The sequence below is a fragment of the Bombus vosnesenskii genome, unplaced genomic scaffold (assembly GCF_011952255.1).
Source record: "Bombus vosnesenskii isolate JDL3184/JDL3185 unplaced genomic scaffold, Bvos_JDL3184-5_v1.1 scf7180000013265, whole genome shotgun sequence".
NCBI lineage: Eukaryota > Metazoa > Arthropoda > Insecta > Hymenoptera > Apidae > Bombus > Bombus vosnesenskii.
This window is the reverse complement of record NW_022882925.1, coordinates 8503049-8741156: the sequence shown is the minus strand read 5'-3', so window position 1 is coordinate 8741156 and position 238108 is coordinate 8503049. Positions and strand designations below refer to the sequence as shown.

At 37.1% G+C, this 238108-nt stretch overlaps 3 protein-coding genes and 1 long non-coding RNA gene across 8 annotated transcripts in view; 1 reads left to right on the top strand and 3 right to left on the bottom strand.

The window, feature by feature from the left end:
- LOC117243415 (furin-like protease 1) overlaps positions 1-40278 on the bottom strand; it is a 231742-nt gene extending 191464 nt beyond the window's left edge. For 2 of the 3 annotated variants that reach the window (XM_033510883.1, XM_033510882.1), the window contains exons 1-2: positions 39867-40278; positions 31397-33126 (exon numbers count right to left, since the gene is read on the bottom strand). In XM_033510883.1, coding sequence (XP_033366774.1) covers positions 31397-31555 — 159 coding nt within the window. In that variant the 5' untranslated portion in view covers positions 31556-33126; positions 39867-40278. The remainder of the gene's footprint in view (positions 1-31396; positions 33127-39866) is intronic. The other variant, XM_033510884.1, reaches the window with a different exon arrangement.
- A 13379-nt stretch (positions 40279-53657) lies between these two features.
- On the top strand, positions 53658-56956 carry LOC117243026 (acetylcholine receptor subunit beta-like 1). Its single transcript, XM_033510167.1, has 5 exons — positions 53658-54076; positions 54179-54315; positions 54589-54743; positions 54879-55923; positions 56044-56956. The coding sequence occupies exons 1-5, from the start codon at positions 54019-54021 to the stop codon at positions 56206-56208; spliced, it is 1560 nt and encodes a 519-aa protein (XP_033366058.1). The 5' UTR covers positions 53658-54018; the 3' UTR covers positions 56209-56956.
- A 15747-nt stretch (positions 56957-72703) lies between these two features.
- On the bottom strand, positions 72704-237595 carry LOC117243052 (neuronal acetylcholine receptor subunit alpha-7-like). 3 transcript variants are annotated; one of them, XM_033510213.1, is made up of 12 exons: positions 236489-237595; positions 187339-187481; positions 125181-125225; positions 101963-102072; positions 84911-85091; positions 82479-82554; positions 80740-80934; positions 79489-79575; positions 77958-78067; positions 77312-77453; positions 76311-76708; positions 72704-74694 (listed from the first exon to the last, which is right to left on the bottom strand). In XM_033510213.1, the coding sequence occupies exons 1-12, from the start codon at positions 236532-236534 to the stop codon at positions 74527-74529; spliced, it is 1701 nt and encodes a 566-aa protein (XP_033366104.1). In that variant the 5' UTR covers positions 236535-237595; the 3' UTR covers positions 72704-74526. The 3 variants fall into 3 exon arrangements, with proteins under 3 accessions (XP_033366104.1, XP_033366105.1, XP_033366106.1); XM_033510214.1 differs by having other exon boundaries at positions 77345-77453; positions 236489-237592; XM_033510215.1 differs by lacking the exon at positions 187339-187481 and having other exon boundaries at positions 236489-236507.
- LOC117243053 lies at positions 202417-203077 on the bottom strand. Its single transcript, XR_004495380.1, has 2 exons — positions 202856-203077; positions 202417-202525 (listed from the first exon to the last, which is right to left on the bottom strand). It is a non-coding gene; the product is annotated as an uncharacterized LOC117243053 (long non-coding RNA).
- Positions 237596-238108: the final 513 nt, after the last annotated feature.

The window sequence follows — 238108 nt, the reverse complement described above, 5'->3', positions numbered from 1 at the left end:
CTCACCCTTTTCCCCTTCTTCGTGTCACTTTGTGTTTCCTTCTCCTTTTTCTCTTCTCACTTTACTTTTTCCATAGAGCTCTCCGTTCGCGTGTTACCCTCGCCCCGAACCAAACGGAAAATCCCAGTTTTTCTATTGATATTAGTTTAAAAAAAATGTTCATCCTTCCGGTATTGGAAATGCAGATATTGCTAGCAGAAATCGAAAAATAAAATGATCGACTTTTTGAAGGAAAGACCGGCGTATTTGTGTTAAATATTTTGAACTGTCGCGTTTTTCCTTTTTTTTCTTTTTTTTTTTATTAAAGTCCAGTACCTCTGGAGTTTTATGATTGAAAAATCGATTGTCCGTCGGCGGATTAAGGGACGCGCGATGGCGCAGAGCTCGTCGATATCGAAAAGTCGCGATCGACAGGCGAGAGATCCGATACGGTGGCAGAAGAAGGATGCTAATTCCATCAGCTTGCTCTCCTTAGGAAAATCGAAGGAATTCATCGAGGCCTCGATTCCCTGATGTATTGAGAATCCCGGGGAAATAGAATTCGTGACAGAATAAATTTACGTCCGCGGGAAATGATAGACCGCTTTGGTCCTCCGCTTAAAAGTTGCTCCTCGCTGCGAACTCGAATTATTCCCCATGTAATGGGGTTTATTGATCAGAAGAAGGCTTCGATTTGGAAATGAAGTTGCGAAAAATGGAAAGGTACCCAAGGATTTCGACGATGCTACGCTGTAATTTAAAACTGATAGAACATACAAGATAAAAAAATCTTTCTCTTAAGAGGAAATAGATGGAAGATTGTAACGATAGTACGAGGTAACGCAAACACGGTATAAATTTCGTAGGAAACCGAATATAGAATCTCGTTAGAATATACGTACGAGTATAAGTATAGTTAAACATGCTGGTAATTATTTAATGGCTCGAAAATTTACGACACATAATGGCGATGGAAACATCGATTTTCCGATTAATATAATGAAATTCAAACATGTATAAATGCATCGTGCAATAACGTAACGTAAAGTACAGTAAAATCAGGCATTAACATATTATGCTTTCGTATAATGGGTTAAGCGTATTAAAGTATTATACCTTCAGGCGGACAGTGACACAACTGTCGATGCTTAAAAAGTAATTTTATTATATATTTTAAAACGTGAAATGACCAATTTTTAGCGACTAGTTATTAAAAATTAGGATTTCAGGCGGCACTACCAGAGATACACCAACATCGAAATACAGCATTTTCACTGGTTTAATCCCTTCGTATCAGGGATTGAACGCAAGATTCGTCTAATCAAAGAAAAAACATTTCTACCAACCGAAAAAACGAGAAACTTTAAATGTCAAGAACTCGCGTTCATCTAATTATGTTTCCATCCGGTTGACAACGACGTGCTCGTTTAAATGGTCGGAGCTACGGGCGAAACATTTGAAAATATAATTACAGCGTTGGTGAACGGGGTGGTGCATTGTTTCCCGCTAAATCGTCGTCCGCTTGAAAACACTAGGTGCGCAGAAAACCGCGGACTCGGTGTCACCCTTTGCATGCAAAAACGACTAGCATTTTTTAAATCGGAAACCACGCATAAAGTTTCCCCGAGGAAAACGTTTCGTCGTTTCTTCTACCGTGATTTTTCGAGCTGCAGCAACTGCACAGCCTCAAGATATCAACGTGTGCGAAAGCTATTCCCACGTCGTTATTCCGTCTTTATGAATAAATGTATTTCTATCTTTGTGTCTTTCGTGAATACACGCACGAACAAAATCAAATCCACGCGTTAGACTCGCGAAGAGCCTTGGTTGATGAGAAATTCCCGCGAGTCAATGCAGGTAGATGTATCTTTCCATTATTTTCTCGAGCTATGAATGTTAGATACTCTCGCCTGCAATTTTATTACAAGGAAATTCAGATAAATACGTGTAGGTGGAAAATATGCAATGTTCACGTTGTCAATATTGCATCTTGTTTCAGTTGCTTGTCGTTGCTTTCTGTATAGCTTGCAGATCGACAGAGCAAGTGCATAGCGTTCAATTGATAGAGTCAACTGAAACTTGTTTACCATTTCAATCTCTTGCTTATATTTATTTCTATTATACGTTTCTTAGAACAAACACCGCTAATTTTTCGTAACAAATTTTCTAGGGATATGCAGATAATTGGAAGAAGGAAAATCAGGCGGGAAATCCGAACACGAGTGTTACATAAATAAGTACATTCATTTAATTTTATGATCAGGATCGTTATTTCACTGCGTCGTTATTGAATGAAGTGGAAAAGTGATTATTCCTGTGCAACAAAATATCAAGATTTTACTTCCTTGCATCAAGTGCAATAGAATTGCTTAGTATTTTCATACTTGCTAGATTCTGGAAAATTTCCCATCATATCATGCAGTTTAATATGGATTTTATTTAACTGGTTAAATAAGGGTAGATATTAAGATTCTTCTATTACCCCGTTTTTAGCTGTTGGTCAAATCGCATTGCAATTTCTAAATTTTGATAACACGCGTGAAAATGAAGCCACAAAAAAAAAAGGACAAAAAAAAGATGATTCCTAAAATCTTTGTGTTTGACTATCATTAGTAACCAGTCTTTCTATCATGAAGCTTCTAGTAGCAGGCGGGGAATACCAAATGTTTGCTTGCAATTACGCGCTTGCTAAGTAGTTTCATCTAATGTTTCAATGCTTCATACATTTCCAAACTTTGCCTTCAAACTTTGATATATTTTTTGAAACGCTCACGAACGATTGGAAGAATTCACCAAACTACATTCATCAAACTATAATAAACAATTAACATAAATTATAGATAATATTAGAGAAATATTGCAAAATGAAAAATCACAGATTTTCAGCCACGTTTAACGTCAGCAGAATTCTCTACCGATTGTCCATTTCTCCGCTTGATTAATTCTCCACTTGTTGTACAGTAATAGTCCAAGGTAAAATTGGAAAGTACGTATTTGGTTTCTGTCTACCGATTCCTTTCCTGATTTTCAAGTTTACGCGCGAACGAAGCAAGGAATCGACTGGACCAACAATCGAGCTACGAACATCGAGGTGTGATTTTGAGAACGAGCCACGTGTCACGAAAATCAAATATTCACGTTTTCACGCAGGTGTTCGATCAACTTCGGTCAACACTAACGTATCTTCTTCTGTCCGAAGATTATTGGACACGGCATTGGATAAACAAACGGGTTCGATGATTAAACTTCCGCGAAACTTTTCGATCGATAGTCAACATCGTATTAATGGTACTGCGACTAATTTGGGAATCACGATGCGTCATTCACCAAAACGAAACAAAACATTCCTTGACGTGGCTCGCCGATGTTAGCCCCGCAAATTAGCACATCGAATATCTAACTCGAACTTGTCAAGCGGTTGAATCGCGCGCACGTATGTAGCTACAGATGCTAGCGAAGAAAATGGAACGCTGCACTATTCTATGTAGAAAATTCATTTTGTTAAATCAACAGGTTGTTCGTTCCTCAACCGTTGTTGCTCCGTGTGTTCCCGACGTTAATTATGCGAAACGGACCGGAATTTCCCAGTCTCCTTAGAATCCTTTAAGAGTGAGCGACTGCAAGTGACAGCGATAATTTTATAACAGAAATAAGTCGCAGAACGTTGCGTTGCCAAGTATTTTTGCCATTTTCCAATCGCATCATGTGGAAATGTCAAGAGTTTATGAATTTTTTATTTGACGGTGCTGCAGGTACATTATATAACCCTTATTGGCTCTTCATTCGATATTCGACAATTTATTACCACGACAGGAGATCTTCCACCAAAGGACCGTCATATTTCCAGGAAAATAGCTCCGTGGACTAATTGATCTAACGTTCAAAAGGACTCGGTCGAGACTCTTCGTTCGATTTAATTAATTCTTCTTATCGTTCCGTGCAGCGTTAGCTGCTAAAAGTCAGCGAGAGGCCGAAGTGGAAAATCGAAGTGGAAGGTTCCGGTAACTGTAGTCGAGCAGAGTTCGAGGAGAATATTCTCGCAAAGAGGAGGAGGGAGGCGGCCATGGTAGCCGTTCGTTCGATTTCCCCGGAGAAAAATCACTAGTCGAAGGCCGTAACGGATGCTCGATAAATGCTTGGCTTACACACTGCTCCGAGTCTCGTCGCGGCTCAACCCCGAGGACTTGCCCTGTTCCACAGCGGAAAGGATGGAATTCTATTAACGTTATCCCCTGGAATCGGCAGCAGCACGTCACATACAGCAAACCAAATAATATTTGTTAGAAAGAAAATCGCGGTCCTACAAACTTTTGAGATCGATGTGGGCGAATGTCCTCGCTTGCGCCGTGATCTTGTGTCATTTTTACAGGTTTTATGTCGATCTATTGTTGTGGAAGATCGATCACGAACGACTCCGCGATAACCGGGATTCTTTCCAGAATCTGAGCATCCAGTAATGTAATTCCTGCGGTAATAACCCACGCGACAAAGTAAATAAAGCCAGAATAAAAGGGCTTCGCAAGAATGCGTAGATGGTTTTTCGGGTCTGTTATAATTATCACATTTTTAAATACTGTATCGATCCAGTGAAAGATAAAAATCGTGACGTGAATGATGGAAGAGATCTGTGAACCTTACGATATATGAATTATCTATAAGAACAGATTTAAAATTATCGAGTCCACTTGACTTTTAATCGGGTGAAAAGGTACTGGAAGCAGGAAGTAAAATATTCTACTCGATTGTCTCTTTCATGGCAAAAAAATCAGAATAAACTGGTTAAAAAATATTATTGTATTTGAAGCCGTTAATGGAAGATTAAGACAGTTTGAAAGTATTAAGGAAAATAAACCAAAATAAATTGAATTAATCATACAAACGAATTGGTAAATGATGGAAAATTGAAAGAAAATTCATCGTGGAACCTTTCAATTTCAATCCTTCTTCGTGACTAATTTACCCGATTGAAACGGTTGTAATAGAACGTAATCGAGAATTTCTCGAGTAAATAGTATCATTTCCGAGAAACGTAATCGTTTAAACGACGTCTTTCATGGGCAGCGAAATCGAAAGGAATAACGTTAAATGAAACATTTCTGAAAGTAGCACCTCGTATCATAGAATAAATTGGTTTGGCGTAGATGTTTTAGGTTTAATTAACATGATATAACGAGTCACTCTCGGTAGCGTTTCTTAAGACACCGGGTTAAGGAGAAACATTTGCTATTTCTGCGACTGACACTTTTATTTAGCTGAAAGGTCTGTTGGCAGGTGCTCGGCCTTAAAAACCTCACCGACCCACAAAAGACATAAAATTCTATTAAAGTTATCTCGGTGAGCTGGCTACTCGACGTCAGCTACAGAACACCGGCCATTATTTCCCTTCTGAACGAATGAACGTTTCAGCCACCTTGGACAAATTAAGAATTGTTCTACTCCTCGTTTTGTCCGTCAAAAATTTTTCCGTGTTAACGTGTACATAGGCTTAGAAATAAGTTTTACCATGTGTGAACGTTGATTGCGATTAAAATTACAAAACTTCGTTGCACGAAGATAACATTTGAAGTTAATTTGAAGTGATCTTGGAAATAACTTTATTTTTTTATCATTAGATATTACGATTGAATATTTAAATTATTATTTGTTATTTCTTAGATTGTACTTGTTTTATGTCGAAGATATCAAGGCTGTCTATTCGATGCATTAAATTTCCATATTAATTACGTATCGTAAACCAACAGCCAATATATGTAGATATTCATAACGATGGGTCGGTACTAAACAGCCCCTGATACACCTGAATTGCCATTGGTTAGAAAATAAAAGTGATAACAAAAGTTTAACGATACCAAAGAATAACGAAACATAAAGAAAATTAAATATTTTACTATCTATCTATACGTTTTGATTATAATGCAGGGTTCGAATGCTCGTCATATAATTACATAAGTAACTTAAGATAGGGATAAGTCAAAGCTGGCTTGAACAGTGAATAAAATCTGATTAGTAATCAAAAAGCTCAAATTACGTTTGGACACGATTAAATTTCTCTTCGCTTGTGTTTCCATCAAAATTTCTTCTCAATGCAGTTCATACTCGTCGCCCGAGGAAATTTCAGCTCAAATGAAGTTTTCGCGTTCAACAAAAATTCCTTCACGGAATACAACGAGTACCGGTGTGCCACGGTAAATACGTTGAATGCAAATTCTCCCTCTGCTTCCTATTATGCGCTTCCGTTATTCTTGCTTAAAATTTCTTCCCTCTGCCGTTATCGCCCTTTTCAACAATACCCCTTTTCAACGAGGTAGGGTTTCTTCCATGTTGGATTTCATTCGACCCCTACAACTTGACACGCGCGAGGCCAAGATTCTTTTACGAATTCTTACCTAGGTACATATCTTGGAAATAATATGCTTCTGTGTGTGTATATTTGTAGGTTGAAATATTGTTTGTAAAATTGAAAGGGTTGTAGCAATCCACTTTGTACGTATTTTCATACTTCCCTATCTTGTAAAGAAAAATATAACTTTCCGCTTGATATATGAAGGGGCAAGCTTCCCCAGCAGATGGAAAAATATAAAATCATTATAGAACGAAATACGATTATGAACTAAAACCAGATTGGACAAGAATTATCCATTCTAACCACCAATTTTACAATTATACAATTAGCAAAAATGGACATGCGATCTTCACCGTCTAGGAAGACTATAGGAAAAATCTAAAAAACGAGATCTCTTGTGAAAATTTAGAGGAAAATAGTAAAAATATTAATACCGCGAAATGTTATAAATAATTTGTGCCAATACTAAGGCTAGCAGCCAATGATTCAGTTAAAAATTTAAATTCCAGCTATATTTTCCATACAGATCCGAGAGGACACAATTTACAACAGAGGATTTTTGTGCGCCGGAGACAATATTCAGTAACCGATCCAAGCTGAAGCGCAGCTTTCTAACACACGCACATTTATCTCCTCGTATCTCTGCGCTCGTCTTCGACGGACTTCAAAACTTTCTCGTGGTTCGTAAACGCGTTCATGAAATTTCTTCGGCTCAACGTCTAGGAAACCTCTATTATCGTCAAACAGTGACACGCGCGTATCGCGGATCCGCGAATTTTTTCGTTTCGATTTCCATGGTTCTATACTTCTAAATACTTCGTTGGACAGTTTTATCGTTTTATCGAAAATAGAATTTCCGAATTTAAATAAAAACGACATACCTTTTAATTTTAACGACCTTTATAATGCCTATAAAGATACAAGAATTGTACTCTACATAATTATTTTCTGTAACGTCTCTTTTCACTCTCGTAAATTTTCTAGTTTCCATCATCAGCCACGAATAAATTTCACGTGGTCATGTTACCAAAGAACCCGGAGAAATCTGCAAGACAAACGCTTTCGTTTCCCCGAGAGCAAGGAAGGACCGAAACGCCATTGAAAAATCCTGCCGTGCAACCTCATTGAAGAAACAGCTTCAAAGACCGATTCCCTCGATCTTATTTCCCGACGATAGCCGCGATTCTACGCAAAGCCACTTCAACCCCCTGTCTAATACTTGAAAATCAGCTTTACCGCGACCCATTCAAAAATTTTTCGGCCAACTTGCCGTGCGGCTCTGCTTCCGGAGAAAGAACCTTTCGGCAATCCCAACGGGATAAGATTCAGCAAGTTATCCTATCGGAAACGGGCGAAACCTGGGGCACAGATCAGCCATCTTCATTCAACTTGCGAACATACATCACCGTTTCCCGTCTCTTTCTGAGCTCTGGAGTCAGCGGGCACAAACTCTCAACCACGGCACACGTAACTTCTCACTCTTGCCCTGCACCAGAACAAAACGAGACACGGGAACTGATTCGTATCCTCACTTCGTATACTTTTATACTGGTTGCTCGAGCTCCTCAGTGTGTAGTTCACCAATCGGCAAAATCGATTTTCATTTTTTAAACTTTTAGCAGGTTTCACGCGTCGCTTGTATCTGCCATGATAGTAGACGTAAAAATTTTTATTAGGCAACGAGAAATATTCTTTAGCGCAGTGTTTCATGGAGGCGAAAATATTGACAGATCCGTACGACTGCTAATAGTGATCTTTAATTAAATGTTTTACTTAACTGTCGTCATTTAATGCCTATTGAGCTGTTTTTCGATAACGTTCAAAGGATCTTAAAACAGAAAATTTTCTTCATTTCTGCTACGAACGAAAGACGCTTCATCTGTTAATATGAAGAAACTATCAGAAATCAGAGAGATTTGATTAGTAGATATACACAAGGAGATCGCGTTGAATTGCTGTATAGAATAAGCGACTAAAATGAGAGAGATGCGCGCTCGATAACGCGTGACCCTCACACGATCGTGAATGTGCATGAGAACGCGATCGAGGACACGAGAGAGACTATCGAGAATGCACCCGGGGTGAGGACACTTTGAATTCAATCTAAATCAACCTACTTTCATTGTATGTGTACGCCCCTTCGAAAAACCCACTGCTCCTGTTCGAATCGTGATTTTTGACACGTTAAGCTTCTATTTTCGTAGCTACCTTTTTAATCCTTCTTTCCGCCGTTCTCCTTCGTTTCTACGTAATTCTTCGTGTTGGATCTCTTTGCTGTATCTTTTATACCGAATCAAATATTGAATTGATGAGAAACATTTACTTCGAAATGATTTTTGATAATGAAAGTCCTCGTAGAGAATAAAACAAATCACCAAGGAATTGAAAGTTGTTTCTACAAATTGTTGAAATTTGATTTATCTCTGCACTCGATTCTCCAAGTTTCATACTTTTCATTTGGTTCCATGGAAACAGAATTTTCTTTTACTTCGTATCGTAATATCTTCCATCTATCAGCATTTCTCATGATTTGTTTCGAGTCTCGTAATTGCTTCATTCTCTCAGATCAATCTTTACAGAAATGAACAAAATCTTTCGATTTTTTCAGGATTTCTATCGACTTCCGTTTATATAGAGTCAGTCGTTGAACTTATACATACATGTATGTAAGTTGCATATATTCTGCTCCATAAGATGTAAAGATCACAATACACGGGTAATTTTTCTTTTTAAAGGTATCAATATGTACTTTCATTTTCATGAAAGTTTTTCGAACTACGCACCGTAGGAATGAAGTAAACACGAAATCACCTTTTACCAAGTGTATCGAGGTTCGATCCCGCATTTTCCGAAAGCATGGTACCATCAAAGATGAAGCTTGAATTCAGATTGAAATGGAGCACGTAGCCCTAGATTCCACACATGCCTATATCACTCTGTCTGGACCTACTTATTCTGATTCATTCTGAAAGCCTTCTATCCTGCTAGTTCCTTTATTTCCGCTTTTCCTTTCACACGAAATCCACGTACATGTACTTGCACTCGAATGTGTTACATTCAACAATGCTTCGCCTGAATTATCATTCACTCGACTATTACACACTATGTAATTCTCGTCAAAAATGTTACGTACGAGAGAGAAAAAGATATGAAATATATATCAAATAGCTCCATTCATCGTTTCGAATAAACAGGTATAAGAAATTGCAAGTTGCATATATATTTTCCTAATTGTATTTCATATAAAGTATAGCTACTGAATTAGATTTCAAAAGTACTACGTTAATTGATCGTTGGCAGTGAAGGATGACCAGCACGAGAATGGCTAGTTAATTTTCCCTTATGATTTACGAAAACCTATATATAATGATTGCGTGCTTGCACGACTGTTATCATTTCTATCGAGAATCCGGTTTCTTCAATGCAAATAACCGTAACAAATAAATTGACGACTTCCGATAATCACGAGAGACCAGTATTTGCAACTGTACGCTCTGTTAACGTATATAGGAACTCTAAAGAACATCGTGAAAGTTTTGTCAAGGAATGAAAAATCATATTCCGTTTGAAACTCGGAAGGCTTTCAATTCTTTCGCTGACAAAACCACATCACAGAAACCAGCGTAGAAAAGTTTAAATTTTGTCTAACAATGACACAGATATTCCATTCAACGACGCATCGGCACGAAAGAAAGTTTATGTGTTGAAAGGTTCTAACCAAAAATTGGTCCATCGTGAGGAAATTTCGTTTGTCTACCTGGCTTTTGTCCCTGGACGACATCACGCAGCCGTGGTATTAACGAAGGACACTACAACTCCATTCTCTCTCGCTCGCGCTACTCTACGTTACGTTCTAGTTACGGAAGCGGCTGTTGTTATTTCTACCGCGCATACCGGGCTGTTCTGCGAAACACGTAACCATGGCGAACGGACAAGCGTGTTCGAGTAATTACGTGGCCGTTCTTGCACGAATATCATGCATAACAATGTATGTGACGCATGAACGTGCAATGTAGTATCGCGCGCTCACTCTACAGTGAGATCAAACTACGGCGACACGTCGAGCAATTTAATTTTCTTGAGATTTGCTTGACTAACAGTCGGCCGAGGATGAACCACCTACAATCGACGGTATCGTGAGAGTCTTTAGAGAATAAGGAAATCTCGGCAAATTTAAAGATCATTGCGCGAATTTCACTTCCAAAATCTCATGATACTGCACACAGAGTAATAGTAGACAATTGGAAGTTTGTTCCTAATTGCCAACGCACGTGCAAACACGATTTTGAACATTCCGCACGTCACTAGTACCGTTTTAATGATACAGTAGTGCAAAAATGTTTATCTAATTTTCTTTTCACAGATAAAAATAAGGAAGCGAAGAAGGTTACTATATAGATCAATTGACAGATATTTACAATAAAAATCGTCAGAGTGCGAAGAGTTAATCGACCGGTGGTTCTTATAATTACTATCTCGTTGAGAAATCGATCGGGGGCGTGTTGAAATTTTGTACATCATCGATTGAGTGTGTTGAGTTTCTTAATCCGCTTCGTGCCAAATCATACACGTGAATAATAAATAGAAAAGTCTTTGCAAATGCCTACAATGGCGAACAAAAGAAGGATTGAAATTGGTACTTGTATACTGTATACAGCCGTATAATCGCAGTGAGATCGCACGATGTCACTCGTGTACATTCAACCTTATGTTAGAAACTTTTTATTATACTGGTCGCAATTATCTATTGTTGGATATGCATTATCTACTCATTGTTCTAATCAATCATAATTCCGTTTTGTAAAATTATATATTCGTACCATCTGCCTTTTAAATTCTCCATTGATTTTGATGAAATTCTACATTTTGTTTTTTCGGCATTGAATAATTGTTTTTGCTTGAGATGTGGCATGTGTGTAAAAACTGCACGCGAAAACCGAAAAAAAATATATCAGTGTGCGAGTACGTTTCATATTCATCAAATTCACGAATCTTTTTAGGGAAAATTGAAAAGAATTGCAATAAATAGACATAGATTCTTTATGAGAAAGTTGCTGTAGGATTACTTTGATGCTTATGAAACTAACAATAGAAAATTTAACTTTGATATAAAAGGACATCGAAGTCCAATACTTAGAGAAACACGGAATTATCTCCGCATAAGTTTCTCTCATACATCAAAATTATCTTTTAAAATTTCCTTAAACCTTGAATTTGAAGAAACTTACTATTTTGAATATCATTCCGCAGTCTTACAGGATGTGCGATGAATTATGTAAAATTATGGAATACGTTACATTTAATGAGATCGATTTCCAAATACGCTATGCAGAAGCTAGAAAAGTTTACGAGAAGATGGAATTGAATATTTCCATAGCTTAAGATAATTTAATTTTTCTCTGTCCACCTTGCTGCACATCTGGAAAGATACGAGTAGAAAATTAATCAAAACAATCCAAGTACTTAATCTCTAGAAGACAAGTGGTTTGATAGATTTAATCAAATATTGTTATTTGATAATATTAAATTGGTATCCTTCAAATTTCTAAGAATAAATATTTCTACATAAAAGTTCTTACGTCGCGTTAATACTAGATTTATTTTGTTGTTTGCCGTTCTAGTTCCTTCCTCGAAAATATTATTTGTCCCTGAGACGTATCTCGACTGTTACAAGAAACAAAATCGTACATCTAATGAACAACGGAAGGATGAATGCATCACAGGAACAAATACATACATACCAAACCCATGAACAACGGTAAGTTACATATAACGTGATAAATGATGCGCTGGGTCGCTTGCAATTCTGGAATAGTTAATACGACGAAAAGGTGTTTTCACGAAAGACGAATGAGTCTCGAGCTTTTCCGTGATTTATTATGCGTGACTGTTGTTCCCATAAAGGGAACGCATCTCTGCCGAAAATAACACAGCAACAACGAATAAAAAAGGGGAGGAAACAAGAACAAACAAAAAAGAAAAATACAGTAGGAAAGTCAACAGTACTTCAACGAATTGTACACCATTTGTTTCAATAAATCTTGTCCCATCAGAAAGGCAAATTTTGTGTTTTTCGGATTTTTATTTACCTCTATGTGTCGTTGAATAAAAACAAATATTCCATTCCCTCGTGAAAAGCAATTAGTGGTATCTGCCTGCTGATCAACATAGAACCGACGAACACAACCATCGTCGCGGGAAAAACACTGATTTATTAATTTAATTTTCCTTTAATGCTACGCATGGGCTAATTACACGCCATACCACGTCATACTTCTACTGCCGATTGAATTTTCCAACTATAAATTACAGGAATGTTGTTAGGTATGAATTTGTATAGTTTTAACGAGATTTTAACATATTTTATGAAGTATCTAAGAATATGAAATTGATAATAACTACTAAATATACTTCTTAGAATGGAAAACATAGAAAAGATTTGAATGGTTGTCAAGTAATCTAATTTGTGGCACATGCATGATCCTATTCAGTTTATCTATAAATCGGAACGACTTTAGATCGTGATTTTCCAGTTACAGGTTATCCCTAGAGAAAGAAATCATTTTTAGTTTCGCGAGTAGAAAATGCAAACCGAGGACGGGCCAGCGGTGAATTTATATCGATAAATCAGAACAGGTGTCGGATAACCTGGCGAAATATTCGCAGAGAGGATTTTACACCTCCGTAAGTCGAAGGGGATTTCAGTAATATCAAAGTCGCGATGAAAATCGCCAAGCCTTCGTGCATACCGCGACAAAGGAAAACCCCGGAGAAAATGAAATATGGAGAAATGCTGATGAAAAAATGCACATGTTCCATCGTATACCTTTTAAGGAATTAGCGCATCGAATCCTTAAATGTAATATTACATTTTTAATACCATTTTGCCATCTAATTTGCAAACGAACTATTCCACGCTTTTACTAAAACAATACCATTTTTTGAACGGCATATTTTTAAAGAAGATATAGCATAAAATAACCTAATCGACATAAACCTAACCTAAGGAAAGACATTTGGTTAGAAACTTTTTGCTTCGTGCATATAACGACACAAAAATTGGAAAATACGGGAAACGTCGTTCATCCGCACGACACGACACGAGACACATGTCTGAAGAAAAAATTCTCTTTAATTCATTTGTTAGTTGCATCCATCAACTTGTTACATGTGCCTAAAAAAAACTGCCACTAGAAACACAACTCTTCACTAGTGCTCGTGAAGACAATGATGACGGTCCGGCATAATGCGTCCTTCCCCAACGCAATAAAAAGACGAATCTTCTTCGGTGGATGCAATTACTGGAAAAAGGCGAGGCGAAGAGGATCGCAATTATGCGGGGTCGGTTGCAAAAAAAGAAAAAAGAAGAAGAGGAAGGAAAAGAAGGGAAAATGGAAAAAGCGAGCGCAAGGGTGACGACGAAGGAGAGGATTTCACTCGGCAGAACAGAAGAAAATGTTGGCGACGCCTTATACTTCAACACGATCCTACGGAGCCGATGGCAAAAGGAAATATGGATGAAGATATCAAAAAGAAGGAAGTAAAAAATTAAAAATGTCGGAATAAAAAAGGAGAGAAGAAAAAGGTGACGGAAAGGTGGTTGACAAGAAAGATAACGTCGACGAGTGGAAAGGGAATTTCTTCTAACGTTATCCACTGATGAAATTTCGTTGATGTCGTCACCACATCGAGTGATTGAAGCTGTTATCCATGCAAAATCCCTCTTCGTTTCACTGATAAACCAGCTATCTTTCATCTCTTTAAATCATGGCACAGCTACTAGGACGGGATTCATGCAAATGACAGCTGCTATGTCGAAGAGAAAAGTCTCTCGTCTACTTAATACGGTCGCCTTAATTGCTTGAGAAGCGGAATAGTTTCTCTTGCTGCGGTGACAACTTCATTGTGCGACTCGTTAAAGATTCTTTCTTCTTCCTACTCTCTTTTTTTTTAACCGATATTAAAGCAACAAGAATTTTCTGAATCTGCACAGTTGAATGTTTTAACGCGGAGCAACAAGAATTATAAATAACGAACGTTAAGGGAAGATAAGAAATTTATCCAGTGTTTGTAGAGAACGAGTTTGTTCGAGTTGATTTATTATAGAAATATAAGTCTGGTTAATCTTTTGTCAGAGTGTCTCTTAACCGTAATGATGTACGAATTTATTATAATAAAAGCATAGAAAGCCTTCTCTATGAACTTTAGGAGGAGTTTAATGAACGAAGTGAAGCAATTCAATTGCAGGAAGAAATAAGCTTGGAAGCGCAAGTAAAGTTACTGCTGTCTCTCGGTATCGAGAACACAAATTACGTAGGTTAAGTAAAATTTGAAATTCACTTTATTGTTGATGCAAATACGGCCAGTCTAACAATGTAAAGACGTTAGTTATGCCACTCACGATTTTAGTTAAATTGAAACAGTCCGAAACCATACGATTAGCCGTCTGCTAAATGTTACTAAATTTCTTGGCAAAGAAAGCTCGCTGGATACGGGGTGTATCATTATTTTTCATAAAAATATACAAATTGGTGCAACTTTTGCAATTTAAATTAATATCGACACATCGTCATTTACATGAGGAAGTTTCAAAGAGAAGGGGAGAGAGATAGTATTACATACGAACTATTAAAGTATATAGAACCTGGAATACACATTCTGATAATATCGTAGAAGGTTTGGATAACGGAAGGTTGAAACAGTCAAAACGGATAGTAAATTTTCAACTAATGGAGATTCTGCCATATTTTAATAAAATATATGGGAGCTGGAAACCTTTTCCTACGCGATTGTAATTCTTAGAAATTGTTGACATTCAATATTTTTTTTATCTTCCCATTTAGACTTTGTTATTTGTTACAAACGTTCTATTTGCAGAGTGACAGCACATTACGACTGTTCCATGCCGTTGTACGCGAGAAGCTGCTTTTTGAATGGACGTGGATGGTGGACAAACAAGAAATCTAAATCGCGATGGAACTTTTATTTGCGCTTGGTTTGACCCGTAGCGAATCCAAACTAATTGCTATCGATTTTATAGAAACAATGGGAAATCTTTTTCTTTCGGATTAATGCTTTACATTATTTTTACATTTCGGCCAATTGACAACACGACCAATTGAAATTATATCTTGACGTTTCAGCATAAAAATAATGTAAAAGATCACACGTATCGACAACATTATTTCATACTTTTCACAAATTGCTTTCGTTTTTCTCTAAACACAAAGGAGGTATTGAAACATTTATTTATAAAACATCTTACATTATTTTTACATTGTGGTAACGTCTTTATTCAAAATCCTAGTGAAATCCAAATTCTACTTGCTTCGCTATAAAAATCTGATTCAAAGTATATAGTACCAAATAACTATCAAGCTCCGTGAAAAATTCCTAAGTAAATATTTTTTAATATTTTAAGAAGAACAAAGGAAACATATTTTATAATTACACGTGACAGCAAATGTTTAATTTGAAACATAATTTTATCGAACATTCTTCGGTGATACACCGAGAGGGAATAAAGCAACAATTTTGAAACGAATTGATACGATACCGCGTGTGAATTTCATTTAACCGAGAGAAATGAAGAAATCTCCTTTTCGTGACAAATTTCCCCGAGAGTTGCCCTAGGCTGCTTTTTCTAGTTGCAGAAAACAGAGGAACGTGTCAGGGTATGATCGAACCTGGAAACGTGACTGACGGACCAGAGAATTGAAGAACGTGAAAAGACCGAGAGAACAATAAGGTTGGTAGAGTAAAAGTTCCCGGGAGATTGGACAAATCACACTTTTGATTGCCCTTTCTCCTAATCAGCAACCGCTGACGATTTCCGCACGGATTAAAACTCACATGGCAGAATGTTTTGACTGTGTTCTTGGAGCTGATTCTCGTGAGAGGGTAAACAAACATTCGGTTCACGAGAAAAAAAGAATGATTACAATAAGTATCCAATAGTAATTCTGAGAGTGAATACCCCAAGTAAACAGTTTGTTCGGGAAGAATATAAAAGAATGGAGAAATATTGGAAAAGCGTATGTCTGAGCTCTATAAAATGGATTTTTCTCCAGCAGATTTTTATATTAAAATTACAGAATGAAGTTGACGAAATATTTGCAAACTACTATGTATTAATTATCTTTATTTCTATATCAGAACATTCCAGTATCGTAGAATCAACTATGTGTCTCACAATGGAAAATTAACTCCCTTCGAGAGTACCCAACGTAACAAAGTAAACTCATTTAAGCAGTTAATCAACTTCCTCAACACTAGCGAATACAAGTATCTGAGATCGATACATGTTCAAAACATTTCTACAGCGAATATATTACATCTTATTACCGATTACACTTTTCAACAAGTACCTTCGACCCTAACAACGATTGATCCCTCGATCTCTCGATTCCTCTTACTCAGCTATATACGCTGAAATAAATCCTAATGAACCTTGGATGACGAACTTCCCGTCGATTAATGCTATGCCAAGGAAATCTAAACGAAGCAAAGGGAAGCATCGAAGCACACGAGCCCCTCTTTTCCTTAGGCGCATAAATCTAAATACACCATTTCGCCGATGTGGCTCTCAAATTGGCAACGGCAGAGAGCCTTGCACTTGAGAACATACGTCCCTGTCCCGTAATTTGAAGTGTTTTCAATTCTTCACGATTTAATTCTGCAGTCGACAACGTTCTCCCGGAAAATAAGCAGCAGAGGCAGCGGAGGCGCAGAGCCCTCGCTCGGTCTGGCTCGTGTCTACAAGAGAATCGAGCTGAGTAATCAGCCTCATTGATCCAGCTACTCGGTACATTGACTCTCTCTCCAGCTTCGTTCGTATTTGTACCGGCTCCTCGCATGCGTATACGTGACTGGTGTACGCGTGTGCATACCAAGATGTTCTCTGTATCGTCATGTACTGGGATCGTAGCGCGTTAATGCGCCCAACAAGATGCTATCAACGCGCTCCGCGTCCGTTTCTTCGCATAGCTGAGGATTGCGCGAATCACGGAAACAGTGTCAAACGTGATTATTAACCCCTTCTAACTCTAACGAGACACGTTAGCAGAGTCCCTAAAATCGACTCTATACTTCCTCAAATAGTTTGCTTAGTTGAACACGCTAGAACCTGAGTTCTGATTATAGAATCAGGGTTCGGATCGTATAAGAATGATATAGTTGATTACATGTCATTCAGAGATTACGGACGGAACATATGGGACGATCAGTAGAAGCAAGTGAATCTTTATTCGATCGCTTTTTATAATATTTTTCAAACAGTTTACGTGTGTGATTTATTTCTGACAATGAATTACAGACGTGAAGTTTTCACAATTTTCATTATCGCCTCACGTTTTACGATTTTATTTCTAACACATAACAACGTGCTAAGCTTTTAATTTCTGATTTCTAAGTACAGAACTAGAACTACGATAACTTTTTGCGAAAAGAATAGGTTATCTCTTCTCAGATACTACTACAAAACTGCAAGTATGACTAACACACTTAATGTAAATATGAAATGTGAAACAGATAAGGCTCTCGCTATATCTCTGTTACTATATAAAGTGTTTTGTTCTAAACTAGATCAATCCGTTGATTGAAAAAATTGTTTTCAATCAACGCCTCTGCAACTCCATTTATTTTTAGTTGTGCCTATCACAGCGTGGCTCTGTTGGTCGAAATCCAGCTAAAACTGTAGATCCACCTTCACGATTCTCTCACAGTTCTCACGATTATTACTCCCACATTTCTATACTTCAGTCGCAGTTCATGACTTCGCAGTCGATGCAACTTAAAACAAGAACAGAAACAGAAACATCGTCACCAAAAAAGAACTATACGAAAATTTTCTTGTAAAATTTGATTAAAATGCTCTGTTTTTACTGCGTAGTTTGTTTACACGCGTAAGGAATGCTGTTGATATGCACATCTTGTTAGAAGTAGATTATCCTCGACTATGCTTCCTAATTTATTCGATCAAATATCAAATAAATGTGAAAGTTCCGAAGTTGCAGCAAGATGCAAATTATCCATGGGATTGCAAATGGCCTTTGGGCCTCGGAATCGTGGCAACACCGTGAATTCCATTCTCTTCGGCTCATTACGCTTTCATTAACGACTCTGCATCGCGATCATTGTTAATTAACATTTTGTCAGGTTTAAGACGGTTCACGAGCCATATAGCGACAATTAATACGGTCGATTCCCATGCGCGAGATTACGATAGAATGGTGTGCTTGACATTGAGCTAGCGGAGTGAAGTAATAATTGAGATGACGAAGACATGCAGGTTCGCATGTGCGAGGTCCTCAGTAATTGAGGATCACGTGAGCAGCGCAATACGTGCCACGAATACGTTTTAATGTTCAATTACGATAATGCGTTCTTGGAATGATCGTTCGGTGGATTAATTTTTTAAACGATCACTTCTTAATTTATTATTTACAATCGAAGAGTGGCTGGAATTGCACTATCCTGTCGATATATTTTGAAAGTTAAAGTTAAAAAAAAAAAATGAAAATTCGAAAATTTTAATTAAGGATTTGAGACAGAAAACTTATGAAACATTTGCGATTTCGTTTCTAGTTCTAGAAATCATGTATAAAAATTGCGCTGCTCTAAGTAATTCAAAGAAGAGCAAGGTAAACGTCTAGAGCAGAACGAGCTAAGAAATAAACCGAGGCCATTTACGATGCACATGTTCGAAACTGCTGCTCGACAATCGCAATCACGTTCAAACAATCCCGACCCGTCGGCCATGTGACTGCAAAACGAGTAACAAGGCAATTTCTTAATGCCACAATGAGACACCTAATCGAATTCTCTGACTGAATCGAGCGGACCGCAATTGCAATAAAGAAACAAAATGATCCGAAAGGTTCAAAGAGTCACTTAGAAGGGCGAAAAGGAGAAGGAAAGGACGGGAAACGTAGAAAAGGGTAGAAAATTCCGACTGGAGGAACGGCTCTATCTCTTTCTCCCTTCCTCTCGTGTGTATCCTTTCCCTATCGTGTACTATCTAGCCTCCCTTCTCTACCTCGACCGTCTCAATGGCCGACTCTCTTCGTTACACCCAGATAAAGAAGTCAGAACAGCAGAGAGCCAAGGCATGAATCTCCCTCTCATTCTGCCTCCTTCCCCTCCCCCGATGCATCTTCCTTGCTTATCCACACCACTATCTTCCTTCAATTATTTCTCCTTTTCCTTTCTCCTTTTCCAGTTTCTTTTTCTGTTTATCGCGCTCCACTTCTTCGACTCTTCCCCGTATAATTCTCTCGGCCTGTACTTCGTCGAGGCTCTCTCCTGTGGAGCTTCTCGTTTCTCTAGCTTGTTCTCCTTTTCCTAGGTAAACCTGCTTTTAACGTTTCGTCGCATTTCAATGTGGACTCGCCGAGGGATAGAAACACAAGGGTTCTCACTATGGGGGGTGAGTGGTGGCCATTGACACTTCGAATCGGTGAAACAGAGAGAAAGAAGAGGAAAAAATTCTTCGGTGCGACTTTAATTTCTGAAGGAAATACAACGAGACGAAAAGACAGCTCAGCCGCGAACGCTTCCATTGTTCTTTAGGATACGCGTAACGATCGATGATAGACATTCAAAGAATAGGCCGTCTTTTATGTTCCTTCCGTTTCTTCGTTCGTTTATTTGCTAATCGATAAATTACTTTCGGCCAATCAAACTTCATTTTCGAAGAAAAATGAAAATAGATATTAAAAGGCGGAGTACGTAAGTGGTCGAATAACGCGTAGTAAGTGTCGACGAAATATTTTGAATTACTCTAAACTTTCTATTCTCCAAATTTTGGCAAAATTTCATTAGTTTTCAACCTAGAATTCGCAATAGAATATTGAAACAGTATTTAATCTAAAGTAGAAGTCAATTCTTAAATATCTTGAATGTACGTATCAATAGACTAGATAAGATAAGTTATACAATTCTTTAGGTCGAATAGATATGATTACGAAACTTTAAAATAAATACACTACGTCTAACGTATACGTGCAGCCATGATGCCCCTAATTTTATTTAGGCTGCAGTTTGCGACCTACTTTTGGATAGAATAATTCAACACTGTGCGATAATCAGAAAAAATTTCGTAACTCAAAATGCTGCTTAAATCGAATATTATGGTTTTACTAGTTTACACTTCGCTTCTTTCTTCCACTTTACAGCAAAATATAACGCATAAAATATACGTAAGACAAACAAAATTAAATTATTTAACAGATACATAGCACGTACATGTGTAACTAACTCATGAATTTTCAAATCGAATAATCTCCCTTGTAGATAAGACATTAACACTTGTACGTTCTTTCGTATGTACGATCCTAAGATAATATGTACAACGAATAATATATACCATTAAGCTAATTCCTTTAATCACAAGTGACGTAAATACCTGCCAATTTATCAATCAACAAAGACGAATGTAAAATTCACGCTATTGAAACGAATATAATAATTCCGCCAATCCATTCTTCCAATCTATTTAACAATTTAATCACCTCAGTCGCTCTCTTTACTCACTGCTAGTCGCTCTGATTCATCAGAAGCTTTGATCGAACAAACATAACAGCCGTTTGGACGACGTAGCTCGAAGAAAAGGCAAGAACGATTTCCGGTAGTCACGGGTTTCCCGTGTTTGAACGGGTTAACGCAACGCCGGAAAACTCATCGAATGCTAAAGAACTCGCGAGTCAGTGAAGAGAATCTTGTTCAGAAATAGAGACAATGGAAGAAATGCAGAGCGAGAACAGGTAGATCTTTAAAATTGTATCGCAAAACGCCAACCTCGCTAAATGCTGAATAGCATAGAAACGAGGGAACCAGAGACGTCAAGCGAGCTACGTGGCGTCCTGAAGGAAGAATGACCCATCCTGTCTACCTGCAGCCAGGTATGTATTTCCGTCCTAGTTGAAATACTTAAGGAAACGTGGCTCGCCCCCGGGAAACCATCGGCGAATTCAATGGCATCATTGTTGTGTGCGCATTTTATCACGTGTCTGCTACGAATTATTTATGAAATAGAGTCACAGATGTGCCCTCGACCAATTTACCAGAGATTCGTCCATGTTGCAGCGTGAAATGTAAATGAACCAGGAAAATGGCAAATAAATTATTGCCGTTCTTTTGCGACTGTGACGAATTTTAGAGAGAAGAGATCGTTTTCAGATAGCTTTTATAATTTATAGAATTTGAGAGATCTTCCCGCAGCTTTTCGAAATTTAAATTGGATTTTTGCGGAACTCCTGTTTTATGGCCACGCAAATGCCGATTGCTATTCATATGGAGTTCATATATATCGTGATTCCGTGAATTACCAACGGATTTAATTTCTAATTTGAATTCTAATTTATGCGTTTATCGGAGCTCGTTTCGATCATAGAAGTGTAATTGTACCTTGATCCAATTTCGATCTTTTTCTTTTTAATTATCCGTCAAATTTTTTTGATCGTCGATGAAATTTCACTCTTGAATGTTTCTTTAAAAAAAGAAGTACTTTATATAAAACACCCATCTGCAGCAAGATATGTTGTTCTACGAAGATTATTTAATACATTTATTTAATATTAAATTATTCTATCCTACAGAAAAACAAAATTTTGTGGTGAAAAAGGGATGTTTCGTGAATTTTAGAGATACATGACGTGCGTGCGCAAGCGCGTAATACTTTATGTTACGTTTTTTGTTTCATAGCGATAAAAAAGAAAGTTCTGCTCGGTTTTTGATTCGAAATTGTTTAGCTCGTTCACCCTCGATCGTTTGATCTCGAGAAGGTATAAGAACTGAGGAAAGACAAAGGGTGCGTTTAGCCTTGCTTGAGTGTTCTCTTAATGTGGCATAGTCACCCTTTTACGTTTAAAGTGGCAAGGGTGAAAACGACTTACAAATATCCAGGAACGATGCTCTTTTGTTCGTGCTTTTCACTCCCTCCTAGGATCATTCAAAACGCAATGCTTCTCAAGAGTCCTCGAACCATTCATTCATGTGAAACACACGTTGCGTTCAATTCGACGTTTCACTCGGATGTGTATCTCGAACAATGCAAGAATACCTTTTACTTGATACTATCCGATGCACTGTGTGGATGCAATATGCTGCTACATACGATACGGGAAACATTACGAACGGACAGAGGTAAACATAACCAGTGACGTTGTCAATAAAATATATTCGAAAAATTGATAGATTCAATACTAAAATCACGACTCTAAAGGTAATATTCCCTCCATATTTGCTGCAAAAAATATTTCCATTCGATTAATCTACATCCGGATTAACTTGTGTTATTGCATGTACATGTACATGATAAATATCGAAAGCAGCTTTCATTTTTATCTTCATATCCGAACGTACAAATCAATATAAAGATATGTCCTTTTTTATGCAAATAGATGAAATTAAAATGAATTTTATGGAATAGGTTGCAGTTTTTCTCCACCATACACATTCTACAAGTAAATATAGGAAAAGGAATGTTGCATTAAAACATACTAACAAATGTTTTATTGAAAAATTGTAACAAAGGTACGCGAAATATAACAACGGTTTGTTGTATTTCGTTCCATAAAGCGTACAAATGCATTGACGATATTTACGCTAACTCTGTCACAAAGTGTTGCCCAATCTTATAAATACAGAACCGACGTGTATAATATGTTTGCACATTTCAGTGGAAAAACTTGAATATATTTGAATATATTCCAAGTATGTATGTAATATGTTTGTACGTATGTTTGAGAGGGTAGACTATTATATTATTTGTTCAACGAGAAACGATATTCCCTGTAGAATAGAATATATTCGTGATGTGAATGAGAATTTACTGGATTATATTTTCTTTCTATTTTTATAAAGGAATTTTAACTAATTCTTAAGTTCACGACTATATGCTTCCATTCAGCAAAATCAAGTTATTGTTATATACACATCAATTAATGCAGACTGTCCTCATTGGCTTATTAATTGAAACGTAGCGTAGCATAAAGAAAAGAGGAATTTACCGTGGTCTCATAAAATAACGTACACTTTAAAGCCTTTTTCTTTCCTATTGCAATTTTTACAATTTAGATCCAGATTATGAAATTCCATTTTTCATAATCTTTTCTTAACCGGACTATCTCGAAATATCCTTTATAAATTTTTGTTAATTTAAAAGAAAAAAATGAACAACGAGAAGTGGAGTTCTATCTGTGTTGACTGAAATGAAATTCGTTTATTATATGAAAAACAAAACTAGCTTTACAGCTTAACACATTCGCTGGTAATTGCACTAAATGGCACTAAAATGACAACTGAACACCTACTTCATCGTCAAAAAGTCACGTAGAAGAATTTGAGAGGTGTTTCGATATATCTATGTATTGGTTTTCCATGGCGTGTCATAAACCTTGAGGTGTTCGAGCACGCTTCTCGCCGACAAACAGCCGGCAATCACAAATTCGAGACACGCGAAGATTCACCGGCGAAGAGTTTTAAGGCGCACCCCGAAAGTATAATCTCGCGCGACGGTAATCCAGTGAAATGTTGGGTTTCGTAAGATCGCCCTGGAAGATTGGCTTGAAAATCCAGACTTACACGAAAGGATCTATTCTCTGCGAAACTTCCTTACTTCTTTCAGCGAGAATGCGGCATGCCACCACGGATGAACAGCAAACGAACAAAGAAAAATCCCAGGTAACGTAATTCAAGACAAAACGAACTGAGCTACTTTCTTCATTCTCTTCCTATCCATGATCGAAAATCGATTCAAGGAAAATCGAGAAGGGACCAAATTGTTCCATCCTCTCGTTCAAGCGAGCTACGTTTGACGCTTTGCTGATGTTAGGTCATCGCGTACTAAGGTATGTGTAAAAACTATTTCAACGTTTCAGAGAGAAACGGCGTTAGATCGGGTAACGTGTGAAACCCTTGAAATTCTAGATTTATCGACCTTAAATTATACAACTCTTCGACTGATTTCTTCATCGAAATAAAATTCGCTTTAAGGTGTCTATTAAGATGTCTATCGGGAGAGATTTTTATATACGCACACACGCATATAATGAGATATAATATAATAAAACATGAAATGAGAATGACATATCGTATCGTACACAATTAAGGTTTATATCTGCTTATCGTCATCCGGTTTTCTAAATGAATTTTAGCTCCGTGTAGTCGAATACCCAGCTTAACGTTGTTTCAGAATTAACGGTATTTAATGCAATTGGCGCTTGGCCAATTGCGTTAAATCGATTACGCGGAAGCTTTCCGTGACGATAAAATAATGCGGAATGATGAATAAATATCACAGAAAAAACGAATATATCAAAAAATCATAAATAAATAGATATAGCTTTGAAATGGAAATTCTCCTATTACTAATGTAAGTATACGTATCTGTTATAGTGATAACGCAAAGTTCTTGAATTAAAATTCAACTTTAATGAAGTTATTTGTTACTAATTTTAAACAGGTCCTATATACAATAATTCCGTGATCTTCCTATCTTCAAGTCCGTGGAAGTTTTTGTTGCTAAATAGTAATACAGGAATTAATATGAGATTGCGAGGTCTAATCAAAGGGAACGATCTAATTAATGTTTATGTTATTTCAGTCGCGTAACGTCTTCCTTTCCAAAGTAACACCTCTAATTTCATTTGCCGCAACCGTTACCACGTGCAAAGAGGATTTAACAGCAAACCTTCTTTCGCGAGCAGGACTTCGAACACGATCTTATTGTTGCGAAAATAATCCTTTCGTCCGGAACTTTCAAGATACAAGTTACCATGGCAGAAGAGCTTCAAAACTCTTTCTACAAATCGCTTCCTCCCATTCACCTAGAATTTTTAAAATCGCGCTATAATAACCAGACCTTTTACCGTGAATATGTCGATAAAGTTCACTGAAAGAACTTGAATGGTCAAAAGTTCGGTAGAAATCTGACAACGCCTTAAAAGGAGAATCCGGTCGGCATGTAATTCGTTATCGTTTTTAAACAAGATAAAATCTACACGTGTGAGACTGTCCCTGTGCGTACAATCCTTCGTAGAGGGTAATTCCACAATTTTTATTCAATGCAAATATGTGCCAAGGGACGAGTATGTGATATTTGTTATACCGATATATTTGTCAACCTTAAAAATTATAGTTCGGGAGATTAAGCATTTTCTCCGAACAGACTATGCTCCCATACGAAAACTTGGCTACTTTAAAAGTTTATAGTCTCTGACTTTTTGAAACACTACAATTATTTGCGTAGCGTTTTGAAACACTACAATTATAGTTCGTGGGTTGTATTTTCTCCTAACAAAAATTTAAGAGACTCTCAGGGAAAGAGTTTACAAACTATTCACGCAAATCTGGACAGAATCGAAAAATAAGGAATATATTTTAGCTACGTATATACATTCGTAATTTCAAAGAATTACTCTATACCGCTACATGTCCTGATAAAATTACGCTCGATTCTGAAACGATGATATATATTTTCGAAACTTTAAATGCATCTACCTATAGCACAGATAGACCGTTCCTGTTCCCATTTTTTATCGTGTGACCTCGTTTCAGACACTCCCAACACAAACCTCTCTAAAATTTGTTATATTTCCATTGTTTAAAATTTTGTACGTGTACTAAAAAATAGAAAAATTTTAAATGGCAACAATAACGAGTTTATCACGCATGAAACATTGGATATATTTTTTGAAGCGGCGGGCATGCATCATAATGCTTGTTATTAAAACTTGAAATAACTTATAAAGAAAACAAAATTAATTCCTCGAAAAGACTTTTGAAAGCCACAAACGGAAATTAAAGTCTGACTTTCGGTAAAAAAAAATTAATTCGTAAAGATTATTTCAAGCGATGACGGTAAGATAAACTAGCTTTCCCGTTTTATGCAAAATAATCATAGCGTATCAGAAAATCAAAAACGAGAAGGAAAGAACACTGTGTAGAATGGAGAAGCAAGAGTATCTGACAATAAGTGAAAAGTACGCGCTACCGTTTCGATCAGTTCATCACCTAACAGACAATTTCTGTGATAGTTATTTGATCGATCGTCAATATCATTTTTATTAAAATCAATCGTCGCATATGTGGCTAAAAAGCTATTTACTCGTCACGCAATTTCAAAGGAATAGAAAATTACACGTTTATCGAAATAATTTTTATGTTAAGCACAATTGCTATCGAGTTTTATCTTTAACATAATGGGTTTCCAAAGTATAAGTTGTGCGAGCTTCACGACATATTCCACGTTATTTTACGTGATACACGCTTGGTTTCCTATTATGTATAATTACGGAACTCAGTTACGAAATCGCTAAAGCGAGGAACAATTGGTCGTCGTTAAGAACATGCCATATAATGCCGGAACGATAAATGCATGTAGTTATTTCCACGAAACTGCGAATTTTACTTGAATGAATAATATCGATAAAAAAAAGATGTATCTTTTATGAAATGACTAAGCTTTGGGCGACTGATAAACGATGCGTTGCATCAACAAAGGAAACGATGATCTTGTGCAAACGCTTTTAGGAATCCCCGTTATCACCACGGGTCGCAGTCTCCGTCCCCCATCTGCTCATGTAAATAGTAAGTACACAAGAAATGTGGTCATGTTATCTACAATCAGGCATATAAAGAAATTTAACTACTTACGAGTTATATTCCATCTCTTAAACATATACGTATTTAAAATGAACATTATTTCGATTAGTATATTAAAAATTTGTTCGTATCCCCGTGAATTAGCAAAATCAAGGAACAGTTTTCCTAAAAACAGAAGGGAATTTGGGTGCAGTAGCTATCGAAAAACACTTATCTTCCTTGCAAATTGGAGGAATAAAATTGGAAAAGTAGTGCAGTTTCGCGAATATCCCAATTTCCCACTTCATATTTCAAACAAGTAAAAAATTTAACTTGGAAGGTAAACCATCTGGCGGAAATTTAAGGGGACGCAAATTGCTCTTGAAAACACAACCGGTACGCAAGACACGGCGAACAAACCTGTGAACTCGTCGGCATGTATGCTAGCCAGTGTGTTTAGCAAAAATAAATAAATATACTCCATCACGCAGGTCACTAGAGTACATTGAAGTTAACGCAAGAGTAAGCATCAGCAAAATGAAATTTGCGGCAATATCGACGACGTGCGAAATAGATCAATTGAATCTGGAAGTTAACAGGTTTAAAAACAAGAACAAGCCAACGCTAATGACATCAATTACCTCTGCACCTTCTACTTAAGAAGAAAAAAGACGCGAGTTTCGTATCTCTTACCGCAGCAGTGAAATCTTTATTGGCATAAGAACGCAATAAATTATCGTATTACTTATCGTATTCCTTTTGAAACGACCATTGTGGAATTTTACGTGACAACATCGTACTCGATTATGTTTCTCAATCCGTACATTGTAATCGCAAATATTTTTATTTACAATTGTACTGTTTGGTGCGTATCAACCTTGCATCAGATGTATTCAATTCAGCGAAGCTATTACGCAATTCTTAGCGCATTTAACGCTCCCACAACCGGCTTCTATCTAATTAAAAACGAGATAAGTGGGAAAACCCGAATGAAACGATCGGCATGCAAGTAAATTTTCTTTGCTGCGCAAACAACGTTAAAAACGAGAAGCCATTGCCCGGGAAGATGCCTTGAAAGCGTGTTCAATTGTTCTAAGTGCAGTTCTAAGAATCAACTTTTGCACTGCCAATAGAACGCATGTCAGACGCAAACACGTCTCATCCAGAGATTAGTCGCGACAATAATTCACAGAAGAAACCATCTTAGTCGTAATGCTTATGAATTCGCATGCAATAGCTGGTTCGAATAAAATTTTCGTTTTAACGATCATATTTTCCCCTTTTTTGCACCACTTTTTTTTAAATGAAATAAGTGGAAGCTACGATTACAAAGCTGAAACAAAACTTAAACAACCGTTCAGTTTTAGTTCATTGGATGTTTTATTCCATTGAATCGCGTGGCGGATCAGGTTCATATTCCACGATTGAATGAGAACTGACGCGGAAAGCGAAGATAGGAAAGACGAGCTTCGATGAAAACTATTTAGGTAGAAATGTTTGTTCGAAGGTTAATTTCCGTCTTCGATGCTGACGCGAAACCAGTCGAAGCGATCTTCGCGTCATTTTAACGTGCAAAGACGCGAGAGCAATTAAGTTCCTGTAATTTACAACGAACGATAGCAATAACGATGGATAAAAAAAAAGAAAGGAAATATAATATTGATGCGCAAATTACTAAATTTCCAAATTAATAAACATTGATTCGTCAAACTTCCATCAACATCGCAATAACCCATAAAGTAGTTAAAAAATGACCTAGTTGTCCAGCCCCGTTTCCCAGAGATAAAAGTTACCTCGAAATAAAGCAGGATTTTTATTAAATGTGCAGGGATAATTCTACGCCCTCGTTTCGGCGCCGGGAGTTTCCTTATTAGGATACTACGAATACAAACATTTTTATCCTTTAAAAATTTTATCCCGCAAAGAGTTTCAAAAACGGCGAGCGGAAATGTTTTGCGAGAATTTGTAGCCTTCCTTTTTAAATAAAGAATTACATTTAAGCCTATGATATTATCATGTATACCCTGTTTCTTTATTTTCTTTCTTTTCCTTTCAAACGAATATTAGCACATCGTTTCATCTCAAACAATCATCATCACTCATTTTTGGTCAAAATTTAAATCAGATACATTCCCTCTTGCTGTTATAATTTAATATCTTCGAGTGTGGAACACGACCAATTGAAATTATATCATGACATTTCAGCATAAAAATAATGTAAAAGATTACACGTATCGACATTTTTTCATACTTTTCAGAAATTTAAGACGTTGTTTAACGATAGGGAAACAAGATCATGTCGAAAATACCTTCAAGCGCGTAACAGGGTAAAATTTCCTTTAACTCTAAAAATAATAATTACCTATTTTGAACAAAAAAACTAACAATCAACGTAAAATATATGCTTTCGTTTTTTCCCAAAATACAAAGGAAACATTGAAACATCTACGCCTCGTTTACAAAAGATTGTTTAATATTATCTCAAATGCAGGAAATGCTGAACAAATATCTTCGTGTAAAATGTTGAAAATATGTAAAATATTTAAAGTAAACTACCGACAAGAAACTAGCAAATTCTCACCGTGATAGTTTACAAACAGTTTCATAGAATATAACGCAAATTACGCGAACGCAGAGAAGTATCAAAATTACAGTCAAATATTCTCGGATCCTTTTTGAAGGAACCTAGGAATGTTCGTTCCTCTTCAACGAGTCAGAGCCAAGCTCGATATTACACGTCACGGGAAAAGATGAGCCTCGCATGATTGAGCCCACCCACCTCACAGAAATTTCTCACTTTGATCGCGAAACCACGAAAAATTTTCTGGCCGTGATATCAAGGTCGATTTGGTATTCCGGAGAACCAATCTATCCACAGAAATAAACATCAATCCGTCGTACTATCCGAGAAATCGATAACAAACCGAAACGGCGATCGCAAAACGATAGAAATACAATTTGAACGCAACGCATATCTGCTTACACGACGGTAAGAAAGTTGCGACGATTGGAAAGAAATTGAGCAACTTTACTTGTCCTTGCAGATAAAGCAAGCAGAAAATTCCGCTAAAACGACTTCCTTGTATTTTTTTCATTTTTGAATTATTATCCAGGTAATTGTTGCGAATATTTCAAAAGCTTTCATATCCTACATAGCACATAGTGTAAGCGTAATAAAATTATGAATAATTTGTTTTTGAAAAATTCCTTCTCCCTCGATTCATAGAGATTGTTAATTATAAAGCAGAGATAAGAGAACTTTCGACGATGGCTGTTTCAATGTTTTCAAGTGGTTACACAAAGAGAGATCTTTGATGCGCATTCCGAAGGACTTTGCTTATTACCTCCTTCACTTTGCTTCATTTTATATAATACAGTTCTTAAATAACGATCGCTGAAAAGACACGATCGCTGCATCATTCGAGACGGACTAATTGTCCATGTCAGAAAACTTACGGATGAACTCGAATCGGCAACTAACAGAAGAATTTAGCATTTAGGGTTTGCAGCGATTTTAGATTTCGAGGAAATTGATACTTTGCGACAAGGGTCATATTATATTTGCTCATCAAACAGTCGTCGGGTTAATTATATCCATCGTATTAATAATAAAAGCTAAGCATGATACTCTGAACAGTTACAAATTAGCATACGTTCCAACGGTTGTTTGAAAGCCAACGCAAAAGTCGCAAATATAAGAAACTTCGTCAAGAAACCGAATCATGCGTTTCAGATCAAACATGCAATGCAACACTATGCCTTCACCTTTGTATCCAAAATTATTCTTGACACTTGACTGTCTTGTCTATGAATGATTCTCAATGATTACAAAACGTTTCAAGAGGAATTACAACACAATCTTCCTTTTCGACAATGCTAATATTGAGTTAGAGTGCGATCGAAAGAGAAAAACCTGCGTATTTTCCCGATTTGCGCAATCACAGCTGTATTTTACACAATACGTACAATATCAATAACGCTTGCGCGTTTATACGTTACGTTCCTAGTTATGTGGCACATTTTTTGTCAATCACACGTTAACAAAAAATTAAAAATATTGTATAATATAATATTGTATACTATCGCATAATTTATATCCATGATATGCAAAGTTGTTCTACGAATGCGAATAATTCGAAGATACATGAGGCGATGTAATACTGACATTAGTTTCAATAGAATTCCAGATACTTGCAGCGTGAAATAAACAAGAAATAGTTGTTTGTTAAACTGTGGTTTTTGGCATTACTGTCAGTAAGTTAATGCATTTTTGATGCATTTTCAATGCCATCGTTTAATTTATATTAGCCCATATAAATCATATTATCTAGTAGCTTAAGATTAAGAGTGAAATTTTAGCATCTTGAACTATTCAGAGATAGTGCAACAAAGTAAATGAAAAAATTAATAAATCGCGTATCGTATCTCTTCCATAATCTTCGAATTACCGCGAAAAGTATTTCGAGGAAAAAACGCGGGGTATGCTCCTACCTTATCGAGATATTGAAATCCATGTTCCCGTGCGACCTGCTTGGCGACTTCCGCTCCTCCTTCGATATGCACTGCCCATTGATTCGTATAGGCTGCCACTCGTCCACCAAGAGTCACCAACGCGACGATGGCCAGTCCGAAGATCTTCCGCGGGCACATGATAGCTCTGCCTCTCGACTGCAACTGTTACCACTAGCGGCTCCAGTTTCACACTCAACACTATTATTCACTATCCACTAAAACAGCCGCTGCTACCGGCGGAGGAGGCAACGGAGATAACAAGAACAAGAACAACGACAACAAACAACGGCACCAGCACTGCCACCACGAACAACACGGCTCACTTATCTATCTATCGCACGCACGATAGAAATAAACGTCTTTTAGCGAATTGTTCAAAGGCAAGCGATAATAGACTGGATGATAGCGAAGGTGAAGAACAGAGAGACACATAAGAGGGAAAGAGAGAAAACGGGAAAAGGTGAAATATGACACTATAGCTGGCACCTGCTGACCGTCTACGGCCAACTGAACTGCCAGCGGACTATGTTACTCGTTAAGTAGCCTCCGCACTTGCGAACCGATGACTACCGACTTTCTGTTGTTCTTCTTCCCTCTACTTCCCCGTCGTCGTCGTCATCGGTGTCGTCGATGGTTGTCGTCGTCGTCGTCGTCGTTTCGTCGTTCCCTCGTCGGTGACGTTGCTGCCACTGTCGCCGCTTTCGCTCAACGACGAACAGCGGTAGGTGGGGCGATCGTCAAGTCATGTGGCTGTTAGTGGGGAAATCGACGTGATTCTTGTGATACCGATAATCGTAAACGTGTACGGTACACGTGGCTGTCCTCCGAATCAAGGGCGACGTACGTAGAATCGGTGAGGTCCGCGTTTATCGTCCACTTTGTCCTCATCCGCCTCGCGGATGCGGACACAACCTCCGTAGTATGTGCCCACTTACCTTCGATGTACGATTAACAAACAAAAACAAACCCACCAATCACTTCGTTTCCCTCTCCGCTTCGAGATTATCCGAACTAGCCTTTTTTTATTCCCCCGCTCTGTTCGAAACTTTTTGATTACGTGGATCGGCAGCGACCTTCAACAAACTGTTATTCCAAACGTTGCCGCTCGTCCCCCCGTTCCCGCGTTCCTGTCCGCTTCTCGCTTCTTCTATCTCGCGAAACTCCAACGTGGGACTCCAATGTGCTGGTAACTCTCCCTCTCTCCAATCTCTCTTTTTCTCTTTCTCTCTTTTACTCGAACTCGATGATGGATGAGTGGAGTACGAAGAAACTTCGTAGAGAAGACGAAGCGATTTCAGCCGTAAACGAACAGCATTTGGGAATGAGACGATGGAAACGGAATATCTAGAAATGTATCAGTTACAGACAAGATTATCGTACGGTGAACCACGCGGAGGAAACGCACTTAGACACCGGCCATCCGGTCCCCATACGATGGCAAGACAGTCCTCCGACAGCAGTAGCCAAATGGTTGGCCAGCCATTCAGACGTGGCAGGCAGTTATCGACCGAAAAGTCGGTCGATTCACGTCATCGACCGTTGCATCCTCGCTGCTAGCTGCATACCTAGGAAAATTTGTCGATGACGTAGCCTCGTGCTTGGTTCTCTGTCCCTCTTTCTCTCTCTCTCTCTCTCTCTCTCTCTTTTGCTCTTCTTTTCTTCGTGCACCGCTTAACTCATCCTCCGCCTGTCACTAACCAAATTCGGATCTGAAAATCGTTTCGGCAATTCAGATATTTCAATAAACGAGAACGACGAAAGTAAGAACATAATTAACTACAACAAACAATTTTTATCAGTAAAATACTACAACGAAGTAGAAGAATATTAAGGAAAATAGGAGCTGCAAGTAATGCGGGGAGATACTGACCAATACCTAGAGAGGTTGCATATTTCCACGCGTATGATCTTTTATACCTTCTATCGTTAATGCATTTAATAATATTTTTGTAGAGATCTTGAGTGTTAAATTATGTAGGTATTCACAGATATCGTATGTCCGAAAACAATTTGAGCGTAATCGAAAACAATTTCCAAATGGACCAGTCACTTGTTCCACGAGGCACAATTACTCCGAGGACGAAATACGCCAAGTCATTTGCCTTTCCATTTCCCTTACGGAAAATTACGTATTCTCGTAAAATTGCACCAGCCACGATCAAGGTTTAAATTACGGTTCAGTGAGGTAAAGAGAATAACTAAGACATCGATGTAAAACCATTGTTTGCATATCAATGAAGACTTAACTGATGTCCAACGATCAGCGCCTATCTCTCAGATTACATTTTAATGGTTACGGTTTTACGTGCGACGTTAAACTATCTGGTTACATTATTTCCATAGTTTTATCCAATTACAACAAATTATCCAACGACCGCCAAGCTTACCGCGAATTAACAAACTTTGCGCCGCGTATTTTTGAGAATGAAGTTGTCGGTCGGTTTTTAGCGATTGCTTTTTCCAACTATCGCGTTTCCAACGGTCACGTATACGTAACTTGCATCATCCTTATGGGAGAGGAGTGCTCGAACGAATGAGATTTTCAAATGAAAAGAAACAGGATCGATAGATGTCGGAATGGTTACACAGCATACCGGGAAAAATGCATTCAGTGTGTAACTCGCCCTAATTTCCTTCGTACGAGAGATTTACTAAGGAAATGTGAATTTTCCTTTTCTTTTTCCCTTAACGAGCTTCAATAGCCACCGATGTGTTTGGAACTCTTAAGAAGAGAACTATTGCTGCTATTTCCTTTGTATTTTTATATGTCCTTCGGAAAAAAATTGCACTTTCCATTGACCACATTTAAAACACTACCAATGCGAAAGAACAACTTATAATGCAGCTGTTGAAATGCATTAAAAAATTCGGATAAGATTAATAATAACACTGTCATAATAACTTTGTTTCTTTGAAGAGTATTGTGAGAGAAATACTTTGTAAAAGTAATTTAAAAGATACAGAAAGCTTTTTATATAAAAAATATATAAAATAATAACATAAATTTATATATTAATTAATAATGTAAAGGTACATTGTTTATGTTTATAGGATATTTTTTTAAATATTGCAAGGAAAAAATATAAGAGGAATTTAGAGTTGCTATTAAAATCACGTGGGAAAAAAACTTGAACAATCAAGTTGCATGAGAAGTATAGAAACACGCATCAGTCGTCCCGGACAGCTACGATTTCTTGGAACGAGAACCGCGTTCCCTGAGGAAATTGTACTTCTGGTGTAACACTGATCCCAATTTCTCTTTTTGGGGTAAGCTTTTATACGATGCAACATAAATTTTCGTTGACGTCATACATTTTCTTGTATACAATGTTCAACGAGTATGATAAACTACTGCGAAATTAAAATTTCCATTTAGAAAAAATTCGAAATTCAAACATCTACGTAACTGTCTCTATTCAATATCTCTTATTTTAAATCAACAGTATCGATAATATGTAATCGAACCGATAGTAATTCATCCTTAGTAAAAATTAAAACATTGAAATTCAAATCCATTCTTTGAAAATTGTATTTTTTTTTTTTTTTTGTGAAAGAATAAATACACTGTAGCATTGATATTCGATATTCCCTTTAAACATACTTCACATCATTCCACGATCTGCGCATATCTCAATTGCCAATTAGTCGAATCAGCTTGCTTTTTACTGAGCAAATTGAAGTTCGAATTTCTATTGAATATTTCTCTAGTTAAAATTGCAATTGATCCGTTTGTATATTCCACGGCAAAGGATAGAGAAGATAAATCTTCGACTTATTTAGAAATGTAAATAATTGAAAAATATCTAAATCGAACGCAAGTTGAAAAACAATATTTGTAAATTGATAAAATTAGGAAACATATTCAAGATAGCGTGGTACAGTAGAAAGAAGTTGAAACACACAATGTTCTATTCGCAACTAATATTTCTCGCAAATGTCCACGATCCTGCGAGGATTCGGTATTCGAGTCGTACCGTTTCCAGCAATTCTACGGTTTCAAAGGACGAAATGGAAACGACTATCGCGCCGTATTATCGATGCATTTTAAAGGTCGCTAGGTTTCGTGAAAAAGAGCTCGATTTTCAAGCTGCGGTTCGCCTGGTTACAATTCGATAGAACGTTTACACCACGATCAAGTGAAATTGCGTTTGTGATATTCGTTCCCCTTGAGTCAGTAAATTTTAAAGGTCTATTTTAAACATGGAAATACGGAGCACAGATTGCAACTAGTACAAACATTTTCCTCGCATAGCGGCCTTATACCTAGAGGCTGACTCTTGATAAACAGCGAAAATAGAAGTCCTATTCTTCCCCTTTCATTTACGTTCCGTCTAACAATGGTTTTACAAGATCCTATCGATTATGAATTAATTTTTTGAATAAATAAATCTGATAGAAATTGGATAGAAATTTTTAATTCAAATGGCAGCCGGAAGTTTTTGAAATAATTGCGCAGCTGACGTAACGCTTATTGTTGGCTTTGAATAAAACTGTTTTTCGCATACTTGTCCTGAATTCTACTCGACTATATAGCATGCAGAGAAGAATCGTAAAGAAAAACTGAAGATTCGCATTATCGTCACGTTCGAGCGACGTTCCAGACGATTCAACTTCCGGGGAGAGGATATTGGTGGCCCTACAAATACACAACTTCGTGAAAGCTCTATTTTATGTCCGAAACAGGTTACATTTCCTCCCTATTTCGCTTCTGCTATTTCATCCACCAATATGAAAATGTAATTTTATTTCGTCAGAATAAAACAGCCAGTTTTTCTCTTGATTAAAATCAGAAAACGAAACGAAAATATAACTTTTTATTTCGTGAAAATAAACCAGCCAGCTCTTAAAAAACCAATCATGAACAAAATTGATTCTTTGTTCGAAAGAATCGAATAAGATTCTCGTTACCGACAAATTTCAATTTTTACTTAGAACAAATAAGTTGAAAAATTCCTGGAAATTAGACAATTAAACTTAAACATCTATACACGCGCGTTACTTATGCTTCTACACGCAGCGACCAGATATCCATTCAGAAAATTGTTAAAATATGAATTACCCCAAAAAATGCATAAGCGATTCACTCGATGCCGAATACATACATAAAGGTTAAGGTCGATGCTAACGATTGAAAATTCGAATTACTATATCTCCGATCATCGATTTTGGCAATGATATATCTCAAATACAACGGTATCTACACTCTAATATACATACATATACATTGTTCTCGAGGGACACAGTCATACTCAAATCAATACTCGCATCTTCTTAAAGTTCGAACACAAAGATTTTCTACGTAATTTCACTTCTCTCTTTTCGTATTAACGCTCAAAAGTATCCGAATACTTACTTGCTATCTTTGTTAATTTTATTCTTCATGATCAACTTCATAAGAAGGTAATCAGTAGAACATCTAATTTACCAGTAATTTACACATTTCCAAAAAAAAAACTGCATATACCGCTAGTATACACATAATTTCACAGAAGTGTTTGAATACGAATAAAAGTATATATCTTAGCAAGAAAAGGAAGAAGTTTCTCTGAAAACTCTAAGTCTAATTCAATTATCGTTTCCAAGCGTTCTTCTTTTTTCTTTTTCATCCTGTATCTCTGCCTCCATTTACAATTACTATCCGTGATCGCTAATCCGCTAATCCGCTAATCCGAACCTCTGTCCACGTAAGAATTATGAAAATTACCGCGCTATGAGAGCTGACCTGGCCAAGTATCACGGCATTACGGGCTCAAAGAAGGAAGAAGCGAGCAGCAGACTTCCGGAAAAAAGAGTCCGCGATGCATTGGCTAGCTAGCGGTCCACTGGAACATCTACTTCATGCCCCGAGGAAATTGCATTCTGCGGTCTTCCTCCTCCACTTCCGCAGTGGGTGCTCCAGTGATAAAGAGAGAATAAGAGCGGCTGATGTGGTAGAGGACAGCGTCAGAGAAGTGAATCAAATTTAAGCCGACTCCCTCTCCGCTTTCGTCTCTTTCGTTCTATCTTCGACCCTTCGTTATTATCGCTTCGTCTTTCGTTCTGACCACGCCACTGTTACCCACCATTTTCCTCCGCCGCCCTTTCCTTTTCTCCCTTTTTTAATTTTCAAACAAAGTACGCGAAAGCCTTTCTACTCGCAGTGGAAACTGTTCGAACGGTCCACTGTCGCGTCGCATCGACCTGGCAACCAGCAAATGGAAAGAAGAGCCGAACGCATACACATGCCATGCCAACTAAATGGAAACGGACCAGGCTGAACCTCTTTGCCAGGTAATAATCGGCGACCTTTGCCCCTCAACGAGCCTCTGCCTACCTGCCTGCTACGTGACCGAGTTCTCTTTCTCCAAAGAGCACCGATTTTTACGCACGGTCGATGTGTATCAGCCGGCGGTTACGACAAGGAAGCTGGCTGCAGTTACAGTTCACAAAAATTTCTCTAGCACGACAAAGGTACGCATCGGAAATAGGGATAAAGGCATAGATCGATGGTTCAATCCCCTACTGCAATTGAGAAATTCTTGGTTTTCGACAAGGTGGTCCTAACATATTGTGGATAAATGACGAGGTATTTAGACTTTCATATCCTACCACTAACGACTATTGGTGAGACATATTTTCTCTTTGCGTATCAAGAGCAGTTGTTACTCGATAACAAGTGATAACAGTCACATGGTTTGTTTTGTGAATTAATTTTTCAAATCTTACTGTCCTGAATTCAAACTTAATGATACTGGCAAAAGAATTAAGAAGATTACAGAAATATTTACGAGAATTTTAAGCTCTTTTTTATATAATTATATGTACATACAAATAGAAACAATACTAAATCGTGTATTTCTTGGTAATAAATAATGCATGGATTGTAGATTCATGATACTTGTTAAATATATTTTCCAAAAATAAACGAATAAGTACATTCCAAAACATATTTTTTGAATCCTATAATTCCTTAAAATTCTCATATGATATGTTTTGTGTGTAAACACTAGTCAATACACGTATGACAGGAATATTGTGTAACATATTCTGTGACTCAATTATAAAACGACAAATCAAAAACTTCATATGAATAACCTCTTCGCTTGAAATATGCAAACTCTCGTTCAATGTTTTCAAACATTCAAATATGCCTGCTATGTTTTGCAACTGTTCTTCGGTACATCACATATGTATAAGTACAGATACAAACAGTTTAAAATAAAAGTGACATGTAACGCAACATACCAATCGATAACAAAGGGATCAACCACTAAAAACTCCAAATATATTTTAAAATCCACCGTTGAATAGCAGATAACTTTCTTACGTGTTTCGAACAGACTAATTGTGAGTCGAAAAGACTAGAATATTTAATGTGAAGAAAAATAAATACCTTTAATGCGTCGACACTTTAAAAATTTTCCGAGTGACGCCTAGTTATGCAATGTTGATTATCGCGGACAAAAGGAATGGCAACGAACCGAGGCATGCAAGGGCCTTTCTCGTAACAGGAAATACTCGGGGTCACGGACTGCCATGAAGTTTATACCGGTGTAGTTCTCGTGCAACGAGAACACGAGACGCGCAGAAAACCGGCTCGTTCGACTCACTCGTTAAGATAACACGACTCTATACTCCAAGTATAATTCGTGCGACACGAGACCAAATAAAAATTCAAACTATTACTTTATCGAAAAAAAGAAGCGCGGTACGGACAATGGCCGATCTCTAATTGACAATAATCGTGCGCAGTGCTTTACCACGCAGCGTCACTTTATTAGTTTCGATAATCGCAACCGCGATATCGAACCGCACGATTGAGATCGTGTTTCCTCCATGAAACATTGAAACACGACGTTTGAAAGTCAAACACGGTTGTCGAATAATCGTCGTCTCTATAGAGATAACATTACAATAAGAATCGGAAGATCATCCACTCTAGTACGACTTGAAATACGGCCGAGGAAACGTACTGGCTGCTCGCCGTGGCGGAAATAAAAAAAAAACGTAAACAAACCTGTCCGCGTGTCGACGCGAGCCACGTAATAGACGCCATTGGTCTGCATCGTTTTATATATTTAAACGCACGAAGAAATCATCGTGCGATTAAAACTGTACGTTCGCGGAATCGTGGAGAAGAATGGGTTGGAAACGAGACACGACTGCACGTGGGCAGAAGCACGCCCATCCCGCCACCGGGAAGCAGCGAAAAACGACATTCGCGCAGCAAAGCTGTCAAGATACGTTCCCGTATCGTGGAAAGATGAACGCGACAAAATTGCACGCGTATACATAGTGCGTACGTGCGCGCACAGTCAGTTATACATATCGCAAGACGAGCTGCTAGTTGCACGACACCATCTCAAGGTAACAGTCCCCGGACACGCGTTTCGATACCAAAACGAGGAATTTACGGAGTATCGCTAGGACTGACAGTTAGCGAGGATGTTTATTAATAGATTTCACTCACGATTTCAGCTGGTATTCCTGTAGCTTTCCTTCAATCGAATCGGGGACTGTGCATCTGGTGCTATTGGTCTCCGCGGTTGTCGTGGAACCGTCGATGTCGATATACGGTCTCGTCGTGCACGGAGAGATACTCCAATCGAAGCGAGGAATGCGGAAGATGGAGAAACGGGGATAGCACCGCACAGTTGCACAGCCTGGGAAACACGCCTCTCGTACCGTCAAACGGGAATGATCCACGATTAGTTGCCACGAAACGGAACTGAATCCACGATCGTGACACGTGTAACGTGTATGTAGAACAAACCGCGTGCAGTCTTTATACCGTGTCACCGTCGACGCGCGAATGTTGGATCGTACAACGTCATTCCTCGTTGCGATCTCATCCCCACGACGAAGCACGACTGACTGACGGCTCGGTCCGCCAGTCCGTTCCGATCTTCCCCTACCAGCGACAACTTCCTCTCCGCATCTCCCCCTCTGCATCCCCACTCGCCGACTGGCTTCTCCCGCCGTCGTAACTCGCAGCCCCGCGCGTCCCAGTCACCCGCAGCGACGTTCAGTCACTCGGCAACCGCCTGTCCGTGTACTTCTCTTTCTCTTTTCTCCTTTCCGTATCCGTCCCATGAAACCGAGCGAGAGAGCCATGGACACGGCGCGAAAGGTTGAGGAGGCTACCAGTGTCGTCGTAATGTTACGGGTGTACCCGTTAGCCGCTCGCATCTCTCCCTTTATCTCTTATATCTATATATCTTATATCTATATATATATCTTATCGTTTTATATATGGGGCTTATATTTTATTCAAATAAGAGCTAATAGTTGTTAATTAATGAAATAAAATATAATACAATGTTAATCAATTTCAAGTAAGAATCATAATATATATAATAGTTAGTAACTAAGAATTATTCGAGAGGTCATTAAACCTGCAATGTAAGGAAAGGAAGCACACCGAATGAACTCATTGGTTGCAACTGTTTTTGGTAACTGTAGGAGAAAACGTTGTACAATAAAATGCATCTAAAAATATACAGGTTGGTACGCCAAAATGAAGGAATCTTTACAAGTATCGATACTAGCCTGTTACGTCTAGATTTTGTAACAGTTCTTATCACAATTGAAATCTAACTTTTTATATTTAAAGAATGCGTCTGAAATCCATGAACTAGAGCTTTTGTACGAGACAGAGTCCTCGAACGGCGTATCACCTAACCGTATTCTGGCCCTTTCCACTACAGACATGGGTCCGACAAGGTCCGCGATCGTCCCTGGGGGTTCCCGCAGAAACTCGTCCCTCTCCATCATACTGCAACCCTCTTCTTTTCGCTCATTCGTTTTCTAGCTTTATGCACGTAGCAGTATGTCCTCTCTGGCGTGCACCAGTGTCTTCAGCCTCCGTCAACCTGATTTCTCGGCTTGCTTCTTTCTTCTTTGGCCCCATTCATTCTTCTTTTTCCCCGTTGTCGGGACCTTAGTGAGTCGAACGAATTAAGACGAAGAGGGGAACCACCAGGAATATCGAGCAGACGTTCCGATCCCTGGCAGATATTCCCGTTTACGTTCGATTCTTTTCAATCTTACCCTATCCACCTGCCTGGCTCGTACCGATTAACCTTGCCAAGTTTATCCCAATGGATCTAGGTTCATAGTGTATGAGACAGCTTGTTTGTTGCTGGGAATCTCGCTGACACGCCACTGGATGCATGCTAAACGAGCGTGTCGATAACGAGCCCGGATACTCCAGATACTATCCAACGTTGTGACACACCCGGATTTCCATGCATCTCAGTCCGCCTTATTTGTACTGTACCAGAGATCAATTGCCTGCTCAAGGCCACTCAGGGGTTATCCCTGTTATAGCGTACGATTCACTGCTCTTCTCGAGTGGAATCCCCAGCTTTTGTATTTTATTTCCTCTTATTTCGTTTATTGGACACGTATATAAGAAATATACTTACATTTTAAAATATTTTGTATTTTTCAGTTGTACAATTCCAACTTCGTTTTATCGTTGTTATTTCTAAGATGCTCAGCTGATTTCCGACTCGATACTTGATACAATACGTTAGCCGTCACGAAAAGGGATGAAATGGTCTTTTTAGGAAGGCAAGGGCCTCCTTGCCACCCGATCAGACAAATATCCTTCGCCTTTACTTGGCCACTATCTCATGCATTTGTATTCCACGTGGATGCTTTCACGCGACATATTGCATATCCTTTCCAAGCGTGTTTACCAAAGCATAAACGTATGGGCCGAAAAATATATTATATGTTATGTACATATATTTACATTATGTATACCGGAAGATTAATATTTGTGATGACAGTGACAGTTACAGATAAGACCAAATAAGTTCTTTAAACTTATAATTTTCTAAATGTCTGATATGTCTCACAATCAGTAGGTAATTTCTCGTAACAAAACGAAATATCGATTTATTAATTTTTAATATCGGTTTTATTGTTCAGTGTAGTAAGAACGAGAAATCTAGGAAAGCGAAAAATCAATGAGGAACGAAGATATTCAAGCGAAAGACCATATCGGGAAAAACCGAATGAGACAGAGATAATAAAGAGGGCAAGGATTTCAGGTTGAGTAAAAATCGGCACTAAAAAGAAGAAGGAATCTTGAGGGAGATTCAGATCCTGCTTTTATCGAGAATTGATGATGGATTTGTTTTCGACATGATCTACGGCATTGAGTTATCCCTTTATTCGTCCCTATTCCATCACGCTTCCGCGTGGAAAGAATTCAGGTCTTTCTCATTTTTGCGCCCGAGACGTTTTATATTCGAGCGATTGGGTATATGGTTCTGCTATTATAGATTGTCATCAAAATTTTTAGCACCTGATGGTGGTATTATTTTTTAATAATTTTCGATAGAAATTCATTACAGAACAAATTAAAAAGAAAGGAAGATTCATAAATTTCAATTACTACTTTAGGTGCGCCTTCTAATGAAGCGAATAACAAAGCAATTTGCACGTAGAAATTTACGGTTTTACACGTGCGCTCTCTGCACACACGTTCATGCAAGACAAAGAATGATGTCATCGCGTTCAAAGACACAGCCATACGTATCTCTGCCAATACCATAAATACTGCTATAAATAGTTACTTAATTACATTAAATAATAATAAGTCAGATTTACTTAAATTGTTAAACGAATATAATGAATCAGACAGAGACAATTGACGATCACAATTTCCTTCTCATTCTTGCTATTAAACGATATCACTTAAATGCTAAACTATATTCGCAGATTCACATATTGATGACAGAAATTATGAAATTATCGCTTATTATGAAACGTTTCGACATTCATATACAGATACTAGTGCAACAGATAATATAATTTGTCGCACTGTCGAAGGGTTATTACATTTGTTGGTAATCCGTTAACAATGAATAATATGCTACAGTAACAGTGACATAATTAATTTCACGAAAATGCCAATTTTCTGCTGGAATAGTTCTGCATAATGAATAGTTACTGTTAGTTTTGAAATCGATAATTTTCAGAATTTGGAGATAACATGCTTTTGATGGTGCGTCAACACTATGAAAAATTTAGTAGACTAGAAATCGGTCGAGTGTAATGAAGGTAATAGGAAAATGGGTCTCTGAATTTATCACCATGTTCATACATGGATAGCATTCTCACATGGAGAATTCTGTTGCTGCAGAAATACAAAATACAACAAGATTATTTTATATATAAACCATAATCTTATTTATTCGGTATGACGGATTTTATCATGGTAAAATTAGTTGAATGTAAATTAAAAAAAATGAAACTGTAATTGAACGATACAAAAGTTTCTTTCATTTGAAACTTGAAGTGAAACTAATAGAAAATAATAGCCAGCTTCGTATTAAATTGAATTTTATAGCAGGTGATCCTTGGCTATTTCTTGTGGCACCGGGAAGAACACATATCTTAAACTCTACATTTTAATTTTCTCGAATATCAAGTATTTCCGCGTAATATTCCTCCAGCCCCTGTTCCGGTCATGTATCTACCTTAACGTTTCACCGCGCTGCAAAGTAACGCGATGCAATAAAGTACGGTTATAATCAAAAGAAACGCTTCCTGACTAAACAATTACATAGTTATTCATGGAACATTTACCGTGTTGCTTTTTCAGTTCCAACAAATGCGCCACCCAATTTTAATTAAATAAGACTTCGTATTAGAGTGTAACAGAACGATAAATTTATTTTCATTATTCTTACTTCGCCGATATTAATTGGATGTTAAGTTTAACTTGTTGATTTCCGGCGTTCGAACTTCGTTTGTTTTTCAGTCGGTATAAAAATCATTGGGTAGTTAAGGAGTAAGGAATCGCACGTTTTTCCATCGATGGACATGCCGATGACTGTGGAACGATTTGCTGAAAGACGAGATCGATTCCGGTGATCGTGCCGTGAAGCAACGGCGCCCTTATTCCACTCGTCACTTGGCAACCTCCATTAATCTCCGTCAGTCATGTCTGATGGACACGGTAGAGGCGATAACGAACGGGTTATTGAGGATGAAGGACGAAATCCCTCAGCGTTCCCACTCGTTTCTTTTCTTATCTACGCTGATAATCGAATCATCGATAAATTTGCTAATGCTTCACGCTAATACTTGCTAAATTTCCTCACGATGAATAGGAACCCTTGGCTATTCGATGCACACGGTGAGTCACACAATTATTTGCGTACGAAGCAAAAACCCAGAATGCAATTTTTTGATAGCAGTGACGACATATGATCGAAATCGATGTCAATTTAATCAGAACGTTTTCGGAAGACAAAATGTTTTTGGAGCAGTTGAACGAAATACATACATAGTGGATTATTTTCCATGCTTTCATATCAACACATTTTTTCTTTCAGTATTTTGCGACGGCAAGAACTGTGTGTGATGGCTTCAAAAGTTAATATAAAATCTGTTTATTCTTCCATATGGAAAAATGTCGTTGTCTCGTCGTATATCTATCGTATCAGCAAGCCAGACTATTAGTGTGTTTGGCTCAGTTTGTATCAATACCACACGCTTTTACTCGATCGATTCCGCTGCGCTGTTTATAAGAATGTAATCGTGAAATTAAAATTAAGTGAAATATCCATTATTGTTTATTGGTACGTTTTCAAACGTTTTACAACTACTTCCCACGAATTATAGAAACCCTCGGAGAAATTTCTATTAAGTACTACCACGTTGAGGCTCCCTTTACAAAAAGAAGGAGAGAGAGAAAAGAATAAAACATTCTCCCACTACAAATTCCTAAAAGAAAAACCAATTACTGGAACAATCTACATTCCCACAAACCCTCAAAATTCGCTCCGGACGAAGTTTCCAAAACTCCGGTAACCCTCGATGTTCTCAATGCAAACAGCAAGAGCAGACTGCCTAAGGAAAGTACGAGCAACGAGTTCTATTCAAAGAGGCCAATCAAAAAAGATAGAGAGAGAGAGAACGAAGAAGAAAAAAGAAAACGAGAAAAGTAGAAAAGAAAGAAGGAAAAATGCGAAACTAGAGAGATCAGAGTGAATAATGACGCAAGTTTCAAGCAAATATTAATTATCATCGGGATATATGTATTCGGTCACGCAGCTGGATTTGGTAAGTAGTCAGAATAATGCGATTCTGTCAAAACAGGACGTCATCAATTATATTTCTTGCTCCTAACCGTGGTCTAGTTTTCACCCCGTGTGCATCTCATCTCTGAACAACCGTGCTATCATAAGGGAACGAAGGAAAATCGATTGGGATAGCTTTAGAATTCTTAAATCGCGCACAGTTTCCTGGAATCGCGATTAGCTGCTTAAACTGAATAATTAACCAGGCTGAAGAGTTATCAAAGGATATGGTCGAATCGGTTCTCACGAAAGTTCTTGCTGATCAACTTACTTGGATGCTTCGTCGTAATAAGTTATGATAACTTGATAATAAAGGAAATGATTAGACGAGATGGTCGGAAACGTCGAAGATATAGAATTGTCTTTTATTCTGGCTTTCCTGACCGCTTGGACTCTTTTTTCTGACTACTCACGAGCTCTTTTTGTCAGTGTTCATAACAGATATTGAATATTTGAATACTTTGACGGTCTGAATATTCATTCCGGTATCGTTTAATGTATTCTGTTGCAGCTTCAGAAGAGGGCTTTTTATGAAATCTAGAACGAAATTGATTCTAACTCTGTCACATTTTTCTTCCACGATAAGGTAACAATTCCATTTTTGCTTACTTAATTTATTAGACATTAGATGTTTGGTAAATGTATTTAGGTTTTATAGAATGTATTTCCGATATGAATTTTTTTCTCCATCCTATTATATTTTGTTTCATGCTATAAAATATTTTACATACTGCACTGTCGTTGTAAAATGCCGTTGTCAGGAATTATTCTCCTCGGTTTCCTCTTCAATATTCTTTGGACATCAGGGAGCACTCTATAATGTCATTTCACTGTCATCTTCATTGAAGTAACGGCTGCTACTGTCGTTTGAAAGATCTAGGACGACGATACACCGACGAAGTGCCTTGTAACCAAAATTGATTGTTAATCATTGTCGCTTGTCTCCAAGTTTTATGGACACTCCGGTGCGTCGCAAAAATATTATTACTCTTTAATGCAACCTAATCAATATGCAACGCTGATGTAAGATAATCAAGCTTATTTGAGTGGAATTAACTTTGTTATTAACTTCAATGTTTATCAATGAAGGAGAGCTTCTTTCGAATCTTGTCGTCCTTGGACAAAATAACTTTTAATATATTCTATACAAATTCAAGTGTGATCTAAGTATTTCTAGTTCCGGGATAAGCTTTTGTTCAAAGCAAGATGGTTGGAGGAAACTGTTCGATAAAATTTCGATAGAAATTTTTCAAGTCTGAAAGGTTATCCGAAAGGTCGTTAATCACTGTTCACGGATAGATAGCGAGTAAGCGAAAAGTCGTTAAAAGCCGTTGTCTTCATGGATGATGCTTAAGTTCTCTAGGCAAATTTACAAAGCTGAAGCACCAGTGACTTGGTTACTGTAAGTTTCAAACTGATAACCGCAACGATTAAGCGGATAGTAATAGGAATTCTCAAGCCGAGCAACGGCCTGAATCTCGCGGGTTCGCAAACGGCAACAACTCTCCTTGTAATGGCTACATCAATGGATAATCATCTTAATGACGACAAAAATCAGCCAATAAAAATTATCTTCGAATTTTATATTTTGCGTCTTATATCGGAATTAGAAATATTTATAGGTATATGTTAAGAAAAATTATAAAGCGTGAGTGAACGAAAACGATTCTTTACCTAGAATGAAGAATGGCACAAACACAATATGTCAGAGTAGAAATATTGAATCTAAAATATGAAATGTAATGCATAATGTGCAGGATGTAAAAGATAGTTCGTGCGTAGAATTTAAAATGAAGAATTTTTCAATTGCAGATGACGTAGCACTTTTAAATCGTTGAACATAAAATATAACATAACATAATATAAGCATAACCAGTACAGAAATACAGAAGTATAACGATAAAGTAGTTCATAAACGATGTTATTGGTAACAAATTGTCAGCATAAGAGTGTGAAATAAATTACATCCTAACTGGTTGCATACCTAAAAATTTATGACCAATTTAAACAGTGTATAAGGTCAATAGGCAGGTCTCTGTTTTTCATTCTGGGAATCTACTCGTCATGGTACTTAATCTTCTTCAATTTGGAATGGACTGTATGTTAATCAGGTTCATTAGACAACTAAATTAGTGATCACTGAAAATTCTACAGATTCAGATTCTATTTATATAAATGGAGGAAAACCAATTAAAAGGTATCTACTTGGTTATGATGTATAATTCGTACGTGTATTGGCAGTGTTATGTGAAAATTAAACTTATCAAATAATAATCGAACAACCATATAGAAATAGTTAAATTCTCTGCAAACTCACTTGATAACTTGGTTAATTGTTTGAATTGTTTACGATCGTGTTTGCAACAAGTGACTCTTTCAATACAAACTGTCGTATTTTCATTAAACGTTCGCGTTAAACAAAGGATACGTGTATATTCATGTAGCTGTACATTATTTAATGTGGCCGATCATATTAATAACATTCAAACATTTAAATAGATATCGTTCAAATATGACAAAATATTTCTAGAAGTAATTTTTTGCAAATAATAATTGCCAGAAACGAATCTCTGTTTATATCCTAATTGTTTAGTGGTGCCGATGAAACTATGGATTTATTTTACATCTGCAGTCTAGTTATAAATCAGGATGACGAAATGTGGTGCATATTTTGCGATTAGCATTTGGAATATCAGTGGGTAGCGTAAATACCAGTCGCAGTAGAAATACCGCAAGTGTTCAAATCAAATTAGATTGTTCCTTGGTGTGTGTTTGTCGATCATTCGGTTTATCTATTGACGGACTGTGTCGTTCACAAACGAATCTGCAGCTGTTTGCCGTACGAAGGCGGTCATTGTTTCCCAGCACGGTTAATTGATGACCCTTCCGACTGTCTCTATAACTAATAAATTAACACGACCGCAGGGGACCGAACCGGGTTTTCTTTGGTTTTCGTTAATAAAATACGAACGTACGTCTAGTACAACCTCGTTTCCGAGTTATATCGGGAGTTGAAAAAATATATTCCAAGCTATAAAAGCGCGATGAAAATAAAATTCAATGAAAAATGTGGCGCGACTAGGAATCAGGAAAGTTATTTGATCTAAATTAATCCTAATTAATTTGTTACTAAATAACAGAACGAAATCACGTTTCAGGTTCTCACTATACAAGTATTTCCAAATTACAGAGCAAAATCTTTTTCTTTATCCTTGTTCGCAGAACAGTCTCCTGTTCTGCGTTGCGGAATGTATTCTCAATCGCTTTTACAGCGAATTATCTGCTCGTTAATGTTCTACCCTTTCTGTAATCGTCGAGGAAAAGCGTTCGCTCCATGGAATTTCGTTAATTCGAATCGGAACAAGTGGTCATTAACTGTTAAACATCCGATGGACGTAATCACAAGGACCCCTGGGAAAATATAGAAAACTGGAAAATTTTCGATCAGCCGTAATTATATTCCTCTGTTCCCGGGATTCCCATTTATTGTCAATTCTTTTGTGTGCGTGTAATGAGTTCGTATAATTTCTCTAAAAAGCCAATGCGCACACTACATGTATTTTATTCGCTCGTCGATCGCTCGTTTAACGAATTAAATTATTTCCGCCCGAAAAATTATTTGTTGCTTTCAACGAATGTTATTTTTTAGTTTTCGGCACGAGCAAGAAATTTGGAGTTTACGTTTCGCGAATAGAGTCATCGTTGGAAAATTAGGTATACGTTCAGTAAAAGTTTGCAACTGATTGCTAACATGTTACATTTGCTACATATATTGACTTTAAAACTTTACCTAGTTAAATGAAAGTTGTTTTGTGTTGAAATTTGGTTGCAACTGAGGTTGAATTTTGGATAGAAGCATCTCGAGTGGTTATTTAAATACCTTTGAAAACCGACTAGAATTGAAAACACTATTACAAAAGAAATGCAAATAATAGAATACCTTTGTTTTTTTTTTTTTTTTTTTTTTTAATATATAGACGTTTGCATTCTCGGATAAAACCTTCCTTGTATCCTTCGACAACGACCTTTCATTTTTTAATCGAAACATTAGAATTATCATTTGGCCCGACGTATCTGGGTCAGTAATATCAAAGGCGAAATCTCGAGCTCGTTAACGTTTAAGCCCTTTGTCTAATTGAATATCGTTTGCCTATTGATCCAGAAGCAGTACCTCAATGTCTTCAATTAACTACGAAGATTTCGATGGCTTTGCTATGGAAACTGCGTCCTTCTAATCTCTGACAACAGGTTATATCGCATAAAACGTGCTTAATATGTAAAAGATATTTAAAAAACTTTATTGATATTTCTAAATTGAGGTATCGACAAAGTAATTATCACAGCGAAGAAAAATGTTTTCATTACTATCGTTCGACCATTTGTGAGAGATAGATGCAAATAATTATTAATGATTGATTTGTATCAAGTTTTCTTAGATCTGTGCTTATTTTGCCCGACGCGACCGCTCATGCTGACATCGGTGGTTTTCGATCGGCCTGCATAAAGCTAAAATACCAGCAGGCAAGTCTCGACTAGAAATTGTCTGTCGAAATTGTTTGCTTTCGAGTCACTGTATGTACTAAAGATATGTTCCTATCCGACTGAATTCCATTACGCACATATCCTACGTGTTTCTGCAGTCGCAGCTTTGCTCTTACGAAATCACCGATTGTCTCAAGATTCATCCGAAGATGATATTACGCCAATGGAGAAATTTCTGCTGGATGTGGCATTAAATTAATTTGGTGGATAACAACAAACGAAATATTCGTGCCATTGGCTTTTATCTTTTACTCTATTTCAAAAACATTTCTATGATATAAAATGACGTAGCACAATGACACGAAGATGGAATACAATTCGGAAAATGTGATATGAATAATAACTTTTAAATTTTATAGAACATATTAAGGAGCTTTAATTAAAAATTCAGAGGAGTTTGAAAATTTTATATTACGCTTCTCGTTAATCCACGTATTTTAATGTGTTCGTATCAGGTTCTTATGGAACAATGAATAGCAAGAACACAGTTAACGAGGAAGACCTGCAAATTTTGAAATAAGAGTTTTTACTGGATGGAATTCGTAATTCGTCGTTACAAGACTTTGTCAATTAAACAGCCTTTGCGAGTGTAAGGAATTTCAGTGCAAAGAAATCTTGCGTGGAACAATCGGGACTCGTCAAATGTATAAACGGTTTTGTTTCGGTACTAATGACCAGATTACGGCGATGAATTTTAAGAACTAGAACAGAGTTTATTTCTCTGTAACTCGGCGTTGAATCGAATGTTTTAATCAATGCTAGTTTTTCAAAAACGCGGCCTAAATCTATCTGAGTACCAAGCACAACGATAAAAAGATTTTATAGTAACATCCGTTCCATCCTAGTTTTTGTTCTACAGTAATATGCAGTTGATGACCAGCATAGAAAGTGTTTGAAATAGCAATTTTTTGTCTTGAAAGCAAGCTCAGCCGCGTTACGTGTCGTGTCTATGTAACGTATATAGTGTATAGATATACGTATTTCGATGAAAAAAATATCGTTAGCCACGAATCGCAGGTGAAAAAGCTGCTGGCTGTAGCTTCTCGGCTCGGTCGATCTGAGTCGAACACGCTGGCTGGATGTTTAAATATAAAAACGGGGCGAAAGGGCCGCGACAAAGGCTTTTTTAATAATTCGTCTGTGGCACACACGAGAACTCTGTATATGCGCCCGTGCATAGATACATTCCTTTTCTCTCTTTACAATGTATATAAAGCTAAAAACGAAAAAAACGTACCTTTCCTTTTTTTTATATTATATATATTCTCTCTTTTTCCAGCTTTCTCTTCTGTACTCTTTTTGCAGTAGCAAACGGATCGGTCGTAACAATACGCGGTGCACTCGCATCGTTTGACATAACAATAACTCCGGCCGAATTCACCACACCATGCCAACGGGATCTGGTACACAAACGTAAAACGTTATGGTATACCACGGTCGACCGCAGCAGATTGCCGATTTTCTAGAATCGGCTCGTGTCTCGAACATTTTACGAATTGCGCGGTTATTGCTTGGCCCGAACTTTCCACTGCGCGTTTTTTCACGTTTGAATACGCATACGGTGTGCGGTTATCGGATTGGACAGATATAGTTTCTATAAGTTGCGAAACCTTGTAGGGGAATAGGATGCGCTCAGTAATAAAATCGCAAATCGAGCTTCGAATCATTTTCGAGATCGATTGGGATGTATCGTAGTTACATCACTCGATTTTGTTGATGAACGCCGTTTGTGTTCTGGCTTAAGAAACGTATGAGACCCATTCGACGCTGTTTGTTATTTCCTTGCTAACTGGGTCAGCCAGAAATTCCTATAATTACTAAATTAAAAGTCTATTTTAACTCTTTCAAGTACAACTGGTACAATATAATTTGTTTTAAGAGAGATATAGATATAGATATAAACAGAGACAGATATAGATAGATAGAGAGAGAGAGAATGAAAGAGAGAGAAGTCATTGACAACACATACTGTACCTTAAATACTATTAGATAATTATGGGCATGTTTCATAGTTAACTAGGTTGTGAATGTTCGCGAATTTAACAGTTTCTAAAAGATAATTCTATTATCTACATTCCATCGTGATGTTTGAAATAATTATTCCCATAGCTGTCATCAAAACCGTCGGGAACAATTATTTTCGAATAAATAATGAGCTACACTCCTCACCAGAATTTATAATTATTCGCAAAGCTTTAGTTTCTTGTTAATAGCGACGATGAAAATAATTATGAAGAGATAAACATCATTCTCCGTAATATTCCTTTATTTGTAAAATGCAAAATACAAGCCTACAATTCATTTACCTAATGGTTTTGCACAAAAAATCGGACAATAAGTTATTAATCAATTATTAATACATTCAATATTAACTATTTCATTTAATATTATAATATTAACTATTAATACTTTACAAATATCTTATCATCCGACCTTGATAAAATATTATTGCAAATCTTTTCTTTCCGAAATAATCGTTTTCAAGCAAGTCCTCCTTTATCTTATTCTCTATCAAAAAAGACAGCCTTGCTTGTTGCGCAAATTTGCTCCTCTCGTTCGGGAACTGATCTCTGTTAGCAGAAGATCGGTTATTTCTAAATAACCTATGATTGTATCTCCGACAGAGTTTCTACCACGCAACTTGGCAATCCTGCCAATTTTAGGTTCGCATTAAACGCAGAATGCAGGGAATTTCACGGTAATTAGTTTGAGAGGTTGTATGTACAATCCAAAAGGGAACAATGTGGCAGCAAATAAGTTATGAATAATAGTCTCTTTCGGATAAAGAGCTATTCAAACCGACAATTGACTATTTTTTGTTTCATTACTATAGATCTCTAAAAAAATAATCGAGACCATAGATCGTCGAGATTCTACATCTGACTCGGATGATCTAATTGAATTTACTAATTTGAAATTTAATGGATGTATTTGTTGCAAAATTGTTCGCAACGCGAACACAGAGTGCAGTACCGCACAGCTGCTTATTCTGCACTTCTATGCGTCGATAATCATTTTCAACTTCGAAGAAAGTAGACTTGAATTAAGTACATTGTACAGTAACCAATTACGAATCAAACTTCAGAGTACGATCGAATCGAAAACAACGCTTGTGTAACATCTGCATTTTTAAATTAATAAATATATAAGTATATTGTATCTTATTAAAAATTCCAGTGACATTGTATGCATTGATTTGTTGTACATACTGAAAATGCAACTAAGCAACCGGTACTTGTTAAAAGTTTCCAATGTATAATTTTCATCTATAATCGATGCGAGTCCGATAAAATAAACCTAGCACGAACCAAAACAGATACATTTTTTAATTTAGCATTAAATCACGGAAAATTGTTTGCGATCATCTTTCTCGTTATCTCGAAACCCTTCAGGGTCGAAAAATGATCAGCCTTTGCGTCTTTGAGAAGTCAATTTTGAGCCGAATCAAAGTTCAAAGCGATTAAAAAATGAAGAATTGAAATAGCAAAAGATCCTTTAATCTCGCGAATATTCCACCCCCCTTAACCACCCTCATGCCAATACCCCAACTTGTCCAGAATCCCTCGATAAAGTAGAACCGACTCCGCGCAGCGAGCATCTAGACTGCGCATCTGTGAAGCGTATCGCTTGTGAACAACCCTGCCCATCAACCCCTAAACTCTGAGCGTGTCGCACCCCAGTCGCACGTTCCAAGTCCAAACATCCACTTACTCCGGTGTGACGCCACTTTTTCGTCGATGCTGTGGAGGAAAAATCGAATTGAAAGAGAAGAAACCTAGTTCGGTCGTGGAAACCAGCGGTGTGAAAGGGTTCTTGATTAATTTCGCAAGCATGGAAGAGGGTAGGCGGCAGTGGATCGGAAGGCAAGAGAGGAAATGCACTTATTGGCCAGCGTCTGCGTACACATATTGATCTGTGGCGGTGGCTGTGGAGTGTCTACGGGTGTCTACGGGTGGGACATCTGAAACTTGTCCAAAAATGTATTTTTGTTTGCGGCTCGCGCGTTTTCTCCTCATCTCTGCTGTTTTCTGCGTTGGTAAGCAGTTATAAGTTCGGCAACGTGATCAGTTTTATTGCTCTTTTTGAGTTGTTTCTTGGGTATCGAATTTGGGGTGTTGATCATCAAATTGTACTTCAGGTCTCTGCTCCGAAGATGAGGAGAGATTGGTGCGAGATCTGTTCAGAGGGTACAACAAACTCATCAGACCCGTGCAAAACATGACGGAGAAGGTGCACGTGAATTTCGGCCTTGCTTTCGTGCAACTGATCAACGTGGTGAGAATCTTTGATACTCGAATATTTTAAAGATAAAATTTACTGTAAGTGAAGGTGCTTGTGACAGGCAGTATGAGTGTCAATTTAAACCATTCTGTAAAACTTCTCAGTAATTTTTTGTGAACACCAATATCATTACTTATAACATAATGTACGTCACGAGTCATGTAAATATTATCTATGGGTTTTAATTAGTTTATAGAATTGTTCATTATATAGAAAAGGATTAATATCAGTTCTAAAGTAGAAACACGAATGTGGGTCATTTTTTAGAACGAGAAGAACCAAATTATGAAATCGAACGTATGGTTGAGATTTATTTGGACGGATTATCAATTACAATGGGACGAAGCAGACTACGGTGGAATTGGAGTTCTCAGGTTACCACCTGACAAAGTATGGAAACCGGATATTGTACTGTTTAATAAGTACGTAACCTTTGAAATTTTGTACTTTTGTATTTATATATCGCTACAGTACCATAACCTATGTATCATTCGCACAAATTTCACTTTAAAAAGACTCCCCAATTCCAAAGAACCATCAACTTTTCCAATTTCCAGCGCTGATGGCAATTACGAGGTGCGCTACAAAAGCAACGTTCTGATCTATCCAAATGGTGACGTTCTCTGGGTTCCACCAGCGATCTACCAGAGTTCCTGCACTATCGATGTAACTTATTTTCCTTTCGATCAGCAAACATGCATCATGAAATTTGGATCGTGGACTTTCAACGGCGACCAAGTCTCTCTAGCCTTGTACAACAATAAAAATTTCGTCGACTTGTCCGACTACTGGAAGAGCGGTACCTGGGATATCATCAACGTTCCAGCTTACCTAAACACTTACAAGGGCGATTTTCCAACGGAGACAGACATCACTTTCTATATCATCATCAGACGCAAAACTTTATTTTACACGGTGAACTTGATTCTTCCAACGGTTCTTATCTCTTTTCTCTGCGTGCTAGTATTCTACCTTCCAGCAGAGGCTGGCGAGAAAGTGACGCTAGGGATCAGTATTTTACTCTCGTTGGTCGTTTTTCTATTATTAGTCAGCAAGATTCTGCCTCCGACGTCTCTGGTGCTTCCACTGATCGCTAAGTATCTTTTGTTTACCTTTATCATGAACACGGTCAGTATCCTCGTCACCGTGATCATCATCAACTGGAACTTCCGTGGACCGCGAACGCACAGAATGCCACAGCTAATCAGAAAAATATTCTTAAAGTATTTGCCAACGGTATTAATGATGAGGAGACCGAAGAAAACTCGTCTAAGGTGGATGATGGAGATTCCGAACGTGACGTTACCAACTTCTACCTATTCAGGAAGCCCGACAGAGTTGCCGAAACATTTGCCAGCCTCGTTGACCAAATCGAAGATGGAAGTGATGGAACTATCCGATCTTCATCATCCGAACTGTAAGATCAATAGGAAGGTTCACCATACGACTAGCAGTTCTAGTGCCGCTGGTGGTGAGGGTTTGGCAGATAGAAGAGGATCCGAAAGTTCAGACTCTGTGTTGCTCAGTCCGGAAGCCAGCAAGGCAACGGAGGCTGTCGAATTTATCGCTGAACATTTAAGGAACGAAGATTTGTACATACAGGTGAGGAATCGCTCGATCGTTACGTTACAAATTTTTGGTTGTTACTTGTGGGCGAATGTAGTTGAACAGTGGAGCGTAAAAAGCACGAGAATTTGTTGTTAATATGTACACGTGTTTCAGACGCGAGAAGATTGGAAGTACGTGGCGATGGTAATCGATCGACTGCAGCTTTACATTTTCTTCGTTGTGACGACTGCGGGTACCATTGGGATCTTGATGGACGCACCTCACATTTTTGAGTACGTGGATCAGGATCGTATCATAGAGATCTATCGTGGAAAGTAATTTCACGAAATCTAGTCGATTAAAGAAGGAATGGCGTGCCATTATCGCAATAATTTTCATTTTACTTCCTTCTTTCGTCATGTTCGATTCTCTCTTTTGTATACTTTACGAGTATCGTAGATCGAATCGAGATCGAAAAGGAAAAGATTAATCTCGAAGCGTGGGCGAAGAATAGATATAGGAAATTTTAAAAACGTTGCTTGGATTGTTTTCACGTAGCAACATAAAAGTTGCTGATAAAGTTATTTCCTCGTTTGCCAAAGTATAATATCGTTGATTTCTATTTATTTTATAGAAGAACAAAGGTACTTCATGAAAAGATCACGAATCTATGTTAATATTATGAAAGTGGAAACAGGAACGACGCTCTCATGGATCTTTTATAACGATCAATCCTTTCTTCATTTTATACCGAGGAACGATTATCGAGTTTTCAAATATTACACTCGTGAAACTATCAAGGAACGAAGCTCAACTGCACTCGTCATACAACTATATACATATATTTCATTCATAATACATCATATACCAGATTTTGTTTCAATTTGTTTACTCCACGCGTTGAATTCTGATTTTCTTCAAGTCTTATATTATTCGTCACTTGAAATTTATATTTTGTACGACACACGTTAGTTCGAAACATTTCGTTCATTCCTCATATTAATCATTATTGCATTCACAATTATAATTGTCTTCCTTGAAAATCTTGGTCATGAGTATGCTGAAACGAGTGCGGAATAAATGTAAATTGCGAATCTAATATTAAAATTAATATCCCATTGACCGTGCATCCTAGATGAGTAATTGGTTAGTCGGGATTAAGAATAAGCATAGAGCGTAGATATCAAATAATTTTGATATTAATCGTGCAAATTACCTTTGCCATTATTATAATCTAACAGGACTCGTGTTTGATGATTCATCGCGACGCAGAACATCGAAGGGCCGTGACAACGTTTACCAATCGACAAATACATTTGATTTTTCTACTTTATATTTGGGAAAAAAGTCGTTTGCTGTATTCTCATCTAATTCGTATTAATTATTAGTCCAAATTTTATTTGAATATCGCTAAAATTCACAAACAGAATTTTGCAATTAGTCCGTTAGTTAATTAAATAATACATAATTATACATAACTTTCACATTGATACACGCTCCGGTTCTTTGCAAATTTTTCAATGTAATCACAAAATTGTATTCTTTATATTCTTATTGTATAACAGTTCGTAAAAAAAAAGAGAAAAAAAGAAGAACAACGACAAGGAAGGAGAAATTGGCTGGTCAGATTTGCTGACGTCACCGCGGAAGCGCACATTAAAAGCACAATGTCTCGGCCTTGCGTATTTAATCGTTATTAAAAAGGGAAGAAAAGTAAGAAATTATATCGTACGTCATATACGAAGATATGATACCCACGCTACATGTATATTGTACAGAAAACTGTTAAAACGGTCATGTTTTCTCTAATAGAAAGTTTGTCTCATACACAAAGAGTGTTTATGGTTGTCGATTTAACGATCGTTGATTTTCTCATATGTATCGCCTACAGTTGTGCCTCGCGAATCATCCCAATTGTTATATATGATGTTACTGTATATAATACGTATACGATTTTCGATTTTTATTTCACTAATCTCCATTATTCAGCGTAACGAAACACGCATTTCAGTCTTATTAAGCCACGCACGATCAAAGCCGATTTCTTTCCAAATCGAAGTTATCATTTACATCGATCGATCGATGGAAAAACACTTCAAGGTAATTGCATGTCCTTTTGATAATTTTATACGTAACGGTGAAAGGAGAAAGGCGTATATCTGTTTCCAACCTCCTTTCACGAGGATTGAATGACCTGGACTTCTATAAAATTTTAATATCTACAGCGAGGGTATACTCTGTGTGAAGGAAGGACGATCGATGGCAAAGGATTTTGAGGTTCAGGTCAAGCGTGAAAAGAATATTGCCCGCGTTTTAACAAAATTCATTGTTGAAGGTTTGTGATTCGTTGTCCTCGATGCTTGTATGGAAATCTGATGTGTATGAGTACCTATTCCCGATTAGAGTAACGAGTTAATAGGGTGACACGTGTCTTCCTTGAACGAGATACAATAACTAGAATTTAGTCCCCCCAAGAATGAAGTAATTAGATGATGCTTATTGATTTCTATACATTTTACTTCCATATATTTTATAGCGTTGTTCACTCGAGAATGCGAAGGGTGATTGTGTAATGAGAATCACAATGAGACGATTTTAATGAAAATTTTACGAACCACGTGAAATTGAAGATGCCAGTTTTAAATAGTCATCGGGTTATGGATGATTGTATTTGATAATTCTTGTATTTTGCTTGTGAATAACTTCTTACCTATTACAATTGCAAATCAAAGTTTAAATAAGAATCGAATTTAGAAAACTTTACAACTGGCACCTTCGATTAACCCTAGAATATTAATGCAACTGATTTTTGCGTCTTTTTTTCATAGCTTTTCATTTTACAACATTTTCCAGGTTATAACCACTCGATGATAATCCGTTAAGTTTTGATAATTTAGCGACTATTGTGGATATACACGTATATAATTATTACAAGTAAAAATAAATGCGATCAATAAAAGAAGAAGGAATGTATCTAGTGATGTCGGATATTCTGGGGTTAATGTCATTTTATGCATGTAGGAATATTTTAAAATTTATTGCGCTAACATAATGTTATTGTTTGTACGTTTGTATCTTGGATTTAATGTTTTTAAACTTTTTTATCTTGCGATACTATTGAAATACGTAACTTTTGTTAATGTATATTAATATAGCGAATTCTCGTTAGATCAAGACGATTTTAATCGAAATAAATATTCGTTTAATAAATCGAAATTAAACGAAGAGAATTTTCTTAATGACAGATAACACCATAAAAAAACTATAAGTTGTGGATTCTCTCATTGGTTCTCACGTGCAGCAATTCGAAACTTGTTCCACCTGAACTGTACATCTAGTTATCGTTAAAATTGAATAAGTCGAATTACTTTATCAGCGTTACAACAATCAAATGAACGTATTGGAATTTATCGCACAAAAAGAAACGTAATTAGAGCTAATTAATAAATACCTGAACAAATTTTTCATTCATTTCCTTCCATTTCAAATACATGCAAACTTGACAAATGTTGCATCATTAATTTCAAACATAACTGATATTTCTGTCATTCGATATTTAACTGATGTCAACTGATATTTGAACGAAATTTGTTTCTCCTTTTTAGGTAATATGTATCTTAAATTATCATAAAATCACAGAAGCACTATCTCGAATTAAGGAATAAATTAATTAAACGTTATTAACGACTTTTAGATTCTAAAACGTTCTTATGGAATTTTTAGATTGTAATATTAAACATTGCCAAACCGCTTGAGAAACACGAACGTTGAAAGAATTTCAAAAATTTCAAAAAAAAAAAAAAAGAAAATGATCGCGGGTTAACGTACAATCATCGTGAAAGTAGCAAAGAGAATCTTTATGAAATAGTTTTCGATACAAGGAGTTTGAAGATGAGCGTCCGAAGATGGGAAATCGTTAAAGTTTAAGTGACGAAACACAGTTATATCTCTTGTCTACTAGAGAAGAAGATGATCGTACTAGCGAATGTACATTAGTCTATCTTTATGTATTACGTATAAATATATAAAGAAAAAGGTAAGAATACGAAACGCATTGTTGAGCCGAAAAGTTTTGTACTTTATTATGCATGAGAAACACTGCGAATATGTTGATTCGAAGCATTGGGTTTTCATTACCAGACATAATATTGAGATAGATTCATAGGTAGTTCTTTTTACAATGAAATAAAAATTATTAAATGAATCGAGAATACCTTCTTTCTAAATCAAAATGCGTTGCACCTAATAATGATGTAAATAAGAATGATCGATGGAGAATGTAAGAAGGAAGTAAATGAAAGACGTCTATATTCATTTCATTTATTTCAACAATTTCATAATAACGTAATAATGTTAATAATATTACAATGCGGCGATTATGTGTTCACCAGTTAACAGGGATTTTCATATCGATCAACGTTTCTGCCTCGAAAAAGAGCCCAGCGTAGAAATATAACAAATTTTTTTATTATTAGTAGTATTAGTACTATTGTTATTATTATTCTTACTCTTATTATTATTAGTATTAATATCATTCATTATTATTATTATTAATATTATTATTATCTTACTTAACGTTCTTCAATGTGAATTTACTATTATCAGGCCAGGCTGTTGTCGAGGCATAATTAAAAGTCAAGTGAGATCGAGGGTGAGTTAGTTCAATTGCATCATCCCACCAGGGTCTACGGAAAAGGGAGTATCGTTTTCATCTTTTCTCTCTCTCTTTCTCCTTTTTTGAATATTTTGTTTTCTTTTTTTCTCCTATATAATATATTTGCACGGGTAACGCAAATTTTATTTCTCATTTATTTCTTGTTTACTCTCTCTCTCTCTATCTCTCTCTCGCTCGCTCCCCCTCTTTCTCACCCTTTCATATTCTCTCATTCTCTCTCTCTCTCTCTCTCTCTCATACATTCTCTGTTTTTTTTCTATTTCTCTTTCTCTCTCCCTTTCTCACCAACTTTCTCACTCGCTCACGCATTCACAGGCTCGAAATATTATTTCTGTGTTATCCTTCGTTAGACTCGCACGAACTTTTTTCTTTTTTTTTCTATTAACCTCGTAACGACTTCGACGACTGGTGTAACGGTGGACAATAAAGAGACGATCCTTCGTTAAAATATATTATCAGGGAAGAAAAGGGCGTAGGTAGAGAAGAAATAGATCTCGTGCATTCATATCTCAGCGATCTGCGTCGCTGTTTTGTCAACGGCAAGCTTTTTACACACCGGTCTTACTTGAATCGTTTCTCTTCTTATATTCGGTTCGATTTTAAATTCTAATTAAGATCAATCGTCCCCAGCTACGGTCCTTTATCATATTTTTCTTTTCGTTCCGCTTTTGGCTTCGTTAAGTTCGATAGATTGTTCTGAGATAATTGGATATTTAGCTTTTTTTCTGTTAGTTTAGAGAGAAAATGATCTCGATAAAAATCCGAGCCTAACTTCTAGTAAACTATCTTTTGAATGACCCCTATAATTTACTGTTCGAAGTAATATTACTACAGTCTCTATTGATTACAGGCTAGCGTTTAATATTCAGTTACTCGATTATTGATTGATTTAGTTTAGCTTTTATTTAGTTCCCTTCGGTGTGTATTACGAATATTTGGCGTTTAGCATTCAAGTATCCTTTTAAATGTACGTAGAGATTATATTTTTTAATAGTACACGTTTAATTCTTCCTTTCCTTTTTTTTTTTTTGTATTTTTCCCTTTTTCTGTTTTGACTTTAGAACTTGTTCATCCTTGTTTTTTATATCTTCCTTTTTCTCGCTTTTTTCCTCCTTTTCTTTCGTTTCCTAGTATTTGTCTTCAAGCATGAACCTTATCGGCTTGTGGCTTTTTTTGTGATTTTTTTTTTTTTTATTTCTTCTTTCCGTTCCTTCGACTCGGTTATCGACTACTGATCGCTTAAGGAAGGAAAACAGAGGAGATTTTACAAACGGTGAATCGTTTCGTAGTGAGAGAGTGTGAGAATTTTTTTGAGTTGCCTATTGTTGTTTTTCGAAATGAAGGGAACGAGAGTTACCTATTCGAGAATTAATTCGAAAGTTGACTTTTAACCCTTTGTCGTCCACGTTGCTTCTTACGGCCGTACTACAAACGCCTCTTTGTAAAAATTCATTTTAAATTCAGTTGGCTGTGACGCGTTTTCTTTAGGTTTATTTATTTTCTTTTATATATTATTAATTTTAATTTCCTTCTTTCTCCGTCCGTTACATCGAGAATACCGCTCGGCGACTCCTCGCATACGGAAAATCACGACAGATTGCAAAAATTTAAGTCGAACTCTTGAACGCAGTAAAAATATGTTGATTATTGATTTTTTCCTAACAATGATACATATTCGTGAACGTTTTGAGCATTTATCTTGCAAGTCAAATTTCTAACGAAATAATTCAGGAAGGTACATAAGTTCGATGGTAACTTTAAGACCGTTCGAAAGGATATTCGAGCAATCATTGAAGTTTCCTCAAATTAAGAAATAGCACGACAATTTTTCGACTCGATAATAACGTCAATAATATCTTTGTATCCATAACATTTCTTCTTTCGATAGACATTATTATCAGAACTGAATCGAATAAAAATCACAAATGAATTCAATATTTTTACCCTTTTACAAAAATAGAAAAAAATAACAGGTCTATTTCAACATCAGTTACTCAAAAATCCTTCGAATCATTCGTAGCACATTGCATAATTACACGACTCGCGTACAAAAGGATGCGTCATATCGAAACTCCATCGCTAAATCCCTTAATCGTTTTACAACGAATCTCTTAAACAGTCTCGATCTATTCTATACAAATCCCTCCGACTTCAGTCGCCAATGCGAATAATTTCTCTCTTTCGTGAAATACTCTCGATTCTCTCTCTCTCTCACACACACATTCTTTCTCTCTCTCTCTCTCTCTCTCTCTCTTGCGCGCGCGCTAATTAAGCGTCTGCTGGGTTCGACAGGCGCGATAAATTACGTGCTAAAGATAGCTAAAAATTTGGCACTTGAACATTGCGTGTCCGCGCTAATCGTTTATCCTAATTCTGAATAATACACACTGCCATGAAGGAAGTCCGCGGCAGTGAATCGCGAGAAAAGAAACTCCGCCACTCCACGCATTTCACACCCCATCAGCAATATAATCGTCGTCAATCTTTTCACCTCTTCTGTGATCACGTTGCTTCGATGGAGGTCGATTAACTTGTTGCCTTATATATAGACAGCGAATATTTATGCTAATTCATTTTACGACTCCATGTAAAATAGTTGAACGTGAAAGAAAACTGTTTCGCCTTTTAAATGTTTTAACAATTACTTCGTCTTGGACATGATGAATTCTATACGAATTTCAAGTCTAATGGTAAGTTCTTAGTCAGTTTTCTAATTACATCTTTGAAAGTAAAAATTCTTCAAGCTCACGTCAGACTTTTATCGTCTACTATTTCACGTGTTAATAAGTGTTAAGTGGTAAAGCACGAAGTTAATCGATTTCATTTAGCAAGAGGATATGGCCACGGGTTGTACGATGATTCTTCGATGTTTCTTCGTGTTTAAAATACGTGCGGAATAACAGATATCTTATGCGCGTTGAGAATATCACGTCTCGACCTCGTTCACGGTTCATATCATCGAAGGAAGAAGAAATCGAGCAGAAAGTAGAAAAGAAAGCAGCGGGACGATGAACGTCCTTAATGTTTTTTTCCTCAAACGACGTCGAGCGTGGGAAGGTCCGTGAAAAATCGGCACAGATTATCGTTTCGCTGACAATGAGTGTAACAATGGGGACTGACTCGCGAGCAACAATTTCAATTTTTCTAGCTTTTACCTCCGCGCCTTTTTCCGCCGAATTTATTCCTACCTTTCGCCGTAGTTTTAATTCAATCTCTTCATAATACGTATTTAAAGAGAATATACGTACGTATATGCGTTACATATATATATATATATATATATATATATATATATATATATATATATATATATATATATATGTATGTATGTATGTATACATCCATACGTATACACGAAGTTCAGCCGAAATGGCGAGGTGGGGAACTTTTAGTAAGTTTTGACAAGAAAAATTTATTCGTTTGATAGTATAAGTTTTGCTCCAAATCTAAAATAATTTTCGAGTTTGAAATGTATCGACCGTTTTGCTATTGATTGATCAGAACTTTAGTAAAAACAGTATCTGTTTTGTGTATTTTCTTCAAGTTATATCCGTACTGTATTTATTGCTCAGTTTATTGCTCATTACGCGTTTGTCTTAAACTTACAGAATATTTGTAACAGAAATCAACCTGTCATTAAATTAATATAACTCCTTTCTGTCAAAAAAAGCAGGTGTCGAGTAAACAACTTGATTTGACCAATAACGTAAGCATTGATTTTGTTAAAATAAATAGAATCAGAAAGAGAATTGCAATGGTACACAAGTTTAGAAATAACGGGACTTTATATTTACAGAAGAAAGTACAAGTATGTATGAAAAGTTGCTTGTAAGTTACAGTAAATTGTAAAGAATAGTTTTTGTATTTTAATGCAACGTAACGAAACGTTCTCTTCCTACAAACAAAAAAACTTCTTTCGATAAATACTTCGCTTAATTACATTCCAAGTTGAATACAACGTTTGTCCTAGAAATGAGAAAACCGCAGACTATACTATACATTTTCTCTCCTCGTTTTCATAATTATTACGTTTTCTATGTGAATTACGTCAACCTTGTTCTTCGTTTACACTTCATTTCGGCTGACCTGCTGTATACTTTATGCATATAAAGAGCGATCTAGTAAAATGGGACAAAGGGTCGTCGATCTTTCGAGTGTTTTCGTGCAACGCGCGATAAACGTCGGAAAAAATTTGTTTACTAATTACAAAGCGTAATATACACACTTCTCTTCGCTGAAACATTCCGTGACGTTTTCTCCAACTTTGCTTGAGCGCTCGTAATTTCTAAGCGTTTCTACCTACCTTCCAGCGTCTCGAGATCTACAATAATAAAGCGCATTTCACAAGTTATGTTACAAGAAAAATTCTCGCGCTTCGTTCGTGCCTCGTTAACGGCTCAATAAAGTCTGATTCTTCGCCTTCTTCTTCCTTTCACGTTTCTTTCTCGTGTTCAACTTTTTATTTTTCCTTATTCTCAGTATCCACTACAAAAACGAATCACACGACGAACGCGAGTATCTCTTAAACTTGACAAATACAATTTTGATTCTCCATCGATCACAGTACTTTCACAGTTTCGTGCTTGAAGACAAGGAACGCGACGCGATCGCTACTTTTCCGTGAGAGAAACGTTCCCTACTAAGTTCCCTTAATTAAATATCAATCAGCCGATCAATAAAACCCTGGACTCCGTATAATCGTTCAAGGGGATTTGCGTTTCTTCGAACAGTTAATCAGAGAAGCGTTCGTTCAGCAAATATACATATATCACCAGAGCTTTTTAAGACGAGGAACGACGGGTGAACGTCAATAGTAGAAAAAAAAAGAAAATAGAGAAAGGAGAGGAAAGAATATGGAAAAGAAATTCGTCTGGTGTGCTTTTGCGTCTTCATTTTCCCGTGTGTCTTGTAACTACTTGTTTGGAGACTAACTGCGGAAGACTTTGACGTGCTATAAGTATAATAGACCTTACACGTTAAAATTACGTCAGGCTACAGTCGTTTTTTATTTTTTTCTCTTTTTATCTTGGCTATATAAATCGGTATTATACCGTTCGCAACGATTAAGATCGATTTAATTTCACCTAGAAACAGTTATCGATATCTCGCGTAGTGTTAATAGAGGTAGTATATCATACATCGAGAGAGAAGAAAAATGTTCGCTTTTCTCAACAAACGTCTCAACAATTTTCGTCGTTCGCTTTTAAGTTCCGAGGGGATTGTCTTTGTGACACTTAAACGACACGGTGTCTCGGTGAGCAATCTTATTTGTTTTATTTCTAACCGGTTACCTTAATAAGTTCCTTAAAATGCTTGGATTGAATTATGAGTCGAGTAAAAGACTACAAAGTGTAGGAGAAAGTTTCGAGGACCTGACATGGTCGATGAATCTTGCTTTCTTCCAATTTTTATTTCCTTTATTTCTTTGTTTGTTTTTTTTTCTGTTTTTTATTTTCCATGATGGATTCTACGTCGTAGGACGATCGAAAGGGGCTACTTGTCGACGATCTTGCGTTCGATGTCTGACGTTTCGAGCGTTGAAGGTAATCGAACCATTGTTCAGCAGAGAGCGTTTCTTTCAGACAATGGCTTAATCTTTCGAGGATACTTTTCGAGTTAAGGCAACGTTGACGGAGGAATGTATTTGTCTCTTACAGGAAGCTTTCACGAGGCTGAGCTCTCGCGAGCCCTCTTTAATCTCAAACTAATCTATAAATCGATTCCTTTTACATGAAATTCAAATTTCGCATCATCCAGAATAATTCTATAGAACTATATTGAAAAATAAAATTTCATCTCGAAACTGCACAGGATTTTATCTAAAATTTAATCATCCGTATACTTTGTTATTTGTTATTTGAATAGCCAGTACAAAATCGCGTATGATTAAGAGTTTCATCGACACATTAGCCCCCTTCTAAATTTAACCATTTCATAATCGATTCTACATTCTCGACCTCGTTCCTATTTCGAGATATTTCTTTCTTTCTTTTTTAACAGTATCATTCACATTTACTCGAATAGAACACTCGAAAAATCGTACGCCATATCGATGTCCAAATACATTTTAATCGTATCACCCTGTACATATGCGCTACTACGATCCTAATAGCGTACCAACCTTTATAATGCATTTTTTTTATTTTCTTTAAATTTCTTATTAACCATATAATATTTCCCTTTCTTTTCTTTATTCGTTATTAGAAACGATTCTTCATAGAAGTTGCCTTAGTCATAGATTAATAACGTCGTAGAAAGAAAAATTTTCAACATTTCGCACAGGCGGAGAATTAATAATTAACATGTTACCGTTACGCTATTATTTATTTATTATAATTATTATTGTTATCAGTATTAATATCATTAACACTAACGTTATTATTAATATTATCATTGTTTCTCTCCTCCTTCGTGATTTTATCGTTATTATTAATTTTAATTATTATAAGATTAATAGTTTATAATGATAACCCCGTGTGTGACAAGCTGAGTTTAATACATATATGTATTCTTGTTTTTTTTATCAAAGGCGCAAGTTGCGTTATTTCTCTGTAAATTTCGCTTCTTCGTTTCGTCCGCTTCCCTCTTTTAACCCTTTCCCTCCCTTATTTCCGCTTACTTTTCCGTCTTTTCTCCTCGATTCGTTTTTAAACAAAAATCTTATTATGTCCCGATAGTAGGCTGCTACTTTTAGACGTTCGACGGCATCACTGTTTTAAAAATCACGTTTCAAATATAATACAATTCTGCCAAATATTCTATTCCGTGTAAATCGTCCAAGGTATGCTTATTAACTTTTCTTGAAAGAAAAATTCGATCGCACCATGAAAAAGCTGACGTCTCGCTCTACGAGAAAACTTTTGAGGGATAATTTCTATCGAAAAACTGGGCAAAGAGAAATTTCCTTGTAAAGGGGATCGAGAATAACCTGGAAGAAAAATTTTGTTCTAATTCAGAAGTTTCGCTCAAACAAAACTTACAACCGTTACCCGTAATCGAGCTGCTAGGCAAAGATAAAAGAAAATATTACTTCGAACGGAGAAATGCTCGTCAGAAATTCAAACGATGATCGAGCCTTTAGATCGGACTCTATTTCGCTTTGAAAGCGACTTTTCAAAAAGCACGACGAGCCTCTGTTTTATAGCCGTGATATCGTTCGATCACGCACAAGAAAGCGTACTTTCGTCTCACTGTTGTGCGACGTTTGCTGCGTGATATATTCTTATCTTTCGAAAAGAAGCTCTCGCGTCTCGTTTTCTTTCACAGAGTTCAAGAAGGTGGAAATATTTTTGCAGCACGTGCAATTAAAATCACCCTGTCGTATTAGCGTAATTATCGATACGATTGTTACAAAAAGAGAAAAAGAACGAACGGGTCGTCACAGTCCGCTTGAATTTAAATATCATTTTTCTCTTTCCTATTTTTATCGTTTATTTTCTTCGCTCGTCGATTCGATTAGTTCAATTATAGATTAATATTGATACTCTATGCTTTTCTCATCAATACATGTTACGTAGTACGTAAATACAACGTGTAACGTTTATTTCCCTCGAAACAAAACGATCAAACGAAAAGATTCCCGAAACGTGAAAGAGAACACTCCCTTTTCCCGGTGTCCACGCGTTTATTTATTTCTACTACTGTTTCATCCTCTTCTTGTAATTAACGAATTAGTGTTTCCATTTCTTTTGTTTTAGTTTTTACGAACGTCTCGACAATTTTTCTACCGTTTTGTCTAATTAATCTCTAAGACCCTGAATCTCGTGAACAGCTTAAATGCTTGAACGTTGAGCGTGATAGTTGAAAGTAGTACACTCGAACATTAATTATTCTCACTAAGCGGCCAGCTTACGACATCTCGTAAACACTGGAACCGCACTGGATAAAAACAATAAATGAGCATTCGTGAGCAACGAATTTAGTTTATACTTTTCTTCGTTATTCTTCATCCTCGCCTTTTATCTTCCTTGTTTAACATTTATATCTTTAAATCATTTTTTTGTTCAGTGAGCAACTTGTTTCGAATTCCAACTTGGCTTCGATATGTGAGAACAAGTAAATTTTTTCACAGAACGAGTATATAATTTCTTAATTATCGAACAGCTTATCGCCTTTACTTTTTATTTTATTTTATTTCTCTTTGCTAGAACGTTGGAACTTCTTCTTTTAAATACGGGCTACATTGTGTCTCTTTCTTTCACTGCAATTCTATGCATTATTTTCTCCCTTCTCTTGCAACAACAAGTCACCCGTTGAATAATCCAACTGAGATTTCGTAGCACGCGAAAAATTCGGCGTGTGCGTTGTACGATTATATTCCCGAATAGTTTTATTATTATGATTATTTTTTTACGCTCGCGTAAGAACTAATCAATAATAAGTAATATCAATAGGCTGGATGTTAATTCTCCGTTAACAATCAGTGTTTGCTCGCTTAACGTTAACGCGTTTAAATACAATTAAAATGGGAGCGTCGTTCAACGCCGCCGTCGCGACATGCAACGAATCTGAGCCGTTCGCAGACCAATTTCATTAATTTATCGAACACATATCGTGCATCTAATTGCTTCATTTGCAACCGGTTTTTATGGGACACTTTACAGTAGGCTGTAAAAGATGTACATCCACGCATAAACAGATATTAACTCTCGTAAAACGAATTATAATTATAATTGTAGAACGTATAATGCTCTTCCTTCCTTCACAGTTTGTCAATAGCAGCTTCAATCACATTACACCATGGAAATTGTCCCGTTAATAAAAAATTCGATAGACATCGTTATCTGCTGTAATTATATAACTATAGTATGGTAACTCTGATTTTGTTTATTGCATATTCGCGTACTTCATGATACTTTTAAGTAGCGTAACAGAAGCTAGAGGAATAAGCTTGTCATATTTCGAAGCATAGTTTAATGTTATCTACTTCTGGAAGCTCTTACATCTTGCGAATCAAATAATCCAAAAATCAATAATGTTACATTCATTGCACGGATTTCTTGAAAGTTACTTGAAAATTCAAATTGGCTAACGAAGGGCTCGAATCGGTCGCGCTTTAACAATAAATCGTCGCCATGCGACTCTTTCCACCAACTTGAACTACAGCAAACGTGTTTGCGGAAAAGAACCAAGAACTAACCACCACAGAAAGTCGTTTCGTTTCGCGATTGGCTATCCTTGATTTTGCAGCTGTCGCTGGGAAGAAGGAAACACGTTCAAAAAAGATTCCATCGCGAAACGAAGTCGTTGGAACCGTGACATTTAAACGCATAATTCATCGTATTAATGTTATTACGTTTCCTTTTTTCTCTTTTTTTTTTATTTCGTTTCATTTTTTACTTGACTCGACACTGTGGCATGCCGAACTATTTTCGTTAACATCTTTTCCGCGATTCTTTTGCTTCCCTAATGACATTCACTTGAGATAACCGTAACTTTTTTTTTTAATATTTTTTTTTATCTTCCCTACTTAGTACTGTATTCTAACAAAACCTTCCGGCGCGAACCATTAAGTGCTTTAAATTTAATTCATAAGTTTAATTAGTTAGCTGATTTAAAGATCGAGAATGGTTATTCCACCAATCGAGGCATTATCGATTATAGTTTATATCCTCTACGTACTATTATTTTTTTTCATTTTAAATCGTTCCTTTAACATTGTTAACAACTTTTTTTTTAATTATTATTTTGTAACCATTATAATAGTATTTAAAAGATAACGTGATTGGTTGTCGCGTCAATGCCAATGGCCAAAACGTGCTATAGTTTTTTTTCGTTTTTTTTTCTTGTTTTGGTTTAGTATATGTTTAACAAAACCCGCCTGCGAGACTATCCGTTAACGAGATTCCGATGTTTCTTTTCTTCTACTTGCGTTGACAAGCTTCTTCGTCTAAGTTAGTTGTCGAGTATTTCTCCAGTTTCTGTTTATTTAACACAGTCTACAAGATTGCGTTTGCTTATTTTTGTTTTTTAAATTCTATTTTTTGCATTTTTGAGCGTTCGTTTTTTCAATTTTATTCTTTTACGAGAGGAATAAATTATTCGGCTCTAAGGGAGCTAAGTTTTGGTTCGGTAACGTGCTTCGTGCTCGTATTAAACACTGAGGAATGTTAGGATTAATTTCCTGCGTCTAAAGATATGCTTCTCATATGCACTGTTTTTAATCGAGATGACCACCCGAAGTCGTGGAAATTTAGGTATGTGCGCGGGTTAGTTAAATGTAGATAATGCGCTAATTGAACTTTTATCACATTGGAACAACGTCGATTTGTATAATTTCAGGAAATAATAAAACTAACTTACAAACATTCATTACTTAATACATTTAAGAGAATTGTTCTTAAATATTTAAAATGGATTGCACGAAACACGAAATATTCAAATTGTTATTACATAAAACAAACTGTGACGAGGTTTTATTAAACTGTAATAAATAAGAGTTTGTTACAAATATAATAAAACTATGGCACCACGTTGTTCCAATGTAAGCTGATCCTGAAACGAGTCGAAATGAAACAAAACCGTCGAGTTATCGAAATTAACGAAGTATGTACAGCATGAAATCTAACGTTGCTCGAAAAACACGGTGACTCTTACAGCTCGAAAAGGAAATGCTATTTCCCGGCGACGTCGATTCGTTCGAGCATCTACGAGTCTCGAATCTCGAGTCTGGTCACGAGTCAAAATAGTAAATGGAATATCGTATTAAATACTGAGCATTCTTATATATTGACTAAAATGTTTCCTGCTTCTAGACTCGTGGTCGACAGAAAATTCGACGAGACACTACCAGACGAACGACGATCGCGTGTAGTGCACGTTACAACTTAACTACTACGGTAGCTTCGATTCCGAAAATACGTCAAGCTTGACGAAGTGTTTTGTTGCCTTGTCGTCGAAACAAATATTCACTATGAAACTAAACGAAGCGCGACGTTCGATAAAAAATATCATTCAGCACAATGCAATTCCTAGTTAATGCGAATACCAATGCAGCGAGACTAATCGTTCTTGGAAACAATTTTTTCTTGTTTATTCGTAAATTTCGATACGCATTGAATAACAATTTTTCAATTCTTTTCATAACTATCGATCTCTCATAAGTTCTCGCAATATACTTTTGTAGGAAAGGGGTCCCATTTTGCAGCGACAGACAGCAAAAGTCAATCGGAACTGCTGTGCGCCCGTTGACGGATAATCCGACGTGGGTACTTTCACAGACGAACTGCAAATGGTTTGGCCATTTAGGGCGAGTAGCGTGCGGTCGAATAGCAAGAGATTATTCAAGAATCAGACTTGTGCGATCGCTCGAGATCTTGATATTCAGTTTCGCGTACAGTCAGATAGCATAGAATCGAGTCGGTTGCTGGTTCGAAGAATGAGGGGAAAGTACCCAGAACCGGACTGCGTTCGGGAATATTCGAAAGGAAGCCGCATGGTCGCTCGTCCATCGAGGATCTTCGAGATTCGCATCGTTCGAAGGCGACTCGACTTAAAAAAGTAAATATACACTAACAGCTTCGAGTTGCTTTGGAATCACGTTGCGAATCTCGGATCCGATTGTGATAGGTAGACGCCTCGTTACCTAGATAGCGAACGTCGAGTTCGCCGGGAGTCACGCGAGAATCTCGAGGATGCGAAAGCCTGACTCCCTAGAACGTTAGATTGAAAAAGTTTTTGCTTGTGTACGCATGTCCGTCTTGTGTTAACGTAAGTGTGAGACATGTGTGGAGCGGGTGTGTAACGTGTGTGAAATTCAACGCAACGGAGTGCGTAGTGTCTATGTACGTATTGGTGGTGTGTGAGAGAGAGTATGTACCGTGTGTGCGCTTGTACAAGCGTGTACAGAGGGACAACAACAAACGATGTCCGCCGATAGAAGGGAAAAAAATGTGTGAAAATGAAGAAAGATGCTACGCTAAGACAATCGTCATCATCGTCATCATTTCATCTGAAGTCATTCATATACTCGCGTCCTCACTCTTTCTCTCCCTCTCCCCCCCCCTTTCTCTCTCTCTCTCTCTCTCTTTCTCTCTCTCTCTTTCTTTCTTTCTTTCTTTCTCTCTCTTTCTTTCTTTCTCTCTCTCGCTCTTTCTCTCTCACTGTTTCCGCTTGCTTACGCCGGATTTCTCTTACGAGCTAACAAAGAACAGTATTTTATTTTTTTCTTTTGTTTTAAACGCCGCGCTATCGCACGCCATCTTATAATCGTAGTATAAATCCCCCGTTTTATTTAAGTTGTCGTCGATTTTACTTACTAGTGATACGGATAATAAAATTCACTGGCATTGTTTTGAAACATTTTGGCAGTTCATTGTGTGTAGTTATTATTTTTACTTATTATTCTCTTTTTTTGTTTTTTTTTTTTGTTGCTTTTTCAGTTTTTCAGAATATTAACGTGTGCGCTTTGCTCTTAATCGTGTGTTCTCTTTCGTCTGTTTCTATTCTGTTTTTTTATTTCTCTCTACCTTTTTCTCTCTTTTAAGCACAATAAAAGGAGCGGTGTACCCTTCTTCAGCTTCTCTCTCTTTTGTTTGTATATCTCTCTTTCCTCTCTCTCTCTCTCTTTTTTTCTCTCGTTTTTTATGAGATTCTCTGGCTGGTACGATCGTACGAGAATCGAACGAAAAATCGTTTCGTAATCGTGGACCGTACCGGGCAACTCGATTTATTCTTTAACAAATTCAAACCCTTCGACGGTTCTCGGTGCTCTTTGTTTCTATGTTCTGTCTCTTACGTGTGTACGCGTGTATATGTGCGTGTACGTGTATGCGTGTTCGTGTTTCACACGCGTGTACGCAGATTTATTTGCATCCCGTGCAACGATTATTGAAGCGTGTTTCAAAACCGAATGTTTTCGTTAAAATTTTAGTCAAACTATTCGTCACGTCACTTCAGCGAAATAGTTTTCAAAGAATAAAATACTTTTCACAACGTGGTTAAATAGATAGCAAGTTGTCTTACTCAAAAGCGACACTTTAAGATAACTTAATAATAAGAACAACAATAACGAAGATATTTTTCTCTATTCTCACTATCGCAAGAATGCAAGGAAAAGTAATATCCATGAAAACGAATAAAACGTAATATTTCCCAACTATCAGATATCGGATTAAAATTAACACTGCGATTAATAAGAGAATTACAATTTCTAATATTCGAAAATTTAAATATATTCGTTTAACAAACCTGAAATTGGATGATTTTGATAGAAATTATGCAACGCAGAAAAAATATGAGGAAGATATAACTACTTTCGCTTCACTAGTCAGTTCAGCGTCAGCATGTTGCATATATCCAATTTTCCGCAAAAAATTGCGTCAGCTCGAACCGAACGGAACTCGAGACTCGCGATCGTTCGCGTTCCATCCCTATCGCGGCACAACAAATGCCAGAGATGCACATACCTCGGCGTGGCCGGCATGTTTGTATGCGATCGTGTGTGCATGTAGGTGTGAGCGCGCGCGCGCGTGTCAGTGTTCCTTTAACGCGCCTATGTAGGCGCATTTTCAACGTGTCTCGCTAAGGCGTCCTCTTCGAATGAACTACATAAAGATATATATATGTATACATATACGTATCTCTTTTTACGTATATATATATATCTTAAATAATACAGAGAGCCTAGTGTCCTCGTATCATTTTCTTCCTATGAACAGTGCGGATCACCCGAAGCGGGGCGTAACACATGACTCTCAGGCTCGACTTCCAATCAGCTGGACAACCAAGCGTAGGAGAAACATCGTTGTAAACGTTGTTCGCGTAATCCTAGCATGGACCAGATTGTGGTAGTCATCATCGTCATTGTCGTCGTCGTCATTGTCGTCGTCGTCATTGTCGTCGTCATCGTCGTCGTCGTCATCGTCGTCGTCGTCGTCGTCGTCGTCATCGTCATGTTCGCGTCCCTCGCCGTCCGCACCGATGCGCAACGCACGATCCTCGTCGACCGCCAACGTGTAGTCGGCTATCTGTACTTTTCTAAATCACGTGACGATGATGTGCGGCGCCGACAGTAGGACGGTGATGGTTGCGATGATGGTGAACAGAGTAAAAATGATTAGGCACATTCTGTCGATCACCATCGCCGCGAACTTCCAGTCATTCGTCACCTTGGTGTTCAACTCCTCGTTCTTCAGCTGATCCGTGATTATCTGGAACAGGAAGCCGTGTATGATGTATGACGCTCGTTTTCAGGAAGTACGGTTTTCATGAAAGCGGTTGTGTTAGAGGAAATGGGATATTTGTCGTTGCAATGGAATGCTTTGCGATCCTTAGACAGGTTATGGGTCAGCGTGGCCGATTAATATTTTTGATTAAACAGATTAATGACTAGTTCCACTTATTAAATCAATCTAGATTTTCAATAATTAGTTTTAATGGTACTCGTTAAATCAGTCTAAAAATTTTAATCGGTCAGTGCCCAACATGTGTATCTTTGTAGACAGTAAATTAATAAATACGAAACTGATAATGAATTATATAAAAATGAATTTGCGTGTAACATCATCGCTCGCTAAATAGAAGATGTTTATGTATGAATATTTTAAGAGACGAAGCCGTGATCTAAAACGAAAGTAAGTTACCAGTGCGTCAACCCCTAAAGTCGTATCTTTCGCTCTTTACATTCGCGCGCGCGTCCCTTGAAATATTAATATATAATTGAGAATCCCATGTGTACGTTTGAAATTACGTCGAGCGCATTTGCTGCTCTGTCGAATGCATTAATATAAATCACGATAATAAGCACTGGAAGTCCTAATTTATCCTTTAACAGATAGACTCCCTCTTGAACTGTGATCGCTCTGTGACTTCGAAACCCTCCTACTATCCTCTTCTGGGACCAATTTATTTACTTAGCGTATAATCAGCCCCATGAAAAATTGAAAATCCCATGATTATTATACGATAATCCCCATAATTGCGTGTATAATAATTACCAAGTTAAACAATTAATTGCATCAAAGATTTTTTGAGCCAAATACTTCTGTCAAGTGTCGACAATGGCCATTTTCTTTCTAACTCCAGGAAGGAAATGTACAATAGAATTCCCGGAACTGGTCAGAATACACAATGACCACGCAATTGTCTAAAATTGTCTCTATCATGGAACCAGGACTGATCTTGAAGTTTCTATCAAATATTCGGTTTATAATTATGAACACCGATAGATTTCGAGTGTTTGACTTTGCCGTGTCAGTTCTGAAACTCGAGAAACAGACAGGCTTTAATAATCCTGCACAAACAGTCATAGAACAGAGAATGGTTTCACGTTCGTCAGCGAACCTCGTTGGTACATGTTTCGGTATTATACTACATGCGAGTTTACACGAAAGTTTCTCCACTTACGGGTAAATTAAAATGAGTGGTAATTAGCCGAAGCATCATCGCGCATATTTCACAAGAACTCGCTAATTGTCATCCTCATTATTATTAATGGCCGACACTTCTTTCTATTGAAAATAAAGTAGGAGCTCAAGTTTGTAAACATTGAAGTAACTAAGAATGTATACGCTCTATAAGAGAGACTTTACTCTACTTTTAAGCGTAAATAACTTGAGAAAAGAAATTGTTCTTGGAATAAATACTGTACTCAGCCTAAAAATTTTTTATCAAAATTAAGAAACAAAAATATGAAATATAAATGGAACAAATAGGTTCAGTATTTTTTTAAAGAAAAACATACGATTAAGGTAATTCAACGTGAGAAAATACGAATGATGGAAACAGTTTCCGTTAACTCACAACGACGACTTTGTGAGAAACATACCTTAATTTCTTTGAGGATCATAATGAGCTCGTTTCGGGCACAGAAACACGCGTTTTGAAGTATTGTTTCGACCTGGGGACCTGGCGTATCTGGCGGATGTGGATGATGATGCGGCGTGTGACCGATCTGAATCGCCCCCGGATAAGAGGAGTGTGCCAGTGGCGTTGAGTGTTGATGATGCGGTGTTGCAGCGTGGCTATGATGATGATGGGGCGTCGTGTGAATGTGACTATGCCCATGGCCCATCGTGTGATGGTGAGGGCCAGGGGTACTGTACACGTTATTCAGGAGATTATTATGGGACGCCAGAGCATTGTCCTCGAGATCCAGGACATTCGCTAGGAGGGATTTGCTGCTCCTCTGACGAAGCTCCAGGTCACCGTGACTCTTACCAGCACCTGTTTTGAGAAATAGTTATAGTAAGTGAAAGCAATAGTTGATTAGAGTTTTTATCGCATTCGGTCCATAATGAGACATAAAATGGGGGTAGGATACAAAGGGGAGACAAGAGTCGATCTATAAATACTATTTTATTTTAAATAAAGTCTGAGAATTTTTTCGAATTCATACGTACATGAAAAACAAATAAATAATTTACCAAGGATATCCTTGGAATGGCAATAGTATAGCGTATGTACATCGTTGGGAATCAGTTTTTGAAGAGGAATAATAGTCGTCTTTAAGAATTCTTTCGATTTTATAAGAACAGAAAATCAAAGAAAAGAAACAACTTCGAACTACTCTAAAAAAGTAGTAAGGTAGTATATGTACAACATAGCTACTAAAGGAGAGAAAAAAATGTAAAAGAAAGAAGAAATGGATTCTGGCAACGTTTTACTTTCTTGATAGTATTTGTATATCTTCAAATATGTTTATATACATAACCTAAAATAAGTCGGGTTCGAAGTGCTTTGTGCACAATTTAGTAGTGTGTGACTGAGATCGGTGTTTATATGACATAGAAAAACATTTATATAGATAATAGTAAATGTTGTCAGTACTTGTGTCGATGCTTTTTCGTGTCACTAAATTACCGGTGACTGGAGACGGTTTCTGAGACTTTTGTGCCTCCCTCTCTTCTTTATCACTAGGTCGTGACATACGAAGTACACATGGCAGCCAATAAAGGAATACCACTCTCACCTGAAAGATTGAAATATAAATAATATAATGATAAAATTATGATCGATGAAATACAGAATACGAAATAATTGGCTATTATTCTTGTATGCTTTCAACATTATTACCGAATTTTTAAACTTCCATATTGCTTCAATTCTAAAATTAGATATTGGCTACATGAAATAATATTTAACAAATTAGAAAATTAATAGGAAATATCATTCATGCGATTCTTATAACCCACAGGGTATAATAGACAATAAAACTCGTGTAAGGTGGAAACTTAGTGTTACTCGAAAAAGTAAATCCAGTTAATAACTGAAGTAAACCTAAAGCGTATTTGGAAGCACATGAACTTAGGTTAATTGAAGTCATATGTGCGGTGAAATCAGAAGTATTTACTCTTTGTACATACACAACAACACTTAAGTGTCCCGAAATATTCTCAATATGATGTTATAATCTTCAAAAGTTGAATAAGAGTTTCTTTATAACTCTAATTAATCTGATGAAAAACTTGCTTACCCATTCAGACATTTCATGAGTGTCAGAGTTCCGGTGATGATAATTTAAAATAAGAATGGTGCTGACTACACTGCTGGCCACCATAAACATGATACAGTTGAAGTATGTTCCTGTGAAAATATTAAATGTTTCAAGAAAGTATAACCAACGTGATAAACCGCCAAATTAAAACCGATCGTTCTACTGACCAACTCGGAAACCGCATATCACTATAAACAACATATCGAAATTGTGAATTGATTATAATTCCATCAGTCTCCATCGAAATATCAACCACAATTTCAAAATCCTCCCTTCAGCTATCCCCGATCAAGGTGTCAATGGACGTTTGTTGTCCCAGCTTCGCGTCTAACCTGTACGATCTGTTACTACTGTCAAGATACTACCACTGTCAGTAGAATAGTTCTGACTGCAATAGGGAATCGTTAGTCGAGGATAAAGGACTGTGCACAACAAGCCTCACTCGTATTACGATAAAGACATTACGAACAGATGTATGTGTAACATGATCCAAGATCTATGTATAAACCTCGAGTACGATAGATCTTATGCGAACAGATTTACAAAACACTAAAGAATATTCTCTGCGTTTTGGAGAATGTCATAAGAATATATCTCGACAGAAAATACGATTCGCTTTTTCCCGATCACAATATTGGATTTTTTCCGAGGGAATATATCAAACTGCAAGCAGAGATGAAATATGGAAAAATGGTTTCTGAAAATAAATTTTGATCTCATTATCAAAATATACCTGTTAATTCCCGATATTCTATCAAGCTTGTATTTCGGATTTAAATATTATATTTAAGAGTACAAATGGATTTTCGAACAACAAAGTTATTCGATGAGATCCATGTTAAATATCTTTACATTCATTTATGAAAACAAAACGTTTGATCTCTCAATCTTCGAAACTTTTTAGTTTAAACTTAAATACAGTTTCATACATTTATCGCGCAATGATCCGATCCATTGAAACATATTCGGTTATCGATGCTGCGCTATAAATTATTTAATGATGAAAAAGAATGTGATATTGTGTAAGAGAAAATACGTTTTCCAAAAAAAAATAAGATGATTTCGTTGTATTATATAATTCCAGCATGGGCTTCGACCCAAATTTCCAATGAAAGTACGAAACCGAGTATGCACTAATCCATCTTTCAATACGCGGAACGTACACATGAACGTTAAATAGCGATAAAATTCCCTGGATCATCTCCAAAAACATCGAGGTGCCATAGAATCTTCCGAATTCTGTTTTTAGAAACGTTATCCGTCTCACTCTAGGCACGTTCCAATATTTGAAGTCTTAGGTGAACTATAAATAAAAGATCAGCCAACTTGTGTCTTTATATTTATGAAACGCTCCATTGCCCCCTGGACGAATCGTTCAAAAAAGAAAAAAAAAAGAAAAGAGAAAAGAAGGAAAAACCTGATATTATCTCCACCACGGGAACGATTTTAAAGGTACCGAGTAGGTAACAACGAAGTAGTAAAAAAAGGAGTCGAAAATTGACGGACTTACCCAGCAGAGGCACGGCGTCCGAAGTCGCTGGCATTGTCTCGGCCACCATATTCAAGAACACAGTGAGGGATAAGAGAATGGTTACCCCTGCAAAAGAGGTTCGTTCGAGCAATTAATTATCACTGTAAAGCAACTCGATAACCAAACCAGATTAATCCACAACAGGCTGAAAGGTAGGCAGCTGTTGATGCTCGAGGACTCAAAAAATATTACGAAGCAGGTAGTCCTGATCTTTCCTATCTTAAACTACACGGACTATGTGTTTCAAAGTCCCGCGGCTTGGTCAGTTATTATCTGTTGCATTCTATCATCGTTGAAGTATTAGACGCTTAATAAATTGAATAATGAATTTGTTTGGCTCTTTTTGTCGTATCCATCTTTTAAGTCTTTAATTTCTTGCATAAATATTTGAATTTTTGTAGATAGATAATAAAAAGACTAAAGGCAGAATCGAATTACCGTTCCTGAGCGATAGAGTATGCTCAAGACGAATTTTATTTTAAACTTTACCAATTATAGTATGAAGTTAAGGAGCGAGTTTAATGTTTCAACTATATACAATCCCTATCGTATAACTAATTTACGTTAGGGTCAAGTAACTGGAAATTAGAATTTTGCTTGTTAATTGGTATCTACAAACTGAATTTTCAACTTTCTAAGACGTTAGTTACTTTCACGAGGAACGTTGAAACGTAGATATGTTTATCATTTTTAAAAGGATCGTTCCGCGTATATGAAACGCAAAACTACAGAAGGCGATCAATAAATTCCAGTATTTCACTGGCGTATGAATGTCTGCGATCGACATCGACGCGACGGTAATTTCCCATACAATTCGATACGTTACGAGAACTCGACTGAATCTAATCACGTGAGCTGTTATAGTGTGTTTCGAAGCCTGCAAGGAATTGCAATTATGCTAGCTAGCGATTTGAACTTGCCGGGAGAGAGTAATCACCGGAATTTCGAGTAGAACTCATAACGAAATAATGCAATGATTTCGTGAACGCGTTGGCGTGGTCGCGCACTAATGCTGAATAACTGGTCAGAGTTTTACTAACCATGTTTGGCGACATAATTATAATGCTTTAACGTCGGGCCATGCCAATCGACGTTCAATGTAGAATTATCAGAAAAGAAATAAAAATTCTTGAACCATTTACCAGCTTCCTACTGTAATCTTAACGATAGCACAGACAACGATAGATACCGTTTAATCTTCTGATATGCAGAAGCGGTAATCTAACTTGCCTAGAGAAAGTTTCTCGCCGGAATCGGGTGGCAAGGTGAATCCCAGAACGGCCATGCTGGCAATCAGGACACACGGCACGATGAGGTTGAAGAAATAGTAAAGAGTCCGCCTTCTGATGATAACCACGAACGTTATATCTATATACGGTTCTGGGCAGCAATTGTAATAAATTTCGTTTCTTTTACCAGGTACTCCTGTAACAAGAAAAGAAAGAATAGAATCGTAGATTATCTCTGTTACAATCGAAACAGGTTTATGCTTATGCACGCTTATTTATAAAAAATAAAAAAATAATCTGTGATCATACAGTGTTGAGTACAATACAATACAACTCGATGTTCAACGCGATATAACTGTCACTTTTAAATGTACTCAATAACTATTCTGTGAATGAATGTTTCGTAGAATGTACAAAATATTCTTTAATTGTATGACTCTGTGTTACTCATTTATAAAAAAAGGAAAAAAACGTTAAAAATATTAAGTTTTCTTCAATTCTCGTTGAAGTTTTTATTTTCTAGAAACTGTACAACTCGCCAGACAACCAGGGCAACGCAACGATGATAGTGCAACGAGCGTAAAAGTGGCAAGTGTTTAGAGACGACGGATTCACCTAGGAAGGAAAAAGCTCATGGAAATAAAAGGCTATTAGGCTCGATAGCGATGACTCAACTATTTTACGCGACGTACACTATGCACTTGAAGTATCTCGAGCAACATAGCGGAAGAAAGACCGCGACTTCATTTTCAAGTGTTTCTTCCGTTATAGCCACATTTTGTTCCGGCTGAAATCACTTAAGATACATTTTTGCCTGCTTCATAAGCTCTCTATGCACGTCGCGTATGTACCGGCACTTCGCGCGTATACGCCACAGAAATAAAACCTACGTGGCCGCAAAACGTGATACTTTTATTTTATAATTTGCATCTTGTAAACACGTGCGTTCTCTCTAGATACAAGCAATGCTGAAATTGTTAGGAGAATCACAAACATCTTACATTCTATTTTTAACTTTTCCGTTCATATGAAATACATATTTCTTTTAATTTTGATAGTTGGGTGTTTTTAATAATGATATTGTGTTGTAATTTTTCTTTGTACCTTTATACTCTGCCTTTGTCTCGTTGCTTCTTACGTGTTTATTCTCATTCTTTCTCTTTTTTTTTTTTTTTGTACATATGCACCTTCTGCTCCTTTCAACTTCTTTTCTTCATTTTTTTCCTGTCCCTTGTGTTAATCTGTTATATCAAAGAGTTTATCACGTAAATAAATAAATATATAAATAAATCAATAATACTGTAAAAGAATAGCTGACCATCAAATGCGATTATTAATCTGTTAAATGCATCGAAAATTTGATAAAGAATCCGAGAAGTATCTTAAGAGTAACTTGGAGGAAGTGTGCACCATCTTTGATCGAGATTCATTCAAGTTAGTTATGATTGAAATAATTAGATTTCAGCGAGAACACGGACTTTGGAATTAATTTTCACCCTGGAACTCTCGAAGACGTTACAGCCACATGTAACTCTGATGAAAATCTGGATTAGATAAAGCTCCCCGGTAGTAAGATGCAGCTGGTCTAGACCTATGAAAACGATTGATCACGGGCTCCTTTGTGTCCTAGAACTTGCCGAGGATTTTAGAATTGCTAATCGTCCAAGAACTGCTTTCACGGTGAGCAAACTGCTCGCCCGTGCGAGGAAACGAACCCCGATAAGGGTTGTAAAAACTCACCTAACAGATCCCACTCGCCGTTAGTGATGAAACTGCTGATGTCACCTCCGCTCTCGTCTTGCAGTTGCAGGTCCAACTGTTGAAAATTTATTGTCATCGATTAGAAAAAAGTTATTATGACTGCAGTGCGCAATAGTTTTCATCGTGCAAAATACAATTTAAGAGCTTACGATGAAAACAAAATCGATTTTCTCGATATTCTGCTCTGTTAACTCGCATTAATTATTAACATTCAATATTTAACCATCTCGCAAATTTTTCCTGTGACTAGCCCTCTTTAACATCATGCAACCTGCAGCTTATCTTTTATGTTCGAAGGTAATTTCATTGTTATGCATCTAATGGATATACTTGTATATTCGATGTCAGGCATAGCAAAAGGGAAAGTTGCATAAAACGAGACCGATGAAATCAAATATAATCTAGGAAAGCGTTATACATATATTTCACTTTCCTTCCTACCACTCCTACCTTTGCTACTTCGTTCTGCTTATTGTCCTCCTTAATGAACCTTCGAGCATTCTCGAATTCCATCGTACCGTGTAATTCACAGTCTCAATTTTAATTATTCAGAATGATTACAGACGACAAATAAAGATAGGTCGCACGTTTTCAACGTATTATACAACTACAAGAATTGCAAACATTTTATCCCTTATTGCGTTCCGTATTTCAACAATTGCCGAGATTCGAAAAAATTTACAAATTTCTATATACCCTACTCATTTTATGTTGAAGTAATTGCTTCAAGAAAAACTCTACACCTTTTTCTTTCGTATATCCGTGACCTGGAGACCGCTGTTACAAAGAGAATAGAATTTAGTTAAAAAAATTCAAAATAAGGGGAAGTATTGTGCCCTTGAATATAAATTTTGTTTTGGATTACAAAGTATAGAAACAAAAGAGCTATAAGTAGATTTCTATTGCTGTTTCTTGTAGCCTTCAGCTAGAGACTTAACTTAACTTTTTGGTAATGTCCTTTGCTATAAATATATTAACGTGCTCCCTATCATACGTTCTTCTATTGTATTGTAACACTGAAAGAGTGAGGATTTGGATCAGCATACACTATACCTGTACTTATATCTATACTTATTTCAATATATTGTTCTATTACGAATTCATCCACTCGTTCTTCTTTCAGTCAACCTCAACATTTTAGAAAAAAAATTATTATTCCGCGTGTTCATAATTCGGCTGGATTCACGAAAATCTATAAACTCATTGTGTTTACTTTATACAAAAGGTAGAATTAGTATATGTTTGGAGAATTTTCGAAGTTAGACAAAAACTGTGAAAATCAAATATTTATATATTATATTTATATTTCGAGATACGCAGTAATATATTTTAAGAAACACGTCAAAATTGTCCATTTTGTCGCGCAATTTTACGTTTCCCTTTTTCTAGCGATTTAAACAGAAGCACCACGTTGAAGAAATTTTGGAGCAGTCTATCCAGACATTGTATTAACCAATTGAAACAGCTAGTGAGAAACTGCATTACTGAGAATTCTCCGCACGCTACGCTGTCGCATTTATTGTTACCCGAAATGCACCTTTCACAATTCACGAATTTTCAGGAATCCCCTTGGAATAATGTTTTCCGGAAGCATCGCTGCATTTACATCAGATTGCTAAAAAGACGACACTGCACAGACACTTTAACGACATTAACGGCTTATAGGATTAAATGGAGTCCCGTCCAAAAAGTACATTTCGATTCTTTAAATCCTATTCATCTCATATTATACATAGTCCTGCCACAAATTCTGTTTGCAATAAGAATAACTTTACAGGACGAGGACGAAAACGATACTACGGACAAGTTTTTACGGTAAGCTTTTTGCTCTAAAGTATTCTAGAAATAATAATCAAGGATATCGAAATTGGGACATTCTGGTTGTCAGACTTCTGAAGCGATAAATTTAGGTACATAAAATCGTTCCCAATCAACAGTTGAACCTCGTCGACAAATGCAAAATCTTATTAGAGCATTTAATATTTGCCAGCAAAAATACACACAATTGAGAAATTTAATTTTTTTATCTTTCTTATTTTTTGATTCTCGTTATGGGAACAGAATCTGTTGTATATTTCCAAGCTATTATTTTCCAACATCTTCAAATAATAAGGCAATATTCAGTTGCAACTACCTTCTCCTAAAGTAATATTCCCTGATATTTTTTCTTAAAAACACATGCATAGAAAACACTAGACAACAACAAAAACAAAAAAAGAATTTCCTAACGTTTTATGTACCACGTGTCGCGTCGAATCGTAAAATATCGTTATGTACTTAGAGAAATTTCTTTTCCCTCTTAAGAAGTTTGGCATGTCTTAGCTAAGTACCTTGACTATAAAAACGCAAGCGGAAGATTAAAAAAAAACGGATACGTGCTGACCCATTTCCTATGGTGCGGTATCCCCTACCTGAAAACCGTCGTACGTCCAGGAGCCGAATTTCATCTCGCAGCGCTGATCATCAAAGGGGAACCACGTAATGTCTATCTTGCAAGTGCTTTTGAATATGCCGGGCGGTACGTATAAGCAGGTCCCATTGTTCTTCACGACGACGTTCGTCGGATAAGTGCCGTCGAAGCCTTCGTCCGCGCTGTAACCAACAATCGTTATCGTTAAACGGGTTCCGATTAATGTTTCGAACAACGTTTAGCCCTGCCATTAAAATCTTGAAGCAGAAAAGTGTTACGCAAAAGAATTTGTTAGCACCGATTACTTAAAACCTGTAATATGGAAATTTTGCTGATAATATTAATCAAATCGCGTAAAAAGATCATGGTGAAAAGTAAAAGATGAATATTTTAAACACGAATGAAGTTATAGATTTTAATGTAGCATACAGAGACAATCAAAGTTTTCGACTTAGCGTGGTAGCCTGTTGAATTTATCGCAGTTGAAAGTCCCGTGAAATTATGCAGGTTATTGGATAAAAGTCGTGATTAATGATTCGCACGATATTAAAATTTGCACGTAGATTCGTATTTATTTATATACTTCAACATCTTTTCACTAGTGAAATGCAAAATATAGGAAGAAGGGCCATTTTATCTCTTTTGTCTCTAGCGATCCTTTGCTCTCGGGGCAGGTGTTTCCTAAAATTAAAATATTGAATTACGCCGGATCTAGTTACCAATTCTGTTTCATTGTGTGATCGATTCATTCTATTTGTTGCAAGCTAAAGAGCCCTGAATTCGCTACTTTGTTACTGACTTTAAAATCGCAATGACTAATGCTTGTTATGATGTTCAAAAATGATATTTAATTACGACATTTGAAGGGCAAGCATTTCTCTGAGCACTCGCATAAAATCAAACATCAAAATTTTAATAAAGTTCAGGCAGCTATGTCAAATAATAAATTTAATTTAAGATCTCTTGTATTTACCAGGTATTATTCGCACGAAGTCAAATAAAATTTTTATAAAATGCAGGTAAATGTAGGAAATAATAATTTCAGAGTCCTTCATGCAATTCTATTTAGCAAAAGATATTTTCATATATTACTATCGAACTTTTATTGCGCGTATATTTCATTGTTCAACAAGAATCGAGAGTAATTTAATTATCAGAATAGCAACGTATCAGAAGAATCTTAATGAAACGGGTAGCACATTGAAATATTTAAAGCGAATTGACTTACTCAATCGCTGTCCATCACGTATTATAAATTAATGAATCTCCCAGCCTACTTGTTCTTCCATCTACGGTCAAAAATATAACAGTACGAGAGCGTCTGCCTTGAAACGGTATATATACAATGTAATTAGCAGACAGGCGTGTGATTTATTCGTCGTTTCTGCACGTAGTTATTGAACGCAATAAATTTATTACCCATTTAGAAAGCACGGTCATCGAGTGAAGACCGATACCCTTTCCTGGGAAAAAGTACGGGATGTTGCATGCAATTAAAAACTTAGTAAAGGTAGGACGTCGCGTGATATCGGAAAAATGTTATTCGTCAATTAAATTAATTAATCTTGAACGCTTGAATACGAAAGAATTCACATATAAATAATAATTTTAAAATCATAAAGGATTAGGGAGAAATATATTATCGTTCTACTCTACGAGCAAAAAAGATACTTCGAACTTCGACAAATAACGTGAAATTTCAAATTTCTGAACGCAATAAATTCTGCTAGGCTATCTATATTATATACTATTTTTAACTTTTTTGACCTACATATTTTGATACAGTGTCAAGTTATTAAGCAGTAAATTATTATCGTTAGATTCGCAGTCACTACGGAATGAGTTAATTACAGAAAATTCCCTGTGTTCCGTTGTATCCCAATTGTAGTAATATTGTGCCAATCTCGTCTAAAATTCTATATGAATTCGTTACTATTTTAAATCGATACTCTGCCATTTTCTGGAAACAGTTACATTTGTGCTCGATGTTTCAGCTTCAAGCGACACGCTGGATAGATAGGACCATGAAGCAAGCTATGACGTTGATCTATCGACAAACGGCTTTTTGAAGCTTCCACTAAAGCTTTTTCTTATCTTAATCTCCTCGATTCTTTCTATTTCCTTATTCGCATCGTTCAAAATACTTATAATAACATCCACGTTTCCTGGAAAACTAACTTAAAAAAAATAATTAATACCCTGTTGTAATTATTATTGGAGAAATTATAGAACACGTGGAGATTTAGTTTCTTCGCATGAAGCTACAATTTATTAGATAAAGGGAGAGGAATAAAAATACTATTTTTTATTGATCTTTTTAAAAAAAAACAAGTCCATACGTCAGTGTACATAGTACGCAGATCCAACTAAAGTTTTTATCAGGGTATCGTATGAGTTGAATTTTGGCAAATTCTCCTCGCCACTTTATAATTTGAAACTTCAAACCAAAACAATGATTAGGGAGAACGGTAAGCATTAAACTGAGAATCATCTAACTTATAGGTTTGATCTCCTTCGCTCTTCCAACTTGCTTCATTTAACCACAATGGTAGCAAATCGGGAATTATTGGAAAGTCAGAGAAAAGATAGATTGCTCATTCGCTATCTTTCTGCATTTTACGCCCAGACCTCTCATTTCCTTCAAATGGCTTTCAACATAGTTGTATCCACAATGCCGAAAGTATATCGACATTTGATTGATCGAAACGTCCATAAAGATGATTGAAATATTTCCGAAAACGTGTTTGCGCTTAAATGAGATCAGATCTATAGAGTAAAAGGAATTCCAATCTTTAGAAGTAAAGATGCTTCTCGTAAATTATTTTCTCTTGATGCAGTTACTCCGCTACTATTGGCCTTCTTTTTACTTCTTTTACTTTACCAATGTCTGTTGTAGTTGGCATCAAAAAGACTCATCACAAATAGAAGGCATCTGTTTAAACGAATGAATTTCGACTTCCTAATTCTAAAGTAGTACACATGACCAAGTTCGTCAGGACTTTTCATTTTTCACGAGACAGTAAACTCCATCGATGAATAACAACTCTAAACTTAATCACCCCGTTCTCATCGCTTAACCCATTCTCCCGTGATCCCGAAAATGGGCAGTTTCCCAACAGTCACGTAACACTCAAAAAAATACGCCAGCATGCCTGCCACTATTTATCCTCGTAATTGCGAGGAATTCGCACGGAAAATTTGCGCCTCCGCACCAGATGACCCTGCGAAAGTCGCTCGAGTATCGTTAATGAACATCGGGAAGCTCTTCGCTGAAGAAGCAACGCGGTGGACCGTTCGTTCTCAATTATTGTTTCTATACTCGACTCGAAGCTCTATGTCTAAGGATGGACAGCAAACAGGGAAATATGATTTTCAATGGGATGCATCGGGACGATTCCACGAGGCACGGATATAAGGCGGGTGAATGGTATACATAATATACTCCCGCATCCAGGCGACTAAGGATTGGTTGGAAGCCGGCCAGTTGGCCGCAACCCAATCCGTTATTTCATTCTTTTTGAATCCACCCTCTGTACCACCTCGTACTCACCCTACTGCCTTGCCACACCCACTAACACGACTACCATCCTCTCAATCCCCATCATTCTGCCGTTTCACATCACACTGCACTCCCTGTGTGCTTGCACGTTTCTTTCCGCCGCATGCTAAATTCGCATAAGCGGCCATCCCCTTTGACAACGAAAATTAAATTCCCATCGAGAGCCCTCTGAGCCCCAAACTGAGGATGCCCCAAAATGTGTATGCAGCCTGACGCAATGATATTTACGCGCGTCGACCGCGCTATGAATTAGTATCGATTTGCGTTTAAACCTAGTTCCTGTTAGATGTAACATTCGTTCCTGCAAACAGAGCGGCTCAAACTAGGTGTAAGTAGCAATCCGCTCGGTAGAGGCGATTTTGAATTTTAATAGCTCGACCTCTCGAACTGCCAGCCTGGTCGAGTGATGAATTCACTAGTGCGGGATAGATCAGCTTTCGGGATCAATTTGTATTTATTTAGGACAGGATGGGTTCGATGTAACATTAGATACGGCTAATTGTTAATCCTTTTGATCTTGTCAGTATCTATATACGTTAAGCAGCATCCATTAAACGGACAGAGAAATGAATCTGAAAGAAAAGAAAAATTAAGAAAATTTTAGAATCTGTACCGACAAGCTTAATCGGTAGGAGCTGGACAACGTAACTCGAGTGGCATGCTTTGTATTAATTTTTCAGTTATTCAATCTGTCGATTTTCCGGGTAGTTGGTTCGAAAGAATCGCAATTCCTGCCTGTATGGCCCGATTAAAGGTATGGCGCAAGAAATGGTAGAAACCGTTCTCTTCCGATAGTTAATGTTTCGATTATTAGGTCAGTGGCGTCGATCGATAGAACCTTCGTCTTCGTTTTCATTTTTAACCGAACGTCCTCGATAAAATGTCGCAAATGATATTGGTATACATTAGAGAACATTAACAATTTACCGCGATTTCATGCAACCACGACTACGCTCCGATAAAGTTCGACTCGATACATTCCGGTGCTCTGGTTCTTGAAAGAAAAGGTAGAGGAAAAAAAGAGAGGGGAAGATTCATTTCATAAAGTTCGTCGCGACTGTTTGTGCCAGCATCGTTTCGATAATCGACAGGTATCGCTCAATGCATATACACGCAAAATGCATGGCTGCATCCCAGGGCCGCCTGTATTTATACAAGCCAAGTCCGACCAGGTAAATAGTTTCGGTTCATTGGCCTTCAAACCCTTTCCAACGGCACTCGAACGGTCTCGTGTATTTGAGGTACACACAGGAAGCTGGAAAATCGGAAGGCAAGAGAGATCGTGGTCCGGGTTATAGGTACGGATAAAAAAAGGACCGACGCTGGACGGGGAGTTGCAATTGGGTTCTTTGTGTCGCGGCATTATTCGCGAGTTTTGCGATCGCCAAAAAAGACAGCTGTGCTCGTAAACGGAACAAGATTAAGTGGAAACGAGTGCAGTTACGCGGAACCCACCAGTGAATCGCATTTCGTTCCATTCATTTTGTGTGAATGAACTTCTCTCGTACAAAATAAGGATGAAACAGAGCCACTTGTGCTTCTTTCCTCAAATTAAATACCAGTTAAAACGATATCGTGCAATGAATAAATGCTGGCGAGGTAATTCAAAAACAGGATTTTTTAAATTACTATATTATCTTAATCGAAATCGATAACACAAAAGAGAGTTGCAAACACGGTACGTAGATAAAATGAAAAAAAGGAAAAAGTTGAAATTTGGAGTTCTTCTTAAAATTTTAATGGAGCATCATTTTCAACATTTTTAGGAATAGGAAAATCTATTTTTCGAAATTCGCTCAGGATAAAAGTAGACACGTAAACGATTGTAATAAAACATAGCAGACGAACGATATAAAAAGGAATCCTTTGTCACATGCTAAAGTGGAAAATTCCTCAAGGTCACGTTTGAGAAACAAAATGTCAAATGCAATATGTTAAACAGTCGACCGAGTTTCGAAACGATGGAATATTTGTGACGTTTGAAAATCGCTACGCTGGATTTCCCATTTCTCCCAAATCTTCGTCGTTGTAGAACATCATTGTGAATTAAATAGCTGTTTGCACCAAGACACCATTGTCGATCTGAAATTCTCTGGTGCAACTGAATCTGCAGATATAACTCCATTATTGCACGACATTTGGCAAAGCCACTACTACCAGATAATTCTCGAAAATGTTCTCGGATTCGCCGTATCAGCCGAGATTTCCCAGTCGTACTGAATGAAAAATCACTTTGTACCTTTAGCCAAACTACTTCCTCTCGTGTTTCTACCTGCTACGTGCTTTGGTGACGAAAGCCTTTCGATTTTCCTGATATTTCATTACGAGGATTCCGTCGATGTGTGCCTTTCTATAGCGAAGATAATAGAATTGTGTCGTTCACGAAGAGCTTCATTTTGAAAAAACTGAAAGTACAAAATAAAAGTCGTCTCGATAAATTTACAGCGTGTTTCGTTGCATTTACACGAGTTACTAGATCCGAGAATCGTTCCAAAAGAGATGTATCACAGTTTGAAGGGTACAAAGTTCATGAACAAGCTGTTGCAACTTCCTCGGCTAAAATAAGCTGAAAAGAGTGGAGCTTAGAGCGAAAGTGTTATCATGAAAGCTGATAGTAGATGATAAAGTGAACGCGTCCTTTTGAAACCGATATTCTTGAGATTTGTTCGACGTACGAAGTACCAAAATACCAAATTGAATGGCAATTTAAAATATTTGGTACATACATCGTCACTTGGTGGTGTACGGCTTTTGTGGTGAAATACTGTACATCGTTGAATTCTAAAAGTGGTCACATGTGATTTCTAAAAGTGTAACCACATTTTCCGACCTATCGTCGACGACTATCATCTAGCTGTTAAAAACAATACATTTGCAATATCTGTTTAAATACCCCTAGCTAATATTACGTAGGCAATAAGACACGGAAGCCTCTCTCGAGGACCCGTGTCAGGCATCGGTGTTTGCGGCGGTCCGAGTGCCAATAATCTAAACATTCCCCGACATCGAACCGTCGATGATTGGTTGGTTTTAGTCAGTCGCCGAGAAAACACCAAGAGGTCCAGACCCGTGACTTCGGTTGACTTCGTCACATTAAACATTTAAGTAAACGAACGCGACTTTTTTTAAATTATTTAGCCCTCTTCCTAAACACATTTTTTCTTTTTAAATCGATCATACTTGAATTAAATTCCATCAAAAATTTTCAGGTTTACGGATGTATGTAATCCGAAAGCAATTTAGGTGTAATCGTGAATGCATAAATTAAAGAGGGGTGGGGATCGATTAAGCGTTCACGTTCATTCGAAGCAAATACTATGGAGCTCGGTAGATGGGTTATTTAATTTAAGTAGACAGATCGATCGTCTGTTTTACACGAAAGGTTAAGGTTCGAAACGACGATTTTCCAAGGAAGTAGAAGACCAATGGAAACGCTAACGCGTGTCTTATGCACATCGATGAACGACTTCTTGAATGAACATCCTGGGAAGAGCCTGCCACTGTGAAAATGTATTGAGTCACATGGGAATCACTTTGATTAAATACACGACGTTTCGAGGAGGTAAACGTAATAGTAATGCCTAAAGGAAGAAGGACGTGGCAGCGGTCCTGCAAGTGTCACCACAAGCTGTATACGATAATTTATGAGTAATACACAACAATATACAGCAATATCAACAATATATACATATATATATATATATATATATATATATATATATATATATATATATATATATATATTACATATATATATTACATATATACAGGGTGGTTGGTAACTGGTGGTACAAGCGGAAAGGGAGTGATTCTACGCGGAAAAAGAAGCAGAAAGTATAAAATAAAAAAATTTTTTTTAATTTTTTTTTTAATTTTTCCATCGAGACAACGATTTACAGTGAGATCCGCTATAACGTATCGCACGCGTACCGAGCGAAAATTCAAAGTCGATTTTTTCGAAAACAAAGCCTCAAACGAAAAATTTTTATTGTATATTCTCGACTTCTTTTTTCGCGTAAAATCACCCCCTTTTCGTCTGTACCACCAGTTACCAACCACGCTGTATATACATATACATATATATGTGTATATATATGTATATATAATACATGTGTATAGCACATTCACAATGCGAGCAATGAATTCCACCTGCTCGATTGTATCTATGATATCTCTGGCACTGTTCACGCTCAGGAGCTTGAAAACAACTTAATCTTCGTCGAATGGAAAGGGATGAGGGTGGCAAACCGATGGATAGAGGTTGCTAGCATTCGGAATTATACGCTACCGATTCGCACTTTCCGCCACCAACTACCGATATATTGTCCAACGTCCTGGAAACGATCTCTCAATATCTAATTACTGGAAAGTCATGCGGCCATGCCTAGCCAAACTGATTTAGGCCTCAATAAGCCGTGCCCGCTGCGGTCGAAACCTGGCCTCTTTCCTTTGGATCTGGTTGGCTGCATTCCACTGAAAACGGTAATTGAAGTGCTCCTAAACATTGCCGTAACCCCGTGTGGCTAAGTGCTATTTACAGTTCGGCACGCCTTGTCAGACGTTTGATGACAGGAAATTTATGGGAGCCTGAGGGAATCTCTAGTTTCGAGGATACCCAATGGAACAGAGGAATTTATGACAAGTCTATGATAAGGTTTCCGCGTAAGACATTGCTATAATTGTGGCGAACTACAATGTGCGATGCTCGCTTATATTTCGATGCGTGCAATAAAATTGGCATATATATATATATATATATATATATATATATATATATATATATATATAATATTTGCATGTAATGTAATTATGTGGTGTGCAATGTAATTTTCAATAAAAGAATTTTTCACTTATAACAATTTGTATATTCTACGGACACGTAATGTTGCATTATAAAAAAACGCTCCGCTATAGAAAAAATAGAAAGAAAGGAAACGAAAAAAGCACATGCGTCAGTAGTAAGTATGGAGTAAATAAAGGACTGGAAATTTTAGATAGGAAGATGAAAGTTTTGGTTTACCACGGAACACGAGGACCCACCGTGGCAGTTGACAATTAGTAGCCAAAGCAGAACGAAATTTCGGGCCATCTGTAGCAGAAATTTTGGTGACCGCATATCGATTAGCGCGGCAATCGAAACGCTATAAAAGTTCAGACATCGAGGTACCAGAGGGTTGATGTTCATTACGTATCCGCAAACAGGATAGTAGGACAGTACGGTTAAAGGAAAAATCGGAGGACGAGGCCCAACATGGACCGAAGAGGGGTCCAGGGGTAGGATTTAATCTGCTTTGGCTTGAATTTCAAAATACGCGATGGCTAATGCATATTGCCTTTGGCTTCGTTCCAAGTTTCCTATGCAGTCGAACCTTCAGCAGCACCTCTTCTCGTTTCCCGTCTGATCTCTCACTCTGTCTTCCTATCCCACCAAACGATTCTACCCCACGGTCTCTATCCTTGTCGCGAATGTAAACTCATTTTGTCATACATTAAGCGGGCGTATGCTGCTAACTCTCGACCTTTTCGTACCATCGCGACATTCTCGCGTTCCTTCAAACGATATTTATGCCATATTAATCGGATATCTCCTTTATATGCGCCTGCACACGAGTGTCATCCTGGACCGAACACTGTTTGTGACGGTGGCCTAATATCCAGTCGGTGACACCGGTCCGACCGACGTCGGAAGTCGGTCATCCCAAATGAAATTCTACCCATAGATGTTCACTTGTTCACGGTTACTCCCTAGATCGCAAAGTTTGCATCAGTTTTAGACCTAATATAGATCGTGTTCGATCTATCAGGTTCGACTTTCGAGAGGATGCGTATATTGGATATCGACAACTAGTTCAATGGATGTATATCAGCTTTCGAAAAATATTCTGTGCTCTCAGTTTTATGTTATATTTCGTAACATTGGAAAAACTTTAAGATAAAACTGTGGTTTTTGCATATATAAGACTAAAAACAGCGAATTTTCTTCGACGCGTAACATCCTACACTGATAACGAATTAAGAGGTTCAACATTTCAAAAAAAGCTACTTTGTTCTTTTTCCGTTTTTACGCTTCGCGTAGTGCTATTTTTTTAAATTAAAATGTGTTATCAAATCATTTTTAATCGTAACATTCTGAGAAAATTTGTATTTAAAAACTAAACCTACAATGAATACAAATCGACAGTTCATCTATAGATATCTTTTTTATCGAATAGAATTTGATTTATAATTGGTTAATTGATTGCTGAGTGTGGAATAATAATTATAGAGGTTGTGCAAAAATTCGATTAACAGCGATTGAATTGTCCTACCGGAACAGCTGAAACAGGTTTAATGTGTTTAGGATCATTTGTTCCGACCGGAAAACGACCGGTAATAGTCTCATCAGAGAACATTCTCATCCGGAAAATGCTTGTGATTGCGTTTTTGCACCCTATGTACTCTACATATACATCGCAGGAATATCGCCGGAATAATCCTCAATGGAATTTTATAACCTACTTCATCGCATAACACCATTGAATTTGCTAAGAAATTTATTTAATTTCGATATTTTATGCTCCAAAAAATGGCCCAAAAGTTCAAGTATAAGAAACTGATTGCAAAATACCATGCGGAATTAATCTGACTCAATTAACTTGGACATTAAAAAAATTTATCACGAAAGCTTCGCCCTGAATTGCATCTAAACCAATAAGCGTTCAGAGTATTTATTACAATATAAGAATAGTATGACTGTTTTTTAAAGGATGCAAGAAATAAATCAAATTATATCCCTTGGAATAACTTCATAATTACCTAGTCACAAAGTTTTTAATTTTCTTCAATGAATTAAAGCTTTTAATCCATTCGTCCGAAGATTAAAAGAAACTTTTCGCTGGATGTATGTTATTACCTCCCTATTTTATATCGCGATTCTATTTCCGCGCTTAACACTCCAAGTTTAGATAAATAGTGAGATTCTACTGTTATAAAAATCACGATTACGTTGATAAATCAATGTTCGATAAGACAGAAAACAGTAAGAATATTTTACTGATTTATACAAATGAAAATTTATCATTGTGCGAAGATTATCCGTCGGAATGAAACCCCTGAAGTCAATAAATCCCGTGACTCATTAATTTCTCTTTCTCTACTCGTGTTTACCAAAGTTGCCCGTGGCCTAATTAATGAATCTCGCACTGCTCTCTGAACACAAAAGACAGCATTGTCAAACATTGGATTTGCATTGGATGGTAGAATGAAAGTAGAGCAAAAGTCGTCTAGCACTCGCTATGCGGGGTGCCAATTAACGGGATCAACGAATAATTGATTAACCAAGTTGGCTGTTATTTCACAAGGTTCGCTATACGTGATATATTTTAATATGAAATATGTTATAAATAGATATCCGCGAATTAATTTCCAGTTAATTTGCAACCCAATTGAGTTAATTTCCAAATGAATAACGATAGAGGATCTTTGAAAATGAATGCAATTCCAAAGCATGTTTCTCAAATATGATTTGCCGAGACGTGTTAGTTCGTGGCAGAAATGCAGGAACTATTTGCTTTGTCCTTAATCCCTGGTGACTAAAGGAACGCAAATCTGTGTGCACGGATTGCACGACTTCCGATACGCAAGTGCGAACGACGAAGAATAATTGAGTCTAAAATAGCAAACAGTTAAGCGTAGTTAAATTAGAAAGACGTCCTAATAAATTTTCACAATTATCGCGAATGGCGATGAACATACAAATAAGAACAAAATTGCTATACTATTATTGGGCTAAAACAGAAGAAATTACAACAGAGATAAATGGAATGAAAAAAAGGCTCGTGTGAAGATCGAAGTTGGTAATTAACGGAAAGAGTATTTATGAAAATTACGTTACGGAATGCATAATTTCGAAACCGTTTCAAATATACATATGCGGGAAATATAGCGACGGTAAACACTCGTTTATTTGCTAGGCTGTGCACTCGTGAATTAAAAGTCATCGATCGAAAATGTTTATTCGAATGGAAATTAGATGGGACGCTATACAAATATGCAAATAGTCTGTTTATATTAACCTACATTATGTCGTATGATGTAATTCATATAACCGAAATATCGTAAAAATTTTCATTTCCACACGGCTACCGAAGATATTGTATCGCGACCAAAAATTAAATCTCTTTTCTTGAACACCTTGTATGTATTGAACGATATGCCAGTTGGCTGACGATTTATTCAGCGAAATTACCAATGGCAGCAGATTCTAGAACCACGAACGATAACGTACGTCTGCACGTGCGGCACGTATGTTCCGATCAGTAGTGTGCGGTAACCGTCGATTCCAACTAAAATACGCTGGAAAATTTGGTCACGTTACCCCGACTGAACAGTGACAATTTTATTTTCGTTTTGCTTATAAATTGGTCGCCGCGTCGCCTAAATGAAAATATCGATGTGTGAAGTAGAGTTATAGACTTCCTACGTGAGCAAGCTGTTTTACTGCTTTCTTTTAAATACAATGAAATTATGTTTGTGGTGCGTCGAACGCATATTGACTAGAGGCACTGAACTTTCCTTGCATTTCTTTTACTTAATTTATTAAATCGTAACATGCAAAATGTTCGCTGGTACCGTAATATGAAGGAGAGATGTTGCTACATCCCGGTGAAGTGGATGATAATTTATAAAACCGCAAACGATAAGTTACATGCTCACGTAAGTGTACCGTCAGCTGATACTGTTCAACGGAACGAGGATTTATTGCAAATTGTGTTGCAAAAAATATCGTTTATTTTCCAGTTCCAGAGAAAATTACTTTATGCTATTGTACTTGGTACACAGTGGGGGTAGCCTTCCCTGATATCTTTAATGACGCAATGACATAATTGACGATCATGCAGATTTAAATCTGCTTTAATTAATTACAGAGATAAACAGTGATGCTCTGTTATTGGTATGAAAAAATGCTTGCTAAAATATTGTAGCGGTTAATAAAGTAAAATAAAAGATTATTAAAAATCCGAGAACACCCGAATTTAAAAATTAGGTTAAGGATATGTGTTAATATACTATCAATCAAAAGTTAATAGACAGTACGATTAGAGGTTTGACCATGAATATAATAAGGTTTGCCTGTATGTTAAAAACTTGATCGTTCGTCCTATCCTCGACTATACTACTCCATCCGATACATCAAATTATTGTTCAGAAAATGCCACGGATACAGAACGAATGAACTGTGATAAAACTGACAGCACAGAAGCTAGTAATGGTAGTGAATAGCTGCTAGCTGCCAAGATGTCAAAATCGTTTCAAAAGAAAGCGTAGCACGCGGGATAAGGAAGCAATACAATGAAAAGGCATGAGAAAGTCTGGCGACTGCGTAGAAAAGTAGTTTCGACGTGCGGTTACGATTCTCCTGGTGTTATGCCGCGAGGCTTACTATAGGCCGTATTTCTGACCGTCGCTCGCGGTCCTACAGTGTCGCAGACGGATCGTCTTATCTGCCCGACGGAAGATATACAAGGTATCGACGAGCGCATAGTTGTCACCAAGCAGCGAGTTCTGGAAACGTCGATTTCGGTCCGTTATGTCATACACATAAAGAAGGTGGTACACGTGATCATAGGCGCGAACGGTGGCGTGACCCAAGCGTAGTGGGGGTCGTCTCCCAGAGAAGACAAAGAAATGATCGAAATTAAGGTCGCATAGTCTAACGAATTCATTGAGAGATATGGTAAAGTCGGGTCGACTTTCTGTAACATATTTACTGTATTCATTGTTAAACAATTTGTGGCGTGTTCATCATATTATTGTTAAATATTGTCAAATATACCATTTTATGTTAACCTGTTAATACAGTGTTAAATTCATTGAACTACTGCTGTTATCTTAATCGAAACAGGGGAACGACTATTTCGCGGCGTCGATTAGCAGAATCGTAGCAAGAATTTACGCCTCTCGCTAACGCGTTTTCCTCGCGACCGCGTCTCTCCGCGAACGGTCGTAACACCTGGAAGCGAAGCTGGCTAGATCCATTGCTTTTAATGCGCCTTAAACTAAACTTTTTGATTCGACAAATACAATGCCGACCCGAAGCCGATACATTACCTACTTAAAAATAATAGGGGCCGCAAGCGTTTTCCGACAATATATTTCCGTGCGGGGGGAGATACTTTTCCTGATTCCCTTTAAATGGTGGCGGTGGCTTTGTTTTTAATGCGACTGACCCACTTGGCCCAACGTCCCACTTTTGCCCCACATACCAGCCACCACGAACTTCTGATAGTTCAGAATCTAGATCGTTCTTAGCGGATTGACTGTCTCGATAAACCTTTTTTTCTCTCTCCCTGACGCGTTTTTCCGACAGATTCGAGGTAAAAAAGTCGCGTAAAAGAGGGAGTAAACTGTCGTGTCACCGTTTACTTTACGAAATTTGTGATTTTTATTTCGAAAGCGCGTTTGATCCATCGAGGGTAAACATTGAACTAGCGCAATATTTTCGGTTCAGTCAACTTTAATTACTAAAAATTGCTCTATAACGTTACGATTATGAAAATGATAATTAGATAATTCAACAATTTAGAAGAAGTAAGATATTTTCTTTTCTCTCTTGTTTGTCTAGTTTTGTCAGCTTGATTGTTTAACAATTTCTTGATTACGTATCGATCAATTTATCAATTCCTTTATCAATTTCGCGATCTAATGACGAGCATTGTTCACAGTAAGTCGGTACAAACAACTCTGCTATTCATCGCAAACAAAACTATAAGGGGGAACATTTCATCCCATTTCCCTCGCTCAACCAGTTTCTTCTAATATATCTTATTCTGGATTCAGCGTCGCGCACAGAAGTACAACGTAATAAACGAGAACGTCTAGTTTAGTTGTTGGTTGGGTGAAAAGTGGAACACACGAGAAACGCGACGTGACGAAGCAACTAAGCGATTAATTGATCGATCCTCAACGCGATTCAACCGTGCATCATCTTCGAGAGTGACCTCACGATTGGCATTGGAATTACACGCGCACCAAGATTAATATTGGTCTCTGCGTTTGAGGCCAATTGTACCAGCGGAAGTTGGCCAGCAACCATTCACTTTAAATGTATGGCGTCTACCACCACCCATTCCGCTCGAAATGTATTGTTAAATATCGCTCTGAAATTAATAGTTTTGCGCGGTAAACGACACCGGCAAGTGAGAAATTCGCACAATTTTCCAAATAAACTTTGTCACGTTGAAATGCACGTTACAACTATTGTAAATACGTAATATATTAATTAGCGTAGTTCCGGTGTAAAAGCTGGTTCAAATTCATGAAAAAACATAACATTAACGATAAATGTTCCTCTGCTTTCGATAAATTTCATTATCGCTTGAAAATTTGTAATTATTCATTAGTTTCTATTCTGTTGTTATAGTTTTCGTTGCAAATTAATGGAAAATTTACGACTACTGCGTAAATAACTTTAAAAACATTTGTAACCTTTTTCTGGTATCATAAAAATTGTCGGCGTTAATTGGGTGAAGAGTTCAAAAATTCAAAATTATCCTAAAGGACATCTTTGAGGGATATTAAAAAATGAATAGGACTTTGCCAGGTTCTTGTTTTCCCCAAGATTACAGGCAGTATGTAACGCTTTGTCGAGGGATTCTTCAACGGAGTAAAGTAATAATTTCCTGCAATTAGGTAGAATATGTTCCTTACGCGTGATCAATTAAAGCGATGCCGTATACTGAATTTCATAGGTTTTGTGGAACAATTAATAGATCGACGACATCGACAACGCTTTCTAAAAATGAAACTGACCTGGCGCGATATTATGTAGATACCCGTTTAATATCGGTTCTGGCGTAGAAACGTAATTATGTGTTGGGAGCTCGTAAACATGTGGTAGCGCGTTAAATAATGCACAGAAAATAGTGGAATGTCCACATCGATGCAATTAAAGCTGCATTCGTAGTAATGAAGGCGATTAACAATTATTACCATGTTACTATGGTCAGTTAGTAATGGCATGTCCTGAAGGTAATCATAACATAGGTTGCTGCTGATCATTAATTTGTGTTCACTAATGTTGTTAAATTGAAAAATTTCATTGAAACCTTTATAGAATAATTCCAGGTTGTTTTTCTCAACGACCGTATGTATTTAATATCTAGTAATAAGACTAATATCTATTTGAACTCAGCATCTGACAGAAGATTATAACAAACAATCCTCTTTCAATATCATTAAATACACAACAGAATATCTCAATGAACAAGAACGCTATGAACTTTCCGAACAATCCAATATCTGTCATTTGATCGTTTATCAAATGAGACATCAAATAATATTTCAACGTCAAAATTAATGTTTCAACCCAGGGACCATATCACTTCGTTATCGTGCTATACTTAAAAAAGTTAATCCTGTAACCGACCTTAAGAAGACGATTTATTTGCAACGAAGCTTTTTCAATTTTGCCATGTATATTGGACGTTGGATTAACAACCGGGCAAACCGATCGATTAGTTAATCTATTGACACATTACAGAATCCTATCGTAATTCTATATTGATGCTACATAAGATCAATTACGAAAACATGCTTACATAATCAATATTTCCAGTTTACATATACTAGTAGCATACCGGTGGCATGCAGTGCAGCCCTCTAAATATGGTAAGAAATTTGGCGTAAGTATCAGCACGTAAACTTGTGTATGCAAAATATCATTGACTTTACGTGGAGGAGAGAATTTATGAACGTATTCGTAATACAAGTATGTAGTCGTTTCTGGGTCAAGTGAAAGAGAATTGACATACAGGAATTGTTGAATCATTTTTATCGAGTTTACTAAAATTTTTGGTAGACGGCTAGAAATTGCGAACACAGAGGCTGGCAATAATATTTCGCGAGCGACATTTTTTTGGAAAACCTACTTTTCTGGAATTCTACACGAGTATTCAACATATCTCGTCTAATGGCTTCGTAACTAACTGGTTTATTTTTTAACAAATCTTAACAATATATATTATGCGTTTTTGTTTTTGTTTTTGTTTTTGTTTTTGTTTTTGTTTAAAAGCAAAGCTCTTGTAAATAATAACGATCATTATTTAAGAAGGATCTGCCAAAGATTCTATTTCATTAGTTATTGTATAGAAAAGTATTCAAGTAGAACATTTTTTATGTCAATCTCAGATATGATGAAAATTGAATGACAGAACAGAATTCTTATTCCGTTGAATTGAAGTGACCGGAAATAATATTTCTTTTATTTTATTCACTTCGCTCATTCGTGAAACCAATTTATTGGTTTATTGAAAAATCAATGAATACAGCAATATTTTATTATAATCGTTTCATGAATATGCGTATATCATGTTTGTATATTTTAACATAGAAATAAGAAAAACTTACGTAAGGTCCACGAAAGAAATTGTCCAAACTATTGTTAGTTATGAGCATGCACGATATAAAGTAGATTGTTCCATGAATATTAAACAGATGAAGGCAGCGTTAAATTACCTGTTATACATGAGAACGTCAGGCTTCCAAAGTCTATGTGGTGGAATCCTGAGGTCTCTCACTCCTCCGTAATCCGACGTATTCCATCTCATGTTCACATCGTTCCATTCCTGTAATTGAAAAATTTTATTTTAAAACATTCCTTGAAAATTTTCAATCAAGTCGAACCACTGATTTCATATAATCTACTATTCGACCTTTCACTTAATCATTAGTCTACATTATTGATCCTATAAGTAGGATATACGTATACCTCGATATTTTTACTAAATTAATTTTTACTTTTAGATTCATTCACTTTTTAATTTGGTTCAAAAAGGTACGAAATTAATTTACACGTAAAATGTATCGCAGTGAAATTTGTTTTCTCTCCTTAAGTTATTATCAAATTATTACTTTGTTAAACTTCACACGAAACAAAAGTTCGGTACTTTATTGCATTTCAGATTTTTTTTGTAATATTAAAGGAAAAATGAAAAAACGCCGGAATGTTACGTAAAATGCATTTTAAAAATGCAGGTGCCTACTACTCGTAACTTTGTTTAACAGTTTAGTAACTTGCTCTCTTCGCATAGACCATGCACTGTCAATTCTACGGTGCTAATATCTTTCACGGCAAAGTTTTCGTGGAAATTTTCTAGACTTTCGCTCAGAGTTAGCGCAACTTTGCGGAAAATACGAGGCGATTTGGCAAATTGCAAACTTTTGGTGGGATTCTTCATTTTGCTATTTCCAGTTTTTCTTGGCCAAGACAAGTAAAGATGCAAAGAACTAATCGATAGGGCTAGCAATATACTTTTCCATACATTATGATATTTTAGTAATAGTATATATATATCTGCACACTGACGCCTTCATATATTTTAGATTCTATTATTTGTTAATTTTCTTTCATAATCTACCATTTTTCGGAATAGTATAGGCTGATTTATAATTTTTATAAAACATACTAATCTAATAAAATACCATTCCGTTAAACAAAATGAACATCCCTTTCCCTTCTAAAATGTTTATTCCGATTAATAATGATAAATGGTTATATGTATTTCAAATTGAACCATTCTTTGTCATTTACAGATACGTATTTTTCGCGAATAATTAAATATTCCGAATCGTGTATAATTAAATGAAAAAATCAAACGTGAAATGATTTCAGTTTTTCGACCATTGTGGGTATTAAAGCAAAAAGAGATATCGTCGTTAATATGATGAACATAGAGCAAGGAACGAATGGATGAATTCTAACGGTAAGTGGAGTCGTCACTCATCGAATACTTGTCCACAGGAATGCTCGATCTGTTTCGTGTAGGCCATTAGATTCACACCCATTAGTCACCAACTCCCGATTGATTAGCCACTGATGGAGTACACTGGCGGATAATTAATAATGGCTACTGTGTCCGATGGTTTACGTGGCACGCATAGGCCGTTTATTATATATCCATTTCTACGCACGGATGTGGAAGCTTGACATACAGAATCAGCCTCTTGTTTGTTATAATGAAACTGGTTCACAACTCACCAGTCCAGCATAAAATTTCCTTTTGCGCTCAGCTTTTGAGGTTTCTACTTGATACGAAGGAAGGGAAGTAATCAAATATGGCAATAATGAAGTACAAGATGATTCGCGTAAAAATTGTATCGTTCAAATGATCGAATAATATTTAGATCTGAAATAAAAGCAGCTTATAACAAATATATACACATGACGTCAAAAATTCATTATACGTTTAACAGATAATACTATCCTCGCCGTACAATATCTCTCCTAATAATATTTCCACGTCTCATTCAGTTTATAAGGCAATATTGAGAGTCAATATTGCTTTCTCTTAGAAAGGATCCGTTACTTACGGCAGATATTACAAAGCACTGTATTCGCTATTCGTGAGAAAACTGAAGAGACTCGTTCCTTTGAAAAGAGACGAATGCTGGCAATCTCGTCGCATGGTTGGCACACCGCGAAAATACATTTTCTAAGAGCATTAGTATTCTAAGACAATCGGAATAGAAGAGGTAATCGAATAAAAGATCGTAAAACAAAAACTGGAAAGAGTTTCGTTAAAATGATTCTTGATTCCCTGATTCACTGAACGCTAAGTGAGAAATCTACCTATTCTCCAGCGACTTAGTCCGAACATTTTTCTAGTTTTGAAGTTAAGCAATTAATCTCGCCAACTGAAATTTCCTTCGACAAACTAATCAATCTCTCCAAATTCAACTTATTTCGATTCACATCGATTTCAACCCAGCTCATTTGTACAAATTTCGTGATTTTGCTATGTATCAAAAACTCAGATTGTTATAACTATTTATAAGATTGGAATCTTATATTAAATATCCACTTGAATGCTTTAAATTTTGTATCCGCCTCGTATCAAAAAATATTTACTTCGTACAGAATACATATGTATTTCAATGGAAGAAAAGAAATTCTTCGTATGTTACAACTTAACATATATACAGAACATAATATATATGTATATATATATATATATATTATATGTATATGTATATTATATGTATATATATATTATATGTATACGTATATATATATATATATATACATATATATATATATATATATATATATATATATAACTATATATATATATATATATATATATATATATATATATAAATTGGTTGGTAACTGGTGGTACAAGCGGAAAGGGGGTGATTCTACGCGAAATATGAAGTCGAAAATATAGAATAAAAATTTTTCGTTTGAGGCTTTGTTTTCGAGAAAATCGACTTTGAATTTTCGCTCGGTACGCGTGTACTTTATCACATCTCGTTATAACGGATCTCACTGTAGATCGTTGACCCGAAGGAAAAATTAAAAAAAAAAAAAATTTTATTCTATATTTTCGACTTCTTTTTGCGCGTAGAATCACCCCTTTCCCGCTTGTACCACCAGTTACTAACCATCCTGTATATATATATATGTATATATATGTCGGGGTTCCATTAGAATTAGGATTAGGGGCGTGAAACGAATCTTCGTTTGGGTTACACGTTGTCGTTATGCAATAGAGAAGACATTGACTAGTGCAAATACGATTATTATAGAACCGGACAAGTAGTTAGGTACTCGAGAAACTAATGACAATGATCCGAGGTTCAATAACGAATCCGCGGTCGACGGGATGATAGATGAACGTGCTCACAAAATCTAAGTCAGACGCGTAATATTCACTGGTCGTAAAGGGTTTTACTCCTTTCATCGATGAGATCGCTAGCCGCCCTCGAGGGAAAGTTGCTAGTGGGAGACGCCGCTCGTTGAAAAATAGGTCCCCCTATTTTCCCGTAGTTTTTCTTTTTTTTTTTTTATTTATTTGTTGAAATTACAATCAATTCTCGCGTTGAGAATTTTCAGTAATTTTTCTGGCGTGGCGCAGTGACATGGCTGTTTATTTACAATAAGTTAATACTTATTATAGATAGGTATAATTTATAAGTATTATAAGTAAGTGCATATGCTTAATTTGGATAATTAAATAAATCTGACGTTTAGGTCTAGCGGATAGTGCCTCTTCAGCCTGCGAGTCTGGTCCGTCGTATCGAGTAGTCCAGTGATTAGGGGGTTTCGGTGTTTGTTGATTCTTTTGCTGTATCTGTTGCTATATTTTGCTATTTCCTCTTTGACGGTGGGTATCTTGAGGTCGCGGTGTATTGTTTCATTGGTTACATACCAAGGTGCGTCAATTAGGGATCTTAGCGTTTTCGATTGAAAGCGTTGGAGTATTTCAATGTTGGAGTTACTTGCTGTTCCCCATAGTTGGATTCCGTAGGTCCAGACAGGTTTTATTACGGTCTTGTAGAGGGTAATTTTATTCTGTATATTTAGTTTGGAGCGTCGGCCCGTGAGCCAATAGAGTTTTTTTAGTTTGTCCTTTAGTTGCTTCCTTTTATCTGAGATGTGTGTCTTCCACGTTAGTCTCCTGTCCAGGGTCATGCCCAGGTATCGGACTGTGTCCCTGCTAGGAACTGTTGCATTGTTGATGGTGACCTGGGGGCAGGTTTGTTTTCGGAGCGTGAAGGTTACATGTGAGGATTTCTTTTCGTTGACTTTGAAGCCCCATTTGTGAAACCACTTTTCCATGGAGTCGAGACTTCGCTGGAGTCGTCTGCAAATGTCGCTATTGTTATATCATTTGATATAGGTAGGTCGGCAGTGTAGATGGAGTACAGTAGGGGTCCGAGGACACTACCTTGGGGTATGCCGGCTTCTATTGGGAATGTTGCGGAAGTGGCGTCTAGGTATTTAACCATGAATTGCCTATTGGTTAGGTAAGATTTTAGGATGGAGTAGTAGGGGTGGGGTAGGATCTTTTTAAGTTTGTATAGTAGCCCTTCATGCCATACTTTATCGAATGCCTGTTGGATGTCTAGGAAGACCGCTGAGCAATATTTTTTCTTTTCGAGTGTTTGGCTGATCGTATGAGTTAGGCGGTGGATTTGCTCTACTGTAGAATGATGTTTTCGGAAGCCGAATTGGTGATCTGGGAGTGTTTTCAAGTTCTCTAGGATTGGAAGGAGTCGGTTCGTGAGCATCTTCTCGAATAGTTTGGACAGGGTAGGTAAAAGACTGATTGGGCGATAGGAGCAGGTTTCGTATATCGGTTTACCGGGTTTAGGGATGAGGGTAATCAATGAGATTTTCCAAGCCTTAGGATAGTGTTCCAGGCGAAGGATAGCATTAAAAATCGATGTGATGAGTGCTATCCCTTTTGTGGGAAGTTCCTTGATTGCTCTATTGCCTATTAGGTCGTGTCCTGCTGCTTTCTTGGGGTTTAGGCGACTGATTGTTTCTATAGTCTCAGCAGAGGAGAAGGGTTCGATAGGAGGGGACATTTGGAAGGGGGTGTGCAGGTATTCAGTAACGTCCGCGGCGGTTTGGGGGGAATGGGGTTTGAATACTTTTGACAAGTGTTTTGCAAACAGGTCGGCTTTTTCTATAGGGCTTCGCGCCCATCCACCTTGCGGACGGCGGATAGGTGGGATTATTTGTGGGGGGCGTGTGAGTTTCCTGGAGGCCTTCCATAGTGAGTAGTTGGCGTCGGCTGTGGGGGATAAGCTGGCGAGGTATTTATGGAAACAGTCGTTTTTATAGTTTCTTAGGGTTCTGGATAGCTTTCTAGTTGCGTCGTTAAGTTTGCGTTTGTCCTCCGGTGTTCTATGGGTCTGCCATACTCTTCTTAGTCTTCGTTTTTCTGCTATTTTTTTTAGTATGTAATGGGGATATTCTTGTTTGCTGTTAGATGGCTTTGTCGGTGTGGAGAGGCGGATTGCGTTTATTATGCTCGTGTTTAAGTATTCCGTGGCTGCTTCGATATCTTCCTTTGTTTTTAGTGGGGTGGAGGCTGAGGTTGAGTGTGTAAAGACTTCTCTGAAGAGCTGCCAGTTGGTGTGTTGGTTGTGAATGGAGCCATTAGGTGTATTCTCGATGATTGTTGAACTGACTGTTGCTATCACGGGAGAATGATCAGAGGAGAGATCAGCCGAGGAGTTGATCTGGACGTGTCTTGATGGGATATTTTTAGTTATGAAGAAGTCGAGAAGGTCGGGTATTTTGTTGGTGTCAGTGGGCCAGTATGTGGGTTCGTATGTGGTGAGGTAGTTGAGGTTGTTGTTTGTTATGCTGTTTAAGAGGTTTTTGCCTCTTGCTGTAACCAGTCTGCTGCCCCATTGGATGTGCTTGGCGTTATAGTCTCCTCCAACTATGAATCTGTTGCCCAGGGTGCCCAGGAAGTTATCAAAGTCTTCTTTGGCGATGGAGTGTCTGGGAGGGCAGTATACTGCTGAGGTGGTGATTGAGCCATGACAGTCTTCTATTGCTACGTTTGTTGCTTGGAGGTAGTCTTTCTGGAATGATGGGAGTTCGTAGTGCTTAATACTTGCTTTGATTATTATTCCGGTGCCACCGTGGGCCTTTCCGCTGGGGTGTTGGGTATGGTAGAATTTGTAACCATTTATTTTCAGGTAGCTCTTGTCGGTGAAGTGGGTTTCCGACACGAGCATTACGTCGATTTGCTGGTGTTTTAAGAAGAGTTCTAGTTCAAGTTTGTGTTGCGCTAGACCGTTGGCGTTCCAGAGTGCTATGCGCCTTGGTTTTATTTTGAGTCGGGGCGTGCTAATTTTTCCACGATGAGTGTTAGTAGCGATAGCAAGTGATTTATTTGCTCCGATTGTTTCTCTATTAGCTTTTCAAGCCTTGAGGAGTTGTCTGTGTTTGGTGGGTTGGGGTCACTGTTTTGGGGAAGGTTCCTTTGGCTGTTCGGGTTATTTTGGATGCCTTGTACTGCTTGGGCATAGGAGGTTGAGGTGGAGATGAATTTGGTAGGACTGTGCGTTTGGTTGGTTGAGGGGGTTGGGGTAGTCGTGAATTTCGGCGGGCTGGGTGTTTGGTTGGATACCTCTTTTGCTCTGAGCTTAGGGTACCTGTTCGTGTATAGTGTTTTATATGCTGGGCAGCCTTTGTAGTTGGCAGGGTGGTCCCCTTGGCAGTGGATGCATTTCGCTGGGGTTTCCGGTGGTTTGGCGCACTGGTCAGTGGAGTGAGAGCCTGCGCATTTAACGCAGCGGAAAGTATGGTTGCAGTATTTCTGCGTATGACCGTACCTTTGGCACCTTTTGCACTGCACTATTTCTTTTTTCACGAGCGGTGGTTCGATCTTTACTATCGCGTTCATTAGGCGACTGATGTTATATATTTCCTTATTGTTCGGTTTTTGTTTAATGTCTAGGAAGAATAAGGATAACGGGTCTTTCGAGACTCTATGCCTTATATTACTTACGTTGACGACTTCGTGGCCGAGTTTTGAGAGTTCGTATTTTAGTTCGTCTATGTCTGCTGAGTGGTGTATGTTTCGTAGGACCACCCGGAAAGGCCTTTCCTGTTTAAGTTGGTAGGTGTGGAAGTTGGCGTTCAGGGTCCTGAGTGTCTTGGTGAGTTTTCTGTAAGCTTCTGGGTTCGTCGGTAGTATTTTCACCTTGTTGTTGCTTATCTTAAGGTTATATTCCTCCTTGCTGGTATCTCTCTCTAGGGACTTGGTCATTGTCTATATGTCAATGACGTCGTCCACAAAAATTGGTGGGGGAGGGGGGATTCTCTGTGAGTGTTGGTTTGATGGCGGTTCTACGATTTCCATGGCGTCGTTTGAGGATTCCAATACGGCGAACCTGTTGTGTGTGTTTATTTGCGTTGCTGGTTCTATTTTCCTCTTCTTTGTAGTGTTAGCGTCGTTAGTGCGGAGAGTTCTGCTACACTTCTGCCACGGGGGGGGGTAGCTCGGGGTAGCTGCGAGTCTGCTCCGGAGAGCCTGGTCGCGGTTGCTGGGCCATCATCGAGCTAGTTAATTCGGAATGAACAACTAGTCGTGAGGCTGTGAGGCTAGTATTCGTGTTGGGGTTAGGTGCGTGGGATTTTCTCCTCCCTAGGGGGTAAGGGGCACTTAGCTGTGTTCTCTTTCGACGGTTGGGCGACACGTGTTGTTTTCGAACTACGCTGGGCACTAGAGACACGTCTGCACGCTTCGGCACTCCACAGCGAACTGCGTTTTTCCCGTAGTTGAGACAAAAACTGTTTGTCTGTTTGAAGGACTTTAGTTGGCTAAATCTTAAGATTTATAACAGGCCCTTGGGCTAGCTGAACATGTACTGCGGAGACGCATCGACATCTGGCAATCATCTTACTCGAAGAATAGGGTCTGCGTGTGGCGAGCTACGGGACAGAGACCGTTGGAATGTTTACTGTCGAGTGTTACAACTATTTCCTTTTCAAGGAGAGCTATAGAATTATTCCATGCCTTTGTTAGACAAGGCGTTCATCCCGTGACCGCGGCTACGTTCGGCGACTGGCTGTCGCCTCGAGCCCAAGCTCATTATCACAACTCTCGAACAATTACAATCGGATTGAATAACTACAATTGTTTAATTACAGTAGACTCTAGGTTACAATGTTGCGGGATTAATCAAAGTTCCAAAGACTCCGGTATTCTTTCATCTCCGACATATATATAAGAGAAGCATGCCAAGATGGATACATTAAATAAATCATTCCTTCATGGAAAAATTTCAAGCGAGGAAAACACAATACATGTTATATCAAACATTGTATTATCATATAAAGTTTCGTCTCTTGGCGAAGGATACCATACATTCTTCTTACAACGTCCCATAAAGTACCATTTCATTGGTCCACATATCACTAATATTTGCAGACAATTCCGTATGTAAATTCCATAGCGAAGATAAGAAAAGGAGGGAAAATTCAAAATGCACGTGCCACGAATTAAGCGATATAAATGCGGCGACGCACATGCAAATGCCGAGTTTAATGATTTCCATGTCCAATTCTCTCGAAGAATAATTCCCCAATTTGCCCCAATTTTCCCTCTTTCGGAAGTGCAGCACGATTCCCGCCCTTGCAATATCCATAAACATAAAACTGAGTTGTCTCTTGGATTCAAATCGCATCACGACTGTTTTCTACTGTTTTATATTCGTTTCACTGTCAATCGGTCTCCGAGCCGGTAACCTAATTAAAATGCTTGACCGATTTTGATCGAATGTACCGAATTCGCCATAGGATGAGCGAAAAGTTAACGGTATCCGTAAGATTCTATTTAATGTAATCGTAATTTGACCAAACGGTACAGAGTGGAAATCGTCGAAAGACCTTTGACTTCTAAGGACGAATCGTAAATTCCACCTTCGGATTTTCATCTCGCCTTCTTCCTTTCTCTCGGTCGCGACACAGATTCCGTTGTTGACATTACACGAAAATCTTGCAGAGGATTCAACGGCACGTCCGCGCTAAATTTGTCGAGCGGGGAATCTTGACAATTTCAATTATCGCTCCTTCGAATCCGGGCTATTCCGATCGCTGTCCCGTTGGTACGCGAATGCGATCAACAGATTTGTCAGAGGACCTGATCTACGACGTCACATCGGCATACCGCTTTGTCTTCCGTTTTGCTTTTGTCTTCTTCCCTGGAAAGTTTGTACAATAGGTCAAGAAGACTGCACGTTAATGCATTTGCTGTTACTAAAACACGGCTATCCTATTCCTGAAACTGCGATTTTCTTTTATTAGAAATACATCAAAGTTATTACTTATGAAGAAGTATGTAAAAGGCAAGTTCGCTGAGCAAAAGGCAATGGATTTTCTACCTCCAGGACAGGTCTTTCTTCGAAGCACGTATCATTGAATAATGAATACTTGATAAAATACCGCACCCAGGAAGCTTACAGAATGTATTAATGCTAATATACTACGGCTATTAATAATAACAGCCGCTCGTGTGACATGTACCAGCAGATAAATTGTGCTAAAAATTCGGCGAAAATCTTCGAGTCGCCAGAGGAGTCGTACATAGTTAAAATTCACGGGACATTAAGCGCTCCTTCCTTCTAATTTGTGTAACGTTGTGCTCTTTCTGCAATTCCTCCGAATTCGCGATCTTAAAGCCCGCCGCCGTTCCTAGCACCAATAAAAGTTGAACTATTCAACGAACTGTAACTAACTAGCTGTACTATATTTTCGCTTGATTTAACTTCTGGCCGATTAGTAGCTTGTGCACGCTGGTTGTCTTCCAAACTCGTCGATCGAAAACTCTGACCAAAACTTGACTTAGACTCTTAGCGGTTGCACGTGCAGGCTACAGAAGTCGAACCGACTACTAATGGCTCTTTCGATCTTCTATGATGAGAAACGCTAAACGATATTAACGAATACATTGAGCGAATCGCAAATCGAAGGCAGAAACCGCTTAAAACCTTTGCTAGCTTTAAGATTTGAACGTTGGATGGAGCGTTTCGCGTATAAACTCGCGAGGCTGATTATTCGGATTCACCCTTGGAATTGGGGCAGCAGTTTCAAACTATCCAAGAAGTTCATTTAAAGTGCTGCGGGCAAGATTCTTTTGCATTTTCCACGGAGAACTCTTTATACTACCTTTTCTGAATTACCTTCGAAAGCATTAACTGTTTAACGGTACGGTCTATTTCTTGCTGATGTATAAAAAAAAATCTCTGGAACATTCCGAATTTCGTTTTACCGTTTTTTAAATAGTTTTTAAGATTTCTTTTTTTCTCCCCTCTCTCCACTTTTCTTTTTTTATTTTTGTTGCTTCTCTTACTTTAAGTACTACGGGATGTTAAAACCATAATTCACAACATCTGAGGATATTAAATGAAGATAAAATGTCCTGAGAATTTCGTTGCGCTGTCTCTTCAGAAGGAAACCGGATCGCTGGTTTCGCAACTAATTTTAAGTCTCCATTCTCTTCGCTGAAGGACGTAATTAGAGCGTTTCCCAAAGTTCTGCGAAGAGCAGAGAGCGGTTGAACAGATGATGAGAAGATTATGTTGGAATATAAAGTCGTTAAGATACTTCAGACCTTTCTTCGCTTCTGATTGGATTTCTTCTATAAAATTTATGAAATCTATGTATTCTGATTCCATGGCGCAAAGACTACGTCAACAACGACCATATCAATTTGTTCAAACTTGTAATTTGTAATATTTCATAAAAATAATTGTCGGGTGATAATTTTAAGTAAATTGATTATTTTCTCGATCTCGAAGATTCTGCGTTACTCTGAAAATGCTTGTCCTGGAAATACATATCACCGGTTTCACAGACAAACTTCACTTTCCTCGAATAAGTGACCTAATTAAATCATGCCACCAAGTCCATCACAAGGCACATGGGATTGAATCGAGGGTAGTAACGAAGATGGAAAAAAAGATACCATAGGTAGATCGAAAGACATCATCGAGGAAAAAAGAATGTGCGAAAGCTAATTGATTCGACTCGCCTTTGTTCAAGATACCGATATTTTGAAGCCATTATGAATGTTCGTTGTCTCATTGTAAACGTTTCTACCCTTTATCATTGTTATCATTACCCGTATATGAAACAGAAATAAAAGATTATCTAACGAATAAAGCGATTCTTAATGAGCTGATTAATATTTCCTAATTTCTGGAGCATGTTAAATACAACATATCTACGTTATACACCCGTTTCGATATGTATAATTGTTCACGAAAACGATCGTTTAATCATCGGTTCTTGATAATGTATATATGCATCCCCTATCGGTTTAATTGTGCTTTACAAGCTGATGCATACACACCATTGATCGTGCAGTATCGAAGATGTAACGGCCAATGCATAATTTTGTTTTTCCCCAAAATGAAATCCATCGTAACTGAAAAGCATCGAACTCTATTTTATTAATGCAAACAAGGGACGCGTGATTCAGTCGTTTTTTAATTGAAGCTTGATTAAACCGCCACGAGCTGAAAAATCTGTTCATTGTTATCTCGAGAACAAGTCGATGAAGCTACGTAACCGTCTCGATGAGATGAAAAAGACCAAAGGTAAGAGATAAAGCTAGGCATGGGTAAACAACAGTTCGATCGCGTTTCGGTTATACATACATTTGCTGAGAAATTGATATCACCAGATTGTAAAATACCCCTGAATAAAGATCTTCGAATAATAGCTACGTAATTATTGAGTAATAACTTTACTTCTGTACTTCTTTCATTTATTTTATTACTTACTTTGTTACTTCGCAGTAACAAAATATGTCTCCATCTCTGTAACGGTGCAACGTTTAATATGTATGGTAGTACTTTTTGAAAATTCATATCCCGTTGATAATCACGTATCATTGTTTAACATCATGCTTTGAAACGCGTGTATTTTTCAGCTGGCTTATTCTGTTCTACTAATGGCAACATACTTTTTAGGACTTTATCATTTATATAGTAAAACTTTATTTCGTTTTATTACTTTTATACGTAGCAAGCAATATTCTTGTATATACATATCTTTGGAATGAAATATTTTATGTTTAAGTTTCCATACTACTGTAAAATTTTATGTAACCCATAGCGAATCTAATTCCATATTAAAGCAGTGAATAATTCTACATAATAACATTTAAAAATACAAAGTTACATTCTTTTCACATTCGACGCAATCCGTGTTTTTAGTTTCTTAGTATAATTTTGTTTTCACAGTAATTCTATTTCGCTGTTTTGATAAATATCTTCATTTAATTTTAATACCAAAAAATATGATTAATGAAACTTATTTTATTCCTAATTTTACGTTTTCGTGTCTTAAAGAATTAATTTAGTTTGCCAAATAATTTTCTCAAGCGATTTTCAACCGCGCATTTCTTAATTTCATTGTGCCAAAATCGATATACAGAAGTTGCGAACGGCGCTAGATTAGAACTTGATGTAAACAAGTGAACTTATTTACGAACTCAGGTAAGGAGCATGAAAGAGAAGAAGAGCTGTAGGAATTCCACGACTAAAACAATCATGTTTTCGACACATGTGCCAGGGCAAACATACCACTCGTGTATCTAATTATCTACTTTTAAAATCTAGAGAGTATAAAATTTTTACTTCTAATTCTTGCTTTCATGTAACTTTGATCTATCTTTTAGCAGATATTACAAACTTATTGTTAGTGGATATACAAAAACATGCGTAAGAATACTTTTAATTTGTATGGTGTATTCCCATTTATGTTAGCAACCTGTGCAATTTCTAACATGTTTGTGCATGTGTGGTATATAAAGAGAAAAAGGAAAAGAAAACTAGCGATTCGTAAAGCCGCTGAGTAACTTGGGACCAATGTAAGGCACGTCAAAGTGAAATTGAGCTTGGCACATAGAGATGGGTTATTTCGCACCCCAAGTTTACAATCTTTCACGGTTTCGTACCTTGACGAATACCTGGCGAATTTTCTCGAATCAAACACAATTCATTGAGCGCCCTTCCGGTATTACGCCTTGCGGTAGAACATCGAAGATTGTTAAGCGATAAACTAATATCGGACATGCAAAATGAACGTCAATTGAAATAATGACTCGATCGTTTCTTGCATTTAGCGTAATTACGATACGATTGAATTTCGGAGGAGTAGATTTTCAACGGTGAGAAGGCTGTCCACATAAAAAAGGAAATGTGAAGGTGAAATAATAAATACTACACGTTAATTATTGAAATTTTGTAAAATTTATACAGATATAGTTGGTTTATCTTCGAGCAGAAAGCCGGAGACATTGGAAAATCGAGAAAATTTTAGAAATGACTGGTCACAGAGGAGCCGAATTGCGTGAATTTACAGCAAATAGGGTGAAATTTTGCACCTTCCGTTTACAATACATCACTGGCTTTTGATCAGAGACCACGAACTCATGGCGTAACTCAATTCTCGTTGAGAGCTAGTTAATACACTCTCGATTGCTTGTATGACCTGAATTTACCCCAAGTGCCACCCTATATGTATAAGGAATATTTGCTCGCTTCTCTGCGGATGCCAAACCGTTTGCAGGAAACATGCTTCTCTCTGAATAAATATCAGTAGTATTAATACGCTTGATATTTCGCGTATGTGCCTAACTCATGAATCTTTGCGTTTTTCTGATTTTCTAATAAAATTTTCGACTGATGTCCAGTTGGATAAAAATGTAATATTTTAATTTGTTTATAAGGTAATATTGTTAATACGTTATTATATAGATCAAAGTATCATTTTATAACACGGCTGACTTTGAATTTGATTTCCTTAAAAGCTTTTTCAATATACATGCTTTTCATAAGAGTTAAATGAGTTTTTGCTTAATAGTATCCTCCCAAGAGTAATAAGATGTATCAATTACATATAAAAAGGAGGAATCCTAAAAATAAAAAGAAAAAATGAAAAAATAAAAAAGGTGCAAGATTCACGCAGCGTATTACAATTCTATTAAAATTAAAAGAAATTATAACAATGATTGAGATTTATAATTAAAATTACTATAGAAGCAACTGTGAAAGAAGAAAAAATCATAAGAATAATCGTATGAAATCTTGATCAATGAAAGACTATGCTTCCCAGTAATGCAATTGGGTTTAATTTAACTTTCATTTAAACGAAATTCTAAGGATAAGACTTTCTGGAACTTATCTTTGATCTCCATTTACTGATAATCCTTTTAAAAATGGATCCCTTTAAATCAAGAAAATTACTCACATTACATAGCAACGATGCACCAATGATCTTGACCTTATATTAACCGCATCTATAAACTTTAATTAATGTTACACATGGCAGAAGATTATACTGAGATTTTTGCGAAGTGTTTCTTATTATTCACGAATAAAATAAATAAAATAAATTTTCATCGTGTATTTTAAAACAACTTCTCTAATATCAAATTTTTGCAGTTTCTAAAGATACCAATTACAATACATAGGTTAACATCTGAATGACAATAGTTTTTTAATCAAATATGTATGCAATATATAAAGTGAATACACGCTGATCCGCGCCAATAACATATCAGCCCGATAAGGTGGTTAGCGGGGGTTACTAGGGAATATCAGTCCGTCTCAATTGACAGTGGCAGGCACATTAACGAACCTAATCAAACGAGGATTCTAGCTGCCTGTGGTGCTTCTGACTCATCTCGTCCTGTCATTGATAGCTGTTAGTTAGCAGCAGCAATTGCACATTCGCTATGTGCATAGTATACAGATGAAATGAACTAATTGAAAATCATCTTCGATTCGTCGCACCTTTAAAATAGGAGGTTGACAACAATTAAGTATTTTAAAATACAGTATCCGATACGACCGGATATTAGGAATGAAAAATCGATAACCAGTTTTTATCCGACGTAACACGAGCCTAAATAAAAATTTAAGAAGCGTAAACAATGAATGCCGAAAATAATAAAATTTCTTAATGAATTACATCTCTAAAGCGATGATAAAACGGTAGGGTTTTGTATAAAACTGAATATCATTTACCGCACATTCTGTTGGAAAATTTCTTACACGGGCTAAGCCTAGCGGATTATTCTTTTATGAAAACAAGGAAGAAGAAAGGAAAGAAAGAAGGAAAACTTGTTTTCGTCGTTATAGGGGACACTGTACGAGGCAGGTTGAGTAGCAGACCTTCTTTTTCCTCTCTCCAATCCCTCGGTCCATCTTTCCTACTCATCTCTCTTAGGTGAACGCACAAAACTGGGGTGAGAAACGGAAATAGGGACGCGATGGTGGCTAACAGAAGGGTGAAGCGAAGCGAGGGACGCATAGTGAGATAGTAAAGAGGGAAAGAGAGTGCACCTAGCGCTGACTTCGCTCATAATATCATAGAGCCGTTAAAGCTCACAGACACGCGAGTACTCCGCCTACTCCAGTCGTGCTCCACTCTTTTCTAGTGGAGGCCAAGAAGTTACACCCTACCGAGAAGTTCATTTCTGCAATCGTGGATTTTCACGTAACTATGTACGTCCCGCTACGACTGTGTTAGGCGAATGCACTTCAGCCTTGCCTCGGAACTACTTCGTTGATGTCCCGATCGAAGCGCTTCTGAATTCTGAATTTGCTAAACTAGGCTAGTACCTACCTCGTGAAACTAATTTGACCAGAAAACATTTTTCTATCATTGACAACATAAGAACTAAAGAAGGTGAAGCGTTTCGTGCCGAGAAAAATGCTGCTTGTTCTATTTAAACTGAAGATCGGAGAACCCATTTTCTCTGACATATCGTGACTAGACTCCAGATGTTTATGCATTTATGGGTATCGTAAAAGTGCAGAAACGTACGGAGCGTACATAAAACAGAAGCTAATAAATTATAAAAAAGGAAGAATTCTAAATACAAATTGAAAGAAGTATTGATAAAATATATGAAAATATAATTTTGTTTCCTTTATGAAATTACAATATGACGATTGACAAATTTCATTAGCCGTAACTCTTGGAAATCGTGTTAAATCAAGAGACGGACGAGATATCTCTGATATAATGAAACGGACCTGCCGAATTCGATAATCAATTTCCCCAATCAAATTTGATGAATCTGATGTAGTATTAAAATTCCAATTACGATGGAAATTACAAGACGGGCTTCTCAAACTCAATAGCTGATAAATTCGATATCAATTGGGCCATAGTGCATCCTTGATGGTTAATTGAATTACATGCATCTTAGTACATCGTCTACAAGTGTTTTTGCTCGTTTAAGTAACTGCACTTGACTGGTTAGAATAATTGCATTGAAATCTTTTATATCTCGCCACATTTTAAAAATACCGAAATTTTGTGTAACGATTAAATGGCTGTGATGCAAACCTTAATTGAATACCTAAATATTTGCTCTATGTATGAGTATTGTGTAATATATTGGATTTAATGGACGTGTAGTAAATGTTTTAGTAAGATACAACGTGTTTGTGCATATACGTTTTCTGTTGGCAAGATTTATGTCCATTTATTATATACTCGTCACAATTTTTACGCTTTGCACGTTCCTGGAAATCTTCTAAGCTTCATATATATTGTTTTTGTTTGAAGTGATTTAGAATCTGGAGAGCAGTAATGGAACACCGTGAAGCTTTCTCTATGTACAAGGAAACACCTTTCTGTATTGTAGGATTTGAGCAAGTTTGAAAAATTGTTTCAGAAATTCATTCGATATTTGAGTATAAATAAAATAGTACTTATTAACAATTAATATAAATTTACGAATTTTATATGTCATATTTAAGAATAAGAAAGTAATTCAAATATACTATTCTCTAAATTCTAATAAAGATAATAGTAATAAAATAGAAATTCTATTTTTGAAATCTTATTTAAAAGATACAAGAATAAGTGAAATTTTTTCGAGTACGTTTGACTTAGATATTGACTTAGATATACAAGAAATTATAAAATACACTAACCTATGTGAAATATATAGATGATCATTTTTCAATTTAATACGTCTTATCGCTTTATATCTGCTCAGTAAAGCTCCTGATGATTGATTCCTTTGCACTGTCGGTTATAATAACTGTCGATACAGTAACAAGATTAAAATTAATAAGCAATTACAACATATGCTGCAGCTCGGTTTGTAACTAGCATTTAGCTTGCTAGGCTGCAATCAACTAATTTTGCCTCAGAAGTCAAACCAACATCTTTACATATGCAAATCGAATTAACTAATTGCATATTATTCAATAAAATTATACATATAATTCATTAAAAAAATCAAAAAATCTGAAAATAAATTTATAAGCAATAATAGTTACTTGTACTTAATAAGTAATTTAAATATTATAATTGGTACAATTAGTGTTGTCTAAATGCCATGCATAAATGAGGAACTAGAAATGGCGCCAAACGCACTGTCGTTTCCCACGCTTCGCGTCATAGTAGTGGTAAGAGGTGCTGCATGAAAGAATCGATAAAAATAAAGAAAAAAGTAGTAGTCGAAGGTCAAATAACCAAGAAAATGTTCGCCTTATTAATTACGAGAAGCAACGTCCTGTCGTGTTGACGTTCGCTTATCAACAAATGCCGGCGATACACTCGATTAGGCGGTTTTTCTTAACCTCGTTTTCATTGCGTGACGACGTAAACCGATGCTTCGTGTCGAATGAGATTTTGATATGTTTGAAATTTATTTCACAGATCAGTTAAAGTCAATACTGTGGTAAAGTGCTTATATGTACGATCACAAACAATAATAACTCAAAAGCTTTTTTCTATTGTTATACGTATAGTGTAGTGTAACCTAATGCAATATATTCTTGTTGGTCCTTGTACATTTACTGAAAATATGGAGTTTACAGATTAAAATTGTACAGTGTCCGAATCTTTCCGTGGCCGACTGTATGTATGTACTTGCGTTTATTTCGCGAATAATAATTGTAAGAAAGAAGAAAGAAACATGAAAGATGAACGCGACAGCAGCTGACCTGAAAACCTGATGATACATTCGATCAATTAGTGAACATTATTTTGGTGAGTTATTATATTATTCATATCATTTGTCTATAAATTTCGAAGCTACGAAAGCACGAGATTTATATGCGTGTTTTAGTACGAGCCGAGATTTATATGCGTGTTTTAGTACGAGCTGAGATTTATATAGGTTATGTCCATATTTTCTATTTCTTATAAATCATACTTCTTTTTTACCTGCAAGGAACTGAATGATTTGGAATCTGCTTCTATAGGCAATTTCTAGATATCGATAAAATTACCACATTAGACACACGATGTTTCTTTTCTCCCTAATATCGGGGTTATCGGAAAGTCCTTTTTGTCAGCGAGATTTTTTCGCTTAATCTGTCCCCTGTATATGATTGATTGCGATGGGAAAAGAACTTAAACGTTCCTTTGACATCAAACGTAAAAACAGTGTAACAAATTCTGGATGATCGTTTTATTAAAAAGTTGTTTTCGCGTACATATTCTATATCAACAATTATTCTGTCGGTACTCTAGTTGTCTAACATTGTAATTACGGTATAAATACGACATTGTGGGTGTACTGTAAATGCATTCGAGTCTTTAATAACTAATCAATGTACGACCAGCTAACATGGAATCCCTTGCACATATGCAAATTACGGGACACTTGGTGCATGTTCGCTTAATACGTATTTCTCGCGTGCCAATGTGGTGAGAACTCGGGAATATGGTACGTACCTTTGCATTCCCTATCCTATGATCTCAATGAAAACTATGCAAATGCGACGTAACAGTGGTTGATATAGATTCACGGAAAATTAGCAGGATTTGAAGACGAAGTGCATAATATTGTACTTCACGTTTTCACATTACCCGCACTTTCGTCAAGTCCCTTCGTATCATATTTTTATTTGCAAAATTGAACTACTATTGTTGTTTTAAAATGGTAATTCATTTGTGTTTATCTCAAAGAAAATTGATTTTATTAATATCGTCTACGAAAATTGTTTCTTGTTGATTAATATCTGCGTATCCAAATTTTAATATTGAAAGTTTTTGATTGATTATATCAAGGTTTCCAATTTTTCAACATATTGATTTTTGTTTCTGAAGGGTAATAATTTAAATGGAAAATAGATAGTTTAGATCACATGTCTGTATTTCACTATTTTGTATTACTTCCCCAAGTCTTTCAATGTCATATTAACACTAAACCGGCGCGGTCAAATTAACCGCTCTCGCGACTTCTACACAAATTTAACCATATTTAAACTTTATGATATCGCTTCATAATTTCTGAATTTTCCTAAAACATGCATACAGTATATTTTTCGGTAATTAATTTTAGTTTGCTCTTTTATTTTCTGAGAAAAATTTGTACTCTGTCTTGCATACCGTGAGCAGTCATTTTGACCGCCCGACAAAGTATGTTATTCTTAAAATAAATGCAATCAGTACAAAGAAAAGGCTATTTCAAGGTCAGATGACAAACAAAATCAGTAATAACAAATAATAACAGCTGTTACACCCGCTGATAGCCACCAGCAGTCAAGACATATCAACTCAGGTCCATAATAATCCTAAGGAACCGCCACAAAATTTAGCATTTTTTACAGTTTATTGTTACAAACATTTTAAAAGTCGAGAAATTTCTTAGGGTTATTGCTCATTGCTATAAAACACGGGAAAAGCTTTCCCAACTCCACCCTTGAGTAACCGTTGGTGGAGAACGGTCAATACTCATCAATATTTTCGTATAAATATCGCCATCACAGATCATATTTTTACTTGCTATTGTCTTTTCAATTAGAATACATCTCGGTTTCTAAGTCGATTAGTCGATTTTGTTAGTAAGTCGATTGATCAAATTTGTTATCTCTTAAACGCAGGCAGAAAGCATTTCAGAGTGTTTTGTGTAAAGTTGTTATAAAAGGAAAAATAAAGCATATCAAATTTGACAATAACTTTTGTATTCCGTACATGGTATTATCCTGTGATAAATATTTGCCCTAGAAATGTCATGATTTTTCAAAAAAAAAAAATTATAAAAAAAAGGATGACAGACATAGAAGAAGACTGTTCAGTGTTATCGTTGACAGCAGAGAGTGAAACTGGGCCCGATGGAACAGTTTAGAAAGAAATAGATGCAAGTCACAAATCTGGCAGGATATCAGTTCATAATATTTTTAGGGATATGCTAAACGGCATATAATGAAAGGACAAGTAAAGACAGCAGTTTATCTTATCATTGATCACCGTATAAGGGACTATATAATAAAATATACGGAGAAAGAAATATTTAGGGTATTGGAGACTAAGAAGGAGCTAGATGCAACAAAACTAGATGCATTTATTGCTCTGCTATATGCCCGCGGTGTATATCAGACAAAAAATTTAGATGTCTCATATTTGTGGAATAAAATTTTGAGACCTGCATTTTTTTCACAAATAATGGGCAGGAATGACTTTGCTGAAATTATGAGGTTTATACGATTTGATAAGAAGAGTGAAAGAAGCCACCGTTTACGAACCAATAAATTTGCAATGGTATCTACAGTATGGGGCCAATTTACAGAGAATTCACAAAATTGTTATAAACCTACTGCATACATTACTTTTACATAAAGAATCGCGGAGAAAAAGCCATGCAATAAAACTATCAACAAGTTCAGATTCATTACTACAAAAAACTTGTCTAGTAAAAAATTGTAAAGGTTACAAAATTACCAAAATTTAAGTTGCGGGAAATATTTATGCGGCAAATGTATATTTGATAGTAAAATAATTTGTAAAACATGCAACAAAGTTGAATAAGATATCTCTATATATATAAAAGTGTAATTCTATTTAAGTCTATAATTGAAATTAAATAAAAGTAAATTTGGACGAAATTTTATGAAGGTTCATCATTTTATATACATTTAGTTATAAATTAATCATTATCTAAGTTAAATCATAAAAACTATTACTTCTTTAATCACCGGTTATTTTGACCGTACACGATAAGAATAGGTATACACGGTAGCTTTAGTATTAAGGAAGGTATATATTAAAGGTATATATTAAGGCTGGTACTCTACTATTTTCACATAATTGCATAAATCAGAAGTTATATACTGACAGAAGAGCATTTGGATTCGATCGTCCTATTCTTCTTTGCTGAAATACAAATATATTTGATAGAAATGCTATCAGGAAATATGTAGGACGTGGTTTCGATATGTGAAAACGTCAAACATATCTTGAATATCTCGAAGTCTTATCTCGGAGTTGTTGAATATCTCAGTGACTTACATTCAAAAAGATATCAGGCGCTGCAAGTCAAGTGCAGCTGTGCATTAGGTTCTCTCTTATACTACGTGCACTTGACATCCAAAGGTAGACGAAAAAGATTAAAAAGCGACGAACAAATACTTTTCACTTGTTTATGTACGATTGCGTTTCTTTTAGTAAAAAGGGTACGCGTAATACGCGCATTGAAAGTGGAAATTGCTCTTAAAAAGGAAAGAAATAATCTAGGTCGTTTAACTTTGTGTGGAATTAATTTCCACAAAAGTCAGAACTTGTATGTTACGTTAATCTACTTGCATGTAATCATTTACATTGTGAATGATGACAATGTTTCATGTGTTAGATATAGGGGTTATTATTCCAGCGAAATAGAATCTTACATTAAGACAGTTTCTGTTTCTAATCGTCACAATATGGTCCTATTTTTTATTGCTATTATTGAGTTACAATTAAATTGCGATATGAATATGCATAAGAATTCTACTGTTTCATAAACGCAGAAGTCTCCAAAATTAAGTTTACGCGTGTCCTGGATATTTATAATCATCTATTCAGTTTCAATCCATCTATCGAAAACAGCTCACGTCCGATGATGTCAAAATCATCGTTCTATTTGTAATCGTTCGTTCAATTTATCAACGTCCCAGATCATCTTAAATATTAATCTCTGAATCGTTGGACGACAATCAGCGGCAGGGGATTTGAGGATAGAACGGTGCTTCTGTCCCGTTTTAATTGTTAACATAGGTCGCGGGAATGGCCGGTCGATTTGTCAATCGGGCAAAACATCATCGTCGAATCGTTAACTGTGAATTTGGGTCATCGTAAAGTCGTTCATGGCGCAGCTTGATAGAGGTGGATGAGGGCGAGGATTGACGAGGCATAAGCCGTTGGAAATGAGCAACGACAAGCGTTTTAAAGTGCGGTTCGAAACCTCCTGAAAGGAAATATTACGGCAGTCTACCCTAATAAGGGTGCGCCACTTCAGCCACCTTAGTGAGAGTACCTGTTGCCCGTGACTCTATTAATATTGTAGTTCCAGTTGATAAGAATCTATTATGATCACGATTCGAACTTCGAAATAATGTCACGTGATATTTCCTTTATCAAATTGTAGGTTATTCCCATGGAATTAACTCATTGCTTCTAACACTGTCGCTTTACTATACCGCTAGGAATTCGTGCATTTTATGATAATCAAAGATGGCGATCGACTTTTGTAATTCATTATGATCAAGCATTCAAACTTTAAAACAATATCACGAATTATTTTACCAAGTTCTAGATGTCGAAGATATTCACGTGGAATTAACACCGTTGGAAACTTTATTGAGTGGTTTGAAATTTGTGTAATACATATATACGGTAGTCAAGGATCGTGATTAATTCGGCCAGGGCTTTCTTGCACAATAATTTATTGATTAATAGTAGTAGTTTATTCATTTCAACTCATTAGCTGAGAAATTAGACTTGGTTACATAAATTGCAATATAGGCGTTATCTTTATCCCGTATTATGCCGAATTTGCTTTATATAATTATTTCTTTGATTATTTTTTTATTAATAGTATTAATTCAAATGTGCAGCAAGGTCCAGGTTTTATGATAATCTATGAGAATTGATTTATTAATTTTTAATAAGTCTTTTTTGGTCTAAAGGTCACATGTTTGCCTATTTGGAGAATTGATCGAAATATTCGGCATTTCGTGTAAGTCACATGTTAAATACGAATCTTATGACTTGTATACGCAATATTAAATTAATGGTCTCTTCAAATTGTTATGTCATTGATCAGGCTAAATTGTTTCGCGTACTCTTTAATATATTTTCCTTGTAACGTGAAATATCTTTCTCGTAATGAATTTGACTTCATTCCTGTTTGTTGAGTAACAGAAAGTTCTATTATTAGGAGATCACAGGACTATCCAATTATTTCAATCTTATGAGTGGGTTTTTTCCTGGATTTGCTTTATTTTCCAATTATGCATCCACAAACGTGAGAGAAATTGTTAAAAATTATTTCTCTATTTTCATCGTAATTATCGTGTGAAATTAGCCCGTCAAATTTCTAATTAGATAGAACCTTTTGATATGTATGTATATTGATAAATATCCATATGTATTGGTAATATGTATGTAAAAAAAAGGGCTTACCAATTTCAACCAGAGGTTCGTGATGAGCAATTGGTTCTTCTCGTCCTGAAACATAAAAAATATCAATTATACGTGATTGTTATTCTAGCACGGATAAATCAAAGCAAAACATCGAATATTTCAAACTAAAACATTATTAACCATTTCAATTAACCATTTCATATACAAAATTGTTTTAATTAACACTAAAATAAAATGCTTTCAGATACGTTTTGAGAGGTTTAAGAATCACTCTAAAATACAAATGAAGTGTTTTTAGGGGTAGAAGGGACACAAAAATTAGAAAAGGAGATTTTGTAGCAAAACCTTGAAACAACAAAACTAAAGGGAATTGTTTTAAATAATTGTTTTTGAAACTTTTTTTCCTATTTGAAATCCTATTTTTTTCATTTAAGAGAAACAAGAGAAATCTATTTTGTACCGTTGCTTCTCTATTCGTTGTAACAAATACAATCTGCTTAGAATTTTCTTAACGAACACGTTTTCTTCCTGCCTTTGACGTCGATTTTAAAAGCAGTTAAAGTATTTGTGAGAGAAGAAATAAAACTAATTATTTTGTGACGTAGAAGCTCTCTACTTTTTGGATACGAAACGTCTTCGTTACTCGTTAGCTTATTTATCGAGCTCGGTCGGGATTATTAACTAGGTCGAGGCAATTAATAAAACGCAATAAGTTGGCTAACTCTGTCTTTATTCTTGACCAGTGATGAGAAGGAAAGGAAATCTCGGCTGGTCATTAATAATGGCGAAAAATAGCTTCGCTCGTAGCTGCAGGCTTTGGCAATTATCTTGTAATCATTTATCGAGTTTCGTACCTATTTATGATTTGGATCTTGTTGGATTTGTGAACGTCGAGCCAATCAAAAGAAACAATTAAACGGTATGGTAGACGCCGCGATATAGTGTGTTCATAAAATCGATCAGTTCGTTAAAGCTTAAATACATGTTGGAGATATCTGGACGACTGAATTAACAGTAATTTGAGAAAACGACGATCTGAAACTTCCAGAGTCACTGGTGAAATCCTTTTCTTAGTAATCTACGTTATTTTTCTACTTGCTTTGTGTTCTATTTTTCAAATTTCTCATTCCCTGAAACATTTTCTCATTGTTATAATTTTTCCTACAATTTAGAAGCAATTCCCTGTGGTAAAATTATTTTTACAGAAGTTTTTCTAAGTTCCAATTTCATCACAGTGGATTTCACGTTAGTATGATATTACCGAAAGGAAGTCCGTGGAGGTATAGATTATTTTCTACCACTGCTCTAGAGTAAACTCTAAAAAGTCACAAAAATAAGTAGTTGGAACCGGAAAGGAAATATTCACAGTAGTCGCACAGTTCGAAAAGGGCATCATACGAATGATTGGATCGGAACAAACAGTGTCTATTAGGTTGGATTATGGAATGGTCGAACAAAACTTAAGCTCGATTTAGCGTTTGGTTTACCGCCAGATCGGTATTTGTGATAATGTTAGGCCAGACTTAAATTGACCTTAAGCTCTTTCGTGTGTAGTAACGTTAGAGAAAATTACGGACGACAAGGCTTGCCATGTAATAAATGTTTCTTTTAATCCAAAGATAATTGGTTTAAGTGGAAGCATTGGTACGTGGGGGAAAATGGAAAAGAATTTTCATCGATGATGAGAATCTTGCAGCGGTTTCAAACTTTTGCTAACATAAACTACTCTATAACTTTCGATAACACTAAGTGCTTAAACAGGAACGTAGCTTAACGTAGCTTGACGTAGCTTGACGTAGCTTAAGAGCTATGTGCTATAACTGAGGTAGATTAGTATAGTAAGTCTTGATATTTAATAAATTAGACAAACTTTGTTCATCTTGTTAGTCGATCTTAACCGAATGCTTTGGTATCATTATTAATTCGATCAATACCTCTTTATAGTTACCTCACGAACTCAGTATGCTTTACCCTATTTATTTTCGTTAGCCGATTAATGATCAGTCGAGAATGATAAAATATGCTTATACTTCAAATCATACACGAATTATCTGTGTTTTTCTATTTCTGACTTTTTCTAATATCTAATTTAAAGCGATTTTCCAGCGTGTCTTTGCATCATATATCACAAAGGTAACAATCGGTGCTTCATCTTGCTTCTCAACGTCGCACACGGTGACAACCGGACGTTTCTCCAGTCTACTTCCATTTTCAAGAAAAGTACTGGAAGGTTAGTTTCGGGCTTATCCTTTTGCTCGGCCGTGTGATAAACTGTTTTTCGATAATTGGATCTTATCGTCTGCTCTCACCTCTTTCAAACAGCTCGTGGAAATCATTCGAAAAGTCCTCTAAATCCTCGCGGTTGTGCATTGCGCTTCTTGTATATTTACAGTCTATTTAGAACTTTTCATTGACGCTGTAACGTTTTTATCGATTTCGAATTTTCCGAGTTACGGAGGGAACTGTATTAAGCTTAAAATGTAATTTTCCATGGACTCACAGGCTCGTAATATCTTACTTTTTATCGAATCATACAGTAAATTATTTTTTAATCCGCGAGGGCACGTTATGCCGCATATCACGATTTCGATGTCAAATCAATATGTATTTGATGTAAGTCGACGGAATAGGAAGGATAAATGAAATTTCTATTACTTTACAAAAAATTCTTTGATGTTTTCTTTATGACCTCGTTCCTCCCCCTCGTTCTCATTTTCTCGTACTTGCAATCTGGCAAAGGGTCTTGGCCTTTTTTCTTTTTCTCCGTTGTTTTTCGAAATTTTCATGCTTTCCAAGGCAAAGTCTTGAAAGTTTAAGAAGATTATAGCTTCAACGTCACAAGACGTTTATCTTCGGATGGGGGGAGAGAGAGAGAGAGAGAAAAGAAAGAACTTTGACCACGACATAACAACACGAATAGGTCAGAATTGCCTTAGTTGGTAGGATCTTTGACTGACGAAAAACTCGTTTGTCTTTTGCTACGTTTCCTGTGCTTTTCCTGATTTCTTGGCTGCGTTGGAGAAGAAAACCGCACGACGCTATTTCTGGCTGCGGATGTAAATGAATAAGGTTCTTCCGTTCGCGAAGAAGCGAGAAAAAAACGTTATTTATACCGAAGTAATACCTTGAAATTTATTCGCGACCGCTCACGGAAAATTTCAGATCCTTTAACCTGCTTAATTTATCGTGGGAAGAGGTGTACGATGGAGAGACAAATAAATTCTAAAAAGATTAAAACTTCTTAAAATCATTCATGCAGGAAAAGAAAGTAAAATTTTCGCTCGTTATAGTGCAGCAATCGTGTACGGTTGTATCTGGAATAAGATAGGAAATTTATTCGTGAAGGGAAGTTCTCTGTTGTACGATTTTGTTATCGGTTATTTGATTTGATTCTGCAAAGATATATTCAGGGGGCTACTAGAAAGTTTGATTTATGTCCGTCTTCTAGAGTACAACTTATTCAGATTATTCCGATTTTATGGAACAGAACGGAGAGAACGATCAGAATCTGTTCTAGCGAACTAAACATTGCCGCAGAGCATTGCGGTCATTTCAATCACCGCCCACAAGCTCTGTAACATGTACAAGAGAATCTTGATATCGCTACTTGACACGTGTACTCCTTCCTAGATTTGCCGTGACCCAAATTATTATCCTTCCGGTTTAGAGGAATTTATATTTTATCGATACGCATTGCGTATCGATCTCGAGGATGTTCCTATTATTGAAGCACATACAGATATCCACGCGCGCACAATACAGCATATTTTGATGAACTTGGCACTTCTGAGAATCAAGGAATTATTCAATGAACTTGGAGTTACAAATGTTCAGAATATGAGTATAGTAATCTTTTATCTTATTAACACATTGTTGACCGGTCACGAGTTAACTCGTGTCTTCATGCCCAAACGTTGCCGACCGGCTACGAGTAAACTCGTGATGCGCTTTTTTCGCATCAGCGTCGTTTTCTCAGTGCGCTGTTAGAGATTATATAGTGCAATTGTTGGTCGGCATACCTCAAGCTGTGTCTCTCGCTTTCAAGACCCGTCAAGTTGCGTGGATCAAGTGGAAATCGAAAAAAAATTATTGCATATTACATATTACAATATATGTGCTTATTACAATAGAATAAGCACATGAAAGGAATATATCGTGCAGATCAGTATTTGGCGAACAGCAGTATTTTACGAAAAACTTTAAAGTGGTCCAAAAAAATTAACATTTTTTCTGATAAATTGTACCTTGTTTAATGCATATAAAATGTACTGTACCCATCTGCCAGAAAATAAAACAAGATAAAAAGAATTTCTACTGGAGGTAGTTAGAGAATGGATAACTGGATTCCAAGGAATGCAGCATTGCACCTGACGCTTCTCGAATTTCTAAAACAGCTGCTTATAATGATACACCCTTCAGGCTTTCCGGACAATTATGAGACCACATCTTAGAAAAAATATTCACTGGTAGAAAAACAAATCTGACTAGAGCTTGTTGAGTATGCTCTTCAAAAGGAAAACGCAGCGAAACTAGGTATATTTGCAAAAGCTGTTGTTTACCATTACACGTAGCTGATTGTTATACTGTTTATCATACAAAAAAGAAATATTAAAAGTTGAATAATACATAAAATTCCACATCCAATTACAAAATAATAGTCGGTGACATGAGATAAATTCTCAGTAAAATTACCGGTCAACAATGTGTTAAAAGTGGGAATTTGTAACAAATCGAACAAGGTTTCGTACAATTAGCACGGTCCCTGACAATTTTAAAACATAGAAACGAAGCAGAGTGGTATGTAATTTCCAAATCAATGGACGTCGATTGACAGAGCTACCAAGACGACTTTGCAAGGAATTTGCGACTCGAATCCTCAGAAACTCCTGTGGGAACATGAATCGCAAATTCGTCTTTACTGTGCCGCGTCTCTAAGTTATACTACACCTGAATATATATACTGTAACGAAATCGTCTCTGAGGATATCTTTTTACTGCGTGCGCCGTAGTCCCACTATACCTCTCTTGGAACTGAAAATTCTTCGAAAATGCGTCTTAAAAATTTCAAAGGTTCGGAAGGCTCTTCGAGAATTATATGCGATACATGTGGGACATATCTCTCGAATCGATATTATTTCGACGTGAAACTTCTTCGTTGATAGTTTCGTTTCCAGGTGTTTTTATCTGCATACGAAAATATCTGAGGAATATAAGAAATTTAAAAACAAATAGAGGAATATGTTATGTAACTGAGGAATAATATTATAGTTTAGGACTTTGGTAGGACTTTAGTTTCTTACAAAATTTAAACTTGCTTTAGGAATAGAATTTACAAACGCTTGGTGTTCACAAACGATTGGCGTTTCTGAATTCTAATTGATGTTCACAAAACCATGATTTTTGTTATTTCGTTCATGTTGAGAAGTGCGCGAAAACAATTATTAGAATTTTATTAATGCTTCCTAGGAAACGTGAGGAAGCATCGAAGAAAAGGAAGAGAGAGATCGTTGACAAATGTACCGTGTACAAAATACATAGATGCTCCTTAAAGCTTTATAGGTCAGAATGCATTGTTTGTCAGACTGTTGAGGGTGAGAAGCTAGAGTAGTATGTACATTCATGTAACAGCCGAGCAATGGCATAATGTGTCGTAGTAGTCATTTGGAGAATGCCATAACGTCGCGTGGTCAATTTACGTGTTCAGCTATGATCACATGGCGATCAAAGGACATAGCGACCTCCATTCTGTGAAAAGCGATTCGTCTTCGATTGTTGTCAAAATAGTTTAAGCTTCTCGCCCTGATTTATCGCCGCATAAAGGTATGCGTAACATTCTCCTAGATAGATTCTTACGGAAGTTGCGATTTTCTGATTAAATTTCGAAACAAGCGAGGCTAAGGAATTCTTCGGTCGCACGATGTCAGAAACAATGAATCGGTTAAAAGATGAAATTCGCTTAAATTTTAAAGGATCTGCAACTTTAAGTCTCTTTAAGTGTGACCTTTCGTAGGTAGATACATAATATCAATGGACTAGGTTCTAGAGGGAGTAATTCTGACTTGAGAGTCGATGAAGATGTCCTGTCAATAATCGATGTCACTATCAAATTAGTCCCTCGAGCTGGCGAACTGTGTTTCAGTTACTGTCATCGCGGATGTCGTAGCAACGCCTTGCCGATAATTGCCGATGACGAAGAGTTAATCAGACAAGTGCAAACGGTACCCTCCGATTTAATTATTGTATGATAATGCTGTAAATTGACGAATATTCGTTGTTAACACTGTTACGTTAAAGCAAATATTATACAAGAAAGACAATATCAGAAATATTCTATATAGCGTCGTATTTTGTCAGGTTACAAAAGAACAATGATAGAAATTATAATTAAAATGCGTGTTGCACGCTTGGCTATAAAAATTTAATCTTACATAATAAACGGCCACTGATTATTCGAGGCAACATGAGACGCATAAAATGGGAACCATCATAGAGCCAACTATAATCAATGAGATGAATAATAAATCCAAACTATTGAGAAGTATCGCAAAACTTTCGAGTTTAGAAGAAGGTGGGATGAAAGATCGATCGTATAAAGTCATAGATATGAACAAATTACATTTGATGGCAACGCGAAATAGTTTGATAGGAAAATAGAACAAATCACGGAAATTTCATTGTACAGATGCATTGGATCTCGGAAATCCGTAAAATGGGGCAAAATTTGCACTACGTACACCCCGTAAATCACGCTCGCATTTGAATCCACGTATGTGTACAGTATCGTAGATTAGAATTTCAATTTATTGTGCAGGCGATGGGAAGTTAGTTCTCTGAACCTTCTGCCTTACATATCTCAAGTTCTGGTCACCGGATACATAGGAATGCCAACTGATTTACAGTTTTAATGGGTTCTGGAAGTTGGGAAATGCAGGTGGCGTTTGCCAGTAATGTACCAGGCTGTTACGAATTATATTTAGAGAAGTCGATTCCATCAAAGTGAATTCCGAGTTGCTTGAAGCATGCTACTAGCTCATTTTCTATTAAAATGTCGTGTCGAATTCACCAAACTTATTTTAGCTACACTCCACTTGCACATACTTTGGCGAGTTTAGAAACGCACGCACAATTTGACACAATTCTGTTTTAGATTTGCTCCGAAGAAAATGAATATATGTATATGTCGGAGATGAAAGGACACCGGGGCCTTCCTTTGGAATTCTTTGGAAAACCCCCAATATTTTAGCCTCTATAACTTAATTCGATTATAACTGTTCGAGATTTGTGATAATGAGCTTGGGCTCGAGGCGACAACATTTCGCTGAACGTAGCCGCGGTCACGGGATGAACGTTGGAGTAATTCTATAGCTCTCCTTAAAAGAAATAGTTGTAGCGGCACGCGACAGTAAACATTCCAACGGTTTTTGTCCCGTGGCTCGCCACAAACACACCCTATTCTTCGGGCAAGATGATTACCAGATGTCGATGCATCTCCACAGTACATGTTCAGCCAGCCTGAGGATCCGTTATAAATCTTAAGATTTAGTTAACTAAAGTCCTTCAAACAGGCAAACAGTCTTTGTCTCAACTACGGGAAGATAGGGGAAATCTATTTTTCTCACGAACGATGCTTCCCGCTAGCAACTTTCCCTCAAGGGCGGTTAGCATCCTTCTCTAAACACCAACATGGAAATTGTCCAATTAACAGCAACGTCAATTTTCCTCACTTTCCGAACGAAGGCATCTCTCCACGAATCCAATGATCTCGTGTCCTTAGACACACCCCATCATAGTTTTCCTCTGCAGCATCATCGTGACGGAAAGTTGTTCTCTCGTGAGGTCACATTAGCGAGTTACTTAGCGTCTTTACGCTCGGTGGATATTCCACGTTTCAACAGAGAATTAGTTTAGTAATACTTGTACCGTAGACAAGCGAGTCGAGTACGACTTGGGCTTTGGAAGAAAGCGCATTCTGTTATCCCGTTGACCGCGTATTCGTTATTGAACCTAGGGTCATTGTCATTAGCTTCTCGAGTATCTAATTACCACGGTTACTTGTCAAATTCTGTAATAATCATATCTGCATTAGTCAATACATTCTCTATTGCATAACAACAATGTGTAATCCAAATGAAGATTCGTTTCACGCCCCTAACCCTAATCATAATGTGAACCCGACATATAAATAAAAAGAATTTTCCACAACTTCGTATTTTTGCCTCCCTCTTTACCATACTTTAATTTCTCGTCACTTAGAACGTGTTTTAGCTCTTCACTCATGGCTCAACAAAGAAAAATTAAAGGCGCAACTACTTGGAAACTTCTACTTCTGAAAACCCCCCAAAGAAACATTTCTTTTTTATGATCTTTTTTGATAGGAGAACTTTTAGATAGAAGAAATTGCGCTAAGTTGTGATGTTTTATGAAACGTACGATAAGACGCCGTAATGATACAGCTCAAATCCTTATCGTGTGATTTATATTAACGATGTATGTGTCCACGGGCAAGACGTATCCCGCAAAGCATTCTTATTGTTAGAGAAACGTTTAACCTTTTTGAAACAGTATTAAGAGGTAAGCAGAATTTACTTCGTCGCCGACCCCGAACTTGAGTGGCGAAACCGCCGGTTGATCTCTCGTGTCTAACTAGAAGTTACACTTGTTCTACGAGAATGTGTTCGTGTTTTCTCTCCCCTTACCTTTCTACACCCGCTATCCTTTTTCTTGTAACAACCACTTTGTTACTCGTGATTTTCGTTAACACCTGTAGATTTCTTTCGTGCGTCACAACTATTTTGTGATTTCTGTGTTCCATGGCACACAATTCCTTTTCTTATTCCTTTCGTTTGTTTTTAAATGGCGAACGTGTTGAAACTTTGAAACATTCTTATTTAAATAATTAACAATATATAGAGCTTTATTTCTCCTTTACATGACTCTTATTGTTAGTAATTCATCCCAAGAGTATGCAAATTTTTTATTAATATTTTTACTCTTACGTTTATTGCAATAGACATTAAAGGAAACTCGTAAATGCCGCTTACAAATTGTAGGGTAAGCGCAGAACTGTCGCTGATCTTGTGTTTCCGCCAGATGGGTCAAATATTAATTTTTATTTTAGAGACCTTCTGGACGAAGAAAGTGGAATTACCATGGCAATTTCCCCGGGGAAACGTAAAAGTCTTGTAACTTGTAACCGTATGTTTTTCTCTTCCGAGTCCCTGTTTCTCTTTTTGTCCCCTCGCCAGGCTTCATACTTGAAAAAGCTAAAACATCGTACATAAGTGAGCAACAAGTTAAACAATTAATGCTCGCAAAGTAAGTGAGGATGAAATAAGCGTGTCGCGGCTACAAATGAGTTTTAGCTGAAATAATACTTCGCTAAGTGGTATTAAGATCCCGAATCCAGTGGCATTATTTTAATTTCTTCCTTTCATTTTCCTGCATCTTCTTCTTGTAGGCAGATGCAACGACATAGTATCGAGAATGATTCGTTCAATAATGTTATATAGATAATTAAACGAAAGCTAGCCGCCACTTTCAAAGTTGTCTGCTTGAGAATCTATACAAGTAAAATCCCTATAATAAAACTAGAAGCAATAATTCAATTTGTCCGAATTCAGTGCTCCGTTATTGGGCAAATATTTCTAATATATAGCGCTCTTCCAGTCACATCAGTGTACTCAATATTTTCTCCGAAAGTTAGACTGAACATTTAAACAGAAAAGATTGACTTGGGGAAGCTTTCTAGCGAGTATCCGAACACGTGAGATAGGAGTAGATGATATTTTTCTTCGCTTCTCAATGTTAGCTGATTAAATGTTTCTCGTTTGACGGCTCGCGAGCTCGCAACGCCAACATTGCAATAAATTAAAGTACAAATAAATCTTATCTCGTTCCAGCCAGTTCCGAGTTAATTCTAGAGAACGAAATCTGCTCACGGCACTTCCATTCGATCGAGAACCCCCTTCTGAACTTGTTTCAAACTTATGTTTAGAGTTTAAGAGGAACTTTAAGCACGATATAGCAGCCAGTAAAGAGCTGTGATTGTGTGAACTTGAATTTCGTGCTTCTGCATCGGACGCAGCTTCTCTTCCCCCTCCTTAAGGAACTTGAAAACATGCCAGTGCATTTGCAACTTCTTAACGAATTGATTGCACTTGATCCATTCAGACTTACCGTTGCCAGATGTCTTATGCAATAATATACAAAGTTTCGAACATCTTCAGGAGCCAATCTATAGCTCGATACCTTAAAACTTTGTATTTTCATAGGGACACGAAGAGCAGTAAGTTTCAAGGGACCAAGCTTTCTACGAGATTTGTTGCTTTGCTAGTCAATGGTATTTCGGTTGTTATTTGTGAATCCTATTAAAAGAAGAATTCATTTTTTTTTATATTGTCGTATAAGCAATTATCTAGAAAGTAATGATGTCATTTTGATAAAACAGTAGATGGAAAGGAAATGTGTGATAATAGCTCATGTACTCTTCGCCGTTCCAAGCCGATGATGGTTTTACGTGCAAGTTGCAAAACCGTGGTTGTATTAGCAAGTTACAACAATAACGAGTCAATTTTCGGAGAAACGTCTGTTTGAAATTTTTTAGCAACGCGATGATGCGTTGAACTTTTCATCCCTCCAATTACACATTAACAAACTTTGTGAACGCTTACAAACACGGTTAATGAAAACCCGATATATTTGACCGTGACAACGTCGCTGGTTAATTTTCACGAGTGACTTCTTAAAAACGATTACACTGATGGCTGTGCGATGAGAAAGCACTCGGCGAAGGTTTAATTCGAACATGGCCACGATTTAAACTCGCGAGGTTAATCTTCCGGAATGCCCGACAGCGTTATATCCCAGTGAAATACTGCCGGCTTGAAGTGAAAGAAATTCGTTCAACGCAAAATCCAAATTTTCTCAAGGTTATACACCGGAGACAGGTCACCGGGAATATCTAAAGGCGAAAATATGCGGGATCCTGGGCGCACGTTCCCTCCTTTAACCCGTCCCAATTTGAAGACGATCACAAAGCTTTCTTGGAACTCCAAAACTCAAATACGGGATCCTGCTTTATCCCCAGGAACTACTTCGAATTTCATTCATTCGATAGTACGATACTTTTTAGGATCGCTGCTGCTACTTTTAGCGTCTTTAGAAGAAATATTTATCGCAATGAATTGTATTGAACCATAGTATAGGTATCGAAAGGAAAACGCGCTGCCAGAAATTAAATTCAAGATGATTATTGAATATCAACAACTTTGAAAGAAATAACGATGAAAAGTTCGTTGCTGCTTTTAATACTTTATAACGAGATGGATCATGCAAGGTTCTTCACACAGCTTAGTTTATTTTATATTTTATACTTTACATATTATATTATATTTTATATCTTTCTCGTTGTTTGGTTCTTTTACAACTCTTGTGACAATTTGAAAAATTACTTCTGCTTGGTGAAACGTACAAATCTTATAGGCTTTGCTTCGTATCATATTTCTACTAGTCACAAAGCAATGACGTTTCAATTATCTGGCATATAGGCTTATTTTTAAATTCGCTAGATTCTGCTATCTTGTCTAACTTTATAATCATGGAATACGAAGATAGTTCATTTGAATTTCAAATTTCACATCCGAAATCAAAGAAACTGCCGGAACGAATGAGATTCATGATATCTTTGTAAGCTCATTGTGAAATAACGACGTACTTCCTATTTCTATTAATGTAAAGGAAATTTTATACACGTTCCTTTGATCAAGCTGTCGCTCGCTAGGAATTAACATCATTTATTACTTATGGGACAAGACTGCTTTATTTGAATTCGTGGAATCATCTTTCGGCGATTGTACTAGGATATATTGTTAATTTCCCTTCACTGTACAAAGTTTAATTACTAGATATGAAAATTTCACTATTTCCGTTTGCTACCTTATCTATACCATATACAGTGGCTCACGAAAGTATTCTAACGCTTACACTTATATATTTGAATTAATAAAATGAGGTGTACTAAACTAATTTGTTGAAACAATTTGATATCTATAGTGACAAGAAAGTCTCAAGATTACATCAATAAAATTTGAATATAGACAGAAGTTATGATACATTTATTAGAAACATTCATGATAAGTGTCTCAAAAAAGTATTCGAACGCTGTAACACTGTTGATAGTTTTTCATCTTCCTTTGCAACGAATGTAAACATCATTGCTAAATGAAAATATTGGTACGTTCACTTGTTGTTAGGATATCGTTTCAGTAACAGTAACGTAAAAGTGTGCACAATAGTATTTAAAATGAATACCAAAAAGTCTGAAACAAAAAAGTGTGAAAGAGAAATAATATTCGGATTACATGAGGATGACAAATCATATAACGAGATTGCCGGAATTGTGTACAGAAGTAAGTCCACAATACATTACATCATTAAAAAGTGGAAGAGTGAGGGAACACTTGCAAACAAAGCTCGATCAGGTCTGCCAAAGAAATTGACTGGAAGAGAGAAGAAAGTTATCATTTACAAATTAAAAAAAAATTTTACTACATCCGCTCCTCAACTCGCAAGTATGGTAGCTGATATGTTTCATAAAGAAGTTCACCCGGAACTATGTCGACGAATCTTACGAAACAATGATTTTCATGTCAGAGTACCACGAAAGAAGCCATATATTAATGCAGTAAATCATAAAAAATGATTGATTTTTGCAAAAACCTATATTAATAAAGATAATTCTTTTTGGGACAGTCATCTTTTCGGACGATGGTCAAAATTATGTGAGAAAACCAATACGGAATTGGAAATTCAACATTTACATCAAACAGTGAAACACGGAGGTGGCTCGGTCATGGTGTGGCGGTGTATGGCTGCCAGTGGCACCGGAAATTTGATATTTATTGATGGAATACTTGATAAATATAAGTATTTAAATATTTAAAAAAATAACCTATAACGTGCCCGTAAATTAGGATTATTGGAAGATTTCCATTTCCAACAAGATAATGATCCTAAGCATACTGCTAGAATTGTGAAAGAATGAATCGTATATAACACAAGTTACCACACATGTTAATTACTCCACCGCAAAGTCCAAATATAAATCCGATTGAAAATTTATGGGCTGAAATCGGAAAAAGATTAAATAAATTTCAGATAATCTCAAAGCAAGTATTGAAAGATAAAATTACAGAAATATGGAACTCCGTTGAGTGTAGTTTTACAAAATCATTGGTTTACAGTATGAAACGTCGATTAAGACACACTATTGCTGCTAAAGGTGGTCCAACAAAATATTAATATTAGATAATTTAATAATATATGTAGCGTTCAAATACTTTTGTGAGTAACTTACAATGCATATTTCTAATAAATGTATCATAACTCCTACCTACGTTGTTAAATCCTTCTCAAATTTTACTGACATAATCTTAAGGCTTCCATCTTCCTATTGACATCTGCTTGTCTAAGCAAATTATTTTAATGTACATTATTTCGGCCATTCAAGTTTGCATATGTAAGCGTTCGAATACTTTCGTGAGCCACTGTACATGTAGTTACTATGAGGTGGTATTATTATATGTGTTAGTTTATTAAAGAGACGAGTGGTAAAATTGTAATAGTCAACATATATTAAAATCACTTTAAATACAAGTACAGAAATATAGTACGTCTGATATACTGTTATATATACTGTTACATATACTGTTGATATACTGTTGATATTCAGCAAGAAAAATTGGCAGTATACGAAGTATTAAAGCATTGTCCCAAACAAATTGCGAATGCTTGAAAATTCCGTTAACAGCCAATATACTTCCCTTTGCCGCGAAGTTCTGCGTTAAAATAATTAGTTCTGAACAACGATAGATCATTTCGCGCAGTTAGTACGCAGTTTTCTAAAAGTGGAACGTAAAAAGTACACTAAATGAATACAGTCCAGGGCTCTTCTCGCTTTCATCGATCGCATCGAGGCGATAAGATTAATCACAGGTTTGGTATTCAGCCACGGCCGGCTAAGGGAAGATGAAATTTTCGAACGATTAATTATTCGAAAATTCACTGGTCAATACTTCGAATTGCGGTTCAAATATTCGGGCGCGTACTTCAGCTTGGGAATGCATATGCGTGAAAGACATTCAACTGTCGGTCGGTATTCCATGAAATTCCCTCTTCTTCTTCGTTCCTTTAAATTGGGGAAAATCTATCGACAGGTCTGTCGTTCGACGCTGTTGTAATTTGCGAAACTGTATTCACAAGTGTGGGTACTGCATTCGCTCGGTACTACGTGACTGGAGTGAAACCCTTGAATTTCGTTTAAAATAAGAGTCTGTATACCTTTGTATTCAGTTTTTTTCACAAGATATTCATTGAAATATTATGGAATATGTAAAATAATAGATAGTCGTCTATACAAAGGTGAATACGTCATATACAATTTTTATTTATCTCTATTGGGAATGGTGATATCATTCGTGTTTTACAATTGCAATATGTAGATACTGTAAACGTAAGAATTTCAGTAAAAACGTAAAAGAGAAGAACCAAGTAAAACCAAACTTGCTAATGGAAATTACGTACAACTTTTACGTAATATTCCTAACGCAAATATGTATATTGCTCACATAATAGCTCACAGCTATTTCACTGGTTTCGCGAAATCTTGATGGGTTAAGTAGAAGAGACCGTCATTAGTCGGACTGAAACACTCCAAGTGTAAGAGGGAGATATTTTTCAAGTAGTTGTTTGCACCTCGTTTGAGAAAGTTCGATCTTGAAAAGAACTCAGACACATAAATGCACAGCTATCAAATGCAAGCGAAAAAGGCGTAATATATTTAATTTATCTTTCCCATTAATACCGTTTATTCAACGTTATATTGCGTTGTACTTTGTATTTAATTAGATATAAACCACTGATATAACCTACTAAGTGTACTATATTATAACCAACTTTAATTAACAATCAAGAAATTATCGTATTGGAAATATTTACAGCGTATCAAATATTAAATTGTCTCATAAGAAAAAAGTCGGTGGAGATTTGAGTATAATCTCACTATACTTTCGATTCTTCCACGTCATATTTCTTTCTTTTTCACGATGAAATATTAGTTCTTCTTAACGAATTTTAATTAAAATGTTTAGAGGATGGGTTGTGAAGGCGGGGTTCAGGCAATAGTTTCAAAAGTAATTTGAAGGTAGTCTACCTTCGTTATTCGTTGCGGATGTAACAGTAACGTAGAGGAACTTCAGCCGATGTGGTGTGCACGTCATAAAAAAAGCCGTTTTATTACCTCCTTTTAGAGGCATTCTGACGGAAAATCGAAACGCTCATTACAAATAGATACCCAACCATTCTGCCATCGCGCGTAAAGGGTTCTCCGTTAGAGCCGAGTGATAATTAGCAAGGGGGTTGGAGGCGTCATTTCTACCAATTCTTTTCAATGTTTTCAGTCGAAATATTGAATGCAATTGTAAACTACGATCGATGGCATAATTCACGAAAAAGAATGGTTTGCGTCATTAAGCATTCTACTCTTCTAATTTTCAAGTTTCACCACACGGACAACGAAGGGAATTTACCAATGAAAAGAAAGATCTGCTTGATAAGAATACAGTATAAAAAGAGCGCAGAGAAGAAAAAAGCAAAAAAAAAAAAAAAAAAAGAAAACGACAATTTCGACACAGACCCAATCTCCATTTCCATTTTGATCGCTGTTTATTTTATAATACTTGTTACGCTGATTTTGAAGTGGCGTGTCAATTCGTCAATTTCGTTTTACTCATACAGGAAAGGAAAATCATGAGAATAATAAAATCGAACGTATCTCTGATGCATCGATGTCCAGCGTTTCGTTGATTTAAAGTCTGTCAATCAACGTCAGAAAATTGTTCTCTCGATGGTACATAGAAAAAAAAAGAACAGATATAACACGATGTATATTAGCAAATTAAAAAAAATACCGCTTCACGATTGATATTCATGTATAGATAAAAATCCTTATAAACTGATCCTATATTAACTACGAAAGATTATTAGCAGGAATTAAATCGCACAAATTCCTTCGTCGATGTGCTTGATTTCATCTTAGCAAGAAGTTACTTTGAAGACGATGGGAAGATCAATTCCAGATTTAATTTGGTGAAGAAATTTTCTGAGAAATTCCAATCACGCGTCCGAGTATTCGCTAAACGAGCCCTGCAGAAGATCCCGGAGTCATTTCTTCGAGATTTCTGTTCCAAGTTTCGAGCGAAGCGAGTTGGGCGTAAGGAAACCGCTGGTTAATTCCCCGACAAGGGATAAGTCATTACGGTGGTGTGTTGTCGGTGATAATGAAAAGAAAAATGAACAAGAGGATCGTAACATTTCAGCGAAAGAATTTCCGATAGACTGTATGATCCTCGTCAAACGTTTCCTCGAAGAAACGAGCAACGACAAATTCCAACTGAGGTGGCTAGCTCACTTTCCACTGACACCCCCGCTGTTACCTCTTCTAATTAAAAGTTCGCGATCTAAACCGGTCGTACGTGTCTTGGGTTGCTCCTCCTTCCTCTCCCTTTAAGCGATGGGCTCATGAAGTGTATATTCGTGAGACCTACGATTATTATTGTCGATGGAGGGAAAATGTGGCCAATCTCGTGTACATAGAAATTTGGTTTTGGCAGTTGACTGCGAATGAAAAAACAAAGAGGTCTTTTCGTGCGAAACGTTCTGCCTCGAAAAATGTGAATAGCCGTGCGTCACACAAATAAATTACTGGCCTGTTAAATATCTACGCGTGTAATTAATGAACAGGATTAGCTTATTTACGATCGAATATTTTATCTCGATTTTAATTTCGAAATTTTATTGAAGTCCTAAATTGGCGAGATCCAATCTCGGAGAATAAAAACAATAATAGATCACTATTGTCAAAAGTAACGAGATATGTATATCGAGTTGGATCAACGTGACACGAAATTCGCAGTCAGACGGATGGGATTACAAGAATTTAAGTGGTAAAATTTCGCCGATGAATTTCGTCTATTAGATCTCTGTTTCACTGCATTTCCCTTTTAACACCTTGAATTTTGTAATTAGCCGAGCGCTGGAAACTTTTCGTGTTATTAATCGCATTCGCTCGAACAGCCGACGGTGTTAATCGACTTAGCCTGGGTATTTTGTTTTAACAGACCTGACAGGGTCGCATTAATCAAAACTTCTTAGAATTAGCAATGTAATTGGTAGATATGCGGCAACTATGCTAAGCTATGGTCGGTGTTTTAGCAGGCTCATTCTACTTTCCCTAGCCGCTCATATTTCTACCGGTTACTTGATCTAGCTATACGTTATTTACTTGGAACAACGCGGCCGGTGCCACATGTACAGTAAATATAATTAGCAGCTCTACCGAGAAACTCGTTTTGGAACACGATGCGAACGAAACGAAGCTGTGAGCTGTCTCTTATTACGTTTTTCGTACACTACGTGCGTACCGCATCGTACTTAGAAAACGTTCGCAAGCGTCGTTCAATTTGGGAACAAACAGATTAAATAAAGACCGGCGACGTTGAATTAAGATGCCAAAAAGTCTGGATTTATTTCTTTGAAAGACCTTTTAACGCGCCTGCAACTACGAAACTGGGTTGAGAAAGTCAGAACTATGCAGCCGCGCAACTGAAAAACGACTATTTAAATAATTTTTCGCTCGAATTGCTGTTTTTTTAGTTGCATCTAGGTGCTTCGAGTCGACGGATTTAAAATTTAAAGGATGAAAAGTAACGAACACAGACATAAGATCTTTTGAAAAAAAATAGAAAAAAATAAGAGATATCTGTTTTTCTGATTTATGAACAATATTTTGGTTCCGTAAATTGTAACATATGAAGCGTCAAAATTATTTCATCGATAATTCATACTGAACTTGTTCTTTTTCCGGGTAGAACAAGCCTCAGTTTTCTATGAATTATTTCGATTATTTCGATTATGTATCAATCGAGGTGATCAACCAACTTCGACGAGTTTCAGTGTATGAATTATATCTTTGTAAATTTTATTTATCTGGAACCGATAACTCCGTCCATTCGATTGATGATTCACTTTAAACCGCTTTCATCTCTGATCCGCAATCGCGTTTCCATTCAAATAGAAGCATAAAACGTGAATCTGATATTTTATTCGAAGCTGTTATGACGAATTAGAAACGTTGGTGCACTGAATCCATTTTTTGAAACGTGACAAACAACGCGGGAAAACGTACAATTTGTAGGAAGTCGTCAGCTGAGGAAATTGCCAAGAGAAGGCATCTCCGATATCTTTCGCTTCTTTTGCTTGGTGTTTTCTAGCTCTTATGCGTTGCACCCCATTTTCCACAACTGGAAAAAGGGAATACACCGCACCGATTGGTTCCGAGTCTAATACTGCCCTGTTTCTCTTCCTTTCTTCTTTTCTGTGTAAAGGGAATAAGGTTTTTGTTAGGGAAGTGATACATTTACACTGTACATGAGAGTGTGTGTGTAAGGGTCAGAGGGCGTCCAGGTCTTAGTTGAGACAAAAAACTGCCGTTAGAAGATTCTGGATAGTCGGTTGGCGACAAGCGTGCATGCAAGACGTTCTTCAGAGTGTAATATAGATGTATAGCTGTTGTGTGTGAAATATAGTCAATTATTTGTATTTCCAAATCCTCGAATTTCCTTAACAGTTTTGGTTGCAGTCCGTTATTTCGTCGCGAAGCGGATTAATTTATGCGAGGATTCCAGCTCCTGCGGGTCAAAAAAATAAATTCTAGATATTAGAAATAGTTTCTCCTCCGTAAAAGTGTTCCATAAATCATTCGTAACTTCACGTTGACTTTGTTCTTTCTTTCTTTATTATAGCAATTTTGGAGCATAAATAAACCTTTAAAAAGATTTTTTTCTCGCATTTCGCTGCGTGCCATGTAATTCTTCATACGTCGATTTAGAGAACAGCGAGAAACGTTGCGTTATAATTTTGTAAACATTGGTATTCATACGTTGTGTCACAATGGTTTAGCGAATTTAGATACGTAATATACTTACAGTTTGGGATTGTATATTTGACTGCGTGGGTAAATACTATTTGCAAAGAAATAAATATCGATATTATCCACGTACAAGTGTTGTTTACATGCGACTTACATGAAAGATATAATCGCGTGAAATTTAACGACGATCGCATCTTCTCTCAGACTATCACGTGGCAAACAGAAAGTAAACTGATTTTATATCAAATTACAAGTAACGACGTTCCACTCCCGCTATTGTACGTGAAAAATTACCTGGATTATACTCAGAAACATTGAACACGTAGCATCCAGTCCTGTGGGATTCGAGAGAGGCTTATTGAATTTTTCAATGCATTCGTCTGCTACCAGTATCTGTCTCTAACAGTCTCTTCTCTATATCCTGTTTGTTTTTCTATTGATTATCTACCTCAATGAAATCCCCTACGTGGAAGAATTTAATATACCACTGTTGCAATTGGTCGAATTAGGAAATTCGTTTCTTCAACGCGATTTTCTCCTCGAAACCAGAAGAAAAGAAAACCGGAGGAATTATTTGCATTTCGAGGACTTTATAAGGAGGACTTTTCCATTAGACGTAGAAAAATTATGAAAATCAAAAAATAGCTTCTTCTTGTTTGTCTTGTTTCTATTGAGATATGTGTAGTTTTGTGTGCTACACTAGATTAGCCGTGTAGTAGTGACGCACTTATATGAATGTGTGGAAATATGTGCGAGCACAGCGTCTCGTAAAACAGAAGAATGCAACTGTTCTGCTGGTAGTGTGGTAAAGAAGATGGTGAGACAAAGAGAGTGCTGAGACGCGTGCAAATGTGTATCGACGAATATCTTCTAAATCACATATCAAATAAGTCTGAAACTATTTTGATATCAATTCTAAGTGTAATATAAGTGTTCCGATACATTTATTTCGGCGATTAAGATCCACAATTCTCAACAGTTTCACTTCACGCCAAAGCTTATAACAAAACGGACTAAAAAGCTATTTATTTACGGATCCATTCGAACAGAGTTTACTACATGGTATAGATACGGCGTTTGTAGCGCATTGCAAGCCCTTCACAATAGCGTCACGGGGATCAGAAATAGAACCGCTGTTTGCATACAGCTATTTTGTATTCCATTGAAAATTTCGCACGGCCATTGAAGCAACTATTCTTACTTAGATTCAAAAGAAACATTCCGGAAGTAAATGGGGTAAATATATTTCTGAACAGCAACGAAGCTACCGTAATTCAAATGCTCTAAATATTCTAAATACAAAATGTATGAATGTATTTTAAATAAAAACCTTCCAACGCGTTTGATAAATATAAGCGTAGACCGAGTGTCAGGAATTCAGCACAACTGTTACTGCCTTTCTTCGATCGAATATTCCAATATACCTTTTTCGTTGGAATTTAAAGTAGCATTAATACGTTTTCTTTTCTTTGTATAAAGTGCACACGGAATGTGTTAAACCAAATGTGTTTTATTTTCTCAGTCGTTGGAGTTTTGTAAAACTACGAGATAACCGTACATATTTCGGTTTCACCGATGCGGATCACGAATGCGTTTGAAAATATCGCAACGTGATCCAAAGCACTATTAATTTAATGCAGTTAAATGTGCTTTCTATCATGGAGAACGCGTGACTCGTTCACGTGGAAAGCCACGGAAAACAGTTGGTTTTCTCTCTCTATCCTCCGTGTTCGTTTGTAATCGCGGCACGACCACGAGTTTCAAGCAAACTTCAGCCACGCGTCGTCGAACTGCTGATATTTTGAATTTAGATACAATCGATAATTTGCATCATTGGCGGCTTGCCAATGGACATAATTTATGGAACGGTCGTGACTCAATGCGGAACGAGTAGCCCCCTTGTTTAATGAAATTATTGATTTATTTACACTCGTGCTGTTAACGTGCGATTAATTTGACCAACTCGATTCGCTGAATTTATGTAGATTCGCAGGATTTCGGCGAAAGGGATTTGGTTTAACGCGGAAATATCTTGGCATTTCGTGTCGTTTTGTTGGAATATTACGGATATCCGACTAATTTCGGTGAGAAGCTAATCCTCGAACGGCGAACCGTAGAAACACGATTTTGTTATACATATGCACATTTAGTACTCGGTTAACGAAACGTGGAAATTATTAGAATATTCCCGTTTCTGTCGGTAGATTTTAACGTTATTTTGGTTTTCTTTTATTTCGGTACATTCATGTGTCGCTGTAGTTAGCGTATCAATATTGATTATCAATATCGAAGTAAGGATCTTTGAGATTGGCAAACTTTATTAAATATCTTGCATTCTCTGATTTTAATATTCCACATTCCGCCGTATTTGATGTCACCAGTATATTAATTGACATTTCTAACACGTTTGGGTTTCGCGGCGCACTGATATTTTCGGAATTCTGGTTAGAAAGCTGATGTAAAAGAGTATAAACGTCACAGATATACATCCTATACGTGGAACACATTTTTATCAGCATTTATATTTCACATATGAAGTTTGCAACTTCTTCTCCATACTGTTTACGAAGTTCAGCGTTTTTAGGGACAAACAAATTGCGTTTTCCAAGTGGAATATTCACCCCAATGAAAAACTTTTTGCCTACGCTATCTGTATTTAAGTAAATAAAAAGGCGACAGAGGATAAGTGGAGGAAAAAGAAGTTATTTTAAAAAAATAGCGAATCTCTGTGACTTGTGGTTCGGAATTCAAAGTTCCAACGTCGTTCTCGTTAGTATTCTTAATGCCATGTGCGATGATTAAAATTTCAATAGCGACGTGTTATTATTTCATTGAATTCAATCGGAATCTTGGAATGGGAAACACGTGGAAATCATGGAGAGTAGAAAATTCGTTGCCGCGAATAAATTTACACCTTGAGGTTTGGGTTTGGAAAGTGATGTTGGTTGCACACACAGTGGTTTGCGGTATAACAGAGTTAAGAATACGTGGGTGTTCTGTGTCAGTGGTAGAGACACAAGGGCGTGATTTCGGCACTTGAGCACTGCACCAAACTGTTGTCCAACTTCCTAGTCATTTCTGATTGCGTTAACGTACAAAGAATAGGATCAAGAACAGAAGTATCTACAATTCTATAGAAGAACCTCTATACGAACCGCATTACCGGCAGAGATTCGCTTCGTTTCCAATGAAAATTGGGAGGTTACCTAATATCGCTACCTCGAAGAGACGATGCAAACGTGCTGAAATTCGTGAAAATACTCGGTATATTCAAAGAAGATTAATTCGATCGGCCTTTAAAAATGTACTTGATAATCAAATCTATAAATCATTAAACGTCTTTTTCTCAATTTTTTTTATCTTGTCGTGTGTTTTCTTGTCATTTCAAATGGAACTAATTAAAGTTTACTCTGATTGATATAAAATACAAAGGAATAAGTTGCAATGTACATTGCCATATAAAATGTTATTTACAGTTGATAGTTACTGCCAGACATAAAATTGCATTAAATAGCACGTCTCAAAGGATTCCGTGACTCAGATCATTAGCTCGGGTTGCATGGAGTTTCGTAACAACCAAAGGAAACAGGCTATTTCACGCTTCCATGCTATGTGAAATTAATGACTACAACAGTTGACAATAAGTTGCTTTTTAACTTAGTAACAATTTTAAAAAAACTCTATGAAGTACAATTATTAAATAAGAAAATTTTCCAAAAAAATATTACCGACTTTGAAATGCTTAAAAAATGGAAAATAATTTTCTTTGTATTTAGAAAAATGAGATGCGCTAAAAAGTATGAAATAATTTCTATTTAATTCATATCTTATTTACACACATATGCAACGTATGAAATTACTTATGTACTTATTAAACAGCATAGCTTTTCCAAAAGCAGCGCAAAATGCCGTAAATGATAGTATGGCAATACTTAAGCGCTATGCTATAAACTTTCAACTGGTTTATATTTATATTATCCAATTATATTTCCACATATTTATGTTTACTTTTATTAAATTGCAATATATTATAACACAAAGTCACTAAGAATATATTTTGGTAGTGGGAAAATTGAAAAACGCCGTTTGTACCCGTATTGATACAAATTACGCTTAATGTAATTATGTGTACATCAAGTTTCTCACTAACACAAGATACAATCTTTACAATTATTGATGTTATACAATTAGATGTAGAAAGCTATATATTAGTAGTATATATTAGTAGTATTTTTAATTTTGTGGCGGCTTCGAGAAGGTTGCACAATATTTAGCATGCTTTTTAGTAATTAAATGAGTAATCTCAACCATTTTGCATATGTGTGTAAATAAGATATAAATAAAATAGAATTTATTTCACACTTTTTCGTATTCCTAAATCGGTAATACTTTTTTGCCGAAATGTTTTACTTCACGTCTTTAATATAGCGTCCAATATTATAGCGTCAACATAAAATAATTTTCATTATCATTAATAGTTCATTTCTACCTATTTATTATTTATTTCAACTCTTAATTGTTATTAATGAATAAACAATTGTATAGGCTGTTCAGTCCCACGTGCGAATAAGGAATAAACCAGCTATACTTTGCTATCGACATTATACTTTGAATCGTGATAGAAAATGGTATTTCTAAAACTTAATAGTGTGTCGCCATATCATTTCTCGATGAAAGTGCGCTTATGTGCGAAAACGAATCCGCAGAGCAACGTTTCCTGCGACGGAAACACGAACTGCTCATGCGAAGCAAATTATTGTAACGGCGTTCGCCCAAGCTGCTGCTTTGAATGTAATACACGAAGAAAGAATTAATAATGAATGTTCAAAAGATCCAATCATGATTTATGTCGATGAAAGGATATACGATGTCTCGCTAGATTTATATGAAGACCAACAGCAAGAGACGGTTGCAATGCCGGAAGATGTGTCCCTTAATAGCATTCGAAGTTTTAATATTCAACAGAAAGATCTATTTAAATCAGTTTCCACAGTAATTGAGGAAGGTATTAAAAGTGATGAAAATACGGAAGAAATGTTGCTTTTTATTACCGGAGGAGCTGACAGCGGCAAGTCATTTATTTTAAAACAAGTAATTTATTACTTGTTGAACACGTTAAACACTGTTATAATCCTACAGTTGATGCGATAATAAAACTGTCTTTCAGCGGAGTAACTTCTTTGACTGGTGTTACCGCCAGTCAAATATTTGCGAAAACTTTATATTCCGTGTTCTTCTTGCTTATTGAGAGAGGCACTGGAATGACTTAACAGCGAACAACGAGACAAAGGCGTGAACAGAAGAGACGAAAGTGGTGTCATATAAGGTGGTTGATAATTGATAAGACGTCAATGGTATCTTACGAAAATTTGCGAATAACTCACATAAGATTGCAAGAATTCAAGACTAATGAAGAAATATTTGATGGCATAAATGTACTTCTCTTTAGCGACATCATGCAACTGCCTGCAGTAAGAGGACATTGATGTTTTGTACAACCACATCGTTGTATTACGAAGATCACTTTATGGCACCAATTTTCATCTTGCGAATTCGCCATTAATACGAGGCATAGGATGAAACAGAGTTTATTGACCTATTAATCACCGTACGGTTTGGCGAAGTATGTTGTTACTTCGACTAGAAATATTACGTTGTCCGGAAAGAGTCTTTCTTTCGCAAACGTGTTTTTTTATAACAGAGCACCTTCATACAAACGTGAAACCAAGTCCGTGAAATGTCGCGGTGTTTATCTCAACAGTGTTACGCCATGCGGCTTGCCTTAGATCATATTCCTAACTGTCGGTCGCGGCACTATAATGTCGCAGACGGATCGTCGCGGCTGCCCGGCAAAACAAACATTGTAGTGGCAAGCGCATGGTTCATTAAGCAGGGCGACCTCCAGAAACGTCGATTCGTGGCCGTTATTTTATCTGGCGTAAAAAAATGTGGCGTGATCCGAAGGTAGTGGGGGTCGCCTTCCAGAAAGAATCAGAACGTTTCGAGAAGCCAAACAGTCTACACATATCTTGTATCGCGCATTACATATTCACATTTCTTTTTGTTTTCCATTTATATCCTTCTAGTTAATAAGTTGTTGCAATAAATATTAATTTAGTTGTGTTAATTCTGTGAAATTTCATTAAACTACCCTTATTATCATAACCGAAATAAGGGAATCGATCAGTTCGTGGCGTCGATTGTTTAATCGTAACGAGAACTTACAACTCTCGTTGACGTGATATCTCGCGATCGCGTCTCTCCGCGAATGATCGAAACAACAGAACAAAATGGATCGTACGTAATTCGACAAAATAATATAAAACAAAAAACGTTGTGCGTTTATTATTTCCTCATAAAACGAAAGAAACTTTTCGGACAACCTAATACTATACGAGCGAAGAAGAATTCCTCTAACCAGAGAGTTCGACGATGGTATAGCAGTACGAATATTTCTGACAGTAAAACTATTGGACGAACATAACTCAAAAATGATTGATGAATTTGCGAAATCTCGTCGTGCGTACGAAGAACGTTCGTGATAATCCTAAGCTAGGTACAAACCGTACATAAATTACAAGGAACTACACTAGATGGAGCTGTAATTGATTTTGAAAGAATTTGCAAAGAACCAAATCTATGTCGCCCTTAGTCTTATGCAAAGTTTTAAACGGTCTAAGTAACGCTTGTAGATATGCAAAAATTACGAGGTCTCCTTTCGCAAAGATATCGCTGAAGTCTACTTTCTACAACTAACAGCGTAACGAAATGATCCAAATACGCTGGAAACGACACAGGTCAAATCAGCTTTGAGTGACAAGTCTATGTACAGAAACGGACGATGATATACGCTTCCAGAAGCAATTTTGTAAAGAAACTTTCCAATTTCGTCATTTCCAGGGACAAGGCTGTGAAGAAACTATCAAACATAGTGAAACAAAATTGGCGAATAATAATAATTCATTTGTTCAATAGTTAAGAGCATAGTTAACGGTCAATTAGCTAATTTGCTCAATAATCAAAAACGAGGAAACGGAAAAAATTTTGCAAATCAATCGGTGAACTACTCCTACAAAATGTAAAATCATCTCGATAACGTATCCAATCCAGTGGAATCAGGGAATATACATAAAACGTAGATTTAAAAAAAAAAGATAGTTTACAGAAAACTAACTTCAAAAGATTTTGTAACCGTACCCTACGAGATATATCTCGATTGGTCAAGCTGTTCCAGAGAAATCGGCGAATATACACAAAATCGGAAGAAAAATATTAGTTTTTTTGAAAAAAGAAGTGTACGATGACTAAATTGAAACATTTTTTTAACGAAACCAACAAGAAAACATAAAAAAGAAACCCTACAAAATATAAAAAAAAAGAATCATTCCGATTGGTCAAGCTGTTTTAGAGAAGTCGGCGAACTTATATATAAAAAAAAAGAAATATATATACGCGTCTAATTGAGATACTTTTCTTCTTTTCCAAAGTCAACACAATGGTATATTTCCTTATTCTTTTTCTCTTCTTTTTCTTAACGTATATTAAAAGAGGAAATCTACGTTTTGTAAACTAAAAGCAAGATAAACAAGAATGTAAAAATAAATATACGATTTATTTACTTTGGAAGAGAAGTGAAAAATATTTTATATATAGATACATCGGAGAGAACTTTGCTATGTTTTTCTTTTTTATGTTATATTTGTTTATTCTTCCCTTAGCTTGTGTTAGGCAAAACAGAGGTGATGAGATATTTAAGAGCACGAGGTATTGTTGTAAACGGCCAAATGGTTTCAATTAATGAGAAGTACCGAAGGAAATTTTTCTCTCATACATATTAATCACCGCATTGTAAAAGGCTTCACAGCGTGTTATATTTGAAATGCAACAGAGTAATCAAAGAGTTCTGATAGCAGTGTATATTATTCATGAGCGTCGCGAAAATTTATGCAAAATTATACACGTTTGTCACGATACTAGTGTGAAAAACGATGCTACCAAAAGGAAACTTTTGCGGCGAATGAATGTTGATTTAGCTTCAAGACAAAATTGGAATAAACGTCATTAAAGAAAATATCTTTTCTACGCCGAGCTTGTAGCTCGGATGATGTGTATTCTTCATTTTTCCTTGAACACATCAAAGAAGGAAATAATGTTTCTTCGATAACACTCAATCCATAATTAAATATTTTCATTTTATCGTAACATATTAATTGAAACCAATTACATCAAGAATTGTAGGTGGTATTGAGAAAATTTCTTCTCTCTGCTGTATCGTATTTTCTTCACATTTTATTCATATGTCGCAGGTGTTTTCTTCTATCCTTGCTTACAGGAGATCATAACACGAACGTCGTTCCGATAATGGACCGTACAGAAAAAGTGAACTAAATCAGAAAATAAAAAAAGTAGCTCAAACTTTTTAAACGGTGTCGAAATAGGCATTGTCGGGTAGATCATATGTTTTCTAATGTGAATTCTCTTTTTCGTTAACATTAATATTCATATTTAAATAATATAAAACAGTTGTTTAATTTTTTGATTCTATTTGTAAATATAACAAAAAATATTTATAACTCTAGAGTTTGAAACAGATGAACGGAGTTAGAATTTTTCAAAGTTTAATTTTGGTTATGGAAAATTGCGATATTTTAGCATCGAAGAGTCAACACCTGTTTTTGCGAGAATTACGCGTTGCAGTTGTTTGGAATTCTCGTATTACGTAAGCTGCACGGTGATTTCGCATTAGGGACACGTATTTCTGTTTCTTTTCTCTGTACTGCCCCCGTTTCAGTGCCACGAAATCTTGCATCCCCAAAAGCGCGCAGTCGAAGCGAATGCCAACTTCATATTTTTCTTTGCTCGATGCTTGCCCCTTCGTACGTTCCCTTTTTCTCGTTCCCGATATCGTGGCGCAGTGCGAGCAAAGGAATAAGGGTACGATCACATCTGAACAATCAAAGACGAAGAAATGGCGCTGGTGAAATAGAAATCTTAAAGAAGGTCGCGGATAAACTGCATAAAATATTTTAGTCAACGTTATAAACGTTGGAAATAAAATTTGTTAACGTATCGTATCACTTAACAAGGATTAATTGCACGTTGTAGTATCGTAACAAATTTGTTAATAAATTAAGGTAATTTTTTTGTAAATAAAAAGACAGACTATTTACTGAAAGACAAGAATTTTCATAATATTCGTGTGCAACATCGATAGATATCAAGTTTTATCGACAACATAGATTGAATGTAGTACGACAAAGTTATTCAGCATCGTGTTTCATTTACGATGAATGGAATTTTGCAATTCTGAGTAGTCTGTAATTGCGGGCGTGTTCGTCTAAAGCTGTTCATTTTCCAGAAATTTGTGATGCATGTGTCTACTATTATGAAAAAGAAATCTCGGCAAACGCATCCTGCTATTTTTTGATCGTAATGCGCGCATTAGTCGACGATACTCTTTTTCCCTTAAATATCTCTTTTCCCCCATGTGACACAACTTCTTCATGCCATTAATGACCAAGCAAAAACGAAACTCGTTTCCACAGAGTTTCTCTCTCGTGATTTATATTATAAAATTTTGCTAGAGTGCAGTATGGATGCGAATAGTTTCTTCCTCGTATAGAAGTTATATAAAGGTAATTATCAAGCAGGTTCTCTATACTAATAGTTTCCCAACAATGGACACGCTTTTAATAATTAATACTAGAAGTATCAAAGAGTTTGACTCTTTTAAGTATTCCTTTTCTATATCTATTTACTTAGAAATCGTTAAAGAGCTCGTGCTTAAAATAAATTTCAAGCATTAACGCGCCATGATTGCGATATATTGAATATTTTTAATTTGATATCGTTTCGCAATAAACCTGCGGCACAAAAAAGAGGTAGCACATGCATGAATGGCATTTGCCAATGTAAAGTGTAGCGCGTACAGGTAACGTCTGGCTGGCTTTCCTGAAAAATTTAAATACGAGTAATAGAAGCTTTATAGGCTACAAAATCCGTGGTCCGGTCTACCTACTGCCGTCCGTGTGTCGAATATGCAATAATGAAATTAAATTTTGATCGGCGGATTTTGCGGAAACTGAATCCGGTCAGTTAGCCAAAAGCAGAGATTTTGAACATTCTTTGTTATTACGTCGCGTTCTTTTCTTTTTTTAACTTTCTGGGCCGATTGAAGATGTTTGGTAGAGGAAAAAGAGGAAAGGAAAAAGGATTTCTCCTCGGAACGTTCTGGTGAAATACGAACATTTGCATATCACGGAAACTGGCCGCGGCAGTTGAGATTTTTCGCTAGCATTTGCATTCTAATTAAACGAAAGATAAAATAACGGTGACTTTTTTAATTATCAGAAATTCATATATATATATATATATATATATATATATATATATATATATATATATATATATATATATATATATGTAATATCGTGATATAATGTGTTTACAAAGAGTGGACAATAGAGATGTTAATCAGACAGAAAAAGACGATTGTTGTTCAACCTGAACTATTCACGCCAAACGCACAGAAAACAGCGCAATCCACACTCTCTCGGCAACGCCACTCGCAACCTCTGTCTCCGCTCAACTCGCACTCTGCTTCTCGACTCCCACTCTGCTTTTCGACTCGCACTCTGCTTTTCGACTGCCTCTTGGGCCGTTGTAGCGCTCTATTGTCTATTGCTGGGCCCACCGCACACGTGTTTTACAGACGCTCGTAGCCAGGGTCACGAAGGTCTTTTCGGCTATTTACCTATTTACCTGAAGGACCCGGTAATGCATTGATGGAGCCGACAGCGCCTCGGCTCTCGCGACATTGTCTGTAGTTCGCCCGATATTTCTTAGGCCTTTCGTCCACGATACTACATATATGATAGGAAAAATTTAAATAAGAGCTTTGTTTTTGAAACGTATCGGTAAGTGAATCGAGATGTTGAAATTGAAAACGATGTAAATACCAAAAGGGGAGATTTCCAATAGAAACAAAAAACGCGTTTATATCCGCTTCTTCGCTTATGTGGTTTAACACTCAAATATAGATTTTCTACGGAATCTGTTCCATCTTTACAAGTTTAATAAATATATTCTTGCGCTGATATAGGGTATATTTTGGAACTGATTTGAGTAAAATGCGTGAAGACGTTAAAACAAAGATCTATATACCGTCAGGCTTCCGTAGATTATTAAATTCTATGTAATCAAACCGCAGCACGTCGCTGTCTTTCGTTTCAAAACGTGAAAGAACCTTTGACAGAGCCTGTGGGGAATACCGATCTTGAGTAATGAGAACTCAAGGCATCAAGTGCACACCGGAAATTTTTCGATAATGCTCTTTCGTGTGTTATCCTCGCGTTCATAAACGTGTCAAAATTTTCCAACAATTCATCGAGGATTCGCTTTTACCAGTTTTTACGTTTTCGTTACCATTGTTCCGCCCCATTTCACAATTTACGCTGGAGATATATGAATTTTTTTGAATGTCTCTTCTTTTAAATATTCGTCCTGGTAGGTATTAGTGGTACTTAATAACATCCTCATAGTTGCCAAAAAAAATAAATCTTTTACTAGTCACGAGAAAGAATTTTCTCTAGGTGTAAGTAGTACGAGCCCGTGTTTAATTAGACGCGCAACGTTTTATGCCTAATTTCATAGATGAAAGACCCATTTCGCATCTTGAATCCAAGCTAGCGCAAGGTATAAACCAGAAGATTGCTTTACTTATTAATGCGGCTGTACGTATCTGTATAACGTCCATTTTTCGTAGTTGCAAAAGATTGTCAGAGTTATGAGAAATAATAAATTCTTTGCAAGGAATTTTAAACGTAAACATCGTTTGATCGAGGTAGATGACATCGAAGTTCAAAAGCTCCTTATTTGGTATATACTTTTATATAATAAATTGTTACAGTAAGCGCTTTATTAATCAGGACACAAGAGACGTCGATTATTTCTCACAAGTAAGTAACACTTTTTGATCCCACGATAAAAATCGCGGAAGTCGCAAAAAATACGAGGTGGAGTCGCAGAGCAGCACAGCGGTACGAAAATGGTGGTAATCAAGCTGTATTTGCGGTTCTGCGGAGTTGCACAGTTCGAAAGTAACGGATCGTAAAGGACATAACGGTAAGAAGATAGAGGAGAAAGAAAGAGAAACGCGGGGACAGGCCTGTAGGGAGTGCTGGCGCTGGTCGACTAATAAGAATTCACCCAGTAATTACACACCGGAGACCTTTTCCGCCGTGTTCTTCTTATCCGCTACCCCTTTGTTACGTTTTTCCAGTCTCCGCGAGGTTAACGAATAGGTGTCTACTACTGCTCTAAGAAACAAGGAGGTCGTTCGAGAAGATCCACTTCCACGGATCTTCTGTCCCAATTTTATCACGATCAACTATTGCCCTCTCCATTTTAACTTGCGTTTTTGCCTGTTTTTTCTTTTTTCTTTTTTTTTTTTTTTTTTTTGTCTAGACGTTATCCTCCACTCCAAACAACTACCAACTAGTAACTACGACTGACGCGTTTTGCGCTCTAAAAACCCCGATCGAGTTCTTCTCGAGAAGACCGTGAGGTACGTTGGTCGAAGTTGAAATGAGTTTTCAGTGTTCGGCAAGCGATATCCTCTTCGATAGCCGTTTTTCGTGAGCAGAGGAAACAAGAGGATAACGGTGATGGTCTGTTCTGACGTTCAGAAAAGAAATAAGAAGCGAATGCAACGAATGCTGGCAAGAATCGTACATACTCGTACCTTATCTAACATTTGCGGAGTTTCGGTGGCTAAGTTGTTCCACAAATCCTTTATTCTGGTGAATCTTATTTCTCGTGTAATCCTCGGAGACTGGTTGAAAATCGCGTTGGTCTCCCTCTCCCTCCCCCGTCCCCCTCTCTCTTCTTCTCTCCCTCTTATTCTTTCAGAGTTAGTCGGAGCTACTGCCCTGGTATGTGAGTTTCGACCGAGCAGGAAAACCACATTCAATTCCAAATAACAACATCATCGATCGGCCACTTGGTTTAATGTGATCAATGAGCATGCGTTACTGTCTGTATCCGCGACACAAGACATGTGCGCTTCGACTAGGGTAGTTGGCTCTTTTCTTTTTTCGCGCGAATCAGCAGAGTTTCGTTTGAAATTAGAGTTGAAAGGCAAAAGAGACGAAGAAAGGAAAGGGATGGATGGATATCGCAGAGCGACGGATCATCCCTCTCCTTTTCTCATTTGCATACCCCGCTGTTTCAGCAATACACCGGCCTAGCTTTCCGTTCGTTTCAAGGACATCGCTCGGAATCCCGCGTGGATTACACAGGGTCGGCTAGAATGATATTCGCACGTCGCTAACAACGATTTATTCATCGGTCACGACCGTATAGAATACGCCACGACGCGACGTCTTTCTAGCAGCGAATTAATAGGCCGGATTAAAACACGTCAGCTGCGCCAATTTGAAGTCGCTCTACTTCCATTAGAGTTAGAAATCACCTCCAGGAACTCGTGTTGTGGATTTGTAGGCGGAAGTCTGGCTTCGATATCGTAAGATCAACTCGCTGGAAATTAAACGGTCGCCATCGTTGCTAAGCGTGGTGCTTATGCTTGATTGATCTGTTGATCGTGAGAAAAGTTTGAAATAGAACTCGAGCAGCGAATAAGATTTGCTGGAGTTTACGAATGTACTTCGGAGATATGAAGTAACTTGGTAAAGTATCGCGCAGAATGATGTATGCGAAGCTTACGTTCCTTTGACTTCGTAATTTATGACTACTGTGGATTTAGGAGTTTCCGAACATTCAGGCATTATATATGTATATTAAGTATAAACGATAACAAGAATATTAATGGATGCGGAACAAATAAAAAATGATATCTTGGTCCTGGAGAAAATGAATTTTATATTAAGTCCTCTCGCTTTTTCTTTCTGTTCAAGCGCACTTTACATATTTAAAGATATCTTTCGTTACTCTGTTCTCGACGTCTTTTCCATTTCTTTCTTTCAAGTAACCAACGTACCTTTGATTTACCCCGAAATTAAAGAAAATGAACAACCACGAATGGTATGGTAAATAAATAACGAGGACGAAATTATAAAACGGTTCGAACGAAGCGGGGAATTTTTAAGAGTGATGTAAACAGAATTAAAGATGCACGGTAAATTAGCCCCGAAGGAAATTAAAATCCGGCGCTGAATAGGATTTCTTCCTATCCTTTGCCTACTTAGTTTCGTGCGGAAGCAACTTCCCAATTCACGAAAGCGTGCTTTCAAGGCTTGTTAACTACATGTATCAGGTGTGTGGCCGAAAGCCGAAGAATTGCGCGTTCGTGACGCGGTGTTAATGACATAGTCAAAAATTCGCAACTTGAACACGCACGGGAGATGATGTCTTCACAAAAGAAGAGACTACGAAGCTTTCTCGAAAAGATTCCCCGAGCGAGTTTAGACGGACACGCGACATGTCGTTGAAAAAAGATTCCCTCAGCGTGGAAATATTATTTCCCAACATTATCACGATTGTATTCCCAGAGTGGACGTTTTTCTCCGCACGGATCGTTCCAGGTTTTGTTTGAGTTGTAATTCTCGTACGTCTACATTTTTGCAATTGGACTTTGAATTTCTTAATTTTAAAAATCCCATAAGAGAATGCTGTCGACTTGTTTCCTTGTTTTCTCCATATTCCCTTTTCTTTCCCTTTTTCTTTTTTTGAAGCATAAGATTATTTTGTCGACGGTTTCATCGAGTTTCATAGTAAGCAGGTAAAAGACAATGGTTTGTGGAAGTGAACAGAAAGTGGAATTTAAATGATGTATAAAGAAAAAAATTACTCGATATAAAATTCTTTTCGTGAAAATCTCTATAGCATTGCACGTTTGCTACTGGATGCAAATAGAGCAGTGCAGAATCAGTAGTCAGTAGTTATAGACTAAAAATTCCGTAATTTACTCTGTTACGTCGCGTGAGATGAGTCCCTGCGACGTCCGTCATTGTCTGACCGTCAAGGCCCAAGCACCATTAGACAGACCCTCAATAAACCTAAGGCCCCACCATAAACCGAATCTTATTAGCATGCAGGAACCATTAACCCTCACTTTCCTGACGAAAAGTGTGAGCAACGAATCCGCGTTCTTCGTTCAAAGGGCACACCCTTACCGAGCTTTCCTCCGTAATCACATAAAAACGAACTTCACTTCTTTTACGACATCAGAAGGGTCAACTCAACTTCTTCTACTACACTAGACTTGTTCCACAGTAACATTTAATAGACAAATCTCATCAGTCGGTCTACATCAACTCGAGTCAAAGAACGCAAGGAACAGCAAGAGTCAGGAGTCAAGCAGAATCTACAAGTCGAAGACAGTCAATCGACAAAAGATATATCATCGTAGTCGCCAACACGAAAGGAGTCTCAGGTCGTACTCATTCGTAGTTGTCATTTCAAATACGCAATCTTGTATCACACCGAAGTTGTTGGATCATTCAAAATATATAGTAACCTGTTAATAGCAGCGTTATATTCAATCAACCACCCTTATTATCCCACAAGAAATAAGGGATCGAACGATTCGTGGCGTCGATTAGTCAAATCGTAACGGGAATTTACGACTCCTGTTGGCGCGCTTCGAGATCGTGTCTCCCCGCGAACGTCCGAAAGTTCATATTCCATTTGTATATATGTAAATAAAGTTCATATAGACTACTATTTTCTCAAACGAGAGATACAACAAAATTTCATTTTCTCGCAGGATACGAAACGCCTTGTCTGAAATAGTTTCTGAAAATTTCTCTTAAAATTGCCATTGCAGTGGCGTTACGTCCTTACCTGACGATTGAACGATCTAACGAAGTTTCGAAAGGCGATAGGAAGGCATTCTGCTGAAACCAGATTTGTCGTTTATTGTAGACCGAATAGGTGGCTACACACAAACATTCTTTCACACGAAACTAGATCGTTTCGTATCAAATCTGTGGTGAGATAGATGCACGACTACACATCTATAAATACACAGGGCTCGGTGAACTTGCGCCGAGATTCCGGTGAAACTTTAATGACTTTTTGTACCCTCCAGCCATTCACTTTATTTTAAGGGCACTGTAAATAACTGTAGACTGCCTGTCTCGAAAGTTTTTGTCGAATTTAATTTTCTATTCTACATTTGTCCAAGCATAGAAAAAAGCAGCGTAAATAAATAAACGCCAACTACTCTAACTAATTGATGAACAATTACAAAAATGGCGAATTCGATGACATAGAATGATTAAATAGATAATTAATATCGACGAATAGAAATATCTCGGCCCTGATGATAATCTTCCATTCAATTATGGAACTCCGGGGCTCGATATTTTATTTCTACATTGCTGAGAGAATCTCTGTATGTGCATTATGACATAAATCGTGAGATTCGAATAATTGATCCATGAATTAATTACAAATGTCTACAGTTCTTTTTTTCTTGTGATAGAACTGAATATGAAATCTCGATTTGCCGGTATATCGTTGAATATTCTATAAGGAAAGTGTAGAGTACGAACATCTACGATTAATCGATAATTCATGTAAGAGATAGGCCAAAAAAAGAGGCGGTACCTGGTGTGCCATCTGGTGCTCACTAAAAAATTAAAAGGAATTAACGGAGAGCAGGTGGAAAGTATTTGATGCACAGCTGATGGCGCTACTTCGCTTATAATATGATTTTAATTTTCTAAATCTCGAAAATCATTACGTCGGAAAGTTTCATCGGAATAACTAAATTTTTAATCGGTTCAATTTACTGGCTATATCATCGAGTGCTACCGGAAAAGTTGCGAACTGTTTTAAAACTTCCGTTCCATGCAATTGCCTTTTCCCCGCGCTGACTATTTATCGTGGAACGATTCTTGGATTTTTTAAAATACATCCTTAAAGGAGAAAAAAAGTAGAACGTAAAAAGAATGTTCCGTCCAATTTGAATTCCTTTTTTCATTTAGTTAGAGACTCTTTAATAGATAACAGAGGAATTGAAATTTTTGGTTTGTTTGTGTTAAAATAGAAAGTTATAATTTATAAGACTCAATCACGGTAATCATTCGCGTTTAGAGGGAAATTACGCTTTTACTATATTCGTTTCTCTTTCCTGTGATTGTTACTACAAACGGACGTAGCACCCTTAATCACGTTTATGAAAAAACGATCAACACAAAGTCGCATTAAAAGCGCATTAAAAATTACTCACACACTTCCAATCATGGAAGCGATTTGAATTTTCCACCGTTCGGAGAAATTAAAAGAAAAGGAAGAGAAAAAGTAGGAAAAAAGAGAAAGAATATAATTACCGAATCCAAAAGCAATCGAACGAAATTAACGAACTTTCTACTCGTACTGCTCCCAAGAAGGAACACTTTCATTGCTTCCCTCATTTTCCAGACGATTATTCGACCAGGTCGGTTTCCATGACCTACTTGAAATTTATGCTTTTAGAGGGAGGGAGAAGTTTCGAAGGTCCCGACCCTGACGAATATTCAACGGGACTAACTGTTAAGTACCCAAAGACACGATTTCTCGGCTATGCAGCGGCAATTCCTGGTACGTCCAGGATGTGTTTGACCTTGTCGTTACATCGTTAACCAGAGATATTCGCTTATCGGGGATTGCTCTCTCGTAACCGGTCAATCAAGCGCATCGTAAATAGATTTAAACTTCCGTCGACACGATCGAGCTAATCGGAAGCTTTTCCCCTTGTTCAGGCCGTCGCGTTGGCAACCTCCTAATGAAAATTAAAATGTTGTAAAAACGTCCGAGTCGAAACAAACTTCTCATTTCGAGTTTGCGATCACGTTTCTGACGAAACGTTAATTTGAAACGCCACTAATCTATTTAATTCGCGGCAGTGGTATATAAAGCGTACTGTTGACTTTTCACCGGTCGAAATTTTAGTTAGAGCACTTCCATTTTCTAGTACTCTCACTAGGAATTCTCATTCGAGTAAAAAAGTTTTCCAACGGGCAACGTGATGTTCCGGCACTGAAGGCAAACGAGTTACGGGGAAATTTCGTTTCGAAACGATAAGCAGCAAAATCGTGAAATATTCGATGCATATGAGGAATATTTTATAAATAATGTTATTCCAGTCTCAGGAAATTATGCGTTTTAGAAGATAGTTAAAAAAGTAAGTTAGAAAATGTGGAGTTGAATTGATAAGTGATACAAGTACAAAAATCAAAGATTTCCAATCGAAATAAACGTGTTCATGACAATTTTGCCAATCACATCGTTTACTTGTTTGGCGTTTTTCGTCAAGGAACCGTTTCAAATTTTGACATTTTCGTATAGAAAACCGTGAAATCTTGTCCAAAAGTTATTATACATAGAGTTGAATGATATTTCTTAAATACATGAAGAAGACGAGGAAACAATAACTTCGGTTATCCTGCGGAACGACTGCGGTGTTCGACGTTCGGTAGACACTTCGTCTTCTGTTCTGGAACTCATTAAACTCGTTAAATCTCTTAATGGAAATAAACTTGCGGAACGTTTCACGAGTCACTATAGGTCATTCCTTATCCGAAACACGCTCAATTATAAAAGTTCCAGGCGATTATTTTGTGAAACGATAGAAAACGTTATCTCATCAAGACGGTATTTTACAATCGACACGAAATTTCCACAGTTATATCGTATATTTTGTACTATAAATTTGCTCAGATAAAATCACCTAATTAAAATTCATCTTAAACTAATTCATCTTTCGTTTAGTAGCGACAGAAGCTAAATAGGGATACTGTCATTTGTATACAATAATAAAATGATATCCGAAATTCCATGCATCAAGGCATCAAAGGTTTTACACGGAAACTTGTTTGAGGATGGTGACAGGAAGCAAACAGCGTAACGATATGACGATAAAGGATGATAAGTGCTATTCTAGTAGAAACCTACTCCATATTGCATGTTAATTGGATCGCGGTTAATTAATCGTCAAACGTTTCGAAAGGGACAGAAAGCTTTTAAGAGACACAGGATGTCCTTTGTTGCTGCTCTATCTTTTTGTTACGTCCGTGTCCGTGAAATGCATCCTTAATAAGCTTATTAGTTTGATCTATTTTCTGAATCGCGTAATTATCTAATCATTTAATACCAATCTTTTGTGCGTGTCAGGGTACGTATAACAGTTATTTAATCGTAATCGGGAAACACGAAAATAATTTTAATTTAAATGTTAATTTAAACGTTAATTTTCATTCAACGATAAGTAAGAACTCGAATCGCTCTTTACAGTACCGGTTCCACTGTATTGTAAATCACGCTTTTGTATTCTACAATGCGTTACTACCTAAAGAATTGAAAAAGTTGATGAAGATCGTTTTCGTTCTGAACTTCTTAATTATAAACTATAGGGATATCCATCGTTCAGGAACAGATAATTTTGCGAAGAGGAACAATTAAATGGGAACGGGATCAGCCTTAATTGGATCATATCGGAATTATGGTTGTCGTGCTTCGCTAGAACAGACCACTGGCCATCGATCGATGAACACACGTTTGCTGCTTTTCACGCGATCGTAATTCACAGCAGATCATCCATATAGACGTGTGTGTATATAATAGTATTTGTAGCGTAAGTTGATGCGCGTATTTCCAGGAGTATAGCACCTGTCTACTAATTACTATCAGTGGGGACAGTACATTTGTCCGGGTCCTCTGGTTGGATAAGCCTGAAACCACCCACGACGAACGTAAACATGGAGAACCGTATTGAACTAAACTACCGTCGAGTTTGGCTTACGCTATCGTACGTTCATTAGGAGCAGGTGAATCTATATATTTACGGATTTCTCTCCTGTTCGTAGTTTCTTACAAGATTACCATTATCCATTTTGCGAAACGATTCTACGACGATCAAGCATCTCGATTATTAATTTTTCTCACGTTTGAGCTTGTGTTTGTTGAAGCTTCTGCAGCAACGTTTAATATTTCATCGGAATGCTGGTTGACCGCTTTAGACTCAAGCTGCGATCCTATTTAAAAACTCATTAGTAACCGAATTGTACGTAGTATTACGATTGTGTTGGAATTTTTTATGACGGTTCTTCGAATGAAACTTGATTTTTTATGTTAATATTGTTGTTGAGGTTATTAGATGTATAAACAAAGAAACGCGTGGATAAATCGTAAGGTAGAAAATATATTTTAATACAGAAGTGCAAGTACAAGTAGAAATATAATTTGAGCTGGTCCAGATCCGCATGCTAGCAGTGTTACCCTATGACTGAAAACCCCGAAGCCCTCGTCGCCCGTCTACTGTCTATGGTCTGCCTTCGTCGCAGTCTATTGTCTATACGCTGTCGATGGCTTCAGAGCTTGAGAAAACTAAAAAAACTAGATATAGAGTTTTCTTTGAAGTGGTGACTACTTCAACAATTGCCCATATTAAAACTCGCTTACTTTCGTCGACTGTGCTATGAGAAACGTTTCGCTAAGTTTAGACGAATATCCCTTGAATTTTCATCGTGTCTCTTCGTGCCTTAAGTCTCACGAAGTTATGCAAATAAAGGGTATCATGTTGATGAACAAAGCTCTCTCTCTCTCTCTCTCTCGTTGTGTGCATGCATGAATATACTACCTGCCTACTAATTACTACCGCTGGAACAGTGCCTTGGTCCAGATCCCGAGCTAAGATATCCCTCGTATGAAACCATACGTCAAACCAGCCGATTGTAATAACACATCGGTGCTATAGCGCACGCATATCTGAACGCATACATGCTAATATTCGCGGCTAGGTCTGCCTGTATATGAATAGAAATGGCACGCAACTGTCGTTAATTGCGCCAGCTTCGAAATTTCCTAGCAATTTTCGCGTTGTAAAGGCTATGTACAACTATTGGGTTGTTTGAAAAGTTTCTTTTGTTTTATGAGAAAATAATAGACGCACAACGTTTTTTGTTTTATATTATTTTGTCGAATTACGTACGATCCATTTTGTTCTGTTGAGATAAACACCGCAGCATTTCAGAGACTTGGTTTCACGTTTGTATGAAGGTGCACTGTTGTAAAAACTACGTTTGCGAAAGAAAGACACTTTTCGGACAACCTAATATGTACATACTTCGGTACTCAGTATTCTTTAGTAAATACTTCTATTGCGAAAATGATAACTTTTTTCATTATGTAACTTTAATTTTATGTAGCGTGATAATCTCGTAACCGAAATACGTTTCTGTTACGTTAAATTTTGTTTGCAAAGTGTGCGCGATTTTCTATAAATTGAAACATACATTTGGAACAGCTCTCTCTATAAGCGTATTAATCAAGCGTATCAATTGCTAGATTTTCATCTAGAGTATTGCCATTTCATTTGCACAGTTTAATCGAAGGCTTGACGAAACTTTTTTATTCGTTTACCGAAGAAAAGGTTAATCATTTGCTAAAGGTTATACATTTGTGTAAATGAAACGCCAAATAAGAGTTCGCCGAGGGATTAAAAGGTAATTATAACCGTCGAGGAACAAATGAAAAAGGGGACAAGGGACGAAATTGAAATTCCATAAATCAAATCCAACGCAAATCGTGATTGAATCGTACATATTATCATTTCCTAGAAATTCAAGCAACACAGCAATTCTCGGTTATCTGTGGCAGCGATTCGCCGGGTATTATGGAAATGTAAAGATATACATAATCGACGAACAGTTTGATTTGCTATTCCCGCTTCTTCCATTATCCATCGTATGTGCCTTGTGCCAAAATAAGAATGCAAGGTTTATCACAAAAATTATTCTGCGATTTGTTATTTTATATTGTCAGTCGTTAATTTATTTCCGCGCTACACTGATTAATAGTTTCAGAACTTGTCCGGATGATTTATAGTAGGTTGAAAACATATATTAGCGATTTTGTTGTAGAGTTCCGTATTCGGTAGACGGAGTATAATGAAATTGGTATAAGCTGCACAGATAAAAGAGGAAACGCAATTATCTATATCTGTAGATTTACAGATGTAGATTCAATGGTTTGTAATTGTATCGTGACTTCTCTTCGTGAGCTCGTTGGAGCTACCAGCAAGATGAGGCTCTTACAATTTTAAGAACCCATAAAAAGGTTTTATCGACTGTGGTCGATGTAGGTCGTGCAAAAATACAAGCTGGTCGAGAATTACTAGGATTCACTGTCCCCGTAAGATTTATAAAACGTAATCATTAAATTTAATTCATTCTCGTTCTATCTCCAAGCCTGTTGTTAGATTAATGTCTTTTTCGAAGAATTTAGAAGAAATAATCAAATATATAAATATATAAAATATATAAATAACAGAATAATAAAATAAATAATAATAAACAAGAAAAGTTTTTGTTTTTATTTGGCAAATATGGTGATATTACGATTGGATACAATTAGTTTCCCATTTTATTGTTCTACGTCTCATATTCTGGCCTTCCATTCGGAAAAATGAATTAAATTGCCGGATATGGTCTATAAATCGTCCAACTTTAATTCAGACTGATGGTGATGTAATTAGAGACAACATTCCGGGATCAAACTATCCCGGAACTACTTCAAGTTCAACAGGAAAGAATGCGTGATAGATTGTGGTGGTTTAATCGTTGCAAGAAGAACAAAATGTCGAAAGTTCATTTTCGAACCTCTTGACGGATTATCAGCGCCATTCCGTTCAACCACAAATATTTCACGTGAAACGTGAGAAATTCAAATCATTAATAACCTAGTTTCGTCACAAGAAAATTAGTTAAAACTGTATCATATATTTTATAATTATTATTGATAACTTTATAATTATATTAATGCGATATTAATTAGAAAAATGTATACTTTCGGCAACATTTATGTTATTTTTGTTTTTATATTTTTCCCAAATTCACAGAAATATTCATAGTACTTTATATACCTAATATTTCTCTTAATTTCAATGCATAGCACGATGCCCAATAAAAATTATTTAACACTTCGTAAAAGGTATTCTTTGAGTTTCTAGTGGACGAAAAATTACATTTTTGGCAAGCAGTAAAAAGGTGTAACATCGTCGGAATGTACATACTCGAGCGTGAAGATCCTCGTAATTTTCTCGTTCCTGAAGGATTGCTTCAATGTATTTGTAATTCTTGTATAAAGTGGCAGCTTGAGTAGAATTTAGTTTACGTCATGTGTTACAGTGATCATGAAATACCAACGTGGTAAATTATTTGACGTTTCTTTCTACCGTGACAGTGACGAATAATTGATAAAAACTCGATTGACGAATACGTAGAGGAGAAATGGAAAGTTTCGAAGAATTTGTGTCCGTTGAGGTTCGACGATGCATTAATCAACAGAGGAGAACGGAAATTCGAAAAAGAAATAATTTATTGCCGCGAAATTCCAACGACGAACGAATGGGAAACTTTTTAAGGGGCAGAAAAATGGAAGTGGTAATGCAATTAGTCTTCTATATCATCTGTTTTATCGCTTTTTTTCCCTGTCCGACTCCCCATTTTGTTTTTGTCCGACAGCTTTCAGTCCTCTCTTACCTTTTGCGAAATTATTTTCCAATGTTTTCTGACTCGTCTAATTTTTCCGTTGCAATTTGAGGTTATAAGCAAAAATATGAATTATGGAATTTGTTACAATTATTTACAATACGAACTTTTATATTTTCAATTCTCAGTGCTTATCGTAGATTAGATAGTAGATTTTCTCGTAATATTAAATGTTCCTTATCGCATTATAATTAAAATTCTGTTGTGCAAGTAGTTGGTTTGTTTTAAATTTGATATTGAAAAATTTTTTAAAATATGCAATTCAATTATTTTCGATATCGTTAATAAAGTTTGAGAATTTTCCGCTTTCGTTTCGACCGACTCTATTTGAAACTGATACAAAGTAGATACTCGGTACCATTTCTTCGCGGTGAAATTTTCTTTTTATCTTAGCCTACGAAACTTCTTCGCAATACCTCAACAAGGTAAAACATTGAACGAGAGTGAGATATAATTTTACAGTAATTAAGATCGTACAACGTGCAACGTTGTTAGTTTTTCCCACTTGTGATATTTATACAAAACTCCAATCCCTGCAATGAACTAAATATCTGTTCCTTTACACGTCGATAGACTTACAAGGTTCGTTGTGTTTCTAAGAAGGAACGAATTTAAAAGTGAAATTTCTTTTCAATACTTTCACAATGTTCGTAACCATTTACGTTGTATGCAATTTTGCTATTTACTTTCGCAAAAATTCATAAAAAATCATTTTCGCATAAACGATTCTGTTCTTTCAAAAAAGTTACTCCTGTATCGTCAAAGACAATAAAATGAACAGTATAAAAATAATCTGGAGCAATATAAAGTGAAGTAGGTGCAGCACCGTTTTAAGAAGATTCATAAGGAGCCCTTTTTAAAATTTTAACGATCATTTAGGACTAATCAAAATTCCCATCTTACGAGTTCATCTAACCCGTTTTAAGAAAAGAAGATAAAGTTAGTATCGATTGATATTTCACATATTCCGCTAAAATTTTTCCATGATAAAGTTCGTACCACCGAAGTAGTTTTCGCTTAAAATATTCGCACCGGTGTAACATAGAATAGGTAACATAACATCACGAAAACTGCAAGTTATTTTCTTTTCGCGAGCAGTTATCCACGAAACATTTCGCCGCTGCTTACGACGGATAATGGATAAACAGGTCTATAGTACGGAAACCAGGTTAATGGTGGACGATTTAGTCATATTCAATATGAACACCCTAAACGATATCGCGTTTATCTAGAATGTCGACTTAATGCCTGATAAAATCTATATGTGTGTCAATATTCATGAGTTTTCAGAGGAAAAATTACATCCATTCACCTTAGAAGGAAATTAAATTGAACACGAATATCAAAATTCAGTTGCACCAATTCGATATTTTTTTTGTAATACGCGGCTGCAATATTTTCGCGCTTTGAAACAAGGAAATTATAAAATTAGAATTTCATGATAAAAATATTTTAAACGAAATATATTGCAGAATATATAAATATAATTTGTATATTCCATTTCTATGACGCAATTTCTAATATATATATAAAATTCTTGTTCCCTGGTTAATTTTCTACAATCAACTACTCCTAAATATTATGAGCGCGGTATATTTTATTCAAATTCAGGAGCATTCCCGTTTATTTAATAACACGATAAATTATCTATCATGTGAAAATTCTGTGCAGATCCATACGGTAATTGCTACGATATTTACATACGGGATGTTTCCGATCGATTGAATCAATGGTTGTTCGAAGTATTATCGTCTAGCGGAGAGCATTGTCGACTTCTTGACACGTGGTAGTTGCCTCGATGAAACCTGGTCTCGTCTCCTTAAATGTGCCGTGGCGTTCCTGCATTGTTGCCGAAAGATAAACAGTTCCGAGTTACTGTGACAAAGTTAACGTCCTCCCAACAGACTCGTATCTGATCGTGGCTCTACCACCGGTGATATTGAGTTTTACCGGAGCGAACAAAACGGCCGAATGCAGAGTTAAATAACGCGGTGCGGTCGACAGGAGCGCTATTCCCGGAAACGTGAGTCCGTAATTTGAATCTGAACTCCCAAGAGGGCAGCAACTACCGGGAAAAAGGGAAACTCTTCAGCCGTATGCACCAGCATACCCGAATTCTCTAACTTCGCTTTGATCCCAGTCCCTTTAAAACCAGGATTATTTCCTGCGGGAACAATTTCGTCAGGAACCATCCCCGAATAATTTTGATGCCACAGTAAAAATCATCAACGACCAACCAGAGTTTCACCCATGTTGACGTGCCCTTTTCTTCCGGTTCTTCTTTTCTTTATTGTCCAAATATACATCCTTATTAGCATTTTAAAACTTCTACGCAGGTTGTTTTACAAAAAGTTTTCATATAAGATTCTCCGCTTTCATGCGGGGAAAAATTGGAAAAATTTTTTGTTGCCCAAATACATGTTCCTATTAGCATGTTAGCAGTTCTTCGCTATTTCATAGGTTTTTATGTTGCCTTCCAATATTCAAACATAAAAAATTTGAGCGATCCAATGATTGAAGCTTTTCTCGTTTAGAGAAAACAATTTCTATTTGATTTTTGAAGCTTGATTCGTTCGAGATAAATTCATGCTTCAAATTTACGTCGATCACCTTTAAATCGATCTCTTTTTTGGCGTTAATTAAAGTACGGAATCATGTTTTCTCTCTTGTTTTTTTTCATTCTGCTCCTAGATTCTCATTTGCACACAGTTAAGCAATAGCAACGTAGGAAAACGGATGTCCAATAGCCTGTGACTGAACGTATTTCATTGGTTAGAACGTACGAGGTTGTTTCACCAGGAAATCCGCCTCGTTCTCTATAAAATTAAATGCGATTTTATCACGTAGAACGAAAACCGTTATTTGGTGTTTCTTTAATTTCGCGCCGTCATACATCCGGCATAGGAATCGATCTCCGTCGCGATTATTGCCCCAAGCTAAGTACAACATTTTCCTTTGCTTTTATCAAAAATTATAGTTTCGGATCGAAGAACAGGCTTATTTCTGTCCACGTACCGTTTCACTTGCAAATTAAATGAAATCAAAATACATAATCGAAAAAATCATATCTTTTATTTATATCATTTATTTAATATTTAAAATTAATTTATCATGTAAACGAATCAACTGAAATAGGTAAGGAAATTTGCTTATTCTACAACGTTGATAATTATAAACTCCCCATAGTTCAACTACATAGTCTACTTTCCGGTTACAAGTTTCTCGGAGAACATCTTAAAGTAATTCTCACGCTCAGGGAATATAACTCGCGATAAGGGTAATTATAGTCTGTTGTTGATCACGTCTTCGATACAGAATGCTATCTTACTACGGATAGGAACAATTTCCACCCACTATAGTAAAGGAATACCGTGATTTCCAATGCATGTGGACGTTACACAAAGGTGAAAATCTAATTAGGGACACAAAAACCGGGTCCGATCATCATAAGTAGATGAAGCGGAAAAAATTGCACGGGAAAGTGAAGTTGCCAACTATTTCGACACGTACCTAGAACGGGATATTGTGAAACGAACAAAATATGGTCCACATACGTGACGATGACATTAGTGGTAAATGGGTCAACGGGGCAGTGGTTATATAGGTACATCTTTCGAAAATTCGAAGGAAACACCTATTTCTGTAAAAATTGAGTTACCGCGAAAAGAAACCACCTCGAAAACATGTTTTCGAGCCAAGAGTTCATGAGAAAATTGCAATCCTTTGTTAGATACGTCTTTCTTTATTTCCAGACTGTAAACTACACTGACATATTTTATTTGCGGTAGAAGTATAAATATTACAGCAAATCGTACGCTCTGCTTCTAATCTTAATCAAGCAATCATATGCATATATAACGAGGAACTACACAATTGGCAAGAATATTGGCGAAGGTACAATGGACGGGAACGAAACCCTTTGTTACGAGATCAGAATTTAGTATACTAATTTCACAAAATAAACGATACTCCCACATGCTCGCACATTTATAAACTAAGCAAGAACTTACAATTTGTTGTGTTATCAAATACCTTTCGGTTTTGTATAAATCATAACCTTGCATTCAGAATAAATTTCGTTTCACTTTTCTATCCGCTGAAGTTAGACTAAGTGTCCTCAAAAAAAAAGAGAGAGAGAGAGAAGAAGAGAAAAATTTTACCCGAACAGCGGTCCCATATGATTGAATCGACCAAAACAGCGACAGCTGTCGTAATTTTACGCTCGAAATCTCTTGCCGGTAACGACAGTACTGAAATGACTGGCATTGTACAAACGTTACAAATCTCATTGTACCAGACCAATTTCCAGATAACGTGTTCATACAATTGAGTAAAAAACAAACCTGGATCGAACAGCGTGTGTTTTTACAAGGTGAAATTCGAGTATCGAATGCGGCTCGCGACGAGGGTAATTAATGTCGGAAAATTAAGCCGAAAGGGGTGGGATCGGTTCAACGATCGGAGAACGCGATCATTAGAGGTAAGTGGAATCGAGACGGCTTGCAATGTTTCCCGATTATAACGCTAGAGCATTGACGATTCATCTCACGGCTGCATCGTTTCAGTGATTGATAGCGATCCTCCCACACGCGCGCGTGTGTGTGTGCATGTCTATGTGTGTACAAACTCGGATCGAACAGCTGAGACAAACGACAACGATCTCGTTCAGTGTCCAGAGAAACGTGCACAAGAGAACTCTCATATTCTAATCAGAAAGCGCTAAACAGACGTAAAAATAGTTCGTCGTATTTCTCAGATCGGAACATCGGAAATTGAAGTTTCTTACTCTCGTTATATTACCGATTGTTGGTCTACGTCATTTACATGTAAAGTGGATGACTTTTGCGCCAGTTTACTTCACACTTTTATGATTTTTATTCTCTCTAAACGTACGATCGCGTGGAAATTAAGAGCTGGATTTTTGATAACCAAATATGTATGATATATGTAAAACTTAAAGTAAAGTTTAAAGCTTTGGAGGATAGAAAATCAAGTTGCAAAATTAAACTACTACGTCTTATTTTCGATGATTTATTAGAAGATGTTTTTTCGAGGATGATAATTATGTGCATTGAATTCTAATTTTTCAGTTGTTTTACGCGGTAAAGGTAGTTGATACTGAAATATATTCATAACGAAATGTTTCAGGATAGGATTTTCTTAAAATGTTCGACACGAAAAGTGTTAAAATTATCAAAATACATCTAGTTTTAGCCTGGCCTTCATACTTCATACTAGTTGTTTAATGAAATGTGGCGTTCAGTCTTTCGTACGAAAAAGGTCATCAGAGGATTGCATGCGTGAAAAGTTTACTTATACATGACGTGATCGTAAACCTTCGTTATTCTATGATTTTACTTCTGTCGCGAAGGAACTCGGTGCATAAAATAATTGATTGTCCAATTCTATTAGTACAATTGGAAATTTATGTCGCTAAATTTTACTTGTAAATATAGTTACTATTAGGTTGTCCGAAAAGTTTCCTTCGTTTTATAAGGAAATAATAAACGCACAATATTTTTTGTTTCATATTAGTTTATTGAATTATGCACGAACATAATAATAAAAATATGACGAAATGGATCATACCAAATTCAATAAAATAATATAAAACAGAAATTGTTGTTCATCTATTAACACCTTATGAAACAAAAGAAACTTTTCGGACAACCTAGTACTTTACATTCAGCGATTTTCACAAATTGCAAACAAGCAAAGAATTCGCTAATCCATCTGCATAAATAAGATGCTCCTTCGAACAACGCGGGAGTTAAAGACACCAACGAACCGCGTAGAGTGAAATCCGCGTAGTTGCGGAGGCACTCTTCCTCAAAGACTGAAGCAAGTAGGTACATACTCGCATACATACGCGTATTATATTTCCCCAATGCATGTGCATATATGTGACATTCAAAATTTACGTTTGTTATATTCAGTCATTATATTCTTCGCTTCAAAACGATTTGATGCGAACTGTCTTTCTGAAATCATCGCCGTATGCATCAAACAGCATTGACTTCGGACAGTTGACAAATTGTTTGAGAAAGGAAAAGATAAGAATTTATTTTTTTTTTTTTGCGCATGCAATGAGATTATGACTGTGTACCTCGCAGAGACACGTTGGTCGTTTAATCCTTTTTCCAAATCCCATAACGGTTCATTATGTGCTTGAATTCGATGCTGTTCCTTGTGTGCAAGGACAATCTGCGAGGAATCAGTTCACGCGAACGAATTCACATTTGTTCTTTCTCACGTCTCGTATTCGCCGATAAGGAAAACCGTAACGATATGCTAAATAAATTGATTCGAAATAAATATTGTTATGTCGGGCGACACTCTACCTAGACCAGGTCACACACCGCGGGCAAGATGGGAACCAGATGTCATCCTTACTGCGTACACTCAATAGTCTTAAGGATCTATCGTAAATCTCAGGAATTTGCTAGCTAAGGTTCTTCAGACCGAAAAAATATCGTTTTTCCAAATCATTTTCTGAAGATTATTGTCTACTACGACTTCATACAGAAAAGTTAGTTTTTCTCACGTACGATGCTTCCCACTAGCAACTTTCTATCGAGGGCGGCTAAGACCCTTCCTAGTCCACCAACCTTCGTTTATCCAATCAGAAGCAATGTATACTGTCCTCACTTTCCTGACCAAAAATATAATGAACAAATCCGATGGTCCCGTGCGCTAGACACACCCATCGCTAGTTTTCCTCCGACATAGCATCGGCACTGTAAATTACTTATTCTTCAACGTTAGAATAGTCAACATGTCAGTACCGGGTTAGTCTCCCTTATTGCTACGTCAACTATAGCAAACAACTCTAAGAGCCTTGCTCGATTACCAACAAATATTGTGCCAGTGTATCGCATTTCTATACGCCAAATCATTGTCTACGACGTATATCACAAGCAACGGTGTAATTTAAGTGTTAAAAATATATAGTTTATAACCCTGTTAATCGCAGTGTTATACCCTCTTAACCACCCCTATTATCTCAACGGAAATCAGGGGATCGATCTATTCGCGGCGTCGATTATTATAATCGTAACGGGAATTTACGAATCCCGTTGACGTGTTTCTTCGCGATTGCGTCTCCCCGCGATTGGTCGAAAATACAAATATAAAAAAGAAATGAAATCTGTCAAATAATCGAAACCGCATTGTTCAAGGGAGCACTGTGTACAGTAAAATAAACACATCTAGGATAAATATACAAATTGATGAACGATGGTGCAGCTTGTTCAAACGCATTTACCTTATGCAAACCAGTGTTATTTTGAAACTTCACGCAGTCCAGATCAGATGGTACAATGGGGTCGTTTAAAATTCATGTGTCACGTTCTTCGCGTAACAACTGCGGGCTTCGATGCAGAAACTGCGGCGTTACGATGCAAGAAAAGTAATTTCCCCTCAACCGGCAGATCCACGCAATAATAATTATGCATCTGACCAAGAGAACAATGAGAAAACTCATACAACAAGTATAAAGTTTCGCGAGTATAAAGTTTGTGATATCTTGTAAAATATATCACGAGTGGAAAAAATTCTGTTTTGTAGAGTGAAGTTGCAATGAAGATGAAAGAAAAAAATCTTTCTCGCATGTAAATTAATCTTCTTCCCCTGAGAGTTTAATAAATTGACCTATTGTTTAATACGTTGAAATTTTCATTCGATGAAAAGTCTTAATTTGAAATAGAATTATAGAAGGTATTTTTGATAATAAAGTAACATTCTACTCCTTTTATTTTCTGTTATTTATTTTTTTTTATTTAATTTATAATTTATCCAGGAAACCACGTGTCACTGATTCTAAAGTGTACGTAATATTGCGCGCAAGAACGGACCTTTTGTGTAACGTTAAATAGTGGCAGTTGTTTTGTTTATGTAATTATGTACTTTCGTGGAAGATTTGAATGCAAGATTGTAGATAAGTCTGTGCATCAAAAGCAACAAGTGGCCACATATCACGTACAACGAAATGTCGATAAAATAGCACCCCAAATATATGATTTTGATACAGATCGGAAAAATACTTCAAGTCACTGACTATTAAATAACATTTTTGTTTATTTATTTTTACATAAAGATTCATCTCCTGTTTCATGCTTTTCATCGCACTACGTATAAACAATAAAGAACTATATAGTTGATCTTTAAAATAAATAAAATCGTAATAAGTAAATAAATAAATATAAAGAAAAAATGTCAAGATACAGTATCTTTTGAAGGATAACAGCAATTCTGACTGTGCTCGAAAGAAGTCAAACGAAGTCGGGGGATCGATTGGCTAGTAAAAATAAACTTGACTTGACAAGTTCGCAAGGGTACACAAAACTTTCCTGACTGAAGTTGTCGAAGACAGGCTTGGTCGTCGTTCGAACCTGGAACAGGAAACCCAACCATCGTAATTCACGACGCGACTGCAATCACCAATACCACACGAGACTTCTCGATACAAAATGAACCTGGTGCGAGCAAATTTTTTTTTCGGCATGCAGATTATTCGAAAGGGGAAAAGTTAGTCTAGCTTCGTGAAAGGAAACAATTTCCACGCGTCGATCGACGAAATCGTTTATCATCTACGAATTCTTGATCGATTTTCTATTTTCCACGGATTATTTAATGCAAACGACCGACATTATATCAACAATATAGTCGCTAGATGCGGCATGCAGCAAACACTGCATTAAACTGATTGCTTCGCGAATACGAGCTAATACATTAAACCTAATTTCATTTGACGTATATATCAACAGTACAGAGAGGCATAAATGGCCTCGCTTTTCACGTGATTTTTAATATTCGCTATGCTAGTACACTAGTTGAAAACTATTAACCCTTGAAATAGTCGGATGGAATGTATGTTACATAATTGATAGGATGAAGTTAATTTAACTCGTCCGATGAGATTAATGGATTATCCTCTTCATTTATCTAAATAATCAACCTTCTTGATAGATTAATGTAAAAATATATTGATATTATTAACATCTATTTTGAAATTGAAAAATGATCTTCAGATTTAATGACACGAGAAAACATTTTATTTAAAGAAGTTTTATGAAGAACAGATACATGCTACGATATCACAAATACCGAGAAATTCGTTCGTTATGCAGATATCTTTCTGAAAAACATATACAATTAATATTATAATAAACAGTTAATATGTCACAGACGATTCGACGATTTTTCAAGCGCCCATTTCTACCCTAATCGTGGCTGTGCATCAGGTCATAATGAGAACTGAGCTAATATAGAAAATGTTCCATTTAAGATAAACTGACAACCGAGTGTTTTTATTTGAGGAATATCAGACAAAGCGAAAACTTTTGCAAAAGGATTCCACGGCATTTCAACGGCACTTCGTTGATGCGCAGTTTAATCCATTTTTGCTTTTCTTCCTGGATATTAACGGCACTCCGCGGTATTGAATTCCTTTGTCAAGCTTTGTGTTTGTTCTTCTCGGTTATTCAACGATGAGCTTCGCATTTTTCGGAGGACACCGTTAATTTGCGATCTTTTCAATCTTTCTCCCATTTGATAGATACTACCAGTAGATAGTACCGGTTAATGACATGTCCATCATTACTTAGAATACCTTCTGATATTCTTCTAATGTAATTCTTGGCCTTTCTCTTTTTTATTAATTTTTATCTCGTGATTTGTAAAATATCGTAAAAAGAACCTTGGCTATGGAACGTACTAATATTTTAATTTTTTTACAGAAAGTTACTTGATATCGTTCAAGTTGCACTCTTAAGTAGTTCTTGGTAGAACATACTCAATGGGTGCTTTACTTCCGATTATCGTTCAATAGCCGAGAAGATATAGGGACTAATCGATTAGCATGAAACAATAATATCACTTAAAAACTCCCTCTAGATTGCTAACGTGTAATTAGACTCTCGTACGCTTGCAAGAGCAGCTCGATATCGTTTTGCTGTTGTAACAATGCGTTCCTTACGATGCATCCGTGCGTTCCGACCTTTTCTACACAGGCTCACGTATATTTTCACAATGACCCTGGCAAATAGCTACATCGATTTCTTGTCCCATTGAATTTTTACGAATGGACGATTACTTTTCAATGATCCTTTATGCAATTATCTCACCTAATCTATCTATCGATTAATTCAATTATCAATTATCAATTATCTATCGAATGCGATTTATAATATAATGATATATAATACAGCAACGTTACACTGTTTGTGCTTGTTTTAAGTATTTGCAAATCGTAGAGAGCCTCCATGTAGGTATTTTGTTGCGCCAGAGTTGATAACTTGGAGTATACAATTCTACTTCGATAACTGCACCACTTATAATTAATTTATCCTATGTTCTAGTTGAATACATGTATTAGGATTAAATGAAAGCCGAAACGAGCAAACACAGAGCGGTATTAGGAAAAAGGAAATAATTAGAGATTAAATCGGTTTCGAATCCTGCTGGTTTAATTCTATAGTTTAAACTCCAATAACTGCCGGCATTAATTTTCTGTTACTCCTACGGGAGCTCTGCTAAAATATTGATTATCGCTAAACCATGCCGAATCATTGTAAACCGAGCGCTAACGGAAAAATTTCTATTAAAAGGGAAACGACCATGTAATTTCATTCTATAAGAATTCTAAAATTGAAACATGATTATATAAGATTATTGGCCTGTATCGATCTCTACGCCCTACAACGACTAACCCGCGTTCCGCTCATAAATTACTCGTTGTATTTTACCGATGGTAAAAGTAGCGCAATAAGAATGGGACCCGATTACTATTGACTAGCCACGAAATCGTCCACGAAATCACACGAACCAGAATAGCATGGATAACGAAAATTGACCTACGAAATTTGATACAGCAAGGCAAACCAAGTCCCCATCCACAACTTTTGGTATACCCCCAACCCCTGGATATGACCCAGGATTCCAGTGATTTCTAGCTGGTACGTGTCGGCTGTGGGTCACGCGCCAACGCTTTCTAAACGCAAGACATATTCCGGTTGCATCTGTATTCGAGGAGAAAAGAGTACACGAACGATATACGAATTGGGTCTTGCAAAGATCCGCATTGCCAGCTATAAATCTAGCCGCCAGTGACAGCCTCGGTTCTTGGTTTAATCTTCAAATCTCACGCATCTATATATTATTCGACAACCTCGTGTTTGCATATTTTCGGCATCACGCCGGAATGGTTACTCGCTACTGATCTGATTCATAGCGTAGCTTGCCCTTTCCATCGTATTGTTTGAATTTCTCTGATTTAGCGAGAAGCTTCACGCTGTACAAATTCATTTTTCTTGTGTTATCGAAGCAGTCCACATTCGGCTACGATACACCGCAGAAGGGATGGTAATCTTGGGATAAATTATTATGAAATAATTCCTCGATATTTGGTAAGAATGGAAATTTATCGAACCTGAATATTTCTTTAAAAATGTGGCGCTAATATGATATTGTTATACGTTGTGCCATCGCGCAACGATCTGCGCTGATATATTATTTTGATTCGTTAGCCACGAAATCGATTAGCCGACGAGGTGATCCGTGGTTTCATTTTGCGCTAAATAATTTTCAGGCGATGCACGAGGTGGGTGTAACCGAGACAACGGCGCGGTGGTAATGGCAAGGAGGAAAATAAATTCGTGGGGACAGTTGCGGCCCTATGGGTCACACGTTCACAGCCTTCGGATGCGGGATAAGTTACAGGCGCAGTGGTAGAAAATCGGTTTATACAGATCACGTACGGCCTGGAATGAACGGATAAAGTTTTGGGATTCACTTTCCATTCTCAACGGCAAGCCAATTTCTACTATAACAAATATTGTACGTTAGTTAGAGAACGACGAGTTTACCGTTCGAAGGGCGGAGAGTAGTTAGCACTGACGTAAAATTTTCAAGTAGTGTGCAAAGAAGATCGTTATTTGTCATTTTGGATCTCGATTTGTATTCTGCAAAGAATCTCGAAAGAAAAATATACAGGAAAATGTTTCGACTTAATTTCCTTAAACGACTTTAAAGCGCGAAAAATTTCACAACAGCTTCCAATTGTCTTTATGCAGAATGATAAATGGGGGATCCAGAATGGATAGATGGTACTCGTTAAGCGAAAAGAAGTCAGAAAATTAGTACTTCCAAATAAAAATAATCAAACACCCAAGCATCGAACTAATTCAAGGTCCGTGAGATTGAAAGGGTAAGTTATGAATTCTTTGCCTCTTTTCCATAATGTATTCTTCTCATAACATTACAAGTTTCTCCGCGGCATTTTCATCTTTTTCTTCAAATTCTGGCTGAGATATTTTGATGAGACAACGATATATTATATGGACCTAGGGTAGTCGGAAAGGAGGAACCAGAAACGCCGTAAGCATACAGAAAATTAGATATCATCCAGCACAGTCGGTTAATTCGACGTATGGCTTGAAACTTTTTGCGGTACGTGACGAGGCATAGCAAGTAGAACTGCGAATGCAGTTCCCCATCGGTGCTGTTGTCGCTATTGCCGGTGCACGTTGCGCATTTCCTACTCGAACAAATCCACTTTGCAACCTCGTTTCTGTGCTGGCGCATCCTTGACACTATGCGTCATCCGTACGTATCCGCCATGGAAATGAGAAACCGATATCAAGAGGAATCTTCTTTGCGACTTCTCGTACTTCGTCTACCATTAACAGGATTCCTTTCATGTGAAATTAGATTCTATGCCCGAGCTACTACTCGCGTTTCTGGCCCGTCTTCTTCTGGCACATGCAATTTCTTTAGCCTATCGTGTTCGATATAAATTGAACGTGCTACTTAAACTAGTTTGACTTCGTAGAGCCTCTACGCCTTTAAATTTGGACAAAAATACTTTGTCTGTTGGAATGATTGAGATTAAATGATTGGTGCTTTGATTGCACTTTGATCGTCATGTTATATATAGATCTGAAATTATTTTAGGCAGGCTTTAAGATTTGAAATTCATCGTATGACTAAAGAATTACTCCTGGAAACATTTGGTTTTGATCGTTAAAAAGTTTGGATGCTGAATAGAATATTAATGGTTACTAGCTTCTCGTATCCAGTAGAATCGGTCCACGACTGGTCAGACACAGCTATTCCTCGTTAAACGCTTGGAACGCGATGTTAAATATAAATAGATGGAGTTTAAAAACGTTTCTAAATACTATCCATAATTTTTACTAATATAATAAAAATTAATAATCTACTATTTATCTATTTTCTGTAATTTACGATTACCTTTTCATGATATTTTTCCGGTTCCGTTTATTTCCACCAAGTGTTATCTTTTTCTTTCTAAAGTATCTAATCTAAAGTATCTAATCGCTTAAAAGCAATAATTTTCTGCAAAGAAATTTTTCGGATGCCTTGAGATTCAATTTCAGTACAGCTGTACATCCCTCTATGTCTGTTTCTTTGACTCTAAAGCCGTCTCATGGAATTCATTCGTAATATGGCTGCTACTTTGACGCGTTTTTCCTCTCTAAAGGGTCCATCTGAGGAATTTATCTTTTCCCATTGGATTGAAAGATCTCGCACACATAATCCTGACAAAGGTCTTAATCCTTACCCGCGTACGAAACCATAAATTCCACAAAAAGGAAAGATATTTGAAGATATCGTAGAATTTCGCTCAACGTCGAGGCCCATCGCATTTTGATACGATTTCAAAAGTTACTGTGATGTTGCTTATTATGAAAGCATAGGTTCGCATTTGAAATCTTACCGAATTTTTTTCAGTGACGCTCTTCTTTCACGGTGTTTTTCCTTGAAACCAACAGGAAGAAGTCCCTTATTTTACAAGTTGAAAACAAGACCATTACGAAGGCGAGATCATCTTTTTTTATGAGCCAGCCAAGTTGGATTGTGAAGATGTATTTTGCGACGTTCTTGTTTCACAAGCTTCTCGCCGCAGTTAAAATAGCGAGAACGTTCTGAGAAAAACGCGGGAAACTTAAGGTGTCTGTGTAGCAGAACATTCATTCGCCTTTGTCGTATTTTCTTTCATGTTCAAGAAAGAACTGCAGAAGACATAATGTCATCAAAGAATTGTATAGAACAGAAGTGTACTGATGCACGACGTTGTAAGAAATAATTAACTCAAATTTTTTATTAGGCGTTTTACTTCTTTTTCTTTTTGTAGATCTTTGAGTAAACGCTACAAATGTACTTTAGCTTCGTATATTAATGGTAAAATCGATTCTTCGGTAGAAATGGAAAAATAGATTTGTCTATTACAATTTACATTAAAAGCAATGTATGAAAAATTGACACGGCATAGTTTTCCAAGAAGATTTCTTCGCAGGCATAGTTATAATCGTATTTTTAGTATTACGCATAAATATCCCGATCGCGATTATTCTCAAACGTTTTCAAGGCATTTAGCTAATGCTGTAGTATTTTTCAGAAGCTTTTAAGCGTACCCAAAAGTACCGTTTTTACGAGCGTTTTGAAAATAGATGAGTCTGAATATTAATGCAAAGTGCCCTTAATATTTCAACAAGTGAGTGCACGATAAGACCTGTCTGAAAGACAAGACATTATGCAATAATCTAACATAAGAGGAAGAAAACAAGACAACTTTTACAAAAAGTGAAAATTACAGGTCCGAACTCCAGTGTCTGATCTTCCTATTTTCTAGACTATATGCTTCCGCATAATTATGAAATGATGTACTTACATTAGACCGTTTTTGCTCTTCACTTTTCACAATTAAGCACACTATTATTTGCTAGTAACCACGCCAAGTAGTCCTGTTACCATGGATTTCCATACCATAAATATTTCATTATCCAGAAGTTCAGCCCGAATACATTTAAACTTATACAAAGTGGAGCATAGTTAATTCGTATTCATTGAATATATCGTTACTATAACTTTAATTACAACTTCAATTTGTTCGGTATAATGGAACTGTAATTAGAATACGCAGAGGTATAAATTATTCAAGATTCTTTAGCATATCAGTAACGATATAATCAAGGGATTAAAAATCGTTCATGACACTCGAAGTACAGGTACCTTACCTAAATCAATACTATATCTTCCACAATTAAACAAATATTATTAGGAAGTAGATTTAGAATAACGATGAATCAATTGCAAGATAAAGGTAGCACTTGTCAACGGATTGCATCATAAAGAAGCCTAAATTATTGTACATTACAATATCATCGATCCTAAAATATTGGATTGTCTGGAAAGTTCGTTCCGATTTTTAAGGAATTTGATCGACGCGAAAGATCATATTGAAAATTTGTTCACCGAAAAACCCGAGACGTTCTGGAAGGATGGAGTATTCAAATTGCGTGAAAGATGGTTGTAAAACAAAATGGTGCCTATATAATTCAATAAATGTGTATCGAATCGAAATGTAAATCGGAAAGAAACATAGTACAGAGATGGTAGTGTATATCTTTCTCTTATGAATGCGCTTTGATCTGTGCATTCAAAACTGCCTTCAATTTCAAAGGTGGTCGGATTAGCAGCGCAATCCATGTTTCTATAAACTACTGCACACCTCTGCTTAATTACGTTAATGAGTAGGAAATTATTATGATTATCTTGTATTTTCTCTAGCGGAAAGCAGCGCGTGCGATCGGTTTGCGAGGTCACATTTAGCTGTGAGGCAAACTCATTGTCAGATAAGCTAACCGACCCTGAGGGAATGTTCTAAAATATATCGCAGACATCGACGGTAACGATGTAAGTTCCTCTTACTTGAGGGCAACTGTTGGTGTGTCGGTAAACGTATACAACCAAAGAAACTAGATAGTCGCTGGTATTGCTGGCGAAGCTTTGAAACTCGGCTAATCTTCGGACTAAGTATTGACCTACCGCAGAAAGGGAACGTTTCTTCGGCAATAAGGGTTTACTGGCATTATGTTGCGTTACAAGCATTGATTAATTGTAATAATTTCAGATTTTATATTCTCGTTAATGAAAATATGCTTATAATTTTTATATAGTTGTTTCAATGGAGCTTTTTTCTGGAGACTTTCCATCTCGTCGATAGTAATCTTTTTGAGTTTCGTTAAACTATTTTTGAATCATATAAAATTCAGATTCGGTGAGATCAGTAGAAAACGGTTAGCGTACAGGGAACTTGTCTAAATATGTTTTGTAATCCTTATTGTATCTCACGAGATTTTTATATGTACGCGAACAGTTATGTTGCTTTTAGTCTCGCTGAATTTCCTTGCACGATTCTTCGAAACTACTTCATCACCTTATCATCATTTTTCCATCGATTCATCCGTATCAGATTCTTACGAAATCCTTCACCGGGATTTACACGAAAATGGATATTTCTTGAATACAATTTACAATCGATTGATCTTAGTAACGCAACGAAGTGAAGAAGGTTAAATTCGAGGAGAATACGTCCCCCGGTATCGAAAGAACGGCGAAAATAATTTCTGGAGCAATTAAAAATGATTGTAGGAATGAACGATGCTTATGGTGTATTCCGCGCCTTTCTTCGCAATCGTTGGGGTATAAAAAAAATTGGAGGTCGAATCTCGGTCGCAATTGTAATGGTCCTATGGAAGAAGGTCATAAGGCGAAAGGAAGAACAAAGGGACGCTGCAAAAACGGGAGCCGCTGTCGGACACGGGAAACGATAAACGGCAAAACAGGCGCAGCGAAACAATGCGCAGGGCATATTTAGCTGTGCCGTTGTACATTATTTAGGTGTCAGTACGCGCCATTTGTATTCCTGCGCACGCGTGTGCTACGAAAATTCGCGATATTTCCTTTCACCCTGCATCCCCTCGACCAGAAGAAACCGATGCCTCATTTCCATATTGCTGCGATCATGTCCACATTTTCGGAAATGAAAAGTTTCCTGATCGTGGTGGACACCCCTTAAATTTGCCATTCGATCTTCGATCGCGAGGAAAATGGCTCGTTTAACGAAACGAAGGAAATGTTGCTAGAATTACGAGTGTTGAAAATTCATCGGTGAAATTCCTTTTTCGATGATTTATAGAGAAAAGTAGAAGGAAGAAAGCGGTGTTTATTTTCACATTTGAATGGGAAGATTTGAAATGAAAATTTGTGAAGTTTAAGAGCGTCATTTTAGATCTCGAGAATGTACCTTGTGCGAAGCGATTGAGTTTTAATGATGTATGAGATCTTTCATTCGTGAAGCGTAACAATATATCGCAAATATGCCTTTATTAGGCCATTTGCGAGATATTTCTTAATCATTTTATGTAACATACGATATTTGATAGAATTTTATGCGAAAACGTTATATTTCAAAAATGTTGTCATTGTCTGTTGAATTGTAAATTAACTAGAATTTAAAATTAATTCAAACTGCCTGATACAGAACGAGAAGAAGCTACAAAGAGTTGAACTATGCGTCAAAACTAAATATGTAATAGACACGAATGCCTATCGATATAAACGTCAACGGAATTATTGGTCTTCGAGATTTAATTAAACTTTTACACACTTGTCATTACACCGCGTGAATATTGATGTTCGCGTATCTATACATATGTGATAAATTGCAGTCGAATATATTGTTTATTAATTTGTTCAATTTATTAGTTTGGAAATCCGTGTATAGAATTACCGCAGTATATACTACAGAGTATAGTTTCTCTGCTAATATATTAACCAGATACGTCTAAACTCTAAACTCATCCTCAACTACTCGACGTTTTGATACTTTAGAGAACTATTAACTTGAGAATATCGAAATTGACTGAGAGAGCTTGATTCTCGCTCTCGAGAATGATCGATGTGATTAACTTAAAATCCTTCGGATGATCCTTCTCCCGTGGAATATACAATTTCGAACGTGAAGTGTATTTCAAAGGCGAATTTATAAATTGTATATGGATGATCCGTGAAGTATTTACATACATACGATCGTAGAAAAATAAAGTCCCACGAGGTTATCGATATCGAAAGTTTCAAAGAACAATAGAAATTTACCGTCTAAGTAATTATACGCGTCTCGTAATAATTAGCCCTGAAAATTGATATTTTCCACAAACCTGATATTGCCCACGTTTAAAGATTATAACCATGCACTAGTATTAACAAAATCTACAAAGTAATTACAAGGCACACGCTTGAAATAGAACGACGAATCTGGGCACAATAGACGACACTGTTAATCCGGCTTCTAATTACACATAAAACCAGCAGTTCGCCATGTACTGCCTGAACGGAAATTTCCCCGAAGCTTCTACTAATCATTTCTAATGATGCTCGAAACATTGTCCGCATCATACTCCTACAGCTATGGTTTATCGTAAATCATCTTCGCGAGAAATGTTATATCTAAATCAGCGTTACACTAAATTTATGAAAGTATAAAATAAAATAATATTGCTAGTGTTATATTTTAATCGAAGTTAACATCGATGTAACATCCTTTGGCTTTCAGTAATTAATGAAGTCGAGGTTTAATCTTCTCCATATCAAAAATTGCTCTAAAATTAAACGCGATCGAATCATAAAATTAAGGGCTAGAGAGATTTTATTGTTGAAAGTTCAAGAAACAAATAGGCCTCTGATAAAATTGGGAACTTCTATTCGGTATAAGCATTTATATGCCGAATTGTAAGGACGTGGAGAAAATTGAATTGGGTAAACTAACAGGACCTTCGTTCAATAATTTACAAGGGTTAACCGTGAAACTGACAGTGAGTCTAGAGTCTAGACGATGATTGATGAGAGCGTAAGTGCATCGTATGTTACATGCGGCCTCCGAGTGCAGCCAATGAACACTTCCGTTTCGTCGATGCATCCTATACACATCCAGGTTGTACACGCGACTAGTCGTAATATCAGTGATTGGTCTTTGTTCGTTTTAATGTCATTCCTTCCGTGTGCATGTGCGGTATGTACGTGTTTTACACTGGTGCGTATAAACGTGCAGGAACGGGAGATGCATGCTGGAAAACGTGTATGCAGGGCTGCACGTAGCCCTCGTAGGTAATCACCGATCTGTGTACTTTTTTCCTATATATGTACGTGTGTGTGTGTATGTACACGTTCATCGAAGCCCCGTTTCGTGGCAATACCAGCGCTTCGTTGGCCGGAGAAAAAAGGATGCGATACGTTTCTAATTACGAACCAGGTCGCGTTTGGGTACATTGGTCTCTGGCTGTTGACACGACATTTTAAAAAAGAAATTTTATTTTTTCACATTTTCGCAAACGTGAGATATATTAGCAATTGTGTACCGATAACTGATCGTACTGATCGTACACCTTTAGTTTTCGAATGTATTTTCAAATCTAACAAAAAGAAGATTCCGGAAATACAAGAAAGATTTTAGAATTCGACGATTTTCGATACTGCAATATACATTTTGAAATCAGAGGTCTCGTCAGATCAATATCTAAAAGTGAATGTATGTACACCTTCTTCTTAATTACAAAATTCATGCAGGAAATAATCATAAGGTGTTACCTGTCGAACAAAATACGATAAGGTTGCATGCAAATAGGAATGTTACGAAAACTGATCGTGCTACTCGAAGCAGAAAGCAATGCAAAAAGGACGTTCTGTCTATTGCAACTCACTTAACTCGCACCTTGATAAAACGAGCACACTTTTCGTTTCAGTATAATAGATACTTAGAATTCTGTTGGTACTGTGTGCGGTGTGCGTGTTACGTTAGAGAGAAGGTCTTTTATGCGTTTTGTACAGAGGAACTTTTAAGTTGCTGTTGAAAACTTACAACGTCGATTATTTGCATTAGTGTAAGGCCAAAGCTCAACACGAGGGGCTCGGACTCATTGCCAACCGGACGCTCCAGCACGTTGTATGTATCCAGCAGGTCGCTTAGCAGCCGTTTCTCGTGAGAACCGCCGTTTACCAGCCCTGACCAATTATCATTTTTTCAGTCATCTCTGTACAAGCACGATCTTTAAACCACTTTGAGCCCCGACTAGCCCCGTTGACTCTCGAGCTCTTCCGCGGTCCACGCTCGCATTCTTTCGAGAACACCACATTCTTCCTTTGTTCGAAATTCACCGAGGAAAAGCAATGTTTATAAGACGAAAGGTATTTTTTCTTTTTTCTTTTCTTAAATATTGCAATCGTTATGTAAGAAGGTAGAAACCAATTGAAAGTCTCAGTTGGAATCGAAGATGAAGATTGTCATTAGCGATCGTTGTATCGTCTTGTCTGGAAACGTGTGTCGACTGGAATTTCGTAGATATCCTGCGTACGTGGAACACGGAATGTTAGTCGTGGTTCAAAGTGTACATGTTTAAAATTACGTTGCCCCTTTTATAACAAAAATGTAAGTCTGATAAGAATTATACGCAATATAAAAACATATATAGAAGTTAATTTGAAGCAGCAGTACACGTTTTTGTTAAAAAGGGCACGGGTAAATGTCTCCAGGTATCCGTGAGTCGTTGAATTTCACACGCTTGCATGGGTAAATTTGCAACTGACCTGTGAATAGAAACAAGCATTGATTCCTTCTCTTTAAAACTTCGCTCTAAACGTGTCTCGAACAACTTCGAAGATCACGTCGATTCTGTGTAATCACGATAATGGTCACATGTATCGACATGAAAATCAAACAGAAAATGGTAATTAAAAGAAAAAATTTCTGTATTTTTCCTTGTGTAGAAAAATTAATTGGCTTCGCGATGGTTGCACACGCGATAGGAATAAAGTGCAAGTCCATGTGTCGTGGACATTCAGCCTCGAATCGTTGAATATCAAAAGAAACTAGACAATTTTTACAGAGCTGTTATCGACGACTGGCCCTCGTCCTATCGATGTCGTATCGCTTCGTGTCGACGGAAAGGAACAAAAGAAAAAGGAAAATAACGGCGATACAAATTTCTGTCGAGTGTCTTAAAGAACGTTTATCTTCTTTCGATTTATTTTAGGAGTCACCCCACGGTGACGTTTTGCACTACTTTTTCCGAATATACAACTTTGTAATCTCTCTTTCTACCCGGATCTCTCTCTTATTCATCCAGCCTCCTCTGTCCCTTTTCTTCCTTTCTCTATCCCCTCGTACTTGCCAATTTTTGTCTCTGTTTCTCGTTTTTCCTGTTGCTCACAGGACACCATTCGATATCTTGCTCCACGGAATAGTTGGCATTAAAAAGTTGCTGAATCAACTTGTCGCATCAGTATTGCCGATACTGCGCTTCGTTATGAGCGTAGGATTCGAGAATAAGGAAACGTCGGAAAGTAAAATAAAACGAGATGCATTTCATTATACTTTATGACCTGGCGTAACAATGTCAACGCAAGAACTAAAATGGTTGAGATGACCAATTTATAGTGGATTCATTTCGGGAATATAAACAGCTTTTTGTAAAATATATAGGTAAAGATTTACGTTATGTGTCTTTTCACGTGTCTCCCATTTCAATTTCTTTGATACAAGCTTTAAACATTACTTGCTAGTAGTTCTATCGCTAACCGGTGATATAATCATTAATTCGAACAGAACATCCATCTTCGATTATAACAGCTTTGGCTTCCAAGCCCTTTCGGAAGCAATTCAAATCATGAGAATTCCATTCCCTGAGGGAAAATTCCGTGCATCACCGATACGTCGTTGCATTTGGCACAGTACAAACGTTATCGTTAGCATCCGCGTTCACAATTAGAATGCGGAATGATCGACATTGGAGTAATCGTGTGTGCACGCATGTTTCGCGTCTCGACATGGAACTGTAGATACTTTCTCATTGGAATGCAAAGGCAAAATATGAATTATGAATCCCCTCGACGAGAAAAAATTCGATTCACTGCCGTATGATTGTATCGTACAATACCGGTTATCTTTCTGTTTGACGTTGCAAAGCAAAATATCTGTTTCTTTGATATCGTACGGAAGATACTTAGAATTTAAAGAAATATCTGTGAAGAATAATTTATAAAAGAAATTCTTTAGCTGTTTGCAAAAGAGATTATAAATTCGAAGAACTCGTTTCGTTTAAGAGACAATCGATTAAAGAATAATGAGAGAAAATAAATAGTAATAAACGTTCGTAAATATATGGACTGAAAGGATATGTTCCTCCTTCACGCTCTTTCATAATAGACCCTTTGACTTTCTTCGTTTCCACCTGCCCAAACAAAATAGGATACAGCAAAGCTAAATAGCGAAACATTTGCTGTTCATTGTTTCGAGAGAACGTACCCGGTAATTGGATTCACGAACGCGAATTGAATACGTAAAGCTAGTTAAAGAGCAGAAGCTTGCTTTTAAGAATTTCACAAAATCGTTCTGCAGGACATGCTGCGACTTTGCAAATCGACGAGAGATGTGTGAAAAGACTATAGAAGGACTTGGTCTTGCTGTGTTATAGATATATTTTCTCTCGAATCGCCATTATGTCTTCAATTCTCCGCTTTTGTAACTTCTTTTTTGTTCACTTGAATGCTTATAGTCGCGAAATGGTCGATTGAGTTTCATAACTTTCAAGACAGGATAACTTATTTTAACAATTTCAGCGATTGTAACGTTTGACTTTAATTTTTCAAGCTATCTTCTATCGTCCTGGATTAATACTTGCATTAAGGTATGATTTAAAGTATAGTTGAAAACTTGTGGTGATCGTCAGCATTTATATTAAAATAAAAAACATAGAATGGATGTAAATGGGATACGAATGATGCCATGGTTTCTGCTTTTCTCTGAGAAAAAAAAGAGAGGAAGAAAAAATGCCATTATCGGAATCGAACCATTTTCACGCCGATAATTTTACTGCGGAATAAAGTCCGTTCTCAGTGAATGCACCGTTCCACTGGACGAAACAATAGGGTGCAATCGACCCATTTTCATTAACACGATCATATTTCATAAGACGCATTTCATAAATGCGGCATTAGTAAACAGGAAACAAATGGCAGACAAATTTTTTTCTGGATTATATATAGCAGAAAATTGGAATTGATCTTCGAGAATCATTTAACGTATATGTATATCTATGGATTTGCAAAATCATCTGACAAATCTTTTTGAAAGTTTTCCATCTTGATTTAAACATACAATTTTTAATAAATAATTTTGGCAGTATGTATCTAATAATTTTCAATCTATGGTGTTCTATCTAAAACGAGTTTCTAGTAATAAAGAAGTGAAATACTTTGCAAATCATCACCCACATAAATAACTAACCATGAGTTGGTTGTTCTTTAAACTTCTAGCCTATCCGCAAAGTTTCATTCACAAGTTGTTCATTAATTATACTACACAAGAAATTGTGCAAAACCCGTATGTTTCGTTAATGTCGTTACCATCTTATTTTTCATTGTTAAACGATGTTTATAAGTTCGATTAATAGAGAGATTGTTCCCTGGGTAAAACCTTAGGAATTCATACGCGAGTTGTTCGCACACTTTCAGATTTATGGCCTCTCGGGATCGAGGGAACCCTTTATCTTGGAGCCGCGCAAAAGATCAGCCAGAGTAACTTTATGAATCAACCGTTGCTCGAGACAAAGAAAGAAATCGCTGATGCGTTCCAGGTGGCAGCGATTTTGAACGATTCTACTGTTAGTCTTCGTGATTTCTTTAGCCCGCGTTCAACGAAGAATTATTTGTAAAGTTTTCCCGAGAAAATGTGAGATTTTAATCGACAGCAAACGGAGGGAAAGATCGGGGCGAAACGCAGTGGAACGATATTTAAGTGGGAACTGGTTTGCTGACGTATAGCACGAACAAGGTCGTGTTATAAATTGTCTAATAATTTTCACGCGAAAGAAAAATCGCACTGCTTTATACACGCGTGTGTACATTTTATTCGATACCTTCTGAGAGCAGCGTGATTTTTTTAACACGCCTGTGAATTCTTGTAGCACGATACAGACTTGCGAGGATTTGAGTTATGACGCCAACAGGAACGTAACGTTCCATATTTTTCGCCGCCGGCATAAATAAAGATCAACTGGGAAAGTTACACTGCTCTAAGCATATCAGGGAAGAGAAATGGATTCGGTGATGTTACACCGTTGGTGATGCACCAGGATTTATGCATCCGTTTTGAGATTACCCTGCATATTTTACTACGGAGTGTTAAGATATTCTCGCGTGCTGGAATTATTGTACGTTGCACCTTTGTATAGAATCGTCATTTATTTAAGCATACACAATTTGGTAATATGAACACGCTGCTAATCGATCGAGTTATACTTTTAGTTGGATATTTCAGAACAATTAATAAATTATCTTGTACCATAAAAATATAACTGAGAGGTTGAAATGGTAAATCTCATAAGTACCAAAAGCGACTTGAAATCTTCTAAAATATTTTCATTTCATTCTTTTCAAACATAGAAAAGTACACTTATAATTTTAGCTTTGTCTTGTGAAGTTTCTAAAAGCTAAAATAGATTATTCAGCCATTTAAAGTGTTTACTACCGTATTCGACATGAAATTTACATCCTTCACTGAATAAATAAACGTTTATCTTGCTAACACCTCCTTTTATAGTGCAGCTTTTGAACCGCAAAATTCGCGCGATAACAGAAAATATTTTCCGAATGTAAGACGAGTATATTTTACCATTTTTCCGCAGGGACGTGTTTAATGGGATTTTTTAAAGCGCTGGAGGTGCTCTTTTCGGTTGAAGGTCGATTAAGAATTTTTCAAGCTTTTGAACATACGTTGGCCGCTTAATATCTACGCGTACCGAGTCTTTCGCAACACAACAGGTTGCCAGGAAGTGGACCTAGGTTTCTAGCAATATTTCATGTTCGGTTAAACACAAAGTAACGGTTCGTGGAAACTAGTAGTCTGTAAGGTTACGTCCTACACCAGTAGCCTATCAGGATTACGCCAGGAAAAAGAGAGCATGTCATCTGTCAGCGATTTTCCTCGAAATCGGTTTCACTGCGTCGTTTCAGACCTGCCCGTCGATTTACAGGCCAATTTCAGATCGGTTTGATTCGCTCGAGAATTTTCCGGTGTATGACAACGGGTTAGCATGGAAACGTGACTTTTTCCAAGGAATTCGCCCGGAAATGTCTTTGGCTGCCTCGCTGATGTAATGTTCACCGGCGAACATTAGGGAAACGAATAGATCTTTCCCAGAAACGAAGAATTTCATTCCTCGGAAGGTTATGGAGCATAGACAACGTGGGTATTTTTAGTGAAAATATAATTGATCTCCTGGTCTGTGGTATTATTCGTAATTACTTGTTAAATAATCCTTGTCAATATTTATCTTTTTCCAGGAAAATCAAAAAATAATCTTTTTTTAAACTTTCTTCAATCTGTTCAATGATTTGTGATATTTAAGAATTTTGGAATATAATCATTTTTCAAGTTCATTCTCCCAGACATTTTACAATTGGCGATTTTTTCCATATGCGCCAGTCTCCTGGTTTCCCGAACAGGCAAGATTATTTATTACAATTCCTACGAATGGTCAACTTAATGCCAAAATCCAGACACAAATGAAAAGACCCGCATTTAAACTCAATTTCGTAAGATCGTCCCGGTAATCTCGTGGACTGAATTCGGGGAAGAAGATCGGTATCAGTTAATAGACGGTCGATATCTGGCCGAAATATCGGAGACTGGTTTCGCTTTGTTAAAATTCACGCTGACTGTCGATAATCGGTATATTCGCGAATTCGTTTATTAAACCACCACGCGGTTTAAGCGGCGGTCAAAATTACTCGACTGTATTATCGTTTTGTTATCCGTCGGCTGGCACTGCTGTAGCATGCTAATTGAGTCCGGAGCAAACGTTTTCGCGACAGAATGCGGACCGCCCTGACGGAACCGTTCATTCACGGCCGTTTAACACGTGTTAACGGGGTAGCTTGTCACGCAACGTCACGGAAGCTCGTCACACATTGCTGACCGCCGCCTGTAATACGCTATTTCCGATTGTTGCTTTTAATGAATCGTTAATACCACGCTTAGATCTACGATGCTTTGGTCGATTAGTCGTTTGGAAATTACGCTCTGCGTCGAAGAATTCCATTCAAGTTGACTCTGAACCAGCTGTCAGCTGACATCGATCAGAGACAAGTTTCTTAAAACAGTTAACCAAACGATTAAGCGGTGCGTGAGATACAACGTTGTTGTTATGTCGTTGTTTAAACGAGTTTAGTAATTCAATTTATAACGCGATACAACGAAAATAATGTTGTAAAAAGTGTAAATAGTTACTGTCGTGTACATCGCGTCGCTTTGCATTACGTTACAAAGTTGGATCGCTATGGGAAAAGAATTCACTGAATATACGATGCATAAAGAGAATCCCAGAACACAAATTCCCAACGTCGTTGACAAACTTCGCTTGTTAAAGGATAATATTGCTTGATTATTTCTAGTTTGTCGTTCACGATCAAAGCATTCTTCCCTAAAACGTATAAAAATCGGCAATGGTAGAATAGGTGTAGAAATTAAAAATTGGAAGGGTATTCGGAACAGAAGATTTAATTTTGTCGCGAAATTGTACTCGGTAGAATTTAAGAAATAGGAGGAAATGTTTCTCCAACGCTTTGTCACTATTTAAGAATTAGCAGTGTCGAGAGAACTAAGGAAACACGTCTGCCCGTGCAAGAAAGAAACCGTAGAGAGCATGTATGTGCGCAAAGTGTTCTTCACGGAGCGCGCCTTTAAACTGATTACGAGGCCGCAGAACTCGTTACGGGTTGAGTTGCAGCGTGAAAACCGCACTCCAAAGAAAGAAATTGATTTAAAACTTCTGTTACTTGGTATACCGACCGCAATGGCGGCCAGTTGTCTACAACGTACTTTGCGGAATGTAAGCTCAATTAAGGAGCAAATGAAAGAACTCGATTACTTGTCACACCTGCATCGGCGCCGTTCTTGCTTTTGTTCCCCCTTAACACCACAGCCAAAGAATGCTCTTCGCCGTCATTTCATCGAGTGTCGTGTTTAATTTAAATAGAAAAGGCTCTTGAATTATCTCATTGGCAACCCGTGTCTTCTTTCTCGATAATTTCCCTCGTATTCATTTCACTTTCCTCTTGGATCTTCTCTATTCCTTTAACAAACACGCGATATACTTTATTTTTACTAAGAAATTTTCGTCGATAATGAACATTTTTGTAACAAATGAAAGAATATGTTGAACTTCTTGCATGGAACTACGTAGGAAATAGCGAATAAATGTCTTCGAGTTATCGTAAACTCGAGAAACACAGTCTGACGTGACCGTGTTATTTTGAACACATCTAGTGCTACACATGGTCTCATGGGAACTAGAAGAATTTTCACCAAGACATCACGTACATCTCTTGGAATCTGCAGGATATTTCAAAGTTCTCGAACCTTTATTTCACCTCCTGACTCGGTAATAATACATTGAGAACGAAAAGAGTGCCAAATGTTAAAATGGTTTACCACGATTATTTTTAATTAAACATTTCCAAGAATTACATGTAAACAATCTTAAGTAATTCTTGTTAAATGTTATACATTTAACTCTATATTTGCAGAAGAATTCGTTTTATCTCTCCCTCTATATCTTTTCTTTTAATTAAATCCATTATTGTGTTTACAACATCCGCTAATAAAAACGAAACAGTCATCTCGTTTTTATCGAAGAAATTACATGATTTAACTTGACTCACTCGTACTGGTTCATTATTTGATTGAATGAATCGTCAAATAGTGATTGTATTATACTTCATATTCGAGAGATACGTTTGCCTTTTGTTCTTGTTAGTACGTCTGAAATAAAATGAAGGATAAAGAAATGCGATTCGAGAAAAGAAATGCTAGGTTCGTTCTTGGAAATAAGTATCCATTAAGAATATTGTGAAGGATGCAAGAAAATCTTATGTCGTATATGGTGGAAAATCTAATTTCAGAGAAAAACGAAGAAGTGTTCCGTTATTCGTTGCTATTAGCGTTCCTTCTTTTTTGCAGAAAAAAAGAAGAGAAAATAGTAAACTTCTGTTAATTATCGCAAAACAATTGAAAGTTCGCTAATTTCACCTGTTATACCAAACAGAATCGAACTTGTTCCAAATAATTTTAACGATGCTTTTGAATTGTTATTGGCGAACGGGAGTTTATTCTATGGTGCTTAAATCAGCTATAAAGAAAAAAGAGAAATCAACTCGAGCGTGAAAGAAAATGCATTTACGCGATCTATTTGACATAAATCTCGGCTGTTTCAGATGTAGATGCATCTAAGGTGAAAGCGACTTGTGTCTGTGGCGATGTGCTATGGGAATGTGACAGCGGAGAGCATAAAATTTCCTTGGTGCAATTGCAAAAGGGAACGTTACATCTTCTTCGTGAAACTTTGTTGCGCTCAGTATTTCTTTTTGCATTCTCCAATACTAAAATATACTGTTCTTTTGATAAACATTTGCATGGAAATAAATTTTACATCGGTAACATATCTATATTTCTCCTACATGAAAAATATGGAATTCGTGATATATTATAAAACAATGTTTCAATCTACACTGTTGTACTTATAAAAGTAGATTATCTTTAAATTTTTCTTAAATTGTGTCATGAATTTTTCGAATGATGTGATATTTCATCTCGTTTCTTAAAAGACGTAAAATCCACAAATTCTGAGCATTCCTTGAATAAAGAAAATAATTTGATCTTCCACTGTAGAGATTTCGTTCTATAAATATGCATGAAATCTAGTTTATACGTTTCACCCGAAAAAGAATGAAATTGTGCAAATCGGCAGAAAATTTTTACATTAACTTTATTAATAAACTTAAATAAGGTAGAAGAAGGATATTATTTTTCAAGAGAGAGATATTCCATTGAAAGTAATCTTTCCATTATTTAATTGGACGATAATATATCATAGAAAGCCGGTTAAATAAAATGCGCGTACAGGTTTTTGTCGCAGTTTTCGCGCATCATACATTTAATACCGAGGCAAAGAAAACAAAAGTAAACCAACCTGGATAATTTTTAATTGATAAAAGGTGTATTCAATGAGCGGAGAGAAATTCAACGAGCTTTCACCGTGAATGAAACAACGAGGAAAAATAACAAACGAATTTTAATAATATAATAGCGAAGGTATTGTGTAGTGACTCCTCAAAGAATTATAATTCTTTCACAATTTCCGAATTTCTGTTTTATAATAATTTATAGATATTATGAAAAAAATATCATCGTACAAAATTTTATGTGAAATGTTTGACCGATAAGATCGAAGATAAAACCGAGTTTGCTTTATTTAATGTGTTTATCAAATCGACGACGAATGATGAGGTGACGCTACGAAAATTGCTTGTTTCAAAGCCCACACAGTGTTGCTGAGATTTAGGCGACGGCTACTGGAAATTGCATCATGATTTTCCTGTCGAGTGAACGAGAGAAAGTTTATCCTCGGTCTGATCATCGTCAACTAAAATCCTTTTCCAGATATCCGCCAGTCAGAGTGATTAGGAAATTTAATTACTCCGTGAAGTTCATTAAATTATAGTCGTTTTCGTCGAGCATTCATGATTTTGTGGAAACTTGATCATCGTACTCCGTTTTTCGCTCTGTAATTTCTGTTACTTTAAATTCACTTATAATTATTGCTACCTCTATTTTCGCCAATTTCTCATACTCTTTTTTTTTTAATAACTCGAGTACATTATTAATTTAATTCTAGTTTAAAATTTTCAATCTGACCGAATTTTCTAATTTCGAATTTTTTACTTAAGACCTAGAATTTGAAAGCTGATATTTTATATTAACTGGTAATGGATAGTAATTCAATGTATGTTTCTATTCATACGTGATTAAAAATTCTTCTTGTCTCATGATCTATCAGTTTCTTAGCTTCCATTATACTAAATTATGCAAATTTATTCGCGTATTATCAACGAGATACGGTATTTGTAATTGTAAAACTAATGTAAAACTGTTATCGTTAGGTTTCGTTTCGCGACAAAAACTTTAGCAGGATTTACTGTCGCGAAAAAGTAGCGTTCATTCTTCCTGATAATAGAAAGAGCAATTCTTCCAGGTCTGGAAAGAATTGAATTGACGAGAACGCTCGTCTATCGCGATGCACTTTCTCAGCAGATTCTCCTTTTATTGTCCGTAAGTTTTCTAGTTTTAGGAGATTCCACTGATAGTTTCGCAAAAAAATGACTTCTTCGAGTTTAAAAAAGGGATTTAACCACCCTAACAGTTGTAACAGAACGTAACAAAACAGTATCTCCCGACAAATCAGCCAACTTTTCGCTGTGCAAAATGTTCTGAAGTTTGTAGTGCTCGAGAGAAATGCTTACAAATAGTTTAGTATATTTTCTCGAAAATGTTATTTGATAAAATCGTTCATAAAATATACAATAAACAAACGTGTAACTAACTTCGATTTGTTGGAATTCATCGTAAATCACGGTTGGACTATAGATTTGCATCATCAAGGAACTCATATCCAACGGTATACGTACACTGAATTGAAATATGCTTAACATTCAGCAGATATTTCGTAGTTTCTGAAATATCGAATAAACAAAAATCATCATATTTCGAACAATAATTCATAAAGCAGAGCATGTATGAACGAAGTAAAATGGTATCAATTCTCGTTAATTATAGCATCGATTGTCGGGAAAATCAGTTTACCAGAAGCTAGATGCGTCGAAGTTCGAGTTATGTTTATGGTAACAGCTAGATTCGTAGCCAACGGTTTTCAATTTACTAGCTATTGACAGCAACATATTACTCGACACCCTTTTCACCCTCGTGTTTCGCTACCGACGCTGTATCCCCGAAATTTCTTCTTCCGATGACTTCCTACTGCTGTTGTAGACACGAGTCTATCTCCGAAGCAATAAATCATCGAACGCTTTTCAACGTCGTCGCGGTGCACCGGCGAGATTTCACCCCGTGGCTACGGATATTACTTTAGAATTTTGTCAGTGACGCCACTTTACGACAATGACGTTTCTACTATCAATCGCATTTACAAAACTGCGTGATTGATACGAAAGATATATAGATATATATGATATATAAGATATATATGATAATTTCCGAACAGAATGCTACGTTCTGTTTATGAGTGACATCATCAGGCAATTCTTTAACTGACGAAACAGATACAAGATTTAAGATCGCATAATTTCTGTAAATCATGGAATTTATTCCATGCGCAAATCATTAATCTGGATTTTCAGCTTACTTTCAAACTTCAATTTTTGCTGCACTTTTTAAATCGTATTACTTTTGACGTGAAAGGTGCACTTTATTTCGAAATCCACTATAAATTATACATCGCGCAGGCAAATAAAAATAGAGCCGTATAAAACTCGAATGGAATTTGTATTTTTCACGCTGTTTGTATCAATAAATGATATTACATGGAGCGTGTTACAGGTTGGAACGAAAGCACTATAAATAGTTGAGCTAGATACATTTTCTCGTATGTGGAAGAATAGCGTGTTGTGTGCGGGTAGAATAACCTTACACAAAGACATAACAAAAATAAAGTGAGCGAGATAAACATCCGCGGTGTAGACATACTACGCTAAATTGCCATTTGATTGAGATTTACAAGTAAGACTCTTCACAGTATCCTCTTAAATAAAATCGTTTCGGTTTCAATTAACCGTCGATGAAGTTTCGCGAATCGATCCGGACATTTGCAACGAGGTTTGCGGAAGGTACATTCGGTTGGATCGATGCCCAAAATTGAATAGGAAAGCGTCATCGATGTGTAACCGCTTGACAAATTCCGCGTCGAAGATTCTAATTTGGTACGAGACTGCAGATGTAATGCAAATGACATTACACAGTTTAGCGAAATGAATTTAACGATGTGTTGCGTTGCAAGATAATTACGTTGAACTTTGCAGTGCGTTCTTCCTTCCGTGCGCAATTTCCCTCCATCCTCTCTGCCGCCTTATCCACAGCAACGGCGTTGCGATTATAGTAATTAAGCAAAGAAATGCAAACCTCCTTCCCGGAATTGCCAGATATGGGAGGAAATCGCGTAGTTCCAGTCGGCTAGTTAAATGTGGCAAATTAAATTCTGTAATGTTCTATCAGCGGCAAAAACAGTTTTGTACAGATATTTTCGTTGTTCTGCGTTTCTGTCTATATATAGAGTGTCTGATATATATATAGAGTTAATTCGAAACATTCAAATATTTCTTAGATGAATGAAGATAAAAAGAAGTGTTGCTGCAATAATTTGTGACGATAACCAGTGAAACACTTGAACACTTAACATTTTCATTCTCATTCATGATTTATGTTAGATTAAAATCATCGGATTTGCATTAAATTAAGAATAGGAGAGATTTAGTCTCGCTAAGTCCTGAGGATTTTTTGTTGCCAATAAATTTAAAACTTCAATGTTATCAAATAATTGTACGTAATTAGAACATGATCATGTAGGATAATTTAAGACTACTTAAGGTTTCAAGAGGTTTTTGTCTTTGCTAAATTGAGTTTTTAATTGTCTTTTTATTTATGCTCTTACTGTATTCGCGAAACAGAAATATTTTCATAAGATTTGTCAGCTTGTTTCCAATTTAGTCCTTTTTTTTTTTGTTCAACAGTCTGCAAGCTGACGTAAAAGTTTTAATTGCTTCACATATTTCGATGTGTGCAATTCTACTTTTATGGAAAGAAGTCTCATACCTCATAGACAGAGGTTTTCAATCTCTCTATTAATTTTAATGTTAATCCTCGTTAGATGGTGACTCGTAACAAACTGTGTTAAATTATTAAATTTTTTAATGTTTCATTTTCATTTCTATTCCCTATTTTATGCAAAAAATTAAAATGATATATCTGGTAATTAAAAGTAATATGCTGAAAATGTAATTTGAGCTATTGTGATCATCTATAACCAAACGATATCGACTTAATTAATCTGATTGTAAACAAGTATAAACATCGGCAAATAACGCGAATTGTTCTCTAATACAATTAGGAAAGAATTACATAAAGCGGACGTAATTTGCAAATACCTACATTTGCATTGTTTCTTTATTGTTCTCCCTCGTGAAAACATTACTCAAACTGGTCCGCCAGAGTGTTATAAATTGCAGCGGAAATCTTTGCTCATGAATAAAACATTATTAGAACGGAGGTGGCACGTTAGGTTAGGTGACAGAAACAGGTTTGCAATGAGAAATTGTGCATATAGGTAATTAGAATCTCCATATTCACCAATTCAGTCGAAAGTGTATAGAAAATACGCAGGCACTCTTAATGAATAAATATCGTTGTCCGGGAACGCACTTAAACCATTACTATATTAATCTGGTATGGTTTATAGCATTACAATTAACCGAGAATTTGCGAAACAATTTTATTACAATTTTTACTACCCCCAGAGATATATATTATCCTATTATTCGGTATTGTTTCCTTCTAAATTGCTTGTATGCTGACACGACAAGTATTAACCAGAATTCTATTTGCTTGTAAGAATAGAAATTATAATTAAACGCAATTTCTCACCTTGTAACTTTCATGTTATATCGCTGCTTTACTTTCATAATGGCACAGCTCAAAAAATGTAAACTCTAAAGGAGAGGCGTTTTCAAATTTACAAAGAAATCTTGGCGAGTCGTTACAACGACATTATAAGGCTGTCTTAACACAAAATACGCCACTTTTCGCAAAAGCAGTACGACCTTCCACTTGTAGCGTCACGAAAACAACTGAAGATCAGCCAGTGCTGTTAAGCTTAGGGCAGGTTGATAACGGCATAAGAGTAAGTTTTCCTTCCAACGCAAAACTGATGAAATAATAAATATACCGTTTTACATACTAAAAACAGAAACATATCTCTCGACCTTCTATTCGATAAAACCAAATTTGAAATTTGTTGGAATGTGCCACTATTTTAAAGCAAAGCAGCGATACAGCGTTCTAAAGGGTTGAAATGACATTTGCCTGTGTGAATAAACGAATATCACTGCGTTGCAAATGTGAAACACGCTACGACGCCAGATAATAGTCCAACTAACTCGTTGAAGTTTACGTTTACTGCTGGATTTAATTAAAATCCGAGTTTGCTCGATACACATTCGATCCGTCTTGTATGCTACTTGCTAGAATGGGGAAAATTTCTTCTTTACTCAACGCTCACCTCGTTATCGGTTTAAATGTCTAATCAAGAAACCACGGGCTCGCGTAGAGGGTTCTGTAAATGTCGTTCGTCGGAAGCGTGGAAATTTCGCGAACACTGTCTTCCACTCCATCGAAGCTCACGTTTCATTTGAAAACTTGGAACAGTAACGGCTAAAGATAGTTAAACACACAAGACTATATTGCAGCGTCTAAGTGCACTGCTAAGGGCAGTAAACGAAGCTGCACAGAGGGGGATGAACGTTCGCAAAGAGTAGTCGACTCGCTAAAAGCGAATGCCAGAACTCCAGGGAACAAAGTTCGCCAAATGACTAACTTAACAGACAAAAATTTCGCGTCTCATCGTACAAAGCTGCGGTTTCCATTATACGATTATAAGTGAAATATCGTAAGATTTTACACCTATTGTGTCTCGGTCAAGAAAATTAATTTATTTTGCAAAGGAGAAATTGATTGATTATGATAATTTATTTAACTTAAAAGTATAAAAATCACGGTGAATATCATACTTAAAATGATTCATTGTATAAGGACGCGAATGTTTAGTTAATAGTTAATTACTAATTAAATTCCTTGATAAATTTTTAAGAAATTATTAGCAGACGAAGGAAATCATGAAGAACATTTTGTTCCCTTAGTCCAAAAAGTTAGAAGATATAATAGGCAGTTGATGATAAAGTGCCGTTTATGGGCGAAGATTACAATCTAGCAGTCGCGAGCTTTATCCCTCTTCCTCTCCTTGCTTTTCGTGGTACGAGGCACAGAAGTTCTGTAGTTTATACCGCCTCGTAAATCCCTTATGACTCACTGTCAACGACCATCAACCACCGCATTATAATGGCTATTGATCCTCCGCAGTAATCAATATCTAAAATTATCAAGATAATAATAGCTTGTCATCAAGTTTAACGCGTAGAAGCCTCCTTGGAAGTTGATAACTACGATATATTGATAATATAATATTCGAAACAATAATACGTGCATTTAGCATAGTAACTCCACTAGTGCACTAGTCATACAAATTAAAACGTATTACATCATATGTTTTATACTCTAAAAGTAAATATCCCCGGAGTAACTTACAGTTAGAACAATGATATTTAAGCACCCTATAATTTACACATATTACATCAAATATATTAAAACTATCAGTTGACTTTCAAATAACCGACAAAGCTTATAAAAACAAACTATTTACCGCAAGTCCTCAGATATTTTCCACTTTCACATCGATATTTGAATTTCCTATACTGGTATGCATGTTGTAAATTTACTGATACGTCAAGAGTTCAGATGTTTTCAACATAAACAAATTCCGTATGTTTTGTCATGCATAGATATAATGCTCAACATTTCGCTCTATTCTAAAACTGTTGTTAAAAATGTTGTTATGTAATTTTTCTAAAAAAAGGATCGACTTTATCATTGTGAAAAAATAACAATGTTCTATGTGTGGAGATGATGGTTTCCGCCCGACCGCGACAATACGTTCAACAAACGGACTGAAGAGGTACAGAAGAAAAGAAGACAACCGTGTGGCAGCTCCTTCCATGAGGTTTCGAAACGATATTAGTTGGGTTTGCCTGTTGTTACGGTCGCGTTACACCGGCACTTTTTGACCAATAACACCGAAACGTCCGGCGCAGCGGTGGTCCGCCACCGGTTACACCGGTTACACGAGAAAAATTGATCTCTCGACGCTGGACCGAGTGTGGCAGTTCGAGGGAGAACAAAAAATGGAAGAAAAAAGAGAACAGAGGGTGGAAAAACAGTACGCGATCCTCAATGGAGCAGAACGTTAATGCCATATTTCACCGTGGCTCTGAAACAGTCACCAAGAGACGCGAAACGACCGACTGGTTGGCGAGGATCGATTTTCCGACTTACCCGCGACCAGATATCCACCTTGTTCTTCCCTCTTTCCACCACTCCTAGTTCTTTTTTCTTGAGAGGCCAACAGCAGCAGCCACGAGCATCGAACGTGCAGCGACGCCTATGTGCGAAATGCAAACGGATTGCCTCGCCTGCTTCTGACGTTAATGCACGAAGTTGAATGCCGGGGCTCTCTTTATCTTAGCGGAAAGAGAATAGCACGCCAGGTGGTTAGGAATGCCGAGCATTCACAGAAAAATTAGTGCGATTAGTTCCTTGCGGGAGTGAAATCGTACGAGAACTTGCATTTTTCTTTCAAACCTTCCACGTGAACGTAGTGGTACTCGTCAAGATCGATTATTCCCTTTGATTGTGGTCGAGTTTGTTTTAGAGGTTCGCCATAGCTGAAGGTATGAGTTATGGGTTAGAAGCATATTTTTTTTTAGTAATAAATTAATGATTTTAGGCTCTGTAAAATTTCTCGTCGTTGTTCTATTGTTCTTTTACAATTTACTCTAAAATTACGTGATATTTTCGTAAAGTATCGCAAAGTTCGTAAAATTTTGAAAAGTTATTAAATTTCTTTTAGCAACTTCAAGAAACACTACGATATATCAATTAGTTTAAATGGATTGAATCTTGAAGCATAGACCATCGCGCTCGATTTGTATCACGTGGTCATATCATGGCTGTTACTGTATCGCCAATATCGATGAAAATACTATCTATAGTCGATATGATTGTTGTGGTATAACTCGAATTCTGCGATTTAATTTCTGGTTCCATTAGAGATCGCTGTGTGCACGCAACCTCCACTTCCGGCACGTTGTTGCTCATTCTCTAATGTTTCATGGTTCGATAGTACTTCGGTAAGCGATGCAATAATTGTTCTCGCAACAATTGAAAGGGATTTGACTCGACCATTGTTGGTGTATATAATTTCGACGAATTTCGTGAACGTAACGACGATGCTGGTACATTGTTCGAAATGGCAAAATTGTAACTTTTACGTCTATAATTACTTTTTGCCCTTTCCTTTCGTATCAAAATCAATTTAAATTACTGTATCTGCTAATCTGACTGAAATTAATTCGTGTCTATTAATTTTTAATTCCACGACAGAACTTTCTGATTAAGAATTTGCTTAATATCCTACCATTTATAATCGCGTGTAACGTCTACCGTAGAAAGATTTGAATTTCTTGGATCTTAAGTTCGGGGCGATTTTCAACACTTAGGTTGTGAAATGTAGCCCCGCCATATCCCAGGAAAAAGTGAACAAAAGAAAGAGAATCGATATAACATTCCCAAGATTTTTCTTTGTCAGAATTAAATTATCAAGGTAATAACCAGAAAATTTGCTCTGGATTTAATTTTATCGCTAGAGAAGAAATTCAATTATCCGTCTTGTAACAATGTTACTTACCTACTGCCTATCCATAGAATATGGATTCTAAACGGCGAAGAAGCCTAAACGCGCTTATTCCATTGTGGTATATAACTCTATCGGTTAGAGTAAATAAAATGCGTCTCCTTAAAGTGGAAGCTGAACGAAAAAGGAAGGAGGAAAAAAGGTATATTGCATCTTATGTGGTTTTAAGTCGAACAGACGGAACCGTCTTTAGAAGAGTTATCGCGTGTAAAAAACGTTTTCAATTCTTTATATAAATTCTACCGGCGCATTGAAACTTGCCGTGGCAAAGGCGGTTCGAAATAAATTTTATTGAGAGGTTTCCCCTGAAAAACATTATCGCCTTCCTAACAACTTCACGTTTGTTGCAAATACGAATGCATGGTTTGTTCAAAATAGAAGCTTTCTTTAATAAAAATTTGGAATAAAGGAAAAATGAAATAAATATCTATAATATCCATGACTTGATATTTCTGAAAAATTATCCGCAAATATTTCTATAACATCATCGTTAGCATTTTCAGTCTCTGTACTTAAACGGTTTTAAAAATTAATTTATGTCAAACTTTTTCTCCGCTGCACATTTCTGTTTGGCCAAGTCGACAATCGCTGACCACTCAGTAATTAGCACATTATAAAAGTATACGCTATAAAGTCGCTGGTGTAGTAATCGCGATAACAGCGTTACGCCCGTGATTTGTAGCGACTAGCTGATTTTCAACACGATCGTTTTAAACGTTATCCAAGTTATTTTACCCACGGGTGCCACTCGAGGCGTAAAAGTTACCAAATCTGGCGATCCAATATTCATCCGAACGAACGCAAGCGCGCTTGCAGGCACTTCCGGTAATTGTCGTGGGGTGGACTGTTCGCCCGCGAAGAGAAGTGCTTGGAACTCTAATCCACGCTATTACAGAACTTTATCGGTTAAACCAGTCGGCTTCTGTTTGCCAACTCTCGCGACGTTGTAACCATTGCACGGCGGTGCAGGAAAAACGCCGAGAAAAAGGAACTTTTTCCCCGAATTGTTCGCGAATCTAGGGCGGTCCAAGATAAATCTTCTAGAGACCTACGACGAGATAAAAATGTAAATGTCTGTGCAGCCGTGAGATAATTTTTCTCCGACTTGTTACTCTATCCTTTTCTGATAGTGTCGACATAATTTAAAGCATGAAAATTCGCTGGTTCGTTAACGCAATCTGTAATAAGATTTCACTGGTGTTTGCAGTTTTGTCGAAAGTAGATAAAACAACTGGAATACAAGATTGAGGGAAGGGATATACCGTGGTGATAGGGTCCAGAACAATTTTTTCCCCGAGGTTGCAGTACAATCTGACAAAGAGGATCAAATACTCTTTTGGATTTGGCTCCGGTTGAAATAAATCCCTTAGAGATCTATGCTATGATATTAAACGGTACTAGCGAAGTAGCAGTTCGAAATTTTATCCTGTGTTACGTGATTTCTCTTTTACGTTATTCCATCGATGTGAGTTTATCTAACCATGAAACAGCCCAAAAATGCTTTCGATCGCTTACAATACAAATATTTTTATTTATAAAGACATCTATCTAATTTTAATAGAAATTTATTTCACCCTCTAAGTTATGACGAGTGTACTTTACTTTAGATATTTTGTATATTTTCGCTCATTTTAATTTCTCATAAATGCATAAACGTCGAAAGTTTTGATAATGATGAATGAAAAACACAGTTTTATGATAAATTACAGTTTTACGATTGTCAGTCTTTGTGGAATAGAAACATCAAAGTCAAAAAATACGAGACACTAGGTAAAGAGATTTTGGAATAATCGCATGGTTTTAGTTGGCAGTTCGCAATGTCGCATCGCAACAATGCGAACAGTTGCTGTCTCCGCGAAACTACAAGAACACTAATCCATGCTATTACGAAACGTTACTTGGGAAGATATCTTCTAAGTAGCGAGACCGCGATCATTCCTTCGGGTCGGCAACAGAAATAATACAAAGAGAACTAAAGTTTTCGTTTCGTAAGAAGATCTGCTTCAGTCCAGGCAAATATATCAGAGATGTGTGACGAAATAAAAATGTCAGACGAAAAGCTTTCCTCTCGGTGTTTTTTTCCACCGTTGTGCCGGAATTTGTCGGTTTTTAAGATATACCTACACTTAGTCGCCTAACACGATTTTTCCTCTCGAGACTCTTTGAAGCTTACTTAACGTTTTTCACTCCCACCTCTACGCTATGATATTCTTAATACCATCAAGCGGAAAGCTTAAGTAACGAAATGATTCATCGTAAGTAAACAAAATTGTTATCTGTTAAGTTTATAAACTTGACAAAATGCAACGTATGTATAACTAGAAATATATTAGGTTGTCCGAAAATTTTCTTTCGTTTTATAAAGAAATAATAAACGCACAATGTTTTTTGTTTTATATTAGTTTATTGAATTATGTACGAACATAATAATAGAAATATAACGAAATGGATCATACCTAATTCAATAAAATAATATAAAACAGAAATTGTTGTTCATCTATTAACACCTTATGAAACGAAAGAAACTTTTCGGACAACCTAATACATCTACAAAATAATGGGGGGCTCGTTATCGTTATAATTCCTCCGATTCTCAAATTATTTATCTGTGTTAACATTGATACGCCTGGGCTCTGTAAATATCCAAACCTAACAAAATTACGCGTCTTATTAACGGTAAATACATTACTCGTCAATTTTCACGCGCGATGTGAAAATGAAAGGAAATTTCTGCATGAAGCGGAACATCGTGATATAAATCTGTAGATATCTAAAAGTAAATCGTCATACATTTTCCTGTTATGAGCGATCATTTTTAAACGTCCGAAATTTACTTTTGCAGATAATTTTCTAACATGTATAAGAAAAGCATATGCTTAGCATCTGCCGGAGATTTTCTTTTCTTTCGTTGTTATTTTCGTCAGACAAAGAAAGTTCAGAAAAAGATTATAGTAGCATGGGCGCATGAAAAGTTTCAGAGTTTTAGTACCGGTCCAAGTTATCGTAGTCTGCCGAACATCAGACCGCGACTAAGAGAAATACTCCGCTCGTGTTTCACGAAACAATTCTTTGGTGGCTCTCACACGAGATCCTCTCGATGCACAAATAACCCGATAATCCGACAGGTTAAAATTTCCCTGATACTTAGTACACTTCCTTCGGTACAGCGGAGAGTAGAGATTGCGAAAAATAGCATGGTGGAAAACACGAAGTGAGAGCAGCAGCGAGTTGAGAAGGGTGGAGGGGAGGGGGATAACTGCTCGTTCATTTCACTTCGCAGTTTCTCCCGCGTCATTGCACCAGATCGAATCAATTTTCCTTGTCGACTTCCGTTCTCGTTCGCGACCCCGTTACCACGGCCACGAGATCTCCCGAGGAAAATCCGTGATACTTCAGCGTTCACGACGTTTTTCTCCGGCTATTCTCCTTTTTTCTCTCCACCGCGCCGCAACGTCACCCTCTATCGTTCCACTCCGCGTGTAAAGGCGATCGTTCCGAGTGAGGGGGTAAGCCCAGGCAAGAGAGGAGGGAATCATCAAATCTGGACTGTCGCGATAAGAGCAAACGGGGACGGAGAGTGAGAGAGGGAGGAGGAGGAGGAGGGGGGCAAGAGTTAGTCTATGGAGGATGGGAATATGCTGCGAAATGGTTTCATCTGACTTGACAAGGTTTTGTACATTTGTTAATTAGACCTCCCTGTTACGGGCGATGCTTTTTTCTGCTCGTTTGCTGGCCTATCCTTTTTCTTTAACCCCTTCGTTGCTGCGCGGTGAACTACTTTTTCCGCCATTCGCCCCTCTACATGACGACTTTTTTCGGGAACAGAGAGCAAGGAACTTTTAATCTCTGCAATTGTCCGCGGCTATTCAAACGATCGTATCCCTCGTGGCTTCGTTGATACGCTGGTTTCCCGAATTGTTGACAGAGGTATCTAGATAGAGATTCGTATGTCCGCAGTTCTGCGTGAAACTGGGATGTACTGCTTTTTGGAAGAAATGCATTGTACCATTCTTCCATTTCAATTGTTCCAATGACGTTAAAAGGTAAAGTACCTGATTAATGAACTGCAGACGTTAGAGCAATTTCATATTTTTATGAACGTAACGAAAGAGGTGAGACTTGAATAGAAATTTATTCCAAACATTAAACGTTATAATGAACCACTTGCTTTGCGTGTCTTTTTTTATATTTTTGCATATTACATACATTCTGTACACTTTTACACGTTTAAATTTTCTATAAATGAATAAATACTCACGATCTATTTGTTAGTCACGAAATATGCGAAAAGAAGGAAAACCGAATTTAAATAAAATAACATTATCGGTTTCCCAATAAATGTGTTTCTCATCTGCTACAGCTAGTGAAACATTGACTTGTATCGAGCACCTGCAGCGCCAGATGCAACATTTTCCAAACAAACGCGAACAGGAAGAATAGGAAAAAGCACGTGCAATGCATTATACTGACATGTAAGATCGCAAAGTGCATTAGTTCGAAGGAATCATAAGGTGCTACACGCTGCAGTTGGTATTTCTCGCCAATTTAAATGATATACTTTTTATGCGAAGAAACAGGTGCACTTCGTGTTTCCGCATACACGAATTCACCGCAGATTTCGTTTTTGCCTTTGTACTTGCAAATGGGTTCGGACCCTCCGATTTAGAAACATCGGATAAACGTATCAAAAACGAAATTCCTACTTGGTATTCTGACAAATCCTCAATGGAATTCTATGTAAACAAGCGTTTGAATCGACTCGGTATAATTTCTTTCGCAAATCCGACAACGGGCATTCGACGATCACGTACACGCAATTCCCCGGAGAAATCACTTTTAAAAATTACACCTGAGAGCTCTTTATATCTCTCGATTTGTTCGTGCAAATAAGAATTTACCACGAGACGCCGATTTTGAACGAATCTCGCTAGAAGCAACTGACTACGCAGCGGAACTAAAGCGATTGCTTTAATCGAGAGCCAGTTGCACTTGCTTACCAGCTAACGAGTATCGATCTGGACGATTGTAAAAACTCCGTGAATTAGAAAATAAGTTAAGATAGGCAGATAAGTTCCAAACTAGGAACTTCTACTTAATTTAGGAGCAGTTACGTGCGTAATGATTTAATCAAGTTTTCGGTCAACATTTAAGATAAGCGTTTAAGGTAAAAGTAATTTGCCACTACTTGAAGTAAAAAACGATGTTTACGATATTTTTTACTTTTTTAGAGGACTTCCTGACGTTGAACAAAAAAATTAAATTTTAACAACGAGAAATATTTAATTACTTTGTTACTTTAAAAGCAAAGTTTTCTCCGACTAAACATGAAATATGCTTAAATTGAAAACAAGTATGCAGAAATTTTGTGAAATGAGAATAATGAATTCCTTATATAATTAATTTTACATCAGAACGCTTTATTCCGAAAGAAGAGATGCAATTCGGTTTGCAATGATCTGCATGCCAGAAAAGAAGAAGTGATAAAAATTCAGTTTATTTCGTTTTCTTACGTCGACCGATAATTCCAGGTTCCATGGAAGCCAATATATCTCACGTCGTTGCGTCTTCCGCGTCATTGGATCCGGTCGAATCATTCCCCTCTTCAACGTTCATTCGTTCCGAGCATCGGCTATGGAAACGGAATTTCGTGAGAAACCATACTTATATAAAGCACGTTTCCCCTTCAGGAGTTTTCGAGAATGTGACTCGTGTTCGTCGAACTGGGAAATCGAATTCGTACTTTTCGTATCATACGGATCCTGCATATTTCTAATTCCAGTATCACGAAATTAGCCACGTTTCAAATAACATTGAATTTTAAGAAAATTTCCAAGTATATTTCCACTGATAAAAAATTCCATGGAACTTGATGATTTTTATCCCGTTTTTATCCGCTCTGTAAACATCGGAAATAAAAAATTTTGAAATTGCGATAGTTTCCGAATACTACTAATTTGGTTGATATTGAAATAGCAATGGAATTTATTTTGCGCGTAGAAAACAAGCAAAGTTGTTTCATCGTCATCGCTTCTTAAAATTCAAAGACAAATATTCATTCATCGATAAACATTCTCTGAAATAAAATGCTAATAGAAGTAGATAGAGGGTCCAACTTTTGTTTGAGCATTCGATACAAAGCACGAGAGCACAGCCTTCACTTGCAGTCATACAGTGAAAAGAATTAACATACTTGCACCGATGAATCTATGCATTGTTTTACATAAACTACGGAAATGAACCACACGAAGAACCGCGTCATGCATATGCAAAAATCACTATAATTAAGAGTGTAACATATTACCATCGTGTATAAAACGTGTCGTAAAGTACAAATATTTGACACTCGCAGCTTTTTCATTCTAATGTTTCCCTAACATTCTCATTCATCTAAAAATCTACTTTAAAATAGTCTTTTTATTTATTCCTTGTCACATTCTCTATTTACATCCTCTAATAACGTATTAGTGACTACAATAACATGTATTCTATAAATATGTGAATATTTAAATACTATTTACATGCTTAATTTTTTGCAGTTACCTTAGTTAGTGTTGTTAATTAATAAATAATTAGTTGATTATTAGTTAGTTAGCGAACTGGTGCAATTTTATACTTCTATAGGCGGTGAAAAGATCTATTTCTTTTACGAAACTTACATTGCATTTTTACATCGTATTTCTACTTTTAATTAGAAGTTAGAAATGGTTGCATATTGTTAGGTATTTTTAAGTTGCGTTTTGTACCTTCGAATTTGGCACAGTAGCGAAGCAGATGTTCGATGGTGTTGCAATATTTCCAGAGTTTAGGATTCTGTTTTTTGATAAGATGCGAATGTGTACTGCTGGAGTAACCTAGCCTGAGTCTGGTTATTTGTGTCTGGTCCTGTGAGAGTCATAACCGGGCTTACTTCCTGTATGTTTCTGCTGAATTTATGTAAGAAAGCGTTGTGAATTTGCCAGAAGTTATTCCATTCTTGTCTTACCGTTGTTCTTACGAGGCGTTTATCTTTTAAGTCTTTATTACTAGTTGGTTGTTGCACTGTAATGTTGCTTTCCTGTAGATATTGTTAAACTCTTACGTGAAATGGATTGGCAGCATGTGGTTTTGTGGTATAATCGGAAACAGTAAAGATTTTCAGTAATATTTTATGGACCTGATTATTGAGTGTTACAGATATAGTGGTCACATAGAACACATATTCAAGGTAAAAGAAAATACCTATAATCATGTTTTAAATAAAATACGAATCCGTACGCTTAAGAAAAATGTATAACAACTGCATCTTGTTATCGATAGAAGTTTTGAAAATCCTCGCGTGTAATTGAGATCTGAGGTAATACTCATATAAAATACACCTTTACCTCCTCAGACTTATTTTCAGCTTTAAGCTATCATCGTCCAAAACCCTGCGGAGAACTCTCGACCTGTGTTTCCTGTGTCTCGTGGTGACCGAATACGACCGGATCTCGAGGCGAGCACGTAGAACAACTCTCGATACAAATCTCCGATTCTTTATGACCTCGTTGAGTCCATGTAAACACGCTCGTTTCGATCCGTCTCTTAGCTAGGTTGGAGGAGAACGAACGAAAGGCGGAGATAAAGCGAGATATATATATAGAGAGAGAGAGAGACAGACATACAGAAAGCAATAACCCTCCTCTGTACGAGACTCCGTCACGAGAGAAAAGAGAGTACATCGACTTCCAACCGCCGAAATATCCTTTCAGTGCTCGTGTGTCCCACCTTATCCAGAGTCGTAGGATCAAAAGAAAGGGGTAGAGGCTAGTGGTAGAAAACGAGGGAACGGGGGAGAAAGGAGACGAAGAAAGAGGATAAAAAAGCGGGTAGAAAATTGTAACACAGAAGAAGATACGGTTGAAATCTTGTCTGGGCCCATTGTTGGCCCTTTGTTTCGCGGAGCCAGGGGACGCGGAATACGCGGATATCGCGAAACAATGCCCGAGCCTCGAGCAACGCCGTAGAAGGGACCTCACAGCCAGTCAGAAGAAAAAAGGCAGACGCTGGTAGATAGAGAAGGAGGGAGGCGGGGAGGAGGAAAAAAGGGGAGGAATAGACGCGAAACATAGATGGACAGTCGGAACGGAGGAAAGGGGTGGGTAAAGAGATAGGGTGGAAATATATCGTTGGCACGATGCAAACGAGTGGAAAAATGCTGGCTATCCTGCAGTCTCGCGAGTTCGAATTCAATAAGAAACGGTTGATGGTGTGTAGGACAGCATTCAGTTTCGAAATCAAGCGGCGCTTCCTCTTGCCAAAACCTTCACGGCGAATCGATAGTCCAGTAGGTCACGTCGGCATGGAAAACTGTGCCAAAGCCTTTTCTTTCTCGTCCGGCTTGTATCTTTGTCGTTACGTCTGCCTGTGTCCCCCTTTCTCTCTATCACATTTCTCTTTCACCCTCGTACGTCGTTTAGCGCGCCTTTTCACCTTGTTGTTCTCCCCTATTTTTTTTTTTTTCCTCCTCCTGCACCTCCTCCTCGCTTTCGCCTCCCTGTTCTCTGTTTGCTTTTTAAGTCACTCGCGACGCGTCTCGAACTCTCTTTCCTGCCCGTTTATGATTGAAACACCTCGAATGACAAACATCGGAGACACACTCCGTAAATTGAGGAGCGAAGACTCGAAATTCAGCAGCAACTTTGTTTGCTTTACCTGAATCCGTCTATATTTTGCTATGCGAAGATGCAATGCATTTTTATTCCATTCGTTTGTGTTTGATTTAATCTCGACACGTGAAAATTTTAAAATTATTTGCGTTCTACGTCGCGTATGAAAATATTGTAACATTGTGAACGACAGCAAGATACGTAGAAATATGAAAAAAATATTCGCTTGCGTGTTTTAATACACTTTTTGCTAGAATACCAAATTCGTAGTAATTTGAAAAATTGTAATATTCATTTTTTACAACTGGTTAATATTATTTAAAAATAGTTTCAAGTCCGCGTCTAGCTCATAGAAGGAATATTCTTGACATATTCGCAGCTGAAAATTCTATTTAAAAGAAATATATGCTTTTCTATTTGCCTTTATTAGAGCTTAATAAACCCTTAGCCATGTTCCAACAAAGTAAAATAAAACTTTATCTCGTTAAGAAGCTCACGAATTGTTTTGATTGATCACAAAGAGGCTCTGTGAATATGCCATTGTACGACCAAAGAAAAACAGAATCTTGGGTCTCGAAAAAAACAGAGTCTTGAAGATGGCTTTTGACGTTCATTAATCATCCAACCTTTGTCTTACATATTTATTAATATCATCAGTATTCGTTAATTTATAATGTCGTAGTTATCGCAGGTAAGTGAAACATTACTTTTCCTTCGATTTACGTAATTGACGTATTTGTAACGAAATATTAATTAAAATCTTGTCCTTAAAGGTATATCTCATGGAAATTTCGAACAATTAGAATTAATGTTCGTGTTTTCAAAATTTGTTTCAAGTTAAAATTTCATTTACAAAGAATTACGTAAAGAACATCTTTCGCCGAGTTACAAAGATTTTTGAAACGCGAATGATTCTTTAAAGGGTTTAGAAATGCACGAAATAAACAGTAGCTGCAACAAAATAAACTATGAAAAGGATTTCATTCTTTCGTCTCAGAAAAATGTTCATCGACCATAAAACCGTTATGAGATTGTTTGTATGATGTAATATTATATTTCGAAGTAAGTTGTGCGTTGCTGTGACAAGAGAGCAGAAATGAGCAATGGAAAGAAAAAAAATAGGTTACCGCGTAAAAAGAAAAAAGTCTTCGCACATATGCTAACGAGAACGGAAGGGAATAATGACTAAAATTCTTTTCTTCGCTTGAAATCGATGCGAAACCCGTGATAACTCCAACGTTGGTCCTCTTAGTCATTTAGTAATGTAAAAGTTAATTGGGTAAACGACCGTTACGAAAGACGAACGAAAGAATTGGGGCAAATAATTGGATTAGCGGTCGTTCCACTTTGTGTAAACACATGTTTATTGTTACATGCTGGCAAAAGAGAGAAGAATGATGAAATCGCGGAAAGAATATATTTGCATACGATTTTAGAGGCACATTAAATATTAAGTTGCTCTGAAAATTTGGTCCGCCGCGATATTTTTTCATAACGTAAACGAGACAAATAAAGATATTTTTGTTACTTCAAAACATAAAAAAGCAGAAGGTATTTCGTGTTTCCAGTACTATATATCGTGAAAGTAACTAAAGGGAAATTATTTATAAATTCTTCTTTTACTTTTTGTAGCTACTCTACTAGAATGATAATATTGATATCGCTCGAAGCTACCACATGTTAAGAGTTTTATAGCTACTTGACGTATTTCGTAGTTCACAAATAAAATTTTAGCAATCGACAATGCACGCTAGTAATTGGAAATGTATTGCGTTTCGTGTATGTCAGTAAAGTCATTAAGAAATTGCCATAAATAAATATCAAATAAAACGAAAATTATCAAATAGCTGTGTTTGATCACTTGAATCGTCAATTTTAATTTCATTGGATTTCCAAAATGATCCAGTCAGATGTAACGAAGTTCGATAATGATGTTTAGTCGAAATTATTCGAATTGATTAGATAAAAAGATTTATTAAAAGTGCGATTATAAGAATTTTCATTCAATTAGCAAATTCATGCGGTAAACGCACGATAAGTCGAGATCAGAAATTGTTTTTCACGAAATTCACGTATGTGAAATATAGTAAAGTGTAAATTCGTCTGAAAATTCCCACTGGATTCGGTCGCGGATCAGACGAGGCTCGAAATAATTCGACTAGAAAATTCAATTTCGAAGCCATTCAGTTCGAGAGAAAAGGGAATCCAAAAATCACAGGTAGTTAAAAGAGAGAAGAACGAAGAATAATTTTTGAACTTCGTAAAAAAGATCCGAGTTGATCGAATAATCGAATAAACTTACTATATTAATAACTAAGTAGATTCTTTAGAGAGCTATTACATTGACAGAGAGAAATAATTTTTCGAAGTTAGTGGACCATTTGTTGCATAAAAAGGTCAAGACAGGTGACGAAAAAATCCAATTTAAAGCAACCCTGAAGGCTCCTAGGACAATAGCAAAGGAGAGAGAGAGAGCGGAATAAAAGGAGAAAAAACCAAATATATGGATTTCCTTTCGAAGAACATCTGTTCTGGAACGCTACTTTACGGCACGTCGCTGTTCATCCTCGATTGTCTTGTTTTTGTGTGTGCTTACAGACGATATCTTCGCCCTTTCGACAACAGTCCTGTCCTGTCGACAGAGTCCAACTGATTCTTCAATCTTGAGGAGAAGTCAAGCGTTTTTCTCGGACCTTCCTGAAGATCCTTGGAATCTCCTTTAGCTTGCAAAGAAAATGTGTGTCAGAGTAAATGGAAATTCCTACCTAAATATACCATATTCTTTTTAGGAGATTTAAGATCCATTATATCATTATAAAAATTATACGATTTACAAGTTTTCTAAAAAAAAAAATTCTTCGGATTAATAGTGAGAATGCAAGTTCGTTCTTGTTCGTTCTTTCGTCCCATGGTTCGTACGTACTCCATCAATCGACGTATCATCGTTCAAATAAAACACGTTTATTTATAACGCAGTAAATCGCTGTCAATGCCCATTTCGACATCGATAAAAAAGAGGCAGGTAGGCGAGATTTTGCTTCGGAACTAACGTCTGACTGAACGCGGCTATGGAAACAACTGCTGTTTACGACGCCTAGATATATGCATGTACATTTGCCCTGTAAATTTAGTTCCATCTGGTAAATAGTTGAGGACAGAAGAATCTCTCATCCTTGAAAGGAACTGATCGAGTGTGATGCAAAGACCGGGAGAGACGATGAGGGCTTTCGTCTCTTGAGTTTATACTCCCGTCGAACTTATCGGATAACCGTAAGTTTCAACAGACGAAGTCACAACCCGTTCATCGATGGTGTTGCCACGCTGTAGGCACGTGAATCTAATGATGGCTCGCCATAAAGTCTGGAGACTCCTTGAAAAGATACCTTTCCCGGAAAAATGATGCACTCAACGATGAGTTTGCATCTTCTCGACAACTGCGACTAGAAGCATCTCTGCCTGGCGTGTTTTCAATCGCTCCTTTAGCCTGCATTTTACGATCCACTAACCTCTTCCGTTTCTTCCTTTTTCTTTTTTATCTCGAATATTAATGCCACACGTTCGTTAGTCAACATTACAATTCGATTTGCATTTCTCCAACGTTAAAGTACAACGTTTCTTCGTCGATAAAAATCAATTTAGCTTTCAGAAACGAGTTGAAGCTTCCTATTCAGACTATGGTTTGAAAAATTATAAATCCTGGTGCAACGAAGTGGAATTTCATCGAACTGTGTAACATAAGTTCTATAGATCTTTGAAAAAGTCAGTTTTTCCTTTTCTGCAGTTTCTTCGCAATGAATGTACATCTGACTTAGTCTTAGATGTATTTACCTTTTCAAATACATCGCGTATTTCGAAATAGAAAATCTAATTCATACATTTTCGTATGTCTCACGCAAAAAGGGATACCAGACTGTCGCAAAAGCCGAATGCAGACGAGGAATGGATATTAAATATTGATACGAAGATGGAAAATATCGAAGGACGCTAGATCTTCCGTAAAAATTGTGTTCTTTTAAAAGCAAACCCTCGATTTGGACGCCGATGCCGGCAATACATACGACATTGCATACAAACGAAGAGTTCCAATGGAGGAGGAACGTTTCATCTTGGTTGATTGACACGAGCATTTCCTAGACCTGATCTTTATGATCGATCGCGCTACTGTGCGGTCTACTTGCCTCGATAGCAAAAGGTAGTCGAGTCCTTTCCTCCGCGAACAGCAGAAAATTCATTTCCCGCTGATTCGGTCGACCTCGTTTCCGTGGCACGCGAATAAATTGTACTCACATTTTCGTTGGTGATCGTAGCGTACGAATACCGACACCTAAGGAATCAGTCACTAAAGGAAATCGAGGGTCTTAAATGGTCACGTTATTCGATCGATGATACTAGACCGTCTTAGAAAGGTCTGAATAGCAGAAACTTTTCAGCGGTTAATGACACTCGCGGGGATCGATCGACGTTCATCCACGATGGAACATCGTTATGAGGTTAACAAGAAAATTAACAAGAAGCTTGTTTCTTCGATACGGCTCGTTAAATTATTAAACGATTAACAGAACTTCAAAATTATTTCGTGCAAAGTAATTTTGCTATTACGCTGTTCAGGAAAATTAAGATTACAGCAGGGTAATAGAATAATGATGTAGGCGATAACGTGCGTCGTTCAAACACCGAAGTTCGTAGTCAGATATCAATCGATATTATATTTCTATGCGTAATTTTTAAAATACACGGAGGAGCAAACTACAATGATAACAAAAAGATGGGTTTAACCTCCACGTAGAAGTTAATTAATTGATCAGAAAGAAGTATTTCTTTGGTGGAATTGAAGACCGAACGTGAAGGTTTGCATGGCAAATAACAGAAAACAAAGGTTTTAACCAGATCTTTTCGCAGTCCTTCGAACGATCGTGGAATGACAAGACATACCGTAGTGGTCGTTACTTGGATACTCCGTAATCGAACGTAAACAACGTAACCTGTAACATTCGTGTACAACAAAAAGATGTATCCAGAAGGCTTGTTTGTGTTGCCAAACTTCCCTCGGAGCTTTACTTTTACGGGCATCCACCATTAGAGAACATTCGAAGGCATGCTACCACCACGTCCTGGATGACAACGGGAATAAAGTTTTGATCTATGGAATTTATTGCTATCCGGTAGAAATTAATAGAACAAATGAAAAAAAGTACCTTCCTTGTGTATGCTCTTTTCAAGGATGAAAGGATTCCAGTCCTTTGGTGCCGCGACGTACATCGCATTGTAGATTTCAATCGGCCACTGTGATCTGATGAAAAAGGCTGATACAAAAGGAACGGGTAGGGGATTAACGAGTCAGTCGAGAAAATATCGATATAGATCGTGATGATTTTCTCTAACTCTCTTATTTACTTTGAAAAATTACGCTGAAATCTGTGGTCTTTCACCGTCTTTTCCAGAATCGACAAAAGATTGGCAAGAGGCTGTTCCTTTTTGATGACAGCTACGTCTATAACTTGCGTAATATATATCAGACTTAGAAACTTGTTCGCTTCGGGAACATTGACTCTGCTCCTAAATCTCCTCGTTCTCTCATTATTCTTCGGTAGCAATCCTCGATCTCTTTGTGATTTTCCGCTGATTCAGATAATATTGTGTCTCAGATTATTCCACAAGTTATTACTAAAATTTTCTCCGTATCGTGCTTGCCTCTCCTTGATTTTAAGTTAACCTCTTGGGTACTATGCGCCACTATAGTGGCTTTCGCGGATGTCATCTTATATTACGACGCGCCACTATAGTGACTCACTCTACTGACTCATTCGCTCACCGTTTGAACTAAATGATCTATTTCATTTGTCTTGCCTCACACTTTTTTTGTCCTCGCAACGTTTTATAACAGTGTTAACGATATACAGGCAGAATATATAGCCTTTGTTTTTGATAGGCCAGTGCCAGATATCAATTGTTACTTTTTATTAAAATAAATATACGATTATTAGATGCTCCTTTTAACATGCCGATCCGTATTTTTATAATTTTTTAGAATCTTCAACCTGAAAATGTCGCTTCAAAACATAAAACGAAGAGTAATTTGAAAAACACTATTGCGCTATGAGTGTGAAAATTGTAACGTGGGTCTATGTGTTGTACAGTGCTTTAAAATATATCACACTCAATTGTATTATTAATTATTAAAGTAAATTATTAAAGTTGAAGTATGTCCATTACATCTTTGGAATGAAATTTTTTATAACTGCGTTTAGTATAACTTGCGTAGAGAACAGCATTATCACACATTGCTCGTCGTTTACGCGTAATTCGCGTCAAACTCTGCCGTACAGAGAAACAGCCCCGCACAAAATTCAACTGTACCTAAGAGGTTAATCAAGAATAATTTGACTTTTAGTTTCAATCTGTGGTATCGTAGAAGAAAGTCCTTAATTGGGTAAGTCGATACAGAAAAATCTCGAGACGAGATATCCTTCTATATCGTTGTCAAAAGTGCACAAAGAAATCTCAATCTCCACGTAAGTAACAATTATGAATATACGAGTACACGAAATGGCAAAGACATCCCAGGAAAAAGGTATTTTAACTATACTGTCGAATTCGAAACAAAAGTTTTTCCTCCTTCTGCATCCCCTGTTTCTTACTTTGAACACTATCTCAACGACCTCCTCGATGCTGTAATATTCGGTAGCTGTTTTCGACGTCGCTCTAATTTACGGCGTGGATCTTGTTGCTCGGCGCTTGTTGATCCGTTGTAGAAAACACGTAAAAGCCGCTCCTTCACGTCGACTGCAGTCAGGTAGATCGCGCCCATCCCCAATCAGGCTTAATTGATCCGGAATTCTGCAGATTGTCTGCAGTTAGCATGAAGTGGAACATCGGTTAGCAGGAACGACGACATCTTCCTACAACGTGACGTACACTCGTACACTTCACTGAACCGTGGCTCGGTGTGTTTCCGCCTCGCGATGCCTACGATGTATACGCGCCCGAATCGATCCGTACGGCAAGCCGAGCTTCTTTCAAGGGAGCTAGAAAGAACGGCCGCCTGGGAGTCACCGACCCTTGACACTCCTGGAGACAGGAGTGGCTGCAAGTTTTATGCGCTCACCGCCTTTTCCTTTTCATCCGTGCCATGTCATATGGCTGCTCTACCGAAGGCCGTGCATTATCGACCTGTTAACTGCCTTTGGGACTCGTTTACCTTGCCTGCAGTCGTACGCACTAATTTTCGATCATCGAGCCAGGTTTAACGGCCCGACGATATCTCTCTTTGGAAACCAGCGGCACGGGACAATTGCGCCGATCTCTGTAGTTTACGAATCAGCCGGGCCAGTTTACGAATCCAACTTACACCGTGAATTCCGCACGCGTTCTCCTGGAAATTTCTCGGAGAATAATTGAATTTTATTCGATGGCCCGATTCAGTTTGCAGTGCGGATTGTTCGTTCGATTCTCTGAAGTGTGGGAGATTGATTTCGTTGATAAATTTGAAGATGTTTTTATGGGGTCAAGCTATCGAGGCCCAATGTTCAATATTTTTCAGTCAGTTTACTTTGTGTTATCGAATTCTGTATTTTAACGTCGTAATTGTGATATGAGGAAATCGAAAAATGCGATTCCAAGATCGTATAAAATTCAGATTAAGCTAAAATATTTAAATTTATTTTAACATGACATGTTTACGGAACGTATAAATTATAAACAATTTGCACGCATTTTTAAAACTGCTCTATCTCTACACGGTTTCATATTTTTATCGGGACATTCAATTAAATATATATTCAACGATGCCCGCGTTTCGGTAGAGTTTCCTAGTTCCATGAAGAGATAACGCGACCATATATTCACGAACACGCAGCCATCCTCGAACCGACTAAATGACCAATATGAAATTCTAATAGCATATCGAGACGGTACACTGTAGTAAGCTTTCTGAATTACTCACTGACCCCTTTTTTACTGTTCTACTTTTTTTCTACCTTTCTCCGCTTACTTCGCCGTAGAATCCAATACACGTACAACCATTGTTACGTGTGGAATTGTAACCTTCCTGCGCGTTCAATATGTGAAACGTTTTTGAAAGGAATTTTGATTTCATATGTCACATAAGTTATTTATTAAAAGTCGTTGCGATTTCTTCTTATTTTTCTCTCTTCATCTTTTCGCTTTTCCTTTATGTTCGAGTGGATATGTACATGTACAGATAGAACGGAAACATTTCCCACAATTTCCAAATATTGCCTCCCATCGTGGCTCACTTTCGATTCAGATTCGTGAAACGAAGGAAAATAAAAAAAGTGACTAGGAAAATGCTGGAAATAGATCAATGTTCCTATACATAGCTTACAAGCGGTGGAAAGTGATATAGATCGTTTCAAACGCGTGCCACAGGTTTAGTATCCTATGAATCTAGATTAGTTTGCAGATAAAAACAAACATTTTGGTTTCACGTTGACTCTCACTGAAAGTATATATATATATATATATACACACTTTTACATGACATATAATATATATATATCAAATATGTCGTTTCAGCTTCTGTTTGCTAATAATAGAATCATATATCATCGTGTTCAATAAACTGGCGAGCAAACATCATAATTTTACAGTGAGAATTTAAAGCCCACGCGTGGATAGCTAATAAATTAATTTACGACACACCAAGCACGTCGCTGAACATATTAACGAGATTGCGTTGTAACGTATCGTAAAAACGAAGCGTAAGTAGACTATTAAAGTTGATATTCAGAATAGAGAGTAACGATCGATAAAAAAAAAGAAAAAACAAGTTAGTGAAAGAAATGATGACGCGAGAATTTAAGGTTTCAGCGTATCGTCGATCTACCGTTTTGTGAATTGCAAATTGGAAAAGTTGAGTCAATCGTATCCAATATTTTTTACTGCACAGCCAAGTCCTGTGTGCATCGAATTCAATTCTCGAAGCCGGTTCGAATATGCATCGGTCGTACACAGATCCAATTCCCCAGGAACGAGAGGGGTAGGAACTTGAGTCTTTTGTTTTGTCTCGACAGAGTGGAATTTCAATAACAAGTACCCACCCCCGAGAAACTTTTGATAAAATCTTCACGAACCGAGGCTATGGTTATCCTCTCAGCATCTATGTATCCGACATTGCCTCCTGTTATCAACATTGTCGTACTTTATCCGCACGAATTTCGCTGAGGTACGCTCGATTTGGAGGCGCATTCAAAGTCAATACGAAAGAATCAATAAAGAGATACATATCGTGCTTGTCAAAGGACACGAATGAAAGGTGCTTTGTATAATTTTTTCAGAAGAAATTAAGCTTTAAATATAGAAAAAACCGTCAATTTTCCAATCTTTGATGTGTTTCCTTTTTTATTTTGCATATATTATTCTTTCATATTTTTGTATATTTACGCTACTCGCAGTGCCACACATTCGCAGTCTATTTCTAAAAACTCATTTTAATTAAAAAATTAGCAGGTAATCTGTCAATAACAAGCGGTCCTTGAAATTAATTAATCACATCGCGCGTTCTTGTAATTCGAATCTGAAGCCGCTCGAAGAGCCAGGCAATTAGAGAGCCAGTTAAATATTCACGGACCCTCGAATTCTGTATTGTTTCTAAATATGCAGATCGGGCGGCGTACCTCCGGTACCGGGGCGCAATTTCTCAATTCCTTCCTCCGACTCACCCTCTTAGTTTGCTCGTTGAACGCGCATAAACCTAGGCGGAAAATCTCGGTAATCGATAGTTGACTCGATATCACGGAGTAGAGAAACGCCGTCTCCTTAGGGGGAACCGTGTTCGAAATATCGCATAATCTCGCATTCTCCATCTTCCTCGTCGGCATAGGCGACATACCCACAGCCCGTAATGGAAGCAATCTACCTCGAAACAATCGGATACGCGATCGCATACGACGAATTAGGAAGAGTGTGCATTGTGTCAGCTGATACACGCGAACGCGTACATTTGCACATGACCTGAAGGGGGTGAAGGAGACAGGAAAAGTGGTGAGCGTAAAAATTTGAAAACACACGGCCGGACGAACGAGCGAAGAAACTCTCGCAAAGTTCCGGAAGGGGAAAAGAGAATATCGATTGTTACAGGGCTTACTTTTTTGCCGCTGAAGAAATACGTACCTCTATGCCAAAGGAGGAATTTCTCGGAAAGACAGAAAAAAAGAGGAAAATGAATGTAGCCTGGCATGATGAAAGACACTCTCGTTGTGCGACCAGCTTTCCACGAACCGAGATAAAGAATCTTTAATATTTTCGCCAGCGCCAACAGCAATTATCGTTGTCATTAGTTGATTGTCTTTGATTAAAGTGTTGCTGATCATCGTCCTGATTGCATTCCAGACGAGACAATCTCGAGACATTGTATTGTAATTGGTGTCGTTTTTAATTGGTAACGTTCTTAATCGGGGTTTACGGTTATTTTTACCTGACCATCGTGTAGATTGCGATTTCATTTTTGATTGCGGAATGATGTATCATGTAACTTGCTGCTACGGTATTTCTAGAAATTCTCTTTGCTTCCCTGTGTACCATGAATCGCTCTCGATTTATCATCGTCGCACTTTCTTGCATTAACGATATCTCTTCGTTATTGAAGAAAGAAGACGTTAGAAATGGCTGGAATTGTTCGCTGCTACGGTTAATATGCTATCGTGAGTGAGAGATAACGACACGGCTCTACGTTTAATAGAAAAACGAAGCAAAAGGTGAGCTTTGAAAAATGGACTTGCTACCTAGAAGAGAAATATCCTCATTTCTTCATTTTTTTTTAAATGTTTATTACAGTACACTTCTTTTCAACTAACCCCTATGGGGCGGGGATTATAGCCGGTTAATACGAAAATGATATGTGACATTAATAGATTGTTTTTATTCTGTGTTGGCAAAAATTTAATTACTATTATTTAACGATTAAAAATCATAGGGAACATCTAACAATGGCAATCGCTGTTGCAATGTTTACATCTTGGTAAAGCTTGAAAAAAGGTCGTATATCTCGCTGTTAGCAAGGGGAAAAACCGGGCATATAACCGCGAGAAAGAAGCGAAAGGCTGATACACCAATCGCGGTGGCTGCCACTGGAAGGAGACATTGACGTGGAATCGATAAACGTCAATCTCGCTCCCGTTCGCATGGCTGACAATTAAATTCTCGTATGAATGGTCAGCCCAGTGTTCTCATAACGCACAATGGAATGTTGAATAAATTTTTAGGCAGGCAGAAGCGAGTGTTCGAATTTAACATTCCTTAAACGATTTAAAAGAAGAAACGAAGAAGGTGCATGAAACGATAGGTAGAGGATAACGAACAAAAGGAAATAATCTATCCGTTTGTTCATACTCTTATTTGGAACAACATACCGCTCAATTGTCATGGCATTTTTATTCTAACTACGTATGCCTGCAACTGAAAACATTACCAAGATAATTGGGAAATGGTAACGAATAATGGAAACAATTTTCTGTTATGGTAGCTGTATCTGCATTTTCCTAAATTGCTCTACTTTTATCTATCTTTTGGTAAAGATGATTTTGGAAAGCTTTTCATCATTGCGATGGTGAACGTGAAAATTCTCAACGGCGATGTTTTAGCCGCATAAAAATTGATTCTACGCCAAATCAAATTCACCGTGGAATCATCTACGTTCGCATCGTACCATTTTGTTGCTGGCAATTATCCGAAACAAAGGACACAAAACGTGCAAAAGTATGGCGCGTAACTGCCGATAAAATACAAAAAAGGGGGAAAGAGGAAAAAATAAAGGAAGCAAAAGGGGTGGAGAACGATGAACGAAATGACAGAGTGCGATATTCGATGGATAAACCGCGGGAAAGGATTTGCGTGCGTTTCATGTGAACACACGGGTGAAGGGACGAATCGGGATCCCCGCGTACACGTCTACGCAAAGACGCGTGTATTCGAAACGTGTATGTACACGAGACGCTCAGTCGATATGTAACTATGTCAGATTGTAAGCTGTTGCACCGGAAACCCAGTGATAAAGCTTGCTCCCCTCCCCGCCCCTCATCTCACTTCGAAACTAACTATTTGCTCATATTGCCTCCCATTACGACCTGCATGAAACTTGGACAAGCAAAGCGACAGGAAGTATAGCTAGACTACGCATTTACGTTCATGGCGAATGTTAATGGCGAGACGTTTCGTTGATAGAAACCTTTCCGTGATATTATGTGGCTTGTTCTGATAATCATAGTCGAAGGTATATTAAATTCGAAAGCTGAAATTGATGAAAGTTTCTTTGGTACTCTGAACAATCGCTTCGATTAATTACTTCCACAAATATTGATGCTTTTACCCTTCCCAAGATCGAATGATTTTTAATCGTGGAGAACATACTTTCTCTTTTATAGATTATTAGTAATACAAGCACATATTTTTCGAAAACGTTATCGTTATCATTAATTAACATATTACAGATCTCTTGACAGGATACAAATGTAATTTACAATTATTTAATTTGAAGAAATGAATAAATTCGCAAATTATTCGTAAATTATTGTGTACAATATCAATAATTTTCATTTACGTCAATATGGATCAAGAAATACATACGAAAAGGCAACTATTCAGTTTGGTTTCATATTGTAGAATATTAGTATCAAGGATTTGATCCTTGGAAGGATATCGAAAATAGAAGGTGGATGTATTAAAAATGTGAATGACTTGGCTAAATTGATAAGACGTTGCAAAATAATCTTTCAGATACGTATCGTTCTCGCTAGCCTGAGATGCGAAACGGTTTCCAGTTGAAATCCGTCTTCATGGATCAATAATACCTTTCTTGAAAGCCAGCTATGAGTGGTAAATGGGACGATCTTCCGACCCTTCAAAGTACCTTCCCCTGTAAGTCACCCGAACTGTATAATACATCATTGGCGTAAAGTTTCGTACCCTTTAACACGAAATATACGTGTAGCTATTAAAAGTTGAGAAATTCTTGACTCTCACGCGAGCCTTCCTTTTTCGATAGTAGTATCGAGTCGATTCTTTTCCTCGTTTGTTATCCCGAGAATAGGTATAGCACACCATGTAAAAGTTTTAAGCCATCCGTCAAACGTAAATTTGAGAAACGTTTAATTTAAAAATTATTGATAATTTGCTCAAAGTATGGATTAATTTCAAACAAATAAATATTTTATGTCTGTGAAAAATATGGCCTAGGGCTTTTTTCACAGTACTACAGTATAATACATATTCGAAAACTAACTTTCATTATTTGCAAATCGAACGGAAAATCGACTTACAAAACGCATTAATTGCATAATAATTTAGGTGAACCGGGGAGACAGCGAGATTTTTGCGACGTTTTAAGATATTCGTTCGACGCTGATTTATCACCGAGAGATAAAAATGCGCGTTTAATGGCAACTGAATTTATGAATACTGATCACGAAATTAAGCGTTTCAGGGCCGGTGCCGCATCAAATACCGCGGTTAAGGAAAATTTAATTAACGTCTGTGCTCGACCGTGTCCCTGTTGGCGAACTCTTCTCGGCCGATATCTTTGCAGGCTACGGAAAAATAAAAATAAAAAAGAACAGCAAATTGCAGGAAACAAAAAGCACTTCCCAGCGACATCAGCCTTTCTCAAAGAAATTTTGTTTATAGTTATTGCAATTTAATTGCTTTTTAATGTTCCTTGACATTTGCGCCTCGATATTTTCATCCTGATAAAATGTAGGACATCGTCTTTCCTTTCTTCTTCGTCGAATCATATTTCGTCGGATATCACGTCACTCATCGTGTGTTGCATTATTAAAGGGGTTACTTTCGCGGTTATACTTGGTTCGGCTGAAATTAGCCGGCTGCTGGACCAAACAGAGTTTAATAGCGATAGCACGTGGATTATTTAATACCTAAACGTTTAATACCTAAACCGATCGAATTGTCTGATGCTTTTTTGGTCGGTGTTATCAGACGGTTCGTGCGCCAAGTTCTTCAGATTATACCACGTAAATATTTAGCTGTTTCCTCGTCGAGAGAAGACTCGACCCTTTTTGAAGTACGTCGTCATTCGGTCAAGATAAATCGCTAGGAGAATACTCTCTGACACAGAAGAATGAACAAGCAGTTTCTTGAATCTTTTGGTACAAGTAGAGCCATGTATCAGTGTATTGCGTATGAAATTGGCTCCTTTATGTTTTTAATTTTCATAAATATATATGTAAATGCTTATTATCATAGATATGTCAATTTTTATATATTATAGATCTTTTGATAAAGTAAAAACTCAGCGAATAAAAAATAACCATTTCAGATCATTTTCTGATGACGATATTTTTCCAGAAGTAACAGCCTGAGTAGAATCAATCAAGATTTCCTTAGCCTACTTCAACCCAACGACGTTGTAACTGTCGATAAAATTATAGGGATCTCTCTACTCGTTCTAAGGGGTAAATAAGCTGTGTACATGGTATAAACGATGTCGATAAAGTAATATTAGCGCTATCCAATAATTCAATCCTGGCAATTTCAGCAAATTTCTTGCATTCACGCAATTTACGAAGATCCGTCCTGTAAGTTAATCTGCAGTAAGTGTTTTCACGAGCTAATTTTATTCTTGCTCGGAAATTCGTTGTTTTGTTTAATAAGTACGTAGTGAATATATAAATTAATAAGCTCGCATGAAAATAACAACTTAAATTCCTATATGTTTAATTGTCATTTTTCATTCTCAAACTTCTGAAGCTTTTGTACCTTTAAAATATTGTCTGTGTAATATTTCCTTGGAATCCTCGTATCAATGTAAAGTAATATAAGCTTGTCCATATGTAAAAATTAATTAAACTCACTTTCTAATACAATTTCTTTCTCCTGATTACTTTTACAATTACGAACGTGAAAATAATTATTTCGGGAATTTTCACTAAAACGAGCTAGTACAATCTGTCGCTATAACTTTCATCGTATTCGAACTTTTATGATGAATTTGCTCGAACATGGGTTTTTTTCTTAGAAATCGAGTTATTCATATAACGAAATCCGTAGTATAGGTAACCAAAATCCTGAGCTGCTCACCTTTCTACCGTGATCGTAACGACATCACAATCGACGATAAAATTACAGTGATCGTTGTTCGTAGCGAAAACTGAGATCGTAGTTCGTGGTAAAACACAATGGCGGATCGATGTGTTCGCCCGAATGCTCTAGGAGAAATAGCTTGGAACATTGTTAATTCCGAGCTGATATAGGTATATACGTAGAAGATCCGAAATGTTGTCGCAGTAACAATAACTGTGAGAGAAAGCAAAGAAGAAAATAAGAAAATAAATTGACGAGGGGTTGGAGAAAAGAGGCTGGCCAAATAAATAGGTTGCTTTGTTATATTGCGAAACATGATTGCATTTGGATGAGCGAGCAAAAAACTGGAATAAATCTTTTCATAAGATCATTCGGTAACGATGAGGGACTCGGAGAAAAATGATACTTGCGACAAAATCTCCAATTTGAGAAAACGCTAAGCTAAGAACGATGACGAAAAGCTAAACTTTAGTAGAGAAACTTGTATACTACAGTTCGTGTTATCAGTACAAGTAGTCGACTCACGCTATTTTTATAATAGAAATATTATTACACAGCGAGTGACACGATGAAACGAGGAAATGTCAACGTTTTTGCTTTACCTTTGAACTGATATAACATTTCCCGTTATTATTATATCATTATTCTTATTAAAGTAAATTTATATTTTTATAACGTCTTTGTTCTTTTGTATTAAAAACATGATTTCAATTTTAACGAAGTAATGAAAACGTTCGTCTCAGGACTTTCCTACATAATTGAATTAATATTATTAGTGATAAGTAATTCATAACTTGGACTTTGTTGCTGGTAACTTATAATTTGTTGTTTCCATTTCTTTTATCCCTTCATGACTAAAATACTTCGTGAAAAAAGAACAATCGAACCCTGTAAGTCAAATTTTGATTCGCTACAAATGCTTCACAATTATGCAGGAATAATGAGTTTCGTCACATACACACGCGCACGCGCACGCGCATAAGGGAAATCCAATTTTAAAGCTTCGAAAATAAGAAATTGCAACGTAACACAACAATAGTAAATACAGAACAGGAAATCGGTACCTTTCGCGAACGTATCCAGTTCGTGAAACAAAGATCAGATAGATTGGAAAGAAAAATGAAGAAAATAAAGAAAGATACAAACGAAAAAATTTGAGACACAAATTAGACAAAAAATATTCGCAAAAATAAAGGAGACAGTGCAACGATAAGAAAAGAAAGAATAGTGAAGAATTTGGTTGGCCGGCGAGGAACTAAAAGTTTAATATAAAAGCGGGAGGAACAAAGGTAAAAAAGATTGGAGAAACCCGATGAATTATAGAGAAACGACGCGATAGAGATAGAAAGAAGACACGAAGGAAAAAATGAAAAGGATCGGTGAGAGTTGTGAAGCGAAGCAGAGGAGTAGAAGAAGAAACAGAGAAGTGAAAGAGACGAGAAATACAGGAAAATAGAGTGAGAGTATGCACGCCCACGCGCAGTTGAAACGCGCCGCGCAACGTTTGAAATTTTAACGACCTCTATTCTAAAAAAGAGATGACCACGAAGAAATCTTGTGAGTCAAAGCTCGTTTCTCTCTGTAACATCGCGATAGCTTCCCAAGGGATTTGACCAGTGCTTCCGCTATATTTGCCTATTTTCTCATAATTAGACGCTCAATCTCAAAAATCACCATAGGGAAATTTTCCATCCACGGTTATATCGTGCCTTGTTTCATTGATGCTTCGAGGTTTAAAATCAAATTTTGACAGAAAAAACTTCCAACTGGAGTAAAAAAGACAGCTTCCATTGTGACGAACTCGAAATATAATATTAAACAATATAACATTAAATAAAATATAACATTAATCTTATTTTTATTAAAAAGGCCAAAGTAACTGGGAAACGCTAAAGAACTTTCCTTTGATATTTTTATTTCCACCGACAAGATATTCTGACACGATCGTTCAATGTGTCTGTCTGTTCATGTTCCTACAAGAAGTTATTTACAGACTTCTCAAAACATTTTAATGATGCTTATATACAGAAAGAATTGAAATTTTTCTAATGAAAAACGTCATTATCCATAGTACATAGAACTCGTTTCTCTTTCTATTTGTTTTATTTAGAAAGCATTTTCTATGGACGTAAATATTTAGTAAAATACACCTGTCGCGTTTGAGAGAATTTGGCTAAAATTATTCCTTTCTCAAAAATTCTCGAAAAATTGGGTAAATGATTACAAAAGAAATAGGGCAGTGCGCCTTTATGTGTGCGGTTTAAATAAAAAAATACGAGAAATATCAGGTGAAAATTAACTCTAATATATCAAGGGGAGATTTTAATGGTACTACTTTTTGATTCTCTCTTTTTCGTTTGAATAGTTTAAAATGCAATGTGTATTTATATGCGACGAATCTATACTACGCGCACACGTTGTTTTCCACGCTGTAAAAAATGTATTTACAAAACCAACGGGATCCGGAAAGCTTGTCATGATTACCGAATATTTTGTTTTACGTGGACGTAGGTTTTTCAAATTTTCATCAAAGCATGGGCGTTTGCTATTTAAATGTTTTAACAGGATGAAACCTTATACCCTTTCACATTGCTAGCTGTTACCGGACAGGTTCAAAACCAATGTATATAAAATCACGAAGCCTGACAAAACTTTTATTACCGCCCGACAAAACTCCGCAACTCGAATGCTCATAAGGATGGCACGTTTCCTTGCCTCGGGGCTCGTGAAAACCACCGGAAGATTCATAAACGAACAAAAATAGGTCCTGTAGTGAAATAATTTTTTCATCCTCTTTAAAGGAAACAAAATTGTTTTTAAATTTGTCAGAAGTTCCTTCGAACGAAAATAGAAAAAAATCCAAAACAAAAGCAGCCTTAACATTAAAATAAACATTTACAACGCGATATTGTCTGAAGGAACGTGAAATATCAGAATTATGTTTTAAACAATTTCTCAAACACAAAAAATGAGAAGTTGAAGTGGTACTGTTTAACTATCGAAGGTAAAATTTATGAACAGCAGAGAGAAACAATAAAGTATATTATACGAAAAACACTGACCACGAATATTCTGAAGAAATAGAAAAAATTTATCCGTATGTTTCAAATTTAAACAAACCATCCAAAAAATATAAAAGAAATAAAAAAAAGTTGGTCAACGATGGACCCGTTAAAGACAGTGGCTGCGGTGGGAAAAACAGGCAGCAGCTGAAAGCTTGTTTTCCCGGAGCTTCTCGCAGCGTTTGGCACAGTTTTCACTCTTGACGTGCATGATCGCGCCTGTCGAAAGAGTCGTGCGCTCGACAAGTGAGGGAGAAAGAGAGGGTGAAAGACGAGTCTGTGAGCGTGCGATTTCGCCCACTCGCGCTCACAGACAGACACACATCCACATATTCTATATACATTCGACCTCTACATATATAGCTCATGCGCCTGTGCGTGTGTCTCGGTTGCAGCAGCAATCGTGCGACCGTGTGTTAAGGCTAGCTCTCTCGTACAGTGTCCTCCGCTTTTCAAACGACCAGGCGCGCGCGCTCGATATTCCGCTGTTGTACACCCACATACGCCCACTGCCACCCACACACGTAAGTACACGCTTACGCATGCAGTCAAGCCAACAGGCTAAGAGCGCGTACTCGACGCGTGTGCGAGCGGAATCTTGCATCTGCACAGTGCAGAATCGAATCCGGACCAACGAAAAGCGACACATCACACGACTGCCACGTCGAATCATCGACATTTGCGGAGTGAGCTGTCGCCCTTTCCGTGTGTTGCAAACGTCGTGACAGACGTCGGTGTATACTACATAGAGTCCAGTCGCATGGGCGCCGATTGTCGACTCGCGAGTCGATGCTCGGAAACAGCCCCCTGAGTGCTCTGAAGCACCGATCCTCCACTCTGCTGATCGTACGGCTTCGATTGGTCACCCGGGTACTCAATGTCCCGCTGCCATTTCAAATAAAGTAGATCTCTGGCTCGATCACTGTAATAATCAATGGCGATTACGTGACAGAGAAAGAATGAAATTTTATGGTATTATATAACAGAAATTATCTCTCCTTCCTTTTCTTTCTATTTTTTAAATTACTATTAACTTTTTATCTAGATTGCTATTAAATTTTATCGCATCGGTGTTGTGTTCTGGTTGCTTCTTTTATTAAATTTCGTCCCGTAGTTCTCTATCTACTTTATGTAAGCAAAGAGTCCAGTGTCCATAAAAGAATTTAAAATATTTTTCCTATATAAATTTAAAGCAGGTTATAAAGCTAGAACATGTCGAAACATTAATTTAACCTTTGGGAAAAATTTTTATGAGAAGATAATCAATTTAAAAATTTAAAGGGATTGTAAAATTATCTTTAATATAAAAAGGTTTTAGTAATTGAATGGTAATTGTTATTTCGAAGAGATCAAACTTGTTTAAAAATTAGTTCAGAAATCTCGGAAGAAATCTCCGCGATGAAATCGAAATCACGTGTAATCTAAGTGAATAGATGTACACCGATATATCTCAGAATATATACAGGTTTACAATGGGTCATGTATTTTTCCGAGTTCAGTACAGTGCGCAAATTACGGGTGAGCTTTTACATAATGGGGTGGAATGGTAGTGTCGTTCCTATCGTTACTGCAGACGTATTGTTACTTTCCCTGGTTTTGCGTCACGGCGACGCATTATTTAATCGCGTGATAAAGTTGTTTCGAAATTTGTTTCATTATTACTGGTCCATTTTTGGAATGTCTGTTCTCGTACCATTTGTATTTCGCGCGCTACCAGCAATCGGCACGTGCGCCCGTCTCGTACCAACGTATCGCGTTGAGTTACGGGAGCGATCAACGGTTTTCCCATTCTTTTCCTTCGCGATAGAACGTAAAAGAAATGAAAAGCGGCAGATGATTCCTCGTTAACTTTATGTTTTCTCTGTTTCACGCGAACGGGAAACACCGAACTCGTGTGTTACGATGTTTACATAGATCATAAAAGACGCGTCGATCATGTCTTCGGCCCATATCGGCTTATTTACGAGGAAGAACGTTCATGAGGAGAAGAACGAAATGAATCAACTGCAACTGTAATCGACAAACTGCTTAATACAGCAACGTAATCGGCACTCGATCATCGCTCTTCTGTATCTTCTATGAGAAACTTGTCACGAATTCATTTAACATTTGTATCCCAGTATCTTTCTTACGAGAGATCGATTAGACCGGAGAAACTATAACGCGAAGATAGAGTGTGGTATAACGTGTACACAACGTAAAATATATCGGAAGTTGCAAAGTGTGGAATAGAGAATGATGTTATCTTATCGAAGTTGGAGGTTTATGAAACTGTGAAACAGTTGCAAATATTGGTAACGTAAAAGAAAATATTTTATATGTTTTCAATATTTATCAGAATATGGAAATGGACAAAATCTCTTTTGAAAGTTTTTGATACTGAACAAGCAAATTGGAGTATTTAATAAATTATAAAGGCAATTAATTTATTTCTTCGATTTTACATCAACAATTTCCTACAAAGAGCCAGGTCTTCCGTAATAAAAAAACGGAACATGAAGTATAGTAACCAAAAACCAAGGTATTCATATTTCCATATCTATTTATCGAAATACATATTCTTTATCAGTCTTGATCAAATTCTAATGGTCAAGCATTGCCATGAAATTAGTATGCTTAGTATTCGGTTGATCAACTCATATTTCACGCAATATACATGGGTGTCTAATATATGTACGTATGTATACACAATGTATATGCATTATATATTATTCACACAGGATATATTGGAAACCTTGTTAGGAAATTTACAGATACGTTCATAAATCGAGATCAACTACATCTTTGTAAACGTAGATTCGCAAATTCATTCTTTATGTTCTTTTTGTCACAAAAGGAACATGATTATTTGCTTTCGTTCCTTTAATCACAAGACATTCGCATATATCTCTTGCATAAAATATCAAAATTACCAAAAAATTTCAGAACTGAAGAATTTGCAGACGTTGATCTATCAGGAGCAATCAATTTCAATCTTTAGCTTCTTCAGGGACGAATTTAACAAGATCGAGAAAAGATAATCATCTTTTATTTTTCTAACAAAAATATATGTATATCTAGCCATTCTGCAAAAAATCTTCTCCAGTTAAAACCTGAATCATGTACGTCAGCATCCCTTAAGAGATTAAAATTTGTTCAGAAATTTCCTGACAACATTCCAAATCCACATCAAGGAGCAAAAATAAACGTCATTTCATAATTCCTCCCTCATTTTTGTCTATAATCGAACAGCTCCGAATAAGCAACACAGGGACAGGTCTCTGGAAATTGCGTGGGCAAGTTGTACACCGGAAAATCCTTTCCTACGCCCACATCGTCATGATTGTACATAGACAAAGACAGAGAGGAAGACAGATGATGAAGGACGACGATCGTTCTCATCGTGGTCCTAATTAATCAAACGTTCCGCAAAACAGAATAAGGAAACGGTCACAAATCCGGCATCGCGTCAATTAAAATTTACCGCATCGGAAGCTGATTGTTCCACCTCGTCTTCTTCTTTCTCGTTAACTTCTTTCTCGTTTCTTCTTCATAGAAGAAATTGCCATGGCGAAAAAGAAATTCAGCCGCGGAACAGCGTTTGTTCATTGACGAAAATTTAACAAAAATATCCGTCAGACTACGTGCGCAAATATTGAGACAGCAATAATTTCGTTGCGAGTGTGTGTACGTTCTGTCTGCGGGCCGAAATCAGCGTACTAACGAGAGAGTGGCTGCGCACACGTCACGCAGGAAGCGTCGCCAATGACGTCAAGCTGCCAACACGTTACGTAGCAAAGCAACACCTTCCCTCGGGCTCATTTGAAAATCGTTGCGCGTCTTGAGCACTCGCGACGATAACGAACTCGAAACAGGTCGAACGTTGAACTTGCGTTCGCGCGAATGCTCAAGTGATACGTTTGTTTGCATAGCATTGAGAGAAAACTTTCGCTAATACGTGGAAATGGTTAACGACGTTCGAATCTAGTCGAAAATTTGACGTCTGATACTTTAAAACTCTAAAGAGAAAAAAAAATAATTTATTTGCTACAAACGATTGTCAAAATTTCGAGATACGAATTGCTACTTTTTCGATATTGAGATTGGCCGGTGAAATACGTGACACGTCTTTTTAATTGACGTAAAGATCACGACTCGTAAATATTTTCATTGGCTGGACGAAAGATTAAATATCGCGATATAAATCAACCTTCCGTTTTAATCCTCCGACTGTTATTGAAAATTGGTTAACACAACAAATCGCGAGCACGAATTCGTTTCGATCGGACGTGTAAGAACTGCTTTGACAGGCGTCATTATTTGGCGATGATTTATCGTTCCGGCCGCGTTTTTGACATCGCCGCAGCTTAAAGGGGTAAAAGATCGCCCCGAATACCGAAACCGTCACCGTGTGGAAATCCCTATGGCGCGACCCGTGCAGAGACCCGTCTCGTGCGTTTCGAGAGCATATCGCGCTTTGGAGACAAGAGGGAGAAAAATAAAACGGGTAAGTAGACGAATGCAAAGATAGATAGAAAGAGAGACAGAGACAATAACAGGAAACAGTGAAAGTAAACCGGCAACTAGAAAAAAAAGAATGAAAAGAAAAGAAAAAAGAACGAAAGAAACACGGTTGAAATTTGTATGGAAAAGCACAACACCTGGTTCCGACCGTTCGCGTCGCGAGAAAAGCGATCGTCTCTAGGACGAGAGCCTAGCAGCACAATGAAAAATGTATTTATATGCCTGTGCCGCGACACAGAGTATCTAAAAGAGAGATAGATCGGTTAGCTAGTATCGCAACAACTCACCCGATGCAGCCAGGGCTATAGCCGCCATGAGAGTCCAACGTCTCATGTTTGCACGATTGAGGAACCGGAGCAGTTCGCTCCTTCCTCGATCACCACCACCTCCGCCACCACCGGCTTCTTCTCCGCCTCCTCCACCTCCTCACTATTCGGTTGTCCTCGCACGTGGCTGCAAACGCGTCGAACAAGAACGGACCAGCTGGATCCCGTAGGCACTGTGAGATTTCTTACGTTTTCGTGCAAACTTTCCACCCGAGCCTGAGGTCTTCAGTCTTCCGAGGGTCCACCTGAATTTACGTGCCTTGAACACGGCAATAGCATCGTTTTCGTTCTATCAGGGGCACGTGACAGCCTCAGTGGACCTGCAGCGTGTCCCTGCGCGTACACCTCGCACGCACTAAGCTTCAGCAGCTCGCTTGTGCCTTGGTGCGGCATCGTTGGGCATCGAGGACATTTCTCTTCTTCTCTTCTATCTACTCTCGTTGTACTCGTACTCTCGGCTCAATTTCACACAACTCTCTATTTTCCCTGTGTGCTCGCGTTTCTAGCTCTCTGCCTCCCACCCTGATATGCGCACGACTTGCTCCGATTCGTATTCCGCTGGATCAGAAACAACAGACTCGCACACGGAATAGCGAGTAGTCGAGAGTATGTACACGAAAATTACTTGCACGGCTCACAAACGCGTCGTCGTCGTCGTCGTCGTCGTCGTCTGTCGGTGAGCCAGCTCATTCGACCGACTTCCGATCCGAGTTATTCCGCGCCGTCCGATCCCCGCCGATTCCCAGAGCGCGTCTGACTGTCAGCACCGTGACGCTACTACTACCACGGTTAACATCCTTCTGATCCGTTCGAGATCGATGGTTATCGCGGATGTTCCACCGATTCTCCAATGTCCTCAAGTGTCTCCGTCCGTATCTTTTGTCACAGGAATGTCAGATGCGCCCTCGCCGGCGACCAACGCTGGACTGATTCTCATTTGGCTGCAGCGCCGCGCGGTATCGCCGCCTCGGCTCTCTTTGGCGCTAGCGCCCTGTGTAGCCCACCGCCACCGATGCCTTTCGTCTCTCTTCAACCGATACCGATCCTCTCGCTTGCGTGTTCCCTCTTTCTTCGATCAGTGCCACTCTCTCTCTTCCTTTCCCTTTCCTCTCGCCATCGTTCTCGTTCACTCCCGTACGGCCCACATTCGCCCATCGTGGGGTGGCATGGTATACCATGCGGTACAACCCCCTTCCGCCGTTCTCTCGTCAGGGTTTCCCTCTTCGTCCCCCTGCTATAGTGCATGCCAACATCGCCGGAGAAGAGAGAATCGTTACTATGGCGAGATCAATATGATAGGACGGCGCATGCCTCGGTATCCTTATACTTGAACCCTTCGCACTCATCTCACTCGCTCCGCTTCCAACCGCGCGCTACTCGTCCTCCTCTTCGCTCGTCTTTCTCCTTTTCCATCCTCTGGCTTTCCCCTCTAACCGGACCGCAACTCTCGCACACTCCGTCGTCTCGTCTCTTTCCCTCCCCACACGATCTCCACCAAGTAGAGGAGAACGTAGTGTGCCAGACCGTAGGTGAGCGCGGCGTTGACTTAAGTCGCTTCAGTCAACAGAGAACCGTATGCGG

What these genes read in the sequence shown, in the direction of transcription:
- LOC117243052 (XM_033510213.1), bottom strand. Translation starts at nt 236,534, where the DNA reads ATGAGACGTTGGACTCTCATGGCGGCTATAGCCCTGGCTGCATCGG. An exon ending in GACGTTCTCATGTATAACAG is followed by an intron (nt 85,092 to 101,962) that starts GTAATTTAACGC and finishes TGTTGGTTACAG; the next exon opens with CGCGGACGAAGGCTTCGACG. An exon ending in ACGAAAAAGCATCGACACAA is followed by an intron (nt 76,709 to 77,311) that starts GTACTGACAACA and finishes TTCTCAAAACAG; the next exon opens with GTGCTGGTAAGAGTCACGGT.
- LOC117243026 (XM_033510167.1), top strand. Translation starts at nt 54,019, where the DNA reads ATGTATTTTTGTTTGCGGCTCGCGCGTTTTCTCCTCATCTCTGCTGTT. An exon ending in CTCTGCTGTTTTCTGCGTTG is followed by an intron (nt 54,077 to 54,178) that starts GTAAGCAGTTAT and finishes ATTGTACTTCAG; the next exon opens with GTCTCTGCTCCGAAGATGAG. An exon ending in GATATTGTACTGTTTAATAA is followed by an intron (nt 54,744 to 54,878) that starts GTACGTAACCTT and finishes TCCAATTTCCAG; the next exon opens with CGCTGATGGCAATTACGAGG.